We start from the raw sequence: 288,358 nt of genomic DNA, 5'->3' as shown, positions 1-288,358 counted from the left end.
CCAGTGTTCAAGGATGGACAGTTGGAATACGAAGTACAGCGTGTGCTGGATTCAAAATACCGAAGGGGACAGCTGTGGTACCTTATTTCTTGGAAGGGATATTCCGCGGAAGATGATTCATGAGAACCATGTACCAATGTCTATGCTCCCCAAGCGGTTTGGCTCTTCCATTTACACAAACCGGGCAAACCTGGTGCTAGAAGGTGCATGGGAGGAGGACATACTGTCAGGCACTGATCTGTGCGCCTGCCTCACGGGCCGTATATTCAGTGTCACCGGATACGGACTACAACTCCCAGAAGTCTTTCATGAAAGGAGTCGGGGTGTATTTGAGGCCGTTGATGCCGGCTAATGGCATGCGTAATCCTTTGACCTGATTCGGATCTGGATCAGTGCGGCGGCTGTTTCCTGTTTGGCCTGCTTGCTGAAGGATTTTTTACCTGAGAAGTCCTGTCAGTGAATGGGGATTCCGCCGCTCGGCGCATCACCATTATTCACAGACGGCGGTCTGTCGGCTCTCTTGAAGAGAATCATTCAGGATATCGAGAGAAATAATCTGTTGAAGCTGGCGGCGCACGCTGAGGGAGCGTGTTCTGCATTGCATAGTGAAGTGTGGACTTCGGAGCTGCAAAAAAGGATTCCTTCGGTGTCTTTGCTTCCTGCTGAGCTCGGGCTCAAGTTACAACAATTCCTGGAATCAAGTGGAGAATCCTGCCTTTCCGGGACATGCATGTATGAGGTACGATTTGGGAAGTACCAAGCAAAAGAAGTTATTTAGCCATAAGTATTAAGTCTGTCCATGTTAGAAATATTTAGTTCCTTTTCATTTGGATTATAGTTTGGTATTTGAGACTTTGCTACAGGAGTCAATTTCACGATCGGGGCTGAGGTGTTGCTATTCAAGCAAGCCTTAAGACTGAAGGAGTTATACTATCCTGAACTGGTATTTCTCCTTTTAAAAAACTAGTTATCATTGCTCCAGTACCACTACACAGTAGAAGAGGTATTCTACTTACTTCTTGTTTTCTTATGTTCTGTTGGATGGGAATGCACTATACCAGTGGTTCACAAACTTTTGACTCTTGAGGACCCCCACTGAATCACTACTGGAAGCCGGGGACCCCCAAGCAATTTGTACAATTTAATTTCTTTTTAAAACGCCTTTTGAAGCAGAGGCAATTTCAAGAAGGAGACAGCCTGAATTGGGTCTATTGGCATGGACATGTATGCATACAGAAGTGTATTTTTTAGTGGTACAAGTCTCCTACTCTCAGCCGTAGCAGCACCTCTACATTCTCATTCCAGAGCCTTGGAGTGGCGACCCTTCCTTACAGCAACAGGTTGAATGACTGTGAATTATTAGCATTTTTACCTATTCACAGTTTAATAAGGTCTAAAATATTATACAATTATGAAGCATTTTATAATAAAGACATGCCCCAAGGAGCAACGAATATTGTGAAAATTCTAACAAGATAGTGCACAAAGCGATGAGTCCAGTGTACAGAGCAAATTCAAGGTCTATATTAGGAGTTCATCATGGAAGTGCAAGAGATGGCAGGAAGGTATCTGCACAGGAGGCATATTGTTTCAGCGAGATCATGGAACACTGCTATGCCAATTGCCATAAACCCCTGTTAGACATAATCTTTAGTCACAGACAGCAGAACAACATTTTACCACCAAGGGGTGAGCAGTGCAGTTAAGGCATATTTCAGAGAGGCCTCGCGTGGCACCTGACATGACCCTCTCCTGTTAGGATGCCCACTGCCCTGTCCCTTGCCAACAACAAACTGCAAAGGCTACACAGAATAAGAGCTTATTATGTCTGAATATGAAAGCTTGACATCACACATAATTCACCCAAGGGCTTGTGGAAAGTGAAAAGTCATACAGCAGCACAAACATCCTCCTGCTGATCCTGGCTGCATCTATTTTTACCTGCCTACCAAGTAACGGTAACCTATACACATGCACCTTTCAACGCTTTATTGCTTTTGTTGTATTGCCTGTATTTTCATTGTTGTGTCTGAGACTGCTGTTGTCTGTCTTCCCCCGCTGGCTGTACGTGGTCCATGCCCCTTTTTCTTCCCTCTGTTCCCCTCGCTGTCTCCGTGCTCTCTTTGCCCGATCTTTCCTTCTGTACCCCTCGCTGCCCGTGTCTCTGCCTGGTTTTCCCTTCTGTTCCCCTCGCTGCCCCTGTGCCTCTCTGCCCAATCTGCCTTCTGTTCTTAGCTGCCCCAATATTTCTGTATTCTGTATTTTGCCTCTGAGCCACTCGTTTTTTGTGCCCGTCTGCACTCTGTGCCACTCGTTTCCCCCCCTTGCTTTTGTGCCCCTTTTGTCTTCTGTTGCACTCGTTTTTCCCTCGTTTTTTTGTGCCTTTCTGCCCTGTGTTCCACTCGTTTTTTGTGCCTTTCTGCCCTCTGTTCCACTCATTTTTCCCTCGTTTTTGTGCCTTTCTGCCCTCTGTTCCCCTCGTTTTTTGTGGCTTTCTGCCCTTTATGCCACTTGTTTTTTGTGCCTTTCTGCCCTCTGTTCCACTTGTTTTTCCCTAGTTTTTTGTGCCTTTCTGCCCTCTGTTCCACTCAATTTTTTACCTTTCTGCCCTCTGTGCCACTCGTTTTTCCCTCGTTTTTTGTGCCTTTCTGCCTTGTGTTCCACTTGTTTTTCCCTCTTTTTTGTGCCTTTCTGCCCTCTGTTCCACTCGTTTTTTGTGCCTTTCTGCACTCTGTTCCACTCGTTTTTCCCTCATTTTTTGTGCCCTTCTGCCCTCTGTTCCACTCGTTTTTTTGTGCCTTTCTGCTCTCTGTTCCACTCAGTTTTTGTGCCTTTCTGCCCTCTGATCCAATCGTTTTTCCCTCGTTTTTTGTGCCTTTCTGCCCCCTGTGCCACTCGTTTTTCCCTCGTTTTTTGTGCTCTTCTGCCCTCTGTTCCACTAGGTTTGTTGTGCCCTTCTGCCTTCTGTGGCACCTGTTTTTTCCTTCTTTTTGTGCCCTTTTTGCCTTCTGTTCCACTTGTTTCCCCAACCACTGGGCCCCTTGCGGCCCGCCCCCCTGACTGCCCATTCGCTGCCCCCGCCTCCTGATTGTATTGTTGTGGTCTCGCCGCCCACAACATTCACAGCTCTTGTATGCTGTGAGGACGCATGGGCATTTCATTTTTCACTGTGACGACAGGCACTCGATTCCTGCGGACCCCCTGGTAATGTCTCACGGAACCCTGGGGGTCCGCGGACCACAGTTTGGGAAACGCTGCACTATACGGTATGTATGATTACTGAGTGAATTGTTGCTGCCGGTGTGCTAGACAGAAACACATAATAATACCTATGTTTTATTGTTGTAGGTATGTTGATTTGTTACACGGTTAGAGCAGTATCTTTTGTGGCTTATAGAGAGGAACACTGCTTCTACTTGGCTTTGGTTATCAGGTACTTATCACATTAGTGAGACTTACTGAGAGTAGATAGTGTTGTTAACCCTGTAGTAATTTTGTGTTTCTGTCTGCAGGTATCTCCTCCCCGCTGTTCCTACCCTATTCCCATCCTTTGCTTGATCGCCTCTTTACTCTGTGATACTTGGTCAGAGTTTGGGAAGGTCAGGAGGTGGACCCCTTTGTGCATCGCCCGGATTCTGAGGAGTTCTTGGACGCGTTACAGACATTTCACATTTTAGTTTCACCCATTGCGGTAAAACACGGCTCAAATTCAACTTTGATGCGAAGGGTCATATATTATTCACAGTAGCAGTATTAGATATTATAAGGATCAAAAACGATTTTAATGCAATTTATTTGTAACAATTTTTTTTTCCATATTGTTAAATATCCCCTTTTTTTTAAATAATGATCACCAACCCTTTTGATGGTTCCACATATGAAAAGCAAGCCTCATTCCTTTCCAATCATCTTTAAATGCATTCATTTATAACCCTAAGCACAGAACTCTTACTTGAATAATGAAAAAGTCGGCGCCACTTTTTTAAAGGTCAGTTATTTTTTTAACATCAGAACCACGAATATGCTTATTAAAAGGGCAATAAAAAGAAAATCCCTTTTAATCTTTTCTCTGTTATCCAGAATAATGAAACTATCTTTCTAACTTTTAAAATCGGCAGTCTGTAATGCAGGCCTTTATACCGTGTTTGCACTAACCTAAAATCTAGTTGACTCAGCAGTTTCCTTGTGGCTTGGGACCAGAATAGCCATGTATTATTGACACAGCTGTGCTCTTCACCAGCAGGCATACATTTCCACGCCTTTCTCAGGAGAAAAATCCTTTTACTGTATTTGTAATGTCCTGAAAGAATTTAATCTCCGTTTGTTGTGTGAGACAGCTTCTTCTCAGTGAGACACCTTAAACACAGCTGTTTAAAAACTTTTTTTCTAGCGTTGAAATGTAAGCATGGTCACAGTCTATTTAAAAGTTAGGCATTGCGAGCCAATCAAAATCTATCGTTTTGTAATATGGTGTGTATGTCAGCAAAAACCAATTCACTCAGGTGATGTGAATGCCTTTTAATATCTAATACAATGTATCTAAGTAAAATGCTGTAACATTTTGTATCTTAGTCCTAGTTATTGCAAAGCACACAATTTCATTTGTTTCCCTTTCTATGAGGCCTATTTTATTCCTTTTGAATGTGAATTCTAATTTTATCTTTAGCATTGTGGCAATTTGCACACATGTATAGTTTCTTACTTTGTCAATTTAATGGTAGCGTGCAGCTATTTAGCATATGTTACATAATTCATTTCTGGATTTTTTTAGTTATTATGTAATTAGTTACATGACATTTTGCACAACAGAATGATGACAAAAAAAACACATTGAGCTCATTCAAGACATTTTTTGAAGGAGGTCATACACTCAGAACACACAATACAGCACACTTAAGGCTAGCCATTCTTACACAAAGAGCGCAATCGCTACTTACTCACACAAGTACCACCAATGTCAAACCACAAACCACATAGACATTCAAACACATAATTAACCCACAGATCAACACTTAGGACAAAACCAAGAGACAGCCCACAGACTGTACTCAAACTAAACCATTTGTAAATATTAATTGTAAGTCATATTTACAAGAAGAGCTTCTCAAAAGTAGTCCAAAAACAAAACTGCACCAAAACAGCCCAAAGAATGTTCCATGTTCAAGAAGCCAAAATACACCAGATTTGCCAGTTTTGGCTGACAGAACACTCAAAAGGCGCTCTGCGTATCACCACTTATGAATGTTAAAGTGCACAGATCAGGATCCTTTTTTATGTACATATTTAATTCCATGGGGTACTTAGTCACCAAGGAAGAAATACCTTTTTATACCTAAACCTATTTAGGTATCCCCTCTAGGGGAGCCGGCTGATTCTGTTCTAGTTCCATATTGGTACCTCCAAGAAAGCAACACATTCTACGAAGTGTGCTAAGAACAGGCATTCTAAGAATATTGTAGCATATACAATATTATACAGCAGTGGCACTTAACACAATATGTGCCGTTACAAATTATTCAAAAGTTAGAGAAAATCTACCGGAGGGGGGACTTCTAATAGGGGGGGATTTTAATGCCACTATGGATAAAAACCTAGACAGGTACCCAGTAAGGACGCAGATGCCCGGGGTTTCTCGCCTGCAGAGTTTCATAGAGGCACTTGGGCTCACTGGTATCTGGAGGCACCACCACCCCACGACACGACAATATACTTTTCACTCAGGCGCCCATAACAGCTTATCTAGAATAGATTACTTCCTGACCTCAGTGAACAGTCTTCAGACTGTTGACGAAATAATGATAAAGCCCAGATGTATTTCAGACCACTCGCCGATAATGTTAACCTTTTCATATCACCACAAGACCCGTAGGTGGGCCTATCCTATCTACCCGGGCTACTTGCAGGTCGCGAAAGTTCGGAAAGAGATCCTCAAAGCCACAAAACACTACTTTGTAGAAAATACTCCATCAGTTAGCTCTCCATCAGTTGTATGGGAGGCTTACAAGACCGTCATTAGGGGACCAGCTATAGTTTCTATTGTAGGGTACAAGCGAGAGAAGCAGAAAGAACTGCTAGACCTAGAGCTAGAATTGCATGCAGCTGAGGCACTACACTCTGCGGACCCCACGCCAGCATCATCTCATGCACTACACCTTAAACAACAACAGTACAGAGACCATTTGAGAGAAGAGACGAAATCGAAGCTCACAGCCACTAGACATAAAATATGCGATGTAGGGGACAAAGCTGGTAAGCTCCTGGCCTGGCTAGACAAGAGGGAATGGGGCACCAAGGGAATAGCACAGATACAGACGGAGGATGGGCAGATGACAACAGATCCACGGAAAGAGTACCTACATTGGCAGGACATTTTCAGAAAGCCTATACATCAGCATCCGTGATGACAGAGGAGGAAGCGATGGCCTCCATTAAAGACATAGTAATGCCCAAGCTTACCCCGGAGGCAGCCCTTGAGCTCGAGACAGATCTCAGAGTAGAGGAACCACAAACCGCGATCCGCTCACTGCAATCAGGCAAAGCAATGGGACCGAATGGGGTACTGATTGAATTATACAAGAAAACGGCGGGAATTACTAGCCCACATTTATTGCGAATGTACACCGACAGCCTGGAGAGAGGGGAGCTGCCACTGGACCAACGGTTAGCCACTATAGTGGCAATTCTTAAACCTGGGAAGCCTACGACTGACTGCACCTCTTACCGTCCAATCTCATGGAAGCCAAAATACTTGCAAAGGTGTTGGCGATTAGGCTGGCACCACACCTCACGCATTTAATCCATCCAGATCAGTCTGGTTTTATGCCGGGCAGAAACACTGCACTGAACCTCAGACGCCTACATGGGGTGATGGCTAGAATTTTATACCTGCAGGAACCAGCAGTTGTGATCTCCCTAGACGCAAGGATGGCGTTTGACATGGTTGAGGGGAATTTCCTATTCGCGGTCCTTCACCATCTCGGCTTTGGCCCCAAATTTTGTGCACGGGTTCGCCTTTTGTACACCAAACCTCTGGCATACGTTACGGCCAACGAACACATCTCTGACAATATCCCACTTGCTAGAGGGACGCGCCAGGGGTGCCCCCTGTCACCGATACTTTTTGCTTTGGCGTTAGAGCCCTTGGCGGCATTGATCAGAGGGGAGCCAATGATACGGGGCCTTTCGTGGACGGATGGGTGGGAGGACCGCACCTCCCTTTACGCCGACGATATATTAGTGTATTTGACTAACCCCAGACACTCCATACAGGTACTCCTTAGATCTATGAAAGCTTTGGAAAGCTATCCGGATACACTATTAACTGGTCCAAATCTGTTATGTACATACTACATGGCCCCCCCACCGCACCTCCCCGCTGGTTGTCCGCTCTTAATCTCACGTGACTCATTTAAATATTTGGGCATTCATGTCACGACTAGCCCTGATGAGCTTTTCTCCAAAAACTTCGCGCTCCCGTTGGAGCGTCTGAAGAGGGATGTGACACACTGGGAATCACTTCCATTGACACTGTTGGGGAAGGCGGTACTGTTCAAAATGATGGCGCTGCACAGATTCCTATATGCTCTTGAGAACACGCCACTTCCTGTACCTCTGAAATACTTTAGGCAAATTGCGGCAGAGGTATCCACGCTGCTATGGGGTAATAAACCCGCACGTAGAGCACAGGTGAAGCTGAACCAGGATTGGTACTACGGCGGGGTGGCGCTCCCTAACATCCAGTTGTATTATTGGGCTGCACATCTAAAAGTCATTAACCAGTGGATACATGCCTCCCAGGCTGACCCGGCGTACAGGGCAGACAGGTTTCAGCTGGGAACAGCAAATATACTATCAGCCCTCTATAATAAAGGTCAGTTCATAAAGCTAATAGGACCCACGAAGCACACAGTCACAAAATGGCACACAGCACAGACACGGCTGGGATGGAAGGGAGTCATTACCCGACTTACTCCGCTCTGGGATACTAAACGACTGGGACAACTTAGGAACAGCAAGGGCTTTGAACAATGGGACACCATAGGCATCTCCACAGTGGGCGACATGTGGGACAAAGGGACTGTGATCCCGTTTGAATAACTTCGGCGACAGTACGAGCTTGCACCGTCTGAAGCTTTCCGTTAGACACAGATAAGACATGCACTGTTTGCAGCTTTGCAGCAGGGCACGGAAGTGCCTGAGGCCTCCCCGCTGGAGGATAGACTGTTGACGGACTACATGCAAAAGCGAGCCACATCTTTCACTTATTGTAAACTAATCAATAATCTACCAGACCCTACAACCTCTCTAAGAGAAAAGTGGATGGGTGACGTAGGAGATCTAGATGAAACGGAGTGGCAGAAGGCATTGGCTTCACCCAAAGAGGTGGGTATACCCTCACGACTCAGACTAGTACAGCTCAAAATACTACACCGCACATATCACACTAGATGCACTTTGTACAAGATGGGCAAAGCACAGCATCCATACTGTCTTAGAGGGTGTGGGGAGGAACGGACCTTCTTCCACACAATGTGGCACTGCCCCAAGATAGCTGATTACTGGAAAAAGATACTGAGAACGGTGTCGCAGACGGAGGGGGTATCACTAGTTCCAGAACTGCGCAGGTGCCTGCTAAATATATGGGAACCCAATGAGTTTACGCGTCCGGCGCAAACATGGGCCACAATGGGGCTAATGATGGCTAAACGTAATATAGCGCAGAAATGGAGGGCGGCGGAGTTGCCGTCATTGGCGGCATGGTGTTCAGACATGGACTTGGCCATGGTGGCGGAAAGGACGGTATATATCAATCGAGGATGCCCCCAAAAATGGAGCAAGATGTGGGGGGTGATTGTGATGAAAACAGTTCAGAAGATGAGCAATAATATATGTATTAGGACAAATCTTAATGGAGTGCCTGATTGTGATCAGACAGATAGGTCAAGACATCAAACGTGATTTGCTACTGTGGTTATGTTTGCTAACTGTAATATGCAATTATGTACAACTTGACTATTCGGCCAAAGTTGTAATGAAAATAAAAAACAGATTTAAAAAAAAAAAAAGTTAGAGAAAAGTCTCCTCATTACTTGCCTATATAAATTGAAATTTACATATATTTCCAAATTCCAAAGTCTTTGGCCAAACATATCAAATGTCAACGACCTTACCAAGCACAAATCTCCAGCCTCTCACTGCCAAGTTCTGAGTGGCCTAATGGTCGCTTTAGTATACTCATGCCAAAGAGGTTCTCAGTCGGGAGTGGCTACCTCCTGGAGCACCAGATCAGGGAAGACCAGAAATATACTGGGCTGGAAAGACAAACAATCTCTATGTGTAGGGTACCTCCTCAAAAGATTCCAGTCCTGTCCTACTCAGTAGATTCCGGTCTCCTGCCAAGACCACTCCCTTGGATAGCCACTTCTCAGATAAGGTCCACATTGGGCGCCATTTGAAGAAATAAAAACCTTCTAAGTGGTTCACTGATACACCTGGTCTTTTAAACGAACAAAGAAGAAATTGGCAGAGAAGCTGTAATATAAAAACAATGCATTTATTAACCTCACATGAGGGAGACTGCGTCATACGGTACCCTCAGGCCACTGTAGGAGCCAGTCTAAGGAGTACCGAGAACAGGGGCCTTATAACTGCATAGGTTACATAGATAGCATAAAACCAAGTGGAGGTCCTGGCACATACAAGCATGTTTAGTGACTAATATGGGTATACAAAATTTGCTTGCTCAACAAAGTGGGAGGAGAAACATTTCTCCTTACATCAGCAAGAATAGCCTGGCAGTTCTATACTAGGACCAGGTGCATTCTACCAGCTAGGCCTTTCTGAGCATGTGCAAGGCTCTGGAAGAGGAAGAAAGCACATGCCGAGCACATGGCTAACTAAAATGGCTGCCAAGAACAAAATGGCTTTCAGCTCATGCTAACAGTGATACCTGCAATCTTTAACACCTGAGGCTTTAGATCAGGAGGCCACCCAACTTGCCTTTGGGGGCACTCTGGGTTCAAGAGAGGCAGGCAGACCGCCAAGAGAACAGCAGGCAGCAGATCAGCACAGCAAAGCTGGAGTCCAACAAAAGTGGCAGTCCTTCAGCAGCACAGTAGTCCTTCCTGACAGAGTATTCACAGGTCCAGAAGTGTACACAGTAGTGCCTTTGAAGTGTAGAAGCTTGTAGATGCAAGCCTTTGAAGTGCACAGAGGCCCTGCCTTCCCTGTCCTGGCTTCAGACTAACTACAGAGGCTATGCAGTCCTTTGTGTGGGGAACGGACACAGCCTATTCAGGTGTAAGTGGGAGGCTGGGGACAGCTTTTCCCTCCCATCCTGCCAGTGATGGCCCACTCAGTCACATCTAAACTCCCATTGTGTCAGGCTGCCTAGGGGAAATACACAAACCCCAACTGCCAATGACACCCAGTCATGTGACCAGAGACAGGCTGCAGGTGCCAAGTGGCGCCAAGAAAATGTCAGCTTTCTAAAAGGCAGAACTTTAATGTAAAACCCAACATTACTATACAGTAGGTTTTTTAATTTGCATTCCAGAGTCTCCAAACTATATCTTCCCATTTGGAAATTACACCAATGTAATAAGGTAATCCCAATGTTATCCTATGGGAGACATAGGCCTTGCAGTAGGGAAAAACGACTTTAAAACTTTTTCACTATCAGGACATGTAAAATTCAAAAGTATAAGTCCTGCTTTTTAAATGCATTGCACCATTCCCTCTGGACTGCTCGGGGCATACGCTAGGGGTGCTTATATGCATCAAATTGGAAGATTTGGTCATTGTTAGATCTGGGGGTCTCTAGTTGGCAATGGTTATCACCTTCGTCCAAATAGGGACCCTTACTTCTAAGTCAGGATAAGGGGATTACACTCCTTGATAACCCCTGCTCACCCCCTTGGTAGCTTGGCAGGAGCAGATAGGCTTATCCCAGAGGCACTGTGTTAAGCATTTGTGAATATACACAGTAATACAGTGATAACACTACAGATGGACACAACACAGGTTTTATAAAAATAAGTATTCTTTATATAGACTTAAACACAAGACCACAAACAACAAAAATCCACAATACAACACTTAAGGTTATTTAAAAAGATGATTAAAGTCTCTTAGATCAAGTTGCTGTTAAATGCGACAAAGTTCTCAACAAAGTACCTGGATGCGTAACGCAATATGAACAAAAGGTTTGCAAAAGGGGAGATGTGTCGGTTCCGTGACCCGGGGCAACGGTTGCGCCCTGCCTCAATGCTTGCGCAGAGTAGGGGACTCGTCGTGAGCCTTACCGGCGGAGGTGATGCGTAGATTCTTGGCTTGCGGACTCGTTGTGATGCGCAAGATGGCGCCTCAATGGGATGCGATGATCCAGTTGCGATGCGAGAATATGGCGCCCTTGATGCGGCGATGCGATGATGATGCGATGACGCCCTGGCAGCCTTGCGACGACTCTGTACTTTGGAGCTGCGACAGGCCCTGCGGCACGCTTCTCCGGTGATGCGATGGTGACTCTCACGATGGCGTCACGCTTCTCCAGTGATGCGACAGCAGACAGCTTCGATGAACACGCGCTTCCAGGGAGATGCGGCGAAGTCTCGCTTCTCCGGGGTTGCGATGATTTCAGCTGCGACGGCGACACGCTTCTTCTCGATGCGTCGCGCTTCCAGCTCCCAGCGGCACGCAACTGACTGGAGTCAGAATTCCCAGCAAGGAAATTCAGGAGGGAGCTGGAGGTGAAGTCTTTTGGCCATGAGACTTCAGCAGGAGGCAAGCACAGTTCAAGCCCTTGGAGAATATTCTGTAGATGAAAGTCCTTACAAAGTACCTTCTCCTTTCCCTTGGCAATGAAGCAACCACTGCAGGCCAACCCAGCAAACAGCACACTGGCAGAGGGGCAGTTCAAACTCCTGCAGCTTCCTTGGTTCTTCTCCTTGGCAGAAAGGTTTATGTTCCAGAAGTGATCTAAAGTCTGTGGGACTGGGTCCCAATATTTATGCCCCAAAATCCTTTGTTCTCTGAAGGCAGAGAGGCCTCTGCCTAGTTCAAACCAGTTCCTGAGCACTTTGTTGACATTACTCTTCTCTTCTTTCACAGTGCAGGGCAGAGACATCAGACGCCCCACAGGAGGTGGAGCCAGCACAGGGGAGGGAAGATCCAGCTCTGGAGCACTCTGTTGACAGGATTCCTCTCCTCCTTTCACTGTGCAGGGCAGAGCCATCAGACAAGCCACAGGGGGTGGAGCCAGCATTGTAGAGGGAAGGCCCAGCCCTATTCAGGTCCCAGGTGCACTCCCCCTTCCCATCTGGATGTAAATCTCTCTATTCACCACTGGGCTGTCCCAGACTGTCTCCTGGAATTTCCCTAGCCCTGTCACACACAAACCCAGACAAGGAATACACAAACCAACCGAGGCAGGTTCAAATGGTTAGGTAAGCAAATACCTACTTTCTAAAAAGTGGTATTTGCAAACACAGAATATTAAAATAAACTTTACTAAAATATGTATTTTATTATTCTGAGTTCAGGCATACTAAATTCGAATTTCTACCATGTTCCCTGAGTCAGTTAGGATTATAAGAATGTAATAATCTTCCCTGCCCAGTCTGGCCTCTGAGAACAGGTAGCCTTCAATAGTGAAAAACGAAAATGGCTGTAATTCACTATTAGAACATGCTACAGACATCAGAGCATGTCCTACCTTATACTTACAATGCACCCTGCCCTTGGGGCCTACCATAGGGGTGTCTAATATGAAGCAAAGGGAAGGTTTAGGGACTGGCAAGTGGGTGCACTTGGCCAAGTCGACATGGCAGTGCTAGACTGCACATGGGCCTTGCAATGGCAGGCCTGAGACATATTTTACAAGCTGCTTCTGTGGGTGGCACAACCAGTGCTGCAAGCCCACTAGCAGCATTTAATTTACAAGTCCTGGGCACACATGGTGCACTGTACTAGGGGATGACAGATAAATCAAATAACCTAATCATGGAATCCAATCAGTATATCAATTTAACATAGGGAGCACCTGCACTATGGCACTGATTAGCAGTGGCACAGTGCGCAAAGCATAAATCCAGCAAAAACATATCAAAACAGTGGAGGCAATCCGTCAAAAATGGAAGGGAGACTCACGCCAATGATGTCAGGTCTAACACGTGTCCCCTCCAGCTGAAATGTGGGGAGAACTAACCTTCACCTAGGGAGTTCTCTTCACTAAGGCGGAAAAATCTGGACAGACCATTAGCGTTGGCATGTTCTGTACCAGGGCGGTCGTCCACCGTAAAGTCCATACCCTGTAGGGAAATGGGCCACCTCAACAACTTTGGGTTCTCACCCCTCATCTGCATCAGCCATCTGAGGGGCCTGTGGTCGGTCTGAACCCGGAAGTGAGTCCCAAACAAGTATGGTCTCAACTTCTTCAGTGCCCAGACCACAGCAAATGCCTCAAGCTCAATTGCACTCCACCTCTGTTCCAGTGGAAGTAACCTCCTACTGATGAAGGCTACCTGGTTGGTCAAAGCCCTCTTCAGTAATCTGTAATAGAACAGCCCCCAAACCATGCTCTGAAGAGTCTGTCTGTACAATGAATTCTTTTGAGAAGTTGGGCGCCTGAAGCACGGGTGCTGTGCACATTGCAGTCTTCAGGGCATCAAAAGCCTTCTGACAGGTTTCTGTCCAGTTCACTTTCTTGGGCGGCTTCCTGGAAGTCAGCTCAGTCAAGGGTGCAACAATGTTGCCATACCCCTTGACAAACCTTCTGTAGTAACCCGTGAGTCCTAAAAAGACTCTCACCTGTGTCTGAGTCTTCGGGGGTTCACATGCCAGGATTGTTGGACTTGGCCCTTCTAGCAGGTTCACCCCCAAACTTTTTGCTTTGATATGTGACCTGGTGTTAGTTGTTTCTGGCTTCTGCGCACTTTCACTGTGTCCCAGTGTAAAGTGCGTGCGCTCCCTGAGTGCATGTTGTGAGATTGGCCTGCCCTCCCATAGGAATGTATGGGGAATGTATGTGTCCATGGTAGTTCCTGATGTGTGGGGAGTGCAGGCTCAAGTTTGAAACAAAGATGGGCGCGACTCTGCTGGCCTCTCCACCGGATCGCCCCTCCGCATCTTGGTATTTGTAGTGCGAGTAGCACAAAGAACTGAGAAAAAGTTCAAAGTATATCACCATGGTTGGTGCAAGTATGTTCTTGAAAATCCCATCATCTCTAGACCCGAGACATGGCCCGGGTTTCGGGATTTATATCCCTCATCAGTAAAGAAAGTTCAGGGGTGGTAGAGAAAGCCGCCGTAGAACCGTCAAGGGCTTCGTTGCCTGCTAGGCGCGCAGGTGCGTCTCCAAAAAGATCATCAGCTTTGGGGGCTCGCAGGAGCCCTTAAATCAGAAACAAAGATGGGCGCGACTCTGCTGGCCTCTCCACCGGATCGCCCCTCTGCATCTTGGTATTTGTAGTGCGAGTAGCACAAAGAACTGAGAAAAAGTTCCAAGTATATCACCATGGTTGGTGCAAGTATGTTCTTGAAAATTCCATCATCTCTAGACCCGAGACATAGCCCGGGTTTCGGGATTTATATCCCTCATCAGTAGAGAAAGTTCAGGGGTGGTAGAGAAAGCCGCCGTAGAACCGTCAAGGGCTTCGTTGCCTGCTAGGCGCGCAGGTGCGTCTCCAAAAAGCTTGTCAGCTTTGGGGGCTCGCAGGAGCCCTTAAATCAGAAACAAAGATGGGTGCGACTCTGCTGGCCTCTCCACTGGATCGCACCTCTGCATCTTGGTATTTGTGCGAGTAGCACAAAGAACTGAGAAAAAGTTCCAAGTATATCACCATGGTTGGTGCAAGTATGTTCTTGAAAATTCCAACATCTCTAGACCCGAGACATGGCCCGGGTTTCGGGATTTATATCCCTCATCAGTAGAGAAAGTTCAGGGGTGGTAGAGAAAGCCGCCGTAGAACCGTCAAGGGCTTTGTTGCCTGCTAGGCGCGCAGGTGCGTCTCCAAAAAGCTTGTCAGCTTTGGGGGCTCGCAGGAGCCCTTAAATCAGAAACAAAGATGGGTGCAACTCTGCTGGCCTCTCCACCGGATCGCCCCTCTGCATCTTGGTATTTGTGTGAGTAGCACAAAGAACTGAGAAAAAGTTCAAAGTATATCACCATGGTTGGTGCAAGTATGTTCTACCTGGATATGCGGCTGTGTTGGCTAAAGCGCCTTTCTCGAGGGATTCCCCGGTGTGGGGATCCCCCTTTTGTTGATTTTCGGCACGGGTGCCCACCCCGTTTATGTGACGTACTCTGTGGGTCGTTGGCAGGTGTCCACCCTCCATGGTGTGACTAGCGGGTGCCTACCCCGCCTTTCTGCAGCTTTTGCCCCCCTTGCATTAATAGCGGGTACCTACCCCGCTTTCTGTAGTCTTTAAAGAGGGAGCCTACCCCTCGAAATCACCGCCAGCGGCCCGGGAGCTTTGGGAAGGCCTCCCTCCGTTGCTGACGCCACGAGGCCGCCGCGCTGGGATTGGTCATAGCCGTGGGCGTTGCCTCGCAACGAAGAGGAAGTGGCTGGTGAAAGCAAGGACGTGAGCCTACCCCGCCTTGAAGGACGTCCCGGCACTGTAGAAGTGAAACCGGAAGCCAGAGCCGGCTCGAGCAGGGCTCCCCGGAGGAAAGGGAGAGCCCCGCGTGGCGCATGGAGACCGGTGCCAGAGTGAAGACCCAGGCGGGAGCCTACCCCGCGCTGGGCTGCACCGGAAGGAAGACCCGCCCCGGCATGCTGCCAGGGAAGCCACGGTGAGTAGTGCAGAGGAGGGGGGCATCTTGTCAGGAAGTTGGGAGTCCCCGTAGATGAAAGGGGAGCTCCCTGTGCCCAAGTGTGGTGCCTTGTGAGGCACCACGCCTGACTCCCCTGTTTCTAAATGGGCCCGCCGTTGTGGGCCGCTCCAACATGAGGGGCAACAGTTTATTTAGAGCCGGTGAGGCTCCACCAAAGGGAGCATTATTCTTCCCAGGCACATTGTTGTTTAGAGCCCGAGAGGCTCCCACATCCACATTGTTGGGGGCCATTTTAGAGGGTAGAGCGGCCCCAGTTGGCATCGGGCCGCTCCCCCAGTGTGGTGGCATTATTGCTGAAGAGCCCACGAAGCTCCTAAGGGCACTGTTGTTTCTCAGAGCCCCAGAAGGGAGCCAGGAGGCACGCTGGTGCCAGGCTCAGTTCCTACAGCTGCCCAGCACTTAGTGGGCAGCTGCTTCGTTTAGGCCCTTGCGAATCTTCTTTGGCTGCCTGCGCAGCAGCCCAGACATACTGGACATTGGGCCTGTGAGCCCCTGAGAGGCCAGGTTGGCCTGGGGTCAGTTCTGTGATATTTTGGCACAAATGTGATTACCTGCCCACTGTGATTTCTGCATAATATGCCTTTCTGCCTATACCTCTAAATGTGTGTTTATGCTTAAGAGGTTGTTTTTCCTAATATAGGTTCTGCTAGTGATTTCATGGTTCCCTGCGTGATATATGCCTAAGGTGTTTAGGATTGCGTAGGGTGTACTTACCTTTTGCCAGTGGTTACTGGTTGTGTGCTACCTTTGCTATTTGGTGCTACAATTATTCTATGTGCTAAGTGTTATTCCTACAAAGTGTTATTTCTACCAAGTTCTAGTTCTACCTTATTCCTGACAGTGATCCATGTGGCCCTGTCCCATGTATATAATCCCCTGTAAATTCTGCCCGTGCCTGTAGCACATTGTAAAGTGTGTGTTTATTATCTAATGTGTTTGGTATAAGACAAAGGCTATTTTTATATATAACCTTTTGTGGAGTTTCTTTTGTGGTGGGCCTTGGGTGTTGTTGCTGGGTGCGCGCGCAAACGCTTTACACCTTGCCTCCGAGATAAGCCTGACTGCTTGTGCCAAGCTACCAAAGAGGTGAGCAGGGGTTATATTTGGTGGGTGAGTTCCTTGCCCTGACTAGAGTCGACATTTCTCCTATTTTTTTGCTCTGGAATCTTATTAGAGATGCAAAGGGAAGCGTAGTGATATTTTTATCTCCCCTTCTTTGGCTTTTAAAGCCAAAAAAGCGGAGATAAAGCCCTTGTTAATATGCCCCTCTGTGCCTTGCGAGACTCTGTATAATGTGACCATGGCTGACAGAGTCGAAGGCTTTTGAGATATCTCTGAACACTACTGCTAATGAGTGACTGTTTTTTCGTGCCCCTTTAATGATATTTTGCAGGAGAGTCAGATTCTCGAGACAACCTTTCACCTTCATGAAGCCTTTTTGTCTCGTATTCAATTCAACAAAAAATGAGAGTCTTTTAGTTAGTATTTTTGTGAATAAATTCATGAATGTAGTACCAATGGTAATTGGACGCCAGTTACTGATTTATTTTTTTAAGTTCACTAATCAGTACATTCTTGGGTATCAAAATTGATCGGTTCTTTTTGATAGTTTCTGGTACTCTTCTCATCAACAACCAAGACGATAAAATTCTGGGCAGCAGTCTTGGTTGCCTGATGTGCACTTTATACAAGTCATTACGACCAATCTTATCAGTCCCCACTGCTTTCTTTAAATCGGAGTCCTCGCAGGCATGAGTTATTTGGAGCAGTGCTATTTCTTTACATAAATTTCTAATTTCGTAATCCTTTGGTATCCGATCAATCGGCATAAATTTAGGGTTTTTCTTGTTTTCTTTCTCAATTATGTTTTTGTAGTATTGAAAGATTTCATCAGCACTGATTTGGCAGGTGGCATCTTCTGCCCCCTCAGTGATAATCCTGGCAATTTTCTTTTTGCCTTTTTTAAACATTGCCTGGTATTCTTTATAGCTGCTCTTTGCTTTGGCATAATTTTTCTTGTGCGTCCGATTAAGCCTTCAATTTTTCTTGGTTTATTTTGTTATCTTGTTCCCTACTGAGGCATTCTGGTACTCATCTTGAGAAGAGTTCATAGGCTCATTATTGAGTTCACTTGCTGGTTCATTAGTTGGTACACTTGCTGGTGCAGGACTCATAGCAGTGGTGTTTTCTGAGATGTAAGTCACTACCTCATCCATCAGATCCATAGCAGCATCGTGTTGCTTTTCGTTTTGGGCGTACTTCTCGATTACTGTGATTCTATCTTCCAGCTCATCAAAGTTCTTGATTTTTTGCGCAAGTTTGCTATTGATAAAGTCTCTGCGCTTTTCTGTTGTTACTTACACTGTACCCTCTGGTTCATCGCAAGAGTCATTTTCAGAAGCATTTGATGCTTGCAGTACATCTTTTGCTGATTTTTTGCTTTTATCTCTTCTATCTCTTCTTTTTTCTGCAATTTGTTTACTGATTTTATTGTCAAAATGTGGAACCATCAACGCATTAATATTCCTCTTGTTTTCATATACTTTTTCCAATTCTGCTAGTAGCAGCATTTTTTCCTGTGACCATAATTTTGACGGTTTGCTGCTTGCTAGAGCTGCTAGTCAAGCCTCATTTTGCTCTCTTGGGTGCGCATGCCGAGCATATTGAGAAACACCATTCTTTGTTCCAATCTGAAGTCACAGAAGCTGCACAGGAATGGCAGCTCTCCTTTTTGAGGTCTTCCTTTACATTTGGCGTAATGGCATGCAATATTGTGCTATTCGGCTTCTTTGTCACATTTTGAGCAGTACGTTTTAAGATAGAAGCCTTTGTGCTTGTTGGAGACATGTTTTCTCAGTTCTTTAAAAGTTCCCAATATGTCTCCACACAAGTCACATTTATACTTTTCGTTTGGGGATTTCCAATAAGTGACTTTTTTTGTGTAGTCACTTTTCTTTGTTATTACATCTTTGCTGACCTCGTACACATCGGGAAGATTTTCAAAGTTTGTTGTACCAATGTTATTCTTGGCTGAGGAGGCCACAATCTCGATGGATTCGCTGAGGTCTACTGTTGTGTCTTCTTCTGCTACAGAGGGTGAACTGAGGCCTATATCGTGATCTGAATCGTTGCTTGTTGCATTGTTTGAAGTGGGTGCTGGTTTGTCAAATTCGATGAGGAGGTTAATGATTTCTGGGAAAGACAGCACCTCCTTACACCATCTTAACGGGGGTTTTATTCTCCAGGAACTACCCCATTTGGAATTGGGTTTGTTTACTTCGCCATTTCTCACTATCATGCTCGCTGCCATGATAGAACCTTGTTTGGTCTGTCTCTATAGACTTCTCTACGCAGATACTAGCACTACAGAGGCAGTTACCGGCAGGACCACTGGGAGGTAAAGGCCACTACAACCGAGAATAGGTTAAGAGAGTCATAGTTACTCCCACCATTTACCCGCGCTTCATTGAATTTCTTCACTTTGACATTCAGAGCACTGGGCAGAAATCACATCGCATCAGCACCCGCCTCGGGCCTAAGCGATGCTTTGCTGTAATTAAACAGTCATATTCCCCTGGTCCGCACCAGTTCTAAGTCAGCTGCTAGGCCAGGGGCGTAACACAGGCCCCTGCAGCCCCCGCGGTGCGGGGGGGCCCCGTCAGCATTGCACTTCTGCTGGGGAGCTCTAGATTAAGTCCAGAGGGGGCCCCTTCACGTACCCTGCAGGGGGGGCCCCCTCAAGGTTCGTTACGCCACTGTGCTAGGCGCCGGCTGAGGCAGAACGCCGGCTCCGCGCCCCCGGGGAGGGGGCACGGGGAGAGGCGACCACCGCAGCTGGGGCGATCCACTGGAAGGGCCCGGCTTGCGTCCAGAGTTGCCGCCGTCCCGGAAGGAGGCGCATCGTCCAGCCCCGGCGCGCGCCCAGCCCCGCTTCGCGCCCCAGCCCGACTGACCCAGCCCTTAGAGCCAATCCTTATCCCGAAGTTACGGATCTGGCTTGCGGACTTCCCTTACGTACATTGTTCCAACATGCCAGAGGCTGTTCACCTTGGAGACCTGCTGCGGATATGGGTACGGCCTGGCGCGAGATTTACACCATATCCCCCGGATTTTCAAGGACCAGCGAGAGCTCATCGGACGCCGCCGGAACCGCAACGCTTTTCAAGGCTCGGCCCCTTTCTCGGTGGGAACCCATTCCAGGGCGCCCTGCTCTTCAGAAAGAAAAAAGAACTCTCCCGGGGCTCCCGCCGGCTTCTCCGGGATCATTTGCGTTACCGCACTGGACGCCGCGAGGGCGCCCGTCTCCGCCACTCCGGGTTCGGGGATCTGAACCCGACTCCCTTTTGATCGGCCGAGGGCCACGGAGGCCATCACCCGTCCCTTCCGAACGGTGCTCGCCCATCTCTTAGGACCGACTGACCCATGTTCAACTGCTGTTCACATGGAACCCTTTTCCACTTCGGCCTACAAATTTCTCGTTTTAATATTTGCTACTACCACCAAGTTCTGCACCTGCGGCAGCTCCACCCGGGCCCTCGCCCCGGCTTCCATGCTCACCGCAGTGGCCCTCCTACTAGTCTTGGCTTAGCCGAGGCTCCAGCGCCATCCATTTTCAGGGCTAGTTGATTTAGCAGGTGATTTGTTACACACTCCTTAGCGGATTCTGACTTCCATGCCCACCTGCTGTCTATATTAACCAACACCTTTTCTGGGATCTGATGAGCATTGGAATCGGGCGCCTTAACCCGGCGTTTGGTTCATCCCGCAGCGCCAGTTCTGCTTACCAAAAGTGGCCCACTTGCATTCCATGCCCGGCTCCATGCCAGCGATCTGGGCTTCTTACCCATTTAAAGTTTGAGAAAAGGTTGAGGTTTTTTTTTTTTTTTTGTTTGTTTTTTTTAGGAGTAAGCATGGGGGCTTCAATAGCTCCGTCGATAGCCAACATCTATATGATCTTGTTTGAAAGCAAATTCATCTTCAATGAGGTAGCACCTTTCTTCGAGTCTGTTTCCCATTGGTACCGTTATATTGACGACATCTTTTTTATTTGGACCGATGGGAAACAGACCCTGAATGAATTCCTTTTGTGGCTAAACCTTACAGATGAAAACCTACGGTTTACGGCACACATCAATGAATCGAAAGTTGAGTTCCTAGACATAAATATTAAAAACAAAGAGGGTGCTCTTGAAGTGGACTTGTTCACTAAGCCTACCGCTCGAAACACCCTCTTGCACTTCAAGAGTTACCATCCACGATGCCAGAAGGACAGTATCCCCTTCTCTCAATTTTTGAGAGTAAGGCGGAACTGTACTAGTATAAAGGACTTCGACACTCAAGCTGAAATTATGAAACGAAAATTCATTGAGAGAGGATACCCACGTCGTTTAGTCAGAGGAGCATACAAGAGAGCGAGATTTTATGATCGTGACACTCTTTTGAACTCACAAAAACAGAAAGCAGATCCAAAATTAGTATGTATTACTAAACATTCAACTATGAATTCCACAGTTAGGCAGATAATAAATTCAAACTGGCATCTTTTAAATGTTATAGACAACCAGAACAAACTACAAAAGCCCATGTTTGCCCATAGGCGAAACAAAAACCTAAAAGATCACGTGGTCCATTCCCGGCATAAAGGTAATACTATTAGTACTCCCTTTATTAAAAAATCAATTGATGGAGTAAATGCCATCAAGGGCACTTCACGCTGTGGTTCCTGCCAATCTTGTGAAACCATCATAATAGGTGAAACAATGGATTTCAATAAGACAAAGATTCAAGCAAAAGAGTTTTGGACCTGCAATACAAAAAATTTTGTATATTTACTCATATGTCCGTGTAACCTTGGGTATGTGGGTGAGACGTCACGCATGATAAAGACTAGGCTAACCGAGCACAGGTCAGCTATTAAAACACAAAAGATCACAGCTCCGTTGGTAAACCATTTTATAGAATTCAAACACAAACCTGAAGAATTGAAATGGCGGATTTTAGAAAAAATCCATGTGCAGCAAAACCAAGGAGGAGATGATGTTCGTAGAAAAAGGGAAGTCTTTTGGATCTTCACCCTTGGGACTTTCGAGCACGGATTAAACCAAGACTTGCCGTGGGAAAACGCGATAATATGACACCACTGAACTCTTGGTCATATTATTGCGATGAACATATGCAATGGAAAATATACTTTTTCCACTCTGATAATGCCCCCTCCTTTTCCTATAAAATTTCATTATGATGTTGTTTAAATCTAAATCCTGAAATGCTGATCTAATATTTAGTCAGTACCTAGTCAGTACTTATTTAAAGAAAGTGTCTCTTTAATTAAGGGCAGAGCCTACAGAAGGGCGGAGCCTACTTAGGAAATAAATATTAGTGGTAAAAGGACTACAGGTAATCATCCTTTTCCACACGAACTACTACGAGGAAGGCAGAGACGCTTCGAACTCCGCGCATATTATTTCGGTAAGTTTTCGCTAAGCTCCGGGAACCCTCGCATTGTTATCATGTAATTCCGTATTTCCCAAACGGAATTCTTTTTAAGACTGCACCCGTTATACATCTATTGCTATTTTCACTGAGTGGGTTTGGCCTCCTCCTCCCTTTCTCTAAACAGCGGGTGTTTGTAACGTTCAACAGGCATCTATTACGAACTGCAGCCGCTTTTGAACTACAGCCACCTTTTGAAACGCAAGCGGAGCAAAGAGATACCACGGTTGCCGCCCCTTTTTCTTGCGTTTCCCTGAGCTCTTTAAGACAGGTAAACATTAGTAAAAAGATGGCATTTTAGACCTTTCATGTATTTTCTAGAGCAGCTTTTGACACAAAACTATATCTTATTTTACGAACTGCAGCCGCTTTCGAGATACAGACGCCTGTTGAAACACAAACGGAGAAAGATCATACCACGGTCTCCGCCCTTCCCGGTATTTCCCTGAACTTCTCACGAAAGGTAAACACTAGTAGAAAGGAGTTTCTTTTTAGACCTTTTTAATAATTCTTTGAGCAGCTAATGATACAAAACAATATTTCCTTCTAGCCAAACTAATAACCGGGTTTTTAATGAAAACAACGAGGAACGGTTTCCCTCGCTTTTAAATACGATGAAAAGTATTTGTAGGCAGTAGTAAGATGGAAGCAGTGATTATCGTTTAAACAGGTAAGAATATCACCTAATAAGAACGTCTTACTGAGACATGGAGAAAATTTGGGAACATTTAATAAACTGGTATAGGACTTTATACATCGTATTTTTCTTCTTAAACAGTTATCACATACCGTCTCCGGATATAAGAGGAGAGGTGCCTTACTCGCTTCATCTACCACGAACCTATTAGTTCATAACTTCTCCTTTTTTAGGTAAGGATATTTGGCAATTAAATGTAAATAAACCGATGTAGGCTCTTTTGAGTGTGTGAACTCATATAACATGTCGATCATTTATTGATCTTGCAGCTAACGCAATTTAAATTCTAAAAGGATCAGATTTTCTTTAACCGCACTGTTTATTTACCTTTGGTTTTTGAATTAGACATCATGCCAAAATACTCCAGCATACGCACAATAAATCTGTCTCCTTATTAATATTGACTTTTAGTCAAAATTCGCATTTTTCTTATTCGTTTGAGATAGGCTGTCTGCCTATATAAAATTACATACAGGTGAGATATAGGCAGGTGAGATATATGGGAAATAGCCTTTTGTAATAGTTTACTCTACTAATCCAGAACTATAGGTATGTTTTAGAGATACAGGATTCCTAAAATGTTACGCCATTTTCTGTCAAACGAATATTCTTGGGAATAATCCCGTTACTGATAATACTGTGATGTTTATGAAATATGTAAGTGTTTTCCAACTTTGTGTCCTTAAATCAATGTTGTACTACAATATAAGTCTGGCTATGTAAAGAAAAAAAGAGAGAAAAAGAAAAAAATTTCTTTAATCTGAATCATGTTCAATCTATGTAAATACTAGTAATAGCAATGCACTGTGATTTATATGTGATTTTGTTTTATCTTATTTTATTTAGAAAAAGTGGCTGAATACCGATCTGTCCTGATGAAGACAAATGACTTTGTCGAAACGCGTTGACATACAGCCTCATATTTTTTATAAAACTTGAGAAATTATTTTTAAGAAAAAGCCCCCACCCCTCATTTTATGTATATCGATATGTTTGTTCTATATCCATTAATGAAAAGTTCAATGAAGTAATGTTTACTCATATCATGTAACCATTTTTTATTGAATCATATGTATCCATACATCTTTTATAATTATATTAAAAATTAACCTTTTGATATCATTCCAGTCCATTGCTTTAATTTTATCAATTATATGTTTATGATTATGTGTTTTTTGTAATAGCCAGCTTTCTGTCTCAATTGTCTGCCTGGGTAGATACCTTTGCACAAAAAATGAGAATAGGTTGAGATCGTTTCGGCCCCAAGACCTCCAATCATTCGCTTTACCAGGGGGCTCTGAGCGCCAGCTATCCTAAGGGAAACTTCGGAGGGAACCAGCTACTAGATGGTTTGGTTAGTCTTTCCCCCCTATACCCAGGTCGGATGACCGATTTGCACGTCAGGACCGCTACGGACCTCCACCAGAGTTTCCTCTGGGTTTGCCCTGCCCAGGCATAGTTCGCAATCTTTGGGGTCCTATCACGCATGCTCATGCTCCACCTCCCGACGGAGCGCGTGAGAGGGGCCGGTGGTGCGCCCGCCGCTGGAAGCGCGGTGGGAACCCACCTCAGCCGGCGCGTGCCGGCCCTCACCTTCATTGCGCCGCAGGGTTTCGCTCGGCAGTCTGACTCGCGCACAAGTTAGACTCCTTGGTCCATGTTTCAGGACGGGTCGGGTGGGTAACCGACATCACCGCAGACCCCTGTTGCCCGGCGTGGTTCTCCCCGCCCGGCAGAGCGACGCGATCGGGCTGCCCCAAGGGGCAGCCGGGGACGGGTGCCCGGGGGGGGCGGAGGCAGTCGAATCTCCCTCAGCCCTGCGGACACAGCGAAGCTGCTGCCAGGGGGGCTGTAACACCCTCTGCCGGAGGGGAGGGCCACCTGCCACCCCGAAGCCTTCCCAGCCGACCCGGAGCCGGTCGCGGCACACCGCTGTGGAGGAAATGCGCCCTGTGGGGGCCGGGTAGGGCCTGGGCGCTGGTCCCGCGGAGGGGATCCGGAACTCCCGGGCCACCGACCTTCCCGCCGTGTTGAATCCTCCGGGTGGACTGCATGGACCCCACCCGTTTACCACTCGATGGTTTCACGCCTGCTTGAACTCTCTTTTCAACTTTCCCATATGGTACTTGTTGGCTATCTTTATCGCGCCCGTATTTAACCTTAGATGGAGTTTACCACCCTCTTGGGCTGCATTCCCAAGCAACCCGACTCCGGGAAGACCCGATCCCGGCGCGCCGAGGGCCGCTACCGGCCTAATACCGTCCGCGGGTTGAGCTTTGATCAGAAGGACTTGGGCCCCCTACACCGCCGGGGAGTCGGTCTTCTGTACGCCGCATTCCCCGCGCCCGCCGCTGGGTGGGGATTCAGCGCTGGGCTCTTCCCTCTTCAGTCACCGTTACTAGGGGAATCCTGGTTACTTTCTTTACCTCTGCTTAGTAATATGCTTAAATTCAGCAGGCCGCCACATCTGATCTGAGGTCATAGTCGGAAGAATGACACCGGAGCGTCAAAAGGGGTTGCTGCGGAAGGCCAGGCCTCCCTGCCTGAGCAGGGGGGGCCTGGCGTCCCAGCAGCGCGCGCCTTCTTTCCCCGGATCGGATCTGGAGGGGTTTCGCCCTCCCCGGGAAGCAAGTCACGGAGGCTGGCGCCCGAGGCATGTGCACACGGGCAGCCGGTGGTACACCACAGATAGCCACGCGTGGCACATAGCCAGGCGGGGCGAACTGATCCCCCGCCAAGAGTCACAGGCCCACCATTCAAGGCTTCCCCTCTGGGAGTCAGATTGCACAGTTGGGAGGAAAAAACATTGCCAGGCGCTCGGCCCGGGAGTCCCCCCACCCAGGGCATGGAAGGGGGCACCTGGTGAGCAGGCAGCCCCGCAGCCTCCGGTCCTTCCCGGGGTAACTAGGGGGGACCGCACGAGTTTTCAAACCCCTCGGCCCAGCCACACGGGACCGGGTCAAGCCGGTTACCTGGCATCGAGGGAGGGTGGCCCCACATGCACCTCAGCCGTCCGTCGCCGGGCGGCCCCGAGCCGGGCACCAAGCTGGCTTCTACAGCCCACCCTACCCCTGCCTGTGCAAGAGGCACCGGAAGAGAAGACCCAGGCAGCTCCTCATCCCGCACGCCTCCCACCGAGAGTCGCCAGGGTCCCCTCGCAGGCCCTCGCCCCCTTCTCTTTCAGGCTGCCCTGCCACACGAGAAGGGCCCTACCTCAGTCACCCAGATCTCGGTCAGACCGAGACATTGGGCGCAGGAGGGCCCAGTCAGCCAGTAGCAAGTCCCTCTAGGGAGGTGGTATCAGTCCACTGCCATTCGGTTTCCTCCCACCACAGGGGTGGTGCCGGGTGAGCTTGGGTTTCATCTCGGGAGGGCCTACCGCTGTGCCCATCCCAGAGAGTGACAGGAGATGGGGCCACTCCAATGGATCCTCGTTAACGGATTTAAAGTGTACTAATTCCAAATAAAGGGCCTTGAAAGTGTCCTGTATTGTTATTTTTCATCACTACCTCCCCAAGTCTGGAGTGGGTAATTTGCGCGCTTGCTGCCTTCCTTGGATGTGGTAGCCGTTTCTCAGGCTCCCTCTCCGGAATCAAACCCCGATTCCCCGTTACCCATGGTCACCATGGTAGGCACAGAAAGTACCATCGAAAGTTGATAGGGCAGACATCCAAATGTATTGTCGCCAATACATTGGGACGTGAGATCGGCCCGAGGTTATCTAGAGTCACCAAAGCGGCCCGGCGAGCCCAGATTGGTCTTGGTTTGATAAATGAACGCATCCCGGGAGGTCAGCACTCGTCGGCATGTATTAGCTCTAGAATTACCACAGTTATCCAAGTAACAGATGGAGCGATCAAAGGAACCATAACTGATTTAATGAGCCATTTGCAGTTTCACTGTACCGGCCGTGTGTACTTACACGTGCATGGCTTAATCTTTGAGACAAGCATATGCTACTGGCAGGATCAACCAGGTAGCCGCACCTGATGACGGGGTGGGAGCCGCGTGCCCATATCCCCGACCGGCAACCTTCGCGCACACCCTCCATCTCTCAGGAGCCTGCCAGGGGAAGGAGCCTACCCGCCTGGGCGGGAGGGCTCGCTGGAGGGGTGTGGAGGGGTGTGGAGCGGTGCTGTCGCATGGGCACCGGCAGGCCCAGCCGCCTCCCCGGGAGGTAGAGGCGGGCCGAGGCGCAGCCTGAGCGAGACGCAGGGGTGCCGGAGCCTGGCGGCGGTAGCACTCCTTGGAACGGACCGTTCCGAGCTGCTGTGGAAATGTGCCCGGCAGAGAGGGGTGACGGTGTGGTGTGCGGGGCCTACGGACCTGCTGGGCAGCAGCATCCAAGGGCCTGGCACCACCCGACCCCTCCTGCTCGGGTCGGATCACTGGGGGGCACGAGCTGCCGGGGCCACTCGGCCTTCGCTCTGATTGGTTTAAAAGGGCCAGGCGGCAGGCCCTCGAGTCAGACAGTCCATGCGGGATGGAAGCCTTTGCTTGAAATAACAGCCAGGCTGGCCAAGCAGTCCATCCCTAAATGGACCGAGAGTGCCTAATCGATCAGAGTACAGCCGGGGCATCCCCTGGCAGGCCGCCCTGTGCAGGGGGTATGCTGGCTTAGCATCTCTGACGTCCTGGTCCCGGGGAAAGCAGACTCGGAGAAAAAGGACCAAAAGGAAGAGGCCCAGAGGCAGGTGTGTACCCGGGCCCGTGGGGCCACGGCGGGATACCTCGGGTGCTGCCTTCCCCTGTCTCTGCATCGTCGGACCTCACGGAGGTCTGCCTGAGCAAACGCTGAGAAAAAAGGACCATCAGCAAGGGGCTGAGAGGCAGGAGCATACCCAGGCCCCCGGGGACTCAGGCAGGTGCTGCCTTCCCCCGTCTTGGCCTTGCCGGACCTCACGGAGGTCTGCATGAGGAAACTTGGAGAACAAGCATTTGCAATGCAATAGGTCTCGCATTAGGAAAGTTTGAGCTATTTGTATTGTAAATTACACATTTTGTATTTATGTTTTGTTTTTGAAAATAGCAAAATTAATTGCGGTCTCATTTACAATGCCAATAGTTATAACTTTCGCAAATGTGACACCTATAGCATTTGTAATGCAATATGTGTTGTATTTACGTGGCTTACATGTATTGATATTACAAATGACAATGGCTTTTAATTTTTTTTCCAATAATTAATACTTAAATAAAAGTTATTGTAATTCATATTGGCAATAGCTTAAAGTTTTGTAAATTACTTTTGTGAAGATTATGTTCAGTGTATTTAATTGTGACGAAAATCCAAGAACAAAAGTGAAATATTAACATCTTTTTGTTACATTTGTAATAAAGCTTGAAACATTGAGAAAACATATTTGAACCAGGTGTTGTTAAATGGTTGCACAGATTGATGCTGTGGTGGCACTGAGTGATGTTGTGATGGCGAACGAGTGATGCTGTAGCGTTCAGTGATGCTGTGGTAGCGCATAGTGATGTTGTGGTGCCCCTGAGTGATGCTGTGGTGGTGCGCAGTGATGCTGTATGCTATGCTATGTTTTGTTTTGCTATCCTATGTTTTGTTTGTTATGCTATGCTATGTTTTGCTATGCTATGCTTTGTATTGTTATGCTATGCTGTGTTTTGTTATGCTATGCTATCTTTTGTTATGCTATGCTATGGTTTGCTATCCCATGCTTTGAATTGTTATGCTATGCTATGCTGTGTTTTGTTATGCTATGCTATGTTTTGTTATGCTATGTTTTGCTATGCTATGCTTTGTTATGCTATGCTATGTTTTGTTATGCTATGCTATGTTTTGTTGTCTTTTTCTATGCTATGCTTTATTTTGCTATGCTATGTTTTGTTGTGTTTGGTATGCTATGTTTTGCTATGCTATTATATGTTTTGTTGTTTTTTGTTAAGCTATGCTATGTTTTGTTGTGTTTTGCTATGTTTTGTTATGCTATGTGTTGTTGTGTTTTGTTATGCTATGTTTTGTTATGTAATGCTATTTTTTGTTATGCTATGCTATGTTTTGTTTTGTTATCCTATGCCTTGGTTTGTTATGCTATGCTTAGTTTTGCTATCCTATGTTTTTTTTGTTATGCTATGCTATGTTTTGTTGTGTTTTACTGTGCTATGTTTTGTTATGCTTTGCTACGTTTTTTTTGTTATGCTATGCTATGTTTTTTTTGTTATGCTATGCTATGTTTTGTTGTGTTTTGTTATGTAATGCTATGTTTTGCTATGCTTTGCAATGCTATTTTTTGTTATGCTATGCTATGTTTTGTTTTGTTATCCTATGCCTTGGTTTGTTATGCTATGCTTAGTTTTGCTATCCTATGTTTTTTTTGTTATGCTATGCTATGTTTTGTTGTGTTTTACTGTGCTATGTTTTGTTATGCTTTGCTACGTTTTTTTTGTTATGCTATGCTATGTTTTTTTTGTTATGCTATGCTACATTTTGTTGTGTTTTGTTATGCTATGTTTTGCTGTTTTGTTATGCTATGTTTTGTTATGCTATGTTTTGTTCTGCTATGTTTTGTTGTGTTTTGTTATGCTATGCTATGCTTTGTTGTGTTTTGCTATGCTATGTTTTGCTTGTTATGCTGTTTTGTTTTGCTAGCCTATGCTTTCTTTTGTTATGCTATGCTATGTTTTGCTATCCTATGCTTTTCTTTTGTTATGCTATGCTATGCTGATTTGTGTTATGCTATGCTATGTTTTGTTATGCTATGCTCGTGAGGGGTTTGTGAGTGTGTGTGAGGGTGAGTGAGGGTGAGGGGGTGTGAGGGTGAGGGGGTGTAAGGGTGAGGGTGGGCGAGGGTGTGTGAGGGTGAGGGTGTGTGAGGGTGAGGGTGTGTGAGGGTGTGTGAGTGAGGGTGAGGGTGAGGGTGGGTGAGGGTGAGGGTGAGGGTGGGTGAGGGGGTGTGAGGGTGTGTGAGGATGAGGGGGTGAGGGAGTGTGTGGGTGTGTGAGGGGGAGAGGGTGAGGGTGTGTGAGAGTGAGGGGGTGAGGGGGTGTGAGGGTGAGTGAGGGTGCGGGGTGTGAGGGTGTGTGAGAGTGAGGGTGAGGGGGTGTGAGGGGGTGTGAGGGTGAGGATGAGGGGGTGTGAGGGTGAGTGAGAGTGAGGGGGTGTGATGGTGAGGAGGTGTGTGAGGGTGAGGGGGGTGAGGGGGGTGAGGGTGGGTGAGGGTGTGTGGGGGTGAGGGTGAGTGAGGGTGAGTGATGGTGAGAGGGTGTTGAGGGTGAGGGAGGTGAGGGTATGAGGATGAGGGTGTGAGGGTGAGTGAGGGTGAGGAGGTGTGTGAGGATGAGGGTGAGAGGGTGTGAGGGTGAGGGTGTGTGGGGGTGTAAGGGGGTGAGTGTGAGAGGGTGAGTGAGGGTGAGAGCGTTGTGAGGGTGAGGGGTTGAGGGTGTGAGGGTGAGGGTGAGTGAGGGTGGGTGACGGTGGGTGAGGGTGTGAGGGTGAGGGGGTGTGAGGGTGAGGGGGTGTAAGGGTGAGGGTGTGTGAGGGTGAGGGTGTGTGAGAGTGAGGGTGTGTGAGTGTGGGTGTGTGAGTGAGGGTGGGTGAAGGTGTGTGAGGGTGAGGGTGTGTAAGGGTGAGGGTGAGGGTGGGTGAGGGGGTGTGAGGGTGTGTGAGGGTGAGGGGTGTGAGGTGTGTGAGGAGGAGGGGGTAAGGGTGTGTGAGGAGGAGGGGGTGAGGGTGAGTGAGGGTGTGTGAGGGTGAGTGTGCGGGGTGTGAGGGTGAGTGAGGGTGAGGGGGTGTGAGGGGGTCTGAGGGGGTGTGAGGGTGAGGGGGTGTGAGGGTGAGGGGGTGTGAGGGTGAGGATGAGAGGGTGTGAGGGTGAGTGAGAGTGAGGGGGTGTGAGGGTGAGGAGATGTGTGAGGGTGAGGGGGGTGAGGGTGAGGGAGGGTGAGGGTGTGTGGGGGTGTGAGGGGGTGTGAGGGTGAGTGAGGGTGAGAGGGTGTTGAGGGTGAGGGGGGTGAGGGTATGAGGATGAGGGTGTGAGGGTGAGTGAGGGGGTGTGAGGGTGAGTGAGGGGGTGTGAGGGTGAGTGAGGGGGTGTGAGGGTGAGGAGGTGTGTGAGGATGAGGGTGAGAGGGTGTGAAGGTGAGAGGGTGTGAGGGTGAAGGGGTGTGAGGGTGAGGGTGTGTGGGGGTGTAAGGGGGTGAGAGGGTTGTGAGGGTGAGGGTGTGAGGGTGGGTGACGGTGGGTGAAGGTGTGAGGGGGTGTGAGGGTGAGGATGTGTGTGAGGGTGAGGGGGTGAGGGTGAGGGAGGGTGAGGGTGTGTGGGGTGTGAGGGGGTGTGAGGGTGAGTGAGGGTGAGAGGGTGTTGAGGGTGAGGGGGGTGAGGGTATGAGGATGAGGGTGTGAGGGTGAGTGAGGGGGTGTGAGGGTGAGTGAGGGGGTGTGAGGGTGAGTGAGGGTGAGTGAGGGGGTGTGAGGGTGAGGAGGTGTGTGAGGATGAGGGTGAGAGGGTGTGAGGGTGTGAGGGTGAAGGGGTGTGAGGGTGAGGGTGTGTGGGTGTGTAAGGGGGTGAGGGTGAGAGGGTTGTGAGGGTGAGGGTGTGAGGGTGAGTGAGGGTGGGTGACGGTGGGTGAAGGTGTGAGGGTGAGTGAGGGTGAGAGGGTGTGAGGGTGTGTGTGAGGGTGAGGGGGTGTGAGGGTGTGTGGGGGTGTGAGGGGGTGAGGGTGAGTGAGGGTGTGAGGGTGAGGGGGTGAGGGTGAGTGAGGGGGTGAGGGTGATTGAGGGTGAGTGAGAGGGTGGGAGGGTGAGTGAAGGGGTGGGAGGGTGAGTGATGGGGTGGGAGGGTGGGTGAGGGTGTGAGCGTGAGTGAGGGTGTGTGCAGGTGAGAGGTTGTGAGGGTGTGTGAGTGTGAGGAGGTGTGAGGGTGAGGGTCCGAAGTACATGGTGGCAGGGCAGACATCATAAGACAGAGAGTAGAGACTGCGTGGTGACTGCGTTGGCAAGATACTGATGTGTAGTGGTATTCTCCAGACATGGCTTTATTTTTCCAGCAGTCTTTCAATGGCCTGAATTCACCTTTGGGGTGATGCAGTCTCCCAACTAGAGACACCTGGTGATATTCTTCCTAAAATGTGTGATGGGTAAACTGGCTTGAAACTTAGCCCAAGGTCACACATGGTGTCAGCGTGAGCTACTCAGGTCATAAACTTCTACAGCCCCAGGCACTACCCCCTCTCAAGGTGACTACAGGAAAACAAACGAGAAAAAAATTAATTACTCATCTCGGCCACTACCAGCAGAACACACTGATATCTATGCCCAGCAATATGTGGAGAGAGGGTGTGGCGTAAGACCCTGAGCAGCTGACTTTGGAACTAGGGAACCCAGTTCGAGACTTGATGTCAGCCATCCCCATGCCTACAAAAACTAGCTCTATTGTATAACATTCTGCGTGAGAATAAATGTAATGGAAATGTTTTAACAAAACACCAAATGTACACGCCATGATGTATATTATGTTGTCAGTGAACCGTTCAAGGGTGTGCAATAAAGTCTGCTAAAGAAAAAAAGACGGACACCCAGGGAGAGACATGACTAAGAGAAGGGTGTGTTGTCTCCTGTGAGAGTAATGTCCCCAATAGGCACGCCTTCGATCAATTTTAATAAATGTTCACCAAATGTTTCTTGTGGGTTGTTTCATACAGTTGTATATTTATTTTATTTTCAGTTCCATACTATTACTTCCATAGTATGTAGCGCTTGCATCTTTATTTGAACATTTCTGCCCAATGCATTTCAGGCTTGCCCGTCATCAGGGGACTTAAATTCTGAAAGCATTAAAATGAAACATTTCAATCCATGTTACAGGATGAGCTATTGTGAGTATTATATTCTGTTTGATTACAAGTGTGAAAGTGATTTGGGAGGTGTGAAGAAAAAGCCTGGGTACCATGAAACATGCAGCAGTTGAGAAATAATAAACATGACCTCTAGTGGTGTTTTGCGTGTGACATGCCATTAAAAATCTGTGGTTGTTGTGTGCCGATTTTATATAGGTGAAGGAGCGCTGTAAAAAAAATGTAAAATCGTAATCATTCCTTTCTGTCTCACGAAAGTTTAAATAATGGTGCAACAGTAGGTGAAGGACACGCGGGGAAAAGCTCGGTTCATGCATTAAAACGTCAAATACGTTAAGCTAATGTATCCTAATGCAATGGGTCTAACCTTAATGGTTTACGTGGTGACTGCCGGTGGATGGGTCGTGTCACGGCAAAAAATGCGCGTGAACCTCTCTGTAATATGAAAAGAAAACCGGGTTGGGTGGCTAGTAAAAACATGGCGGTGATTAAGTATTCTACTAAAATGTACGGGATCGACTTACAGTTGAGAAGTTGAAAAAACGCCACTTCACGAGGTGTAGCCTGTAAAAGAACATGGAGTCATTCCTCGAGTTCAAATATATGCACAACAATGTCATTGATACGAATTACGAAGGGCTAAAATTTTAAACACTCGCCGAAGACTCGTAATGTGTTAGGCGATCCCGTCCGTGTTGGTTTGTATATTCGAATGCCTTGCCTGGCGGCGTTCTTGATAATATCGAGAGAGCCAGTCGAGTGATGATGGCCAGTGAAAGACTACCATAAGAGACTACAAGTACGAACAAGGAGCAGAATGTAATACATCCGGGTACCGGAGGCGGGGAGGCGGATGAAGCGTTTCCGGGTCAGCAGAGGCGGCTGCTACAAGCAAGGGGTGCGCTGGGGACGCGGCATCCGCTTCCACTCGGTTTCGGCGCATGGCTGTTGGGTGCAGTTTTAATTATGCAACAAAGGCCAGGCGATGCGGCGGAGATATGGGGAGTCACGACTAAAGAGCTAGGTGAGTGGGGAGTGGCTGCGTGCATGTGTGTGTGCGCGCGTGTGTGTGTATATATATATATATATGCAGTGTGTGTCTGTGTGTGCATGCGTGAGTGAGGCTGTGAATCTGAGTCATGGGATCTGCACAGCGCCGTGCGCGCCCTCGAGGACAAATCTGAGACAGCGAGGCGCGTGCACCAACGCTGTCTCAGATTCCCCCGAACATGCCGACAATAAGTCCTTCGCTACGCTCGACCTAAAAAGGACCATCGGCAGAGGGCTGAGAGGCAGGAGCGTACCCGGGCCCCCCAGTGGGTGGGCCCGGGTGCCGCTTCCCCCGTCTCAGCATCGCCGGACCTCACGGAGGTCTGACTGAGGAAAACACTCAGAGAAAAAGGACCATTGGGAAGGGGCTGAGAGGCAGGTGCGAAGTCGGGCCCCTGGGGGCCCCGGCATGCTGGCCCGGGTGCTGCCTTCCCCGTCTCAGCATCACCGGACCTCACAGAGGTCTGCCTGAGCAAACTCAGAGAAAAAGGTCTATTGGCAAGGGGCAGAGAGGCAGGAGCGTACCGGGCCCCTGGGGGCCCCAGCGGGAAGCCGTGTTCTGCCTTCCCCTGATTCAGAACCGTTGGACCTAACGGAGGTCTGACTGACCCTCTCCCTAGTAATCCGGAGGAAAATGACCCCCCTTTCTTGTAATCCGTGCCCACGAGGTGACAGAGGGGACCTAAGGCGCGAAAGTACCCGACCTCCTGGAGCCCTGGCTGGGATCAAGCAGGCAAATGGCACCTTATCGGGACTTCCAGGGAAATCCGGCTATCTGGCATTGGGTGCATTGGGTGCGACCAGATGGCCGAGGGGATTGGTGCGACCAGATGGCCGAGGGGATCGGTGCGACCAGATGGCAGAGGGGAAAGGTGCGACCAGATGGCCGAGCACGAAAGGGAAGCCATTTGGTCACTCTGTGCCCCAACGGAAGAGTGAGCGGGCGCCGGGGAATGGGGGACCGGAGGCCCAGGGCCTCAGCAATGGAGGCTGCGAGGGGGACCCAAATGGCCCTCCGACCTGGGGCCTGCAAACACCTTGACATGCAGGAGAGGCCTGCACGGGACCGACGGGCCCCCTGTCCTGGGCCCTTGGTGCAGCAGAAGGCCGGAGGATGGGGCCCAGGGCCGCAGCACCCGACCCGGGGTCCGGCGGGCCCCTGGACCCAGCTGCGGCTGTCAAGTCAGGAGGGGCAGGGGACGCCTCCCGGGACCCTCCGGACCCCGTCCCGGGCACCCTGCCATGCAGCAGGACCGAGGACAGAGCCCGGGGTGGGGAGGCCACCCTCCCCGAGGCCCTCAGGCCCAAAGGGACCCCATCCTGGGCCTTTGGCAGTGCTGCAGGCTGGGGGACAGGGCCCAGGGCCGGAGCACCAGACCCGGGGCCCGGTGGGGCCCCTGAACCTAGCCAGGGGCTCCCAGGCCCAGAGGCTCAGGGGAAGCCTCCCCGGGCCTGCCAAACACCATCAAGGGCACCCTGCCACACGGTAGTACCAAGGACGGAGCCCTGGGTAGGGAGGCCTCCCTCCCTGGGGCTCTCAGGGGCCACGGATGGAGCTCCTGAACCCAGCCAAGCAAAGGGAGGCTCCCCGGGCAAAACAGAACCCTGTTCTGGGCCTTTGGCAGTGCAGCAGGCTGGGGGACAGGGCCCAGGGCCGGAGCACCTGACCCTGGACCCGGCCGGGCCCCTGGACCCAGCCAGGTCTCCTAGGACCAGAGGCACAGGGGAAGCCTCCCTGGGCACACAGGACACCGTCCCGAGCACCCTGCCACATGGCAGGACCAAGGACGGAGCCTGGTGTGGGAAGGCTGCCTTTCCGGCGTCCCTGGACCCAGCCCATCCGGGGGAGGCTCCCCTGGCCCGCCGGACCCCATCCAGTGCAACCTTCCACGCAGCAGGACCAGAGACAGACCCAGGGGTGGGGAGGCATCCTGACCCGTCCAGCTGCCGGTTGAGGGCCGTTGGCCGAGAGGGGTCCCAGAGTACCTTGTCCCTAGTAATCCAGAGGAAGGCTACCCCTCTTTCTGGGAACCCACGCGCACCGAGTGGCGGAGGGGACACAGGGCACGGATGCGCCCGACCTCCTGGAGCCCTCACTGGGATCGGGGAGAGTAATGGCACCTCATCGAGACTTCCAGGGAAGTTCGGCCAACTGGTCACCTCATTGGAAAGCATTGGGTGCGACCAGATGGCCAAGGGGAGCGGTGCGACCAGATGGCCGGGACCAAAAGGACTCCCAGCTGCCCACCTTGAGCCTTCGTGGTAGGGCTCCCGCCTGCCCACGCAGGGCAGGACTCATGTTCTCGGGGACCCCGGCTGGGCCTCAGACATCGAGAGGACCACCGGAGTTCTCAGGCCCGGACGCCCAGGGGAGTACTGCCCGGGACTCATGGAGCCTGTCCTGGGCACATTGCCACGCCGTTGGCCTGAAGGAGTGAGCCCCGGACGCCCGGGGAAGGATTGCCTGAGACCCATGGAGCCCCTCCCGGGCACTTTGCCATGCCGTTGGCCTGGAGGAGGGAGCCCTGGACGCCCAGGGGAGGACTGCCCTGGACACATGGAGCCTGTCCCGGGCACTTTGCCACGCCGTTGGGCTGGGAGAGGGAGCCCCAGATGCCCGGGAACCATGGAGCCAGTTCTGGGCACATTGCCACACCGTTGGCCTAGAGGAGGGAACCCCGGACTCCCGAGGGAGGACTGGCCGGGACCCATGGAGCCTGTCCCGGGCACTTTGCCATGCCGTTGGCCTGGAGGAGGGAGCCCCAGATGCCCAGGGAAGGACTGCCCGGGACCCATAGAGCCCATCCCGGGCACTTTGCCATGCCGTTGGCCTGGAGGAGGGAGCCCCGGATGCCCGGAACCATGGAGCCCGTCCTGGGCACTTTGCCACGCCGTTGGCCTGGAAGAGGGAGCCCCGGACGCCCGGGAACCATGGAGCCCATTCTGAGCACATTGCCATGCCGTTGGCCTGGAGGAGGGAACCCCGGACACCCGATTGAGGACTGCTCTGGACCCATGGAGCCCGTCCCAGGCACTTTGCCATGCCGTTGGGCTGGAAGAGGGAGCCCCAGATGCTCGGGGGAGGACTGCCCGGGACCCATGGAGCCCATTCAGACACTTTGCCATGCCGTTGGCCTGGAGGAGGGAGCCCCAGGTGCCCGGAGAAGGACTGCCCGGGACCCATGGAGCCCGGGAACCATGGAGCCCATTCTGAGCACATTGCCATGCCGTTGGCCTGGAGGAGGGAACCCCGGACACCCGATTGAGGACTGCTCTGGACCCATGGAGCCCGCCCCAGGCACTTTGCCATGCCGTTGGGCTGGAAGAGGGAGCCCCAGATGCTCGGGGGAGGACTGCCCGGGACCCATGGAGCCCGTTCAGACACTTTGCCATGCCATTGGCCTGGAGGAGGGAGCCCCAGACGCCCGGTAACCATGGAGCACGTCCTGGGCACTTTGCAACGCCATAGGCCTGGAGGAGGGAGCCCCGGACGCCCGGGGGAGAACTGGCCGGGACCCATGGAGCCCACCCCGGGGACTTTTCCACGCCGTTGGCCTGGAGGAGGGAGCCCCGGATGCCCAGGGAAGGACTGCCCGGGACCCATAGAGCCCATCCCGGGCACTTTGCCATGCCGTTGGCCTGGAGGAGGGAGCCCCGGATGCCGGGAACCATGGAGCCCATTCTGAGCACATTGCCATGCCATTGGCCTGGAGGAGGGAGCCCCGGACGCCCGGGGGAGAACTGGCCGGGACCCATGGAGCCCATTCCGGGGACTTTTCCACGCAGTTGGCCTGGAGGAGGGAGCCCCGGATGCCCGGGGGAGGACTGCCCGGGAACCATGGAGCCTGTCCTGGGCACTTTGCCACGCCGTGGTCCGGAGCCCCCCGGATGGAGGAGAGGTGTTGTCCCAGCATAGCCCATCTGGTCACCATCAGAGAACCGCCAGCCCGGGAGGGGTGTCCCGGCATACCCTGCCCCTATTAGTCCGGAGAAAGGCTAACCCTCTATATGGGAATCCGCGCGCACCTAGTGACAGCGTGGACCCAGGGCGCAGAGGCGCCCGACCTCCTGGAGCCCTCGTTGGGATCGGGGAGACGAATGGCACCTCATCGTTACTTCCAGTGAAGCCCAGCCATCTGGTCGCCCCATAGGAAAGTATTGTGTGCAACCAGATGGCCGAGGGGGGAAGGTGCGACCAAATGGCCGGGACTAGAATAGCGCCCATCTGCCTGCCCCGAGCCTTCACGGGAGGGCTCCCGCCTGCCCTTGCAGGGCTCTGGGCTGCAGGGCTCCTGGGCTGCAGGGCTTTGGGGCTGCAGGGTTCTGGGGCTGCAGGGCTCCGATGCTACAGGGCTCTGGGGCTGCAGGGCTCTGGGGCTGCAGGGCTCTGGAGCTGCAGGGCTCTGGGGTCTGCAGGACTCTTGGGCTGCAGGGCTCTGGGGCTGCAGGGATCCAGGGCTGCAGGGCTCAGGGGGGCTATGAAACCCCACGCTGGGCCTCAGGCAAGGGGAGGACCACTGTAGCTCTCGGGTCCAGACCCCCGGGGGAGTACTACCCGGGACCGATGGAGCCTGTCCCACGTACTTTGCCAAGCTGTTGGCCTGGAGGAGGGAGCCCCAGACACCCGGGAAACATGGAGCCCATCCTGGGCACTTTGCCACGCCATTGGCCAGGAGGCAGAAGCCCCGGACACCCAGGGGGACCCAATGATCCCGTCCCAGGCACTTTGCCACGCAGTTGGCCTGGAGGAGGGAGCCACGGACACCCTGGGGTGGGCTGCCTGGGACCCATGGTGCCCATCCGAGGCACTTTGCTACGCCATTGGCCTGAAGGAGGGAGCACCGGACGCCCGGGGGAGGACTGCCCGGGACCCATGGAGCCTGTCCTGGGCACTTTGCCACGCCATGGTCCGGAGCCCCTCGGACGGAGGAGAGGTGTTGTCCCAGCATAGCCCATCTGGTCACCGGCAGAGAACCGCCAGCCCGGGAGGGGTGTCCGGCATACCTGGCCCCTAGTAATCCAGAAGAAGGCTACCCCTCTTTCTGGGAATCCACGCGCACCGAGTGACAGAGTGGACCCAGGGCACAGAGGCGCCCGACCTCCTGGAGCCCTCGCTGGGATCGGGGAGGCGAATGGCACCTAATCGGGACATCCAGTGAAGCCCAGCCATCTGGTCGCCCCATAGGAAAGTATTGTGTGCAACCAGATGGCTCCGGGCTGCAGGGCTCCTGGGCTGCAGGGCTCCGGGGCTACAGGGCTCACGACTGTAGAAATTTTTATTTATTTATTTTCTTTTTCTTTTTTTAATGTCCTCATTGCCCAGGTATTTAAGAGTTCAAACCTTGATCACTTCCCGGAGGCGCCTCTAGTGATCTTTTGGAAACCTGGAGTGGTACACTCTACACCTTGCCATCTGTACTCAACCATTAGTGCCTAGTCCACCCAATCTACCGTCGGCACCCGCCAGAGTATTTGCCAATGTGGTATAGAGGCTTAATCATTGGACTCAATTTATTAGTGCCTGTACCCATTTCATAGGGACGCCAGAATGCATTTTGCTTACATTTATGCGTTCTATCCAGCAAATGAGTGTATTTAATTGAAACCAGCCATTCTATTTTTCTAGGGGGGTTAGCCTTAACCCAATTTTTACAGATTTCCCTATGAGCAAGTAGTATTAAGTAGAAGATCAATTTGTTTGTTTTTAACAAAGAGACATAATTATTTGTGAGTCCAAAAAAGACCAGCAATTCGCTTACCTGGGGTGCTTCACCAAGTATAGAGAATATTGTGTTACTCACGTCTCGCCAGAAACCTTGGATCACCGGACAGAGCATAAACATGTGAATATAATCCCGTTTTTCCTTGTTGCATTATGGACATCTAGATGCTGTTCCGCTCCCCGGTTTAGATAATTTGTACGGAGTCTAATAGACCCTATGGAGACAAAAGAGGTGGTTCCGCCTTAAATTTGCAGGTCGAACTGTGGAGTATAGTATGTCACAAGATACTAGCCATGAATCTTGGATCTGCTCTCCTGGCAAGCACTTCTCCCACAGCTCCATCGGAAGGTTAAAATCTCCCTCCGCCAACTCCATTGGCAGCCAATAACCCTTTGCTACTTCTTTTTTGAAGGCTCCCCTGGGTACCAAACTTTCTTCCAGTTTGTTATATAGTCCTGCTCCCCGGCCGTCAGTGAGACTCCAGCTCAACATTTGCAGATACTTAAATTTTGAAAGTTGGCCATTAGACAGTGTTTGGCTTTCTTCCCAGGATATTAAGGAACCATTTGTTATCAATTGTCTCCACATAGTAATTTCTGCGTTCTTTAATGGACTCACCATGCAATCCTTTGCACATTCTGGGGATCCAAGAGAGTAAAAAATTGGCGCCATCCCACTGTAGTAAATCATTTTTAACTCTCTTCTAACTTTATGCCACGTTTCTGCTAAGCTCTGAAGGGTCTTTAAACAAATCTTTTTTTAAAGCGCAGGTCTCCATATTCAAGGATAAAGCCATATTCTCCTCCTTTTACATTTTTTTGCATTGCTGTATAGATCTTTCCTATTTCTGAATCATCTGGCCCCTTAAACAGCCTTTTCCCTCCTTTTAATAAAAAGACCCAGGCATAGTAGGATAAATCTGGCAACCTTAGGCCCCCCTTCTCATATTGTCGTCTCAGTTGTTTCCACGAAATACGCACCCCTTTCGAGGCCCAAATAAAGCTAGATATCTTGGATTGAGGTTTTTTTAACCACTCATCCTTAAAAGCCAGTGGAATATTCTGGAATAGGAAAGTAATTTTAGGGAGAATAGTCATTTTGATGATATTGACTCTCCCATAGATAGATAAAGGCAGGTGAGACCAACCCTATTTCCTTATTGATCTTTTGAAAATTAGATTCAGGGATTTGCTCTATTTTCTCAGTAATTTTAATGCCCAAGTACCGCATTTCCTTTTTAACACAGCTCTCTTGTGTGGTGCTATTCCAAGCCATTATAACCGTTTTCCCTTGGTTGATTTCATATCCTGAGATCTTTCCAAAACCTGCCGCCAACTCATAAACTTTTGGTAGCGCTAGACTAAGATTTAGAGTATATACCACCAGATCGTCCACATATAACCCCACTTTTTTTGCCAGCCCCTGGCCCGGAAAGGGAGTATCTCCTTATGTTTCCTGATTTTCTCTGCCAAGGGTTCGATATAAATATTAAAACGCAGTGGGGACAGCGGACACCTGAAGGGCCTTGTCCTTCTGAAGATGTTGAATTTTCCAGATAACCTCCGGTTAGTTAATGTTTTTGCCGTGGGGATTTTGTAAATCTTTTTTTATTGCCCTACAAAAGTTACCTTCTAAGTTTGATAATCTCAATACTTCATGTAAGTACGTCCAATTCACTCGGTCGAACGATTTAGTCGCCTCAACTGTAATAACCGCTAATGGCTCCATTTCCACAGTGGCTAAATCAATGGCGCCTATGAGGCTATAAGTTAAGTTCTTAATGCTCCTTCCAAGCACAAACCCTTTTTGATCTTCATGAAGGAGTGCTCCCACCACCCCATTCAACCTATCTGCTAATATCTTCGAATAGATCTTATAATCCGAGCTTAGCAGAGAAATAGGTCTGTATGAATCACAACAATCTGGTTTTGTATCGGGCGTAAGGATCAAAGTCACTATGACTTCTTTCCATGAAGGAGGGATCTCTTCTCCATTTTCAAAAATGGCAGTAAATAACTCCCTAAATGCTGGCATCAAATATTTACTTAATTTCTTAAAAACTTCTGTGGGCAGCCCATTTAATGACATTTTCTATTTCTTCCTCTGTTATTGTGTTATTGATGGCAACCTTTTCGGGTTCGGATACTTTATGGGGTAATTCTTGTACTAGCCAGGCTAGAACGCCCTTCCCTGTTGTACTCAGGTCTTCTTTGTATACTTCCTCATAATATTTTAACATCGTATCCTCTACATTAGCCCCTGCTATAATTGGGCATCCAGCATTTCCATAATGAAGTTCTTTTATATAGCTTCTGGCCTGATCACTTTTTATTTTCCAGGCAAGTAGCTTGCCACAACCTTCTCCATAGTTAAAATGGGCCAATTTCCTAGCTTGCCATCTTTTTTGCAGTCATCTTTCCACTACCGCCAACAGATCTGTTTTAAGAGTTTAAATCACTGAATGTCCCTCTTCATAATCTACTTCTTTACATTGTATTTTATGTTCCAAACTCTGAATTTTATTTTCTATGCTTAGAATTTCCGCCTTTCGCTGTTTGCTTTTATGTAGCTGAATTGATGTGATCCTACCCCTCAAAAAGGATTTATAGGTGTCCCAGACAATCCCTATCGAGGCACTGCCCAGATTATTGTGAAAGAATTCCTGGGATTCTAAGCCCAATTTATTTATCACCTCGTCATCGGACAGTATGGAACGATCCATGGTCCATCTCAGTTGTGCCGCTGCGATACACTGGCTAAAATCAATGTTATAGCAGAATGATCAAACAAGTATGCACCCACATGATTTAGATTATGAACCTCATCTTTTATATTTTGATCCACCAAAAACAAGTCTATTCTGGATTGATGCCCATATTTATTGTTGTTAAAAGTAAAACTCTTCAAAGATCCCTTCTTCTCACTCCAAATATCACACCATCCAAGAGTCTTTATTGTATTTTTTATCAATGTTTTCAATTTACTATGCATAATACTCCTGCTTTTGGTGGAACGGTCAAGGTTATCATCAAGAACCACATTAAATTCACCTGCCACTATGACAGAATCAGGGAAATCCAGCAGTTCAGCGAGCATGTTACTGAAGGGTGAAGGGTCATCAGTATTCGGTCCATAATAACCTACTACTGTATATAGTCGAACGGAATGTTTAACTTTTGCAATTACCCACCTTCCGGCCCTATCCACCCTGCTTTCAATTACCTCCAACTGAGAATCGTTTTTAATCAAGATTGCCACCCCCCTTATGGTGCGTTTCTGCTCTGTACATACAATCTTCTGTACCCATCTCCTACTCTTAAACAACACTCTCATCTCCTCACCCGTTAGATGTGTTTCTTGAACTAAGATAACCTAGGCTAAAGAGTCTTTTGAACATTGCAAAATCCTCTAACGCCTCGGACTTCCCCTTAATCCATTTACATTCCATGATAAAAACTCTATCAATGGTTTCTGCTTTGTTGTCATATCTATACTTTTTTTTGTTCTTATGGCTGTGCTTCTACCTAAGTTCTGATGTATAATGAGGACTTCATTTTTTTTGCTTTTTATCCCATGCTCCCGCACCCGTACACGAAAAAATACCCGTGATTACGGAGGACTCGCTAGTCTACTTATACCCATCATAGAAATAATGCTAAACCACTGAGGAACCTTTAACTCCGCATTAACAACACTGTGTACCTTGCAAATTAACAAAAAAAGTTACTTCAGTCATATTCCAGCTCCTGATATCGATCTCAAGAACTCTTCTGCCTCCTCAACCCTATGACAAGTCTGCATCTTGTTATTGAACATTACAGGTGGGCTAGCCGGAAATTTCAACTGAGCCGTGGCTCCCAGACTTTTAAAGGATTCAATCAAATTACCTAATTCCCATTGCTTGGTAGCCATTACTTGTGAAATATCTGACCTGATCTCAAAATTGATACCATCCACTATCAGAGATCTTTATTTTAAGGCCTTAAGAAGGATTTCTTCTTTGAAATTATAAGTGTGGAAATTTACCAATATCTTTCTCGGTTTGGCTTTATTAACCTTCCTTCTATATGGGTCTCTTTGGACCCTTTGTATATCCATACTTAGTTCTTCTTCTGTCCATTTAACCTGTAACCCTTCCTTGATCAGATGTATCACAAACTTTTTTATGTTCTCTCCTTCGGCTCCTTCTGGGACCTTAAGTAATCGAAGATTACATCTTCTTTGGTTGTTTTCCATTGATTCTATGTTGTCCTTCAGCTGTTGTTCATTAGTCCTGAGGTCACTAATCTCCTTAGTAATAACCGCTACCTGAGATGCCAGATCTTTCATTCCGATCTCCAATTGGGAGGTTCTTTCTGCCACATCATCTAGTTTTTTCCCTAGATTCTCACAGACAGACCGGATTTCTTTCAGATTTGATTCAGATGTCTCAAACCTATTTCTAACCTCGGCTGTCAATAGATATATCAACTCCGTAACTGATTGCTCCTGGGTTTGTGGTTGAGGCTGTGCTTATAGTAGGGGCTCACTTTTGACTTGGTTCCCACCAGTCGCACATAAATCTTCCCCCTCTTTAGTTGCTCCATTGGGAAGTTCACTTAACGTCTCAGAAGTCTCTTCCTGCAACTGAACTTGTGCAGGTTGAGCCTCCATTGTTCCAGAAATGTAATGCTGAGAATCAAAAAAGTCCGAGAGCCCTTCCAAAACCTGAAACTTATTACTACTAACAGCGTCTACCTCTCTATGCAAGCTAGTCTCAGGAGGGCTGATGGTGGGGTTCTTTAATAGGAGCGTTTTAGGAGCTACCTTGAAGAAGTTCTCAGAGAGGGAGTGATTTTAAGATTTAATACTTGAGCTTCTCAGTTCACCTTAGATTTCCTTTTTTTCTTCAGGGTTACCCACTCTCCAGTAACCGAGCCCCCCTGTTTTAATGGAAGAGAATGCTGTGTTCCACTATTTGAGTTTAGAGGGCCCCCCCTTCATACAGCTTTTACTTAGCCCGCTCTTCAGATGGTACCGATTTTGCTCTTTTTTTGTTCCGACTGCTCCTTCCACTTGTTCAGCTTGATGGAGGCCAAATATGCTTAGGCTCCCATCTACACTCCTTCCCTTATCAAAGATGCCCTTGGAACCCATTTGACATCAGTTATGGCCCCAGCTCCGACCCCTTCAACTCTTGTGACTATTTTGGCCAGTGCCTGCACACATTCACCCTGTGCCTTATTACTTTGCTCTTCACTGACCTGCTTCAAAGGGTCACCTTTTACCCTGGTATTCAATTTTGCATCTACCTTGCTCAGCCTCGGTTTGTAGATGCCTCTGTTTCCAGACTGCTGCATCAGCCCTTTTTGGCCCCTGCCGAGCTCCCGAGCTGCTCACGCCCAGCAGGGGTCCAGGATCGCGGGAACCTACCGCGTCTGAAGGATCCAGGGATTCAATCTCGTCCACCAGCACATCTGGTCCCTTGCTCTCCCACTCCCCGGCATCGCGCCGCACCTCACCACACCGCCTTCTCGACTCCACCTCAACCCAAAGCCGGAAACACGGGTAGGAGCAGCAGAGTGCCACCGGAAGGAAAAACAAGCTGACCGCACGAAGGCGGACACAAGCGCCGTGCTCCACTACGCAGCCCCTCGTATGGATCGCGAGACCAACCCGGTAAGAGGCTGCCTTGCTTCACGTTTTAAAAAGCTCTCACTCCCTACCTTCTCCGAAAACTTCTCAGTGGACAAGAAAACATCCGCTTTCAACGCTATGGGCTATTCTCTTCTAAGTCCGCATAATTTCCTCTCCCTATTCCGGAGCCTTCGCGACCGCGAACTAAGTGGCCGCCATGTTTCCCCAACTTTTCCTACTCTCCTGTAGAAATTTATTTTGATTTGGATCTGCAATAGATGTGCCAATAAAAGAAGCCCATCAAGAAGAAGAACATCGCTTATGGTTTACTGTTTGAACATTAATACTGCATTGAAAGAATGTTGATTGTGAATAACATTGTTTTTCCATTGTGTAAAGTAATTAAGTCTTTGAGGAATTGTCAATGCACACTCATGAATGAGTGTATCAGGTATTGCACATCCTGTCTAGAAAAAATTGCTCTAGTTTATACTTCTTTGTTGAATTGGTGGTAGGGTGGAACCATAGGTAGTGCACACCAAGTAAGAATATTTTTTGTACATTGGGTTTAGTTAGTGTAATAGTGTAATTTGAGTGCACGCAAGCTGTTATTTCTTTCCGACACTTTCTAAAAGTGGTATTTCTAAAAAATAGCAATATTAAATACAGCTTTACCAGTAGAGATGATTTATCACCATTCCAAAGATATGAAACGTGATATAGCTTCTCCTCTCTAATCAAGAATGATAGAGTAAAAGTGTATTAAGGAATTCCCCGTGTTAAACTATGAGAGGAGTAGGCCTCAAAGTAGTGAAAAACGAATGTAGGTGTTTTTCACTACGAGGACATGCAAAACTTAAAGGTACATGTCCTACCTTTTACTTGCATAGCACCATACCCAATGGGCTACCTAGGGCCCACATTAGGGGCAGGAATGGACTGGCAGTACTAGGCATCTGGCACTTCCCCTGGAGACTGGAATGGTGGGGGCGAGTTTTGCAGAGGTGCGGGGAGTTTTTTTTACTGGGGCCGGTTTTGCATTGGTGCTGCAAACTCGGGCCCCTTAACAAAAGCAGCAAGCAAGCGTTTCCAGCCTGCCAAGGCCAAGCAGTACTTCCCCAGGGGCTGGTCTGAGATAATTGCCAGGGCTGCTTTGTTTTTCTAGTCCTACACTGCTTAAGGGTGACTTATGTGTAAGAAAAGGGGAGTTTAAGGCTTGCCAAAGGGTTTTAAATGCCACGTCGAAGTGCCAGGAAAACTGCATGCACAGGATCTGCAGTGGCATGCCTGAAACACGTTTACAGGGCTACTGGTGTGGGTGGCACAATCAGTGCTGAAGGCTCACTAGTAACATTTAATTTACAGGACCTGAGTATATGGTATACCACCTTACAAGGACCTTACAAGTAAACTTGATATGCCAATTGTATATACACCAATGTTACCATATTTAGGGGAGAAGCACATGCACTTTAGCATGGGCCAGCAGTGGTAAAGTGCTCAGAGTCATAAGGCAATGAATCCTGCAAAAAGAGGAAGTAAACAGGCAAAACGTTTGGGAGAAGACCACCCTAAGGCTGACAGGTTTAACAGAAACTATATCATCAAGTATTCGGGTAACTTGCCCAGTCCCCATGGAGGAAATCACTTCGACGATTGAGAACCACAGTACTCATCTAGTAGTACTAGCTGGTATTTGGCAATTGGGAAATGGGCCAAATAAATCAACTGCTATTCGTTCCCAGAGAATCTGGACAGCAGATTAGGCATCATCAAGGGTTGCTGTTTCATTGTTGAAGACAGACATGTGCAGAGATGGCAGGTTTGTTGTTCTTTCTCAGCCATGGCATCACGTTCTGGAAACCACATCCTCTCTCCTAGTGCTTTCTTGGTGGCTAGGATTCCTCTTGACCCTTCTTAGAAAATTATCCTCTTTGCTGGCAGCAATTATCCGCAACAGTGCTGAGGGTGTGCCCGTTTCTAAAATGAAATGGAGGTATTCTTCAGCCAGTGATGACTTGGGCCTGGTCATGGGCAGCAGGTAGTGTGAGAAGTAGTCAGAAGGGTTTAGTTCTTTCCCTGGCTTGTGAATGATATCATAATCATACTCTTGCAAACGTACCCCATTGTTCAATTCTTTGAGGCATTTTTGCCTTTGGACTTCCAAAAATTGTTTATAGTGCTTGATGATCTGGGATTATAGTGAATTGTTTGGCATAGAGGAAGATGTGAAAGTGTTCACAAGCCCGGATGACCACCAGGCTCTGGCTCTACGTGCCATAATGTGGGACTGGCGACTGGGATGAGCGGGTTCGCCATGGTATTTAAGGACATGCCTCGACACCTCCTCCTCGCCAGCTGTGATGTCTTTTAAGGGGATTGGCAGGAACAACACGGACTCGCTGGTGAGGGGCAATCCCTCTATTTCCAATTGAGCTTCTCGCAGTCTCCTGGCAAGCATACCTTACTCAGTTCCCACATATGTCACTTCCCCCTTCTATTGCCTCTCCCAGCCCTCCTCCCCTCCCCTTGCCTTGGTCTAGTCGTGGTTTCTCCCCAGGTCCTGGCACCCACTTCCACAGAAAGCATCTTATTTCCATTGTACAGCCCTATGCTGTGGTGTTTTCACCCACATTTATCTGATGAATTAGAGAGCTATTGACAGAGCAGGCATGGATATCTCTATTTTCAGAATCCAAGGGGTTAGAAGGGCCTTGGCCCCAATTCCTATTCTATAGAAGCTAGACTGGAGGACCTAATTTGTAAGGCTGATTGGTTCCCAGATTCAATTTTCAAACGATTCTACTCTAGATCGTAGGTTATCCCATTTTCATTGTACTTGGTGAGCTGTGAACTTGCTTAGTGTGAGCCATTGATAATAACATAGAATTGGAAACGTTATATGAATCATTAACAAGAATTTTCAGTTTTACTAAGGACACAGAGGCAAGGATTATCCCATCCTTGTTATTTATCGTGTAAATGACAATATTGAAGATTAATTACGAATGTCTTAATTGTTACTGTCATGTAAATGCATTTTGCGCTGTCCCACCTGATGTTTTATGGATTGAAAGCTGTTTAGAATGGGATGAGAGCTTGTTCTTTTACGTGGTTACAGATCAGAAGCAAGAACAAACCCTTAGGAGATTTGGTACCACTTGATAATTCTATGTCAGGACGGAGGCTCCGATTATGCTTGTGTCAATTTCTTTACTGAAACACAGCAGCCAATAAAAACACAGTAAAGAAACAAAAAACTACATTACCCATAAACCCTGGGTAACCATAGAGTACATAAACAGTATATAAAGAGTCATAGAGGTCACCACTTCCTCTTTCTTTGCTGCTCCGCAGCCAGTTAAGTGCTTTTCCTTACTATTGCATTACTGTGCTTTCAATTTTGTTATACTTGAGCACGTTTGGTTATACTTGCTAGCGCTTTGTTTCTATCGATATATTTGCTGCGCTATTGTGGTATGCTCTTTGGAACACTCCGGTTCCTTTGCTCGCCCTGCTGCTTACCGGCGTTCTTTCGCCGCTTGGTTGTCGGGGGCGTGTGTTTCACCCCCCGTTGCAGGTTGCTATTTGCACCTGTGAAAGTCTTTAGTGGAGCGGGAGCGGGGCTGAGAGACGCGCATCCTGCTTGCGCGTCTCCCATTGTCGGCAGGCACGCTTCGCGCATGCGCAGTTTCACTGCTTGTTCTGCCTCGGCGGCCAGCGGTGGAACTGCGCATTAACCATTGTTTTGCCAGCTTCTGACAGGACTTTGCGAGTGCTCGAGCAGACTCCATGTGGAGATAAGTGATTTTGGCTGTCAGCCTTGCCCATTTGCCAGCCGATAGACCCCAGACGCCCTAGTTTATTTCAGGACTGGGGTTGTAATAATTTTGAATAAGGCTTCGCCTAGAGTGTTTTAGCAAGCCCTCCCTCCACACTTTACTCAATTTGACAGGTTTCTTCCTGCTACTTTTGGCTTGCTTTGGGGTATACACTCCCCCTGCATTGCCCTTTGGGCGTCAATATTTTTTCTCTCCTCTTTGGGCATATATTTCCTTTACAAAAAGGTCATAATGGGTGACTATTATGAGGACGAGGATGATTATTATTACGCTGAGGAAGAGCCGGCTGGCTCTGAGGGTGCTGAATATATGGACAAGGCCTTGTACCAAGCTATCGCCCCTCTGAAACGGCATTTATCAGAGTATGCTACTCATCAGGGCTGGCTACCTAAGTCGGGACGCTCAAAAAAGTTACCTAAGAATCCTCATATGGCGGATTTTGTTAAATTGGCCAAGAATCTCTCTTCTTCAAAAACTTCTAAAAAATCATCCTCTTATGTTAAGGCGCAACAGGTTTCTCCCATTCCAGATGATTCTTCCTCTACTGACACTTCTTCCGACGCAGCGGTTCCACCTCCTAAGAAGAAGGCTCGCAAAGAGCATTTTGTAGATGCTTCTTCCGCTCCCCAGGTGTTGACATTTGATCCAGATGACATTATCCACCCAAATTCTTCTGCCTGGCTTCCCTCTCCTGAAGTGGCGGACTATGTTCAATCACACATTCGTAGGCCTTTTGAAAAAGATGTTCGCGCACGCTTGCGCTCTGAGTGTCCCCGTCCAGATCTTGCTGATAAGTTGGCGGATACTCCAGAAGTTGACCCTACTATGGTCACCTACATGCGCAAGTATTCCAAGGATCTGAAAAAAGGTCTGGACAGATCATGGAGGTCCTGCCAGGACAAATTGTTGGATCTTTTGGGTCCCCTGACTAAGATTTTAGATTTGGCATATTGTGCAAAAAATTCCAACTCTATGATTGACCCTGAGAAATTAGTAGGATGGTCTCAGAGGGCCATCTGCATTCTAGGCAATGCGAATTGTGCCTTATCCTGCGAACGATTCAAAAGGGGGTGGTGATGGACAGAGTATCTGAATTAAGCAGAACACTCCTACCCAGTCAAAAGATCAGGGCTTGATCCATCACCGTTTTTAAGCTCACTGCACCATCCCAGTTCAGAACCTGGCTACATGCATATTAGTCTGACCCTGGCCCAGTGCATCATGGGAACAGGGCAGACCAAACTACCAAGCCAATTCTTTACTGGAAAGGAAACAAGCTTCCGGGGACCGGTTTCTGGCATTATAGCCATCTTCGGCCCGGCTTGCTTGAATCCTGATGGTGCAGTGAGCAAGGGACTCACATCTGAGCATACCCTTCCACACTTGTGGTGGCCAAAACGATTCAAAAGGGGGTGGTGATGGACAGAGTATCTGAATTAAGCAGAACACTCCTACCCAGTCAAAAGATCAGGGCTTGATCCATCACCGTTTTTAAGCTCACTGCACCATCCCAGTTCAGAACCTGGCTACATGCAAATTAGTCTGACCCTGGCCCAGTGCATCATGGGAACAGGGCAGACCAAACTACCAAGCCAATTCTTTACTGGAAAGGAAACAAGCTTCCGGGGACCGGTTTCTGGCATTACAGCCATCTTCGGCCCGGCTTGCTTGAATCCTGATGGTGCAGTGAGCAAGGGACTCACATCTGAGCATACCCTTCCACACTTGTGGTGGCCAAAACGATTCAAAAGGGGGTGGTGATGGACAGAGTATCTGAATTAAGCAGAACACTCCTACCCAGTCAAAAGATCAGGGCTTGATCCATCACCGTTTTTAAGCTCACTGCACCATCCCAGTTCAGAACCTGGCTACATGCAAATTAGTCTGACCCATGCCCAGTGCATCATGGGAACAGGGCAGACCAAACTACCAAGCCAATTCTTTACTGGAAAGGAAACAAGCTTCCGGGGACCGGTTTCTGGCATTACAGCCGTCTTCGGCCCGGCTTGCTTGAATCCTGATGGTGCAGTGAGCAAGGGACTCACATCTGAGCATACCCTTCCACACTTGTGGTGGCCAAAACGATTCAAAAGGGGGTGGTGATGGACAGAGTATCTGAATTAGGCAGAACACTCCTACCCAGTCAAACGATCAGGGCTTGATCCATCACCGTTTTTAAGCTCACTGCACCATCCCAGTTCAGAACCTGGCTACATGCAAATTAGTCTGAACCTGGCCCAGTGCATCATGGGAACAGGGCAGACCAAACTACCAAGCCAATTCTTTACTGGAAAGGAAACAAGCTTCCGGGGACCGGTTTCTGGCATTACAGCCGTCTTCGGCCCGGCTTGCTTGAATCCTGATGGTGCAGTGAGCAAGGGACTCACATCTGAGCATACCCTTCCACACTTGTGGTGGCCAAAACGATTCAAAAGGGGGTGGTGATGGACAGAGTATCTGAATTAAGCAGAACACTCCTACCCAGTCAAAAGATCAGGGCTTGATCCATCACCGTTTTTAAGCTCACTGCACCATCCCAGTTCAGAACCTGGCTACATGCAAATTAGTCTGACCCTGGCCCAGTGCATCATGGGAACAGGGCAGACCAAACTACCAAGCCAATTCTTTACTGGAAAGGAAACAAGCTTCCGGGGACCGGTTTCTGGCATTACAGCCGTCTTCGGCCCGGCTTGCTTGAATCCTGATGGTGCAGTGAGCAAGGGACTCACATCTGAGCATACCCTTCCACACTTGTGGTGGCCAAAACGATTCAAAAGGGGGTGGTGATGGACAGAGTATCTGAATTAAGCAGAACACTCCTACCCAGTCAAAAGATCAGGGCTTGATCCATCACCGTTTTTAAGCTCACTGCACCATCCCAGTTCAGAACCTGGCTACATGCAAATTAGTCTGACCCTGGCCCAGTGCATCATGGGAAAAGGGCAGACCAAACTACCAAGCCAATTCTTTACTGGAAAGGAAACAAGCTTCCGGGGACCGGTTTCCGGCATTACAGCCGTCTTCGGCCCGGCTTGCTTGAATCCTGATGGTGCAGTGAGCAAGGGACTCACATCTGAGCATACCCTTCCACACTTGTGGTGGCCAAAACGATTCAAAAGGGGGTGGTGATGGACAGAGTATCAGATACTCGGTCCATCACCACCCCCTTTTTGTAATTATCCTGCGAACGTCGCCGTTCCATTCTGATGAAGTTGGATCCTAAGTTGACGGATCTCGCCCCTTCCGAGTCAGGTTCAATGGCGCAAGGCTTTCTCTTTGGTCCCCCCTTTTTGAAAGAATTGACAAACTTTGTGGCAACGTTCAGTGGCCTCGACAAGGCGCAAGCCAATTTACATCGTGCCTTCCGTCCGGTTTTCGGACGGGCCGGACGAAGGGGACGTTCGTCCGGCCGGGGAGGTAACCAGCCTAATCAACGCGGCGGTCAGTCCCACAGAGGAAGCGGCCAAGACACCTATGGATCTGGCAAATTTCCAGCAAGGGCAGAGGCAACTTCAACAAAGGCGGCTATGGAGGAGCCCAAGGAGGACGTCAAGATTCCTCCAACTCAGGTGAGCTTGATTCTAGCTTCCGAGGTTGTTTTGGGGGGCAGACTAAAAAATTTTCTCCACAATTGGCGGCTAATCTCCAGCGATGCCTGGGTGTTGGAGACGGTGCAAGGTTTCAAACTAGAGTTTTACGAACGCCCTCTCCAACACCGCCTTCCTTTTCCCCTTGTTTTTTCCCAACTCGATCAGGACTTCATCTCCGAAGAAGTCGACTCTCTTCTGGCGAAAGGGGCCATCGTTCCATCTTCCTGTCATCCCGACGGCTTTGTCAGCAACATTTTTCTAGTAGAGAAAAAAGGAGATGGTTCACGTCTGGTCCTCAACCTCAAAGATTTCAATGGCGGCATTCTCTACCGTCATTTCAAGATGGAGGGAATACATCTGCTTCGAGATCTTCTTCAAGAAGGGGACTGGATGGTCCGTCTGGACCTGAAAGACGCCTATCTGTCTGTGCCGATCTATGTTCCTCATCGTCGCTTCCTTCAGTTTCAGTGGCTGGGCAAATGGTTCGAGTACACTGTCCTCCCTTTCGGTCTTTCTTCCGCTCCATGGTGCTTTACGAAGCTCATGCGCCCTGTGATGGAATCTTTGCGGGCCCGTGGAGTCCGTTTGATTGTCTATCTAGACGACATTCTTTTGATGGCTCACTGCCCTCTTCTTCTTCAACTTCATTTACGATGGTCCATAGATCTATTACAGTCTCTGGGTTTTCTTGTCAACCCTCTGAAGTCAGATTTTCAACCCTCGCAACAGATGGAATTTCTCGGGTTCCGCATCGATTCGGTGGCCTGCCAGCTCCTTCTTCCCGGCCCGAAGATCAGAGCAATCAAACGGGAATTGCGCTTGGTCTTGTCCAAGCAGGTGGTCTCTTTGCGATCAGTGGCTCGGATCGTGGGTCTGTTGTCCTCTTCCATCCAAGCCATTTTTCCGGGTCCCTTACATTATCGCGCTCTTCAGCGCCTCAAGATCAAACATCATCAGCGGGGCGTTCGCTACTCAGATCTTGTCTCTCTTTCGGAGGAGGCTCGCTTGGAAATGTTGTGGTGGCTGGACCACATGGAATCCTGGAACGGTCGTGCCCTATTCGGAAAGACTCCAGACATGGTTATAGGGTCAGATGCGAGTCTTTGGGGTTGGGGAGCCCGGTGCGGTTCTCTGACGACCGGGGGTCGTTGGTCCCAGGAGGAGTTATCCCTCCACATCAACCGTCTAGAGCTTCTTGTGGGCTCTTTCGCGATTCGTTGTCTCTCCCCTCAGGCGACAAACTGTTGCATCCTCCTCCGCATGGACAACATTTCAGCGGTGAGGTATGTCAACAAGCTCGGGGGCACGAAGTCCAAACTCCTGTCGGAAATTGCGAAGGACTTCTGGCATCTGCGCCTCCAGCGCCTGATCACGATTATTGCCGAATACCTTCCTGGTCGGGACAATCGTATTGCGGATTGGAACTCTCGCCATCTACGGGATTACAGCGACTGGCGTCTTCCCCCTCGGGTGTTTCGGTCATTGTCCCGGACTTGGGGACCATGCCACATGGATCTTTTTGCCTCTCGCCTGAACAGTCAACTTCCCCTGTTTTACAGCTGGCGTCCGGATCCGGAGGCTCTTGCCACGGATGCCTTTCTCCAGACTTTGCCGCCTCACCTGTGCTATGCATTTCCTCCCTTCATGATGATTCCCAGGGTTCTAGCCCGCACAAGGCGGTTTCTCTCGGAGATCATTCTCATCACTCCTCTTTGGAGGGCTCAGGCGTGGTTTCCAGTGCTTCTGGAGATGAGTTGCTCTCCGCCGCTCCTTCTCCCCAACAGGTGGAACCTGTTGCTGGACCCTCTTCTGGAGCCTCACCCCCTCATTCTTTCGGGTCATCTCCATCTTGTAGCGTGGCGAATTTCGGGGGACGCTGGCAAATCTCAGGCCTTTCTTCAGACGCTGCCCGATTTATCGGCGAAGCTTGGGCCCCCAATACCCACAAACGTTATGCGTCAGCTTGGAAATGGTGGTGTGATTGGTGTACTCAATGGTCAGTGGATCCCTCTTCTGCAGATGTCATGTTAGTTCTGAATTTTCTAGCTTCTCTTGCTTCTTCAGGCTTGGCTTACAGAACGATAAATAACTTCCGTTCTGCTATTTCTGCTGGTCATGTTCCTGTGGATAGTAAACCTATTGGGGAGCATCCTTTGGTATCCAAATTGCTCAGAGGCGTTCGGATGGTAAAACCTCCTTGCCCTAAGTATGTCGCCTTATGGGATGTCTCCGTGGTTTTACGTTTCTTGAGTTCCTGGCCAGCTAATTCCTTGCTTTCTCGTAAGCAACTATCAGCTAAGCTCACTATGTTGCTATGCCTGTTATCCTGCAAACGCGTGTCAGATGTTCGTGCTTTGGATCTTGCCGGACGCACTTTTTCTCCGGAAGGTGTTTCCTTTGCCATTTCTCGCCGTAGTAAATGTAACACGTCTTCTGTGTCTTATCCTTCATTTCCGCACAATCCGAAACTGTGTGTGGTTCAATGCATTAAGGATTACGAGGTGAGTACTGCACCTTTTCGACAGGATTTGCAGGGTCAACTGCTTATAGCTTTGCAAAAGCCTTTTAAGCCGGTCTCTCCCGCTACCCTGGCACGTTGGGTGCGCTGGCTCATGTTGGATGCGGGTATTGACGTCTCCGTCTTTGGTGCCCACTCTACTCGGGGAGCCATGGCTTCAAAGGTTTTTTCATTGGGGGTCGGCCTCCAGGATATCATGAAGGCCGCTGATTGGTCTTCGGAGTCTGTATTCAAAACGTTTTATTTCAAACCTATTGTTGATGTTGCTTCTGTTGTGGTGGATAAGCTTCAAACAAGCATAATCGGAGCCTCCGTCCTAACATAGAATTTAAAATTTGCTAACATTCGTGCCAAGAATTTTTAATTCTATTAACGACAGGAGGCGAGGATTATCCCACCCTTATTTACAATTTATATTGTATTTATTCTGCATTATTGCTGTATCATTATATTGCATTTCTCAGAATTTTTTCCCGCCCTGTTTTAAAATTTGTACATCTTCCTTTGGAATGGCCTTTACGGCTCTGTCTTTTCTTTCCTCCAGGCTCCGACCTTAAATGAGGTGTGTTGCGAGTTTCTTCTCTTCATTGGACTACTGTTGTTCCTGTGGCTATGGGAAGTTCCTTCGCACCTTCATCCAGATGATGACTTCTCCTTGGGACGTCCTTAATGGATTGCTGGACTTGTCGTTGTTATTCCTTTTGGGTTCTGGACAATGAAAGAGGAAGTGGTGACCTCTATGACTCTTTATATACTGTTTATGTACTCTATGGTTACCCAGGGTTTATGGGTAATGTAGTTTTTCGTTTCTTTACTGTGTTTTTATTGGCTGCTGTGTTTCAGTAAAGAAATTGAGACAAGCATAATCCTCGCCTCCTGTCCTTAATAGAATTGAAAATTCTTGGCACGAATGTTAGCAAATTTTAAATTATATTGCAGCAAGAGAGGTAGTCCCGCAAGAGATAGGGGTGTTTATTACATAGGCTACTGTTGTATAGGGACTCAAACTGTTTCCCCCCAAAAAAACATGGCTATTGTAGGTCTTTCAGTTTAACGTTTACTGTGTTGATAAAACGTTATATAGCTTTGTTGTAATAACGCAAGGAGAATGCATAAGCCTCGCTTCAATGTCTTTAATAGATCTGAAAATGTTTGCTCAAGATTGCTATAGAAGTTTCTATTCTAGCTCAACACAATTTCGTTCTGTGAAGTTTTTGCTTATGTGTAATAATGTAAAATTGTCAAAATAATAATGGGAAGTGTTGCACAACACAAAAGTAAAAAATTAAAATAAATGATCGCCGGTAAATGTCTGAGATTTTAATTAAAACGTTAACATTCCATGTAAATCTTTTAGGCTCTAATATGGCATCTGTAGTTTTTTTCACTTGAGCCTCTGAAGTCATGATCTGTACCGCTGAATTTATCAAATTAAATTGCTACCCTTTATGTCACCAGCTTTAGAAAGCGTTCATTTAACAACAGTGAGTATCAAGCAGAAATGTTCCATTATGTTAGCACTGTTACTAAATCGTTTCAGTAAAAACACACACCCAAGATGGCCGACAATTTAACCCCTCCAACGAGTACGTTAGCGTGTCTGTCCTTTTCTCTCTTCTGTAGGTGTGTCTGCAAGCATAGCCCGTACTTGCAAACTAAAAAGAGGTTACTAGAGGCTCATTCTGTAAAGTCCACAAGTGTTTAAAATGTGCAAATGATTGACGTCGAGAGATACCGTATGACTGAAACGCGATACCTTTGCTCAGAGTGCTCTCTGCCCTGCAGGGAGGAGTCATCTACTGACAGTTTTCCCTTGCATAATGTAGTTAGATCACTCGATCCTGCCCACGATTTAAATGTGCCAATGGTCTGATCGTGAGCCACTGCTGCAGTCTTTCATCTGCGAGGTGCAACAAAGTTTTTGGGGAGCCCCACTGACTGTTGAGGGTTGCAAGGGTCAGTCCAGCGGGGAGGGGGTCACCTGCCTCTTGTGGTCCAGTACTGAGCCCGCAGTAGTCGGTCGTTGCCATGGCCTGGTGGCAGGTAGAGAGGGGCTTCAAGAATGCGATCTCTAAAGACGTGAATCCGGATCTTGCCAAGGAGCGGGAAGCACCCCCTTTCTCCTTGGAGAGATTTACCAATATTCTGGACGGTGGAGCTGAGAACACCCGGTTGCGGAGGACAGTAGGTGAGTTCTGAACACCTGTCAGCTTTCACTCTCCAAGTCACGTTCATCTGGGAAAAGTGACACATTGCCAACCTTAAACAGTACAGAGTTTGGGGTTTAATGTATCTCGTTGTTCTTTGTAACAAATTAATATAAATACCAGGAAAAAGTTGAAGCAGCATAGACAACATTTTTTTATCTCACATTGACATATTTGGGAAGAAATGCTTTTCCTTCCAAAGAGTGACAGAACACAAATCATAAAATATACAAAATGTGGTCTAGCAAGGAGGGAGAATCCCTTTAAAGTGTGAGATGGCCTGGAATAATATAATGGAACCCACAACGTCTTATTCAGATGGCTGGAGGGGTTGATTGAAAGGTGTAAAATCGAATAAAACGTGTGAACAGGGGGTCAGCCACGTCGGCACTTACTTTGTATTGGTTTTAAATATCCATTCCACACGTGTTGTAGTAAAATGAACCAAACAAATTGCTTGCGGAGGCAGCCCAAGTTTTGAAGCCACAATTCCCGAAGCCTTTATTTATAAAACAGTACTGTAACCCCTTTACGTAACTTTTGCAAGTCCTAAACCCCTTTTGACTGTCTTTATTTTCAAATAACGCATGGACATGTTGATCATTTTCACGATTTTTTAAATCTCATTTTGTACTTTATATTGATATCATGCACAAAATCAGCATCTATAAGAATGTAAATTAATCAGAAAGAGTCAATAAAATTCCTGGGGACGTGTAAAACGGCAAAGATCAGGGTGGTAATAGATCGTTCCCTTGAATAGCACTTGAATCACTCAGTGGAGAGTGAGTGGATGATTATTATTATTATTAGCAACATTTATTAAGCGCATGGCTACCCGAAACTGGCTACCTAGCCCTAGCCATCCCTGCCGGAGACCATCAAACTTAAATAAACAAGTGAGTTTTCAGTTGCTTTCTAAAGCTAGACAGGTTGTCATCCAGTCTAAGACTGACAGGCAGAGAGTGCCACATTATAACAGAGAATGCACAAAGCTCATCTTTTCCGTTCAGCATTTACTCATGAAAACTCAATTCTTGGCCCAAGTCCAGGGCTTTAAGTAGGATTAAAAAACTAGGGGGGGCTCTCAAAGGGGCGTGACCAACGTAAATATGGGCGTGGTTTAAAAACACCAGCTAAAAATCTGTGCTTAGGTCACCAGGCGCTCTATAAATCGCTAAATAAATAAATAATAAATATGATACAAGTAACATCATACCTACAACAAGTTAGTACTATTGTCAATGGTTGTTAGATGCTCAAGATAAATAAGCAGCAAGATTGGCTTGTATAGAATATTGAAAAAGCTTCCACTGGTGCCACTAGGACAATGTTGCTGCTCCTGAGTTTCAAAAAGAGAAGGGAAATCTAGAGAGAAAATGTCTCTCTTTAAAGGATTTTTCTTCTCCTACAATGCTCCCCTGGCATGACGTCATGCCCTGACTTCTCCACTACTGAGAAGTGAGCAGTGTCAGTACGCGCACATGATGTGCTTGCTGTCACTGCAGTCCGGAAAAAAATGGACTGCCTTTGCCAGGGCACAAAACAGAGTCCGATAGAGACCCGTTTCGTGGCCTCCTTTAAAAAACTGCCGGTGCTCAGACCCGGTGAGACCCGGCCCACTTAAAACCCTGCCCAAGTCATCTCAGGTAATGCGGTGAGAATCTGGAACTCGCTTCCTCCTTTGCTCCGTGCCATCACCTCCATCCAGATCTTCAAAGCGGACCTCAAATCTCTTCTATTCCAAAGACACTTTCAGAACTAATTCCGTCCTTCTCAGACCCCGCCAGGAAGTTCTTTAGTCATTGTAAATTTGTCATATATATTTATATTTTAGTTTGTACATTCTGTGCTTGCTGTGTTTGATATTGTGTTCCTTTTGCCTGCGTTGTTTTGATTCAATGGCCTGCTATTTTTCGCCAGGAAGTTTAGTCATTGTAAATTTGTCACATATATTTATATTTTTGTTTGTACATTCTGTGCTTGCTGTGTTTGATATTGTGTTTCTTTTGCCTGTGTCGTTTTGATTCTATGGACTGCTATTTTTGTTTGTTCCATTTTTGTAACAGTTCTCTCATGTAACGTAACTGGTTCTCTTGTACAGTGCTCTGACACCTTCGGGTAAAGTCTGCGCTTTATAAAAATGCATTAAATAAATATGATGTGGATAAAGGAAAATTGTGTTTGGAGGAGTGTTACAAAGCCTATATGGAAACCCACCATTTCTAGCACTTCTGTTCGTGATTAATCGAGGCTTTGTTTCAAATTGAATCACATGTATCTCACATTGGAGATTCATGTGATATCTCACTAAGAAGGGACCTCATATAAGATCATACTCCATGAATTGATCGTTGAGTTTGTAAATCCTCTTTTTGAACTCAAGGTCCACTTTACAGGCTAAGCTAAGTAGTTTCAAATTACAACAGTATGTGAGTGTACACCACACAGGTTGTAATTTACGATTGTTCTTGTTAATATGGACCCTAGTGTATTGTTGATATTTCAGTTTGCACACTGACTTTTTCCGTTCCAGTTAATCTTCTAGGAGATCATTTAGCCCACGGCAAGCGGTCTGTGTAGGCTGCTTTGGAGTCATAGGCCCTGGAGCCACGTACCTTGTGGCAGATCACCCTCCAAATCAAAATTAAGCTTCTGCATTGTGGGAGTTGATCTCATTAAAGTGATGCCACCAACATGGGAAAAGCATGTTCTTCAGGAGTGTAATGCTAGGTGGTCAGTCACGTGAATGGCGTCCACTTGGCATAATATGTGATTCTCAGTAACAAACCTTGAAAGTGGAGTGCGGTTTTGGATAGTTTTTGAGAATTAAAAAGTCAATAGCAGTAAGACACAGGGTATTTTGCCCTAGTGCAAAGGTGTCATTGGTGAATGTCCCTTCCAGAGTTCACTAGAACTCACATAGTGGGCATTGGTGGGGAAAATCTATATCAAGAGGACTCTTTAAATATGATGGGTCTTCCAATCCAGCTTAGGCAGTGGCCTTGTGGCAGATGGACTGTCTTCAAGGGATGACTGCCGTCAGAGGTTCCCACATTGCAATCAGCAGTTCCCCCAGTTTTAAATGGGCTGGAGAACCACAGTTTTGGCACAGCTGGAACCCTTCTGATCTGAGGTATATCTCTTGCTCCCCAAATCCTAAATTGCCTACCTCTCAGTCAATACTATTTTACCCAGATGATGGGTTTGTTGCAATGCTTGACCTGTAAGTTAAAAACCTCTAAGTGAATCTATTGGCATAGAGTTTACACCTGAACAGCAGCAGAACATCAAAACAAGCTGGCAGATAGATCGTAAGATATTATTGGAAAGTATTGATCCCCAACAGCAGAGTCTTTCTACAGATTCAGCATTCATATCCACATTTGAGTCTTGGCATTGAACAAATTGATAAAAATGGTATTGCGATCTCAAAGAGTCTAATTCTGTTCTGCAGGTCAACACAGACCTACACGTATACCATAATGCTAATAAAGATATTCATAATAATTGGTAGTTGATAATTGGCTCTTTTTGCACTTGCCAAACTGAAGCAAGGTCCATGGCCATGTTTTCACCTGACTTATGTCGGGTGAAGTCAACCTCTTTAAGTTTGGCAGAGGTCAGGCATCACTGTGGCGCCTGGTGACTGGTCAGTCATAGGTTGTGTCCCACAGCTGTTGAGTAAGCGTGTCTAACATTTTAAAGGAGGCATCATAGAGACTTTAATTTAACAGGTATCGTCCTGTAACAAGGATCCAAATTCCCAGAAAAATATACAAAGCAAAAAAAAGCAATGCCTAAGCGTTTAGGTCTAAGCTATTTTTAGGTCAAATTTGTTTTGTGCAAAGAGTGGAGATTGGATGAAAGAAAGGCTTTGTATATTAAAATGCACATTGAAGGGGAGGGGCGAAGAACCTTCGCTTCTTAAAGCAACATAGACACAATAACTAAAAGTAGGGTTGTCACCCAGAGCAGTACTTGATGGGAGATGAACAGAGAAAAGTGAAAGATTAATTAAAACCATCTGAGTGGTGCAGGAGGCAGAGAAAAAAGCAACCGTTTTGACCCGTTAATAATGTTCTGCTATATTAGTCTATACATCTATGAACACCGAGTTAGGCTAGCACAAAAACTTCACCAGCTAAAGCTGCAGTGGGACAATGACTGTGGTCGTCTTAACGGAACAGTAAAGGAAGAATGCAGTATTAGTGTATACAGCTTGACCCGGTGTGATGCAGGACAAAGAGCGTTCAGCTGTCCAGTGAAATATCCCTATTGTCAAGTGCTATAGCATAGACGGAGAGCTACAATGACGGATATGGACATGAGGGCAACCTAAACACTTCCACCCAGAAACTTCAATCCATAGGTATCGGGCCATTTGTCACTTCGTGGTCTATACGCATCTTGGGTAATAACCAGAAGACCATCTTGATAGGAACTCTAGTGATCCACAGTGGGAGCCAACAGGCAGCAAAGGAGATGTTTGTGAAATGAAGTCAGCTGAGTTCGTACTGCTTTTAACACAGCACTTAATAATATTTGCATGGATAGTATTTACTGTAAGTAAAATAAACGTGCAAACTTGCATTTATGTTCGGACAGCTTGTACTTTAACATTTGAATACATAACAGGTGGCTCTAGTTATGGTGGGTGTACAGTTAATGCAGTGGTGGTGAAGGAAAGAGAGTAGAGAGGGGTAACTGACCATCTCAACTGCTACTCGAAGCAGGCTTGTCTTATCTTATCTTAGAAGCACTTGTAGAGCATGGCTGCACGTAGGCGTTGCAGCACTAAGTATGCATTTTTTTTTACATTTCAAAGTGTTTTATATATTTTTATGCAAAAACATTAGCATTTCTGTTACAAGGTTAGCCAATCGTAGTTTGTGCAACAGTGTCCTGAGGCACTTTGACACATTTACTTAGCTAACCCCACATGATGTAATTTACAGAAAACAAGAGAAAGGGTGACAGAAAAGGCAGGAAAGAAAGGGGTGAAAGAAGAACAAGGAGACAGGCTCTGAGAGTTATAAGTCCTTTGATCGCCTGTCAAAAATGACATACGACTAGCTTACTTGTGTAGAGATTGGGAAACATGTTGGTTCACCTACAGACTCGTGGGGGCATAATAGTTGCGCTCAGATATATTCACTTTTCCATACATAAGGGATCAGGTTATGTTTCGCTGGCATGTCTTGTTTTCATGGGGATAACACATTTTATTTGGTTATTCCAGTAAAGTTTGTGCCGTAGGCCTACAAGTACCAGAAAGAAAGTAGATATGGCAGGAATACCGACAATTTAAAATTCTGACAATACCTGCGAACATGCAGGGTACACAACGTAAACAACATGCAGATTGTTCCAGACTCAAGTAATCATACCAAGGATACGTTCATAGAATGACAGACTAGACATAATGTGGAATAAATAGGTCCAGAGAAGTGTACCTATATAGTGATTTCTGTTAGGGGTCCGTAGATGGTAAAGGGGGGAGCTCGATCCCACGATATGTTGCCCAGCGAGCCCAAATTTTACTAAGTATGCATTTAGCTGAGCAAGGCATTAGTGAAAGAAGCAGTCAAACAGCCATGTTTTCAGGAGTTTGCAAAAATGAAGTTCCAGGTTGATTGTCCGAAGGGAAGGGGGGGGAGTTCCATAACATGTGAGACCGTGTTTTACCATTACTTATTTTATTTTATGAGCAACACCTTTACAATCAAAGTAAAACAACACAATTAAAATAGGCTACTTTGTGCTTGGTCATGACTTGCAGAAATAAGCATTTGCAGTGCGATCAGTCTCGCCTTTGGGACCTTATAAGTATTTATCCATGCAGCACATTATTTTGGGAGCTGCAACAACCGGCTTAAATTAAGCACTCCAGTAAGTGATATGACTTCATTGTCCTATCTGTCTAGAGTGGCCTGTGACAAGCCATATACACCATCTGAGGCTTTAACTGCTCATCCTAATCGCCATAACTGAAAATCATAGCATTTCTTATGGCTGATCGCGAGAGTTTGGAGCTTGTCACTTCACGATTACCACTCGATGGACATAAATAAGTAATTAAAATAATTCTACGTGAAAATCTGTATTTAAGTATATTCACAAAATTCGAATCACTATAATGCAGTCCAAAATCATTTCGAATTGCTGTACTACTCTCTCGATCAATTTATGAAAATAAAAAAAAATAATTCCTCATCCCTTAGGCAACTATTAATTACTAGGTCTGATCGTTGCCACGTTTCTCAAAAATAGCACACTCTTGAAGATTTAGAAGGACTGCCAGCTATGTGTTCCTTGGATAGTACTTTTTTCCTACACTTGCTACTTCTTCAGAGTTATGAGTAGGGTAACCTACATAACAGTGCATTATGGGAGTTGTAGTCTTGTTACATTTTATTTGAGCTAATTGGACCTCAGCATCTGATAACAAAGGTAAGTAAAAGAAAAGACCAGGAATAGAAAAAGTGGTGGCCATTGGGTATATGGGGCCATTTGGTCCCACTAGTCATAAAGGAGCTGAATGTGCTCTGCGAGCCCTGTTTACTTCCAGTAGTTTCCACCACGTGCCCTGCCCTACACCCTTCAGTACCAACAACAACGCTACTGAGGGGCTAAGGCAGTGGTTGAAGTGGGGGGAAAAAGTAGGGGAACTGTGGGCAGAGAATCAGAGGGCAGGAATAACCTGTGGATTGAGTCAGTGGGCGGAGTCCGAGGTGTGGCAGAAAGAGCAAAATAGCCCAATTTTTAGTATTTGTTCCCCATTTCACTAACCGGTTACAGCTTATTACGTTATTTAATTTAACCAATAGATACACATGTTTATTTAAGGTTTAATATGAGTTATCGACAATAAAATACATTCACAAAGTGGGATACGTTTCCAATCACAGAATGTCCCAAATATCCTTAAAAGTGGAATCATAAGCCATTTGTCTCCCATCAATGGAGTTTCTGTCATCAGCACATCTCCTCCCTTTTACCAGAAGAGCAGTTCAAACATGAATGGCAAACTATCCTGGTTTGCAAATGTTTTTCACATAATTATGGCTCTGCGATATTTGCCACATAATACATCATCTGCTGCATAATCTGACTATTTTAACTAATACATTGTTTATAGCTCAAACGGATCAAATGTTACTGAAAAATGTGACTTGTGCTGCTGTGAAGTGAAGGGCCCATTGCCAAGGTTGACTGGTCACCTTTCTTACTGCTGCATTTATAAGTTCTACTGGTACTAATAAGGAAAAATATTTGCAGAGACTGTTGGCATGTGTAAAAATGTCAAAATAATAAATGATCAGACAGTTTACAGCACCAGTAATACCAGTGTAGGGTGTCAGAGTACTTTACATCACACATATTACACAGAGACAATCAATCATATGTGTGTAAATCACTGTATAGGAAATGTTACATAAGACGAAAGACTACAGGTGTAGGAGTCACATGACAACCATACTAGAAGGCAGCATAGTTTCATAGTTATTGGTCTGGAGAAACACAACCCTAGAATTTAAAACGTAATACCATAGTTGGGGGTTCTCTTTAATAATCAGAATTGATTTCTACCCAAATTAACCCTTTTTGCAACATTAGGATAATCAAAGACTGGGGAAAAAAACATAACACTCTAATTTATACCTTGCAGTTTGCATTAAGTTCTTACATGACAGTTAATAGTTCACTGTTCTATGTTAGGATTTTAACTTATTAACTGCCAGTAACAATAGAGTCTCTCTGACAAAAGCATTAACCCACTGACCTATTTACATTATATGCACTTTGTGATCTGCATGGTACATGTTCTTAGAAGCAGGCACATTAACCCTCTATTCTTCCTTTCCATGAGTCAAAACGTCTATTAGACAAAACACCATCTCTCTCTACTACGAACATTAATCACTGGAGTTATCTTGACATTTTTATTGTTGCCGAAAATTGTTGGAGGCAGCAAGTGCTTTTAAAACCATATTATATTTGCAAACACGATGCCCCCACCGCAAGTTAGCGCCAGCTGTGGTCCATGCAGGTAACAACGGTGGGGGGTATTTCGACAGATAATGCCGTGGGAAAACAAATTATTTATGTAATTTTCCCTCAGCATCGCCCCTTGAAATTCCCCTTACCCAGCCCCTCTGCCCACCGCTGTTACCTGCGCAGACCGCGGCTGGTCAGCGCCTGATGCGGTTGCACTGCCCTAGAGCCACCCTGCTCAAGGGTCCTGTGACCTCAGTGACAGAGTCACTGTCATTCAATGGTGTGCTGCTTCATAGGCCTGCCTGCAAGACTGTAGGTGAACTTCAGAAAGAATTGTGGCGGACAGGCCTTCAAGGTTAACCCACACTTGCAACTGCTAGGGTCCACCTGCTGGTGCTAAGCAACAGGGCCGTTAAGATCTTGCTGGGCCTTCTAAGGTCTAGCATGGGAATGTGCTCCCTCAGGGGGAGTGGTCTGGTGGACTGGTCATGAAGGCTGAACCTGGTTCCCCAGTTCCAAATTCAGCAGCTCTGAATAGTGCCACATCCTCTCCCCCACTGAACACCACACTGCCCCACTGAGAGAAACTTGCACTCACTGAACCTCTATAAACACCTGAATGTGACTCAATTCAAATTATGCACTAGACAAGAGCAATATTCTGCCTAAAAATTTTTTACAATATCCTACAAAAAGCAAACACTCTTAGGGAATGAAAGTGTAAGTAAGGCATGTGAAATGTAAGCAGGAACAACATGGTTTACCTTTTTCTTTTTACACTCATTATTCAGAAATTAGTGAGTACTTTTGCCTGAAAAGTTAAGGCCATGACTACAGGGTCCAGAAGGGACCCATTGTAATGCCCATTGCTTATATCCTTATAAAACATAAGCAGTATGGTTTAAAAAGACCACATCACTGAACACAGAGCCATGGTACACATTTTGTTTTCCAATTCACCCATCAAGCAGGTATTTCAGTACCTCCAGAAATAGTGCACTTTCCCACCCAGGCAAAGCAATGTTGTTCAAAGAGAGACGAGAAAACAAAAGTAGAGCTTCACTGGCAAACACTGTAAAGTGGTGCTAATGTTTTTAGGTGTGAATAAATCAATCTGGCCACCTTGCAACCACTGTGTCTTGCTTTAGTTAGTTATTTTTCATATTTTGAATGTTTTATTTCTCTCCAGCCAGAGGCTGCACCTAGAAATTGAAAAATGTCAGAAAAAGATGAAGTTTCAAACAAAAGTGTTTTTAGGTGGAGCCTAGCGCATGCGCTGCTTGACTTTATGTAAGGGCTTTCAGAAATCCCACCACACGCTCGAACATGCTTGTGCGTGTGTTTTTAGTTTTGCCCCAGGCTATTGGCCTTGCGTGCGTCTTTTTAACAAAGACAGCACGCAGTTGGCCAAAGGCTCGTTTTGTCCCACCCAGGTTCATGCCCAATACTTGCAGTTACATGCAGCAGCAGCATGTTTCCAATTATCATGCGCAGACGCGGGCACGGTAATTGGAACATATGCTGCTGCTCGAGATCGTGCGCGCACACCAGCAGCTCCCGCATCTTGTTGTCTCCGTGGACACCACGTTATACGCCGGGTCCGCTTCCACATTTCTGAAATCCACCAGGTCTCCGCAGAAACGGCCCTCGGAGCTGGCAGCCTGCCGAAAAGAAACTGATACCGCCACTTAAATAGCTTCCCAGTAAGTTGCACATCAACTTAAAAATACTCTGGGATCAACCATCGAAATGTTTTCGTTTTGGTTGCATGACTAACACAAACCATTTGTCCGAGTGAGCTGAAGCGGGCCTAATGATGCAGAGATCTAGCTTTAAAGCAAACGTCTGGATTCGTCCCCGGTTTCAAAACCGAGTGTTTGTAATGATGCCGTTTTACAGAATGAAAAAAACACAGGGCGCCAACTCCAAAGCCCTTTGTGGGCGGTTGTGTCTCCAGCCAGGGGATTGCAAATACCAAGTATTGTGCCAGGAAAAACACATGTCGTCACCAAAAGTGCAATCTGGTGGTCCCTGGCAGGCTGTGAACTGACCATGTCCTGTGCTGGCATCGGCGCACGCTGGCCTGGCTTCAGTTTACGCACATGCGCTTCTTCAGTGTGGCAAATGGCAGCACATTCAAAATGGCAGCTCCCAAGCACCATCTCACACCGCTTGGTAATTTCACTCTTTGTTTTACTGGTTAGTGCTAGAGAAGGATCCTCGGGTCCGGAGACTGATATCAGCATCTATGGTGTGACCACAGCCTCCTGATGCAGTGGTTTTATAAAACTCCTTGCTTCTCCTTTGGGTTGCTTCAGGGTGCTGTTTTTTAAGTAACAGGGTTCCCATGACAACAGGAAGCAATGGGACTTGGAGTCCATTCATTTTTATGTGACCCCCCCCCCATTTGTTCCTGGCCCCCATTCTCCTGCTGGATTAGTTAAAGACTGGTCTCGGAGGTCAGTATTCGACTCCTCCTAAACTGTAAAGTTCAATACCTTAGGTCCAGTGACGACCAGGGATCCACCGCTATGGATCCACTGACAAGCATCCACCGCTATGGATCCACTGGTGAGAATACATTACTCTGGTTCCACTAATGGGTTTGCTCTCGCCTCCACGCGGCTCTCACTTAAGTCCTGGAGCTCAAACGTGTTGCTGATTGAATGATGAACTTCATATGTTGCATCCTGCTTTGCTTTGGTTTTATTTAATGCTTTATTTACCCTGCCGTCAACAGAACAGTTATAAGGTTCCCAAAGGCGAGGCCTATTGGCTATGCCAATGCTTGTTCTTTTTTTAATCCATTTCACAGGGGAGCAAATAAATGAAAGGAGGAAAGAGAAGGTAATACTTGTTTCTTGAAGTCTCTGTTTTCACTAAATGAGGAGGAGTGAGACAGAAAGAGAGGGAAGAGGGGGAACAAAGAGAGGGTGGGGGCAGCTACCAGCGGCAGGAGAACTGGACACCGTCCTTGTCTTCTCTGGGCACGAAGGAAAAGACAGAGTCCTTTTCCTTCTCTGCCCGTTCCACCCGTCCCCAAAATCCAAGCCTTAACTATCGGCCTTGGTGATTAATGCCCTCCGGGAGGCATGTTGAAAATAAGAAAGTAGGGGAACGGACTCTATGAAATTTAAGAAGTAGGGGCACGCCGTGGCCTGCCGATCCCACCCACTTCGACCACTGTGCTAGGAAGGAGCTCAACCCTGAAATATCACCAGGCTTCAAATGCTGCACGATATCACATGAACTGTCTGTAGCAATTTGGTGCCTTGAAATATTCCTGTTTCCTGTGTTTCAAACAAGAACACAACATTTGAGGAACAAAACATGCAAACATGCCTAAATGCACTTGCAAGATAGCCGCCTGATCAGTGACCAGCTCTAACTTTGGAATTCCGATGATAAACGCTGAGTGCTACTCACCTCCAATTCCCGTCCACCTTTGCAGCTGACCCTATAGTGCCCTGGTGAGCCAGGCTCTCACAACAGCTGCGAGAAGCGCAGAGCAAGGTGCAATTGAAGCGGTGGGAGGAGCCAGACAGCGGCCCCTGACTTTTGTTTCAACATAGTGACGACATAAGCCTGAAGGGCATAGAGCAGCGGTGGAAGTGCATTACAAACCTGCATTGGCACACCAATAGGTCTCGGCTTTAAGACTTTGGCTCTTCTGTTGCCTTTTGTTCAAGCTGTACAGCATGAGCATTGTGGACTTTAGCAATGATTGGTAGCCAAGCTGTATGACAGCATGGCTGCTGTGCAGCAGCATTGCTAAAAATAATAATAAAAAAGTACTATGATGCATCCAGTGCTAATGTGCTTTAAAAAAAGTGCATTAGCCCTAACTGGGTCATAGTGCTTTTTTAAATGAGTTTTAGACACACTGCAAAGTATCTGCGCTTCTGTACAGCAGAGCTTTAAAACATTGCTAAAGCCTATAGTCCTCATACGCAAGACCAATTGGCTTTGCCAATGCTTGTTACATCACTGAGTCGCTGCACCTGTCTAGGTAATCGGCTGCAACGGATGGACGTGGAGACGAGCCCAAGAAAGATTGTGAGGGTAAGAGCAACAGAGAAAGAGAGTAAGAATGATAAAAAGAGAATATAGTGAAAGTATAGATAGAGAAATAGTTAGATAGATACAGACAGATGCATACACACCTTAGTTGGATAGGACCATGCAGTCATGTGCAGGCCATATCTAGAGGTGTATTTAGTGGTCGAATTTACACCATGTCCGCCCTGTTCCTTTCATCTGAAATGTAATAAAACATCAAAATCACCAGGATATCATAGCGCACACCATACACTTATCTAGGCACTTGCATTCCGTAATTTTAGCCACCATGTTCCATTGTACTCATGTTATGGACCTGCAAACATGAACTTGTGATTCTGGTATGTAAGTATGTTCCTTTGATAGGCAGGTGTTTGGACTGAGCTGCCACACACCATTACAAAGGACAGGGGTTGTTTCTTGGGCCTCGCTCTGGGTACTGTTTGTGAGTTTCTGGGAGGCAGAAGGTGAAGCAAGGGGTGGTGGAGCACTGAGAGATAATGAACTTTCCCAACATATGGCCCATGAAGAGCGCAAGGTCCTGGCCAGTGGAAGGTGCCTGTGTGGGCCACGTTACTGCAAAGAAGGTAAGTTCACACGCCGATCGAGGGACAGAGAATAAGTGCAGTTTGGCTTTGGGACCAGATGGCACCATGCCCGACTGTCTGACTGATAGCACCCCTGGCGTGGCATTCTGCCCCAGGAAATGGCAGCCTCGCCATGAAGGAGCAGCCAGGCTAGGGCACTTCCTCTGTATACACACAATAGTGCCTTTGCTACACAAAAGCAGCTTATGGCTACATTGAGATGTGCAACCCACGTCTGCTATTGACAGCATGAGCAGCAGAGAGACGACGATGGGGGGGGGGGGCAGGGTGGCCATCAACACGGCACAAATAAGTGGAGAGTGTCAAGGGAAGGAATCAACATGGCAAACAAAAAATAACGAAACTCAAGAGGGAGTGTTTAAGCGGGGAAGAATAAACAGTGATAGGTTAGGGGAAAAGGGGCGAAGAAGAACCAGGATGGAGGCGGATAAAAGAAAAAAAAGGTGTTATGGCTCGGGCAGCATTGAATGAGTCATAACGTTATTTTTCTTAAATAAATAATACCTGAATCGTGGCATTAGCAAAGAAGCAATATGGGCAAATAAAACAATTAAAATAAAAAAGCACATGAGTGAGGGTGTTGGTGGGGAAGAAGAAACGGACGAGTTGGGAAAATATCTAGGATGAGAAAAGGAAAACAAGCGCGGCCGCGAAAGTGAAAGCGACGCGCTGCGTTTAATTAGTAACATGAGCCGCGATGAGGGAGGAATGCAGCTGCCACCCTACGCGCGCTGCTTGCTCCCGAGACCCACAGGCCGTGAGAGTGAACCTTTAGAAAAGAGGTGGGACATGCACCCACGTTTGGCTGTTTGCGTGCTTTCATTATTGAAAGCCACACACAAAGGCCAATAGAATGTGTGGGAGTTGCCAGACCCACATGGAGAAGTTTTGGGGAAGTTTGGAGTGCTCACAAGAAGCCTCCCATAGAGCAGCGCATGCGCGCTGCGCTAGGCTCGACCTAAAAATATGGGTATAGTGATTGTTAAAGAATAGAGCAGAAAGGACGAAGGATAATCATGGAATAATCAACTGGAACAATCGCTTTGTTTTAGTAAAGATATCAACAAATCTAGTAAACACCACACGGATATAATTGCAACAGTCAGGGCTTTAAGTGGGATGAAAAAACTGGGGGGTCTCTCAAAGCGGCGTGGACGATATAATTAAGGACATGCCTTAAAACATTTATGCTAAAAATCTGTGCTTAGGTTAGTGTGCTGCCTTGACTGGTATTTTGCTGCTTCTGTCATTGCCTCCACATATATAATACAAGTAACATTACACCTACAAGCCAGGACTATTGGCTTTGTCAAAGGTTGTTAGTTGCATAAGATAAATATGCTACATGCATACATACAACTATGGCTTTGTTTTACTTGATATTGAAAATGCTTTAGCTATTGCGAGAGATTGTGGCGTAATGACTAGAGATGCCAATTTTGGAGATGAGGAAGCCGGTTCTAGTCTCGCGTCCACTCAACAGCATGTGTTTCTGGACAAATCTCTTAATCTCCCGTTCCTAGCAAAAATAAATTAATATGTCCTTGTTGGTGCTCATGTAAAGGCACTTCGAGTTTTGCAATATAGAATTGCAAAAAAATAAAGTTACATCAAAAGCAGTGAACTGCTGCAGAGTTAAGATTTTTTTTCATCCTGCGAGTGAGGGGAAAAATGGAGAACCTGATAGAGACCCGTCTCAGCACCTGCTTTTAAGAAGTGCTGGTGCTGAGCATCGACAGGACCCGGCCCACTTAAAGCTATGGCAACAGTGAAAAAAACAGTAGTGGCTTAGATAAGGAAGAGAAAAGTTTTCTGTGATGTTCTTGACAATTAAAAAGAGCCTGCCAGACATGAAATATTTTGAAAAACACATGATGGTGACGTGTATTATTTTGATCTGGGACGTGACGGATAACAGGAATGTGAAATAAAGCCACGCCCAACTAGTGACAGTGTGGGCTTGAAACTCACTGGGTTATCTTCACCCAACAATCCCATTGCAACTGATGGCAAATGGTCTAAAGTTAGGTCTCTTTATCTAGCCACTGAGCAAACCTGGGTAACTTTGAAATTCAAGATTCAAGATTCAAAGATAGCTTTATTCGGTATTTGTTAAAAGACCATAAAAGCACATAAAAAAAAACGAGTTTAAAAAACATTTCATCCACAAAATACAGAAGTACAAATTAATTCGTTGTTTTTCATTAAAAAGAGAACTTAATCATTTGTTAAAACACTAGAGGAGTCCAGGATAATTAATGTATGCTGTTAAGTGCCTTAATGTGCAATGCAATCATTATGCCATCGAAGATCTGCATCTTACTACATATTTCAGAAATTTAACAGCTGCGACCATAGTAAATTCGTCTTGTAGCATATACAGTCTGATCAAGGCTGCTTTGCATTGTCTCAAACCCCACATCTTTAAGAGGGGCAACAGATGCCTCTTTCTGCCCCAATCATAGTATTTACAGAAGAAGATGCAGTGGATATTTGACTTGAGTGGATGAATCATCACATGGACAATTAATTAGCGTGGCAGACCAGTCATTTGGGGCGGGGAAGGATATCCGCCTATAAAAACAGTCGGTCCTCATCCTTGTTAATAGCATTCTGGTGTAACTGGGAAGTGCCGGGGCCAGGTATGGATGTAAACCTGGGCCATGTAGAAGGCGGCGGTGAGAGATGATCGTAGACTTATTTCTGTCTAGATACCATCGCCTATCTTCTAGCAGCTCAAGGCAGATTTCCTTTAAAGCTTTTTTTGAAATTAATGCACAGGAGCTGGGAGTTACATAGAGTTCTGGATGGCCAATAGAATTCAGAAATTTTTTGACATAATGAAGCCAGGTAAACTTCCTAGCTGCTGATTGGTTCATACAGTCTTGAATCACATCCCTGCTAAAGGCTGTATCCTTGGAAGTCCATATCTTATGCCACAACATGATTGGTCTTATCTTGATTAAGTCTGTGATATGTACCCGGTCTAATTCCTTGTGGCATATAGTTGTAGAGATTGATCTTGGGACAGCTAACAAGTACCTGAAAAATGCGTTTTCCGCTAGTTGGATTTGTCTACAGTCGGCCGTCCCCCAAATGCCCGCCCCATAGGTCGCAGTAGAGACACATTTTGCAGCGTAAATCCTCAGCAGAGTGTCTACGGGTTTTCCGCCCAGTCTCTTGGCAAATTGTTTTACTGCGCCAATGGTACGGGAAAAAGCCAGATTGCGTGTAGTGATGGCTGTAGTCCAAGTTCCTCTATTGTTAAAAATAATACCTAAATAGGAAAAAGTTTTGGTCAAGCCTATCTTTGTCTGATTGACGAAAGTTTTGCAGTCTATTTTGGAATTGTTTTTTGACGTGCAGCACATGGTGAAGGTTTTTCCCACGTTTATCTTCAACCCTCTAGAGCCCATAAAAGTGGAAAAGCCAGTTAATGCCTTTTGAAGGCCCACCTGAGTTCTTGACATTATTACAGCATCGTCAGCGTAAAGTAGTATCGGTACCGCCGTACCATTAATTTTGGGGTAGTCCACTTCCAAATTGGTCAAAAAGTCTGCCACTTCGTTGATGTACAGATTAAAAAGGAAAGGTGCAAGGATACAGCCTTGTCGAACGCCCTTTTCGATTGGGAATTTCTTCGTGCGTTCTCCATTTTTACCGTAGCGGACCGTTGCCCCTGCACCTCTGTATAGTTCCTTTATAAAATTGAGAACAAATGGGTCTATCCCCATCTTAGTTAAGGTATTCCATAACACATTGTAGCTTAAGCAGTCGAAAGCCGAACTTAAGTCGACAAACGTCATGTATAGGTTCCCTTTTTTTGCCACCATGTATTGATGTAACGGGTTTTTAGGAACCCGGTGGTGCCAGGGGATAACACCCGAAGACCTCTGAGTTCTCCCTGTTCCGGACCACAGAAACACGGAGTCTTCTAGTTGAAGTCAGAGATCGAGTTTTATTGGCAGCTACCAAGTAACACGTGTCCTAGAAACACGACAACTCGGGTCGCGTATTCCCAGGAGACTGTTCGTTTTTACAGAACCAGCTTCCTCCTTATATACAGAAATAATAGCTGCAGGCAAGTATTCTTGAGTTTACGATATGGTTATACACATATTTCTACAATAATACAAAGAGCGAAGTCATGTAGGCCAACCCATATTTTAGACGTCCAGTTCGTGACGGATTACCCGGCCAGGCCCGGAACTCCCATCAGATATCGATGAAACCCCAATAAAGCAGGATACCTCCTAGTCATAAAACTGGCCATAAACGAGGTACGTGGACAGGTGTGTGTGTGTGTAGAAAACATGGTCTGTACGTAGTGAATGGTTTGTGGCATGTTATGCATTGATGCTATCTTATTTGGCCACTGGGCGAGGAGCTGCCCAAACAGGTTCGGCTGGAGGCAATGGAGTCAGTTGGGACAGGTCAGGGAGAAGTCAGGGAAGGTGGACGTGTCCTTTTAGATCAAGCTCGACCTTACTCAATTGGCTTATCATGAGGGCAAGACACAAGATGGATGTCGTTCACAAAATGGGGTCTAAGGGTCGGGACGGAAACTACGATTTAGGGGTGTTGGCATCCCTCAATCATGACGCAAATGTATAGGGATGATGTCCTAATCATTACTGGTCCGTCGACACCAAATTCGTCATGGTACGTTGATATTTTGTGGCACGGGTATTGCATCTCGATACCGGGATAACAGAGGGGTCCAGAATTTCAGAACCGCAGACCCTCCTTTTGCCCTCATATAAGGCAATAACTCATGTTAATCTGAGTCCAAATCTGTATAAATGAATTCGTGGAGATGCTGTTGTAGCATCATTCTGTTGCTCAGTTCGTTCCTTGACACAGGCTTCCTTAAACATGGAGTAGCACAGAGGCCACATAGTGCAGGAGCGCACTGTACACACAGGCAGAACATAAACAGAAGCGCTAAGATCATCCCAATGAAGATCAGTGTTTTCCATCCCCAGGCAGTGATCAGTTCCCAGAACCACCCTAGCAGAGACCAATCCCCTTTTTCTACGTGAAGGGAACCAGATATTTCGTGTAGCTTAGAGATGGCCTGGTACACTGTCGGTGCATTATCAGGGATGAAAATGCAGCAACTGGATTGGATCACTCTACATACACCACCACGGTCCGCAAGTATGATATCTAGGGCAACCCTGTTCTGAAGGGTCATAAGTCGATCCGACTGAAGCTCAGTTGTTAAGTTGCCAAGGGCTCCGGCCGTTTCAGTCACGGCGGATTCAACTATCCTCGATAACTGGCGAATGTTCCTGCTGTTCACCATAGGCCCCCAAAATGGGAGAAAACCCTTTGCGAAGTCTGCAAATTCCTGACCCGCAGTGTCGTCTTTACTCACGACACCCCTAGCTGTTCTTGTCCGATGGTAATCTGCCCTGGCCGTGTAGGTGGGTGGCAGCAGAAATGAGATAAAACACGTGCCCGAGAAGTCAGGGGGCAACCATGTATAGGCTTGGTCATGGCAGACGAAATAGGTGCCTTTAGCTGCCAAGAATAGAGGGGAAGTTCGGGAGGCAAATACATATGTTTCCGTGCATACGCTCTTTCCTAATTGTGCTTTACGATCCCTGCCGATACCTTGCAGACATAAGTGACCTCGGTGGGGCACTATCCAAACTGGGCGGGATTTCTTTGCTGTCTGGCCCTTACTCAAGGAAACCCCATACTTAGTTACGTTCCAACGACTGTATGGAGTGAGTTCATCTTTGGGAATCGCTTGATATGTGTCAATATCCCTACTCATATTTCTTATCCCTGCCACTAGTGCCTTGTTGCTGGAATCGCTCTCAGTGGAACGGGGCGGGTATGGTTCTAGGGCGAACAGGAACAAAGTCTGGAAAGCCCACAGAGAACCATAATAACTGAATGGCAGGATGAAGTATGGGATACCCTTATCAGTTGTGTGCGGCATGAGTCCGCATATCCAACAGTTCGAAGTGTTCATTATGGACTGGTGTTGGTGTAGGAGTTGGATGAATGAGTTATTTATAAATTCGAGTCTTCTGGCAGACTCGTGTTCAGGTAGAGGGTGAAAGGAGTGTGGAGAGATAGTAGGAGGAGGTGTTGGCTGAGTGTCATTTGCAAAGGTAACTTGAAATGTGAATAGAGTATAACCAATCAAAAACATCGTTATGCTGCACAACATTAAAATACATATTATCAGAAACCTTTTTCTAGCCAGTACTGTGCATAATTGTCTTTCAAAGTTCGTGAATCTGGTAGGTCTCTCTACCCATGGAAACTCCATCCTCTAGTTGCTGCCCGCGGTGGGAGATTGATTCTGCCAGGGAGTGCGCTCCGTTCAGTCCGGGGTAACTCCCTTGGACCAACCAGAACCGTTGACCTAAACGTCCCCAGCTGCACTCCCCAGACTTCAACCGCGACCCTAGCAGCAGAACCGGATGGCGGTTCGAAAATCAAAAATGAGCAAGTTCCCTGGGCGAGAGAGCTGAAAAATCAAAAATAGTTCTTGGGGGAAAAGGAAAATCGCATTAAGTTGCCTTTTTTATTAGTCTCTTTGTCTCGACCTTAGATTATATCGTTCTTTCCCAGGTACGGTGTGGTCTTCAAACAATGTCTCAGGTTCTGTAGTGTCCAACTGCATTGACGGTGGCACAAGTCCTTGTAAAATATAATCACTCTCCTTTTCGGTACCAGTTCCTTTCAAACGTGCATCGCTGAAAGGGATGAAGCGAGGTATGGACTCTGTCTCGGAGTCGGCAATTCCTTCCTTGACCCACCGGTCGTATGGAAGGGGCAGAGGGACCCGTTTACAATGGGTCCCGTGGATCCAGTTCTTCTTTCCTTCCACCCGAACGGCTGATCTCGTGGACAGGAGAACAAGGTATGGTCCGGTCCACCTGGGCTGTTCGTTGTTCGTGCGCTGAAAATTCCGCACCAGCACCCAGGTGCCTGGTTCGATGGAGTGACCTGGATCATCAGAGGCTGGCGGAGAGGAACTGTGAACCTGTTGGTGTAAAACACGCAATTTAGTTGTTAATTCGCACAAATAGTCAAGCAGTACGGGGTGCTCTATTTCGCTGAGTTTCTTTGGCCTTGGCACGCCCCAGACGTTGGCTGGGCGGCCAAACACTATTTCATGGGGGCTAAGTCCTAATCTGGAATGGACAGTCGTTCTGGTCGACAGGAGTGCTAGAGGCAGGGCGTCAGGCCATTTAAGGCCTGTACTGGCTTGGATCTTGGCTAGTTTGAGTTTTAACGTGCCATTGTAGCACTCCACTAATCCAGCTGATTGGGGGTGATTTGCAGCGTGGAATTTCTGGTGTATGCCAAGACACTCACGCACTCTCCTCATCACACGTTCCACGAATTCACTTCCATTATCACTCCAAACGATTCTAGGCATACCGAATCTAGGGAAGAACTCCTTGACAAGGGCTTTGGCAGTTGACAAGGCGGTGTTGTCCTTAAGGGGGTACGCTTCCACCCACCTGGAGAAAGCGCAAACAACAACGAGCACATATTTCAGATTGTTGCACCTCTCCATGTGGATGAAATCGAGCTGCAAAACCTCGAACGGATACGTTGGAGGCGCAAAATGACCAGCTGGAGTTGGGGTTCCCCTACCGGGATTGTGCTTTAAACATACCATACAGTTTCTGACCACATTCTCTGCACATTTTGGGATATTACTATTCTGCCATACTGGGGCCAATAGTTTACAGATTCCTTTCGTACTGATGTGCGCAATTCCATGGGCCATTGTTACCACTGCAAGTACATATGCGTTAGGTAATAGCCATCGCTGGTGTTCTGACAATTCGACCCAACAACCATTCGTATCTAATCTACCCTGGCTTTCTCTCCATTCATTCACCTCTTTCTCGGTGGCCTCGGCTTGGATAGTTTTCACGCTTTCGATGGTGTCCTCACACATCCCCACATCAGTAATCCATCTAGCGGGACCTACAACATACATCCGACTCATTGTGTTCCTTGCAGTCTCTTTCGCAACCTCGTCTGCAAATGCATTCCCACGGCCAACATCGTCTTGAATTTTTCTGTGTGCACTGCATTTTATAATTGCAACTTGTAGTGGCAAGGTCAGTGACTCGAGGAGCTCATTAACTAGCTGACCATGTTGTATTTTTGCACCATGCGACGTCAGGAACCCACGTTCACGCCATAATCTCCCAAAACTGTGAGCCACGCCAAAGGCGTATTGGCTGTCAGTGTAAACATTCACTCGCTTTCCTTTCGCCAACACACATGCTCTTGTAAGTGCGATAAGCTCTGCGGCTTGTGCGGAATTGTGGGAAATGCGCGCGGTCTCTATAATGGTGTGTAATGTCGTTACGGCATATGCTGCAGTCGTATCCCCATTTGGCAACTTGAAACATGAACCATCAACCCATAAAGTATCATTGCATTCAGGGAGGGGAGTGTCCTGTAAGTCTACTCTCCCTTTGGTCTCTTCTTCTGTCCTAAAGCAGCAGTCATGTTTTTCAACCTCGTCTGTCTCTGCCGGGATAGGTAGTAGCGTAGCGGGGTTGAGTGTATCACACCTCTTTATGTGAATGTGACTCGCTAATAGTGTTAGTTCGTAACTGGATAGCCGAGCGCTAGTAAGATGTTGTGTCTTCGTCCTGTTTAGCAAAATGTCTACTGCATGCGGGACCATAACGATCAGAGTATTATTCATGACTAACCCAGCGGACTGTCGAATGCAGACAGCCGCTGCGGCGGTGGCCCTCAGACAACTTGGTAGTGCCTTAGCCACAGGATCTAGAGTTGCCGAAAAATATGCACATGGGCGCTGTTTGTCCCCAAAGAAGTGTGTTAGGACTGATAATGCACAACCTCCCTTCTCGTGGACATATAATGTAAAAGGCTTACTGTAGTTGGGGTTTCCCAACACAGGAGCCGAACATAATGCATCACGCAACTTGTGGAAACTTGTTTGACAATCTTCAGACCAGGGCATAGGATTGGGTGTGTCTTTACAGAGTAGTGCCAGCAAGGGTTTAGCTAGTAGTGAGAAATTCGGTATCCATTGTCTACAGTATGATGTAATGCCCAAGAAGGCCCGAACCTCTCTCTGTGTCCTTGGGGCACTCAGTTCTGCAATTGCCTGTATTCTTTCTGGTGTCAGTCTCCTTCCCTCCTTCGATAAGATGTGACCTAGGTAGGTTACTTCTTGTCGACAAAATTGCAGTTTTGAAAGAGAGACTTTGTGCTTCATGTCACATAAGTGACGCAATAAGGACAATGTAGCTCGCTTGCAAATTTCTTCAGTGTCTGCAGCGATCAGCAGATCGTCGACATACTGAATCAGAGTCGACCCATTAGGTAGAATAATTGTGTCTAGCTGTGTTTTCAGGGCCTGACTGAATATTGATGGGCTTTCGCAGTAGCCTTGAGGAGCGCACTTGAAGCGGAAGCTTCGTCCTCCTAAATTGAAGCCGAAAATATCTCTACTCTCCTCAGCAATCGGGATGCTGAAGAAAGCGTTCTTCAGGTCAATCACCGAAAACCAAGTTGCTGAAGCTGGAACCATTGTCAACAAGGCAGTAATGTCGGGGACAACTGGAAACTGTGGAATAACCACCTTATTCACTTCTCTGAGGTCGATCATAAACCTGTACACAGGGGGCTGTGAAGGATCGGTACGCTTTAAAACGGGCAAAACTGGACTGTTACAAACGTTGCCTGTTGTTTCTTCGATGACATCTTTCTCGATCAGATCATAAACAATCGTCAACAACGCCTTTTCGCATTCGCTAGATATTTTATATTGGGGAGTACGTGGCAACCTAACGTTAGCTTTCAATGTTATGACATACGGTGCTATCTCTAAACGGCCTACATTATTGGAACCATTAGCCCAGAGTATATCCGGAAGAGATGACAATTCAGTTGGAATATTTTCCTTTGACAAATACATTGGAGAAATGACTTTCTTACCTAAGGTAAGTTGTACTCCCAAGGGAGAACAGTACAGAGTCGCATATAACCTCTTTAGCAAATCCAAACCTAACAAATTTTCACCGCAACCTGTTGTAAGAATGAGGGGTGCTTCTAATTCGCATGGGCCAACAGAAAGGGACATGGGACTAGAGATCGGGTTTCTAACAGGGGCGCCAGAGAAACCTACTGAAATGTTCATTTCGCCAGACAAACGTGCGCCAGGAAGTTTCGAGTGCATGATAGAACTTTTTGTAGCACCAGTATCCAGCAGAAATGGCTCTGACACTCCTGAGGTAATCACCTCGACATAAGGTCCATTCTGATCTACTGGAACTGAAACGACTCCCTCTCTTTGTCCATGGCTGTCCTAGCAATTATTTCCCTCATTCTCGTTTTCGGTGTAATAATCGTCAGCATAGTACTGATGTGACCTAGACGATGCATTATTCTGTTGGTCAAATCTGTTCATGGAATTCTGAGGCGGAAAAGAAGTTGTATTCTGGGGGAAATTTCCACGGCCCCTACCCCTAGGAGCATGTTGAACACCTCTACCCCTTATACCTGAAATACCGTTTAAACGTCGCGCAAGAGCCGGACAATTACCTTTAAAATGACCCTCTTCCTTGCAATATGCACATTGATTCGGGCCATACGGAAGACGCTGATGGGAAAACTCGTTTCCTTGCGCGTTTCTCGAATACTGCTGTGGTTGGTGATAATTAGGCTGACTAGCCGAACGAGGCGGATAGGCCTGCTGGAGAAGAATTTTAGTTTTTAAATCTTTCGTCTTTTTGTCTACCTTATCTAGCTCGTCTTTGCGCCTATTTTCATAGTACTGGGCTGTAGCTAAAATCTGTGCTGACGTAGAGACAGCCCAAGCACTCTCTGAATCTTTCAGTTTATTACACAGTTCAGGAAGCAGATTATGTACAAATTTGTCTACAAACAATCTTTGACCACCCTCGGTAGCCATATCCTGACCACTATGATCTGTGAAAATCTCCTCAAATCTCGTGAAAAAGTCAGACACATTCTCATCTTTCTTCTGCTTGCACGCAGACAGCTTGTCCCAATTTACGCGTAATTCAGGCATTAATGTTTTCATGTACGCGATAATCCTACCGGGAAGTTCGGCTATTAACGGCTCAGGTTTAGAACCACCTATTTGTCTAGCATCTATAGCGGTAATATTTGCCCATGAGTCACCTAGTTCTCGATCATGATCCGTATGACGAATTTTACTCCATAAAGGATGTGTAACAACATTCCCAAACAACATATCTACATCCGCTAAATTCATTATACATGAGCTGGCAGTCTGCGATAACTCCTTATAATACCCAGTCGGATTTTTACGGGGATCAGGTAATGTCTGCTTGAGTGCTAAAACTTCGGATCTTTTCCAGGGGACATGTACCCATACACGCTGGAAATGTGGCAGAATTGGTGGGTTGACATTCGCATCACCTTCCCTCCAAACCGGAGGAACCTCTCTCATAGGGTACTGTCTCGCTTTCTTTCTACCTGATACGTCGTCTTCGTACAATGATCTAGAGGCGTTTCCCTTACTCCGGTAAGAGAACAATAAATCTATCGCTTTCTCAACTTCGGCACCTATAATCATACCTTCATGGAACTTAAAACGCGTACGCCATAGTTCGTTCATTTTGCGTTTGGGATCATTTGTCTCCAAATCTTCACACAGATATACACACATCTCTTCGAATACGTATCTCTGAGTGGGTGCATCCCATTGACGGAAAACTTCCATAACAGACTGAACATCATATCTAACAGTGTCCGTAATCCATTGGCGTGCTAGCTCATTCAGCACTTCTCTTTCCTCGTAATCAGGCAGCTGACTACGTAACTGTCTACGTTCTGTTTTAGGGGTCGTTTTAGGCGGCCCAAAGAAAGGTGAAAGCAGACCAGTGACAGTACCTGCCACTCTCTGTCTAATAGAAGGAGAAGCTTGCGGAGGGGCAGATGCGTCAGAAAAAACAGGCTGATGTGAAGAAGAAATCGAGGCAATAGCAGAGGAAATTGAAGCAGTGGCAGACGTAGTATCATAGGGAACAGTTGGAGCGGTAGGCAAAGTAGTAGAAGTAGATGGAGTATGTAGCAGAGGCGGCGGCCCTTGAGAAGGCTGCGCCGGAGAAGTAGGAACCAGCTGAAGAGTAGCTGGCGTGTGTGCAAGAGCTGTGTTTCGTGCGCCGGGGCGCGGTATAATAAAATGCTTTGGGGGTGCGGTAGCGTCTAACGCATACGGCGGTGGTGAGTTTAATAAGTGGGACATCAATGGATCTTTCTCGGATCTTTCCTCTTGACCTTGTCCCTTATGAGGTAACATTGGGTAGCATTTATCTACTGCTAGTTTCTTGCTCCTAAGCATTTGTTCGTTTTCTTGCTCTTCCTCGTTATCCTTGTATGCAACGGCAGCTTGCACCATCGACATACCTCTTTTATTCCTTTTTGCTAATTTTATTTCTTTCTGTTTGGCTTCTTTGCGCCTTAAGCGAAAAGAGTCAAACATCGCCGGCCGGGCTTTTTTCTTGAACAATTTGACCTCGAGGTTATCTAAAATTTCTGAGTCAAAACTACCATATTGGGGCCATTTTAAAACACCATCCTTGCGGGTGTATTTTATCCACACTTCATTATATGTGATAGGACCTACGCCATGTTTTACGTATACCTCATATGTTGGAGTTCCAATCGGAGGAACTGGACAAGAATCCTCTAATCGGGAGTCCTTACTACAACCAAGACAAAACAAGTTTCCAAATCTGCTAAAACAAGGCATCTTTGCTCACTAGTCTAGCTTCAAACTTCAAAGGATTTATCGATTACGATATTTCTCGTGAATACGCGAGTCCTTCGGCTTTGGGGCTTGCAAGTACCAAATCAAAACGTATCTCAAGGATACCAAAAACTAAGGATCAAACTAAGGACTGGGAGACGCTCCACTTATACTTAACTGAAGTATTTGAAGATCGATGACGTCACTAGAAGACTCGTCTATCGTTTCGCTCTAACAAGGATCACTGGGTCCAAAACAGGGCGATAGTCAGGGCAGCAGTCCTTCGTAGCCGTCGGGACGCGGGGAACCTCGCAGCAAAGACCTTCGGAACCACGTCGACAAACAGGGGTCGCTGAAGTGGCTGGCCGTCCTCTGGAATTTTCACACGAAGCTCCTCACGAACATCTGGCTTGGACCATCGCCGCTTGATACCGCCCCGAGTTGGGCGCCAACTGAGGTAACGGGTTTTTAGGAACCCGGTGGTGCCAGGGGATAACACCCGAAGACCTCTGAGTTCTCCCTGTTCCGGACCACAGAAACACGGAGTCTTCTAGTTGAAGTCAGAGATCGAGTTTTATTGGCAGCTACCAAGTAACACGTGTCCTAGAAACACGACAACTCGGGTCGCGTATTCCCAGGAGACTGTTCGTTTTTACAGAACCAGCTTCCTCCTTATATACAGAAATAATAGCTGCAGGCAAGTATTCTTGAGTTTACGATATGGTTATACACATATTTCTACAATAATACAAAGAGCGAAGTCATGTAGGCCAACCCATATTTTAGACGTCCAGTTCGTGACGGATTACCCGGCCAGGCCCGGAACTCCCATCAGATATCGATGAAACCCCAATAAAGCAGGATACCTCCTAGTCATAAAACTGGCCATAAACGAGGTAAGTGGACAGGTGTGTGTGTGTAGAAAACATGGTCTGTACGTAGTGAATGGTTTGTGGCATGTTATGCATTGATGCTATCTTATTTGGCCACTGGGCAAGGAGCTGCCCAAACGGGTTCGGCTGGAGGCAATGGAGTCAGTTGGGACAGGTCAGGGAGAAGTCAGGGAAGGTGGACGTGTCCTTTTAGATCAAGCTCGACCTTACTCAATTGGCTTATCATGAGGGCAAGACACAAGATGGATGTCGTTCACAAAATGGGGTCTAAGGGTCGGGACGGAAACTACGATTTAGGGGTGTTGGCATCCCTCAATCATGACGCAAATGTATAGGGATGATGTCCTAATCATTACCGGTCCGTCGCCACCAAATTCGTCATGGTACGTTGATATTTTGTGGCACGGGTATTGCATCTCGATACCGGGATAACAAAGGGGTCCAGAATTTCAGAACCACAGTATTTACTAGTTATTAATGCCAAATTGAGTCCCTGCTCGACTGTACCCAGCCCGCACTTGAACCCATATTGGAACTTTGAAAGAACCCCTTCCGCTTTGGCCCAGGATTGTAATTTAGTAAGCAAAACTCTTCCTGCTACTTTCATCAAGGAGTCGAGTAGGGAGATTGGCCTATAGCATTTGGGATCCTGTCTATCTCCTTTTTTGAAAATGGGAATTACAATGGCTTCCTGCCATGTTACTGGAAAGCCCGTTTGACTATAGTAGTTTAGAACATTTGTAAGGAGCGGGGCCCATAAGTCCATATTTTCTTTAAATAAGTCAATGGGGATGCCATCTGGCCCTGGGGCTTTGGAATTTGCGCTCTCTCGAATAGCCTGCTCAACCTCTGGTGGAGAAAAGACTATATTCAACGGAAAAGTATCTATGGTATGAGACTCTTCAGACTGCGGGGCAGGGGCGATGGGTGATGATGTCGCAGGGTAGTTCGTCGAAATTAAAAATAGATGTTTTTTTAACCGATAGAAGCACATCATATCATGCGTTTGTAAAGCCTTTTAATTCTGATGAAGGTATATCGGTTTGTGTACTACCTTCGGGTTCCTAAAAATTATGCTCTTTGGACAGTTTTGTCACCGCCTTCACCCTCTGCTTCCTGCACCTGCCCCTCAGTCGCAACCAATATGTGAATGCTTTAAAGAAGTTAACCTTTGTGAAGAAAGGGATTCATATCCTCTGGGCAGTTCGTTTAGAGGGGTGGATAATTAGAATGGTTAAATCTGTGAATGTATAGAGGGGACACTGCAAGTGTGCACAAGCACTCCTTGACTTACAATTCTGATGGCAACCCGTCCATTCATTTTTATGTCGTGTGTTCATGAAGTTAGTGCGTACATGAAATATACAACATCCGAGATTACAAATTTGTGATCATGCATTTATTTGAGAAACTCTTGCTTTGTGCTGCTGAGCTCCATGAAACGTCACAAAAACACGTCGGAGGGCGATCTGGAAACCAGTTGGCGACTAACCAAGCCAGCAGATGGATTGACGCTTGTCGCTGAAGGCGGGGGCATGCCCAGGATGCTGGTCCCTCAAAAGAATGTATCATGAGGGATTTTGGTCCCTCCAAATGTACCAGAGGGATGGTATCCCCTCAGTAGTATGTACCACGCGCCTGCTTTATCTGTGGAGAGCCGTCTTAGCAGTTCTGAAGAAGACTCCATACATGTTTCTGAGGGTGCCCTCTACCGTGGCCATCTATGGTTTCACCTGTCAGGCTGGAGGGACATGTTCTTTGAGGGAGAGTTCAATGTGATTTTGCACTGGCAGTGAACTGAGGGGATTTAAATTAGGTTTATGTCAGTGAGCCACATGTTGCTTCTGTGGATGTTTGGAGTTATTGAGTAATAGGAGGAAATCTATGTTTATTGGGTTGATCTTTCAGTAGGTGCCTGACAATCAGTTGTTTAATAGTTTGAGGCAGATTCTGTAATGCTGAATTTCATATGCTGAGGAGTTGTTAAGATAGAGGTGGATGTCGTCAGCATGTTGATGGATCTTGAAATTGCTATCAGTGACTAGTGACACAAGTAGGTCCATGTAGAAGTTGATAATGGGCGAGAGCATAGTTCCTTGAGGTACTCCATGTAAGATGGATCGTAGCTATATGGCAGTTGGGGGTAGGGTAGGAGGTAAACCACTTCAAGGGTTTGACTCAGTGCAAGATGGTAGCACTTTTGTAGCCTGTGTAGAGGTTGAGGAGGATCAGGAGCCAGGGATGATTTTAATGTGTATTGTTGGTGAGAGGCTGTGATCAACTTCTTGAATTGTAGCTGCTTCCATGCTACATTGTGGTCTGAAGACGGATAGGTAGTCCTACAGGAAACTGTCCTTGTTGATTTGTTCCAGGTGTAGGGTAGAAATATCTTTTGTGATGATCATTCCTAAGAAATGTATTTGGGTAATATGGCAGAAGTAGACCAGATCCTCTGGGTCCAAAGTCAGCTTCTTTAGCAGTGGAAGTATATGTTCTGTCTTGAGAAAGGTTCTTCGCTTCCGGAGGCGTTGACAATGTTGACGATGGGAGTGAAGGCAAAATCATCAAAGAAATTGATGATGGAGGATGGCAGGATGTTTCTTTTATGTGAGGTAGTCTTCAGTGAGTTCAGGACGTTGGTGAGTGTTGTATAAAAGAAAAGTTTGAAGGTTGTCCACTTGGTGGTGGAGTGATGGGGACAGGAAGTAGATAGATTAGGGATTGTTTCTTGTATTGTTGATGAAAGATGTTGTTGGTGAAGGATCGATTGATAGCATTATACTTGTCAGCTGACTGAGGGAAAGGATGAACTGGGAGAGGACTGATACAATGTTTATCAGCTTTAAAGAGAGCATTACTTCTGCTAGTTAGTTCGTCGATTTTAAGTTTGTAGAAGGTGTCTTTAAATGAGCCGTTCCTGGCTCTGCATGCTGAGCTGAGTGCTATAAATTGGGTGGGAAACATCATGATGTAGTAGGACTTACTTCAGCAAGGTTTCCTTTACTTAATCGGGACCAAGGTTAACGCTTGATTTATGCGCCTATGTTCGTTTGTAATCTTTTTTGGTTCAAGTTTTTTTATGTTGTCATCACACAGGAAGCACGTATGCAGAGATTGGTTAGGTCACTTTGTAAGTAACTTCCCTTTTAGGGTGTTTCACGTTTGACTGCCAGTGCTTAATTTGTAAAAAAAATTGTGCCAGGGCTCTCATCAGCAGGACACTACAGTTTGCACCATCCGTTGCCCCTGCCAACACTGTCAATGATAGTGCCAACATAACAACTAACAATCAAACTCTTTCAAGTGTGACAATGAATCCTATTTCAGACACCCAAAGCTATATAAATTGCTCGGGTGGCAGGTATTACTCAGTTTATACGTACATTTTATTAATAATAAACTCTGGTGTTGGGCTAATCGCTAAATCCGGCTGACAACGCCACCATGTGGCAAACTGTCATTAACCCTGGTGCTGGCAATAAAGTGCCAGTGCCGAGCACCGGAAACCACCGGCTCAAATTATACACTGACTGCCACTGATACGAATCGTTCATATTTGGCTTCACATTTGATTGCTAATTATATGAATAATGTTGCATCAGAGGCAAACTTCAGAAATGGCTTCATCAACACCATTACACTAATCCCTTATATGCTTATATGCTCACTGCCGTGTCGGTGGGTCCATTAGGGCGCTGGGGCGTTGCCCCACAAGCCGCCAGTGCCCGCAAAGTAAACAAACAGTAATTAACTGACAATGCATGTCAGACAGTCAGCAGTGGCGGCTGGTGGCATTTGAAAGTGGTAAGGCATAAGATTTTAGTTGGAGTGTACCACGGCGAGCGAGTGTAGCGAGCGAGCCATAACAACCTAAGGAGGGTTCTCCCCTTGGGAAATTTCTGAAAAAAGAGTGGGCAAATGGTTCATTTCCAAGCAAATTTTGGAAAGCTAAGTTGTACTGTGCGCCCTTCCTGCCAGTATAAATATCTATGCATTCTGGGCAAACATTGAAGTGAGCACAAATCGAGTTCTCCTAATCGCATTTTTATTGTTAATTTACTGCTCTTTCGGGCCATTTTCACCACTCCCTCTTACATGACATTTTTTCAATTAAAATGTGCCTCAATCTGCTTTGTTCCACCAGTGGAGATTAATCTATTCATTTTCACATTTACTAATGCTGAGCTATCTCTCAGCCACTGCTGCCTTCGTCCTTCAGCCCCTGCTGCCTAAACTCACAACCACACTTTTGTCTTGATTAAACTGTGTTTTAGCCGAAAGAAATATAATTATGGCTGCAAATAAAATAATTATTAGCATTGAAGAATGATTTCCTTAATGAGATGGAGCGATTGCACGTCACGGAGTAAAGGAGGTCTCATTAGGCGCTGGTAATGAGGCCTGGGTGGATATTGGAGCTACAAAATCTATAAACTGCTGTGAAACCCATGTCTGGCCCAAAGTTGCTGCAGCAGGCTGCGCGAGCGCAGCGAGACAGGAACAATGCAACACAATCATCAAAACAGGATGATTTTACACATGAGCATTTTCCCACTGGAAATAAAGAAACGTCATATACACATTGCATCCATCCTGCACACATCGAAGCCACTGACTGTGAGGGCGCAATTTTATCACACATATGCATGCGATGAGAGACTTTTCTCTAACTCTAAAATCTTTACACAGAACATACAATGCTAAACAGCTCTGTAGTACAGAGTGTCCGTCTGTAATGCTATTGGTGCTCATATAAAGCGCTCTGATACCTTCGGATCTAGTTCCCGCTACATAAAACTCTAAACAAAAACTAAAATGTAGTCCGTTTTTTAATACTGCCTCCCACTTTCACTTCACATCATTCATCCCAAGCCCGGGGTACTGACTCTTCCATTCTGCCCTCTGTCCTGCCTTCTACGCAGTGGTCGAAGTGGGCGAGAACGGCAGGGCACGGCGTGCCCCTACTTCTTTAATTCTGTAGATTCCGTTCCCCTACTTTTTTATTATGAACATGCGTCCCTGGACGTCAGAAATATTCTGTTCGTGGACGGGCGGGGAGCAGAGAAGGAAAAGGTCTCTGTCTCTTACTTCCTACCCAGACAAGACAAGGAAGGTGTCCGCTTCTGCTCTGCCGCTGGCAGCTGCCCCCTCTTTCTTACTCCTATTCCCTCTCGTTCTGTCTCACTCCTTCTCACTTTTCCGAAAATCATGAATCAAGAAATGGTTCTCACCGTCTCTTCATGTCGTCCATTTGAACCCCTGTGAAAAGGATGCAAAAAAGAAAACCACTTTTGCTGGAAATGCCGTTTTGACATCTTTCTATTCCAAAGTGCAGCCTCGGAAATAAAATGTTCAAACTCTGAAAAATAAATAAATAAAGCAAGATGGAGTGTTCTTAAAGTGGCCAGATATTTTTTTTCAAACTCCAACACATTAGCGACACTTTACAGAGTTTGCCAGTAATGCGCTACTTTTGTTTTCTTGTCTTTCTTTGAACAGCATTGTTTTCCTCCAGTACCTCCTACCTGGAGGCAGGGCTGGCGCTAGGCTTGGGCAGTGTTGGCAGCTGCCCAGGGCCTGGCACTCTGCCTGCCAGGATGGGGCCCCCCACAATGGCAATTAACACCCAACTAGTCCTTGTGTATGTCTGCCGATCAGAGTGAAAGAAATGCTTCACAAACGGGCTCTTGGGAGGGGGCCCCCCCTCCTGGGGCCTCTAAGGGATTGTGTGGGAAGGCCTAGGGGAGGGTACACCTCTCAGGCAGCCAGTTCAGAGACTCGGCAGGGCGCCCATTGTCAGCACTTTAGCCCACACAGGTTTAACTCAGCCCCCAAGCAATTCTCACACCTTCAGTTCGAAATGGGCTGTACAAGAGTTGCTTGGGGTGGCTGAGAAGAAGAGCTGCAGCCCAAGTGGAGTCTGCACAAAGCAGCTTCCCTGAGATCAGAAGGTGTCACTTATGTAGATTTCAGGGGCCTCCCACATTCCCTTTTGCCCAGGGCCCTGAAAATCCTAGGACCGGCCCTGCCTGGAGGTACTGCAATACCTGGTTGATGGGTGGATTGGAAAACGAAATGTGTACGGCGGCTTTGTGTTCACAAATGTGGTCTTTTGAAACCATACTGCTTACGTTTTGTAAGCATATAAGCAGTGGACATTGAAATGGGTCCTCTTTGGGCCCTGTAGTTATATCCTTAATTTTTCAGGCAAAAATACTTGTTGATTTCTGAATAATGACTGTAAAAGCGTTAAGTTCACCATGTTCCTGCTTACATTTTACATGCTTTATTAAATCTTTCATTCCTTATGAGTGTTTGCTTTTTCCAGGATGTTGTTACCTTTTTTTTAGGCAGCATATTGCTCTTGCCTAGTGTGTAATTTGAATTGAGTCGCATCCAGTTATTTATAGCAGGTCAAATTGGATTGTAGCTGAAGGCAGTATGAGTTTCTCTCAGTGGGGCAGTATGGTGTTTAGTGAGGGAGCAGATGTAGCACTGGGGGCAGAGCTGCTAAACTTAGAACTGGTGAACCAGGTTCAGCCTTCATGAACAGTCCCCCAGACCACTCTCCTGAGGGAGCACATTCCCATGCCAGACCTTAGAAGGCACCAGAAAAGCCCTTGTGTGTTCGCAACAGCAGGTGGACCTTAGCAGTGGCAAGTGTGGGTTCACCTTGAAGGCTTGCCCACCACAATCCATACTGAAGTTCACCTCTAGTCTTGCGGGCAGGCCTACGAAGTAGCAGACCCTAGAGCAACAGTGACTCTGTCACTGAGGTCACAGGACCCCTGAGAAGAGCTGGCTCTAGGGCGGTGCGACTGGTGTGACCGCAACGGGCGCTGACTTTGAGTGGGGGCGTCGTATATTATGGTTTTAAAAGCACTTGCTGCCTCCTTCCTGGCCACCAGCTATTTTCGGCAATAATACAAATGTCATGATAACTCTGATGAATAAACTTCTTCCTAGAGCGAGATCAGAGATTTGCCTAGTGGAAGTTTTGACTCATGGACAGATAGCGCAGAGGGTTAATGTGCCTGCTGCAAAGAAAATGTATCAGGCCCATCACAAAGTGCACATATTGTAAATAGGTCAGTGAGTTACTGCTTTTGTCAGTGAGATCCTTTTGCTACTTGCAGTTTATAAGTTAAAATCCTTACAAAGAACAGTGAGCTATTAACTTTCATCCAAGAGCTGCATACAAACTGCAAGGTATAAACTAGAGCGTTACGGTTTTTTCCCTAAGCCTTTGATTATCCTAATGTTGCAAAAAGTGTTATTTTTTATACAAATCAACAATGATTTTTAAAGAGAACACCCAATCATGGTATTAAGTTTTAAATTCTGAGTTTGTGTTTCTCCAGGCCAATCACTATTAAACTATACTGTCTACTAGTATGGTTATCATGTGACTCCTACACCTTGTAGTCCTTTGTCTTATGTAACATTTCCTATACAATACATACAAAAAGGGGGTCTGAGGGAATATTAACGACCAAAAGTGCTACAGCCCTCTATCTTCACTCCTACCAACAACAAGGTAGCATTTGGTCACTATCTCCAAAGAGATTAAATTAAATAAATAAAGGTGTAAATGGGTTACCTACAAGATTCGTTCACTGGGCACTTTCAGACCACTGATAGTGTTCCCATCAGGCAACCGACCTGTACCGCCCTTCATCATTTGGGACAGACATCATAATGCACACTGGAAGTGGCCCAGTGTGCGATCACGCATAAGTGTGCTTTTATATCCAAACGATTAGCTTTGTCACTGAGTAGGTATCAGGGGTTGCTCACAAGCAGTGCAAAAAATATTAAATTAAACAAATTAATTAAATCTAAACGGTGATGGTGCCATTAAAATAGGGTAGAGGAAGGAAAATAGTTTAATAGGGACCTTCCTTTCCCAACATTAAAAACAGTGGAAAAAGGTAGCATTAACAAATAACTACCTTGACAGTTGTTGTGGTCGACATGTTTCTGCAGTGTTACCTTGGGCCCAGAGGTCACCTTCTGCTTCATCAGGACCTATTGATTCTACTGCTTGTAGTGAGAATAATATAAAAAGTGTAAACAATATCACCTTAAGCTCTCCTGGATTGTAGAATTCCCGGATTTCATATAGTAACACACACACCAATATGCAAAAAAATAAGAGCGAAAACACATTAAGCTATTTTGTCGCATTTTGCTCCAAAAATTCACAGCTTTACCTAGTAGCTGTGGCTCACATCCTTATAGTAATGTCAACAACCACATATCACATTCTCACATTCGCGAGTCATGCAAGAGCAGAATGACTTCTGGTCCAGTACACTCACCTATTATTTAAGAGAGTAGCGCCCCACCTCACCCGGCATCAGCGCAGGTTACAAGGAGCCCCGCTCTGTGGGAGATAATGCATGGATAAACAAACAAAGGCAGAAAGGTCAGAGGAAGCACCAAGACGCGAGGGCAACCGCTGTATAGTTGTCACTGGACTTTAACAGACACACTCGAGGAAAATCATCATCACAGTTAACAAAGCTCGAGATTGTGTTTTTTGAATGGTTGTACTCTAAAAGCACTGCGCAACATCTAGGGTCATCGTGCTCGATTAAGCAATTGTTTACAAGTACCTATACCGAGACAGGTTTTGCTTTGGCGTGAGCCGTCAGTTGGTTTGCTACAAGCGCGGCATCTAAGTAGAACCGCCATACTTCTAAATCAGTCACCACACACCCAGGTCACTTACCTGCCCGTCGGTACTCCAGACGTCCTTCTGGGCTGTCTGTGGGAGGTGCCGAACGGGCAGGAAGTGCCGATATTTACCAATGTTGTGTTTCCTGATTTCTCCGTGTGGCGCCCTGACGTCATCACGGTGCGCCTAATACTCATGGGGATTGTAGTTCGAAGGGATATAATTGGTTAAAAACCAGCGCATAGCGCGAATCGATCTCTTACAAACGAGGTTTTTTGTGCTATCCTCTCCGAATCTAAAAACAGAATCAATACTGTAGACACCACGTCCTACATTCGAAAGCTCCAAAAACAGACAATTGTACTGTAGCTTTGAAAGAACATGATTTGCGCATATCTTGTCTGATCAATACACTGTATCATTATATAAATGCTTGTCAACAAAACTCTACCGTGTGGGTAAATAGATCGTATCTTGATCTATATGTGTACATGCTTTAGATATAGTATAAGGATACATTCTTCATGATCGTGAGATCTATTTATCAAGACGGTCAGGACATAAGGACTCTTACAGACTTTATAGAGACATCCACGGAATGTCTTCATTCAGTCCCTCTTTATCCGTCCGAAGCTTATGTACCCATTTTTGTTCACGTCTGAACAGGAACATCTTGGTGTCAGTAATGTGTGTAGGTATCAAAGGTTGGTCTAACACTGTCCAGTGTAGATCATTCGGCGTGTGCTTAACTTGCAGGAAATGATTAGTGAGTCTCGTTGACTGTCTGGAACACCGGATGGAACTTTTGTGTTCGGTGATACGTGTCTTTACTTTACGAGTCGTCATGCCCACATACCTTTTCTGGCAAGGGCATGTGATCAGATAGATTAGATTAGAGCTATTACAGGTGGTGAATCTGCGTTGTTCCCATGGGCGGTCTGTACCAATGTCTATTGTCTGTGATCTGGTGGTGTTGGGACATACTGCGCAATTGCCACAGGGATGATGCCCGGTAGCTGCCGGCATGTCCCACAGGGTACCCAGTGCCCTTGGTAAATCATCTTTAGGCCGGGTATGCACAAGTTTGTCCTTTAGGCTTTGCCCCCTCTTGAACGCAAACAGAGGGATCTCGATGCCGTCTGTTCCCGTATTCAGAATACTCCAATGTTTTTTCACTATTCGTTGAATACTATTAGACTGGGTCGTAAAGGTACTCACAAATGTCATGCGATCTTGTTTAGATTTAGGTGGTGAGATATCTAGTAGCCCCTCACGGTTATTATTTGAGGCTCGTTTCTTAGATCTGCGAACTAGATGTCTAGGGTATTCTTTATGCAGAAGATCTTGTTCCAGACTTCCTGCATGGTGTTCAAAGCTATCTCTTGTGGAACAGTTCCTCTGAATCCGCAAAAATTGCCCGAAGGGCAGATTATCCCTCAAGGATTTTGGGTGACAACTGTTGTAATTCAATAGTGAGTTCCGTGCCAAAGGTTTGCGGTAGAGTTCGGACGCCAACCCTGTGGGTGTTGAGGTAATAAGTAGGTCCAGGAAGGGCAAGTGTGTCCTATTGTATTCTATGGTGAACTTTAGGAACTGGTTCCTGCCGTTCAACCATTCATGAAAAGCAGCAAGTTCTGCCTCGACGTAATTTGTCTGTGAAAGGGTTGGTCTCAGAGAAGATGTGATCTGATTCAAACCTGTGGACATATAGATTTGCTAGGGACGGGGCAAAAATACTGCCCATGCTGGTCCCGCTTACTTGCAAATAAAGTGAGTCCTCATATCGGAAAAAGTTTTCAGTCATTGCTAAGCTAGCCAATGACATTATCAATCTTACAGGTGTGATAGAATCTTACAGGTGTGATAGAATCTAGTTGTCTCTCTGTAAGAAGTGCTTCCACCACCTCTAAAGTTTCTAGCTGGGGAATCGAGGTGTAAAGACTCTCTACATCAAATGACACCAAGATGTCTGTGTTCTCATTGAAATCGATGTCAGGTAGGAGCCTCAGTACATCATTGGTGTCCTTGAGGTAAGTCGGCATTTCGCTCACCATTGGTTTCAGAAATACATCCACGAATGTTGATAATGGTTCTAATAACGAGCCGATCCCTGAGATAATAGGTCGGCCCGGGGGTGGTCGTTGTGGCTTGTGTATCTTGGGTAAATGGTAGAAATAGGGAACTCTGGGATTCTCAGTACATAGAAATTGTCCTTCTTTAGCTGTTATCCAGCCCTCACTTAGGGCTTCTTCCACAATATGCTTGATTTCTCTGGTCAGTCTCTCAGTGGGATCTATTGATAGTTTACGATATGCTCCGATGTTATTGAGTTGGCAAAGGCACTCTGTCTGATAGGCATCTGCATCCAGCAGCACAATCGCCCCGCCTTTGTCCGCCGGTTTAATAACCACGGACTGATTATTCGACAAGCTCGTAATAGCCTCTTGTTCCCTTCTCGAGAGATTGTGGAAAGGTCTATGCTCTTTTAGGAAGAGTTTTTTCAGGTCAGCATCCACCGCTTCCTCAAAGGTTAATACCTTTGCCGGGAGACCGATGGTTGTAGGGTTAAAAGTGGAGGGTCTATGAAGACCTGTGTTCACCACTCTCGTAATTGTCTCTCCGGGATTTTGTTGTTTTTGGGCGAAAAAGTAGTGTAACCTAATTTTTCTATAGAGTTTGCCCATTTCTATCTGGGTGACAAAGGGATCACTTTTGTTTGTAGAAACAAAGCCAAGGCCCTTGTTAAGTACCTCTTCTTCAACTGTAGTAAGTTGGTACGAACTAAGATTGATCACAGTGTTGGTCCTGTCGACGTCTCCACTTGGTCTTGGCCGATAACTTTCCCGCTCCTCAGACCCATTGTTTGGGGGGGTAAGTTCCAACGTACCTGGCCCTGTTGGGCTGTCCGTTGTCGGCCCCGTGTTCTCCGGCCAGACCCTAAAAAAGGCTGTTGATTATAGGTTTGGAAAGATTGGTTTGGATCGTAAAGTCCCATTGGGGGGTACTGGGGAAATGATGGAGGTCCCCAGGGGGACGGTTGCCACCATGGTGGGGGTCTGATAGGCGGCCCAAATTGTTGGCCATAGCCTCTCCAGTTCCTCCTGTTGTTCCCTCGCCCTCTACCTCTCGGTTGTCCTGAGGTGCCACCTTGGTTTGAAGTGTCCGAATCACTCGATCTATTGTCCGAACCCGAAGTGCCATAATTGGAGCCTCCTTTATGAGTGCTCTTATTGAGTACTGGTGGAGAGTAGTCGTCACTCGTGTATGGATAAATCCTGGTCATACTAAAATTGGCCAGATCTTTTTTAAACTTTTCTAATTTAGTAAACAGGATCGAGTCACGGAACTCTTTACTCGTCTTGTTGCCTTCCTCTTGTTTCTTTGAGAATGCCTTACTCGTTGATATAGTGGCCTTAATCTGGCCTTCTAAGGTTTGAATTTCCACGAGAATTTTATCCGCTGTTTTTTTCGCTGTTTTGATGATTAACACCAACCAGTCGCGGGTGCATCTCCACGCTATCAGATACCAATCTCTCAGGAAATCCTTATCATCCAGAAACAGTCGTGGTGCATTAGTCACTATAAGCCCTGTTGGGGCACAGTTCCCACGAAGATATTCTGCCATTATTGTCCCATGTACACATACTCTAGCCTGGTTCTTCTTTAATACGAGGACTTTTGTCCAACCTTCATCTGTATTAACTGATGTCGTAGGTAGGAGATCCACGATACTGGGATTCTCTAACAGAATACTCTGTATTTCTTCCTCATCAAATGCTAAACCAAAATTGGTAGCCATTATGCCAAAATTAGAAACTCCTTAAAGTGGTTCCCCGCCGCTACTATTATGCCTCAACTCAAACCTGTTCTGCCTGTGCTACTGCCATCCATGAAAACCCATGTACTAATGAGAAAAGAGAAGAAAAGGAAAAAAGGGTAAATACTAAAAGACCCGTAGCCTCACAGCTACTCTCATAACAATACATACAAAAAGGGGGTCTGAGGGAATATTAACGACCAAAAGTGCTACAGCCCTCTATCTTCACTCCTACCAACAACAAGGTAGCATTTGGTCACTATCTCCAAAGAGATTAAATTAAATAAATAAAGGTGTAAATGGGTTACCTACAAGATTCGTTCACTGGGCACTTTTAGACCACTGATAGTGTTCCCATCAGGCAACCGACCTGTACCGCCCTTCATCATTTGGGACAGACATCATAATGCACACTGGAAGTGGCCCAGTGTGCGATCACGCATAAGTGTGCTTTTATATCCAAACGATTAGCTTTGTCACTGAGTAGGTATCAGGGGTTGCTCACAAGCAGTGCAAAAAATATTAAATTAAACAAATTAATTAAATCTAAACGGTGATGGTGCCATTAAAATAGGGTAGAGGAAGGAAAATAGTTTAATAGGGACCTTCCTTTCCCAACATTAAAAACAGTGGAAAAAGGTAGCATTAACAAATAACTACCTTGACAGTTGTTGTGGTCGACATGTTTCTGCAGTGTTACCTTGGGCCCAGAGGTCACCTACTGCTTCATCAGGACCTATTGATTCTACTGCTTGTAGTGAGAATAATATAAAAAGTGTAAACAATATCACCTTAAGCTCTCCTGGATTGTAGAATTCCCGGATTTCATATAGTAACACACACACCAATATGCAAAAAAATAAGAGAGAAAACACATTAAGCTATTTTGTCGCATTTTGCTCCAAAAATTCACAGCTTTACCTAGTAGCTGTGGCTCACATCCTTATAGTAATGTCAACAACCACATATCACGTTCTCGCATTCGCGAGTCATGCAAGAGCAGAATGACTTCTGGTCCAGTACACTCACCTATTATTTAAGAGAGTAGCGCCCCACCTCACCCGGCATCAGCGCAGGTTACAAGGAGCCCCGCTCTGTGGGAGATAACGAATGGATAAACAAACAAAGGCAGAAAGGTCAGAGGAAGCACCAAGACGCGAGGGCAACCGCTGTATAGTTGTCACTGGGCTTTAACAGACACACTCGAGGAAAATCATCATCGCAGTTAACAAAGCTCGAGATTGTGTTTTTTGAATGGTTGTACTCTAAAAGCACTGCGCAACCTCTAGGGTCATCGCGCTCGATTAGGCAATTGTTTACAAGTACCTATACCGAGACAGGTTTTGCTTTGGCGTGAGCCGTCAGTTGGTTTGCTACAAGCGCGGCATCTAAGTAGAACCGCCATACTTCTAAATCAGTCACCACACACCCAGGTCACTTACCTGCCCGTCGGTACTCCAGACGTCCTTCTGGGCTGTCTGTGGGAGGTGCCGAACGGGCAGGAAGTGCCGATATTTACCAATGTTGTGTTTCCTGATTTCTCTGTGTGGCGCCCTGACGTCATCACGGTGCGCCTAATACTCATGGGGATTGTAGTTCGAAGGGATATAATTGGTTAAAAACCAGCGCATAGCGCGAATCGATCTCTTACAAACGAGGTTTTTTGTGCTATCCTCTCCGAATCTAAAAACAGAATCAATACTGTAGACACCACGTCCTACATTCGAAAGCTCCAAAAACAGACCATTGTACTGTAGCTTTGAAAGAACATGATTTCCTATACAGTCATTTACACACGTAAAATTGATTGTCTCTGTGTATATTGCTGACGACAGAAACTCCATGGCTCGGAAACAAATGGCTCGTGCTTCCGCTTTTAAGCATTTTTGGGACATTCTGTGATTAAAATAAATTCACAAAGTGGAATTTGTTTCTAATGTCAATAGCTCATATTAATCGTTAAATAATCATGTGTATCCATTGGTTGAATTACATAACATAATAAGCTGTAACTGGTCAGTGAAATGCCACACAAATACTAAAGATTGGGATGTTTTGCGCATCCTGGCCACACCTCTAACTCCGCCCACTGATCCAATGCTCAGGTTATTCCCGCCCTCTGATTCTCTGCCCACAGTTCCCCTACTTTTTTTTCCCCACTTCGACCACTGCTTCTTTGTTCCCGTACGTCCTTCTCCCATACCCCTGCCCTGCCTCTAACCAACCCAGAGCCCTGCTATATCGAACTGTTACAAATCGGTGCCTGCAGACGCATCCTTCAGAAAAAATTATAGTAGTGCCCTGCGGCAGTCCGGCTGCAAGCATTGGCACTATCTCATACCATAGCTAGGTATGCAGTCCACACACTGAATTACTTCGCACGGTACAGACCTTTATTATGCATGTTGCACTGCAGAAGCCCCTGTAACATCAAGCGCGCTGGGCGAAAGCACGTGGGCACTTCCTGCCCATTCGTACCAAGTTAGAAGTAAGGGGCTGGTAGGGAGAAAGAACGCAGAGAAGGTGAATGTGAAACAGAAATAAAATAAAGTACTAAAGGAAGAGAACAAAAAGATGTATAGAGAAGGTCTGGAATTGTGATTAAAAGCAGTGTGGGAGGCAAGCGCAGCAACAGCAAGTGCCCTTGGCTCGCCCATGCCTAGCGCTGGCCCTGAGCTCGAGTGACACCACAAGGAAACAATCTCGCTTGAGATTAATTTTCTGGCAATGCTACTAATGCAGACCATTTTAGCTCTCTACCACGTCCAAAAACAAACAGTGAGCTCCCGTTAGGTTCAGAATGCACATTTCAAAAGAGACACAGACTGCCTGACGCCGAAACGTGCAAACCTCTTTCCCTGAAGCAGTCCTCTTTACCAGCCCTTGTACTGTGTCAGCGGAAGCGATGCACTGCTGCTAGAACCCGCTCTGACCCCCTGAAACGTGCCCTCGGAACCACAGTATGCACCTTACCAAACAATAACAAGAGTATCCACGGGTCTAAAAAAACATTATCTGATCTCTCACAAAACATAAAACAACCCACTCGGAATATAGAAAGAAATCTTATATCTTCCTTGGATACCCATCAGTCACCAAATTTGATGATCTTTTTCTTCATATGGGTTTCCTTGTCCACATCACTCACAGCTTTAACAGGGCTGCAATCTTGTTATCAGCCCAAGATACAGCCGAGTATGTGATCTCTACTTAAAAGTAGGTTCTTACCAGATGGAACAGATGGTAATCAATGGGATTTTATAGTGCAGTGCTCAGGTGAACAAAATGAAAAGTATTAAAATTGATCTATGAGTAACCTAACTTTATTGATGTATCTCATAGTTCAAACTAAATGAAATGAAATGAAATGATTACGCACTTGTATAGTGCACGATCACCCGTAGGCATCTCGGCGCTTGTACGAATACCGCAGAGGAACCCTTCCTTGCCTTTCTCTGTGAGGAGCCCACTCCTGGGCACCCCCAAGATGAAGTCAGGCATCCTCAGCGTTGTTGGGGCCGTTGTAGAGATTAAGCAAGCTATTGCCCAGAGGTGCAGAGTGGGACTCATGATTAGAATAGGCACCGAAGCGAGAATTATCAGGTCCGAGGAAATAGAGCCCGAGACCCGCCGAGGCGGGAATTGAACCCTTGTCCCGGCCAGACTACTGCATCAGGGTCTGCCGCTCTACACTGTTACACTGTTGTGGCTCAATTGTTAGAGATAGTGTTAACAAATAACTATCTAAAATCTTAACATGGTCAACATGTTTCAGCACTAATGGTTAGCTAACTCTAACCGTGCTTTCATCAGGACCTACTACTGAAATGCTACTGCAATGAAAAAAAAATTGTGTGTACAAAAGACATACATATACAATATAATGGATCTAAATGATACCACCATAGTCACCGGATTCGCGGTGTGAAAAAAGTTCTTCCTCATACAACATCCTTTGACAGACGATGTCTTATTGTTGAAAGGAAGCTGCCTTACCTTACCTGGCAACGGCTCAGGATAAACAGGAGGCACCGCTCTGACCGTCGGTACCTCTTGACGGACAACCTTCTTGACGGCTCGGCAGGGAATGCTCAGACGTGAGTCCCTTGCTCACTTTGCCACTGGATTCAAGCAAGCTGGGCTGAAGACGGCTGTAATGCCAGAAACCGGTCCTCGGAAGCTTGTTTCCGGTCCAGGGAAGGCATGGCTTGGCAGTTCGGGCTGGACTGTTCCCATGAGGCACAGGGTCAGACTGATTTGCATATAGCCATGTCTGAACTGGGGTGGCAGAGTGGGTTAAAGAACGGTGATGGATCAAACCCAGATCTTTTGACTGGGTGTGAGTGTTTGATTGGTTCAGATGCTCCGTCCATCACCACCCCCTTTTGTACCGCTTTTGGCTGCCATAAGTATGTCAGTGTATGCTCAGACGTGAGTCCCTTGCTCACTTTGCCACTGGATTCAAGCAAGCCGGGCTGAAGACGGCTGTAATGCCAGAAACCGGTCCTCGGAAGCTTGTTTCCGGTCCAGGGAAGGCATGGCTTGGCAGTTCGGGCTGGACTGTTCCCATGAGGCACAGGGTCAGACTGATTTGCATATAGCCATGTCTGAACTGGGGTGGCAGAGTGGGCTAAAGAACGGTGATGGATCAAACCCAGATCTTTTGACTGGGTGTGAGTGTTTGATTGGTTCAGATGCTCCGTCCATCACCACCCCCTTTTGTACCGCTTTTGGCCACCATAAGTGTGGCAGGGTATGCTCAGACGTGAGTCCCTTGCTCACTTTGCCACTGGATTCAAGCAAGCCGGGCTGAAGACGGCTGTAATGCCAGAAACCGGTCCTCGAAGCTTGTTTCCGGTCCAGGGAAGGCATGGCTTGGCAGTTCGGGCTGGACTGTTCCCATGAGGCACAGGGTCAGACTGATTTGCATATAGCCATGTCTGAACTGGGGTGGCAGAGTGGGTTAAAGAACGGTGATGGATCAAACCCAGATCTTTTGACTGGGTGTGAGTGTTTGATTGGTTCAGATGCTCCGTCCATCACCACCCCCTTTTGTACCGCTTTTGGCCGCCATAAGTATGTCAGTGTATGCTCAGACGTGAGTCCCTTGCTCACTTTGCCACTGGATTCAAGCAAGCCGGGCTGAAGACGGCTGTAATGCCAGAAACCGGTCCTCGGAAGCTTGTTTCCGGTCCAGGGAAGGCATGGCTTGGCAGTTCGGGCTGGACTGTTCCCATGAGGCACAGGGTCAGACTGATTTGCATATATCCATGTCTGGACTGGGGTGGCAGAGTGGGCTAAAGAACGGTGATGGATCAAACCCAGATCTTTTAACCGGGTGTGAGTGTTTGATTGGTTCAGATGCTCCGTCCATCACCACCCCCTTTTGTACCGCTTTTGGCCACCATAAGTGTGGCAGGGTATGCTCAGACGTGAGTCCCTTGCTCACTTTGCCACTGGATTCAAGCAAGCCGGGCTGAAGACGGCTGTAATGCCAGAAACCGATCCTCGAAGCTTGTTTCCGGTCCAGGGAAGGCATGGCTTGGCAGTTCGGGCTGGACTGTTCCCATGAGGCACAGGGTCAGACTGATTTGCATATAGCCATATCTGAACTGGGGTGGCAGAGTGGGCTAAAGAACGGTGATGGATCAAACCCAGATCTTTTAACTGGGTGTGAGTGTTTGATTGGTTCAGATGCTCCGTCCATCACCACCCCCTTTTGTACCGCTTTTGGCCGCCATAAGTGTGGCAGGGTATGCTCAGACGTGAGTCCCTTGCTCACTTTGCCACTGGATTCAAGCAAGCCGGGCTGTAGACGGCTGTAATGCCAGAAACCGGTCCTCGGAAGCTTGTTTCCGGTCCAGGGAAGGCATGGCTTGGCAGTTCGGGCTGGACTGTTCCCATGAGGCACAGGGTCTGACTGTGAGATGGACAGAAGAAACACATTAGTCTTTGTGTGTTCTGGATGCCCCTGTATGAGTCCATAGAGCCTGTGCCTGCCGACTCCTTACACACACATGTGGCTTCTCAATCCAGTTATCTGCATACCCTAAACAGATGAGTAAAAGATTACAATTTTACACAGTCATAGAAGAGAAGCGACTTACCATACAGAAGCAAACAAAATGTGTAAAGAAAGAAAGAAAGAAAGTTGATATTAATAAAAATCAGTGGTGGCTGGTGACATTTGGAATTGGTGAGGCGTAAAATTTAGGAATACGTTTTAAGTAGCAAGCAACCACTACATTTTCGTTTTCTTTCGCCTTGTCATAATTTAAAAAACTGTGCACTCCCTTGATAGGGGGTGCCATCGCACCTATTGGCATAAAATCACAATTACAATTGAAATATGTGACCACTGTCCTGTGCGCTCTGCAGAGAGGCCAATGATTGGATGTCCATGTATTCTGAACACATTTTTGACCCACTGACAAACCCTGTGGGAAACTCTCAATGCCTTCAACCACTGCCCCAGAGCTCTCAATCGTGTAAACAAGTGGTGCCATTCAGTTCAAAGTATGCACTGTGCAAGCATAATGTGCTACATGAAAAAGTACAGAAACAAATTCCTGGAAGTAGGTTACATCATTTATATTATTCTGCATATTGAATTGGCACCCATGCAAAACTGATAGCCTACCCAATTGACAAAGTTATTTGGGGACTGCTGATGCCAAAGTCAAGCTGTGGTCCAAAGTCACCCTCAGAGGCTCATGAAGAAGATCGACATGGCCAAGTGAAGATGAATGCAAAATAATAAACTTGCCTGTCAGCCTATCACTCCAAAATCACGGTGCAAAATAATAAACTTGCCTGTCAGCCTATCACTCCAAAATCACGGTGCAAAATAATAAACTTGCCTGTCAGCCTATCACTCCAAAATCACACGGTGCAAAATAATAAACTTGCCTGTCAGCCTATCACTCCAAAATCACGGTGCAAAATAATAAATTTGCCTGTCCGCCTATCACTCCAAAATCACGGTGCAAAATAATAAATTTGCCTGTCCGCCTATCACTCCAAAATCACGGTGCAAAATAATAAATTTGCCGGTGCAGCACCTGTGACTAAGTATGTGGGCTCTCAGTCGCGGCTCTCAGGGGGCGGGGGGGGAGTGGGAGTGGGTTCGCGGGAGTGGGAGTGGGTTCGCGGGAGTGGGTTCGCGGGGGTGGGAGTGGGTCTCGCGCGGGGGGGGAGGGGGGTATTAAAATACATTTTTTAAATCCTACCTGAGGTCCTGAGCAGGTCCGCGCCGCCCGAGTCTGTTCCGTTGGTGCCTACAGCCCCTCTCAGCCAATTCTGGCGCTGCCAGCAGCGCCAGGATTGTCTCAGGGCACGGCTATTCTTCACCCGTAGAACGCCCAGAAGGGCTCCTAAAGGGCATGCGCAAACGGGTCAAAACACAAGTGTGCATGAGTGGGCACGGTGCGGAAATTCGCCCTCCGTCCCTACTCATGCGCACTTGTGTTGTGCTGCTGCCTGTTGCCCCCACTGTCTGACAATCATGTCAGTCAACATGACGCCAGACCGCCCACCCCCTGGGGTGGGCGGTCCAACGTCATGCTGACTGACATGATTGTCAGGTCTCCCTCGGGTCTTTGAACTTAAGTAAACTGAATCAGTTTACTTAAGTTCAAAGACGCCGAGGGGGCTGCAGGGCGGGGGGGGGCAAAAAATTATGCAATGTCCTGTCTTCGGTTTGCTTTTAATCACAATTCCAGACCTCTCTATACATCTTTTTGTTCTCTTCCTTTAGTACCTTATTTTACTTCTGTTTCACGTTCTCCTTCTCTGCGTCCTTTCTCCCAACCGGCCCCTCACTTCTAATTTGGTACGAGTAGGCATGAATGGGCAGGAAGTGCGCATGTGCTTTCGCCCAGCGCACTAGATGTTACAGAGACTTCTGTAGTGCAACATGCATAATAAAGGTCTGTACCATGCGAAGTAATCAGTGTGTGTGGACTGCATACGTAGCTATGGTATGAGATAGTGCCAATGCTTGCAGCCGGAGAGCCTCTAGGCGCTGCTATCATTTTTTTGAAAGGATGCATCTGCAGGCAGCGATTTGTAACAGTTCGATATAGCAGGGCTCTGGGCTGGTTAGAGGCAGGGCGGGGGTATGAGAGAAGGACGTACGGGGACGTAGAAGGTAGGACAGAGGAAAGAATGGAAAAGTCAGTACCCCGGGCTTGGGTTGAATGATGTGAAGTGAAAGTGGGAGGCAGTATTAAACAAGCATTTACAATGCAACGGTTTCGCCTTTGGAAAAGTTTGAGCTATTGGCATTGTAAATGACAAAATTTGTATTTATGTGTTGGTTTTGAAAACAGATAAATAAATGGCATTGTCATTTACATTGCCAATAGCTCTAAATTTTCCAAAGGTGAAACCGTTGCATTGTAAATGCTTGTTGTTGTATGCCGAAAATGGACTTTGATTTACTGCGCAATCATATGCTGTCCTTTGTATGTTTGGTTTTTCAAATGCCAATAAATTTGATTATAAAAAAATATATATTAATGGAGGTTGGTCAATTTGCGACAACCTAGGAATTGATATATGAAACTCTTGGAGTTTCATACATTGGATTACCTAATTGCCATTCTCAGAAAATAGTAATTAGGTCATCGTAATTTCCAATTTTGATACATGTGGCCTTATGCTCCTTGTAGGATAGGCTTTAACTGTGTCTGTAAAACGTTTTCCTGCTTTAATGTGTCAAAAAGCTATTATTGCCTCTATGTATCCAGATAGTCCCTGTTTTGTGACTGGGAAGCTTTTACATGATCTAGAGAAGGACAATAAGCTCGTATGATATTTTTAAGCGCTTAATTTTATCAATTCAGAACTTGAGGCATCTCCTGAGGTCTAGCAAATCTAGAGCTCTTTCTGCAGATGTGTTGGATTATGAAGAAATATCTTTAGGATTGCAGGCTAGTTGCAAATGAAATTCAGTTGGGATTTTAGGTATGAATTTGGGATTAGTTTTAGAACGACTGTCACTTTATAACCCCATATAATGAGGAGCGCTCACATTTTTTAGTGTTGTTGATTAAATCATTCCAATCACAACTGTATCTCTACCAGAGGATCTGTTACATCACAATCTTCTCAAAACTCGCACATTTGCTAGCATTTAGTAACTGTCATGTCTCTCGCACTTGTTAAGCCTTATTTTTCACACCACCTATGCGTGCAAGGTAGCAGTGCGGGGCAGCGACGTCACCAGATTTCCTCTTGTGTTATGGCAATGTATACATCTTGTGCTGCTGCTGAGGATTAATACTACTTGATCCTGTGGCAGACCTGGAAGTAAAATGTACTGCTCACACCAAACCGGTGAATTCTTGTCATGATTGACACCTTCAACCAATAGCAGATAACAATCTGGCATTTTTAACCCTATTCGTATAATGAAAACACAACAGGTCTGAAAATGCACAGCATGTTCGCAGCAAAAAGCCATGGTAAACTACACTTGAACGGAGCAACTTGGCACCAATAAGTTTATGCGATACCAAAGGGGAACCAATAAGTTTCTCTAATATTTGTATCAGCCTGGACCTAAAAATACAAGCTAGTACAAAAAACAGTTGGGAAATGGCTCAGCGAGCAGTGCAAGCGCCCAAAGCTTTTCTTACTTTCACCCCAGGGCTGCCTAGTCTTGAATCCACCTCATCTTTCTTCCACCACCCTACACGTCCGGTCTACCTCACACTTGCAGGTTCATATTCACCCCATCTTTCTCTCTTTTTCACAGTTTTCTTGCCTTTCTCTTCCTCTGAGATCAAGTCTGACGAGGATACACAAGTCATGGTCCGGAAAATGGAGGACCACCTGCAAGCACCATCACAAATTAAGCACCGAAGAGCAGCTGAGCAGACAAGCAGCACAGTGTCACAAGTAGCTTAATATTCCAGAATAGCAGGTTAGCGGTACAGCTCTCCAGCGCATGTGCGGATATGTGCTGTGCATGTTGTGTTCTCCACAGACGGAAGAAGGTATTTGTGTAATGGTGAGGTGATGTAAGTGAGCTCGTGCGTGGAGGCTCATACGGAGTAGAATGGATAAATGCCAACAACCCCGATTCAGGCGGGAGACTTCCGATGATTTATTTTGAGTCTCTTCCCTAAAATCTCCTCTTCGATATAAATCAGTGGAGGAATTCAATAGCCCTTAATTTTGTTTTTCGAACTCTCTCATCACATTCAAAATGTTGCCATGTTTCATATATGCTCAGGGCCACTGGAATTATGCGATTCTGCAGCCAAGTATTTGTTCGTATAATTAAGGATTTGCCACGTTTGCCACATAAGCCGTCATTTGTTGCTTAAGCAGCAGTTATAAAAATGCGTGTGTTGATAGAGCCTTTGCAAAGGTTCACTGGTTAACTTTCAGTTGCTTATTTATGCATTTGGTTGTTGAACTGGGGTGAAATATTTGCTCAGACAGTATTGCAGTGTACAAAAATAACGAAGAAATGCTATTAAAAAATGTGCCGCATTAGCTGCATGTTTGGCATTTTCTTTCCGCATAATTAGGTCAGAACAGCTGCGTAATTCTGTGCTGTCTTGCCTCATAATTCCAATGGCCCTATTTTACAAGACTATGGAATGGAAAGTTAGTTACGGTTAAGGGCAGATTGAACAATACAGAGGAGGAACACACTTTTATACAATAAACTTGTCAAGGAATTCAAGCTTGCTGACAGAATTGATCTTATCCAGAGTGCAACAGTGTTCCCCCGCCCCCTCAATTTTCATAAACTCTTGTAAGGTTCTACATTTAATTGGCAATGTGAAACTACAAGTCCCAGCATGCATAGTGCTGTGGGCTCAAAAACTTGGCCTGGCTGAAAGAAGCACTCATGACCTGGTGTCGCTTGACAGCTATGAGGCCTGCAGCCCGCCACACTTTGCCCATAAACAGGTTAACGCGTGCTTAAAAGGACAAGTCCCCGCTTTTATTCGTGAAACGCGGCCTACATGACAAGAATCACTGACTGTGGCCGCTCTGTGACGCAGCAGCGTAAACGGCTTTGATAAATCAATAAGCAATAAGTTACCCAGCAAAGCCTGGTGATGCGGGCCACCGGCCTAGACAACAGCCAGACTTAATGATGCTTGCTGCACAGAGAGCCCTCTTACGCGGAGAAAGATGGCATGCTTGCGGGCGCCCGCACACAGGAGGTAACATAGCAACGCCAGCCATGCCCACGCCGCACATAAATCAGCAGGGCTGCTCTTTAACGCGTCCCCCGAGCACAGGAGAAATGCGAAGCACCGAAGGCCGGCCAAGGACTGGAGGAAGCAGAACAAAGATGCGGCACCGGCGAAATCTGTTCCGAAATGCCAGCCCGAGGGAGGCGGATGGCGATTAATATTGCCCAGTCTGTTTGCAGAGTCAAAGGCCTCAAGTTGCACAAACGAGCGTGGCCCAAATCTAGTAGTTCGAAAAAATGAAAAAATACAAATGAAGGCCAAAGTCGGTGCCGGTCTGCCTCATTCAGGCTGGTCAGAAACTGGAAGGCTGCAAACTCTCTGAAGCGGTCACAGTTTTGTGATGTAGTTGCACTTATATACCCCTGACAAGGCAGCAGAATGTACAAGCGGGTGGGTACACGATACACTGCGGGCGAGTGCTCGGTTGATAAAATGTTGAACTGTGGTGTCGCAGCCCTTGATGCCCTGAAATGCAGGTTCCCTTCCAAACCCATACTTGAACATCCCTCAACCTATCACACTGTTCTCCCAAACCTGCCGGCATAGGGCACACACAAGGCAGCAACCAACACTCACTGACCTGCTGCCACCAGCACTGCCTGCACCCCTCTCTCTTACTGACAGCCTGGGATCAGACTAGAAAGGAACACAAAGGTAGCCAATCAGAGGCCGATCTTCACTAGGCAGCTGCTACCGATGACAACCAACAGAAAAGCGGCTCACGTTACGAAATGACAGGCAGACCTGTAGACACTGAAAGCGTCTCAGTATCTTCCGTGTTGAAAACGTGGTGGCCATCTTAGAGAGGGAAGTCTCATCATATTAAGCGTGGGGAGGCAAGAGAACATGCTGTTGAGCTACATTTACCTATGCATGATTTTTCAAGAAAGCTCGTGTTTCACATCGTACTCACTCCCGCCTGAAATTTTTGTTGACAAGCACCTCGAGGTGTTCCGTTGGTAGTAACATAAATGTCACTGTTCCATGCTTGCAAGATTGGTGCACCATGCTGAACTGATAATGCTCAATTTAAATGAAAAAATTTGGCATGAGAATACCAAAGGAGCAAATCCTACAAGATGTACTATGTGGGTCTTAAACCAAATATAATGTTCGAACCAGACGGTATGATCGGGGCGGTGGCGCATCCTTTCATGCGTGTTCCTCGCCATACATTCTGCTGTTATCATGCATTGAACGAGAGGCCGCAGAAACTCTGTACTGAGGCTCGGAGAAGTGAAAACAAGTCAGGTCCCGGCCGGCCAGCCAATCGCAGCGCGGCCCGGGAATGACGTCACGGGGTGTCCCGGGCCGGCAGCCAATCGCAGCGCGGCCCGGGACAAAGGGGCGGGGCTTAAAAAAAGCACCAGAAACGCCCCCGAATCGCGTTTTCAAGAGAAAGCGCGATTGACAGCCTCTGTCTCCCAATGGCTAGCCTCCATTTATGGAGCTAGCCAATGATAGACAGAGGCGGGTCATCACCCAACATAGAACTCAAGAGGTTTTGCTAGCGCATGCGTACTTCGTACGCATTGCTAGGCAAAACCTAAAAACCAACTATATTTTAGTTTTTGTTCTTTTTTGGAGTTTTATGGAGCTTGATCCGAAGGTATCAGAGCGCTTTACATGAGCACCAGTTGCGTTACAGATGGACACTGTACTACAGAGCTGTTCAGCATTGTATGTTCTGTGTAAAGATTGTAGAGTTAGAGATGAGTCTCTCATCGTATGCATATGTGTGATAAAATAGCACCCTCACAGTCAGTGGCTTTGATGTGCGCAGGATGGATGCAATGTGTATATGACGTTTCTTTATTTCCAGAGGGAAAACGCTCATGTGTAAAATCATCCTGTTTTGATGATGGTGTTGCATTGTCCCTGTCTCGCTGCAGCAACTTTGAGCCAGACATGGGTTTCCCAGCAGTTTATATATTTTGTAGCTCCAATATCCACCCAAGCCTCATTACCAGCGCCTAATGAGACCCCCTTTACTCCGTGAGTTGCAACCGCTCCATCTCATTAAGGAAATCGCTCTTCAATACCTAGGAACACGACCTTCTGGGCCGGAACCAGAGTGGATTTCGCCTCGTTGATAATGAAGCCCAAGCCCAAGCCTTGAAGGAGAGAGATCACGGATTGCAATTGACGCGATAAGGCCTGGGGGCACTGCGCCATGAGCAGGATATCGTCCAGGTACACTATCAAACGCATACCGGACGCCTGCAGGCGCTCGATCACCCGCCGAAGAACCTTGGTGAAGCACCAAGGCGCGGAGGAGAGACCAATGGGGATCGTGAGATTGGCGTCCTTGAGATGGAGACGCGCCATCCAGTCGTTGGGCCTGAGGAGATCGCGCAACAGATGGATCCCTTCCATCATGAAATGGCGGTACACGAGCCACCCATTGAACTCCCGGAAGTTTATGACCCTTCGCTTTGTCCCGTCCGAATTGTCCACCAAGAACAAATTGCTGAGAAAACCGCGGGGTGGGGAAAAGTCTTCATGATCGCCTCTTTGTCAAGCAACGAGAAAACCTCCTGGTCGACGATCGCCAGCGGTCGAAAAAAGGCTTGAGGACGCGGAGGGACCGGTTGGAAGGGATCTCCTTGGAACTCTATGTGAAACCCCAGGACGGTTTCCAACACCCAGGCGTCTCCTGTGACAGTAGTCCAGGCCAGGAAAAAACGTGCCAGACGGCCCCCCACTTTTAGAAGGGAGAACACTCACCCGAGGGATTGGATGCTCCATTGCCTCGGCCGCCTCTGCCTTTCCCTCGACGTCCTCTGGTCGGATAGAAGTTTCCGAACTTCGCTTGGTCTTTGTAATTGCCGTTATTAGAGCCTTGCCCTCTGCCCTGGTTTTAACGGCCGGACGAGCGGCCCCTGCCACGTCCAGCCCCTCGGAAAACCCGAGGACAAAAGACCTTCCGAATGGAGGACTGGGCCTTATCTAAGGAGGTGAATGTACTGACAAATCTCCCCAGCTCCTTAATAAACGGTACTCCAAAGAGACCGCCCTGAGCCACGGGCCCTGCCTCAGAGTTGGCCAAATCCCCGAGTTTGGGGTCCACCTTAATTAACAGGCTCCGACGCCGCTCCGTGGAGAGCGCGCAGTTGGCGTTTCCTAAGAAAACCACCACGCGCTGGGCTCAGGATGAGAGATTCTTGGGCAAAATCAGGGAGCCTGACTCCTTAGCCTCCTCCGCCATATCTAATATCTTGGTAATGGGGCCCAGGGCATCGAGGAGCTTGTCCTGACAAGCGCACCAGGATTTGTCGATACCTCGTTTGGGACCCTTAACAAACTTCTGGAGAAACTTCGCCATCCGGGAGTCAATCTCCGGAGTAGCCGCCACCTTCCCCGCCAGGGAAGGCCGGGGGCATTCCGCCCTGAGACAGCTTCTGGCTGTGGCCTCGAACGGCCGGTGGATTCTACTGGCGATGTACTGGGCCACCTTCTCTGAGGGGGCCCAGTCTGAGGAACTGGGGTGAAGGACGTTGTCAGGGTCAAGCATGTCCACGCACAGATTCTGAGCGTCGGGCACAGGATCCGGACGAGCCGGATGCCAGGGACGGGACGCGCCGGCCTCATCGTCCGCGTCACCATCAGCGTTCCCTGGAGGAGGGGATGACACAGGTTTGGGGTTGCTAGCGAGGAACGCCCACTTCAGGCGGTCAAACGCGTCCCCATCCACTCCAGAGTCCCTAGGGCGTTTAGCCGGGAGGGGTTGAGACTCAGCTGAGTTAGCGCCAGCGCCGGGCGAGGAAGCAGGGAGAGCCTGTGCCGCCTTGGCCAACTTCTCACAAGCCTGTTCAATTCTGCGAGACAGGCGGTCCTCTAAAGGTGCCAAGGCCTGCTCCACCGCCTTGTGGATAGACTCGTCCACGACGTCGTAAAAATCCTCATCCCATTGAAGGGCAGTGAGGGAGTCCTCCTCCCACTGATCCTCCTGGTAGGGCTCTTCATTGTACTCCGCCATACTACCAGATGCCAATCAATGCACAGGTAAGTGGGAACACACAAAGAGGGGTGACCTCACAATTCAAGGGGGCTGGGAGTCAGCCTAACTCAGGTGCGGGCAGTTCTTGCGATAAAAGCGGGTCAAAAACTTTGGGACAATCAGCCCTGGTGCAGTGGAAACAATGGGCAGCCTGCCGGTAAAAGTATTGTCCCAGTACAGACTCCCCCAAGGAGAGCGTGAAGTAGGCCTAGTTTTAATACGGACCCCCGAGGCTGGAAAAAACCCACTAAAGAACTCTGCCTAATGGCAGGGACAGACTCGTGTTGCAATGCGAGCGTTCGCGGGGGCGTGAATCCAATAAGATAACTGCCTCAAGGCAGGACAGACCGACTCGGGCGTAAGGCGGCAGGCAGGGCTCGGCTCGACTTCTCCGGCAGAGGAACGCGCGGAATGCGCAGAATGCAGAGAGAAGCACGCCGGGCAAGAGACGCATACACCTGCCCTCTGGTGGCGGAGGAACGCCACGAGCCGCACCACAGCAAGAGCCATTAGGGAGTGAGAGCGCTCCCACTGCTCCGCGCGGGAAACCGAGTAGCGGTTACCACGGCAAATTCAGACAGTCAGTCAGTCAGCCTAAAAAGGGAAGAATTTAGAAAGCAAGTCCCGAAGCGGTGCTACCTCACAGACCCGCTCTGCTGAAATTGACAGAGCGAAGGCAGCCCGACCACTATGCGAGCAAAGCGATATTAATAAACAAAGCAGAGCGCACCAAGACAGCGCTGCGGGCAGCCAAACAGTTTACACAGGCGAAAATAACATCAGAGCACAAAGGGCCAAACAAATTACACAGGCAACAAGCATTTGCAATGCAATAGGTCTCGCATTTGCGAAAGTTTGAGCTATTGGTATTGTAAATTACAATGCCTTTATTCACGATTTGTTTTTAAAAACAAATATGTAAAAGGCATTGTCATTTACAATGCCAGTAGCTTAATCTCTCGTAAATGTGAGACCTATTGCATTGCAAATGCTTGTTTTATTTACAGTTGCTTCCCATTCCTGAGTTTTGTTTTGGAGTGGCCACTTTTCTGAAACATGCACTACAGCACAGGCGTTCCTTATTGTTTTAATTGGCAGTATTTGATTTGCTAATCGGGACTGAATTATGCTCATCACCCGTGAAGGTTTGCATTTGTTTACTCCTGCACTTTATATTTATTGATGTGTTTATGCTGGTTATGCTAAATTGTTGGACATCGCAGATTTAGAATCTGATTCTTTGATTCACGGTCCTGACTCAATATGTTGCACTTTTTTTGGCTAGTTTTTAAGGTTCTAGTATTGAATTAACGACTACTTTTTATGAACTTATTTGCTGTATTTTAATTATGCATTTTATATTTCTATGTGATTTTGCTTTTATGTTTTTTATATGAACCGAAATAAAGCTGATGATGCCAGTGTCAATGCATTTTACAGCAGAGATGCAGGAAATTCTGTGTTGGAGATCTGGTCTGGTATATACAGTATTCCTCTCGCTGCATTTCTGGGGCTATAGAATCCACTTTACAACCAAATAAAAAGGAAGGGGTTTAAAAATGAAACAGAAAGGACAAATAATTATTTTCTTGGTGTTTCCGATGCTGTCTCGCTCTTAAACCAACACAACACCACCCCAGACATGCCCTGCTCAACTGTGCGTCGCAGAAAAACTATGTGGATGGTGACTTGCTGAGAGAGGACAAGGTCTTTGAGGGGGTGAACGACTCCATCATTTTTTCGAAAAATATTAAAGTCATAGCATCTTTATGATCAGCTACTTCCGGTCTAGTTTGTGATGCACTAATCGAAACCAGTCATGAATCTGGGTGTGCAAGAATCAAGAGTACCAGATTCACCATTAAATTATTTTCTCTTTTTGCTCCTGTCACCAAATTTGGGTCTCCTTTGTTGTTCCTACAGTCCACCGTGTAAAATGTGTTGTGCTAGCTTTTAGTGGGAAATGTGCGGGTTTACAAGCATCAATCAACCAACGTGCAAGGACCACTACGTTTGAATCCGTTACATCACATAAATGCAAGGCCGGCATGTTTATCTTCTCATTCTGTAACTTTGTGCACCAGACAGTTTGTAAAATGAACTCACAACTAGCCCAGTGCGCTTAGCTTTTAACTCTCTTTAATCAGCCCAACGCAATTGCTTTCTGACACTGCTGCAGAGCAAGTATTATACAAATCTGCTGTACACGCAAGTAAAATGATTTCTCGCATGCATTATAGAAGGAAAAGGATGAGAGCTTATTCTTCGTTTTTATTTCAATGCGTTTAGTACATGGTGGACACAGGTTGCATCGCTCTATATGCATCAGGTAGTGGCGCGCTTCTCAAGATGACGACACTCGTTTTGCATTAGAGAAAGGCCCTGTGTGTCACTCTGATAAAACGAGAAGGCATAAAAGTTGAACAAATGAGCACTCCTGGCATCCAGCCGGGTGGAGAGCTGTGTGCCAGCATTTCCAAAGGCTGCTAAATCGCCGGTTAACCTTGCATGCGAAGGGTAATGTTACGAGGCACAGTGCAGTGATCACTGCGTATCAGGAGCAGGGACCTGTGGGAGGTAACAAAAATGCCTGGTGGTTGGGGACGCAGGGTGGCAGACGGCTCCGGCCTGGTAGCCTTAAGTATGGTCCCGTCCAACCCAGCATCCTCGTGAATTTCCATGTAAGAAACGGGCCTGCTCTCACACCTCCGCCTCTGTAACTACTTTGAGTTCACTTTCCCACAATCAAAGCACCACGATCGCCCGCCTGTGAAGCCTGTACTGAAAGCTACCGAGGCAGACGGCAGTGGGCACTACCTCACTGAAGACATAAGGGCGGACCTTGCACTGGGCTCGCATCGCACCGCACCAGTAAATGTAATCGCCATATTGCAGCGACAGTCACTTTCCTGTTGAGGCACAGTTACCTTTACAGCACTCAATAAACGATAACACTTGAAACAAGATGTGCTTGTGACGAAAGCTGCCATGGGGCGGGACTTCCGTTTCCTGCTGGAAGCTTGCACCCACGGAGTGGCTGGCCAGGAGAGGAGCAGTGGTGACGCGGGGCTCCCATGCCCGAGGGAGAGCCCCGCGGTGGCGGCTGAAGTCCGGAGTTGCGCTGATGTGGTAAGTAGGGCTGGCGGCAGGGGAGGGGAGGGGTGTGTGCGTGTGTAGCTGTGCATGTGTATGTATATGTGTGACTGTGTGTCTGTTAGCTGTGTGTGTGTATGTATATGTGTGACTGTGTGTCTGTTAGCTGTGCGTGTGTATGTGTATGTGTGACTGTGTGTCTGTTAGCTGTGCGTGTGTATATGTAGGCGTGTGTGTGTGTGTGTGTGTGCGTGTGTGTGTGCCTGCCGGTGTGTGTGTGTTTGCGCACTGGGAATCTGAGGCAGGGGATGGGCACGGCGCCGGCCTGGACATGCGCGTCCACAGACACCAATCGGCGCGCGTGTCCGAACCCTGTCTCAGATTCCCAGGAGTCGGGCGACAATAGTTGTCGAGCTGGACAATGCTTCGCATTGTTCTCCAGCTCGACCTAAAAATAACATCAGAGCACAAAGACCTTCAAGCTTGAGGAGGAAAAAAACGAGAAAGAGGAGCATAATCCTCGACTCCGATCCTGCCATAGAATTGGAATGTATAATTATAATACATTTGTCGACGGAATGGAATGAATAATCATGAGAAATTAAAACTACTGATAACTCAAGCTTCAATTCATGAGTCTTTTTGACACACTACCCAAAAATCAATATTAATTAGAATGATTATTTTCAACTCCATGAACAGTGGTTTAATTTAAGCAAAAATCCAACTTGGGACAAACAGTGTTGCACCAAGGATATGCTGTGCCCTGCATGAGAAAGCACTACAATTTGTATTGATTTACACTCACGATTAGAAGGTGATATCCTTTCGCACACAACAATATTGACAAGTTGTGCATATACCATTTTGGTTTATAAAGGAGTGCATTGTCGTACCTTACTTTTGATAAATTGAGTGAGGTCATCGGGATCCTTGATCACCTCAATATATTTTTTCTCTTTTTTTGTGCAAATGGTGTGGTTTCTGTTGGAGTATATCATGGTGCTGAAGGCTGCAGTTTAAAGGATAGTGTCTTTGGGGATGCATTGCATGTGTTTTTTTATTGTAGTGTTGTAGATGTTTGGTGTTGACATCTGATTTGGTCTAGATGGTTTTCAATAGGTTAATGAGGTCAGGTCTTCTTAGAGGGCATGCATGGGAGAACCTTGACAGTGCAGAAAGTTAGATTTTATTTCTTTGGTTATCCTCTGTCTAGAGAGGTGGCGTGGAGGATGGAAAAAGGAATGGTTTAGTGATCCAACTAGTTCAGGAGTAGTGGGTTCATGCAGTGTATTGCTAGGGATCCTGGCAGAATGAAGTTGAAGATATGGCTGTTGGAGTGGGTGGAGTTGGAGACAAGCTGTTTGATCCCCAGGGCATTGAGGAGTGTGTAAGATTTCTTCATTACTTCGGTGCTTAAGTCACCTGGTCGGCTGAAGTCAGGTTGAAGGATGAGGTCACGAGCCCTAAGAATTCTTCATTGAGAATGTTTTCACTTTTTCTCCTGGGCATCTGTAGATTAGGTTGAAGGGGCTGTGTTGATTCCTGACAAGGTAAGTAGTAGGTGAGATTCTTGAAAGATCTTGGTGTTGGTTGAACATTGATGGTGGAGCACCAGGAAGACTTGTGGACGATGACTAGTCCATATGAAGCCTTTGGCTTTGCACTTTGCTTAGGAAGTCTGGACCGTACGATGCTCTTGATTGGCTGGGGTTAGGTCACAATCCATACACAAGGTTTCTGTGATGCTGTATGTGGCCCTGCTTCGGCGGTGCTGTGACCTGAGAGCAACAATTGTCCAAGATATGGAGGAGGAGCAAGCAACAGTAAAAAAACATTTTTTTTAGCTTTATTTTTCATTTTTAGTAAAAGGTACTTCACATACAGGGTGGTCCACAATTTCTTGACAAGCAAATCATTTCATCCATTTTTTCATGCAGAAGTACAGTGAGAAAAAACAGGAAGAATTAATTATACACCTAGTTTTGTAATTTGGTTCTGCAGCTGGCCGGCAGGGTTACCTCCCAAGTCCACTCGGCTGTGAATAATATTTCCCTGCACCAACTCAGTGAACTTGGGTAGCACACAGTGTTACGCGGATTGTGAGATAGTCACACACCATTTACCATAAATCACGCAGACGGCTGTAGGTGTGCGTACAATATGCTGTTGCAATGTATTTAGCTATTAATCCAAGCATTGCATGCGGTTGGGTGGTTGCTACCCCAGTGTATGGCAAACTCCCTCTTGGCAAGCAAAAGTGCAATAGCAATGAAGCGGTGCGAGAGTAACAGGGAAATCATGAACAAACCCCTGGAACGCTATTAACGGCGAGTGTAGCGTTCGTAATACGAAGCAGCTCCTCGAAAATGGTCTGCCGGTATTCAGCCACCTTCTCGCAGGTCCACGCCACATGGGCAAAGTCAGCTGATGGTAAGCGGCACTTGGGGCAGGAATGGGGGCGGTAGGGGTCCATCCTATGTATTTTAGTCAGTGTGGCGTATGCTCACCCTAGGACTTTTTGGCAATGATTAAGGGATATTAGTTGCATTTGCGTACAGCACTTCTGTCAGTGAAAGCAGGCATCCTAGATCTCATTCCCAGGCAGCACGGATCCAAGTGCCCCATGTAGGAAGCAAGTGCAGGCATGATTTGTAGAGTTTGGATATCAGGTGTTCCCCTTCTGTATCTTGGATAAGCATTGTCAGAGGTGGGAAGTCAAACGGCTCGAGTGGGGAGCTGGGAATCTGGGTTCTGAGAGCCCCTTGCTGCCGCTGCAGAACAAATTGGTACAGGATGGGAGCATCTTGAAATCGGGAGTCTTCTGTCCGCTAGAATACATGGCCATTTGGGAAGAGATCCCCGATGTTAGTCGGGGAGTACTGGGTTAGGGTGTGAAGGACAAGGGCCTCTTGTGTAATGGGCAGCCACAGGTTTGCGGCCAGGGGGAGGGCAGATGAATACATTAAGTGTCCTCCCAGCAACAGTAAAACTTGTAGTTGGCTGCTTGGCTTCTGTGAGCCTCACTTAATCAAGGGAGGATGCAGTGCTACCTGGTGATTCTTCTGTTGCTGGTGCTGTGACCTAGAAGCGATGATTGATGAATTTCTTCCTTCCAAGAAAAGTATGGGCCCTGCTTGTGCTTGTGAAAAGAGCTTAATTTAAGCTATTAACAAAGGTCGTTGAGTTGGTCAAAAACTGCAGACATTTATGTGTACCCTGTGGTAAGAGGCTGAAATCCCAATAAGAGAGATCAGAGGGTTGAGCTCATGTGACAGAGATCTGGTTGGTACCTGCATGTTACATATTTTAATACCTCTATAGCAGGCAAATAAACCTGCTTCTAAGATCTGTGTGTAATGGTCAAGGAGATATACCTTTGTATATAAGCTCATGATCAGAGATACAGAATCCAGATGGGCCATCTCATCCCTTCGTCCTCTCAAGGTTGAAAAAAATAGTAAATTTGCAGCAACTCTGCATGCCTGCAAAATACATGATGTATAATTTCTTATACAAAATACTCTTTCTTTAACTGTCTCAAATTGGAGGGTATATATTGGGAGATATTTAACCGGCTTCCCATACAGCACTCCTGTTTCTCTTTCAGCCTCAGACAGCAAATGCACCTGTCTTACAACAGTAATAATAGATCTAAAGAGAGGGATATTTGTCTTTTTTTTCTTCTTAACAGTGCTTTATATAGCTTGAACTTGACCCGACGGTATGGGGTATCAGAGCGCTTCACATGAGGTCACATTCATTTTTGTTAGCCTTAATAAGACAAAACCCATTTCGAGAATCTTAATGTTGTGACTGAGATTACTTTAAGTAGGCTGAAAACTCATTCTCAGGCACAACCGTGAAGATTCTGGATATTCATCCTGAAAATGTCAACTGGTACAGGAACAGCAAAAACATTCCTCACTATAATAATTTAATTCTTTTGAGAGGGGAACTGAACAAGTATATTTTCCCCCATGTTAAAGACTCTCAGCAGGCAGAGGATGTCAGATGCTAAGGGTCTGATGTAGAGCTTAGAGGACAGGTTACTCCTTCACAAACTTGATGGATATCCTGTCTGCCATATTACAAGTGCCATAGGATATAATGACCCTGTATTACGTCTGATGGGATAGCTGCTACGTTTCTGGATGAGCAATCCATCTGCCAGGCTCTAAATTAGGCCTGAAGATATCACCTGATTAGTGGTCGCTAGAGGAAAGGGTGGTCAAAAGGCAGGGGGTCCCAGGTCTTGTATGAGGGGGTGCTGGGGCTCTACGTTTGCTATGCCACTGACGGCATCCTCAGCACAGGTTCTATGTGCTAAATGGTCTTCTTCTGCAAGATAGAATTTACCAGCCTGACTTTAGTACAGAATGTGGCAATCATAACTCTGTCAAACAATGTTACTCCTGCTTATGAATTATAGACAGATAAATAAGACTTACAGTCACACCAGCATCTGGTGTACATAAAGCTGCATCTGTATCAAAGGGCGTGAAATCCCTCAACACAAACAGTGTTGCACATAATCACTCTTTCAGTCTTATGAAAACCTACTAAACAGCCTTCAAGTGAAACTTTCTGCTGTATTATGGACTTCATTTTGGCCAGTTGTTATTGTTGAACATTTAACATTTTTCCATGAACTTTATATTTTTTTACTTTTGCCCAGTACTAGATTATAAGGGGCCTGGCAAACTGTATGGATCAAGCACACCTAAAATAACCTAGACCGATTCCTGTTTTTTATTGTATTTATAGGTCACTTACAATTTCAGATCTATACTATTTCAATTTTTTTTTTTTATCAGTGCAATCCCAAACGTGAGTGCTATCTTTAAACTAAATTAGAACGTCGCCCCCTCCCCCCCCCCCCCGAGATTATTGCCCAGTGTGGGCATCTGTAAGATCAGTATAACATAAATGCACATTTCGCAGTTAAATCATTCTATTTTGAAGTAAACACCCTGTACAGATGTTTAGCTTGTGAGGTTTAGCTCCACCTTTAACAAGTGACCTATACATACAATGGAAAACAGAAATTGGTCAAGGTTATTTTAGGTATGTTTGATCCATACAGTTTGCCAGGCCCCTTAAAAATTGGGTGTTTGTCCCACACATCAAGTGAATATCTCAAAGCACCAGCGGTCAAACTGATTCCCATCTGCCTAAAGATGGTGCAAGCAAATCTTCCTTCCACTGTTAAGGGCCAGACAACAACAGATCACATGTAACCTCGAAGTCTAGGAGCCCTAGATTGAATCTTGGGGTTTTCCAAGCTGCTGTGAACTCCAAAGATGGAGTTAACATAAGCAAATGACTTGAAAATGTGTGTCATAAGAGAGACATCAAAGGGTTTATCTCTTACTCCTCCTATCTCACTCTTCTTTCTGCCTCTCTCGTCCTTTGACGCCTTTCTTACTCGCTCAACTCTCTCATCCGTTTGTCTTTCTCTTTCTTGCCTCTCTCAATTTCTGCCTTTCCCAAAACCTCCCTCCTTTTTTTCTCTAACCTCTCTCACCACTAATCTTCCTCCATCTGTAAAATCAGCAACCTGCAATATAGTGTGCCCTCTAGCACACTAAGCCTATTAGAGCCGGTCTTGTTACATATACTTAACCAAAGCAACAGGCTTCAGCTTTTTCCAGAATACATCAAGTGAGGGTGAGATCCTAATTATGAGAGGGTGGGGGTGAATCCGATATGCTTGTGTTGAGGAATCTGTCACCTCGGGTGAAGAAGTGGACGATGACCAGAACTTTTGGACTTTATTTTTGCTTCTTGGAGTGAGGTTTGGACTATAAGTTTGCAACCTAGAGCTAAAGTGTTAGAGTCCGAATGTTTAAGGCATTTCAAAGTAAGATGGGCTCCCTTAAAATGGATGCTGTCAACCTCTGTAAGCCAATGCAAGGCTCTCCATGTCCTGGGCATGTTTTATCTTTTGCTAAAGCCTATGACAGTTAGAACTACTGCATTTTGAGATTTTCGGAGTCAACCCAGTTGTGCTTGAGAGAAGCTGAATATAATACATTATAGAACTCTAGCGGTATTAAAGGAACCTCCTGCTGTACCTTGAGTCTTAAAGAACTGCACAGAGAAAATCAGATTCAGATTTTTTTAAGATGTCTCTAACTTCTGCTCTGATAAGCGGTTGAATCAGTATCCAAAGTAAAGTCAAGATTTCTTTTAACTTTTCCTGCTGGTTGAAGGGGAATATTAAAAGTTGCCAGAGAGGAGATCCCGGCCTGTGATGGTGAGCATCGTAGATGTCGAAATCTGGTTTGTAGCTTTACTTAGTAGCAGAGCCCCATCCATCATCAACCAAGTCCTGTTTACAACTGAATCCTACTCTGAAACCTCCAAACACGTTTCCCTTTCTTAAACAACTAGCAATAATGAAATGGTAGACAGTAATAAATGAAGAATATGAAATACGCACACAATGTACAATGGTAAAAAAAAAACTTTCACGTAGCAGTGTGTGTATATATATATAATATATACACATTATTCTTACCAACACATACCAACAAAAGTAAGGTTAGAAATATGGAAAGTAAACAAAACAAGGCACAGGAAAGTACTGGAAGCTAATTAAGTACTTAATCACTGACTTTTGCAGGTGTATATATCAACCTCTTGCAAGCCACTGTATTGTCAGAATTTGAATTCTCTGGTGTACTGTTTAAGTCCAGCATTTATTTTGATTGTACAACAACTTTCTCATGAAGGGAGCCTTGACAGAGGGAGAGGTTGACCAGTGTGGTCCAATAGGAAAGGGAATGGGTATAGAAGTCAATGGCAATGGCACTGGGCATGGGGTCCAGAGAGTGATTGGAGGGCTTTGTTTCGAGGATGCACTTGAGAAGGGCATCTTTAGATATGGGGTCAAAGTTCTGCCAAATGGCTGAGGATTTGCGCTCCTCTGGAGGGGTAGGATGAGCGACCTGATCCACAAGTGATTTCACTTTTTAATCGAAGAATATAGCGAAATCCGCTGCTTTCTTTGTAGAATCCTCCAACTTGGAGGTTGGGGGAGAGCAGTTGGGAATCTTGATGAGATCGAATAGTTTTTTGGGTCTATTTTTGGCAGAGTCAAGGAGGGTTTTGAAGTGCAACGCTTTCCCAAGGAAGATGTGCTTGTGGTACTTGGATCTTGCTGAACGAAGCATGGCCAAATTATCGGTGGAGGGCACTTGCCTCCATTGTTTCTCCAGGAATCTTAGCTGCTTCCTTTCTTCATAGAGGGATTTGTTGAACTAAGGTGCTGAGGGAGTGGGCCTTATCTTTTTGCTTTTGAGTGGAGCGATGTTATTGATTTCGGCAGCAATGACTGTGAGGCATTGGAGGTCTAGGAGGTCATCCTCCAAACCAGCTTTGCGGGCCCTCCACTGGCTTCCCATTGAGAGGAGAGTGGAGTTCCAGGCCCTCACCACTTGCCATCGCATTTTGAGCGGTAAAGCGCCTGCTCCGCTCAAGAGTCTGGTAACCCACTATGAGCCCACACGCAGTCTACGGTCCTCGCAGACTGGGCTGCTAAAGGTTCCCAGAGTATCGAAGGCGCATATGGGAGGCAGATCTTTTAGATACCTCGCTCCCAGGTGCTGGAATGCCCTTCCTTTGGAACTGCGACTAGAACGATCTGAAGTTCTGTTCAGGAAAAAACGTAAAACATACCTTTTCAGCAGGTAGCCTTCTGTGGGAGGGGGGGCAGCCATTTCACTTATCACAGCGCGGGGACACGCCAGTGGCGTAACCAGGCCCTTTACAAATGCCCAAATAAATAAATAAATAAAATTGGGAGGTGAGGTGAGTTCGTCAACATCTAGGTTCGGGTCTAGCCTTGGAAGTGATAACAAAGCTGATTCACAGAGGGGACCGACTTCAATATTTTTAGCATGTTGAGTGTGATAGGTGAAGAGATAACTTTTACGGTGGAGGTTTGTATTTGCACTTTCTTTTGTCTGCACAGAAATCTCATAACATTCTTCCGACATCGCCGTAGCCATCCCATAAAGCTACAAGATCACCCACATGGACCGCACCAACGGCGTTGGAGGAGGAATCTCCATCGTCCACAGGAACACCCTCAGAGTCTCAACCAACACCGACGACACCCTCCGCACTGCCGAACACCTGCACTTCCAGATCCACACTGACCCCAACACCGCATTCAGAGGAACCCTTGTCTACAGAACCCCTGGACCCCGACCACAGTTCAGCGACTCCATCGCCGACTTCATCAGCACACACGCCCTCGCCTCCACGGACTACATCCTCCTCGGGGACCTGAACTTGCACCTCAAAAACAACAACACCACCAACTCCACCACCCTGATCGACAACCTCGCCAACCTTGGACTCAGACAGCTTGTGACAACACCCACCCACGCCGCCGGCCACATGCTCGACCCCATCTTCACAGCAAGCCCCCACGTCACCTTCAACCACACCACCGAACCCCACTGGACCGACCACCACTGCATCCACTTCACCTTCAGGAAGCCCACCACGCACCACGCACCACCGCACCCAACAGATGCCTCAATGCTGCTGGAGCAAAGTCACCGAAGACCAACTAACCACCACCCTCGCCCAGAGCTCACCCGTCGACTCCACCGACCCGGACACCGCCACCCGCAGCCTCAGACAATGGATTGACAACTGCGCCAACACCCTTGCCTCGCTCAAGACACCCTCCAACAGCCACACCAGCAAGAAAGCCACCTGGTTCACCGAAGGCCTCCAAACGAACATGCCGAAAACTGGAGAAGAACTGGCTCCACAAACGAACACCGGACAGCTACGCCGCCCTCAAGAAAGCCACCTGCACACACCATCAACTCATCAGAGCCGCCAAAAGGACCTCATTCAAAGACCACCTAGATAACAACGCACACAACAGCAAAGAGCTCTTCAACATCGTCAAGGAACTCACCAACCCCAGCTCCAACACCAACGACATCACGCCTTCGCAAGACCTGTGCGACTCGCTGGCCACCTTCTTCCACAGCAAGATCGCAGACATCCACAACAGCTTCAACTCCACAACCACCCCGATAACCACCACCCCCACGACCACCACCTGCACCAACCGCCTGCTCTCCTGGACCAGCATCAACGACAAGGACACCAGCGAGATCATGAACACCATTCTTCTTCAACAAAGCCTGCACAGCCATCGCACCCCATCTCCTCCCTCAGCCCAACGCTGTTTAACATCTACATGGCACCCCTCGCCAACGTCCCCCGACAGCACAACCTCAACATCATCTCCTACGCCGACAACACCCAGCTGATCTTCTCATTCACCAAAGACCCTCACACCACCAAAACCAACCTCCATGAAGGAATGAAGGCCGTTGCCGAATGGATGAGAAACAGCCGACTGAAGCTGAACTCGGACAAGACGGAGGTCCTCATCCTCGGCTCCACCCCTTCAGCCTGGGACGACTCCTGGTGGCCGACAATACTCTGAACAGCCCCGACACCCACCGACCACGCACGCAACCTAGGGGTCATCCTCGACTCCACCCTCACCATGACCAAGCAGGTCAACGCCGTATTCTCATCTTGCTTCAACACCCTCCGAATGCTCCGCAGGAACTTCAAGTGGATCCCCACCGAAATTAAAAGAACAGTCACCCAGGCCCTCGTCACCAGCAGGCTGGACTACGGAGAGCCCTCTAATGCAGGAATGTCGGCCAAACTCCTAATACGACTACAACGCAACCAGAATGCCTCAGCACGACTGATCCTCGACATCCCCCGCCGCAGCCACATCACACCCCACCTTAAGGCTGGACTACGGCAAAGCCCTCTACGCAGGAATGTCGGTAAAACTCCTGATACGACTACAACGCAACCAGAATGCCTCAGCACGACTGATCCTCGACATCCCCCGCCGCAGCCACATCACACCCCCACCTGAGAGACCTGCACCTCCCCGTCAACAAAAGGATAACCTTCAAGCTTCTCATCCATGCACACAAAGCTCTCCACAACACCGGCCCAGCATACCTCAACAGACGACTCAGCCTCTCCGCCGGCCTCGCCCTCGCCACAGTCCCCCGTATCCGAAGAACAACCGCCGGTGGCAGATTCTTCTCCCACCTCGCTGCCAAGACCTGGAAAACCCTCCCCACCAACCTGCGGCAGACCCAAGACCTACTGGCCTTCAGAAGACTCCTCAAGACCTGGATCTTCGATCAGTAGCAGAACCCCCCCACACCCCCAGCCCCCCAGCGCCTTGAGACCCTCACGGGTAAGTAGCGCGCTTAACAAGTGTTTTGATTGATTGATTGATTGATTGATAACAGCTGCAATGGCACAATTAAAACAGACTAAAGGAATTAGCTATGATCAGTGTGTAGTAAGTCTCCTGGAAGGTATGAAAACAGAAATTAACTGTTAGAAGTAGCTCACAGCAAATTCGGGCAAGAATAGCACAGTCTAGTGCTAAAGCGAATGGCAGGGGAGATGTGCATAAAATGCATTCTCTCTAACTAGTAACAAGTACTAAATAGAAAAGCACAAAACATGTTGCAAACACTGAATGTTGGATCATCGCTAACCTGATTTTACGATAATCTGTTGCCTTCTCTCTCGATTCCCACAGAAAACACTCATGTTGTGAATGTTGCTAAAACGTATTACAAAAAGATACATCTAAAATATGAAAATTCATTGTGTGAGGAAGAAAGAAATATATTTAGCTGCAAACAGCACATTTCATGAAGACGTCAATTTCTGCAGTTCAGTTCTAACTTTAAATACGCATTTATCAAAGGGAATTTATTTTCATTAAAGGGAAAGAATAAAGGATAATGTTGAGGCCTAGCAGTGAAAGAACAACAGAAATGAGAGCTTTCTGCAGAAATAAGCAGCATTTTTCTCTACTCACGTTTAATAAAAGCACATTTTCTCTAACCTGTATATTTACACTCATTTTCTACGTTAATGTTAAGACACATTTCTACATTGTCATGAGGTTAATTTACGTCAAATAATTTCAACTTCCTCACTTTCACAGATGTTTCACGAAACAGCAGTCTACTACATAATTAAAAATATTTCTAGAGTGTCTCCATCCACCATCTCAGTGTCGTGGTTATTGTCAAGACATTCACCTTTTATTTGTCAAAATATTTAATTGCACTCCTTTAAATCATTAAAATATCTCCCACTGCAGTAATTAGCAAGGTGCTCTTTCTTTCCACGGATCCTACATACTTGTTCAACTGCAGGGCACTCTTTATGTGATACAATGTATTCCCTCATTCTACATCTCTCTCATACTCATGTTTTGGCTCCTTTTATTCTTGACAAGTTTTGTTGTACTTCACCTTTTGACATTCTTCAGGCTTTCTTTTACACATGTATATGACCAGAAAGGGTAGTGAGAAACTATGTAAGGTGCAACGCTCAGCCTACCATACTATTACAAGTAACTACACAAAGGAGGGTTATCCTATGTTATTGTGATCGCTTCGGACAAAGAGATCGGTTGTGGGATCCTAGTATATCTCAAGAAAGTGAAGGATCAGCAGCTAGGAAAATTAGTGCGATCCTGGCATCGCTTGGATATTTTTGTAGGATCCTCATCCACAGGTACCACCTGGGGCATGCTTCATCATCGGATCCTCACCCACTACAGCTGGTGTGAATGGGTGGGCTCAAAGCAGTTTGTAAGCAGAGCTCTTATGCTAAGAATGAGGGATTTTCAGTGAATTAAAATTGCCTTCTGGATCCTAGATCCTTTCAATATAAAAGTCCTTTGGTAGACATAAAAACAGTCGGATGTTTCGTGGGTATGATGACCCAAAACATCAATGATGTCGATCCGAAGAGATCACAATAACATAGGTTAACCCTCTTTTGTGTATTTTTCTTTACACACACCATAGTATATTCTACCCTCTCAAGAGGGAGTGTTGAATGCGTTGCCATCCCGGAGATAGCTCCATTCATCTTCACAGAGCTCAATGTTGTAAAGCCATGGTTGGGTTAAAGCAAACATAGATATCCTTCGTGGCCGGCACTGAATTACCCAATCAGTGTGCAGAAAGAGGTGAGGGGGCTAGGACAGGCCCCCATTGCATAATTAAAGCAAATCACTGGCGTGTCCTTGGCAACCTCATCTCTTCACGGCTCCAGGCTCTTCCTGGGCATATGGATCATTGTAGCATCAAATGATCGATTGTGCTGGTAGTAAACATCCAGCACCGCAGTGAGTGCCATGAGCAATGTGGAAGGCAAAGAGGAATTCTATTTTTGTGGCTTTTAAGTGCAATCTTGCAGGGACAAATACAGAAAAGCTTTAGTTTAACCATTGTTGCATGGAACTTGGAAGGTGAGTGAAACTCTGTCTTGACAGCATGACTTAATCACATTTTGTGGCCTAAGCTTGCAATGCCTTCCAGTTCCTCCAGCTGAAGTGCACTTTTCAAAGCACTGTTGGCCATGTAGAGGATAGGAGGAAGTAATCTTTCACTAGAGCACCACCTTTCTAGTCAAGCCTTGTCGCTCAGTACCACTCTGGGGGAGAGGCGCGTTGGAAAGTGGAGTGCCTGTCAACCACTGGGGAACCCTGTTTTTTAGGTCGAGCTGGCGTTGGAGCGCGAAGCGCTCCCGCCAGCGAGACTATAGTCACCTTCCTCCCTGTCAAGGGAGTAACAGCTGTGAACGAGCCCGATACAGACCTGGGCACGAGCCGACCCAGGTCTGTGAACGCGCTTCAAGGTTGAGCAGCTTGTGCACGTTCTCAGGCGCTGCAAGCCCGCCAGACCAATTATCCCAGCATGAAACTCTACTTCCTGAGGGCCACAAGACCAATTATCCCAGCAGGAGTCTCCACTTCCTCAGGCGCCGCAACAATTATCACAGCATGAGACCCACTTATCACAGCATGTCAACAGGCGCCCCAGGCTGCTGGAGCACTCAACTATAATTAATGTGCAGTTGAGTGCTCCAGCAGCGTGGGGCGGCTCTCTGCATGCTGTGATAATTATATCTTTGGGGCCTCATGCTGTGATAATTAGGGCGGCATGCTCTATTTGCAGCATTGAACATTTTCAAAGAAGGCCAAGCAGTGACATTCATTGGAGACACTCACCCTCACGCCCTCACCCCCTCACCCCTCACACACCTCCTCACCCTCACACACCTCCTCACCCTCACACCCTCACCTTCACACCCCCTCACACACACCCTCACATACCCTTACCAGCACAGCAAAACACAACACAACACAGCACAGCAAAACACAACACAGCACAGCAAAACACAACACAGCACAGAAAAACACAGCACAACACAGCACAGCACAGCAAAACACAGCACAGCACAGCACAGCACAGCAAAACATCACAGCACAACACAGCACAGCACAGCAAAACACAGCACAACACAGCACAGCACAGGACAGCACAGCAAAACACAGCAAAGCACAGCACAGCAAAACACAACACAGCACAACACAGCACAGCACAACACAGCACAGCACAGCAAAACACAGCACAGCAAAACACAGCACAGCAAAACACAGCACAGCAAAACACAACACAGCACAACACAACACAACACAGCACAGCAAAACACAGCACAGCACAGCACATCACAGGACAGTACAGCACAGGACATTACAGCACAGCAAAACACAGCAAAACACAACACAGCACAGCAAAACACAGCACAGCACAACACAGCACAGCACAGCAAAACACAGCACAACACAACACAGCACAACACAGCACAGCACAGCACAACACAGCACAGCACAGCAAAACACAGCACAACACAACACAGCACAACACAACACAGCACAGCACAGCACAGCACAGCACAACACAGCAAAACACAGCACAGCAAAGCACAGCACAGCAAAACACAGCACAGCACAGCAAAACACAGCACAGCAAAACACAGCACAACACAGCACAGCACAGCACAGCACAACACAGCAAAACACAGCACAACACAGCACAGCACAGCAAAACACAGCACAGCACAGCATAGCAAAACACAGCACAGCAAAACACAGCACAGCAAAACACAGCACAGCAAAACACAGCACAGCACAGCAAAACACAGCACAGCAAAACACAACACAACACAGCACAGCACAGCACAACACAGCACAGCAAAACACAGCAAAACACAGCACAGCAAAACACAGCACAGCAAAACACAGCACAGCAAAACACAGCACAGCAAAGCACAGCAAAGCACAGCACAGCAAAGCACAGCACAGCAAAACACAGCACAGCAAAACACAGCACAGCACAGCAAAACACAGCACAGCAAAACACAGCACAGCAAAACACAGCACATCAAAACACAGCACAGCACAGCAAAACAGCACAGCAAAACACAGCACAGCACAACACAGCACAGCACAGCAAAACACAGCACAGCAAAACACAGCACAGCAAAACACAGCACAGCAAAACACAGCACAGCAAAACACAGCACAGCACAACCAAGCACAGCACAACCAAGCACAGCACAGCCAAGCACAGCACAACCAAGCACAGCACAACCAAGCACAGCACAACCAAGCACAGCACAACCAAGCACAGCACAACCAAGCACAGCATAACCAAGCACAGCATAACCAAGCACAGCATAACCAAGCACAGCATAACCAAGCACAGCATAACCAAGCATAGCGTAATAAAGCACAACAAAACATAGCATAACAAAAAATAGCATAACAAAACACAACAAAACATAGCATAGCATAACAAAACATAGCATAGCATAACAAAACACAACATAGCATAGCATAACAAAACTCAACATAGCATAGCATAACAAAACACATCGCATAGCATAACAAAACACACCATAGCATAGCATAACAAAACACAACATAGCATAGCATAACAAAACACAACATAGCATAGGATAGCAAAACTAAACAGAGCATAGCATAACAAAACAAAGCATAGGATAGCAAAACAAAACATAGCAAAACAAAACATGGCATAACAAAACATGGCATAACAAAACATGGCATAACAAAACATGGCATAACAAAACATGGCATAACAAAACATGGCATAACAAAACATGGCATAACAAAACATGGCATAACAAAACGTGGCATAACAAAACATGGCATAACAAAACATAGCATAGCAAAACATATAATAGCATAGCAAAACATAGCATATCAAACACAACAAAACATAGCATAGTAAAACAAAGCATAGCATAGCAAAACATAGCATAGCATAACAAAGCATAACAAAGCATAGCATAGCATAACAAAACATAGTATAGCATAACAAAACATAGCATAACAAAACATAGCATAACAAAACATAGCATAGCATAGCATAACAAAACATAGCATAGCATAGCATAACAAAACACAACATAGCATAGGATAGCAAAACTAAACAGAGCATAGCATAACAAAACAAAGCATAGGATAGCAAAACAAAACATAGCCTAACAAAACATGGCATAACAAAACATGGCATAACAAAACATGGCATAACAAAACATGGCATAACAAAACATGGCATAACAAAACATGGCATAACAAAACATGGCATAACAAAACATGGCATAACAAAACATGGCATAACAAAACATAGCATAGCAAAACATATAATAGCATAGCAAAACATAGCATATCAAACACAACAAAACAGCATAGCAAAACAAAGCATAGCATAGCAAAACATAGCATAGCATAACAAAGCATAACAAAGCATAGCATAACAAAACATAGCATAACAAAACATAGCATAACAAAACATAGCATAACAAAACAAAGCATAGCATAGCAAAACACAACACAACACAACATAGCATAGCATAACAAAGCATAGCATAACAAACACAACAAAGCATTGCATAGCATAACAAAACTAAGCATAGGATAGCAAAAAAACATAGCATAGCATAACAAAACAAAGCATAGAATAGCAAAACAATACATTGCATAGCATAACAAAACATAGCATAACATAACAAAACAAAACATATCATAGCCTAGCAAAACATAACATACCAAACACAACAAAACATAGCATAACATAACATAGAAAAACAAAGCATAACACACACAACCACACACACACAACCACACACACACAACCACGCACACATAACCACAACCACAACCACACACACACAACCACGCACACATAACCACAACCACACACACAACCACACACACATAACCACAACCACACACACAACCACACACACAACTATCTATCTATCTATCGCCCTCACTCTGTCTATCTATCGCCCTCACTCTATCTATCGGCCTCAGTCTATCTATCTAATCGCCCTCACTCTATCTGTCTATCTATCGCCCTCACTCTATCTATCTATCGGCCTCACTCTATCTAATCGCCCTCACTCTATCTATCGCCTTCACTCTATCTTATCGCCCTCACTCTATCTATCGCCCTCACTCTATCTATCGCCCTCACTCTATCTATCGCCCTCACTCTATCTATCTATCGCCCTCACTCTATCTATCTTTCTATCGATCTATCGCCCTCATTCTATCTATTTATTTAGATACTGATCGCCATCACTCTATCTATCTGTCTAGCTATCTATCGCCCTCACTCCTATCTATCTATCTATCTATCTATCTCGCTCACTCAATCTCTCTATCGCCCTCTATCTATCGCCCTCCCTCTATCTATCTATCGCCCTCACTCTATCTATCTATCCCACTCACTCTATCTATCGCATCACCACAGCATCACTCAGCACCACCACAGCATTACTAAGGGGCACAACAACATCACTATGCGCTACCACAGGATCATTGAATGCCACAGCATCACTAGTCGCCACCACAACATCTCTCAGCCCCACCACAGCATCAATCTGTGCAACCATTTACCAACAACTGGGTCAAATATGATCTCTCAATGTTTCAAGCTTTATTACAAATGTCACAAAAAGAGGTTAGTATTTCACTTCTGTTCTTGGATTTTCGTCACAATAAAATACACTGAACATATTCTTCACAAAAGTTATTTACAAAAGTTTAAGCTATTGCCATTGTAAATTACAATAACTTTTATTTAAGTATTAATTATTAAAAAAATTCAAAGCCATTGTTATTTGTAATATCAATACATCTAAGTCACGTGAATACAACACATATTGCATTACAAATGCTATAGGTGTCACAAGTTATAACTATTGGCATTGTAAATGACAAAGCTATTATTTTTGCTATTTTGAAAACCAACACATATATAAGAAATGTGTCATTTACAATACCAATAGCTCAAACTTTCCTAATGCGAGACCTTATGCATTGCAAATGCTTGTTTAAAGTGTATCATAGGCCATAAAGATAGGGAGAACAATCAAATTAACATGCATTGACAAAAGTGAGTTACTTGCAAAATATTTAAATTCTGGTGATGGACTTTCTGTGGGGAGCACGTGACCAATCAGAGGAGAGGTGACAGTTTTTTTTTTATCTTGCAGCACCTCCTCCACCCTTGTGTCCTACTCCCTTAGCAAGCACGCCAGTAAGCAGCAGCGACAGGTGAAAACAGTGTGCTTAAAATGACTAGTGTACCATGTCTAAAAACACGCTTAAAAAAAAGGTAAAATTTGCCCAATGGAGTTTAGTGGGGATGTTTTCTATTCATTATGTGCTGACTAGAATCCTAAAATGGTTTCAAGTACTGCATTACACAAAATACAAACTTAACAAATCAAAAAACGGATTGTTTGGTCTTTTGCTATGCTGATGTTATTAGTGTCAATGTTTCAATAAGTTTTCAATCTTTTTTTTATACCCCTTTATATAATTATTTGTTCCTGATCTCACTGTTGGATGCTCTGTCAATAAGTACTGTTTGTCCTGATGATGGCCATGCAATTTTAGCCTGGCCGAAATACCGCTGACGCCCATCTGTGGCTTCTACTGAAGAGGAAGCATCTTTTGCTACTTTTGTTTCTGTGTTATGTTATAACAGTCTCTATGTATAAGGGTTCCTCAGCCACTGTTTTTGTTTACACCGTCATTCCCTTTTGTAATGTGGTTTGTGTGTAACTTTGTGAGCCCCACTGTTTTGTGACTATTTATTATTATCTTTGTATAGAATTTGTTATTGTGTAGTGGTATCGTTTTTCATGTGATGTAGTAATAATTTTTCCTGTTTGATTTTTTAAAGTTTGTATTTTGTGTAATGCAGTACTTGAACCATTGTTAGGATTCTAGTCTTTACTCTGGCCCAGGTTCAGGTAATAGGGCTGCCCCTGTTTGTCAAAATTACTATTCAATATGTGCCACACATGTTGTACTGTCAATATTTTCGAGCAACTTTAACCTCTTATGAGGGGAGGGAGAAGCCATAATCTCAGAGATTTGTCGCTCGGTTACTGTTCCTCCTGTACTGTCTGCACCATCCAACACTAAAGCAACTTTACAACATAAGCCATTTGCAGAGAAACATCAAGAAATCTGGAGTGCCCATCTGCAGAGCTGTACCACAGCACATAAGTAGGTAGGGTTAGATTTTGGGTTGATGGTTACTTGTAGGAGAAGCGGAGATGTTCATCCATTAGGAAAGTAGTAATGTTGATGCGAAGATAAAATACATTTTAACTATACAGTTGTACTAGACTAGTGTGACAATGTAAAGGGGCCTATGAAAGTCGTGGTGATGTAGTAGTCAAAGCAGATGTAAGGTTTTAGATTCATGTGGATTGATGGTACCGGTCCAGTATTAACCTGGAGCAACAAGTGTCTTCTGGTCCAAGAATTATCCAGCTTGCTAACAGCTGCTGTTCAGAGTAACTGCACTCTCATTTAACTCTTTTTTCTACTACTCACTGGGATTATCTGTGGGCTGGGAGATTCAGGAGAGTCAGAAGATGTACCGGGGCATTGTTATCCTTTAGTTTTAGAATCCATATAGGATTTCAAGATGTACTTAGAACAGTTTTAAATTTTATAATGCACTAATTCCTACGGTGTTTTTACATAGGCTCATCACTGCGTTATGCTAGTTGAAAGATTGAGGTTCAAAACTATCTGCTCAGTGATTTTGCCTAGGGTGCCAAGCTAAGACTTATGTAGGTTTATGACCCATGTTTGTGAGTTTTATCTCTCCTAGAAGCACACAACCTATTGTAATCACTAGATAGTCAAATTGAGCAATATACAAAGTATTAAACTTCCACCTAGCACACCCTTATGACTGTACATAGACTCTGTGTAATGAGCACAAGCCACAGATGGTAAGGAAAGTTCCCCTCCAGTGTTTGCACAAGGTCTATACAAACACTGGAGACGATTTCTGGTACTGAAGTGTGCAGACAAACTGATAATCAAGGGTTGATACTGCACCTTGCTCTCACAGCACTATACCTACCACTACCATCCCTCTGGGGCTTTGGACCATTTCTTAAAGATATTTCTGTGGCTGTGCGGGCCTTTCCAGCTGAACTGACTGGCCTGGGTAGTCATCTGGTGAGAGACGCATCTAACTTCCTGATCCTGTGAGTACTGTGAACACATCCTCACTAGCCCTTTGCGATAGCACCTTTTGTAAGTACTCCATCTAACATGAACACCAAGTACACCAACATGCTTTAACTGATCTAATCCTACAGTCCGTGAGGGTGGGATTTTGGGACTGTAAATAGTAACTAAACTTATTGGAGTCAGCTCTTTACTTGTTAACAAACAAGGCGAGTGTGCATATATGTATCGATTCTGTGTAGCGCAGCTCTTCCAGCTATTTGGTACGTTCTTATAGTGTTGTTTTTTCACATGAGTTGTCTTTAAAGCCTTACTCTGCAGTGGTATTTAGGGCTTCTTACGGCATCATGAGAAAGAATATGGTATTGTCTTTCCTTATGATTCCCATCACATGGGATCAGCCCAACTGCCTTTTTCCTTCTAATGCAGAGTCTGTACGTAGTCTTTAAGCAGGGCACATCCAGCCACTTCGAAATTCTATAGCATAGGGATCCTAGGTCCAAAGCTCCCCTGCAGGAATTGTCATTCTGCAAATGGGTTACTTTCATCAAACTCAGGTCAGTTAGCCCTCTCCGGTTCTTTCACTCTCAGAAAGCACAGAAGGCGCTGCCTCCTGTCCCTATTTAGGGAATAGTGCAGCCAACTACACGTATGTGTAATCAAGGGAAGAAAGGAAACTTCTGCCTAATTGACCTTTGCCCAGAAGAGGCCACAATTGGATCATAGCCTTTTGATTGCCTCCACGATATCTAAATCTTTGCATACAACAATTGAGTATCGACTCACCAGTATTGTCAGGGATGAAAATTAAACTAAAACGAGAGTTAGTCTGTATTGTTTTAATGTTTATCTTGGGCCTAGATGCAGGAATTTGGAATCTCATACCTTATCCACTTTGGGGCATTTCATTAGTTTAATCAAATCTAAAGGCATGATCCTTATTGGGGAAGACATGAACATGACTTACATAAACTTGACTTGGTCATGGAAGAAGAAGATGAGAGTTGGGGTATACCCTCCGTTATCTCTAGTTCATATGTCCAGTTAGAAACAGCAGCCTCGTAACTAGCCATTTTGCTATCTGAAATGGGCTCTGGGCATGCAATGGTAGATCCATATAGGACAAAAACAGTCTGCCAACGTCTAGATCTAAAATTGACTACATATTGATTTCTGTTTCTATGTGGGACAAACTGATAAACTTCACTCTTAACGACAAGAAGGATGGAGAGCACTATCCTCTACACTTAGCGCTTTCAGGGAAGCCAATCAATATATACTGCACCCCCACAAAATCTAGCCGAGGCGCCTAACCTGAGTAATAACCGTAGGTCTATTAAATGGCCATCTATCTTGGGGAATATTTAGATTTTAATAGATATCTATAAAGTATTAGGTGCAGTCCTATCTCCTCTTTGTCATCTTTCCCCCTCCGAGATTCCTATTGTTGATGTTCATACTAAACTGTCTGACTCACTAAAAATGGTCTTGTAAAAACCCATCTGGAGGAAGTCCCTTTTCAAATGAGAACCCTGGTTCCATCTCGAATGCCTGGCATACTAGGGACTGTAGCAAGGCTATGAACGCACTCAAAGCGAAAGCCCCTGCTGAGGTTCCAAAAGCTAGAGCCCATTACAAGAAAACACTAATGCAACGCAACTGGGACAACTCTGATTGGAGTGACCTTGTAGTGGCACTCAGGCTTGGTGACAATTGACTATTTTGGAAAATCATAGCCCACAGGAGTGCTCTCTCCGAACCTCATATCGACTGTTAACTAAACCAGGCAGTCTGGGAGGAACGCTTCACTAAATTTATGCAAGGATGCCTAGCGATCCGAATGATCCCTTGTTCCCCTACCACTCCCTGGAGATTTACAATTCACCCTTGTGGAGACCAAGTTCACTATAGTTGCGGTTGGGCCTTTAACTTGTAAAGTAAAACTTTTGAATTTTTTTGCCTTCAAAACTAATACCTACGTAACTAAACAGGCTGTTTACATTAACGAAAAATACACTCCCATGACTGAAAGGTTAAGACAAAAATAACCACATACCCACTTGATATACATTTTCACTGTGAAGGAGTTGAGATAGTAATGACTATCTACAGTTTTTCTAAAGCTTCATATATTGATAACGTCTTCCAAAAAATTTTTGTTGCAATATTAATATGTTAATTGATGAGAAGCAGCTACCCTCTAATCCCTACCTTTTAACAAATATTTGTTGGTACTTTGGTTTCCTTTTTTTTTTTTTTTACTATAAATGTAAAAAAACAATTCTTTAAAAACTGTACAATAATCCAAATGGCTGAATGTAAAATATAACCTCAAATCTGTACTAGCATTTACCCTGCTGGCACATTTGGAAATCTGCATATTTTTCTTTGATAGATGAAATTGTGCAAATTGTGTATTTATTTTTTGTTTTTTAGAAGCTACAGTTCACAGTGATCCTGTGTTCAGTCGACAGGACATCTACTTTCAGACCCTAAAGGAAAGATATGAAGGAACTATTAAGAGGACCATAAACTTCCGGAAGAAAATGGAGCAGATGGGTTGGCAAGAAAATGGACCCGAACAGAAATTTATATACAGGTGATTAATTTTACGATTTACGTTCAGAATAGTTGAAATTATACAGCACCTGAAATTGTCTTAAATTCTACTCAAGGTTGTGCAGCAATCTTGCACGTCTTCCTTGTAAGTGTAAGTGGTGTTAATGCAGGCTAAGCACAATGCACCATCGCCCTCAATGTTTTTTATAAAACATTTTTGACTATTTTACTATCTACTTTAATGTGTTGTCTTCTTCCGCCCTCAAACCATGCCCTTCGGCTAAATTCAACTCCTTTCAAAGGGTTGCAAATTGGTTTGTGAGTGTGTTCTTTTTTTATAAGTGTTTTTTTTTTGGCCCCAGTTCTTTCAAGACCTACCCAAATATACCTCCATTCTGTCCTTGCAATGTAGTGTCCTGCTAACCATTTTTATCTTACTTTTTGCTGCCTCCAGTGTATATTATCTTTTATTCGACAACCACATCTGCATGTACGTCTTCATACTCAAATTGTGCTTTGATACATTAACTCTGGGTGGGTAACTGATCAGTGGTTTACAGCCACAGTGACATTTACAAACCATTGATCTATCCGATTGCAACTCACAAATTGGAGGGAGACATCCCTTTTACACTGATCCTAACTGGGATTCAGAAAGTGCCGTAAAACCGTTTCGCAAGTCTGAATAACTCTTCTGGTTCGCAAAGTTGTTCTGTACATAGGGAAACATATTTTTGAAGACACAAAGCCTGTGTTTTTGCGACATGAAACTTTTGTGACAATGTATGTATTTTGTACATGAGGACCCAACGTCTGAATAAAGTGGGTGCTAGGACTAAGAGATGCATTGATAATTTTGTGACCCTACTATGAGAATGGATTTAAATTAAATGGAATGGACCAGTGACCTATTTCCATTTGATTTTATTATTAACATCAACTTGTTTTAATTGGACTGAAATTCAGTGTTTACTATTTTGATAGTGGTTGTTCATTGTGAGGCCTACATTAGGTCCTGGAGAGTAAGGGCTAGATGTAGGTAATTTTATTTTACCGATTTGAAAATACCGAATTTTACCGATTCGGTATTTTCGAATCTGTAAATACAATGTAGGTAATCAATCGGTAAAAAATACCGAATCGTTAAGATTCGGTATTTACCGAATCGGTAATTACCGATTCGGTATTTGCCATTCATTCCTATGGGCCTGGAGGCCGATTCGGTAAAATTGGGAAAAAGTCAAGGGTGGCAGGGTGTCACTTTGACACCCTGCTGTACCCCTGATTAGTGCTTGTGTGCACATGTGGCACACATATATGTCTGCCACATGGCACAGGTGTAAATGCACATATTTGCATTTACATAGGAATTCGTTATTTACCACCAACTAATAGTTGGTGGTAAATAACGAATCCTTTAAGCCTACATCTCATTTACCGATTCGGTAAATATCGAATCGGTAAATGATGATTCGGTAAATACCGAATCGGTAAATACCGATTCGTTATTTACCGAATCGGTAAAAAAGCCTCCTACATAGGAAAAGTCTATTACCGGTCAGTAACGGCCAAATTCGGCCGTTACCGACCGGTAATAGCCTACCTACGTCTGGCTCTTAGTTGTTATTGGCAGTATTTGTGGTAAATACGGTAGCTTACCACTATTGTCTTAGAGCCACAAAAGCTATGCCTCTATGTTCGAAAAAGAAATTACTTCCGTCACTAGATTTTCCAAGGGTAGCACATTGTAGCAAACAAATTGTATGTAAGTGATGGTAATAGGTTCAAAGCTCATAGCATGACCCTATAAATAAGAGACAATTATAATTCTGCCTATACAAGACAAGCATTAGGAATGCATTAGGGCTCGGGTTTGTTTTAAGTTAGAGATAATGGCATTGTAAATGGCAATGTGTTTTAGGCACTCTGCACTACCACTCTGCACTCTGCACTACCAATCTGCACTCTCAATCTGCACTCTGCACTACCAATCTGTACTCTGCACTACCAATCTGCACTACCACTCTGCACTCTGCACTACCACTCTACACTCTGCACTACCACTCTGCACTCTGCACTACCACTCTGCACTACCACTCTGCACTCTGCACTACCACTCTGCACTACCACTCTGCACTACCACTCTGCACTACCACTCTGCCCTACCACTCTGCACTACCACTCTGCACTACCACTCTGCACTACCACTCTGCACTACCACTCTGCACTCTGCACTACCAATCTGCACTCTGCACTACCAATCTGCACTCTGCACTACCACTCGCACTCTCAATCTGCACTCTGGCTCTGCACTACCACTCTGCGCTCTGCACTACCACTCTGCGCTCTGCACTACCACTCTGCGCTCTGCACTACCACTCTGCGCTCTGCACTACCACTCTGCGCTCTGCACTACCAATCTGCACTCTGCACTACCACTCTGCACTCTGCCCTACCACTCTGCACTCTGTACTACCACTCTGCACTACCACTCTGCACTTTGCACTACCACTCTGCACTACCACTCTGCACTACCACTCTGCACTTTGCACTACCACTCTGCACTACCAATCTGCACTCTGCACTACCAATCTGCACTCTGCACTACCAATCTGCACTCAGCACTACCACTCTCACTCTGCACTCTGCACTACCACTCTCACTCTGCACTCTGCACTACCACTCTGCACTCCGCACTACCACTCTGCACTACCACTCTGCACTACCACTCTGCACTACCACTCTGCACTACCACTCTGCACTCTGCACTACCACTCTGCACTCTGCACTACCACTCTGCACTCTGCACTACCACTCTGCACTACCACTCTGCACTACCACTCTGCACTCTGCACTACCACTCTGCACTCTGCACTACCACTCTGCACTACCACTCTGCACTACCACTCTGCACTACCACTCTGCACTCTGCACTGCCACTCTGCACTCTGCACTACCACTCTGCACTCTGCACTACCACTCTGCACTACCACTCTGCACTACCACTCTGCACTCTGCACTACCACTCTGCACTACCACTCTGCACTCTGCACTACCAATCTGCACTACCACTCTGCACTCTGCACTACCACTCTGCACTACCACTCTGCACTCTGCAATACCACTCTGCACTCTGCACTGCCAATCTGCACTCTGCACTACCAATCTGCACTCTGCACTACCAAACTGCACTCTGCACTACCACTCTGCACTACCACTCTGCACTACCACTCTGCACTACCACTCTGCACTACCACTCGCACTCTCACTCTGCACTACCACTCTGCACTACCACTCTGCACTCTGCACTACCACTCTGCACTACCACTCTGCACTCTGCACTACCACTCTGCACTCTGCACTCTGCACTCTGCACTACCACTCTGCACTACCACTCTGCACTACCAATCTGCACTCTGCACTCTCAATCTGCACTACCACTACCACTTGCACTCTCAAACTGCACTCTCACTCTGCACTACCACTCTGCACTACCACTCTGCACTCTGCACTACCACACTGCACTCTGCACTACCACTCTGCACTCTGCACTACCACTCTGCACTACCACTCTGCACTACCACTCTGCACTCTGCACTACCACTCTGCACTACCACTCTGCACTACCACTCTGCACTACCACGCTGCACTCTGCACTACCACTCTGCACTACCACTCTGCACTCTGCACTACCACTCTGCACTACCACTCTGCACTACCACTCTGCACTCTGCACTACCACTCTGCACTCTGCACTACCACTCTGCACTACCACTCTGCACTACCACTCTGCACTACCACTCTGCACTCTGCACTACCACTCTGCACTCTGCACTACCACTCTGCACTACCACTCTGCACTCTGCACTACCACTCTGCACTACCACTCTGCACTCTGCACTGCCACTCTGCACTCTGCACTACCACTCTGCACTACCACTCTGCACTACCACTCTGCACTCTGCACTACCACTCTGCACTACCACTCTGCACTACCAATCTGCACTACCACTCTGCACTCTGCACTACCACTCTGCACTACCACTCTGCACTCTGCAATACCACTCTGCACTCTGCACTGCCAATCTGCACTCTGCACTACCAATCTGCACTCTGCACTACCAAACTGCACTCTGCACTCTCACTCTGCACTCTGCACTACCACTCTGCACTACCACTCTGCACTACCACTCGCACTCTCACTCTGCACTACCACTCTGCACTACCACTCTGCACTCTGCACTACCACTCTGCACTACCACTCTGCACTCTGCACTACCACTCTGCACTCTGCACTACCACTCTGCACTACCACTCTGCACTACCAATCTGCACTCTGCACTCTCAATCTGCACTACCACTACCACTTGCACTCTCAAACTGCACTCTCACTCTGCACTACCACTCTGCACTACCACTCTGCACTCTGCACTACCACACTGCACTCTGCACTACCACTCTGCACTCTGCACTACCACTCTGCACTACCACTCTGCACTACCACTCTGCACTCTGCACTACCACTCTGCACTACCACTCTGCACTCTGCACTACCACTCTGCACTACCACGCTGCACTCTGCACTACCACTCTGCACTACCACTCTGCACTCTGCACTACCACTCTGCACTACCACTCTGCACTACCACTCTGCACTCTGCACTACCACTCTGCACTCTGCACTACCACTCTGCACTACCACTCTGCACTCTGCACTACCACTCTGCACTACCAATCTGCACTACCAATCTGCACTCTGCACTCTCAATCTGCACTACCACTACCACTCGCACTCTCAAACTGCACTCTCACTCTGCACTACCACTCTGCACTCTGCACTACCACTCTGCACTCTGCACTACCACTCTGCACTACCACTCTGCACTCTGCACTACCACTCTGCACTCTGCACTCTGCACTACCACTCGCACTCTGAATCTGCACTCTGCACTCTCGCTCTGCACTACCACTCTGCGCTCTGCACTACCACTCTGCGCTCTGCACTACCACTCTGCGCTCTGCACTACCAATCTGCACTCTGCACTACCACTCTGCACTACCACTCTGCACTACCACTCTGCACTCTGCACTACCACTCTGCACTACCATTCTGCACTTTGCACTACCACTCTGCACTACCACTCTACACTACCACTCTGCACTTTGCACTACCACTCTGCACTACCAATCTGCACTCTGCACTACCAATTTGCACTCAGCACTACCACTCTCACTCTGCACTCTGCACTACCACTCTGCACTACCACTCTGCACTACCACTCTCCACTCTGCACTACCACTCTCCACTCTGCACTACCACTCTGCACTCTGCACTACCACTCTGCACTCTGCACTACCACTCTGCACTACCACTCTGCACTCTGCACTACCACTCTGCACTCTGCACTCTGCACTACCACTCTGCACTCTGCACTACCACTCTGCACTCTGCACTACCACTCTGCACTCTGCACTACCACTCTGCACTCTGCACTACCACTCTGCACTCTGCACTACCACTCTGCACTACCACTCTGCACTACCACTCTGCACTACCACTCTGCACTACCACTCTGCACTACCACTCTGCACTACCACTCTGCCCTACCACTCTGCACTCTGCAATACCACTCTGCACTCTGCACTGCCAATCTGCACTCTGCACTACCAATCTGCACTCTGCACTACCAAACTGCACTCTGCACTCTCACTCTGCACTACCACTCTGCACTACCACTCTCACTCTGCACTACCACTCTGCACTACCACTCTGCACTCTGCACTACCACTCTGCACTACCAATCTGCACTACCAATCTGCACTCTGCACTCTCAATCTGCACTACCACTACCACTCGCACTCTCAAACTGCACTCTCACTCTGCACTACCACTCTGCACTACCACTCTGCACTCTGCACTACCACTCTGCACTCTCACTCTGCACTACCACTCTGCACTCTGCACTACCACCCTGCACTCTGCACTACCACTCGCACTCTCAATCTGCACTCTGCACTCTCGCTCTGCACTACCACTCTGCGCTCTGCACTACCACTCTGCGCTCTGCACTACCAATCTGCACTCTGCACTACCACTCTGCACTACCACTCTGCACTCTGCACTACCACTCTGCACTACCACTCTGCACTACCATTCTGCACTTTGCACTACCACTCTGCACTACCACTCTGCACTACCACTCTGCACTTTGCACTACCACTCTGCACTACCAATCTGCACTCTGCACTACCAATCTGCACTCAGCACTACCACTCTCACGCTGCACTCTGCACTACCACTCTGCACTACCACTCTACACTCTGCACTACCAGTCTGCACTACCACTCTGCACTACCACTATGCACTCTGCACTACCACTCTGCACTCTGCACTACCACTCTGCACTCTGCACTACCACTCTGCACTCTGCACTACCACTCTGCACTACCACTCTGCACTCTGCACTACCACTCTGCACTACCACTCTGCACTCTGCACTACCACTCTGCACTACCACTCTGCACTACCACTCTGCACTACCACTCTGCACTACCACTCTGCACTACCACTCTGCACTACCACTCTGCACTACCACTCTGCACTACCACTCTGCACTCTGCAATACCACTCTGCACTCTGCACTGCCAATCTGCACTCTGCACTACCAATCTGCACTCTGCACTACCAAACTGCACTCTCACTCTGCACTCTGCACTACCACTCTGCACTACCACTCGCACTCTCACTCTGCACTACCACTCTGCACTACCACTCTGCACTACCACTCTGCACTCTGCACTACCACTCTGCACTACCACTCTGCACTCTGCACTACCACTCTGCACTCTGCACTCTACACTACCACTCTGCACTCTGCACTACCACTCTGCACTACCACTCTGCACTACCAATCCGCACTACCAATCTGCACTCTGCACTCTCAATCTGCACTACCACTACCACTCTCAAACTGCACTCTCACTCTGCACTACCACTCTGCACTCTGCTCTACCACACTGCACTTAGCACTACCACTCTGCACTCTGCACTACCACTCTGCACTCTGCACTACCACTCTGCACTCTGCACTACCACTCTGCACTACCACTCTGCACTCTGCACTACCACTCTGCACTCTGCACTACCACTCTGCACTCTGCACTACCACTCTGCACTACCACTCTGCACTCTGCACTACCACTCTGCACTCTGCACTACCACTCTGCACTCTGCACTACCACTATGCACTACCACTCTGCACTCTGCACTACCACTCTGCACTACCACTCTGCACTACCACTCTGCACTACCAATCTGCACTACCAATCTGCACTCTGCACTCTCAATCTGCACTACCACTACCACTCGCACTCTCAAACTGCACTCTCACTCTGCACTACCACTCTGCACTCTGCACTACCACTCTGCACTCTGCACTACCACTCTGCACTCTGCACTACCACTCTGCACTACCACTCTGCACTACCACTCTGCACTCTGCACTACCACTCTGCACTACCACTCTGCACTCTGCACTACCACTCTGCACTCTGCACTACCACTCTGCACTCGGCACTACCACTCGGCACTACCACTCTGCACTACCACTCTGCACTCTGCACTACCACTCTGCACTACCACTGTGCACTCTGCACTCTGCACTACCAATCTGCACTACCACTCTGCACTCTGCACTACCACTCTGCACTACCGCTCTGCACTACCACTCTGCACTCTGCACTACCAAACTGCACTACCACTCTGCACTACCACTCTGCATTCTGCACTACCAATCTGCACTCGCCACCAGACACGGCAGACTTGTGGAAAATTAATGAAGTGACCTAGAGGGTGAGGATGGGATACTCCGCTACCATCGAGTTCGTAGAAGAACAAGATTACATACGAAAAACAAGCAGCACAGAAAGCATCACTTTCGCGATCGCAATTGTTTAAACAAGCAGCACAGAAAGCATCACTTTTGCGATCGCAATTGTTTAAACAAGCAGCACAGAAAGAGATCACTTTCGCGATCGCAATTGTTTAAAAAAACGAGATCTGATGCATGTGATTCTCTACATTGCTGGCCGGCTGTTCATGCGCGCACACAGAGCTGAAGGGAAAAAAACACAGCAGTGCACACGCTCCCAGCACCATCTGCCTTCAATTACCGGCACCTCGGACAGCTGGTAATTGAGGATTTATGTATTCTTCTGCGCGTGTCCGAACACTTTATGCAGGAAGTGGACATTGACAAATTCCTAAGTCCTATGGCGTGCTGCCTTACTTAAACACAGCCTTGCCTGGACCAATTACCATGCACATGGCAAAATACCACACGCAAAAAACACGCGCTTTCTGGAATGTGGCAGCCCGGACCCCTTTCAGAATTCTTTTTTTTTCTAATACATAAGAGCTTGGAAACTCCGCCCCCACTTCGTGGTGACGTAGGCCCGAGCCCTAAAAAAAGGAATCCATTCGCAGTGAAGGTAACACCCACATGCATCAAAGTCAATTGCATTCGCAATCGGTGCGAATCGCAATTTTCGGCCGTTTGCGAATGCAATTGACTAATTTTGAATGCATCATGCATTTCGCAATTTTAGGAATCATAACCATGTTGCGATTTCTAAAATTGCGATTGCTTCGTAAACCAGCCGTAATACATGCTCCGATAGGGAAATGGTATGTACTGTTCATCCCTTCACCCCGTGTGAGGCATCTCAAGGTGCCTGCCACGTGGCGCGAGCATCAAAAGGGGGGCCCCATAGATGCTACCTCAACTCCCAACAGGAGGCCGCACATACAAAGTGGCCCCTTGATTACGAGCTGGTTCCAACTGGCCCACGTGCTCTTTGAGCTGGAATGAACGGGCGGTTTCAATTTCAAGCAGCTGATACATGATCAGCCGGTCTGAATTGAAACCGATGATATCCATCGCAATCTGCCCCATAGTGTTTGGTCAGTAGAAAGAAATTATTCTTGCGAGGTGGTAGGGGAGGCACAAAGAGGTCATTAGGTAGCCATATGCACTTCACTTCACACCATCCATAATGTTGGACACAACTTCTGCAGTGGACTTGTTCCTGCCTGCCAATGACATGCGAGTACTTTTATTGTGGGAAAATGTAGAAAACGTGTCTATCTGCCACAGCAAGGCACAAGAAGGTAGCATTAAGCATCAGAAGTAGCCTTAATTTAGTTCTGAGATTGAAAAAAGCGTCTGATATGTTCGATTTAAAGTCATGGGAGAGAAGTAGCACTTAAAAAAATCCCCATACATATATGCATGCCCACTGTAGTTTTTCATCAATACCAGATTGATAAATATTATATATATTTTGTTCATAAATTGAGAGGAAACTACATGTGTTAATTTCACATGATGATTAAAGTGTGTTACTTTGGATTTGTAATAGTATCAGTTGTTTGCACCAACTTGATGAATATAATTTCTGGCGAGGTGTCATGATATTATTGGGGTATATAATATTTTAAGGGTTTGGTTGTATACTGAGAGCACATGTTTACATTAAGAGTGGCATTAATCAACTACCATTCATATTTTTTGCAGGATATTTGGAGGAGAAGTGGCGTTTAATGTTCATAATGTATTCATAAACAGCATCCTGGGTCTTGGTACTGATGAGCAGATTGCTAAATGGATTCCATTAGCTAAAAACTTACATATCATTGGAACCTATGCTCAGACCGAACTGGGGCATGGTAAGCAAACCCCGAACTCATTTTACTCTGTTTCCAAAAGATGCACATTTCCAAACTGTGTGAAGGACCAACCAGCAAGCATTGCAGTTAAATAAATAAATGAATGTTTAAGGGATAGTAACCTGCGAACTTGAACTTTGAAGCGTGTTCTAAGGCAAGGGGGCTGGAGCAAGTTTGGGAAAACATGGTTTCCCTAAAATTGCATATTTGTATAGCTGTGATACAAAATACTTCAAGGGTAACCCCATATCTGGAAAGTCTATTTCATCATCCTTTACTGTTTATTGCGGTAAAATACCCATAAAACACAAATCCTAATGAAACCTCGCATAGAACAATAAGAGCAAATATTACAAATTTACAAAAATTAAAATAAAAAATCCCCGAGTAATTGGACTAGTTTGAAATAAAGCTCTCTAGAAGCAAGATGCCAAAACTAAACTTCATAAATATCGCCTTACGGAGAAAGGACCGTAACGAGTCCAAGTAGATCTCAAAGTTTACCATATGCAGCGTCACACTTTAACTTAAGGTGCCACGTTTATACATTTGCAGCCTTCCCAGGTCCACATATTGCCTGTATATTATCTTCAATACTTTAAGGTTTGCAAGTTTAATCTGTTCTGGATCATACAGACTGTTAATGTTTTAAAGGGAACACCTACTGAGCCCATGCAATGAAACAAATCTCCTACTAAAACAAAACTATTAGCTTGTCTGGTTTGATTTGGAGAAGTAGAGGCAGCCTGTTCAATAATGTGGAATCCCATTCCATGCTTCTTTGTTTTGTATAGGGAGACAAATGCTCGCCGCTCCTATCATCTGCATATCTTCATCAAGGTGATTTCTAGCAGGATATCAACAGCAAATTGGAACCCCCAAAGGTTGCAGGTTTGGGGGAGGTGTGGAAGATGGGAAAGCACATGGTGCAAATAATAGGCAAATGTTTGCCCAACTGGGCCAAGTATGTTTCTGGGCCTCTGCATTGCGTGATGATGATGTACATCACTGAACAACACGGTACTTCCACATAGTCCACACATTCATATCTTTGTGGAGTATTGTTGGAAGGACAGATGTCAGGACTTGGGCAGGCGTGCTGCCTCTCTGGTTTAGAATTTCCTGGTGGATAATGTGTACTTCTGGTCTTGGTAATCCTTATCATGCCATAATCACTAGATCGGAAGACTTCGAACCTCATTTAGAGGGAGCCAAAGTCCTCTACTTTTTGGAGGAAACGAAATAGAGAGTTGAACCCAGCAACTGAATTTCTTTCTCTTTAGGGGTAATACTAGCAGCCCGCCCCAGCGTAGCCTGGGGCAGAAAGGGGATGGGGGCAGCATTTCCGGATTGCGGCAGCGTTGCCCGGGGCAGAAGGGGGCTGGGGGCAACATTTCAGGCTTGGGTGCACTCCCGCCCCGGCCCCCGCCCGCCCCGACATTGCCCAGACCGCCTCCCGACTCGCCTTTGCCTTTGCCTTACCTGAGCCGCCGCTCTTCCCCGCGCTCCAGACTTCACCGCCACTCTTCGCTTCTAGTCACTGCTTCTCCCCGCCTGTCGTCATCACGCACGTTGCGGAAATCGCTAGGTCGCGGCCAGCGCTACGTCGAGGCCGGCGCTACTTTTAGGGGACTACTTTGTTTTTAAAGTTACATTTTTTAATTTACGTTTTTTTTTATTTTATGCAGCCTATGTCCATCTACCCACCCTGAGGTTTACAACAATGTATTGGGTGTGTGGATTGGCGCTGTGGTTCCCAAGTTTACCTTGCCAAAAGGTTTCTGTTCTCTCTTTATAATAGTAGTATAGATTATTATGGTGAAAATTCAGCCGGTAGATTCAGCTTCATATTTCGTTTCCTCGTAAGTAGGGGGCTTTCAGTTTCCCAGAAGAGAGCTCCCTGGAGGTTCCAAACGCTCTGCTGAGACAGCTATGCTGAGTCAGCAGTCACCAAGGTGTTGGTGAGGTTGCTACCAGCATAGCAGGCTAATGGAAGTAAAAAGCAAGTCACACAAATTCATCTGGTGATCAGCAGTCATACAATGGTTCTTAAAACCTATACTTTCAAAGAGAGGGAGAGCTATACAAGATGCAACATGGTTCCATGGAAATGTGCCAAGCAATGACAAACTAACAACACTAAAATATGACTTTTGTATAAGATGTGGCAGTGTACACAACCCCGAAGTAGGATATTGGAGCTTGAGTCTATAGTATGCATCAATTGAAGACTACTGAAACATCCCCAGCTTCCAAGACCATGGATTGACATTTATAGTATGAAGGATGCTCGCGGCTGGATATGGAAGTGATACCCAAGCAAAGTGGGAGTTTGTGCCTGCTTTCTGTGCTCCTGGGGCACTTCCATAATAAAGAAGCGGCTACAGGGATCCATGCAACTGAAGCAACCCATTTGTCCTTATGCCACATTACAGATGTAGACATATGTAAAAAGAGTTAGTAAAGCGCCAAAAGGAGCCTCTTTGGAGGTGGCAAGGAAGGACCTAGGGAAACCCTAACAGATATAATGGGGGTTCTTCCGCTCTCTAAAGTCAGGTGTTATCTGCATGCAGCAAATGACTAGTCAGCAGTTTCACGGCTGCACTCTCCTGCACATCCCCTAAGTCCAGTGCTTTAAATGGAAAAAATAAGTGCAGCTACTCACCAAATTGAGATGTGTACTAGGGTGGCAGGGTTTGGGCCGGAGCTATGGGGGCAGGTCAATGGGATCCGGCCAGGGGCACACATTTAATGTGATTGAGATTTAATTGGTGTGCGGATGACTATACAAAAGCATTTCTGGTATATATTTGATTATTGCATTTCCCTTATACGTACAAAAGGGTACATTTATTTTTAAAGTGGGATTCTCACGGTGCACCACCTAGATCACATATGACTTGCACAAGATATTTTCCTTAACATTTTTTGGAAAGGTTTAACTTTGCTCAACCCTCTTATTTCTTTGCCACTTAGCAGACATCACCCAGGCCCTCCCAGGTGGCACAGCTTGGCCTCAAAGCTCCTTACCTGCTGTAAAGTCTGATTCCCTCTTCTGGATTCGGGCAAGCTGCTGAAAGCTCGAGCCAGGATGCCTGGCTCTGGCTCAGTTCCAGGTCCTCTTGCACCCTCAAGCCAAAAATGAACACAACTGTGATAGTGCATGTGCCTGCTAACCAAACTCTAATCTCATTTGCAAAGAATAAGACAAAATAGTAACCTTAATTGCAATACAGGAGAGAAAGAAAGATGAAGCCATCTAGAGCCTGAATTGCACAATGTGAAAGCAGAAATTGTGGGATCAATCTCAACTGCCCCACATGACCAAATTGTCTGATCGCAGACAAATATTTTATCTTGCCAACCTCCTTTTTCTTCATTAGCCCATATGATAGTATATTCAAATGCTCAAGTTCAAGCTGTGTGCAGTACAATCACATCTTGTACAGTATAATGTTGCTTCATTCATGAAAAGAAAATAGCCCATAAATGATGCACACCTGAAAAGTGACTTGTTTCCTAGATTACTAATGGCATTGTCTTCACGGTGGGAGCACAAACTCCTCTCAGTGCTGTGATATTAGCTTATGCACCAAGGTGAAATGCTTCCACATGAAAAAAATACACTTTTATTTCACTGGTAATGTTTTCAGGGCTCGACTTCTGTATGAGCTTTTAAGGCCAGGCCAGACTTCCAGGTTTGACGCTGATTGTGCTCTCCTTGTTAATTTGTTGTTTCACCCACCTCTACCCCTCCCAGAGCCCACTCCACTAACCCAGGAGAAAATGGCCTGTACAAAACAAAATACAATTATGTTGAAACACTGCGGAGAGAGCAGATCTGCACTGAAGAGAGAGTGACCTTGCACTTGCTACAAGTGCACCCTTTCACATTCGCTTCAAGTGCAAAGTGTGGTAATACAGGGCTTGTCGGGCTTGCAACTATACATCTGCTATGCTGGACACTGCAGACAACACTCACTCATGCAAGAACACGCACAGGGTCACAGAAGCATTCATGCACGCAGACAGGGCACTCAGTACATGCGTTTTAGAAATGCTTACATTTGCTGCTACCCACATTACTAAACCTTGACTCCCACTGGTTGTGCAGAGCATCACTATCACCACTTTCCTCCTCAGATTGGATCCAAACATTTGCTGCCCTATTCTGCTATGCAAAAAGAACTATTGATGGGCAGAATGCAGAACAATGTCATACATTCAACCCAGTACTGCTATGCCAGCAGGAAGTCTTCTCTTCGATTTCCCGCGAGTCACGAGATATGCCTGTTAGCCAGCCCTGCTCTCACATCTACAGTGCTATGGACTCCACAGCGCCTGAGTACACACTGCAGAAAGCTGTCAAGGTTTCAGATTGCTTATGTGTGACATTTTCATAATTTCAGTGTAATTATGAGTGACATTCAACGACTATGAGTGACACTTTCTCACAGGCAAAACCAAGCAGAGAAGACGAGGGAAACCTATAAATTTCAGAAATTACACCCATTTGAGCAACAAGAAACTCTAAGAAGATCTTAAAACTGCTTCAGAGCACCAGAAATAAAAGGGCACTTTGGCACCAGACTGTACCAAACGGGATGTTAGAGGACCTACCTACACGCATGATCTCAGCTGCCTACTAATACAGTTTCATCATTATTCACACTTGCTTTCAATCTGCCGCTGCCTGGTGTTCTGGAGGGCACCAGAATATTCTGCATATGGAAGCCTCTTGCACTAAACTCTCCAACAAAAGCTAAGGAGAGTCCTGATTAAATGCACCCCCCAGGAGCCCTGGTCAACGAAGTGACGGCAGAGTGAGGGCTCTTATTAAATGCAACCCAGCAGTGTCAACATCCAGTGCTGTCTACGTAGTGACGTCAGAGCAAGGGATTTGATTAAATGCACCCCAGCAGTGTCCTCATTCAGGGCTGTGCTTTCAACATAGGACGTCAGAGCGAAGGCTCTGATTAACTGCACTCCCTGGGAACTAGGACGAAGGGTGGCGTCTAATTTAAAAAGGCACATCTGTGTCCTCGAGCCACGAACAAAGCCTAATCCGAGGAAATGCCAAGAACATTTGTCTGACGCGAGCTGAACAAACAAAAAACAGCAGCTTCATGTGTAGTGAACAACCAATATATTGAATCACCCTGTTCTCTACTCAGTGCTCCTAGCCCGAGGCCCGCGGTACATCAAATATACCAGGGAAACCTTTTCTCCAAGAGGCCAAATGTGTCAATAATGAACTTCGAAAATAGCAAATAAAGTAAAGGAGTTCAAATTTCTTTGAAGCATCTGGACGACTCCACGTGGAACATACATGTGAATAAAATCAAAGGGACTAGAATAAAAGTCAGCACAGAAGGGGAGAACCGTGCCTTTATCTCAGGAGGCCAATGCTCTTAGTGGAAGAGATCTGCCTGGCTGGCGCAGGTTCCTCCAGCCCACCACCACTGCACCCCGTTATGAGGATCAGGTACACTGCATCCAGTTACAACAGGGAGTAGAAAGCTAAGCAGTGAGCACTGTAACATTCTCACAGTTACCACAATGATGAATGCACGTTCATTTTGGTGCCTTTGCCTAATTTCTGTCCCAGTCTGACTCCGGTCAGAGCAGACTGGGAGTCACAGGTTGTGTCAGTAATCACAGTGTGTGTCGGCCCCTCCCAAACTTCCTGCAAGCTCCCTGGCTCTGCATGAATGCCTACTGGTGGCTGCTAATTAGGACATTGTAAGGGGAGATTAGCACTCCATCAGAGTGCTTCACGAAAACGGACCCACATTGTCAGCTGTGTTGCGCTTCTTTTTGTAAATGCCTATTTCACGGAGCTTGGTTTATATTCCCAAGAGTATGGGTACTCTCTTTGGACAAAGAGAAGTTCCAGTACTCAAGCACCGATCATTTTGAAGTGCCGGTACTCCGTACTGGTGAGTACCGGCTCATTTAAAGCACTGCCTAAGTCTGAATTCGGGAGTTAGCACATGCTCTCAAAAGAGTTAGCACATGGGCAAGATAGATTTTTAGTAAACTAAGTGGCTGTGTAGACCAGATCCTCGTGCCTGATTTATGTTTGTGCCTCAGGTTTTACCAGCTAAGAGGTGGTTGGATTACTGAATGTAGCACGATTGGCAGTGAAACTGAAAATAAGAATGAATAAGAAAATACACTGATCCGTCATTCTGTCTGTATTCCTGATCCCTACAGAAGACCAAATGACCCAGCTTTAAAATGCTGAGACGACTTAGGTTTTCATAGAAAGAGAGATCTGCAGAGGCAGTATGATCATTCCCAGACTGAAAAATGGAGCAAAACGAGGGAAGAAATACAGGCAACATCGAAACACGTAGGCGATGACTTTTTGAGGGGCATCATTGAAGGTTTCGTGTGTCTTTTTTAGTCCTCCTCTTTTTGAGCGTCTTTATATCCGCATATAAGAATAGGAAAAGTGAGGTGAGATAGGAATGATATATTTCAGGCAATATAAAATACATATTTAAGACACTGGAGTTCCACACGTCTTGTAGGGTGCCTACCAGAAGTTAGAACAACTGAAAACACACCATTGCTTGTATAAAAATAATAATGCAAATTGAGAGGTTTTCTCCAAATTAACCACCTACGAAATCGACGGGGCCAGGGAAGGGTGTCAGGATGCACTGGATTACCAGGATAATCAATATAAAAGAAGTATTAAAAAAACACTAGGTCTGGCGTTGGCTGCTAAACCTTTGGGGTTGTCAAAGCTTGTTTTCTACTTTAATAAACTTTATGAAAATAATCAGAAAAAGTCTGCCATGCATGCCCATCCATGCATTTGCATGCACCCGCAAGAGCGCCCATCTTGAAATGTTTTTTATAATAATATTTTATTAAAAAAACTATAATAAATGGTCACATGTAGGTGCGCTGGTGTACCCATGGGCGGCAATCTTTAAAAAGTTTCTACTTAAAACAAAAAGTGACTTTGTATATGTGGACATGTGCAAGCTTTAGGCGGACACCTTTTCAATAGTTTTTACTACAGTAAAACACATATAAATATGGCCAACCTTGTGCACAAACAGGCTGACACCCTTCCTTGAATGAATTGTATTAAAGTAAAGTACATTAAAAGAGGTGTGTTTATGCATGCTGATATATGCATAAGCCGCCATTTTTGTAAAAAAAAAAATTATGAGCACAATCTGAGCATAAGATGAGACCTGTATTGAAGGATCTGCTGAGCACTTGCTGTAATGTCTTGCGAGTTATCAGTGACGGATCCATTTTTGCCACTGATGGACACCGTAGAGCTATGACGTAAGTTAGAGCGGAATGTAATAAAGGTAGATTTAGAATGTTGGGTTTGCAGTTACACGCACAAGATTAAAGATGTGTAATACTAAGCTTCATGTGTGGCGTAGGTATTGCAGGGTACTCAGGCTGGGGAAGTTCTAGACTCACGAAAGTAAACAAAAAATATGAAAAGCATTAGTTAAAATCCAAATATTATTTTTTCATTCACGGGTAGACATTGTCACAGTAGGTTTTGGCTAACACCGGACCTAATAAAAGAGGACATACCAGGAGGATGTGCACAATGCAACTGTCTAGGACAATAGCCAGGGATATATAGTTTTCAAATATATTTAATGTTGGTCGGATTCATGGGAAATGGACAGATGCTGCTCGTCTGCATGTTTTTTTGCCCCATGAGCTCTGCTTCTTTTCACATGATGAGTGTCGTTTTGATAGAGAGAGTTGTATAATTACATGATGGTATGAGATGTAGATGGTTTAGGTGCAGTACTGTTTGTGAATTTTACAAAAATTAAATGTTCCCAGAACAGCTACAAAGTGGCATTTGTGATAGGCAATGCCAGTACTTGGGAAGTGGGCGAGTGACTTTTCCTTAACACCAAAATCATGGCTAATTACAACAATGTAAGCTTACAAGTAAAACCAAATACCTTTATTTCCTCACTCCAAACGAAGGATACTTGACACGCACTGGTTAATTATTGAAAGCCCCGGGTATGTTTTATAGTATGGTTTATACTGTGACAGCCTATAGTTTTATCAGACAAAATATGCGACCGACCATCTGTGTATTACTGATTACATTCAAATAATTATAGGGAAGAATTTTGTCTGTCCATCACAAATTACCAATGCGGGACCAGGAATTGTGTGCATTTTTATTTTTGGAAATGTACAACTTTCTAAGTTCACCTGTCAATTTCATTGACATGGTGAAAACTGTAAAAGCTGAATAAATTTCAATCTGTTACAAATACTTAAAAAAAAAATTTAAACTGGGATCCGGTGCTCCGAGGTTTCAACTGGCCAAGATCACACCAGATTGTACAGCATTATATGCGGACGTTGTCCTATTTTTCATGACAGACCCATGGATATCAGGCCCACGTATTTTACAGATTCTTCGAGTCTTAGGCCAGACGACTGGCCTTCATACCAACCCTTCCAAATCAGTGCTGTTCCCAGTTTGCGGACAACAGGGTATAGGTATGTTTTACAATGAAGACAGTAATCCATTGTGCTTTGCATGCGTGGGTTCGAATCCGATCCTCGTCGCCAGTGTTACAATGAAAACAAGGCGTAGGTAGTATAAGAGATCTTTTTTTATTCATCTTCACACCAGCACAGGTTCCAGTCAGCTGGAGTCATCTATGGAATGTTGGCAACCAGAGACATGTGTGCTACCAACTGGGTCAAGGGAGAGGGGTGACGGAATGTACCAACTGGGTGGAGATTATTACAAGATACATGTGCATCTCAGCTCAAACACGTCACAGACGGTTTCCAATATTTGGGTGTATATATGTCTCTCTGCCCCACGACATCCTGGATACAAAATATTAACCCTCTCTTTGTCCAGCTCTGAGATGAGACTACCATATGGTCTTCCCTGCCTCTCTCGCTGTATGGGCGTTCAGCGATCTTTAAAATGGTTTCTCTCCCCAGAGTGCTGTATCAACTCCAACATTTCCCATATCATATACCGCAGTCATGGTTCGCACAAATAAATGCTAAACTTAATAAAGTTTTATGGGGCGGGGGAGCAGTTAGAGTAGCACTACAGACATGTGTATAATCTACATATTGCGGTGGTATTGCCGCTGCCAATGTATACTCATATTACGTGGCCTCTCACCTCATGGTCATTAATGATTGGTCGTATAACACACCTTCATACTCGGCGTTCGCCCTAGAACACGCAGCAATGGAAGGGATTCCTCTCCTGGGGCTGTTGTACAGCGCGCAGAAACTTAATTCTCTTCCCCATGCCAGTAGAATGACTATTCTGCTGTGGAGATATAAGGTCCAGCGTACGGGTTGGCAAGGGCGCTGACTCAGATGACGCCATTGTGGCAGGGTACCAGGTGACAACATTGAAAGGGTTCCGTCAGTGGGATCAGATCGGCATCTCCGCACTAAGGGATATCATGCGGGGTACCACATTAAAATCCTTCCAGCAAGTACAGGAAGAGTTTTATCTTCATAAAACCCAGTTTTATAAATATCTCCAACTAAGCCACGTTCTCACTCCGGTGCTCCAGCAATTAGATGACCTCTCTAAATTCCACCCGCTAGAAGGCCGCCTCCTTATGGGCGACTTAGGTGCACACAAAATTAGGCAGATTTAACAGTCTGTGTAAAGTTTAGTTTTTTAGGTTTGTTATATATACAAAATGTACCCAATGACTATTCCATTTTTGGTAATATGTCATCATCCTGTATGGAAATGGCCCATATCGGGTTATTGCCTGTGAGGTACTTTAAAAATCCAATAAAATCTGTTTAAAAAAAAAGAAAGAATTAAATGCGCTTTTTGCACAGTGGAAATTAACGATGCTACTGCCTCTTTACTATATAAAGACACTCCTTTTCCGAGACAATTTGATTAACTTTCATTTAAAAAAAGAAAAAGAGCATAAAAGTTAGTCATTTTTTGTCAAATTACAGAATACAGGCTAAAATTAATCTGCTGAACAAAAGTGGCAAAAACTTGTTCAATAAACCCTTCCCACGTTTTGACTGGTATATACTTCAGTTAAGGGATAAGTTGCACTCTCATCTCCATACCGAATGGCTCTCCAAACCTTGGAAAATTAGAACTACATTGATATAAGTAATAAGGTTTATAACCATTGACTCATTACACAACTCCCCTAAAAATGCATAGAGTGCATACAATACAAACAAGCATTTGCAATGCAATAGGTCTCGGATTTGTGAAAGTTAGAGCTTTTGGTGTTGAAAATGACAATGTTTTTAACTTTTGTCTTTTTATGTACGGTGTCACACGAGGTGCTTCTCGGTCGTCTGAGGGAGGTGGGACTGGGGGGTGTGGCCCTGTCCTGGATGGAGAGTTTTCTCTCAGGCCGCTCTCAAGAAGTCAGGTTGGGCTCCCACAAATCCATCTCCAGGGAGCTCACCAAGGGAGTGCCACAGGGCTCATGCCTAAGCCCCACATTATTTAATGTGTATGTGGCCCCCTTGGCTGACCTAGTAAGATCTTTTGAGTTCACCCCGGTATCGTATGCTGACGACACACAACTCCTGTTCCCTTTTAAGACCTTCACGCCTGCACTAAAAAAATCGTTTGCGGATGGAATGAGGGCAGTATCAGAATGGATGGCTAAGAACTGCCTACAATGTAATGTAGGAAAAACTGAAGTTATGTTGTTTGGGGAAGCAACGATATTGTGGTCCCCCGAGTGGTGGCCTTTGGAACTGGGACCTATCCCCAGCCCTAAACAGACCGTTAAAAACTTGGGGGTGCTACTAGATCAAGCACTAACACTTAAAGATCATGTGGACCAAGTGGCCGGCACCTGTTTTAGAGTCATTGGTCTGCTGAGAAGGGTCTTTCCATACTTACCTGACAGTCATAGGAAGACACTGGTCCAGGCGTTAGTCATCAGCAGATTGGACTATTGCAACTGTCTTCTCTTGTCAGCGAATGAAGAACATCTTAAATGATTGCAGATAGTCCAAAATACTGCGGCGAGGCTTGTCCTGAATGCTCCACCTAGGACTCCCTCCCGCCCTTTGCTGAGTAGACTTCACTGGCTTCCGGTGCGGCAACGCATTAAGTTTAAAATCCTATGTACAATTCACAGATGTCTGACAGGTACTGGCCCCAAGTACCTGACAAAAAAATTCTCACCATATGTCCCTGGACGTTCTTTACGTTCCAGCAATTTGCAGTTAATACAGGTACCCAGAATTAAAAGATCTAGACAGGGAGGCCGTGCCCTCGCCCACACGGGACCTGTCCTCTGGAACTCATTGCCTCATATGCTGAGACAAATCACCAACCATTTAACCTTCCGAAAATCTCTTAAAACTCATCTCTTCAAAAATATGTAACTAACTTAAATCAGAAGTCTAATAAATCCCTCAGACCATGGACCAGTATAAGTTATATTCTTCTAGAGGCATAAGCGCGGAGATACCCCTTCGGGAGTCAAGTCAGGCACTATATAAGAATATAAAATAAATAAATAAATAAAATATGTGGAGTGATTATTACTATATAACACTATTGCCATTTGTATCACTTTGGGGCGCTGGAGAACCTGGAAATAGGTTTGAAGGAGGGGAGACAAGAGTGATATGCTGCCTGATAAAATAGGTACAAAATCCTTGACAAAGCAAACACATAGCTATTGCAAGATTAAGTAAAGCATATGAAATGTAAGCAGATATAACACGTTTTTCATAAGGAACCAATTTACCTCCTTAGATAGTTTCATAGAAAATAAATCACGAGTCAAGCAATCAGACCACCTCGTGTTCACGCCTTTATAAACATACACATTATTGCTCTATATATAAAACCCATTGCAAAATACTGCTGTAAAAAACATAAAGCACAATCACTTTCGTGGCCTTAGAAGTGCAAAAAGTAAATGATCTAAATTTTAATAATGGAATAGATAAAAGCGGAGCTTTATAAATATACGCTTGTTTAAGGGCTGATACCTAATTTTGCAGTAAAACATAATCGTGTTTAGTCACTGCATTCCAAAAACAGGGACAGGTGCTCCATTTAGTAAAATCTGCCCGGACACATGATCAAAACTCGGGACTTACCGGAATGCCTGTTCCCACTAATCAGTGCCCACCCAGCCTCCCTGTGCACACGGCGAAGCCTTGTTTATTTGTGTTTGGGTGGGGAGGGGGAGGGGCAGGGGGCAGGAGGTGGAGTTAAGTCAGGCGAATGGAATATACAGCGACTACCTATTTGCACTCCAGGATCAAGATGCTCTCGAAGGTGTCTGAAAGGTGACATGTTGGCGCTGTTGTCTCATGGTACAAAGGACAAGACTTCTACGAATCTCCAAAGAATAAAAAATAAAATAATCTCTTTACCTTTAAAGGCTAGCACGAGCCCAGCTCTTTCTTCCTTCCACCAGTGGGTCGAAAAGCTCTAAAGTTTATAGATCCAACTTGTAGATGCGACACAAAATACCAATAAATAAACAAATACATGTATAAATGAAGAAATGTGTCGAGCTCACAAACAGTGCCGCGTGGCGTATCTAGCTTTTCTTCGATCGCTCCAACAGGCGAAGCCATCCCGAAAAAAAAAAACAAGCATACTACTGTGAGTTAGAGGCCATTGAAGACTGTGCTGCAGTGATGGCATGGACCAGCAGCACCCAGCAGCAGAAGGATGAGCGGCTGTAGATGGTGGCGCACCCGCTCACCACAGGTAACTGCAGCAGGGAAACTGCTGCTATACAGAGCTCCAACCCCCACCGAGCAGGGATTATAAAACTAAAAAGCACCCAGCCCCGGTGGACAGAGCCGCTTGCAGGGGAAGGGCAGCGCGGTCACAGCGCCAACAAGCACGTCCATGGCCTATGAGTTGGGAGACAACGGACATCGGGAGGGGGCGGGAACAAAAAGAACGTGGGAACAGGAAAGTAAACATAGCAGCGCTAGCGTGCTGCTTCCGGAGCAATCGAGGGTTGTTTTCCGGTGCAAGTCAAAATGACTGCGCACTATTTTAAATAAGCGTTACAATACTGTAGTTAGGCAGTGCTGTTTCCGGAATAGCCGGAAGTTACCTACTGGCTAAAGAGCCAATAATAAGGCTGCTAACAAATAAAAAGCCAAAGTTAAGTAATGGCAAGCAGCAAGAAATCACAAAGCAGAAGGCTGAGTTTCAGCACCCTTATAGATTACCAGATGTCTCAGAGAGACAGCGCATGTGCGCTGCCAAACTGAGACCTAAAAAAAAACGTAGCAAATTATTGTTCTGTAAAGAGAAACGTAGTACACATAGAGAAAAATGATACTGATTCATGTTGGAAATATTGTCTGTATAAAGCAATTAAAGAAAGCAGCATCATTTTCTAATTTCAGGGACTTTTGCCCGCCTGTCCACGGGGATGTAGTATTTTCTTAGACTCTACAGCTAGAACCTGGAGACCCTAAATATCAGGTGACCATTAGTCCAAGGGTTTAGGGGATTGTGAAAGAGCTATTTGTGTTTTTTAATTACACTTTATTTTCTTCACCTTTGAACGTTAATGATGCCCTGTGATTTCCAGACTGCTAAGTTCTGGAAAACCATATTATCAACTTTCGTACTGCTTGTTCTCTTTTTACATTGATTTGACAAGAGGCTTTTTTTTATTAAATGAACAGAAAGATTTATAAAATATTTATGTTTTTCTTTATTAAGGGACGTATCTTAGAGGATTAGAAACAACAGCAAATTTCAACATTGACAGCCAAGAATTTGTACTAAATACTCCAAAAATATCAGCGACAAAGTGGTGGCCTGGAGACTGTAAGTTTCATCATTGAAATGATTTCTTATTTTTTAAGTATTGTATTATTTTTTCACTAAACACCTATTTGTGGTTGGTCTGTAGTTTTCAAACGAGTCCTAATTGTTCCAGCCTCCCCCGCAAGTCACCTTTGCATGAAGCTTACGGTGCTCATGCGCACAGTTTCACGAATCGCTTGCTTTTCCAGGTTTGAAAGAACAAGCTACCTGTAGAATTATGCTGCTTTGATTTGTAAGTTATTGGAAGGCCAAACTGATGGCCAATATTCTCCTAGAGCTTTCTGGGTAGGATCATGACAGTCCATGCAGTTATGAATCAGCACCACCCAAGCCTCTAGTCTTCTGGGGAAATGCCAGAATTCACCAGAAGGTATGTCCAGGCTGTCCGTGGTGAAGGTCCTACCAGTGCTCAGCACCAGCAATAATTAAAAACATATATTAAATAGTTCTATACATGGCTCTATATTCAGGTCCTTAATTTTAATGGCAAAGTCAATGATTTCTTTCTAAAAAAAAATGTGTGCAAGCAACCCTTAAGATAATCCAAGCCAGTGATCCAGTTCCTATATCATTTCACAGGTTTTATTTCATGTTGAGTGGTATATGCTTGTATAAATGTCCTATGGGTTATTTTCCTTTCCCAAAGTTCAGTTTCTGTAGTATTGTGAGTCTGTATAGTTTTGTGCGTTGTATACTACAAACACGAGACTGAGTCGCCTCTAGGTGTTTGACTGTTTTGTGAGTCGTTGCGTCTATTATTCAGGGTGCATTACATCACTGCCACTAGATTGGGCATATAAATATACTGAAAAAAACAAAGGTTAAAGTAACGTTATTGTTTGTTTGTCTCCTGCATACACACACACACACAGATACAAATACACACACAAGTAAAAGAACATACACTGAGAGGCAGTGGCCAGGGCATTATATTCGACTTACGGGACTTGACAAGTAAGGTTCCCCCTGAGAAAGTGTCAAAGTAAAGGTAAATCTAACCAAAGCATCCTTTTACGAATCTATTTTAGGGAATGTGGTGGTTTTCTTATTGAATTGTTATTCCTAGTTTCGAAAGTCTTCGAACTGTCAGCAAACACATTGATTGCAGTTGCTACAGTGGTGAAAATAAATTTGGGGGCATCATGTGGAGAAAGCGTCCTTCACTTTCTCTATATGATGAGAATGACAAAAAAAGTCTGCAGGCATCAGCATATTACACTGTTCAATTTAGGCATTGTCTAGTCCTCAGAATTGCGCCCATGTTCCACCCAGGGACCCTATGTATCCATCTGACCAGACTCTGTGGCTGTGATTCCATACTCCCATATCCCACTGTACATGGTCTTCTGCCATGTTCAGCATGCATAAGATTTAGGCCCTGGTCTTTGGATGGGCCCTACGCTGTCAAGCGCCTACTCTCTGTAGCTCAAGGGCCATGGGAGCAGGCTCCAGACTCAGTTCCCTGGTCACAAGCTTCAGCTTTCCACAATGTGGTTTAATTACAGGGCCTGCTTGATCTTCAGCAGAATCTTGTGTTCATAATCCTTTCCCCAAAGAGCCCACTGAGCTATCCCTTCAATATGCTGAGCAGACTCTGAGTGTAGGACCTGGCAGTTGGGGAATGACATGGACCCTGCTCCTCTGTCCTCATAGCAGGCTAAGTGATAATATTAAAGTTGACAAAGTGATGTGGTAGCATCCATAATGAAATATGTAATAGCATCTGTGATTTTATGTTTGAGGTAATGAGCAGTGCTGATTGGAGAAGGGATTTGTGTGCAAAGCTGCCACATTGATGTACTAAAATCATTACTGACTTCTGAGGCAATGAATACCAATAGCCATTGCCCCTTGCCCCTTATAGCACCTTTGCCTGTGTCCCAGATACTTGTGTCTGGATGGTCAATACCTAAAGTTATTTCCTGGCTCGCTGATACGTAATGCTAAATTTGGATCTTCTAGTTGCTGAGGAACCTGAAGCGATTTGTGCTCGCTGTCCTTATTTTTCGACCTAATGTAGTAACTGTTCCACAGTCAAATGACATGATTATTGAAACTGCAGATGAGTCTAAAAGTTAGTTACTTCTCTAGCAATTGTTTATGAGACCTGTAGTTGAATTAATTTGGTGCTGCGGTGAGACCTCTGGATAACAATGGTCTTAGGCAGAGCGGATCCACGCTTGCACCTTGCTAAGACCTCAGGCTGTGTCACCATAATTACCTCCGCTTGGCCACATGAAGCGCCATCTACTGACAACATTTACTCCTGTCGTTTTTGAATCCTTATACTTTTCTCTCTTTTTCCCCTTAGTGGGCAGGTCGGCTTCCCATGCTGTTGTACTCGCTCAGCTGCATATTAAAGACAAGGCGTATGGCATGCATGCATTTATTGTCCCAATTCGAAGCCTGAAGGATCATTCTCCCTTACCGGGTAAGAATACATAGCTCTTGGCTGTGCTATATGTATCATGCTGTTGCCTGTGTTTTTGTGAAGTGCAATGATGCCTTGACACGAGCTCCACGTTAACGAAATACATAAATTAAATAAATTAATGAAGTCTGTTAAATAGAGGCTTTAAGAGGCTTCCTGGCCATAGATATTTGCTGCTTTGCCAGGATAGAGAAGTTTGGCACGTAGAAATGACACCTTCTAGTGAAAGTCATTACGATACTAAGAAGTGGTTCTCCACTGTGTGAGGGGAACCCTGGGAACCTGCGTCAATGATGCATACTACAGGGATTCACGACTGCTTAGAAAATTAAATAATAACAGAATAATAAAGTGTATATAAATAAAGTAGCAAAGTGTAAAATCGAAATTTTAGAACTTTCCATAAATGTGAAGGGATTTGAATCTTGAGGCTCAAAATTAAGTTGCTGTCCTCCGATTGATTTGTGGGAGTAGTGCAAATGCAGCAAACCTTAGATGAATTTAGAAAAGCCTCACCTTGCCCAACAAATTAATATTTCGATTTTTAAAAAATGTTTTTTAATTATAGTCAATATTTTAGCATTTGTGTATTTGTTTGATGAATGTTTGTTTCTGCATTTTTTTGTATTGTTTTGACATACAAATAATCGAAATTGCTCAAGCTGGGATCTCTGGCTTCCATAAATGATTTGTTAATGACTCAGTAGGGTCACCGGATTCCAATAATGGTACAGGGGGTCTTCCTGGATTCAGGTTTTGATTAAGTGAGGGGTCCACAGAAGTCAAAATGCTAAGGACCTCTATACTAGAGGATCATCAGAAATATTAATAGTAAATTCAAGTGGGAGAGAACCAGAACTTATACCATCCTCGCGAAACTAGATACAAAGTTAAGGCCACTCCCCACCTGAGTTCTGGACAAGTGAGCCCCTTTGTTGCCCTATTGTAATGTGCACAGACTGAAAGAAAATACAAAAGTTACCAAACAAATCTAGTTTACGTGTTGTGTACTGCAAATTAGTGTTTTGCCCAGCTATTGAAATTGTATTCCTATTAAGCAATTGAACTTACAATATGGTTGAATTTCTTTTTCAAAAGTTATAAAAGGACCTGGACATATAATAGTTGTATGATACTTACATTCAAAGTTTCTAGTTTATGCTCAAGTCTCCCCTGCTGCAACAACAACAAGGTTATGGAAGTAATGCTTAAATTATTCTCAGCCACTGACAATCACTCTCGGCCATATCCCAATCCATTGTTTTTTGCCCCCCACACCACCTCAGTTTGGACCCAGCTATGTAGAGATCAGCCTTGACCCTGCTGTTCATGGAAACAATCCATCACGAACTGACAAATCAGGTTCCTCCCTGCACCAGAATACAAGCAACCTAGGATTGGTTTCGCTCTGATAAGGGCTCATCAGCCAGGTAATGCCAAGCTATACCTGGTTGAAGGGCCATAATAAAGGCAACACTGAGGTGGCATTGTGGACAAAAAAAGATTGAGTGGGATGCGGTCCGATCGATTGATAGTGGCTGAGATTAATTGAAGCATTTGATTCATCACCTTGTTGTTTTTGCATTTGACGCTCTAAGTGTGCAAGGTATATCCAGACATGCACCCGGGCTCACTGTGCCACTGGAATCAAGCTATACCTAGCTGAAGAGCCCTAATAAGGATGAAACCGGTCCTGGGTTGCTGGTGTTCCAGTTCTGGGAGGACGCGGCGTGGAAGTTTTGGCTGCACTGTTCCCATGAGGAGCAGGGTAAAAACTGATTTGCATATAGCTGGGTCCAAAATGAGTTGCTTGGTGGACGAAAAACAATGGATTGTGTTGCGGTCCCAAGCTATTGCCTGTGGCTGAGATTAAGTCAAGCCTGCCATTCATCAACTAGTTGTTTTGCATAAGCCTTCTCTGCATCATTTCTTCTGCATTTGCAAAGCCAATAGGTCTGGTGTTGGCAGTCTGAAACTTGGGTTTGAAATTATATTTACAAATCATTTTTGTGGGGGAAGTTGCCAAGGCCTTGTTCATCTAAAAAAAAAAAACAATGGGCTAAAAGCTAAAGAAAATGCTTGTTTCAAGCAGACCAGTAGCAACTAGACCTAGAGTAGAACTTGCTGGTGGCCTGTACTGGAGTGAATCCTGGCCACAAAGTGCTGCCCCTGAAGTCCTGGAAGCCTTACAGACAGAGAGGAGCTGCGCCAGAAACTCTGAAAAATGATGACTAAAGACTGAGCCAGAAGGTAAAGGTAAAGACCTGATTAGTGTATAGGACCTGGCCCTCTATTGCGGTCGCCCTGAAATTGCGCCTAGCTCTCCGTCTATCGGGATCGTAGGCATCATTCGTGCTCAGCGCTTTTTGGTGCTGTTCTCACTTAAAAGCCCTAAAACTCATATTTCCAGTTCCCCTTTTTGGATTTTTGGCATTTTGTTGTCATTTTATTTATTAAATGTTACTATTTTCTATTTTGGTTTGGGATTTTTATTGGTTAGTCTTTTGACTTTATTAGTTATTTGGTACTGTATGAATAATTTACACTTTGCCCTAAGTTAAACCTGTCTGCTCAGTGCCATACCTGCCAGGGCTTTGAGCTCAGGTTAATTTAGTGACTTTGAAAGTTTACTCTAACAGAAGTGTTATTGTTCCTTGAGATGCACTGTCACCCACTTCAAATAAACTATTTTCTTACATGTGTATTGGTATTAATAAAGCATGGTGGACTTTCAACTTAGTTCGATGACCACAGGACAGAGATGTTTCTGGGTGTTTTGAAAAACACTTCTGAATCACTTCTTGCGACTACCACAATAGAAATCCAAACTGAAGAAAAAGAAATCTACATTAGTATGAATTGCCCACATTGACGTTTACTCTTATACACTGGCTCAAGTAAATAATCAACACATAATCAGAATGCTTTCTTATAAGCATAAAACCAGCCAAATGGGCAGAACAAATTTCAACTGCAGTGTTAAGTCACATTATTTTGTAATAATATATGGAATTCAATTTAGATCATCTGCCTATGCACATTTTATCCTTTCCATGAGAGTATTACATGTTTACCTTAAAACATGCAGGCTCTGGCATGTAAGCAAATGTATTGTGCAATGTCATGCAAGGGGAAAAATATAGCATTGACCCATAATCTACTAACCACCAGAACAAGCTTCACCAACTGCATAGCCATGGTAGCAAAGTGGATAAGTACCAACTGCTTGAAGCCCAGCTCTGACAAGACAGAAGTACTGGTCTTTGGATACAAGACCTTCCCATGGGATGCCACCTGGTGGCTGACAGAGCTAGGACCAACACCACGACCACACCAGAAATCCGCAGATCATCCTGGACGACAAGCTTGACATGACACAAAAGTCCTAGTAGTGAGCGCTGCCTGCTTCCATATCCTTCGTATGCTTCAAAAGATCCTCAAATGGCTACCACACCAGACGAACCTTCACAAAATCACTCATCATAAGTAGACTCAACTATGGCAACACACTTTATGCCGGAATCTCCAAGCAGCTCCTACACAGACTTCAGAACGCCACCGCAGGACTCCACCTCACATGTTGCACTCCCATTTCACCCCACCTCAGAAAACTCTATTGTCTCTCAGTTCACAAATCCACACATATAAGACTTCGCACAGCAGTGCACCAGCATATCTGAACAGCCGCATACACTTTCACAAGTCCACCAGGCACCTATATTCAACCTCATGTTCTAGACACCTGCAAAGCGCCTGGGTATTTTCACAAGGGATTAGTGTGCTGTACAAATGAACATAACCTTACCTAACATATTATTGTCCGTCTGCTGCTGCTGTCATCACCTCCTCTGGCACGTTAACAAGGCTTTCATGCGCAATGCACAACCTTTCACCATAGTGGAGCGGTGAGCATGACTTATCTAGCATTATATTTGTACTGGCAGCATTCCCTTCCAGTGGTATGCCTAGACAAACCTAGACGGATCCCACACCTTGCACTCTTTCTGCTGGTGCAGCCTCCCCCTCTTTTAATTAAATGCGGGCAGCGAGGGCTAACTGGAGCCTGCAGGACGCTCTGAGTGCTAAGGATTATATACCATATAAATTCTCCAGTATTAAGATTTTTGAGGCAATATTGGTTATTAACCACCATACATATTTGCAGATGCTGGTTGAATTTGTCACTTCTTTACAGTGCTGCTTGTTCTTGTTTCTCCTTCGTCTGGTAACTAGACTAGAGCCTGATCATGTGAAGTTCCGGAGACAGCTAAAAACGTGGCTTTTTTAGCCAGATGAGCTCCCCCTGCTCTTTGGGGTCGATGGACAGGTGGTTCTTTTGCCTGCTAGCGCTCTGAGACCTTCGGGTGATTTATGCTCTATACAAATGCAAAAAAATGGAATGGAAATGGTAACTAAAGTTCAATGTCTCTAAAGGTTTTGATCCTGAGAACTTTTGTGTTTAATTGAAAAAATGGTCAGTGGACTAAATTGTAAGATCCATCTAGGTCATTACTTAAATCTTGTCTTATCCTAGGGGGAGCAAGATTGCAGAGAGGCTTCTCATTTCTGGAATGCGCTGCTTCCATGTCATCTACTGCCTTTCATCATTATCCATCCTAGAGATTGAGCATATTAAGATGATGAGACAGGCCTCAAATCTGAAAAAAACGGATTAAATTTTGACATGGACCTAGTACTAAGACACTGTAGAGTTGTAGTTACTGTAGAGCAGTACTATCTGCAGCTGGAGAAAACTGCCGGCATACCTCTGTCACGCACTCAAAGCTTGTTGGTCATCGGGAGAGTGTTGCTGTTGTTTCTCAAGTTCTGTTAAACTTAAATTGATTGAAAGTTAGAAACAATGCTATCTTGGAAATGCACTGTATTCATTCTGTTATAGTGGTGCAATGAATGTAAATGCAAGAAGGGTCCAAAGCCTCAATTTTCAAAGAATACAGGAATATGCAATACCCTTACCTCAACAACATACTGGGGAAGAACAAGTTGTGTACTCTTCTGTGTGCAATGATAAAATAGGGATTATTTGCACGGCGTCCATCTGCATGTGGTAAAACAATACATGAGTAAAGTTTGCATGCCAGACACAATAGTCCAACTGCATAGAACCAATTGTCAAGCTTTGGGGTCACTCATCTCATAGGTCTTGGAAGGGTATAGTGAGCCCACAAAGGGAATCACTGCCTGCCTCACTACACAATACATTACCTCCTACAGGGACATCTGCCAAAGAAAGACCTTTCTAGGACCCAGCCCCCTTTCCACTTGGTCATAGTACACCAAGTCCCCTGGCTAATACTGTTATATCTTTACTCATAAAGAGACATTTCATAGTGATAGAGCTTTGTATGGCCTTATAGTTACTATTTCTGCTTATTGTACTACAATTGTCCCTAATGAAAATGTTGGATGAGCTAATCACTATTGTAACCTTGTCCAGTGTTTGTAACTTTGATCACATTTGTCTGTATGTTGGGGTGTCATTGATCAATACTATATTAGGGTGTTGAAAACAATAGAGGCCCATGGTGTGGTTACATGCGTTTTCCTATGTATACTTTTAAATGAGAAGAAATTAACTGGTTCCATATTTCCTTTTTTTTCAGGAATCGTGGTTGGTGACATTGGTCCTAAAATGTCATTTGAACACATTGACAATGGTTATCTCATTCTGCGAGATGTCCATGTTCCTAAAGAAAATATGCTAAGCAAATATTCTCAGGTAATTATTTTGTGCCATCTGCTATAAAGGACAGACTAACATGGTGCCCTCATAAAGTGGAAGATATAAACTGCCCAGGCAAACCTAAACTGTTATTTAGGGTTCAGAGATAACATTATTTTGCATTCCATGTAGAAATACCACAGTTTCAGCAGTGTTGTGCAAAAACCCCCAAAGATTAGTGTTAGCCAGCTCCACTGTTTTCTTTCCTACTGTGCTTGAGGTGAGAATGTAATCTCGATTCTTGTGAAAGAATCTTTAATGCAAAAGCAGAGGATGGCTGAAATTACACAGGGCTTGGTGAAATATGTGAATTTAGTTCCTTTACCTTGCAGATTACTTTATTTTCTTAAATATGATTTAGTAATTTAGTATAGTGATTCTCTTGCAGGAAACCATATTGCAGCAACTCACTGGATTTCCCTACTCAGTGGCACCATCAGAAGCATAGTGGTCCTAAGCAGTCAAAAGTAAGACTGTCCCTGACATGGAGTGAGAAAACTCACCGCATACCAGGGCCACTGATATCTTTTTTAATTGAAATAAACTCCCAGTTGGGGAGTTTGTTTAAGTAAAACAAAAATGAATGGTGTGCAGGCAAACAATGAGTGCTTCTCACTCTTTCATTGTGTATGTTCAACACATCCACTGCCCAAGCGGATACTAAAATACCATTGGTGCATATGCCCTTTACAAACCTCTCTCCAATCATCTTTCATTCACTTTGTCCTTCCTTGATTTACTGTAGTGACCAAGTTTGAACCTTGCCAAGTTCAGCAGTGGAAACACCCAGAACACTTAACCAGATTACTACTTTCACCTAAGTGACTCCTCAAGTTGTGTCCTCTCAGCCATTTTGTTTAATTTTGATAAATATTAATCCATGCATCATACAATAAATTAAGAACAGCCCTCCAGTGTTATAGTGTCCCACTCAGTTCTTTATCTGATAGAATTACTGCATAAACCTGTAACATTGTTAAGTGTTCTCCTCTATCGCTGCTTCTTACCAATATCTTTTTATGACAGCTAGCATCCCAGTTAATTTACCTTAAGGCCAATTAATGTCTATTTGCTTTGCAGAATCTTGCTTAATTGTTTTGTGTCGTTTGAACCCCCAAACTGCTTTTCATTACTTTATTCATCTATTGTATCGAATTCATTCGATGTATGCCCAGTTCCATCTCCTTAAAAATTAACCATTCATGTGAAACTGTTTTAAACTTAAATCTGGGTGAGAGTTAATCTCCAGTTCCATTCAGTTCTCTAGGTCATGGGATCTGTAGATGATGAAGGTAAGGTCCTCTTGGAAGCTAAGATAATGTGACTGAGAGACAGTGTTGTGTAGAAATGGTTTAGTTAGTCAGGCGCTATTCTGTAGATGTCCGATTCTACATGGATATTCCAGGTTTGGATTTTGATTGTCCGATATGATGTGTCCGATATGATGTGTATCTGTTAGACTAAATGTATGAAGGTGATGCATGCAAGATGTCTTACAGTAGGGTATAAGTTGAAGGGTTGGCGGCCTAGTTACTCATATGCAAACATGACGGATATCCTGTCCACCCTACTACAAGTAACATTATATCCAACAGCACTGGTAATTAGACGGACCAGATATGCTTCATGTCTGTGTCAAAGATGCAGCACCGAGATCTCTCCTGATAACAGGTGAGTAAATCGGAATTCGTAGTTCGGCTGATTTTAGAGGAATATTTTAAAACTCCAAAACTCCACACTTAGAAGAATTTCCAAGTGAAACTAGTCAATGTTAGCCTATGGAAGGACATTTAAGTTACTGGTAAGTACGGTTAGAATTACTTTTCAGGATCAGTACTGGGCTCAAAGATGCAGCACTGAGGTCTCTCCTGATAACAGGTGAGTAAATCGGAATTCGTAGTTCGGCTGATTTTACTTCGGTCCAGTATATATAGAGCCACTTTCTTACACCATCCCCTCCCTTCACCACTGTGCAAACACACGCTGTGGCGCGTTTTAAGTTGGGGAAATAATTCCCCTTCAATCCTGATAGTCCCTAGAGCCCAACTAGCCCACTTGGTACATCCAGTAAGCACCACAGAGCTGTGTAGCAGAGAGATGTAAATTGGGGAATTTTTTCCCCAACTTAAAACGCGCCACAGGGCGTGTTTGCACACATCACCTCAGAGCCCGACCCCTCCCTTCACCACTGTGTAAATGCGCCCTGTGGCCGTTCTAAGTTGAGAGATGAAGTCCCCTTCAATCCTAAGGATCTCTAGGATCAAACTAGCCCACTAGGTACCTCCAGTAAGCGCCACAGAGCTGCGTTGCATAGAGGTGTGAAAAGGGGCGTGGCGTCTGAACACATGTCTGCAACACAGCTCCCTGGCGCATACTGGAGATACCTGTTGGGCTATTAGGCCCTCAGGGACCCTCAGTATTGAAAGAGAATTAATTCCCCAACTTAAAACGCGCCACGGGGCACGTTTGCACAGTGGTGAAGGAAAGGGGCGTGGCCTCAGGCTACATGTCTGCAAACACGCCCTGTGGCACGTTTTAAGTTAGAGAATTAATCCCTCCTCAATCCTGTGGATCCCTGGGGGCCAACTAGGCCGCCAACTAGGGGCGTGTCCTCAGAACACCTCTCTGCAACGCAGCCCCCTGGTGCATCCTGGAGGTTCCTGGTGGGCTAGTTGGCTCCCTGGGACCCCCAGTATTCAAGGGGAATTCGTTCCCCCTCTGCAAACGCGCCAGGGGGGCGCATTTGCAGAGTGATGAAAGGAGGGGGCGTGGCCTCCCAAACGATGCCGTTTTTTTATTTTATTTTTTTAAGAAGGGGCTGTGTAGCCCACCTTCTTTTTCTATTTTTTTGGCCCTGGGGACCCATCCGCCAAGTCCTGCTCCCTAATTATTTATTTTTAATTTTAAAAAATGCAGAAGGGGTCCACGTGGCCCCCCTCCCGAGGCCTTAATCGCCCCGGGGACCCCATCCCCAGGGCCTTGGCCTTTCTATTTTATTTTTTGAAACTATTGGGGAGGGGGGCCTCGTGGCCTCCCCTCCCGGGCCACTTATGGCCCCGGGGACCCCATCCTCCGGGGCTGGCCTTTCTATTTTACTTTTTTTTTTTTTACTTTTGGGGAGGGGGCCGTGTTTCCCCCCTCCCGGGCCTCTCCGTTGGGGACCATGAGGGGGTCCCCAATCCCCCCACTGTCCCGCCGGCTCCCCGCCTCCTGCGGGAGCCGGCATTGCTTTTCCACATGTTGCCCCCCCAAAATTATACATGTTTTTGCCCCTGGGGGTGGTGGTCCGTGGGGCAGTGTGGGGGGGATTGGGCCCCTCCACACACTTATTTTATTAGCATGCCCCCGGGATTTGGCCCCCCCGGGGGCTAATTATCACCCAAGCGCGGGAGCCCACGCTTCGTTTTTTTTTTTTAATCGGCAAATCGGCATGATCTGCGCACCCTGCGCGGATTTTGCCGGTTCTACCAAGGCACAAGATAGCTGCCAACAGTTCCTGGTTTGGAGTGTTGACAGCCAATTAGCATACAGCTCGTGGTCGGCAGGGTGTGCGGATCCTGCGGGGCCATAGATATATATGTACTTTTAATTGTGATTTTCTCAGGAACTACTGAACAGATTTACACCATTTAAGCAAAAGGCACGAGTCTGTAGCTCCGTTCGGCAGTTCGGTCTGTAGCCGTGATGAACGGTTCCTATGGAAAATTGCATAGGGAAAACACGTTTTGGGATCCCCCTTTTTTCTCAGCCCCCGCTTGACGATTCACCATGAGATTTTCAGGATAGGAGCGGACCGGAGCTGGCCATTAGTTTTGAAAATTTCACGAAGATTCGGCAACCGGTGCCAAACTTATTCCAAATAGAATGCTGCGGATTTCCTATGGAAAATGTGTGAATGTGAATGTATGTATATATATATATATATATCTCAAGTATAAGCGTCTTCGTGTCATTGCATGCAAGCTCATGACTAAGAGGCGTGATGCCTCGAAACGCGTCGAGCCTAGAGATGAATGTGGACGGAAAGGTTACAGGCGGCAAAGAGGTAACAAATCCTGAATGTGGAGAACAGCGTTGAGTGCACTCTCGAGCGTGAGGGCTTTTGGATGGATACAAATCACGCGGCTGCCCGAGCCGCGGTTAACGAGATGAGCACCACTCCCGCAACATTCAGAGGTCTATGTAGGACAATGTTCCGATACCAAAGAGCGCTGTTCTGTGCACAATAGAGCCTGTCACTGGTGAAGTTCTTTCCTACTAAAGGTATTTTAATTTTAATTCAAGCTTCAATATCATGCAAAGACATGGAACCTACTATAGGAAATGCAAAAAACGTACTTGTGAGACTGTAACATCCAGCATGCCACGTATTCGCGGTGTGCCACGCCCACGGAGGGCGGTCCAACTTAGTAAATAAATAAGTGCAAACACAAGTATAAGCGTCTACGTGTCATTGCATGCAAGCTCATGACTAAGAGGCGTGATGCCTCGAAACGCGTCTAGCCTAGAGATAAATGTGGACGGAAAGGTTACAGGCGGCAAAGAGGTAACAAATCCTGAATGGGGAGAACAGCGTTGAGTGCACTCTCGAGCGTGAGGGCTTTTGGATGGAAATAATTCACGCGGCTGCCCGAGCCGCGGTTAACGAGATGAGCACCACTCCCGCAACATTTAGAGGTCTATGGAGGACAATGTTCCGATACCAAAGAGCGCTGTTCTGTGCACAATAGAGCCTGTCACTGGTGAAGTTCTTTCCTACTAAAGGTATTTTAATTTTAATTCAAGCTTCAATATCATGCAAAGACATGGAACCTACTATAGGAAATGCAAAAAACTTACTTGTGGGACTGTAACATCCAGCATGCCACGTGTTCGCGGTGTGCCACGCCCACGGAGGGCGGTCCAACTTAGTAAATAAATAAGTGCAAACACAAGTATAAGCGTCTTCGTGTCAAATGCATGCAAGCTCATGACTAAGAGGCGTGATGCCTCGAAACGCGTCGAGCCTAGAGAAAAATGTGGACGGAAAGGTTACAGGCGGCAAAGAGGTAACAAATCCTGAATGGGGAGAACAGCGTTGAGTGCACTCTCGAGCGTGAGGGCTTTTGGATGGAGATATATAGATATATATATATATGTGTTTGTGTGTAGGTATATACATATATATGTCTGTATGTATGTATGTGTGTATATATATATGCATGTAAGTGTGAATATGCATGTACGTGTGGATATATGTATGTCTGTGTATGTATATGTGTGTGTTTGTATGTATGTGTGTGTGTGTATATGTATGTGTGTGTATGTTTGTGTGTGTGTGTGTCTCCTTACGAAGAAAGATTCGCACTCACGGGTACTTTTTTAGATGTTATCTTATATTCCAACTTTTCCAAATTTGCACAACCAACGCGTTTCAGTGTCTACTGACACCTTGATCACGTATATGTGTGCATATATGTATATATATATGTGCATATATGTATATATATATGTGTGTATGTATCTGTGTGTATATATATATGTGTGAAAGTATGTATATATGTGTGTATATTCACTGAAAAAACCAAGGGTTACATGTCTGTTATAGTTAGGCTGGCATTTCACTCGTACAAAACCATAGAAATTCAGCAGTTCTAGTTAGCTGAGCCGACTATAACTTGCGCCCCCGCAGTGCACTGTTTATTAGATCACATATTACACCACTCATGACCGGGACATAGCAAGAGTCTTAGTAGGGGGGCCACGTGCTCCCCCTCTTTTTTCTAACAAATGCCCCCGGTATTTGGCCCACCTGGAGGCTCTTTTCAAAACAAGTGCGGGAGCTCATGCTTGTCGTGGATCTGCTCTGATTTTCAGTAATGTTTTCATTTTTGGAAAAAAGCTTTTTTGCCTTAGCCGCATGTCCACTTCCAGCAAGCGGGAGCTTTTTGACAGCTCCTGCAGAGTTATGTTTGCTCCCACTTGGTGGGCGCTGTCGGCTCCCACCAAGCAAAAGCAAACCGCTATGGCGGGCATCCCAGCACATAGCAGGAGCTGACCCTAGGGCCCGGCCACAAATCAAAGGGAGATTTTCCCCAGCACCTGAGCCAGAGCTAAGTAATTAGGGTATTCCTACCTGCCCCTTTTTCTTTTTTTTAAAAACGTTTTTCAGGGACTCAGCTAAAGCCTAGTCCCAAGATGGCTGCCAACACTTCCTGTGGTTGACGTGTTGTCAGCCAATCAGATCTATGCATTTGCGTCCCTAGATATAGAAATTTGGTTTTCTTTAAACATCTCAAAAGCTAATGAATGGATTTACACCTAATAACGAAAAAACACTCTTGCTAGACAAAGAGCTAGCTTTCTGCCAAATTTGATGTCATTCCATCCAGTCGTTCAGGCTACAGACATGTTCAGAATCCCTATGGGAATTAACATAGGAAAACACTTTTTTTTTTACTTCCCCTTTTTCTCAGCCCCCTCTTGACGTATCATGCCGAAACTTTCCATGCACATCTAGAAAAACCGGGGCACTTCTTTGGGAAAATTTGTGACGATTTGTCAAACGGTGCCAACGATATAGGCAAGTTAAAAAAATTACCTTTTGGTCTGGTTAGAATATGTTAAGGATACAAGCTCACTGTAATGATGTTGGTACTGGCCAAGAGGCAAGAATTTCTCCCTCCCCTCAAACATCCTCATTGCACAAGTTGACATGTTGCTCTGAGTAGTTTCTACCTGCGATATAAACACGGAATAATGATGCCAATGGTATATTAACAGAAACAAGTCTCCTGTGGAATACACAGATTAATATTTATTACCTTGCTTTCTGTATTTGGGAACCTCATTGTGTGCTGTGTCTGTTTACTTCTGAAAACCTTAATAAAAACAATTTCAACTTTTGTTTCTCTTGGTGCGATAACCTAACTGTAACAGATCTACCCACCATTTTGAGCTACACTGATCCTATTAGACTGTTGTTATTGGAGGAGGAGCAAGGCAGATTTACATACAGTTGCTTTCTCTCCAGACTGGCACTGGGAACAGAAAAATGAAATAGAGCCTAGAGCAATTACCGGAAGCTGAGGGTAATTCAAGCATTCCTCTAATCGCCTTTTTGTTTCTGCCATGTCTGTTAGGCAGCCACATGAAGGAGGTTCAGGGATGCAAGAGAAATGCACACCCAATCGCTTCTTTCTTGGTGAAGTGGCAGCTGCTGAGGGTGTGGGGCCTGGGCCTGAGGGTAGAGCCACACTCTGAGCAATGATGGAGAGAGAGAGGGATAATCAGGAGATAACACTTGGGGTTCTTGGTGAAAGATGATGCATCAGAAGATGCTGCTAAGTCAGTCCAGTCAAACTTGACCTTGCCAAAGTCTACTCACCAATAGCAGTCTTAGTCAGGATGGTCTTCCACTAGCTGTTTGTGGACTGAAAGCTCTTTCACTGAAAGAAGCTGTCACTCAGGGCTAGTCAGATGAAGTACATTTTGTGATGGGCACCACAGATAACAAACTGCCAAACATTCTCCAAAGCAAATCTCAATACACTGTAGTCTCAATGGCCTTTGACCAATTACAACTCCTCTAGAACTCCAAAATCAAAAACCTTTCCCATTCTCTGCAAGTGGGTGAGAGTACCTAAATTCCCAAGCTTTGGCCCTTCTCACAATGAAATGACAGCTGATGCCCATTAGTAGAGTAATAAGGAACACATGATGGATTCTCCAAATAAATTCTGGACAGGGGGTCAAGGTAGCTTCACAACAACAGCCAAACAATGGATTACCCTTCACTATAAGGACTCTTAAACCATTGTACCAATAAAACCCAATATTTCCATAAAGAAAAAAAGGTCTGAGAATTGCAAGTAACCAAAAGCTCATTAATCTGGTAATGATACAACAATCAGTCGCAGAGAGAGGCTAACCTTATTTCACTTTACAAATAAAATAAGCGTTTCTGACACAGTTAATGCTACCTCCAGTTAGACTGAAGGACATGAAGGATTGCAGAGTTCCGCATTTTTGACCAGGAAAGTCCCAAAATCTTCACATCAGATTGAAAATGTACTAAACCGCCTAACAGTCATTCAGAGCATGGACCTAAACAAAGATGACGTGAAACACCTGCTCTGGAACACTTCTATATGGGCCGGGAGACCCACCATCCCAGGTTTGTAAACATGTACGCCTTTCTATGTATTATATCTTTGATGTGGCAATGCCTCCACGCTGAATATTGGAGTGGCGCTTCCTGGAGTGTGTCCGGAATATTGTGTGGTATATATTCTTTTACAATAGTATCGAGGTCAAAATATAGAAGACAAAAACATTGACAGGTAAGTATATATAGGTAAGTATAGGTTTACTGTACTTCAACTGTGTGTGTATATATATATATATATATATATATATATATATATATATATATATATTAAGAATAGTAAATCTATACTTACCTATATGCACTTCCCTCCTCTATATTTTTGACTTTGATATTTAGGCTTCGATATTGTGATGAAATGATATTTACCACACAATATTCTAGACTACAATCATGCCTCGCTGTAGGTTATACTATCTTGCATGCTGGTTGCCAGGATAAATACAGTGGGGGATTACACTTAATTGACAAAACAATGTTCTTTATGGTCTCTGTCCTCCATGTGATATTGCTGAACTTCTTCTTGTCCAGACTAGTCTCTCCATCCCTTTCTCAATTGTTTTCTGTCTAGTTTTACACCCTCCCCAGATCCACCCATCCCACTCTACCCCCAAACCTGACCACTCTTCTTATTTCACACACATTTAACTTAAGTGTCCTGCTAAAAGCATCTCTAATTGACTTCAGTAGGGTATTTTAGAATTTAGGGAGACAATACCCGAGGCGGGAGTTCATCTGATCTTTTACAAAGCCTGCACCAATGAATTTATAGCCCGATGCATCACAAAGGTCATGTTCTTGAACATATATAGCCCAGGAGCGGTAATATCAAAGTCTTTGAAGTAACAGTTATGCACACGTTAGTTAATTTTTTAATTGTCTTTTCATGGATTGCTCCACCGAGTACTGATCTGTTGAGAGTAACAGCCAAATCTTCTGTGGCTAGGACATGGTGCAATCTAATGGAAGACAAATTCATATGTAGCCTTCCTTCCAGCAATAGTTTACTCCAATGATTCTGAAACCAGTACTTTCTGGATCTCTTCATCAGCGTACACTGGTGCCCAAAATGCTCTTTTGTTCTTTGCATTCTGGTTCTAAAAACGTGCACGTTTTTTGTCTCATCATACGCAATATAAACCGCAGGAGCAACCTGTAAACGCCAAGTGGAACCTTGGTAAATATCTGTTTCCAACAATGTCTATCAATTAGCTATGTACCTCTCGTTCCATCTCATTAGCACATGTTCCTCTATAGTTTTAAACATAAAATAGCAGCAGAATGGACCTTTACCATATGTAATAATAGTGATCAAATATCAATAACAATTTTATAAACAAACATATCGAAAGGATTAACAAAATGTTTATAAACAAATTCATTAAAAATACATACTAAAGAAATTATTACTGTCAAAACAAGTTTTCCTCAAAATAAATTGCAAGAATGAGAGAGACAAGAAAGGAAAATTAAAAACAAAATCAAATATTAAGATTTTGATAATGAAACTATATATGTGGAAAATTGAAATGAAAATAAAATATACACAAGTGGATAGAAAAGTGAAAGAATACAATGACATAATTCATGGAGGTTCAACACCTTCATCTTGAGAACAAATGGGGTGAGTACATAAAGACTTCTGTGTAAATGTTTACCAAAGAATATCCCTTTTATTGAGATCCTGGATTGAGAAAGCATGTGTTTGATCGATTTTAAGATTTATACAGGTACTATTCCACAAGGATAAATCCAATAGCATACAAAAGTCTTTCCAACATGTGGTGATAAAGCTAACAAAAAAAAGAAATAAAAAGATCCAATAATTTCTATTGATTAATATTGTTAGTATTGTGCAAAAGCAAACCCCAAGTAAATTGGAAACGTGAGAGGTAAATTCAACGTGAGCATTTAATTCATTTAATACTATATTCGGCTATGGAAACTAAAAGCTTTGTCACAAGAAAACACGTGGCATAAGTCTCCTTTTTTTTAATTACATGACCTACCTAAAAAATCAGCTGTGTCAGCAATCATATGCAATTTAACTGTTTTCAAAGTAATCAATTAGTAAATAAAAATGAGTGACTCTTGATGTTTTATAAGTTTTAGTCCACTTTGTATCCCACCAATCATTGGCCAGCATACAGATCTTTTGATCTCCCTTCAAAGGTTCATTTCCTGAGGGAATACACTGGTGGAGTTATTTATAAATCAAGGACGTTTTAGGAATACTAGCCACTCATTTTGCAAGTCTTTCCTGAGATTGAAGCAGTGTCCCTCTGGTATATTTAGTGAACAGAATGGAATTCTAAAAGTAACCACAACTGACATCTTAAATAAAACAAATAGAAAGAACAGCCTACACTTGATAGCACTTGTGAAATAATTATTTTGCTGCCTTAGCTTCAGCACAAATATTGCTTCTGGAGAACAGCAGGTCAGCTGGATACGATGACAGAGAAGAAAGTGTATCCACTATTCCATACTTCTGCATAACAACTGTTAGACTGGGGTACAATTTGAAGTCTTACAAAAATGATTGTGAAAATTGTAGCACATTTTCAAGACATATATTCACAGATAGTGACTGAAAAGATATTAAAAATACTCCAGCTCTTCCACAGGACTAAGTTATTTTTTAATTATTGTGTTGTATTGTTTGTATTTAGTTTTGTCATTTTTATTAAATCATTTACTATAATAGTTAATCAATGAGAGTTCTTGACTAATGCAAATATTGACTCTTTTTTCCAACATTGTAGGTTTTACCAGATGGCAGCTATATGAAGCTGGGGTCTGAAAAAATCAATTATTTCACGATGATTATTGTGCGCGTTGGCATGCTTACTAATGAAGTGACCCCTTCACTTGTCAAAGCGTGCATCATTGCCATTCGATATTCCATTGTCCGTCATCAGTCAGAGTTGAAGCCCGGGTAAGCAGCATGAAGGCATATAAGCAATTTAAAATAGTGAACAAAACTATGAGAAGGAGCCTATGTCCATCCTTCCTAACGCAACTCATACTGTTGGAAAAAGGATGTGGGATTTTGAGGTCAGGAAATTGAGAGAGGTTTGAATAGGGCTGACTTACCATCAGCAATGTCTTTCTATCTGGAGGTTCCATCTGGACCCCAATAAAGAGCAAGTTCTGAGTAAGAACGGGGTCAATATAGAAATACCCATTAGAGTTAAAGACGCGTTTCATGCAAAGTTAACACACTTGACATAAAACAGTTATTTCATATTAACCATAAGTGAAATCATGAAAAAATGGGATTGGCTGCCTTTTTCGTTAACGGTTTGATTCACTATATTGAAAATTATGTTTCCAAAAATTTTTCAATTTTTTTGTTTCTTGCACTTATATTACCACTTATATTGCCATATGATTTTCTTAAACAATTAGATTCTCTTATGTCACATTTTGAATGGAATTATAAAATGCCTTGGTGTCCCTTGCACTTTTTAAACTAAAATGTGTGAAAACTATAGAAATGGTTAAATACAAAGAGACACAGGTGCCGCTTCACAAAATAATTTGTATGGGAAGTAGTACTCCATGAATATTCTTTAATGTTCCCTTAAATGCCTTTGTGAAATGGCCACACAAGGTCTAACTCCCTTTTAGTGAAAGTGCAACGAGGGTGCAAACCCCTTCTGTTTGTACTAATTGCATATGAATATGGCCAGAATATACCCATTTTTGATGTTTTGGGACCTATTTACCAAAATATGTAATAGTACATAAAAAAGCACTTCATGAGTACTTTTTTACGTACTCTTACATTCCTTTGTGCCTCAACCCCACTGATTGTAATCCATGGAGGAAGACCAAGTTCAATGTGCTTGGCACATTTCTGAGGATACAGAGTAATATATCCTGCAAATGTAGAAATCCAAAATTTAATGGACATACTCTTTTTGGGATACTTCTGTACTAGTCTTTAATGATCACCACTATTCACCACGGAGATCAGCAGATATTATTTGTCCCATTTATGTTCCAGACAGGAACAAAAACCATTCAGGGAACTTCAACTGGAATTTAGGCTTACACGCTTGGCTTTCTTTTTCTACTGTGAAACATATTCGAGATTCTATCTTTAAGCACCAGTTTGCCCTTGATATAGAAGATGCTGTTCCTAGTCTTGATTGACTGTTTCCACTTTCTGGATAACCTAAGACATGTAATTTCTAACGGTCTTATTTTAAATACATACTCCTATAATTTTTCCAACATCACTATTATGGTTATGCTGGCTTCTATTAGTGCTCTGCCAAATTATGTTGATATAATCTATGGGATGGTGGCTGCTAATCACATTTTCATTACGATTTGCATCTGGCTCCCACCACTGAAATAACAGAGAAATATGGTGATGTGGGGCTGGGGGCTGTTTGGGATTTTTTAGGATTGTGATCTTCTGGCCTATAAATGGGCCCTATGCCAAGAGACCTGGCAATGGTGATTACAAGAAAGAGGTCCCTGCTGTGCTTCCCCACTTCACTTTCCTTTGGGGCAGGAGACTATAATGGGGTCGTTTTTTGCTATTAATTTTCTTGCACCACAACTGGTCGCTCGGGAAATGTATTGCTAAATCTTAGATTTGCATGTGTAACCTATTCCAACCCAGATTTAATTCTGCAGCAGGCTTTAAAAAGCCCAGGTTTCCAAATATTATTTTCAGGCAAATTTCTAGCCCAACCCTAGCTTTTTTTAGATTGATGCACATAGATCTTGTTAACCCAATTTAACAATACAGAACTGTAAGACTCTGTTTTGGTTATATTACCTCTGCTTTGATTTGTATTTGTACAAGTGGAATTGTTGGAGACCTAATTACTGTGCATGCTACAAACATAGTGAGGTGGACGACATGCATATGTAAGATAATTGCTCTGCATGCCTATATTCGAATTTATAAGACCAAGATGGCTATTTTGCCACACTGTCTATATATGTTCCATGAGCTTTTTGTTATTCACCTTAGACACATTTTTAACGAGTAGAATAGCTTGCTTTTTCCCCTGATTTGGGCGGGTAACAGACCACGGGTACATCTGGACACATTACATTTTCTCACAAAAAAGGAGTACTGTGACTTCCAGGCATAGTGCGATTATTTAGCTGCCCAGATGCAGTGCTTAGTTAACTGACACAGGAAACTCTTTAACCAAACACTGATCTCCGGATGTCATGGGGATGTGGAGTAATATTACCTAATCACGTCTCATAGATGGGTTTGTCTACTTAATCTGCACTTGAACATTCATATGTCCAAGATATAGGAATGGGCATGCTAGAGTTATGAGAACCACCCCATTTCAAACTGCTACACTCCTTGGGGGCTCCGGGGTAGACAAGCGGTAAAAAGAGGCTGAGAGGGTGGGTTAGATTGAAGGCGGCAGTTGTTGATGGGCAGTGTGTACAGTGGGGACATTTTTTGTCATTGACCAATGTAAAATGTGGAGCCTCTCCTGGTTAATTTCTATTCTGTGCATGGCCGGCCATCGTAGAATGAAGAGTGGTTTCCCAAGAAGGCCTCCTAAATCTGATTTGTGGACAGAATGAATTTAGCCGCAGGATGGTGAATGGTACATCGTTTCTGTGAAGAGAATGATAAATGGAACTTCTCCATATGCAGGTTCTGTGGGATGAGAAGTCCTAGGAGACACCTTTGATTTATAGACAGTGGGATAGAGTTTTCACCAACACTAGGGACTGCACAAGTGACAGTACATTCAAACTTTTGCAATGTAAATGTTACCATGGAGTTTATTTTACACCTGCAATTCTACATGACATATGACCGCATAGACCAGAAACATCCCCAGTTGTGACTATCCTCATGCAGACATCATGCACATAATTTGGTATCGCCCAGTGGCTGTTCTATTTTGGGTTACATTATTAGAAAGGATCCTTAAAATTGTGTGTGTGTGGGGGGGGGGTGATAACTTGCTCACACAGTCACCCTCATTGGGAGCTTCATCCCAAACCTAAATAGAAAAACATGAAGTGCAGATTTGTGGCATTATGAATACTTCTGGCTAAATGAAGCATTATGATATATTGGGTATTGTGAACTGGTAGTTTTCAGACTACGTTTTTCCACTACTGAAATTAATTGTATAATATTGATGCTGCTTTTGTGCCTACCAATAAAGATATTCAAATACCAGAAGTAAAATTGGATGGTAATGCTTCACCTTTGTCAAGCAGATTGTGTTCAATTTAAATGATCTTATTTCTTTCTGTTACTTTTGGTTGTTTCCGTATGACTAAAACTTAGATTGTTACTGTTCCTCCGCTGTTTTTCCACTAGGGGAACAAAATAATGTAATCTTGTAAAATGGAGACCATATATATATTGAGAATTGGCAGTCGGCTCTGATTTTCAGACTCTGGACTCCCTTTATTGCTTATATGGATGAACATAGTTAGAAGTTTGGTCAAGCAGCAGTGCGTTATGTATATTTTTCTCTTAATGTAGGTGTTTTATTTTCCTTCAGAGCCCCTGAAGCACAAATATTAGACTACCAGACTCAACAACAAAAAGTTCTCTCTCAGTTAGCAGTGGCATATGCTTCGCATTTTGTTTCTGAATACCTACAAAACGTTTACAGTGCAGTCTACGACGAGATCAAAATGGGCAAATTTGAGTCATTGCCTGAGGTAATTTCTTATGAATTCAAAATCCTTATAGATCTAACTTTCCCATTTTTGACAGTATTTCTTGTATTGCATGTCATCACTTACCCTTACCCCTGTGTCGTCTTAAATGTGTGATTTACTATGTAATTGTGGTGTTGTATGAGTTGCACTATCAAAGGGTCGGTAGCACTGCAGAGCGGTGAAAGTCGATGATATGCAGTTTCCTTACTATGCCTCAACATGATTAGTATCACACATTTCCCAAGATGTGTTATTAATCAATAATATACTCTTTATCCCTAGGATGGTGCTAGCAAAGCACTTTAACAAGAAATAAATCCTAATGTGGTAGTAGATTTCCTGCCACGCTTCAAAGTAACATTTTTGAAAAGAAAGAGGTTTCAACTTAATAAGTTATGTATTTGTTTCATGTATTATCCCAAAGCGATGCACAGAAATCTTTGTTTCATGTCAGTAAGTACACGTTTATTTAGTTTAAAAAATAATGATACATCCCGACACTACATGTTTCGAAGGGCATCCCCTCTTCCTTAGGGCTGCAATTAGCATGAGACAAAAGCATATATGTTACAAATATAATTAAATATAAAATTAAAAGCGTTCAACATCCTCTAATAAAATCACATATTTCAAATTACATCTTAAACAAGCATTTGCAATGCAATAGGTCTTGCATTATTAAAGTTTGAGCTATTGGCATTGCTAATAATAATGCAACACCAATAGCTCAAACATTTAGTAATGCGAGACGTATTGCATTGCATAAGCAGATATGTGTGGTGGCGGATGTGGTGGTGGTGATGGACGTGGTGGTGGTGGACGCGGTAGTGGTGGATGTGGTGGTGTTGGACATGGTGGTGGTGGACGTGGTGGTGGTGGTGGGCGCGGTGGTGGTTGGACGTGATGGACGTGATGGTGATGGTGGACGTGGTAGTGGTGGACGTGGTGGTGGTGATGGATGTGGTGGTGGTAATGGATGTGGTGGTGGTAATGGACGTGGTGGTGGTGATGGACGTGGTGGTGGTGATGGACGTGGTGGTGGACGTGGTGGAAGTGGTGATGGTGGACGTGGTGGACATGGTGGTGGACGTGGTGGTGGTGGACGTGGTGGTGGTGGACGTGGTGGTGGTGGACGTGGTGGTGGTGGACGTGGTGGTGGTGGTGGACATGGTGGTGGTGGAGGTGGGTGTGGTGGTGGATGTGGTGGTGGTGGACATGGTGGTGGACGTAGTGGTGGTGGGCGTAGTGGTGGTGGGCGTAGTGGTGGTGGGCGTAGTGGTGGTGGGCGTAGTGGTGGTGGATGTGGTGGTGGTGGACGTGGTGGTGCGGGTGGTGGACGTGGTGGTGCTGGTGGACGTGGTGGTGCTGGTGGACGTAGTGGTGCTGGTGGACGTGGTGGTGGACGTGGTGGTGGACGTGGTGGTGGTGGACGTGGTGGTGGTGGACGTGGTGGTGGTGGAGGTAGATGTGATGGTGGTGGACGTGGTAGTGTCCTAGTGGTGGACGTGGTGATGGTTGTGGTGGTGGACATGGTAGTGGCGGACGTGGTGGTGGTGGTGGACATGGTGGTAGTGGCCGTGGTGGACATGGTGGTTGTGGACATGGTGGTGGACATGGTGATGGTGGACGTAGTGGTGGTGGACGTGGTGGTGGGTGTGGTGGTGGTGGTGGACATGATGGTGGTGGACGTGGTGGTGGTGGACGTGGTGGTGCGGGTGGTGGACGTGGTGGTGCTGGTGGACGTGGTGGTGCTGGTGGACGTAGTGGTGCTGGTGGACGTAGTGGTGCTGGTGGACGTAGTGGTGCTGGTGGACTTGGTGGTGGTGGTGGATGTGGTGGTGGTGGATGTGGTGGTGGTGGATGTGGTGGTGGCAGTGGTGGACATGGTGGTGGTGGTGGACGTGGTGGTGGACGTAGTGATGGTGGATGTAGTGGAAGTGGTGGTGGTGGAAGTGGTAGTGGTGGACGTGGTGGTGGTGGACCCGGGTGGGTCTTACCTGCGCTGGTCGGCCGCCTCTTATGACATCACGGACGCCTCCTCCCCCTGAATAGGCACGCACCCCGCTCACCCTTTTAGAGCCGGCCGGTGTCCGCTGCGGAGAGAGGCGAGGAAGCGGCGCTGGAAGAGATAGGCGGGATCAGTGCGGGAACCTAGCAGCGAATCGTCACCTTTCTGAATGACGGTCCCCCTTGCTAATAAGAATGCTGGGTGCGCGCGCGAGTAACAACCAGCGTGGTAGGCTGTACCTTTACTTTCCAGGAAGAGCAGCGTGTGCCAGGTGATGCGGTGGAGTGACGGAGCCTGTAGCAGCAGACAGAGCCCGGTGAGTGGGGGGGAGGGGGTGTGTGCCCGTGTGTGTCTGTGTGTGCGCGCGTGTGTTTGTGTGTGTGTGCCTGTGTGTGTGTGTGTGCGCGCGCGTGTGTCTGTGTGTTGTGGACATGGTGGTGGATGTGGTGGACATGGTGATGGTGGACGTAGTGGTGGTGGACGTGGTGGTGGTGGACGCGGTAGTGGTGGATGTGGTGGTGTTGGACATGGTGGTGGTGGACGTGGTGGTGGGCGCGGTGGTGGTGGACGTGATGGACGTGATGGTGGTGGTGGACGTGGTAGTGGTGGACGTGGTGGTGGTGATGGATGTGGTGGTGGTAATGGACGTGGTGGTGGTGATGGACGTGGTGGTGGTGGACGTGGTGGTGGACATGGTGGTGGTGGACGTGGTGGAAGTGGTGGTGGTGGACGTGGTGGTGGTGGACGTGGTGGACATGGTGGTGGATGTGGTGGTGGTGGGCGTGAAGGTGGACGTGGTGGTGTGTGTGTTTATTTTATTTGTTGCTGAAAATTAAGACTAATGTAAGGCTGTTTATGATGATATTGGGCACTGAAGGTGGCATTACTTTCATTCTTGTTACTGTGCCAGCGAGGCGCCACTTACTTCAAAGTACACGCCGTAAATCTTGCAGATAGCAAGAGCCAGCTGGACAGAATTAATAACGAAACTGAAAGCTACAAAGCTAACGGCAACAGTTCACAGTCGGAGCGCGTGTTCAAGCGCGCGTCCTGATCCGATTCAGGCATGCTGTTCACAGTCGCAATGGAGCACGTGATCACGCGCGCAACCTGATCCGATTCCGGCATGCTGCGCGTGCCTATCTCCTGTCTCCTTGAAGCATAGCCGATGACTATAGGTCTCGCAGGCGAGACAGCGCTTCTCGCTGCATCGCCAGGTGCGAGACCTAAAAGGCTGCACAAGAAAAAACCCATAATATCTAGTATCATACCCTTCGTCTTTGCTACTAAGGAAAAAAAAAATTATTGACTGCAAGAAAAGAACAAAACAGAATAAGACACTAAGAATGAAAATACAAAATGTTAGAGAAAAAAATCAACTGACCCTAACATTTTAAATAAGGTACGAAATAAAATCTTTTCTTATGATAATCCGGATAAAAGAGAACAATGCATAACACTTAAGAATACCATCACAAATAACAACTCCCATAATGAATTAACCTAATTCCTCCTAGACTCCATATTCATCACCTTACACATAATGCATGCAATCAGGTCAACAGAAATAAATTGCGAACCGGTAAATTTATATGAGATTTTTTTAGACAATTTAATCTCTACTAATTCATAATTTCATATAAATCACAGTATAATTACAAAAGAGGGCTTAACATGCCCCTACATTCTAATAAACAAATCAATCTATTATTGACTTTCTCAGACCCCAACGCCTCAAAATACTATTTTCTGTAACCGTACGTTATAAAATATCTATAATCCTACCTTGTAGATTTTAAGTAGCAGTTGCCTACACTTTTCTTGTCCTGATGGACAAATACATAGTAAAAAACATTAATTCATTATGTTGCCCCATTCCGGGTATCTAAAAATAATTTCAATAGATATTCAGATATATATTCCTTCCTCTCAACATGTTCTTAAGAGTCTAACATCATATATCTCTTCAGTCTTACAAAGTATCAAGCAGTCTTCAGATTTCTTACAAAAAACAACAAACATTTAATGAAGATGGTGGAATCTAATTCTCATGTTTGACTCTTACTTGGAGCGGGCTTTTGGTCAACCGCTTGCTTATTTTTGGTTGGCTTTCTTGTCAGTCTTACATGCTTGTTTCTTATTCGTTGGCTTCCCTCCCTACTCTTGTGTTTGACCTTCCTCTGGAGCATAGCTTACCAACCATTTGAATGGATAACATCTGTCCTTCCCCAGCTTACATTTTGGAAACTAAATTTACTTTTGCTTTCAGCGCTCCCATGGAGTGCATGTGCTTTCTTGGTCTCTTCCCTGTTGCCTCTAGTCCAGCTGTGCTGTTTTAACAGTGCTTCTTAAGTAGTTTTCTTTTACTGATTGCTTCCTTGCACACCACTGTTTGCTTTCACAAGGGATTCCAATATTGCTTGATTGTCACTAATGCAGTCTAACTTTTCCACCTTTGTAATTTCAGCCCGCCTGTTGTTTGTTGCTTTTCCTTCCTGTGCAGAATGCTTCTACTGCAAGAGGCACAGTACATCCATTCACGCCTTATGTTTTGTCTCGGCCTCCCTCTTTTTAGGTGACCTTTTGTTTTACACAGCTTAGCTTGTCCTTTCATCGGCTCCATGATAAACTGGGATAAGCTGAGATTCCCAGGCGTTATATTTCTGTAGTGGCCCACTTCATGTGCGCAGTTCATTTCACTTCCTGGGGCCATATTATTGATGACAGCGCATTTGCCTGGATTGCGCTGGGCACACCTTTCAAAATAAGAATCCGCATTATGGTGTATGTGCTGCCTCAGGGCAACTGCGAATTCGCGCTGCCACCAGGGCAGCGCATTCATATGAAAAACACCTGCTTTAAAGCCACTTTGTGTTTACACAGTGCAGGCAACAACCCGTATGCACTTTTAAAGGGGATTAGAGATCCCCTTGCAGGCGGGTGCAGTCAGTGACTGCATGCGCCTGCAATGGGGTGTCTGGGGGGGTTTGTGGGACCCACCTTCCCCCACCAGAGGGCTGCAATCTAGGGGCACACTGACAGTGAACTTCCTAATTGCGTCTTTGCTTCTGCTCCGCATCTGGGTGATACCCCGAAACCAGTCCCAGGATGCTTGTTTCCAGTCCAGGAAAGACCTGGCCAGGCAGTTCAGGCTGAACTATTCCCATGGGAACAGGGTCAAGGCTGATTTGCAAATGGCTGGGTCTGAGCTGGAAAAGCATGGGAAGCAAAAAAACAATGGATTTAGGCCCAGACCTCTGGACAGGGATGAATGTTAGACATTGTGCAGCGTTCTGTCCATCAATTGTTCTTTGTGCATTTGTCATCCCAAGTGGGATGGGTATGCCCAGACGTGGGTCCCGTGCTCTCCAAGACACTGGAGTCAAGCTAGACTGGCTGATGATGTTTAATGCCGCGAAACCGCTCCCAGGAAGCTTGTTTCCAGTCCAGGGAGGCCCTGGCCTGGCCGTTTGGATGGGGAACAGGGTCAAAACTGATTTACATATGGCTGGGTCTGAACTGGAAAGGTATGGGAGCAAAAAAACCCCAATGGATTTAGGCCAAGATCTCTGTACTGGAGTGAAAGGTTGCAGCATACTGTCCATCAATTGTTCTTTTTGCACAGCTGTAATATGGCGTGGGTTCAGAGGCAAAGGGATTCCCTCATTTGTATGGGGCCACGCACCCATGCAAATGAGTGAACGACCTTTCGAGAAAGCCGGCACTGTCTGTGCGCCAGCTCTATCAGTATTACAGAAGGAGACACACACACGTCTGTGGCCCCTTCTGTAATCATAAAAAACAACAAATGTGGGGGAGGGTCTATAGGGGAGATATATTTAAAGACCTGGTAACATCCTATCCCCTAATCTAATTGACAACAAATACGCAAGGGATGCTAAAGGTCTAAATGTGGCTCAAAAAATTATTATTATCTGCTAGTTCAAAGTGTAATGCATGAAAAGTGACACAGAGAGTGGTATCTCGAAGAAGAAGGAAAATACCCATCAGCCCCCCCAATGGCGGAAACTCATCATCTGGGATTTGTTGTAAAACTGGTATCTACTAGGTTGCTCACTTTGAATGTCGTGAGAGATCCTAGTGTGTGATCCACCAGTGATGGAAGCCAAACAGTTGTGGTACAGGTGCTGAAATGGGAGAAAGTTGCAGTGCTCAAAAAGGTGCGTGAAACAAGAAAAAAGTGTGAAAATTAAAATTGCCTAGTGTGGTGCCAAGAAATGACTTTAATGAAGAGGCCACCACACTGGCAAGGTTAAAAGTAACAGAGTGTTGATAGTGCCAACAAATACTACTATCAAAAGATGGTCTGTAATACCAAAGTGCCCCGGGGTACGCAGAGCCCGTTGCATAGGGCCCTGGTGTCATTACTCTTTGAAGGTCTCTGTTTCTAGTGACTCATACATTATTTTATGAAAAAGCTGCCCCGCTCAATGCTCTTGAATAATGTCATGTTTTTGTAAATGTGTGCTTAAAAAGGCTACCATACCTTAATTTAATTATTCTTGGGGTAGCTCCAAAACATGACATATTGCAAGTGCCATGTTGGGTTTTCTGTTGCTGAAAAGCATTGTCAGAAATCTATGGCAAGTCAGACCTATTGGCTTCGCCAGTGTGTGTTCAAGCTATCTTGAAAACGACCCTCGCTTCACTCCCTGTGACAACTTCACTCTCCCCTTTCTACTATTTCTTTGCCAAAGATTTGGATTATTAAATGAAATTAAAGCGCCAGAGAAAAGTGTTTGTTCTAAAAGCACCTTTGCTGTGTTTGTGGCATTTGTGCGTTGCTATTCAGATTAATTTTATAAGGCCTTCGGAACCCGCCTGCCTTTACCTGTATTATCCCTCTCACAGCGTTTTCTCTTCTATTGCCCTGTATTCCATTGATGCCTCAGCACAGTTGAGATTATCTTTGGTTTAGCTTCTGAATCCCACTATTTAAATATTCCACACTGTGGAATAATATGGCTTTTGAAACAAAGGCATTTTGACTCCCCTACAGCACGCAGTCACCTTTAGTAGGAAAGTATGTGGATTGAGCAGTCACTGTACTGTGCACTCCCCGAGTCTGCACTGCATTTAGTTTCCACTTTCGTTGTCATTGTTCTTCAGCAGTGAATTCGAGGAGGCAGGGACATTTTTAAGATTTTGAGTGACCTGGTTGAAATGGATTTGTGAGGACCTGTTCGGAACAGCTCTGAACTTCCAATTTCAGCTCTTTCATGCCCTCTCATGCCCTCTTTGAAGGTGACTGCCAGTACACATGCACACTGGTCCGAATTGTAAATGTGTTTAAATCTACTATTTAGGGATAGTTTTTATTTAGCACAGTTACTTAAAACATTGCTACAGAGTATCTCATAGCGTTTCATTTATAAGTTACAATTTTTAAAATAGTGTAAAACAATATACTAAAAATCAGTAAAAATCAATGCAAGCCAATTGGTATTTGCAATCGATTAGTAAAATAAACATTTGTTTAGCAGCGTCTGACTTTTTTCCTTTTGCCTACAATGTTGTTCTATCTGAATTGGTGGCCGGAGGTCAGCATCTCGATTTTGTGGCATTCTCTTCTCTACTTCTCTCAGATATTTTACCAGGCGGCAGTTCAGCAGTGTGTCCTCCGGTGCAAAGCACGCCAGCACAGCCTGCCTCCGTGTGTATTTAGGGATAGTGATATGTGTTTTCAATTTTGTAATGCAGCAGCAGCTCACCCATATTATTGAGAATAATCTCTGTGACCCCCCTCCCTCCCATTTCTCACATTTGAGGTCCTGTTTTGATCTAGATAAACTTCTTTTTATGGATGTTGTATGGTGTTGAAAAATGGAAACACCATTCCTCTGCAAAATTTCTGTAATAAACTCACATACATCAGCCTTATTAACATTAAATTAAAGGATAACAATATTTAAAACAATCTGTTTAAGAATTATTGGAGGTCTTCAGATCAGGACTCTGCAGAACAAAGTTAGCTCTATCAGGCAGCCCCCTGAAAGGCTGACGCCATGTAGACCTTGAGCCAACCATGTTATCGGTACCACTTAGGGGGATGGGTTCCAATATGATTCATCGGCAAGGCAGGGATGCCTAGATATGAAAAATATGTGCCTTTTGTGTTACCACTCCCAAGATACCTTAATGTAAATGGAAATGTTTTCATAATTTGTATTATTGTGAATTTTATTATTAAAAATTACAATTACATGTAAATGTGATTATATATATATTAATACTAAGTATAATAGTAATTATGATTATATTAAGTACACCAAGTAAAAAGTATAAATGTTTTAGTTTATTTAGTTTTTTCAGAGCTGATTGTGCAGTATAATAAAGATGACTGAAACTAGCAAATTTTGTCCCTCTGATCCCCAGTGTATAATTCATTTATGGTCCAATGTCCAACATGGAGCTATGCTGATCAGCCCACAGGCCGTCTCATCATGGAAAACTTTGTTAGAGGCAGCTCAAGTAAGGGATCACATTTCACTGTTAGGCATTGCGAGAAATGTGGAAAGCAACACTGTTCCCTAAGTATTTTACCACAGGAAGTGAGGAGCCTGTTTACTATAAAGAGAGATTTACAGACTATTGTGCAAAAACCTCAAGCAAGTGTCAGTGATGATGCTGGAAGGGGTGAGCTCACAAGTAAATGCTTTAACTGAAGAACATCATTAAAATCAAGCGTGTATATTGAAGAATGTATATTTTATGGAAAAATGCTACAAGAAAACATCAACCTGTGCGAAAATAATCAAGTCCACGGAGCTTAGAGTTGGCAAAAGGCTTCGAGAGTGTGCAACCATTAATTTTGATTCAAAGATCTGAGCAGTTTGTAGTAGGGATATAGTGGATGCAAAAGTCCATTATCGTGCATCTTGGTATAGGAACTATACAAGGGTTAAAGCAAAGGAGAGAGATCATGCATCTAGCATTCAAACTGATGCGATGAAACCGATGAGAGATGAAACATTTGATGAAGTATTTCAATATATTAGAACTGTGATTATTTTTAACAAAGAGACCGGCTTGAAACCCTCATGACAGGCAGAGGAATACAGGGAATAAACATATCAACCAAAAAGCATATTAGAAGAAAATTGGACTCAGAGTTCGGTGACGGCCTCCACATATTTTCAGACAACCAAGGAAAATTATTGGCCCAACATGATAGTATCATGCTACAGGACTTAAGGCAAAACCAGAGTTTGAAAAGAGAATTGTCAGTTTTAAAGGTTAAGACAACAGACATGAAGAAGATCATTGATCAAACATCATCGCACATAAAGAACAATGCTTAAAACAACTTGTCATCAACACCACAGCCATATCGTCCATCAGACTTTGATAAAGATTAATTTACAGTGCCTGATTACCTAAAACGGTTCCTATTAGGACTTCTGACTGGAGATCCAGAAAACACAAAGACATCCTAAAGGGTCACCTTACTTATGCAATCAATCAGTCAGGACATTATATCCATAGTTGCAATTGGCAAAGCAATTGCTGCTCCCATACACCGTAAAAACGCTGACAGGCAATGTTGAAATCATTCGCACTCTAAACAGACTTGCACATGGGATTTCATACTCAAAACTGGAAGAAAATGATACTGCTCGTGTCTTCAGTAGCTTGCTCCTACCTTAAATGAGCAAATTGTTCTTCCAGCTAAAATTCAGCCTCATGTCTTTACCAACTTAACATGGGATAACATTGATAGGCTGGAAGAGACTCTTACTGGTATGGGGACAACTCATCGAGTCTACAGTATAGCTGTTCAGCCCAACTTGGGACCACAACCTTTTCATGCTCCTCTCCCAAGCATTGAGAAACAAAAGCAAAGAACATTGACAGAAACAAAAAGTCTTCCCTGAGCACACATTATAGTTTTCTTAGAATTCAATAAATATAGAGTCTTTATGTAATGTTCAAATGTCCTTATTCTTTATTCCAAATTGGTCTGGTAGTATATCCACAGCTTGATGAGGTAAATCCAATACGTGTTTCGTTGTGTGCTTTAACACACAATTGACTTCTTCAGGGCTGTGAACCCAAGTACTAGAAGGTTGTATCTACAATCCTGCAGTTCGAGTACACAAGTGAGTGAATGAGGCTATGTTGAGACTGGCTTGGTTGGAATTTATCGCCTGGGTGGAGAAGAATTACGAAGAGAAAATTCAGGTAGCCTACTCCTTCATTTAGGATGTTAATGAGTTTGCAAAAGACCTATGCCCACAGAGATTAGATGACCTCTTGCGGAATGCTACCCTTGCGAAAGTAAAACAGCTTTGGGATGTATTCCTGGAACATCTTCATCATGACAATGGAGATCTCTGCATTTTACATGTCATATGTGGATATTGTTGACAATGTCTTGCTGGTGCTGCTGTGTGCTGCTCGAGAAAGAAATTGGCATTTACATCTTACCGCCATCTGCTCTATAATCCCACTGTGTTTTGTGTATGGCAGGATAGACTACCCTAGTTATCTTCCTGTATACTATGCCGAAATGACATTACTTGCAGTGAAACATCAACGGAGACACCACAAATTCACCAACAGATGCTTTTAAGTTCAAGTGTCAGATGTTAATCCGTTTTGACGAATTCCGTTTAATCAAGTGATAGAGGTATCAGTTAACAAAGGCACACAGACTCAGGGTGGTACGACAAGGTTCAACCTTGAGGCGGGTACTGTGAAAAAATATTAGATGACGGCTGAACACAGAAGCGCCTTTTTGGGTCAGATAAGGGAAATGGTTTGTTACAACAGATCAGCACGTTTTCGTGCAGACCTAGATACGTCACAAATTGAAAAAGACGAAGATACCGTTACGAGAGCTGTTTTCCTGGCCCATTGCTGGATAAACACATTTGTTGGGCCACATGATCTCATTAGTCCCTTCACGTTAAAAAAGGCATCTCAAGACATAGTGTCCGACATGATGTAGGTGCATAAAATAGGTGAACAGTGCTATACAGACTTCATCTTCAGCGACTTGAGAATAATCCACCTATTAAAATGTTTCATGATCCAATAAAAAATTTGCAAACTAAAAACTTTCACTAACATGTCCAAGAAGAAGGCAATGAACAGCAATGACAGGACAATCATCGTGAAAGCAGATACAGTACTTTCTGGTTGAATGACTGTGACAGCACAGAATCGGAACCTTCAAACAGTGGATGTACTCTCTCATTCTGTAGGAGCTTTACCATGGGCTTTAGCAACTCCAGCAGTTCTGTTGCGAAAGACAAACAAAGCTGTTTTATCAATACACTTACAAAAAAACATTACCATTACTGAAGAAATTCCTGGAAACTCTTCCACTATAATTGATGGTATGGTTCTCGTTAAGAGAGTAAAAGGAGAGAAATCAAACTTTGGCACGGTGGCTATGTCTGTTTTGTCCATAGCTTTGCAGAAGGAAATAGGAGTCAAAGAATCGATGTTGTCCTTGATACGAACAATGAGACGTTAATTAAGAACAGCAAAAGGACAATCGGAGGGGAAGAACTGGGCACCAGTAACCGAGTATCTCACCTTCCCAGATTGTTAGACAGTGGAGTGTTAGAAACGGGATCTCTGGCTGGCCAAGGCTTGCGCCAACGTCAGTCAGAGACCACCACTTCCAAGTCAGGGCAAGGGAGTCACACACCAAGATAACCCCCGCTCACCCTCTAGGTAACGTGGCGCGAGCAGCAAGGCTAATCTCGGAGGCGATGTGTAAAGCGTTTGTGCGCGCACCCCAGCAGCAACACCCTAGGCCCACCACAAAGGAAACTCCACACAAGGTTATATCAAAAATAGCCTTTGTATTACAATAAAAACACATTAGATAAGACACACACTTTACAATGTGCCAACAGGCACGGGCAAGATTTACAAGGGATTATGTACAGGACAGGGCCACCTGGACCACTGTCAGGGGTATGCACTTTTAGAAATAATACTTGTAGGTATAACACTTTAGCACATCAACATATAGTGACTGTAACACAGAAAATAGTTACATGTAGCATACAACCAGTAACTACTGGTAAAGGGTAAATACCTCCTACGCCACCCTAAACACTGTAGGGAAATCACGCAGGGAACTAGGACCTTATCATCAGGACCTATGGAAGGAAAACCTATCACCTAAGCAAGTCACATTTAGCAAAGGGAAGGAAACCTAAAATAATCACCTAAGCAGGTCACATTTAGCAAAGGCAATAAACCATCAATATTCCTCTAAGCAGGTCACTTTTAGCGAAGGGGAATAAAAGCATAAAGAATTACCTAAGCAGGTCACTTTTAGCAAAGGTAATATCAAACAATCCTCTAAGCAGGTCACTTTTAGCAAAGGGGAATAAAAACATAAAATACCCAAGCAGGTCACTTTTAGAAAAGGTAATAACATAAACAATCCGCTAAGCAGGCCACTTTTAGCAAAGGGGATAAAACATAAAGAACATGGCACATGAGGTATTAAAACACATTCAGAGGTGCAGGTAGAACATTTGCGCAGAAATCAAATTAGCAGTAAATCATAAATTGCGCAGGGTGCACATGGCACAACACTAGAATTGTCCCCCAGGCCATCTGGCCTCGAAAGGACTGGAATGCCCTGAGTCTCAATGTTAGGGGAGGCTGCGCAGGCAGCCAGAACACAAAAGCCTAAACGTAGCAACTGTCCACTAAGTGCTGGACAGTTGTAAATAGCAGGTAGGCAAACGTTGGAGCCGCGTGGGCTCAAGAACACAGGTGGGGAGACACAGCGTGGGAGCCACGGGGCTACAACCAACGAACTGGGCCCCCCAAGAGCCTCTCTGGCTCGCAAAACAAATGTGGGCTCAAGAGCCTTTCTGGGGCTCATAAACAAATTGGGCACGCAGGAGCCTCTCTCAGGCCCGTGGAAAGGACTGTGGCTGGAGCCTCATGGGCTCAACGATCAACTGGGGCCCTGGAGCCTCTCAGGCTCGAAATCGGGAATGCCCTGAACCACTCGGGCTCGAGATGTATAAATTGCCCCCAGGAGCCTCGGGGCTCCCAATTACAAATTCGGCACGTCGGAGTCCCTCACGGGGGGACTCGGGATGCCTGTAGTGCCCCCTTGAAGCCCTCGTGGCTTCACAATGACAAGGAGCCTCAGCTCGCGGTATGGGGGGGCGGACACCGACAATGTGTCCCGGCGCCCCTCCCTTCTGCCTCACTCGGTGGAGCGGCCCGCTGTCAACCGGGGCCGCTCTGCTCTCAATTGGGAGGCCCCCAGCCCTCCTACACTCACCGGCTCTCCTGCGGGTTGCTCCGGTGAGGCGGGCGGGACTCCTCTCCCTCTCCATGGGCCTCGGGGACACGGCCGGCTGCTCTTCTCTTCACTGCTCGGCTCCGGGGGCGGGACTTCCGGTTCGCCTCTCCCGGGCCGCGCAGCGATTGGCTGACGGTCCTAGCACTTCCGGGTCATCGCGGGCAGCGCGGCGGCCCGTTTTAGACAGGCAGGCGGGCTCACAGTATCCGAGGAGTGGGCTCCCTCGTGATACTTACAATATCCAAAAACGGGGCAATGCCGGGTGGGCACCGGCCTTCAAAAATGGCAATAATCCGAGGTGGGCACTCGGTCGATCAAAAAACGGCAAATCCAAACAGGCAGATGCCGGGTGGGCACCGGCTGCCCAATATAAAGCGCTCGAAGCACAATGGGTAAAATAAAGCGCTCCACAGTGCTAGCAGGCAAGGAAAAGCACTCCCAAGCGCTTAGGGATCAAAGCAAAGCTCCAGCAAGGTCTGGAGGCAGGCAGAGGGGCAAGGCAGGGCCAGAGCCAGCACACTGGGTCTCCAGGCAGGGAGACAAGCCAAGTGGCGGTCCTCCTGGCCCCAGCAACAGCCCCCTCTGGCAAGGATCCAAAAGTAGAACAATTTCTGTGGGGACACAGCCCCATTTTTATACAGAGAAATCCTTTGTTAGGAGGTGCAGGGTGGGGGGAAAACCAGTTGCAGCTGGCTTGGGAGTACCCTTGATGGCCCAACCACCCCTTTCATTCACTGGAGAGGCTTGGGTCGTTAGACAAACCACAGGGGGGCGGAGCCAGCATTGTGTGGGGAAAACCCCAGCCCATCCAGGACACAGGTATACTCCTCCCACACATCACTCATGCTGATCTCACACTCACCACCGGGCAGACCCATCCAGACTTCCTGGAGCCTGGCATGCCAGCCAGCTCCAGCCAATCACGCTCCAGCACCCTTACTGCACACATACATCAATGTCCAGAAGTAGCACTTCCCTTCTAGACACATACAAGCCGCACATACCATTGCGCAGCATTCATTCTCACGAGTTCATAAATACCAAACTCGAGCCTGCACTCCCCACACATCAGGAACTAACATGGACACACACATTCTCCATGCATTCCTATGGGAGGGCAGGCCAGCCATACTACACGCACGCACTTTACTCTGGGGCACAGGGAAAAAGTGCGCCAAGACCCAAAAATCACTAACACTGGGTCACAAATAAAAGCAAAAAGATTAGGGGTGAACCTGCCCTAAGGCCCAAGTCCAACACGACCCCCTTCCAGCCAAAACGCAGGGCAGACCAATCACCACCGTGATGGGCTTCCCTGCTTGGGGCGATAAAACACGGACGCGGGCCCGCAACTGCAGGGACACCCTCCTGTTTTACGCCACGGTGAACCCCTGGGGTTCCTTCTAAAACTACTGTAGGGACTAACTGGGCTACCCCACTGGGACTCTCCAGCTGCCCTCGGCCAGGACCAGGCCCTAGGCCATCCAGGTACCACTGGACCCTGCCTACTCACAAAGTGGGGGGTAGTAACCCCTGGCACATAATAGCCATTTTCCACCCTTCCTGTCTGCAAGACAGGGCTAGACTGCCACTGGTTCTCCAGCCTAGGGTCTACAACCTCAGGCAGACCAGGAGTCTCAGGGAAGGCTCTCCTCCCCTTACCTCTTCTTCTAGGGTTTCTCCTCCTCCTGCGAGGGGTACCCTCTAAACAACATTCTCCCAACCTAGGGTTTAACCCCTTAGGTTGCACCGGAGTCAGAGGTGGGCTCTCCCACCCTCTGCACCCCCTTCCAGAGTCCTGCTCCCTCCCAACCGGGGCGGTACCTCTGGAAAAAGAACTGGTCAGGACACTGATTACAGTAGTCCCACCCTTCAGGTCAGGCGGATCCTGAACCTGGCCTTCCAACCTCTGGTCTAGAACCTTTGGTGGAACCAATGCCTGGCACTCCAGGACTTCTGGGGACCCACATACTATCCCCCAATCACTCTTTTCGCTGGACTCCTGTACCCTCCCCACTGGAGCGGTACTGCCAGACTCTAGAACCATGGAAGCTCCGCTTACAGATGCTCCAGGTCCTCTACACACTAGGAGATCTCCCTCAAGTGAACTAACAGGCAAGCTTAGGTTCCCATCCTGGTGTTCCCTAAAGAAACCATCCAGGCTCTGTGACAGGGCTTCGGGCATCTGGGGACTCTCGGTCACACACTCACTCCCGCTCCACTGAGACAGGCAGTCAGCCCCTACACCCTCCTCACTAACCTGGGACCTAGCTGGGCTACTCTCACCCTCCTCCACCACGCTGGTCTGGAGGACACCTGACCCACTATTGTTGGAATCACTCACTAGTGACTCGACAGAACCTCTCGCACTGTCCCAGCGCTCTGCTTCCTCTGCGAGGGTGTCTGGATCAGTCAACCCATATTCCAACAGGTGTTGGCGCAACCCTGGCAAACAACTATTGAGCACCTGCTCTCTTAGAACCAGATCAAATAGCTTGGTAAACTCAGTTCCCATGTGAACCTCTAGCCAATCAGACAGTGCATCTTGACATTCATCCACAAACTCTTCCCAAGACTGGTGAGACAGTTTCCTAAGGTTCCTGAACCTCAACCTATTCTCCTCTTCTGGGGAAACAGGCACCACACTCGGGAAACTGGGAGTGGGACTGTCTACACTAACACTTAAATAGCTGCCACCACTGGACTCAACCCTCCCTGGGGAATCCAGAAAATCAAAATTGCACTCAGGGGATAACCTACCCTCTAGGGTTACCTTCTCCCTGAACAAGGCCCTTTCAGCCTCTAGCTTGGCGTGCTCCAACCTGAGCTGTTCCATCGCTAGCTGATGCTCCCGCTCTTCCCTCCTATCCAACCACTCCTCTGGGGACAGGACAAGGGATGGGGCGCTGGTACTGACACTGGACCCAGCAAGGGACTCCCTATCTATGGGGTCCTCACTATCTGCTGATATCCATCCACTGTCATCATCATACAACTCACATTCTTCAGGGCTCTCCACAGACTCACCACTCTCATGGCGTGCGGCCCGGGCCCTATCTCTCTCACTGCGCTCAAGATCCCACTGACCCTTTTGCCATTGGATCAGGCTGTCCCTAAGCTGGGACTGAGTATCCGACTCACTCACCTCCATGCCTCCCTCTTCACAGAATCTGACCAGCTCTGACCTACTGTACCTAAAAAGACAACAGAGATCAAAAACAGGCTCCATTTTGGCGGACGTTCTCAAGAAGAGTTTGACACAGGGAACCTGGGGGTCTGAGCTCACACAGGAGTACACAATTACAAAATTCAGCAAGATTCCTATCTCAGAGAACTTGCACTCCACTGTCCAGTATAACACACCCTCATTCACACACACCCCCCCTGGTAAGGCAGTTTCTACCACCCCTGACTTCTCAACCTGACCATCAAGACACAGGTACCAATGTGGGAGTAGGGCGGGGAACAAGGTACTGGACACAAATCACAAAATGACACCTTTCAGGAGAAGCAATACTGAACTTCCCTAAAAAACAATAATCCCCAAAATGTGTTTATCTAAAATTGCAGAGTTTTGAAGTGTGGCCTGTCGCCACTGTGGTACAGCGCAAACGCAAGTCCAATCCGCACCGCTAGCCACCAATGTTAGAAACGGGACCTCTGGCTGGCCAAGGCTTGCGCCAAGGTCAGTCAGAGACCACCATTTCTAAGGTCAGGGCAAGGGAGTCACACACCAAGATAACCCCCGCTCACCCTCTAGGTAACGTGGCGCGAGCAGCAAGGCTAATCTCGGAGGCGATGTGTAAAGCGTTTGCGCGCGCACCCCAGCAGCAACACCCTAGGCCCACCACAAAGGAAACTCCACACAAGGTTATATCAAAAATAGCCTTTGTATTACAATAAAAACACATTAGATAAGACACACACTTTACAATGTGCCAACAGGCACGGGCAAGATTTACAAGGGATTATGTACAGGACAGGGCCACCTGGACCACTGTCAGGGGTATGCACTTTTAGAAATAATACTTGTAGGTATAACACTTTAGCACATCAACATATAATGACTGTAACACAGAAAATAGTTACATGTAGCATACAACCAGTAACTACTGGTAAAGGGTAAATACCTCCTACGCCACCCTAAACACTGTAGGGAAATCACGCAGGGAACTAGGACCTTATCATCAGGACCTATGGAAGGAAAACCTATCACCTAAGCAAGTCACATTTAGCAAAGGGAAGGAAACCTAAAATAATCACCTAAGCAGGTCACATTTAGCAAAGGCAATAAACCATCAATATTCCTCTAAGCAGGTCACTTTTAGCGAAGGGGAATAAAAGCATAAAGAATTACCTAAGCAGGTCACTTTTAGCAAAGGTAATATCAAACAATCCTCTAAGCAGGTCACTTTTAGCAAAGGGGAATAAAAACATAAAATACCCAAGCAGGTCACTTTTAGCAAAGGTAATAACATAAACAATCCGCTAAGCAGGTCACTTTTAGCAAAGGGGATAAAACATAAAGAACATGGCACATGAGGTATTAAAACACATTCAGAGGTGCAGGTAGAACATTTGCGCAGAAATCAAATTAGCAGTAAATCATAAATTGCGCAGGGTGCACATGGCACAACACTAGAATTGTCCCCCAGGCCATGTGGCCTCGAAAGGGCTGGAATGCCCTGAGTCTCAATGTCAGGGGAGGCTGCGCAGGCAGCCAGAACACAAAAGCCTAAACGTAGCAACTGTCCACTAAGTGCTGGACAGTTGTAAATAGCAGGTAGGCAAACGTTGGAGCCGCGTGGGCTCAAGAACACAGGTGGGGAGACACAGCGTGGGAGCCTCGGGGAACCAACGAACTGGGCCCCCCAAGAGCCTCTCTGGCTCGCAAAACAAATGTGGGCTCAAGAGCCTTTCTGGGGCTCATAAACAAATAGGGCACGCAGGAGCCTCTCTCAGGCCCGTGGAAAGGACTGTGGCTGGAGCCTCATGGGCTCAACGATCAACTGGGGCCCTGGAGCCTCTCAGGCTCGAAATCGGGAATGCCCTGAACCACTCGGGCTCGAGATTTATAAATTGCCCCCAGGAGCCTCGGGGCTCCCAATTACAAATTTGGCACGTCGGAGTCCCTCACGGGGGGACTCGGGATGCCTGTAGTGCCCCCTTGAAGCCCTCGTGGCTTCACAATGACAAGGAGCCTCAGCTCGCGGTACGGGGGGGGGGGCGGACACCGACAATGTGTCCCGGCGCCCCTCCCTTCTGCCTCACTCGGTGGAGCGGCCCGCTGTCAACCGGGGCCGCTCTGCTCTCAATTGGGAGACCCCCAGCCCTCCTACACTCACCGGCTCTCCTGCGGGTTGCTCCGGTGCGGCGGGCTGCTCTTCTCTTCGCTGCTCGGCTCCGGGGGCGGGACTTCCGGTTCGCCTCTCCCGGGCCGCGCAGCGATTGGCTGACGGTCCTAGCACTTCCGGGTCGTCGCTGGCAGCGCGGCGGCCCGTTTTAGACAGGCAGGCGGGCTCACAGTATCCGAGGAGTGGGCTCCCTCGTGATACTTACAATATCCAAAAACGGGGCAATGCCGGGTGGGCACCGGCCTTCAAAAATGGCAATAATCCGAGGTGGGCACTCGGTCGATCAAAAAACGGCAAATCCAAACGGGCAGATGCCGGGTGGGCACCGGCTGCCCAATATAAAGCGCTCGAAGCACAATGGGTAAAATAAAGCGCTCCACAGTGCTAGCAGGCAAGGAAAAGCACTCCCAAGCGCTTAGGGATCAAAGCAAAGCTCCAGCAAGGTCTGGAGGCAGGCAGAGGGGCAAGGCAGGGCCAGAGCCAGCACACTGGGTCTCCAGGCAGGGAGACAAGCCAAGTGGCGGTCCTCCTGGCCCCAGCAACAGCCCCCTCTGGCAAGGATCCAAAAGTAGAACAATTTCTGTGGGGACACAGCCCCATTTTTATACAGAGAAATCCTTTGTTAGGAGGTGCAGGGTGGGGGGAAAACCAGTTGCAGCTGGCTTGGGAGTACCCTTGATGGCCCAACCACCCCTTTCATTCACTGGGGAGGCTTGGGTTGTTAGACAAACCACAGGGGGGCGGAGCCAGCATTGTGTGGGGAAAACCCCAGCCCATCCAGGACACAGGTATACTCCTCCCTCACATCACTCATGCTGATCTCACACTCACCACCGGGCAGACCCATCCAGACTTCCTGGAGCCTGGCATTCCAGCCAGCTCCAGCCAATCACGCTCCAGCACCCTTACTGCACACATACATCAATGTCCAGAAGTAGCACTTCCCTTCTAGACACATACAAGCCGCACATACCATTGCGCAGCATTCATTCTTACGAGTTCATACATACCAAACTCGAGCCTGCACTCCCCACACATCAGGAACTAACATGGACACACACATTCTCCATGCATTCCTATGGGAGGGCAGGCCAGCCATACTACACGCACGCACTTTACTCTGGGGCACAGGGAAAAAGTGCGCCAAGACCCAAAAATCACTAACACTGGGTCACAAATAAAAGCAAAAAGATTAGGGGTGAACCTGCCCTAAGGCCCAAGTCCAACATGGAGGAAATTCCTAAGCCACGTATGAAATAAAACAACTCATCGCATTTCTTGTTAACAAATGGAGGAAACCAGAGTGTTTTGTGAAAATTGAAAATGACACAACATAAAGGTACGGTGACAAGTATCAAAGAATGATAAGCAGTGTAAATAGATACTCCGAGATTATTGGCTCTTACACGTAAATACAAAGCACAGAAATTAGGGGCTCATTATGATGGCGGTGGCGGTCCTTCCGGCATCATACAGAAAATTCCCACCGCCAAATTAGGATGGCGGTGGGAATCCCAATGGTACCGCAGCGAATGAAAGTCCATCAGCCATGGTTCCGCAAGGCGGTCCTTTTCTGCCCGCCTTGCGGAACCCGGAACCAGGGCAACATTCAGCGGTACCGTGCAGGTACCTGCGTGGGGATTACGGTATCCCTTTCCGCCTGTCTTTTTGAGGCGGATATCCCGCCGCAAAAAGAAAGGCAGAGACTGGTTTGGGGGCCCGTTGTGGGCCCCCTCTGTGTGGTACCCACTGCATTTCCTTGCACTGCTTGGCAGGCACTGGCACAGGCAGCCAGCAGCACCGTCCGGAATGTTAAAAGGCCAGGATGCGCCCGCGAGTATGGCGGGTGCATCCTAATTGCATTGGTGGGACAACCGCGCATCTGGCGGGGGTCCCTGCACCGCTGTGATGGCAGGCATAATGAGCCCCTTAGATTCCTATCTATAAGAAGTCCTCCTTAATGGAAGAGGAAACCTCACACACTAATAGTGTCATGCTTCACACCCAACCACTACTTGGCAGGTAGTGATTGGGTGCAAGTCATTATACTCCAGATACCCTCCCCAGATTTTTAACCATACCTAGTGTCCCATTAAATAAAGGCATTCCCCCGGGCGCACTAAGGTATTTTTAAGTATATATCTGGATTCCCATCCCTTTGGTGTTGTCCAGCAAGATTTATGCAAGAACTCCCTCCTATTTAGTCAGTCTTTGAGGAGATTGGGTCCGCCCTGGTGGCACTGTCCTATCAGGGTGGGGAGAGGATTCCTATGATGAACCATGACACTATTAGTGTGTGAGGTTTCTTCTTCTATTAAGGATGACTTCTTATAGACAGGAATCTAAGTTATGTACAGTGTATTTATGTGTAAGAGCCAATAATCTTGGAGTATCTATTTACACTGCTTATCATTCTTTGATACTTGTCACCGTACCTTTAAGTTGTGTTATTCTTTGTGAAGAGAAGTACGGTGTCATTCCCTTCTCTTCTCCCTTATCTGTGTTTTCGAAAATTGAGAATAAAACACTGTTTTTTAAATGTGAATATAAATGCTACAATATCACATCGGAAGGGAGCCACAAAGTGCCCAATCTCAACTGTACATGCAAAGAAACAGATGAAAATGTTTTGCTGCTTGCTGCACACGCTGCTAGTGAGGGTTATGAGGCAGTAATGAAAAGCTTAGATGACACCAAAGTGTTTATTTTGTTTGGGATTCCATGACAGAACCATGGCTAAATTGTTTCTGAAATTTGGTACTAAATTACGCACATGAGTCCTTGAAATTGGGAAAATAGCTTCAACTCTTGGTGAAAATGTTTGTCGAACTATGATAGGTCTCCATACGTTTACTGGATGTGACACAGTAAGCTCATTTGCGGAAAAAAGGATGTGCATTAAAAATCCTGTCTGCCAACAGGCATATGCAGAAAATATTTTCGCATCTCGGAGACGAATGGGATCTCTCTGAAGAACTAATTAACAAATTGGAGAAATTCTCCTGCTAGCTGTATGCACCAAAATCTTCGGTTGATCACTTGAATGACTTGAGATATCACCTATTCTGCACAAAGAAGGGTGAGATAGACAGTCATCAACTTCCACCTTGCAGGGACTGTCTGAAGATCATGCGAACGTGCAAATTATCAAGCCGCTATAAGCAAGAGATGTCAACTGAATGATCCACAGACACCTAAATCTAAAATCTAAATCTAGTATTTGTAAAGCGTGAACTACTCACCCTTACTGGTCTCAAGGCGCTGGGGGCCGTTGTGGAAATTAAGTGAGCTATTGCCCAGAGTCACATGGTGCTGAGCTGATCTGCCCCCGGAGCCGGGGATCGAACCGTGAGCCCTGCGCTCCGAAGGAAGCTGCCCTGGCTGCTTCACCACACCTCTCCACACCTAGTCCAATTGGGAGAGGGTGGAAGTTGGAAAAACACGAGGGAGCAGAGCAACTAGTAGTGGACTTGATGGATGGGCAGCCAGCACCTCAGGCTGTGTTATATCTACTAGTTTGCATCTGCATTAGGAACTGCAAACTGCCAACATGTGTCTACTGACTAAATTACCTGAAGTGCACTGCTGACATGTGCCGACTTCCAGCCTGTGAAAATTAAACAATTGCAGAGAATGATGGCACCTATTCAGAAGAAGATGATGACGACGAATGTGAATGATAAAATTGTGTTCATGTTTACTCGTGACATACATTGGCAATGTAAGATGTAATAAGTATTATTATCTGAAATTGTAAGTAAAAATTATGCATATAATCTATATTAATATATGAGGAATAGAATGAAGTTTTATTATTATTGTTTTAAGGACTATTGTTATTATTACAATTAAAAAATCATAATTATTTTTTAAATCTATTGGATGTAATCATTCTAGTGGAATTAGATTTATTTTTTCACATATTATGATGAATTTGTCTGGTATTTCTCAAAAATATGAAAAACATAATTTTGTTTCCATCTATGGTTGCTAATCCAATAATTTCAGACAAAAGGCAAAGAGTGATGACTTCCTACCTTATATTTTCCATCTCTGGGCATCCATACCTTGCAAAGAATTCATGTTTGAACCCATGCCCCTAGTGGTACTAATGCCCTAAATTTGGAGTCTTGGCTCATGGGCTAATGGGCCAGCGCCCACTTCACAAATGCCTTAAAATTTCTGAGGCAGGAGGCCCTCATTTTGAGTAACGCAGACAATCCTCAGCTGATGGTGGCATAATACAAATTGATGAGCACTCCATGCAGATGGTGGCGAGGAGCCTCTGATACTCCTGTGTGTTATAGACGTCTAGTGACTGAGGGGACCTGAATTGTGGCAGATCCTCTGTATTGCAGGGGGTGTATGCCCTGTGCTGTGCCCCTAGGAGTTGAGAACTGTTGGGCTATGTATATAAATTCACATTCCATGTTTGAAAAATTACAGCACACCCTGGGGGGTTTTCACCCAGATTATTAAAGTGCACCCGGAGTAATTTGCTTGGTTAAATCTGCATAAGAACAAGGGAAAATGTTCAGACCTTTGGTGCAAAAACACCAATTCAGACTCAGACTTGTGGTCAAATTAATCAAGGGAATAACCGGGAGGTGCAGGAACCGTTTTTTCCGGTTCTCATTTTACCACATGGTATTGCAAAGACCATCAAAATGAGGGCCAGAGTGTTTGGAAAATAGCAGTGTACTCTTAACGCTGGAAGCTGTTCCATTTCAACTTTTGTCTATCAGGAACTGGGCGATCCCCCTTCCTTGTGAAATGTTTGCAAAGCAAACAAAATATGTAGTCCTAAAGGCTGACAGCTTCTCTGACATTTCCACTCCTGGAAACTAAAGGACATAAAAAGAAGTAATTCAAACAGGAGAAAATCATTAGCAAGGGATCTAATATTGAGCTCGTATTCCAGTAATGAGTCATAGATTCCAGTAGATAGCTTGGAAATGTAATATACATGGTGCATAGATGTGTCTGTAACCTAAGGCTCTGAGGTGTCATCATACCTTTTGGAAAACAGATGTGACCTAGTGGCTAGCGTCACACTTTGAGATCTGGATTTGAATCCTGGCTTGCCTATTTGTCTAAATCTATCACTGAAATTGGTAGCAATTTAGTTATTAGTGTGTATGCAATATTAGTGAATTTATTCATTATACCACCCAAAAGCTGGGCCCCATGTGCTATGAGGAAGAAAATACCCCCACATGTGTATAAAAATTATATTACAAGTCATTGTGGAGTTTGCTAACCTTATATTGGCTGTCAGTCTTTATTTGATCACTGAAGTCCTCAGTGATTGCAGTTTCCTTTACATGTGCAGTTTGGGGTATTTTATCTAGTGTATGATTACTTTTGTACATTAGAAACTGCATAAAGTAGGTAACCACTTTATAAATAATATGTATCAAACTGATTCCAAATTAGCAAAGTTTAACTGTAACTCTGAAATACTTTATTGATACTTACTCCCCATAGCCATAAGCTGGACATGTGTTCATCCCTTTCGTATGTCCCACCCAAAGCCTGTTCTTTCAAATGTGCTCCTGCTGTTGCAAATTTGGGATGGAATTATAGCTTTTAGATTGGAAGGAGTACCCCTCACCCAGGAATTCAAGGCAGAAACACCGATCTGGGTTTAGTTAATTGAGCAATCTGGTGGACTGAAGGTCAAAACATACACCAGAAGCTGCCAAAGTCAACAGAAATATTCTGTGGTCCTTGGACTGTATTTTCACAGATTCACGTTTCTTCATTGGAGTAATCTCTTCTTATTCGGAGTCCATGAATGGTAGATAGATCTGGTGCTCTTGATACAAACTGTTTGTTTCCAAGTGAAGTTAACATTAATTGAATCTGTTCCCTCTGGTAAGAGACTGTCGTTCAGCTAACTATATAACACTGCATAACACCTCATAATTCAAAATGAATTGTTACTAGCAGACTAGCAGAGAACCAGGTTACCTAGCCGACCTGGTTCCTGTCTAACTGAGTTAGAAATTAGATGTTATGTTTTAAAAAAATATATATTTTAAGGTCTAAAGACAAAGAGAACTAGGGATTTATTCAAAGCTGTGCATAAATGTATTAATGTTTCTTTGTATTTATGTATTGTAAACAGAACTGCTGCACAGAGACTATAGCAGACAGTAAACCGTACTTGGTAATAGAAACAGTGGATATTGATGATATGTGGAGAACAGAAGAGGGGAAAACAGTACAGTCATATTTAGTGTCTAGTGCAAGGGACCCCAACATTTTCTGAAATAAAACCTACTTATTTTAAATTAAAATCCTCCTTAACTACTAATAATAATGTTGTAATAGTGAGCACATCAGACAAGATTACATCCGTGGCCACCCCATGCGAAGTTACCTGCACTGATCACCACAGCTCATGGGCGTAGTTGCCAGAAGTAATATAACAAAATGGCTTTATAACTTTGGAATGCCTCTACATGGCTACTACATTACAACTGCAGTGACCCTGCCACCAAGGAAATATTTGTAATAAGGCTCTCCAACGCTGCATGATTTATGACTCAAACGTCAGCTTTGAATATGTTTTGGAAGGACAACCATTTTTCTCCAACCATTAAATGATCAGTTATGGAAATACACATGTCAAATGCAGGCTTTTCAATTTTGGGATACATATATTAATTCAACAAAGCAAAACGGCACACTGGAGAGCTACTTAGAGGTAGCTGAAGTGCTACCATTAGCTCAGGAGCTACTCGTTGGAGAAGCCTGATTTAGAGGGTGTACGACTCCTCAGAATGTATCAGCGTGGTATGGTCAGTCTTGGGAGTGATTCCTGGGAAATCCAGGCTGCGTCATCATAGCAGTTCATCTTGGGTCTAGCTAAATTGACCCTTTTGAAAGCTTGGAGCAGAGTGGTTAGGTGACAGTTTCCAACTAGTAGAGTCTGCCCATTCGTGATGTTCCAAAGGTATGGTTTGAATGCTTTCATTTGTCTATTTCTTTTTATCCAGCTACATGCCATTGCTGCAGGTCTGAAGGCCCTTGTCACAGAGTACTGCACTGCGGGAATAGAAGTATGCCGGAAGGCATGTGGTGGTCACGGCTATTCGTTGCTTAGCGGGCTTCCATCATTATACACAAAATTGGCAGCATCTTGTACTTATGAAGGAGAAAATACGGTCCTATTCCTTCAAACTGCCAGGTATTTAAAATGGTTTATTTGTTTCAATCATTTATTGTCATGTGTTTTACTATTTATATTGCCTGTCCTGTTCCTTCAAACATGAGGTAATTCACAGAATCTATTTACATATTTTTTGCAATTTATATACCGCTTTAGTTAAACTAGTTTTCATTCTGTTTCAAAACTCTTACTATTTTATAGGTTGTTTTATAAAGAGGTTTTGTTCCGTTTCTAATTTGCTGCACTTTCATATTTTTCTCTATGCAGACTATGCTCTATGTTTCTAATATCTTACTACTTTATGTATTGTTTTACACAGAGGATTGATCCTGTGTTTAATATCTTACAATTTTATTTATGGCTTTATATAGATGTTTTGTTCTGATACTAGTATGTTACTATTTACATATTGCTTTATACAGTCTTTTCACTCACTTTCTCATATAGTAGCTGTATACAGTCTTTTCACTCACTTTCTCATGTAGTAGCTCTATATTTTACTTTATACTGAGGTTTCATTCTGTTTCTAATAGCTTACTATTTCACCTATCAATTTAGTCAGACGTTCCATAGTGCCTTTCTAATACCATACAATTGTATATATTTCTTTTTACAGAGGTTTCATTATCTTTGTATTGGGACTATAATAGCAGTCTATTTATCCACACTGAAGATTGTAAAGGAGCGAGCCCCTCAAAAAGGAGCACAGGAGAGCGTAGCACTCCTTATCTAAATGATTACTCACACTAGGGGGGTCATAAGCATGGCAGGCGGACTTTGTCTGCCCGCCACCCTATCGGGAAACGGGACCGCCCACCATAATGGCGGGGGTCCCGTGGGGTCAATTAGGATGCGCCCGCCACAGTGGCGGGCGCATCCTGCATTCCTGTCATTGTGGCGGGAGGTGCACTCAGCACCGCCCGCCACAATGCCAGGAAGGCATGTTGTGCACTTCCATGCACAACTTGGCAGGCACCGCGCGGTGCCTACCATGTTGTGCATGGAACTGCTGGGGGGTACCATAGGTACCCTCCATGTGCACCCCCCAGAGTCCCTGGGAGCCCTCAACAGGCCCCCAATGTCAGAAGAAGCGTGCCTTTCCGTGGCGGCGTTGCCGCCATGAAAAAGCATGTCCCCGCCTGCATAGTAATATGGATGGCGCTGTCTAACAGATACCGCCACCATATTAAACCCATTTCTGCCCGGTCAACGAGTTGACCGGGCGGAAAAACAGCGGACGGTCTTTCCGTCCGCCGCGAATTGGGTGGCGGGCGGGGTCAGATCACAGGCGGATCGCCACCGCCATGCGGGCGGTGGTGAACCGCCCATGATCCTAATGGGCCGCTAAGTACGGTCTCTTCTAAACTACAACAGATACAGTTGCATTAACTCATTTCAAGGGAAAGACCAAGGGTGTTGTGCAAAATAGGGGGGGGTCCTTTTTTAAGGACGAGAACCCTCACTCACCAGAAGGTGACATGCTTTATCATAGTGTTCCCTCCTCACACTAGGGCCACAAGCTACCCAGTGTGGACTTCAACTCTCCAAAAAGAATGGGAGAGGAGCTGAGGTGTTTTATTTGTTTGTTTTATAGAGGGGACCAAAAAACACAGTGAGTGAGGGGCAGAGTGCAAAAAAATAACTGTGAAAAATGTTTAAACTGTCTTCAGGAAACCAAATAACTTTATTGTGGGGTGTCCTAGGGCAGGAATAAAAACTCAGAGGACTTAAGGGTTAACAACAAATGTACCCCTATTATTCGGTCAACATGTTTCTACCCTCTATTCGACCCCAAAGAGGTTCAATGGGCATTCGTCAGGACCGGAAATATGATTAGTCACTCTGCATATAGAACATAAAGATAATTTTAATGTGCAAACAGGAAACCGATGTTTATACTAACCATCAAAGATTGGTATCCATATACACAGAATTTGTGGACTATGTCGTCTCAGCTGTAAAAAATTAAAAACAAAACATAACCAGAATTCTTCCGGCTGCATGTGCGCAAATAATCTCAGAACAACGAAGAGAATGAAAAGTGGAGAAAGATCCCCAACCAACAACAATCCCAGGTGTCTGAAAAAAATATTGTAGAGGTTACCTCGTCAAATGCATTTGTTTACCTCTTTTAAGCCAAAGGGTATCCGATCAATGCTCTGCTAAAGGAGAGAATCCAAAGAAACATGGCAGTGACAATAAAGTTTAAAAACAGTCAGTGTACCACAAATCAGGGTACCTCACCCTCATGTTGTTATCTCATTGACAGCAATCAGTGGAATAATTTGCATACCTTCATAACATTATATACCTCTGCCCTGAATATTACGCACTACACTGGATCACTTATGTGAATGTTCACCGTGCTCAGGGCTAAAACGTGAATATGGCTGTCTCAACTCGAGACGATCTAGCTATTCCCACGTGACAGTCAATTTAACCCAGCCATGGGTTGAAAAGAACAAAGTCCCCATGTAGCCGGAGTTTAATGGTCACAGTGGCCCTAAGGTGACTCGCTAAAAACGCTGAGAAAGCGTAGTACTCAAACAATCTTGCTGACTACATGACTCTCTAATCTATTCCAATATGCGCCGGACTAAATGGATACCCTTTGGAATTATCCCAGATAGTCTTCCAGGAATGGAAAAAAGAAGGCATGAATCAAATAGTACTGAGAAGCTCAGCCGAACAGTGGTCCGGGCTTCAATCTGACAGGGTCCCAGCGAGAGGCAGCTAAAGACAGGAAATCCAGGAAGCGACATTGTCACTATGCGTAACATGCGTGTAAGGAACATGGGATTGTAGTTTCCTCTGACACGCACATCCCCACCTACCGAGTCCCTTTCTCTCTGCTGTCATAAAGCGTTCAGCCGAACATAAAACAAACTCTTATGTGGGAATGAGGCAATCATCATAATGGAAAAGTGCAATAAGAGTTTTGGGGCAAAATCTGGCACCTCCACCACCACCTCTTCAGAGCATTTAATGGACCTAGTAAACTTAATTTGAAATGGCAGCTCTGCTGGAAGAAGGCACCTGACTCATGAGTCCTGCCATGGGAAGATGCATACAAGGACTCATAACTCCTGCTGGCACCCAAGGATTGGAACTACTCTCCAAGGTTCAAGTGGCTGACCTCATGTTTTCGTGTTTCAAGGACACAAGGACACAAAAAGCAAAAGGACTCCTGATCGTAGGAAGGCCCAGCTAACCACTCAGACCTGGACCTTGCAGAAGATCTAGCTGGAGGGAGACCTGGTGCCTAGAAGTCTGCCCTTAGGAGCTCAGAGCTGCAGGATTGACCACAATGACTTTCGTAGAACTTTAAAAAGTTATGAACTTGTTAATGTTTTTTCAAAAGGTACATTAAATGATGGCTCCTGATTAGACAATGGATCTGTGTTCTGAACATGTTCCTCTCTGGAGGATGTGAGTGAAAGGGAGTGTGAAGAGGAAAACATTGGGATGTAGGTATATAAGAATATGATTCACCTGTGTTCAGACTTTGTATCATTTCTGGGGAAAAATCCACTTGTCTTGTTTGTTGCCATGCAGTGAGGTGTGAAATTAGGACAGGATTTTAATTATATCACAGCATTGTTAGTAGCTTCTAGGATTATGCGGGGCTCATATTATTTTTACTTGGGTGTGTATTGTAGCAGGGCTCTGAATATGACAGCTTTCCGAATATGCCAGATTATATCACAGGCTCTGGCTTTGGGCAGGCATTGTTTATTAATGGGCTTTCATTATATCACTTTCTATTATCACAGCTCTTAATATGCATGTACTTTTAACAGTGCTGACGTTCTGTTTATATCATATAAACTGATAATAAAAATAAAATATAAAATAAATATCAGAGTTTAGGCTATATCATTGTTCTAATTGTACCATTGCTCCCTCTTGTTTTAGTTTCTGATGAAGCATCTTGTGTATTGCTCTGGCAAATTTACTTTTCGACATTTACTCCATTTCCATTTCATAAATAAACCCAGATTATTCTGAAAGTGTGTGCACACCTACAAGCATACATGTTTAAGGGTATTCACCAACTCCTATCCTACTCCTTGACACCCAAGAAATGGCAAGTTATTTACTCCAGACTAGAGCAGGAGCATGGGCGGTTCCTCAAAAGGAGCAGAGGACTGTACCCCACCCCTTTTTTGCCTCTATTATTTGTTTAATTAAATTAATGGCTTCTACCTACTGCAGGAACAACCGTCCAGCATACTTTCTGATCTTCGCTCTGCGCAAGGGTCAGGCAGTCGCAGCAGACAGGCACATGCACTTACTGCGCATGTGCTTTGTCGCAAGTTTTTCAGGGCTGGGGTGACTTCAGCCCTAGTTTGAATCGCCAGCCAGAATGTAGTGCCACTCCTCCCGAGTCAAGGATCCCACCCTCGCTGACTTACTGCATATTGGGAGCTTCAGGCTGCCGCCAGCAAATCCCGAGTGTTTGTCGATCAGCGAGGGTTCACCTCTCCCAGCTCGTCCCAGCCTCAGGTGGATCAGCAAGACTCACTGACCCCACCCTACTGTGACGAGTTGGGAACGGGAGGCAGTAGTGGATGCAGATGTTTGTGGCTGTGCTGGAAACAAGAGGGAGCACTTAGGATGGAGAGAAAACGAGGGACAGAGCCGAGTAAACCTACTGCACGTTCAGCTAAGGTCCGTATGGCGAGTTTGTCTCCATTCCCTGTGGCGGCTGGTGAATTTTGAAAGTGGTGTGGCTAAAAACAAGTCCCAAATTGGACTATGTGAGCTAGTGTGCATGCAAGTGCAACTGTCACCATGGGTCTCTATGCGTGGGTGACTCAAAGAATGTAGATTTAGAATTAAGGATAGTACATTTATACTTACCTATATATACTTACCTGAAGTTATTTAGGCAGGTAATAGCCTGGCTATGATAATTTCTGTAGCCCAATATTTTTGTGAATGGTAATTGGAAATAAAATCCATTCTTCTGTGCCCTGTATGCCCTGTTATGTCCTTTCTTCCCTTCATAATTCTTCCTCTCTCTATAACCCTCGAGACCCAGTTATCTAATTTTATTTCCTCGTCTTCCATATTCTTTGCCCTCTCTCCAGCCTTCACTTCACTTCCCTTATTTTATTTAGAGTGTCATAAAGCAGACCCACAGATATCAGAACACTGTATGAGGAAATAGCTTGACTTTGTTTTCTCAATCGGTATAATTTCCCATCCAGTCCCCATGTTTGTCATTTACATGTCCTCGCTCATCCCTCCCTTCATCTTTCCTAAAAGATTACACGTTAGCCCATGTCAGCTGTAACTCTTGTATTTTTCTGTACATTTCCTCTTATCCAGTCCCACTTTTTCTGTCTCCCTTCCCTCAATGTATTCGTTTCTCCTTCGTTTTCTACATCTCCCTTTATTCCTCCTTTGTTTTCCTTAACCTGCTTTTTCTACATCACTCTCCCTCTCTTCTTCTTGCTGCCTCTTCCTTCAAAGTAATTCCCTTTCTCTCTAACCTTTTCACTCTCCATCCCACTGTCTCTTGCTGAAGATTTTAAAATTGCTCAATGTCGGGAGTAAGTAGCTCATCCGGTCCTGTTTCCTTTGCACTCTAATATTCAATTTTGAAATGCAAAACACAAGTACCAAAATTCAAAGGAAAACTAAGAAATTACTTGAACCAGTGACTAGGTACAACTTCTCAGACGTGCTAAACTTCCTTAGTTATTTTTCTATCTCCACTCTCACCATAATGCAATTGGTGCTCAAGTAAAGCGCCCTCATACCTTCGAGACTAGTTTGAGCTATATAAAACAAGAAAAGTTACTGTGTTCAACTCCGTCGGTAGTCGAGCAAAGCACTCTTGGAGACATTAGGTTCTCTTATAGTTGTATTTGTACAGAAGTAGGCCATCACGAGCACTGTCATCCATAGTTCGATTAAAGCACTTATGCAATTTGTGTAATGATTCTGGTCACCAAAGAAACTAGGTTTAAAGCAAACACTATTTACCGCGAACTACTTTCTGCAGTAAAACAGAGAAATGTGGGAAACAATGTCTCTTAAATAAAATAATTAGGAGGGTAATGCCAACTTTTTGAAATAAACGTTTGTGAGGACAGAAAAAAATGTGGTATTTAACAGACTTTTATATTGCTAATCCAGGCCTAAAGATTTTCATCCAGGCAAGATGGCACATTTGATAGAACTAAAGCTCCTTTAGATCTTCCTCACATTTACAGCTTGCAAGCCAAAAACTCAAACAAAGAAAGTCAGTCAGTGTGTGTTGTATTGGAATGTGAATGGTTCGGAGCACACAGAAAAAATAGATTACCACTCCCAAGCTCTTTCTTGCTAATTCGTACCTGTGGGAAGCAAAGGTCACGTAGTCAAAAGCAATGCACTTTTCAAGAGGTACACGTGCATGCTAGGCTACAGTGCTGCACAAGAAACATTAGATAGTGATGCAGAAGCAATTCTGCATTCCACGTTGTGCTGCTGCTCTGCAAACATGAATAACTCGATGCATTTCAGATTAATTTACCCAATTTCAGCTCTGTTCTGTTCTCACCAAGAGTGGCCAAACAACAGGACACCTCTCCATCCTCCTACTCCCTCTAAACCCTCCAATCCCCCACCCGCCTTTTAGCTGCAGGCAAAATAAACACAATCGAGGTAGCGCTGGACCCAACCCGACACCCCGGATGACTAGAAATGGAAGAAACCTTTGGTTATGGAGAATGCTCACGTGGCTTAGAGTACTGGGGAGGAACATTCATGTCAACATACGTCGTTTATTTCATGTTAAGGACTGCCTGCAGGTTATATCGGGCTCACATGTATATTATGTATAACTAGATATCAAAAAGGCTTTAGATACCCTGACTTGTCTTTATCTTATTGAGGTAAGTGGCCTACTTCATTGGATTAGGCTGTTATATACAGAGCATCTGGCACTCTGTCGGACCTATAAAGTGTTTTCCACAAAGTGGCAGATATCAATGGACACCAAGAAGGATGACTTTTTTTTTTTGAGACCTTAAGTTGACCCTGTTAGAGCTAATTAGTACTCATCAAAGGCAGTTTATTTCTAGTGAAAAGGTGATACGCCCGACCCATGCAGCCGGGACGGGGTCCCTAATAATGGAGATCGATCATCCTAGCTGCACGAATGGTTGGGATGGTGAGTTGGTTGGCGGTTGCAACGGACCTCAAATGAATGGACCTCAGGCGTACGAAAGGCAGTAATAACTTACTGTGCGCGTTGTGTACTGGGGACGCGGAAATATCCGCTACTCACACTCCTTATATATGATCTGGTACTGTTGCCAGAAATGTAGACACCAGCTGAGTTTGCAACTCCCGTACTTCCCAGATCGTCCCTTATGGATAATCCATGACTTAGCGAAGGTAGCCTGACAACACTAGATACTAGACTGCACACATAATGATATTCATACTCTGGGGAAATATTAATGTAGATGGCACACTTTGACCATTTCAGACATTAGTAGACAATTGTGGCCTCAGTGTTGCTCAATTCTTTAAAAGTAATGCAGTGGTGGTGGCCATTCATGTGATACGGTAAGCTGGTACACATGTACCGCTGAATTCTGAAGATTCAGGTACATTACTTGCTCATAGGATACAGCAAAATGTGACCTCCATTGTTGGGGCTCTAGCCCACACTTTTTAGCCCAATTTAGCCACACCTAGAATGACATGGGAACAACAATTGGGGGTATAAATACAAGCTAATGAATGGGCACGTAACTTGGAGTGCACTAAAGCAGTCAATACAGCCTACGTTTTAAGTACACACAGCTGAATTACCTTCACTATACTTACTTTACACTAGCACACATTACCAAGATATACCCGGAGGTAGGTTCGAGGTGCCCCAGATGTCCCACTGTTTATGCAGATTGTATCCATATGGTATTGCATTGTGCACAAATATAGCCATTTTGGTCGCTGTTGCTTGATGCAATTCATGACTTTAAAGAGCGTATGTACATGGCAAAATGTCTTTTGGGACCTCTCACTAGACCTAAACAAACTAAGGCGGTACCCAGATTTGTTGATTTGGCTTTACTGACTGGCAAACACACTATTGCAATACAGCGAAAGGCTTTAACAGCCCCCACAACTCAAAAATGGCTGTGGGATCTACTTGAATGGATAGCTCCTGAAATCAGAGTATTGGCCCTCTTACGACAGCAAAGACAGGAAGGTTTCCAATGATAACGGAATGGAAGGCCATACTCCTGGCAATGTAGACTAAGTCGGATGAGATGCCCCCATGATACATGACGCTCCCCTTATACAATACCTGTTTCATTTGTATGACTGGATAAGGATGACTGCACAGTATGGGCGCCTTAATTATATGTTTAGTGTAGAGCTTTTGAGCGCTGGATACGACTACAGAGCTCAGTGCTGGTACGGATATCAATATGTTTGAAGAATCAATGATGCACAGATCTCTGTGGTGGCTGTTATTAACTGGAACGCTGTGATGTGGTCTAGTTTATTGGTTCATTTCTGTATTTCTTTCTATTAATGCTCAATATCTCCTTACTGAATATTGTGAGCATCAATGCTTCAGGTGTACTAGATATGTTAACATGTTGCGAATGATCTTGCATTGAACATGTAAATATCACCTTTAGGATTATGAAAATTCATTAAAGAGCTATTAAAAATATAATTAATTATGGGGGAAGCACAACTACATCACAGTAGGTTTTTTACTAGATACCATGTAGCTTCCCAGCAGGAATAGATAACCCACTTTTGCACTGTCGGTGTATTTTCTTCCAGCTACTTTTTTATGAATCACTCTGAAGTTGATGTATACTTCCAATTTCTGAAAACGAATCTTCCTAAGGATTGGTTTTACTTTCAAGCCACAATTCTCCATTGTTGCTGAAGTTTCCCTGAGACTGCAAGTCACCAACATAAACATGTTTGATCTTTTCCCAGGTTTTTGATAAAATGCTGCGCAGCGGCTCAGACTGGTCAGGCACTGCCTCAGTCTGTGATCTACTTCACTTCTCCGAGAGCCAAGAAATGCCGGGCCAAGAATAAACTGGATTTTCTAAATCCTGAAATTTACATTGAAGCTTATGAACACAAAGCGTATAGGTGAGTACTATATCCATTGATGTTAATAGTTCTTTTTCCGGGTTCCATATGAAGTTGAGGAGAATTATGAAATGTTCTGTCTTAGCATTCAACTACTTGGAACTGGTTTGTAGATTTGAAAATAGGCTGCAGTATCACAGTTGTCTTTTTTCCATTATTTTAAACATGTGCTTGACATACCTTGTATGGTGATGTGTATGTTGATATATACACAGTAGGCTTCATGGTGCCAATGATGCTCCATCTAAAATCACATCAAATGAGAAGTTGAGCAGGACCACAGCAGAGGCTGAAACTATGGGCCTGAAATAGAAGAAAGCCAGCAACAGAGTCTACCTAGAAAAATAGGAGACAATGAACACATTTCTGGACAGTGTTGGACGGAGGGTCGTTCACTTACTCCTATTAAGTACTATTACATTGTAATGGTAATTAACCTGGTCGAACTTACAAAACGTTATACTATGCAAGGTTAATTTGTATCCATGCATTCTAAAACACTTAAAGCCTGATGCTTTCAGCGTGTGGTGCTGCTATAGTTTTGTGGATATTCGTAGCCTTCAGGTGTCCCCTTGTCAAGTGTCAGACTTTCTCAGTCCTGATTTTTTACCCACATCACATTGTACTTGAAAAATTGCTGTTAACAATGTATATATGAGCTAAAAAAGCTCAACAGTAAAGGGGTATAGTACAAAAAGCAAGTATTGTTTAACCATGCCACACATTAAAATGGAGCACATTGCAGCTATAAATTGTTGTTGTTTTGCTGCTTTCGTATGTGAAAAGTCTTGTGCCATGTGTTAGACTTGGCCTTTTTCTGCAAGGTCATCCCCAGACATTTTGCCTCCACCGTTCCTGTATTCTGAACCAGTTTTTGTTGGCTTTTAGGACTCTGTGCACTTTCCCACTGCTAACCAGTTCTTAAGTGCTTGTGCTATCTCCTTAAAACTTGGTAGAAGTGGCTTACACCCAACCAAGGAAAATGACCAGGCCAGTGCTAGTCATGAAGTAAGCTCTCCTACTCTCATTGCATAGCCATGTTGCCTGTGGGGCACTCTAAATTAGTAAGGAGCAGTTTAGTGGGAGCGGCGGGGAGGAGGGGAATGCAGTTGAGGGGCACTTTAAATTTTATGAGTGCTTGCATGAGCAACAACACCTGAAGAGTTTCTGGACGTGAGAAGGAGGAGATGAGTCCCTACCGGGGGCAGCAGACGAGGCACTAGGCATGAGCAGAAATTAAATGCTCCGACTTTCAGAGAAGCAGAATGTTAATTTAGTTTTTAAAAAACTTTGTGTTTGCCAAAATAAAAGACATATAAACCTGGTCATTCATTACTGCTGCTAGTGTCTTATGGACTGGCAACAGCAAGAATCAAAGAAAAATAACAACTGTGCGCTAGCCACTAGTGCATCTGTGAAAAAGCTAAACACCTGTGAAATAACGTAGGATGGTCCCAATCTATAAAGAATAGCCCTGCAGTCCAATGACAGAAGGTTGGTCATCTAAACAAGGTAATGGCTGACTTAGGCTTCTGTCTGTATATTATGTTGAATGTGTGCCGGCATGAAATCTGTGAAACAGCTAATACAAAGTATGGCTAGACCTAAAAATGGTACATGAATGTATACAACAAAGTCCACTTTAGTTAAAAGGGAACATTGTTGTCTAAAACAAGAATCTTTATATGGTTTAATGAGGTTTATTCGGTGTATGCACACCTTTTATTTCACTGCAAGATACAGTGAACCAAAAAAAATTCCATTTCATTCTCATTCCTTCACTAGTAAAAGAGTTAGCATAATTGATGTTAAGTGACAACAGAGCCAAAGTTAAAAAGAAAGGCTCTGTTCCAGGCAAGTTCACCAAAAGTTATAGGTACTGGGATGCCAATGAGATCAATCATTGCAGTTGTGCATTCTCATTAAAACTGCAAGAGTTTTAAATCCTGTTTTGTTTTCTCTTCTAGACTCATACAAAATGCAGCAAGTCAGCTTCAGTCTTTAGTGAACTCTGGAGCTGAACAATATGATGCCTGGAACAGAACTTCGGTTCAACTTGTTCAGGCTTCCATGGTTAGTGCCCTCTTAGAATTTACTTTGTTGCATTTTGCTTTACTTACTTATCATGTTATCTGTTAGATTAGGTCACTCCTGCAGAGTGCTAGCGAGCTAATGTTTCTTCTTCAAGTTCATGGAGAGGATTTTTAGCAGGCGGTCATTGTTCACAGAGATAAGCAGCGGCATGTTAATTTGAGGTGTGTGGTATTGCGGACAATGCTTATTTTATTTTTGTGAAAATGTATTGTAAAATTCCAAATATATTGAAAAATGTGATTTTTTTATTGTGCCATGTTGCAAGAGAAAAGGTCTTCCTTACTACATTTGGATTTAAAGGCAAACACATTTTTGCTGAATTTATGTGCAAAATATTTTACTAGGGGGAAAAAGACCTTCATAAAGAACTACCATTTTGTGGGTTAAGCATCCCACAGATAGGACATTTTGGGCATATGATTAAAATAGCAATAACCAACTCAGATTTTTCAAGAACTTCAAACCATTCCAGAATTGGTCATCTCTGAGCTGAATCTGACAAAATATCAAAGACATCAAAAACTCACCTGGCAATTGTGGTGAAAAGAGTTAAAGGACCCATAACATGTCCATGTAGTGAAAGGTGCTCATCAGTAGTCAAACCTGGGCTTCAGGTCATCTGATGCAATCAGGGTTTTCAATTGGCTAGTTCTTTGGACTACAGCAATTACTGAGCTCAGGTCTTCAGCTTGTCATGGGGCTGGCTGAGCCAAACAGACGCTCACAGCAGCAGGGGGTGCTTGAAGGCACTCCTTGTAAAGAGTGTTTGCAGAATTTAATTTTCTCTGAGAAATGCAAAGGACCAGCAGTGGATATCAAAGTCTTATTATCTTTAGGGTCTGATCAGTTCTTTGGCACAGGTTCTGTTTAGATGAAATTTTGCACTTTAAGGTTTTGCATTGTTTGAGTCAAGTAAACTAGGTAAAAGTGTAGGGTGTTTGCCACACTAAGAAAGTTTTGATCATGAGCAGGGCCAACATTACACTAAGCTTGTGTGTCTTAATATTTCTTGCTCCTTTTACACCAGGATACACATTGGCTCTGATTTGATTTGGTTTATAATTTATAAAGCGCCTGAATTACCCCTCAAGGGGTCTCTCCGCGCTAAGGACCTGCTTTCGTCGACCAGGGAAAGGAACAGATTAAAACAATGCAGTCTTAAGAAGCCTATGGAACTGCAGGTGATTGGAAGAATGCTTTACCGCCCTGCTGGGATTTTTTGCAGCGTGGAACGACAAGAAGAGATTTGGTCCCAGATCGTAATACCCTAGGAGGATGGTATTTCGTAAATTTTTTTGCCAGATCTCTGAGCAGACAAGTTCTGAGTTTCAACGCTAAACCTCTGCTGTCCTTCTGACACTACGTTCACCTTGATCTCGCAGATACTCGTTGGTTATCATTGCTCAGTAAGTCAGTGCTGGCCAGTGGCCACTAACATCTGTCATCTGCAGGTCACAAGTCTGAACCCAACAAGGCTTACTGAGCCTTCTATCCTCCTCGGCTCTGTAAATTGAACACCATTAACCTGGGTATAACTTATTTATTTTTACTGTGGTTATGAACAATAAATGTGTAGGATGAATGGCAATATGAAAAAGCATTCACAAAGCCATTAGGAGGCCTACTGGCTTTGCCATTGATTTTTCCCTAGATGGCTGTCATGCTAGTGGACATGCACTTGAATGCCATCAATCTTCGATTGGTTGGAAAATCATTTAAAGATGAGCACCCGCTGCTAAATTAGTCGCAGGCTGTAAACAGAGTGAGATAGGACCGGGATGGACCTAATTTTTAAATAAAAAGTGCAAGGGGGGCAGAAGAAAGGGGAGTAAATAGAACAAGAGAGAAGTAGAGAATTAGTTCCTCATGACCTCTGCAGAGGAAGGATATAACCCATCCAATTACACCACAGTGAGAATGAAATACTCCTGTGGGAGAACAACACAAGAATAGGGAGGAAAGGCATTAAAGGGGGAGCAGGGAACTCCGATAGATAGGAATGCCATCCAGTCATGAGCAAGGGAGAGACCCATAGCCCACGTTTATATTGGATACTGTAGGTATTCTGCCATCAGACAGCGAGACCTAAAAATAAGTTATCATTTTTATTACTATCAACCTCCAGACACAAAGGGCTTCAACAGAAGGGTTGCAAAGTTTAATTTGCTGGTAGCCAGAGAACCCCACGGTGTCTGCACTTAAATTAGGAAGGTAACTTATCCTCATTTCGTCCGCAGGCTCAGTCCAGAGGAGACATTGTTACTATTTAGGACAGCTGTGCTACTTTCTGTGACAGTGAGAGTTAGATTCGTTTTCTCCTCCAGAACTACTGACTAGAAAGTATTGTGTCAAAAATTAGACACTCAGGAAAGCTCATAGAAGTAGAACACAGTTAACGCAAAATCGCAGGAAAGCACATTATAAACAGAGGTCTTTCCTGCCTTCTGGATCAGAAGTATAGGGGTATTGCATCTACTAACAATTGGCACCAAAAGACCTTGCTTGATCTGATCAGCGATGACTTGTACAATATCGGCTTTGGTTTCAGGCTTGAGAGGATTGTGTGGATTACGGTGTAATAGTTTCATCTGATTTATTTTTATTTACATAAGATCTAGAGAGAATGCACTCCATATCATTGGCCCCAGTGGACCATAAAGTGGAAAGCACCTGAACAAGCAATGCTGACAATTCCTTAGACATTTGTGGGATATGGGTAACAGGCTGAGAGTCTGTTTCAGACAACAGGAGAAGACCTTAACTTTCCTGCTATAATGGATGCAGAGGTAGACTCCATCAGCCCTACAGAAAACAGTATAGTTCATTTTTTCACAGAATATACCAACCCAATACATTGTCTGGTAAAGTAGGACTTGAAAAGAACACATAATGGGACCTATGATGATAGAAACAAGGTCAGAAATGCGGTGTAGAACATGCTGATTTGAAATACCAACTGTGTCTATGGACAAGCTCAAGAGAATAAGAATAAGGAAGGGAATTCAGACGTTTTCAGGGTAGAGCAGCTTACGCTGGTATCAATAAGGTAGTGGTTGGTTTATCATTTGTCATACAATCTACATTGGGACCTTTCTGATCTATGGGAATCATGTTATTCAGAGTACAATCAGCACCTCCTGGGCTGTCCTAGTATTCAGGAAAAGAGCAATGTGACACCTTGTTAAATTCAGACGACTGCTTTGTGTACTTTTTAACATAATACAAAAAGTACAAAACAATACATCCAAAGAAAGGCAAAGCAATGAATGATAAATATGGCCAGACCTGGCCTCAGGTTAGTTCAACATGGTAACACTAGCCAGCAAAATCAAGGACTGTCTCCCACCCTAGTCTCCTTGGAGAAACCCCTCCATTACCTCTGGCATCTGGAGTTGTCGTGTTGAGTACAGTCCAGAGTGACTTCTTCTGTGTTTGAATAAAGGCAATTACCAGCACATATTGCACCAGGTTTTGTGAAATAAATAAGACACTCAGGAAAGCTCAATGAAGGCTAACCCATGGTTACTAAAAAATAACAGATAAGTATAAAAAATATACTAAGCTCAATTTGCCATTTCAACAGACAGTTGCACCATCGTCTGATGAGTTGGAACATGTAATGCTAAATTCTATACAATTTTCCACTATTTTTGTACACTTTTTCACAATGGAAAGAGTGGCAAACTGGATACATGATGAATCAGAAACTCAAAATAGTAAGTTAAGAGGTACCGGCCTCTTCTCAAGGAAAGAATGCGAAAAGAACTTGAGAACAAGCTGACCTCACTAATTTTTCCATTCTCACATAGTTATGCCAGCTTCAGAACAAGCCTACACTTACTTGAGCAGTTAGACTAAATGTCCAATGTACAACATGGACTAAAAGATAAGAACGCAATTAAAATACATGTAAATGTGCAGTAATGCAAAGGCTTTAGTCTGCTTCAGCAGGTATAAAACCTTCCTCAATATGAAATCCTAGCTTAAAATTTGTCTCTAGCAATGGTCAAAGCCTTATTAAGGCCAAATAGGCTACACGCCTATCCTTTCTTTTGAATACCTACACCGCCTTCTTGAGTAGTAATGCATGTCCCAAATCCTGTGAGATTTTGGACTGCCTAGTTCACATATAACACTTCCCTACTCTCTACCCTGCCAAGATTGCTCAAGATTGATCAGTGGCTTGGTCTTCTGTCTCTCAGTGGTAAGATAAGGCATTACCCATTGGGCTAGTATACAGGCTCGGTACCTCTGAGAACTGCTATCACAACCCTTTAGTACTTTGATGAGTCTTCCTGGGTATCACACTATAGACGGGAGCTTTCCAATCAGTTAGTAAGAAATTAAATGGAGCTCTAGAGCCACCTCCTCTGTCAGGTTAATGTTTATTGGAGTGACAGAGCAATATGATTGAACATTTGCAACCTCTAATATAACCAGCATTAGGAACACAATCTCATCAATCTGATTTGTAAACAAATATATATATATATATATACCTTTCAATTTAGATGCACATAAACATCAACACAAAGGAGATTTTAAAATGAATGTTTAATCCAGCTCAGACATTAACAGTCAGCATCTGGATGTCTCCTTGTGGACACAACGCAGTACAATAGTAGGATGGGGCACTGGGTATAAGAAGCTTTTCACTCTGTCTGCTTTTAAAATCTGCACACTACCTACCAGGAACCTCTGCCAAATGCATCGGATAAATTAATTTTCGAACTGTATGTAATGTAATGTTACATAAAATAGTTTAATAGAGCGCTGTGCAGCCATAATGGCATCCTGGACCAAAAAAGATCAACTGGCAAGCATAAAAAAAGAATAAACAATAAAACACTTCTGCAGAAAAGGGCGGGGTTTCAAGGTGTTCCTAAAAACAGTAACTGATTACAGGTGCATAAGTGGAAAGGCAGGGAGTGGCAAGATCTAGTAGAAACAACAGAGAAGGCACACCTCTCTATTCTAGTGCAGCAGACCCAAGGCTCCATCAAAAAATGTGCATCAGAGGATCTCACCTGGCGAGAAGGATGGTATTGCAGAAATGAGTACTGGAGTCATGAAAAGCATAAAAGACTAAACAGAGTGCCCTAAAGGTGATCTTTTGAGAAACTCACAGCCAGTGCAAAGTATTCAAAAGTAAACATGCAGAGGAACAGCGAGGCCACTGCAGAATGTTGAATAGCTTGCAAACATTTCATGTTATGTTATTTGATATAGCACACGACTCATCCCTTTAGGGACATCTCTGCTGATAGTCAGCAGGTAGATGTAGCAGAGGCAGTATTAGAACAACCAGGTCTTGAGATATTAATTGAATTCAGCCAAACTTGGGCACATGCAAATGATCAGGGGAAGTTTGTTCCAGTGGAGCAGGCTTAGATGGGAAAAGGCACGGTCTCCATATTTAGCAGTGCGAATCCGTTGGAGGCACAGAAGAGCCAACTTGATACCATCCAGCTCTACATCTTTTAGGGCACTCATTCTGATCCGCTGGTCCCGACAAGCAGAGTTAAATCTGAGTATTTTGTACATGGATGCTAACGAATGCCTAGACTATGCTAACGAATGCCTAGACTTCCATTCTCTCAATTAGAAGAACATCTAAGAGCGGAAATTCCGAGTAGCTTCACACTGCATTAAAAAGACTCACTTAAACATGCAGTGTTGTCACTTAGGAAAGACCAGGTGGTTTAATATGATCCTCCAAAGCCAGGATTACTATTCCCAGGAATGTTCATTTTTTTTCTTTATAAAATAGTCCTGTTTGGTTGTGGTGATAATCAAATTGCACCAACAATTTTTTGACTGTCACCATCTTAATAGACTAGGAAATCATGACAAGTCAGACACTGGACTGAACTGAACTTAATAGGTTCGTAGCATCTAGATAAGAACTTTCCAATGTAGACCGAGGATGGCCATATCCTTACCACATTTTCAAGATAACTCTTGATTTTGTAGATTCATTGTATGTAAATTTATATTTTGTGGATATCCTTACAGTTTAGGATGAAAATGCCACTTTCTGGCCTTTGTTGGACCCCAATCGAGATGAACTTGCAGTTGAGAAAATGCTGAGTTCTCCTTCAAGAAAGCGTACTAAGTAAGCCAATTTTTGTGCGACTGTAACCCCTGAGACTTAAAGCTTATCAGACATTGGATTTAACTGGGAACATACAATGTTGGTTATTGCCATTAGAAGAGAGCTTTTTATAACATTATTGTCATTTTTCAGATGCCTCCTTCTAAGATCTAATGCATTTCCATGGGTTTACCTGAGGCTGCAAGATTGGTTTGACAGACCGCATTGCAACTTAGTTGGGGGTGATGTCCGCTTTGCCAGCATTAGGATTGCATCACCTCTGAGGTGAGGTAGAGAATATTTGAGAGACAAAGGTCATTAGGTCAAAGTAAGTTCAGAGTGAGGGCCATCAAGCTATTTGACATCACATATAGTGAAGGTTAATCAGTAACTCGACCCAGACGTGACCTGTAGGGAGGTGCTGTCTGACGTGAAAGTCCAATGGTCCAGCGCAAGCCCAACCAAGGCTGCCGAGCTGAAAGCGAAGTCCACTCATAAATCCAGTCGATCCTACCAGTGGCAAGCCAGCCTGATCAGAGGTCCTGTGTGGATGTAACCCTTTCCATCCCGGGAAGCTAAACAGGTCCAAGATTGGCAGACTTAGCAGCTGTAAACCAACAAGGGCACTATCTATCAAATGGCACAAGATCAGTGTGTGGGCTCCATATGGAGTGACCGAGAGCCAACTCCCACTGAGATGTGGTAACTGCTACGAGACTTTTACACATGCACAGCAACTAAAATCTACCCAACTGACCCACGAGGCTAAAAAGTGCAGTTACATAACCTGCAAGTCACAGGTTTTAATCACATTAAGGCTGACTCAGACCTTCTTTCTTCCATGTTTGATAAAATGAATACTAATAAATGGGAAATAGTAGCCTGGCCTTTACAGTGCCCCAAAGCAACAACGCTTATTTTGCAAGCACTATAAACCACTTTATTATTAGAATACTGACCTGCTTTGGTGGATAAGCAATTGATCCACATACAGATGAAACACTATTGTCTAGACAGTATCTGATTCATGTATTGCTCAGTATGGTGATGGATGACAACAAATATTGGCACAATTCATTAGGATGTCATAAGAGATAAGATTTGGACGTTCTTTTATTTTTTATTTGGCTATTTTGTGAAAATTATTATATATTTAGACTCAATATTATTGTTTTCCAGGCTCACTGCCACTACATCATTGTGAAAGTGTTTGTAGACACAATGAAGACACTTAGAAATGAGCCTTCAATACAGGAGGCAGTGAAAACCCTCTGTGACCTCTTTGCATTGAATGGCATCTTCACAAATTCTGGAGGCTTCCTGCATGATGGATATTTGTCTGGGCCACAGATGGACATGGCGACCGCAGCTTACTTGGACTCATTGGCTGCGGTGAGGTAGGTTGGAGAATTGTTTGAGCCACAGTTAGCCATCACACCCACAACTTACATGGACCTAGAAGTAGTGGTGATGTAGGCTTCTTCCCTCATGAGGTATAAACCAATATCTAAAAGGTCATGTATAATGTTCCTATAAGTCTCTTTTAAAGCAGTTGTTTTTAAGGTTGCATGCAATTCTGGATAAAGGTGAAATAAGAAAACCTTTTCTACACCAAGCTGTTTCTGCTTCATTTTATAAATGAATTGCATTTCAAGCAATTCACATCCATCCTGGGTAATGTTTATCTTGTCGAATAAATCCCTGTTGCATTTCTTTTGTCATGGATCACATATCTATTGTTCTGCTTTTAAAACCCTATGTATCCTTCTTTTGCTTCTTGTCTACTCTTTTTTTTCCTTTCTCTCTTCATTGCTCTTCCTACATCTTGGCCAGTACTTCCAACTTTTCCATCAATTATGTTTTCTTTTCCTCCATCCTGTACTCCTGTATGGCATTATATATCTGCCTCTATCTATAACGTTGTACATCTACTCCAACCTGCACTTCAGGTCCACACCCACTCCCTATCTTCTTGGACCTCTGCCCTTACCATACTACCTCCACTCCTACTTGTGCCCTTGCTCTGCTATCACTGCCTGCACTCTAAAATGCCTACCCTGCCTAAACGTTCATACCTATGGCGAGCACCTCTAAACCAGTCTAGTTCCTCACCCTCTGCCAACCCCTAGTACTTCTATACTTTCTCTGCCTATACTGTTTTACAGCTGTCTATACCCTAGCAATTCTACCCCTACCTACACCCTGGCACCATTACCTGCTGCTTATACCTTAGTACCCCTACCATCTCTATCCCTCCTTGTACCCTCTTACCACTACCCCCACCTATATCCTAGTCCCTGAAAGTAGATTTGGAGCAAGTTATGAACCTGTGGACACACATGGCGATACATGGATGGATTTAGTTGAGGGAATCTCAAAACAAATCAAGTTAGTAAAATGAAAGAGAGGGGTAGGGTTGCAGATTTGAAGGCAAAATAGAACAACATGGCAGTTGAAAAATACAGGGAGGAATAGCGGAGTTCAGGAAATACAAAGCGATAAAAAACTAAAGTGAGAAAGGCAATAGATATTGTACAAGCAAATGTGAACTGGGACTGAAAATTCAGTTATGGGTGATGAGGCATGAGGTGCTATTGGAGCAAGGAAAGTCTGAACTGGGGAGGGGATTAACTTGATGTGGACAACATTGGTTCTCAACAATGTGTATTGGAACAAGTCAAAATGCAGGGTATGTGCATCTCCCTGTAATGAGTTTTACAGTGACCAAGCAGGCTAACAAAGTTCAAAATCGGGCAAAAACTAAATTACATGATTATTACTAAGATCAGTTTGTGGGTGCTAACAAACCTGGCAATAGTGCACGTTAATGGTGAAAGCTAGATAAGCACTTTGTTCTACAACAAAATGGGAGGAGTGAAGAGTGCTTTTAGCTTTTATTGATTGAAGGGTGATGTGTAATACGCATGGAAGAGGCCACCATGCACCCTCTCAGCCAAGCATGAAAGTGACATAGTGACTCTGCCTTCACCTGGTTTCAGTCATACCTCACCGAAAGAACCTTCCAACTTCACTGCCCACCCTTCAAATCTTCTCCTCGCGATGTTAGCCACGGGGTTCCACAGGGCTCTAGTTTGAGCCCTACCTTATTTAACATCTACATGGAACCCCTGGCATACATCGCGGAGGAATTTGGGGTGGGCATTGTCAGCTATGCTGACGACACCCAGTTGGTGTTCAAAATAACGCCAGACAGTAGAGACTTAGCTTCCAACTTCTCTAACTGCATGTCAAAAATAGCGACATGGATGAACGCCAACTGCCTCCGTTTAAATGGAGATAAAACCGAGGTACTAATAGTTGGGAAGGATACCTCAGTCTGGTCGCAAGCATGGTGGCCTAGTGAGTTGGGAGAAGTACCCATGCCTGTAGAGAAAGTGAAGAATCTCGGAGTCATGCTTGACACCGATCTCTCAGGCAGAACTCAGGTAAACAAAGTAACAGGCAAATGCTACAGTACTTTAAAAGTACTGTGTAAAGTATTAGACCTTCTCCCAACCGAAGCAAGAAAGACCATAGTCCATGCCTTAATATCCCCTCATTTGGACTATGGCAATGCTCTCCTACTTGGTCTTAATCAAAAGAGCCTACACCAGCTTCAGTGCATTCAAAACTCTGCTGCACGACTGGTGCTTGGTCTCCCTAGGAGAGCATCCACTAAAAATGCACTCGCCAAGCTTCACTGTCTACCCATTAAAGAGAGGATTATATTCAAAACTCTCTGCTATGCACATCGCATTGCTCAAAATAAAGGTCCCAGTTATCTGAGAGGCCTTCTTACCATCCATAGGCCGGTTAGAAACCTCAGATCAGCAGGCATGATGCTATTTAAAATCCCTCGCATCACTAAAGCTAAAATGGGAGGAAAATCCTTCCGCTATTTAGCCACCAAGCTTTGGAATGCCCTACCGATACAGCTCCGGATGGAGCCATCGGAAACCAGGTTCAGAGCCAAACTCAAAACGCATCTATTTCCCATAGCTTAGCTCCTCTTCCTGTTCTCTGGCCTCTGGACGGGTTGAACTTGCAGTCAGCGCGGGGACACACAGTTCTGTGCAGCCAGGCGCTTAATAAATGATTATTATTATTATTATTATTATAGTGAGCTTCACCCTAGCTTGTAGGTGAGCATTAATAGGAAGCTACCATTTCCCCAAAAGGAAAACAATAATAGTAATCGCCCCTGGTTTCTGTTTTGGTAGTAGTTCTTTAATTTACTGTATGTTTGCTGCAAAGGAGCTGGGTCCTGAGCAGCCATGAATGTGAGCCTTGTAGACAATGCAGAACATTTAAAATTCCATCCAGTTGGCCTCAGAGACCCAGCAGAAATATCCTAGAGCTCGTAAGAGCAGGGCACCTGACTCCAGTGTTATCAAGCTGTGTGTTTCCACCTTTGAAGTTTATAAGTTGGCTATGGCTGTTTTTGCAAGACCAGAGTATACCACATATCGGTAATCTAGCAAGATGGGGTGAATACAATTAGGTTCCTCTTTTGACAAGGAAAAAGTATATGTTGATGGATTTGCATAAGAACACTAATTTCGAAAAACAGAAATAAATGACATGTTTGTCTGGGGAACCAAAGGGTTGTGCATCAAGAAGAACAGGTTTTTTTGAGAATGTTGTAGAAGGGCAATCAGTCCCAGATTTGGACAAGAAATTGAATTTGAGAGATCATTACCTTAGGCAAAGTTTATAATCTGTGTCTTGCATGGGCTGAATTTACGATATATACTCCAGTGTTAACTTGTTACACAAAGAGTGACCCTAAGTCATGTCCCAACCATTTCGTTAATACGGTGCAGGATCTGCGTTTCAGATTCATGCATATAGAGAGATTTAGTCAGGTACTTTGCCTTTCACTGGTGACTCAGCAGACTGCCAAAGTAAACTCTAATCTAGATTTCTCCAAAGCCCTGAACTATATTTACTAAATACATTACAGTGTGTGCTGTGCAAAATTTGAATAAAGCTACAATTGTTTATTTTTAATATTTGAAATGTATCTATTTCTTCCTATAGGAAAACAGCAATCTTATTAACAGATGCTTTTGATTACACCGATGAACAGTTAAACTCAGCTCTTGGAAGCTATGATGGACAGGTATACCAACGCCTATTTGAATGGGCTCAGAAAGCACCAGCAAACACTCAGGTAAGAGCAGTGGGGATGGATAGTGAGGTGTTTAGCTGTTTGTGTTTGTTTAGTTTTAAGTCCCCGTGGATGCCGAAAGGGGTTGTGAGTATTAGGGATTCCAGGAGCCTGTCAAGGGCCTTATAACATGATCTAATGGGTCTCACGGGGTGGAAGATGGCCACATTGTAGTCTTGGAATGACTGTGATTGTCAACACAGGCTTTTTTCATTGTCCTACCCTAAGTCCATATGACAGTCAGGCTCGTGGAATGGCCAGAAGCTATGTCCTGTGCCCAGCGCCCAGGCTTGGTCAGTGAACTCTGGTGGAAGGGGAGTTGAGGACAGGGTGTGGCCAAAAGGCGAGAAGTGGTACGCCAAAGACCAGGTAAAATCCTCAGAACCTACTGTGCATGACCAAGGGCTACGGTTTGAGGACTCTAGGGCAAGAAAATTGGGAGCTGGATATGCCCGGAGGATACAACTTTACCTCAGAGCCTCATGGCCACTTTTGAGGGCTGTACTGAGGTTGCTGTAGGGAGATGCATACTGTGGTAAAGGCACAGCTGAAAACATAGCATGCACCCCCAATGCATGGCCAAAGTCTTGCCAAGCAGACTCTGGAAACTGGGCACAGTGTTCTGTGAAGACTGACTTAAGGCAATTCCCTTATGGCTAGAAGTACATTGCACCTCACACTGATTGCCATGATTCCAAAGCCTGGGCATGGCTAAAGGCATGCTCTGCAGTCTCTAAGTGCAGGCAGACTGGGTGCAGTGTATGTTCTGTCTCAACTCTACACTCCCGCAGGTTGGTGGGGCCGGTCAAGGGTTGAGCCCTTTAAGCCTTGCCAGCCCTGGGTTACACAACAGTGTTTATGGACACACATTGGGCTCAGAGACTTCTGGGCAAGGCTGAAGGCACAGAGCATCCCCAATGGAAACTGAGGGCAGTACTGCAGAAAAATTCTAGCTACGTGTACAAGTACATCTTAACAAAACCTCAAAAATGTCACTAATGAAACATTTGATTACATCAGTGTCTCACAATTTGAAAACATTAAAATAATTATAATACTTTAGTTGAATTGATGGTATGATTACAATCCAGTCTTCACACCAAAGATGTTCATCAGTTATAGTGAACTATGGACATGATATCACAGATGGCACCACAAATCCCATAGATCTTGCAATTATGTTTGGATTTATTAGGAAAGTATTTTAGTATTATTTATAACTTTTTTTACACAAATCTTCTTAAGAAAATAAAGCATGTATGCAAGTATGATCTTCGGAAGTTTTTCTCTGAATGTGTGTGTGTGTGTGTGTGTCCCATAAAGTTTCATTTTAACATGGGAAACATTTAGTTGAGGCTTAAAAATAACACCCGATGGGTCAACATTAAACTTGGCATGTTCCGAGAACCCACTGCCATCTGTATCCTTTGTCTAATATGATGAAAAATCATCAAGTAGTTTATGAAACATACCCAAAGATAGCAAAGGTGAGCAATATATAGGGAGACGAAAATTGAACTTAAGATGGTCATTGTATTGGACTGTACAGCTTGTTCTGAAATATGTGCAAAAATGGGTTGCATGCAATGCTCTGTGCATAGGAGGCCCATAACATGGCCTATGCCCTTGCCCTATGTGTGTCCCTGAATGTTACTAGAGAGCAGTGAACAAACTGTGGTAGTCACAATCTGGTATGGGACACTGTCTATGAGGAATTGACTGCTTTTGACTTAATTGTAACTCAAATTTTTCGAGTTAATGCATGTGTCATAAAGTCAACAATGCCTTCTCCAGGCAGAAATGAAGAATAATTCTGAATTCTAAAAAAAAGTCACTTATCCTAAAGAAACAGAGTAAAATGCATATCCATAAAAAAAATAGTTTATGTGGTTATAATAGACCCAAACCACAAGAACCATGAACAATCTCCACGGTGGAGAACCAGAGATTTAGGAATTATATTACAACAAGTTATTATTTCATCATTACTAGTCTGTACCTGAACACACACAAAAGATTTGACGGGATGCCCTCACACACCTAGCAGGTGTCATTCTTCTTCAAAGAGTATGCCCGCACTCTCAAAATACTTTGGTTTGATGTAGAGCAGGTCTACATCCTGAGATTAGGAAGGCACCTATTCTGACCTAGGACCCTTGCAATAAGTTAAAAACCAATGTAGGAGCACCCGCCGTGACACTTTTTTGTTATAGCCAATGCTTTTCCTATGGAAACTAGGTCCTAACTGTAAGTACCTACTGGTGACCACCAGTAGGAGCTATATACATACACACATACATACATATAATACTCTTACCAGTAAAATGCCTACATTTTCGTTGTAAAGTCGTTTGTGGTAAAAAAATAAGTTGTTGTAAAGATGCATTAGTTGTTCAGGCGTCCTTGTAAAGGCATGTTATTGTAAGTGCTGTTTCCCTCACTGATGGTCAGAGCGCTGAATCCTAGCAGATATTTTCAATCTTTATCCGTGCAAGGTTGATAAAATGAGTATTCAAGTGAGAGTAAGAGGGCTTAGTATCAAGTGGAAACTCTCAATTGTGTTACTCATTCACAACAGAGTTTGGGTGGCAATAAATATCTCATTGGCCTTTCAAACTAAGAGTCACTACTCCAATGTACTTAGAAGGTAGTGATGCTGAGGTCTGGAGTGGCTTTGTGTTAGTCATGTTCATGCATAAACTGTTGGCTTTTGGTCTAGGGCTTATCAAACATTTATACTGAGGTCCCTGTACAACACGGATCTACTGAGCGATACGAATGTCATTATTACAAATTCCATTTATTATTTATTTTTCCCTCAGAGGAAAAAGGGACACATCTTTCAATCTAATTAATCAAGGCCATTTGCTGATCAAGGACAGAGATAGCCCTCCAGTATATCCAGTATTTTCTACAATGAGCGCAATCAGTGCCACACTTACAAAAATTACTGATACTCTGGAAGTTCAATTAGCTCTCATTAGTGAACAGGTTGCTTTACTAAAATCAATACATTCAGATTTAGGGCCATGCCAGCGCCACCCTGCCACACCACCAAAGCTGTACTGACAATGCCCGCCAGATTGGGAGTTTTCACCTGGTCTGGCGGGCAGTGCTTTGGCAGTTCCAGGTGGTGAGCCTTAGAAAGGCACCGCAATGGGAACGCCAAAGCAAGTTCTTGCATGGCGTGGTCTGTTAAGTTCATGCTGTGCAGTAACTGGGCATGCATGCAGACACCATGTGCCCCTCTGCATCCATCCCTATGGCCCTGAGGCACCAGGAGCCCCTTAAGCCCCCCCCCCTTCAGTTTCCTCACCGCCACAGAGTTTTCATGATTGCCTCACAGCCATGAATACGGTGGCGGTTTGGAAACTCATAATATTCTTGGCGGTGCTGCAGCGACACTGCCAGCATATTGCGAGACTCAGACAACTGCAAGACTGCCAGGGATCGCGGATCCCTGGAGGTAGCAGTGGTCCCATGGCAACGCGGTTCATCGGACCGTCATAGTCATAATCAGGCCCTAAGGCACATGGATCCTTCTCAACAATTCCCTGGTATGGATGGGAGTAAAAAAATCACACTAATGGAGAACACATCCAACCTAACACGACTGAATTACATAATCAACCTATCACAGCTCCTTCCAATGAAAATATGCACAAGCTGAAAATTAAATAGGATGGCATTTCATGCAGTAACACCCAGACGGGTGGCACAGACTACAATGCCTTTCCGCAAAACCTATCAATTTAGTCACATTGGTTTACATTCACTGTCCAGTAAGCATCGCCAAGAATCAAACGCACTGAACCAGGTGGAGGCTCCATGACCGACTGACTAATCTAACCCGGCCCAACTTAGAATGCCGTACAAAAGGGGGTGGTAATGGACGGAGCATCTGAACCAATCAAACACTCACACCCAGTCAAAAGATCTGGGTTTAATCCATCACCGTTCTTTAGCCCACTCTGCCACCCCAGTTCAGACATGGCTATATGCAAATCAGTCTGACCCTGTGCCTTATGGGAACAGTCCAGCCCAAACTGCCAAGCCATGCCTTCCCTGGACCGGAAACAAGCTTCCGAGGATTGGTTTCTGGCATTACAGCCGTCTTCAGCCCGGCTTGCTTGAATCCAGTGGCAAAGTGAGCAAGGGACTCACGTCTGAGCATACCCAGCCAACTTATGGCAGCCAAAAGCCAGATGCTCCGTCCATCACCACCCCCTTTTGTACCGCAGAAGCCTTTGATGTGGTGTGCGAGGCCAAGCGCTTGCTGGAGAGGCGTCACGCTTCAAGAGTTAACATGCAAAGTGCAAAATCCGCGGAGAAATCCGCTTGGTCAAGAGAGTTTGTTCCCCTGCTATAGGGTCGAGCTAATTAATCCCTGCGGGATTTAATAGCTCGACCTAAAAACGGTATTAAGAGTAATATCCTAATTAGTGGTATCTGAAAGGTACAGTTTTCTCAATCTTCATCTATTAAACAAATCAGTGCCGTAACAAAATTTGAGGGGGCCCCTGCAAAGAACATGGAGGGGCCCCCCACGCTCTGAACCCATTCAGGAGCTCTTGGGCCAGGGGCCAGCCACTTATGTATAGTGCTGGAGTGGGCTCTCCGGAACTTGGGCCCCCCTGCACCACTGGGTATGGGGGGCTATTGTTATGTCACTGGTGAGAGGATATGTGAATGAGTGGGTCTGGAAGCTCAGCGGACTAATGCGTCAACTGTAGAGGCTTATGTTTGACCTTCTGGGCAGAGATTCAAATCCCGGTAAGGCCACTCAGACTTTGATCCTTCTGGGGGTCGATAAAATGAATACCATTGAGTTGGGTAACCATAAACATCTGGTATTTAATGCCAAGATACCCTTCTGCATGAACGTGTGCTTTACAAATACATATGTTATGTGAGAGCATAAGTGAGAGGATAGATACATGGGTGAATGGAAGGATGAAAGAAAAAAGGGAAATGTTAGAGGATGGATGGATGGCAGAGTAAATGGAAATCTGAGGAGGGGGAAAAGATGGTAGAGTAAATGAAAATCTTAGAGGATGGATGGATGGATAAAATGGCCAATGTTGGTGAACGATTGAAAGTTGGATGAAATAATGAATGGATGACATAATGTAAAGGTGAAATGATTGATAGCAGAAGGTGGATGGGAGGGTGAAAGGATGAATGAATAGATGCTTGGATGGAAGAGACAGAGGAGCACTTCTAGGGTGTTTTGGACTCACTTGCTGCGCTTGCTTAGTGCCATCAGAGCTTTGGCTCGAAGTGGTATGGTATTCTAATTTTCTGGCTACTCTGTTACACAAAGGCATGTCTCTCACTCTGCATTCTCCCAGCCCTTCCTCTTCCCATGCATTCAGACAGATGTGCCTCTCACCCTGCATTCACACAGTCAAACACTCACCTTGAACTCACATGACTCACCCTCTACTTAACCGAGCACGCCTCCCACTTTGCACTCACTTGAGCACACCACTGAACCGGTACTCACAAAGGCACACCACTCACGCAGCACACACACACACTGACACCACTCACACACACTGACACCACTCACTCTCTGCTCACATAGGCACACCTCTCACCCTGCACTCACATGGGTAAACCACTACTCAATCACAGAGTCACACCCCTCGTTATGCACTCACATGAGAACATCCTCCTTGTGCACTCACCAATGTTTATCTCTCATCATGCATTTACAAGGGCTCACATATCCCCCTGCATTCTCATCAGCTCACGTCTCAACCGGCACACACAGAGGCACGCCCTGTATTCACAAGATCTGAAGTGCATTTCACAGAGGGCCCCCCTTTCACACTGCATTCCCACGACTCAGCCGTCACTCTGTACTCACATGGGCTCAAACTTCACTCGGCGCTCGGACAGGTACATCATTTAACCTCCACTCAGACGTGCTCACCTCTCACACTTGAGTCACAACTTCAGCTCTCACCGCACACTCACAGCGACACATATCTCAATCTGGACTCGCAGTCACACAGCTCACACTGCATTCAGTCACACCTCTCACACTGCATTCACACCCACATCACTCGCCTAGCACTCTCACCTGGCACTCGCAGTCACTCCTCTCACCCTGAAGTTAGTCACACCTCTCACCCTGCACTCGCAGTCACTCCTCTCACCCTGAAGTTAGTCACACCTCTCACCCTGCACTCACAGTCACTTCTCTCGGAGCGCTCACATGCGCACACATGCCTCCACAGATGTTCTTCTGCCAGTTGGAAGGGGTTTGGATCGTTGGCGGAGGTTTGACATTCTACGCAAAGCCGAGGCTCGGAGCAGCTGGGTTTGGTGGAAGGGAAGTATCCTCTAACAGGATTCATAGCCTGGGATTTCTTCAGACAGCGCCACCTTTGAGAAGGTTGCTGCCCCGACAACTGCTCAGATGAAATTATTCTTGGGACTGGCACTTTCTTTCTCTATCACTCTGCAAATTCGGCACATACGAAACAAAGGGCATGTCTGCAAAAAAGGTGAACCGTTTCCTTGGAGGGTGACATTACAATGTCTAAGAAACACTGGAGGAAATTGGTGCTTGTGTAGGGAAATTAGAAAACACCCAAGTGCTAGTCATGCAAACGAACCAAACTGACGCAGTTTAATTGGCCATAGCTTGGCTTGCATTTACATTACTCAGACATAACAAGGGAGTCTACCTTATTAGAGGCACCATGTTCTACCACAGAAAATGTATTTCTCATCTAAGTAACGAGGCGGGCGTGCAGAGGTAATGTTTAAACCAAGCCTTGTGAGGGCTGTCTAATCCCGCTTGTAGGATGACTTTAAAATACTCGGGTCCCAGCCGCTGCCAGAGGCCAAACAAAACATGAGGGTCCCCCTGCACAATGTGCTGCAGGGGCCCCTCACACTCACATCAGTAGGGGGTGAGGGGGGTGCCCTTCAATATGGGTAAGCCTGGGGGCCCCCCGCACCTTGGGGGCTGCGGGGGCCTTTGTTACGCCCCTGAAACAAATTCTTGTTTGTCGCAGACATAAATGTAATGTAAATGTAAATGTATGTGTCTTGTAAAGCGCACTGCTGCCCTGAGGCGTCGTGGCGCTGTAGACCGCTGGGAAACCCGTCCTGGCTATCCCTGTGAGATGGTCCCTACTGGGTATCTCCAAGGTGAAACAGGCATCCCCGGCGAATGTGGGGGGCCGTTGTAGAGATGAGGCAAGCTAATGCCCAGAGTGGCAGAGTGTGATCCCTGGTTAGAGTAGGCACCGAGGCGAGAATTATCGAGTCCGCTGACCCTGGTCCACGACCCTGCCGCGTCGGGAATCAGTTACACAAAATATCAGCTTATGTATCACACAAGAGTATCGAAATGTCAAATATTCTGTCACACAGAAATGTCGATGCAGCATTTTGGTGGTTTATAGTTGATTGACACCACCTTGTTCAGGAAAAAAACAATCACATTTTTGCTGAAAATTGTTGAATATAATGATCACTCTTGATGAAAGTCGATGTGGGTGGTCCCTTTTTATAGTCTGGCTGGCAAGTCATTCATTAATCTTGACTTCAAGCCAGTTATTTAAGGTTCTTTTAAGATTCTTTACTGTGGACCAATGTCAGTACGTATTTCCTCATCTTCTTGACAACAAGAGTTTCTTTAGTGATTTGTTTTATCAATTTTCTATTTCGCCTTCAGTTGGGCTTTATTTTAATCGAGCTTCGTTTTCTTACCACAGTCACAGCTTCGTGAAGGGGTCTTTTTACATCTACGTTAAGATACCCTAGCGCAGATCCACATTTTAGCTAACTTTTTGTCGACGTCTTTCTCGAGTCATTGACTCTTGGTGCGTCGGATGTCCCTGCGGTTCCTGCCACCAGATGATGTTTGTGACGGATCCGCGCCTCGTGTGTCTTTGGTGTCTGAAGTGCGACCACAACCTGAAATCGTGTTCAAAGTGACTTGCTGGGCTCTGCGTTGCTCTATTTCTTCCTGTTTAAGGGAAAGGTCTTGAATGGTCGCAGAGCCTACACTCCTCGCACTCTAAGTCGTCTGGGAAATTTTCAGGTAAGTCAGGGAAACACACGAAGCTGAAGAAGCACGGGCGTGCTTCAACTTCCCCCCCATTAGTCAGCCGATACGAAGCGGGATCCTGAGCATCATTGCTCAAAGGCTTTGTCTCTGGAACCTACTACTTAGACGGCTCTGAGCCTCCCTCACTTTCAGGGAGCCGTAGCGTCTCCTGACCAAATTCAGAAGTTCTATGAGGCCTTGTACCTCATATTTGGGCTGCCCGGCTCCGGGTCCCCGCGGAGTCGGTCAGGGGCCCAAGGACTTTGGCGCCAGTGGCTCCGGGTACGCCACCGGCGGGTCACCAACAATACAGGCCTGGCCGATCCAGTTGACAACGCTCCTGGCGTCAACCGTGCCCCTGGTCAGCTCCAACCCCATCCTCATCCCCAAAGTGGATTCGATCGACGTCTATTCCGACGCCAGAAGGGACTTTCATCCCGGTGTTCATTCCTGGCGTTCCTTTTGGGCCCAAAGGTGAGGAAGAGAACTGGGAGAGGCCACTGGACCCTTTAACTGACCAGCTTAAGGAATCGGACTGGAGAATGGACCTGAGTGATGCCGGTGGTCTAGACACTTCCCTTGACACTGGCCTGCTTTCTCCCCCTACAGTAGCCACGGAGGAGGGAGCTTCCTATTCTGTGGTGTTGAGGAGTATTACAAAATACAGGGATAATCCGAAATTATTTTTTAACCCATAGGACCGGAGTAGCACATGGTACATAAACAGTATGGTCCTACTGGTACGTAATTAACACAAGATGCAACCATTAATTTGCAATGATAGCGAGCGAAGAACGAGGACATAGAATTAATAAATCGCACTCAATGCTGAATACTACACTCAAAGTATATTATTTATATATAAAAGATTAATTTATAATCCATTTAGCAGACGAAAACATCAAATTCATTACACAACGGTTGCTCGACAGAGAGTGAGATGAAAAGTGTTCTTAGAAGTGCTCATGTGCGCAGTGATAAGAGAGAAAAGTAAAAAGGGGGAAGGTTTCTTTACTATTTAGTACACAAAATAATCATGGTTCAGTGGCTATGGCAATGAGGGAATCCAATTTAGCCAAAGCCAAGACGCCTGTTTGGTGGATGTTTACAGTCAGTAATTCTTCTTTAGTCAGAAGAGGGTGATATATGGATAGATCGACCACCCCCCACAGGGTATAAATATTCAATCCAGGCAATGTAGTTCTTGTCGACGTTTCAACCTGACTAGTGCAAGAGGTAAATTGGGTCCTAGCATGCGGGTCTTCATGATGACAGTATGCAACAATGTTAAAGGGCAACCTCACAGCGGTGCAGCTGTGTTGAGGGATGTGTGATGATACAGTGTGTGGTATGCGGCCGCTTGTCAAAAGGAAACTGATTCCTAATGCTGCTGTGTTTCGACGTTGTGGTGGCGGACCGGATACTTTTCTACGCTGGAGTAAGATCTCGGTACGATTCACTCGTCGAGACACAGCAGCATTAGGAATCAGTTTCCTTTTGACAAGCGGCTGCATACTACGCACTGTATCATCTCACTAAGTGGTCGCAACTTAATGGATGAAAGAGACTACGCCACATTCATTGGGGACTAAGAATGGATGATGTACATTGAATCAACACATCCCTCAACACTTGGTGCGGCTGTAGAGCTGTGAGGTTGCCCTTTAACATGGCTGGAACATCAGGACATGACTCTGGTGGTTCAACTAACTCAACTGTCGGTGCCTGCTGTTTACCTTCCTCTGTGCTCGGTCGATAGCCCTCGGTTTCGCGACCCTCCGCCAAATTCTTCTAAACATGAACTCTGTCAACACATTAGTAGTACTAGACCATGATGCTTTGATTTCCAACAAATCATGCTTAACATATTTTACCAGCACCAGTCCCTTCAACTGCACTAAATTATTTTCTCCTAGGTGCAAAAGCATGCCAAATAATTTAACTTTGTTCAATAACTCTTGTCATTGCATGCCCTCTTTTCCCAACCATTTTAGCTGCACCACCATATCCGGAAGTCCCAATTGTCATCCGCCTCTCCTTACAAATGAGTGCCCACATATCCAAACCTCAGCATGCCTTCTCCCTGGGCCCACAATGCAACCTAGGAGAAAAAAGATTGTATTAATGCTAATTGTGAAAAACCCAGCCAAATTGCAAATAGCACTGAAAATAGTCCGATCGCCAACACCCCACACGATGAATCTCTGCCACCGTCCAACCCCTGCCTTCTGCCTATATCCCCATCAAAATCCTGAGCTCCATACCTCAACATGCCCACCACCTTCCTCAAAACTCCCAAAGCTTGCAACGCCAAAAAATGTGTCGTCAGTATGCTGAAAGATCTCTCCAAATCCCCCTCTTGCCGATACAATACCACCCACCAATCGTGGGGGCAAACCCACATGTCCGGGTACACTCTCATCATCACACAACTGCCTCTGCCCGACTGATCCATTTTTTATTTTGGGAGTCACACTTGAACTGCCCCTGGAAGTGTCCGGACATCCTGGCAACGAATCCCCATCTGGACCTTGGAACTGACCACCTCCATGACCCGGAACGCGCCGAAGAACAGCCACACTATAATCACAGAAAATGGTGTCTACCAATCATCCCTGCAAATGCTTGGCAGCATGCAAATCGCCTGCTTCAATGTCTAGTGTGATGGGGAGCCACACTCTTGCAGCAGTGCCCTTGTCCCTTGACCAGCCTTCAAGAATCTGCTTCCACATTTCTCCTGCCGACGGCTCATACCGCCATAACATCTTCCCGTAGAACGCCATGCCTGCTAACATACCAGATATAGTGATGGCCGACAAACTTTTGCCAATCAGAGACATAATGAAATGTATCACATCATTCCGCCAAGCTTGGATTCCATCCATGCCGCTACATCGCACTGCCCCTGACTGCACAAACTCTTCCCACAAAATCCATTAGCCTTGCGGGTAGACTCCGACAACGAGCTGAGGATAAGCTGGATCAAGCGTTCTCGCCCACGGACCACAAATAAGCCAGCATCACAATATTTGTGTCGTCGGCTCTTGGTGCATACCCACGGAACCTCGTCCACTGGAAACAAGAAAGAGCATCAGCAATTTCATGGTTTACGCCCTCATTATGTTGTGCTTGTGTAAGTGACATTCACGCACAAATACTCTAACACAGTAAGCCATAACAATTACCAAACCTACGGGTCATGCGCTGACTGCTGATTGACAATGCTCACTGCCGACATATTGTCCACATTGCACATGACCGTTCTGTTAGCAAATTGCCATGCCCACAGACAGACTGCCACCACCAATATAAAGAACTTGAGGAAAGCAAAGATCCATCCCCCATGCTTCCACACCTCTGGCCACTCTTCTGCACACCACCGCCCTGCCAAAATATTCTGAAACCATGGCCGTCTGCTGAGCTGGAAAAAGCGATCGCCAGACCTCTCCACTTGCTCCCCTACACCTGCCATGGGAATCCAATTGCATTCGCTCAGTAAAACTCACCATAATCGCAAATCCTCTCTCCCCCTATCATTGAGGCACACCATGTGGTGTAGGAGTCACGTCCCCGCCAGAACTCAACCACCTACAGAACATCCTGCCTGTACACGAAATTCAGATGACCTAGTAGGATCAGCATGTCCTTTGCCTGCACCTTGGTCTTGTCCAACATTCTGTCCAGGTGCTCAAGACAACGCTGGTTCTCATCTTCTGGCAATCTAATCTCCATCCTGTGGGAATCCAACTCAATGCTCAAGAAAGTAAGCACCTGCCCCACTATCTTTCCTGGTCCCAAAAGGATGCCCCCTTCCTGCATGAACTCCTGGAAAAACAGCAAACCTTCCTGACATTCCCAGGACTGTGGGCAACCACCAAGAAAAAAATTGTCCAAGTAGTGCGTACCTACTACATGCAGGAACAGCTTCTACAAAAATGACCTGAACACCTCCAAAAATAAGCATGAAATTGAACACCCCATTGGCAATGCCTTATCCACAAAAAACTTTCCCCCACAATACATGCCTAACAACTCGTAATCCTCAGGGTGAACTGGCAACAACTGAAACACTGATTTCACATTTTACCATCAAAGCGCCCCAGCCAAATGAATTCACCAACTCTATAGCTATGTCTACGGATGAATAGCACACTCTGTTACATGCCTCAGCATTGAAATCGTTGACAGACAGGCAAATTCTCCAGAGGCCAGTCATTGAACAGCCTTTTCACCCTCCTTTCTCTGAGCTGCTTCAACAATTTGCCTCACACCAACTCCTCATGTTGTCATGTATTCCTATAGGTTCTGAATTGATCCCCCTATTCCTGACCCTATTCTGGGTAAACTAACTATCAAGTTAACTAACAGTCAGCCCATGAGGCAAGACAAGCCCCCATGATGCAGATACCGTTATCTGACGCAGTCACACTACGGCACAGGAACGTGTTATCTGATTAGGTCATAACGCTTGAGATCTAATTAGACAAGCGACATTCCTCCAGCCCCTGATAAGGCATACGACGTTCTCATAACAAATCAAACCTATGACAACCTGGAAAATCCGTGCGGCCATTGTTTTGATTTCACAGAGAACTTCAGTAAAAGAATGTGCTAACGAGCAAGTCGTATGACATCTTTATTGACGTATCTATGTCCATCCTTACGTCAATCTCGGCACCTTTAAGGTATAAATATTGCCGATCTTGCCCTATGCAAACACACGCGTGGTGACGAGACGGAGCAGCCACACTTGCCGAAGCCCAGAGCAGACCCCGCTGGCAGCAGCCCCGCCTTCCTGACGCGCTGAGAGACGCGCTGCTATCTCCTGCCGAGAGACCCAGCACCGGCGCTTTCGGGCAGCCCTCGCAGGCAGCCTGGAATATCGAGACCAGAGAAAGAGATACCATTCCTCATTTCATCCTAACTTCCAGGTACAGAACTGAATAACCCCTCACAGAGAATTCTTTAGTTATTCACTTGGCAAAAACAAACTTAACTTAAACTGTAACTTTCTATTCCCGCCCACGCATTAGACTTAGGTCAGGTACACGGGGTAGGCGTATTTAGAAACACCAGTTGAGTACGTTTAGTCAAATGTATATGTGTATGTAAATATATTTTAATCAGTTTAAACATCATATGGCTCAGAAACCATATCAATGTTTTTACAGTATTATTTTATACTATTGCTTTTAATGTATGCACTTTACTTAACTATAAGTATTGCAATAATATCGATCCATTTCTCTTGTACGAGAAAAGAGACTGATCAATAAATAACACCTTTTTATTGAACACGCCCGTCTCTTCCTTTTCTCTACATTCTGATGAGACTAAGAATGCACGTACTGACTGAGTAAAATAATTGCCTTGTGCTCACACGACTCTGGAGATACACTCTTGATTAGGGGAGAGCAAAGTTGTCATGTTCTATGGTTGTCAGAAACTAAATCCCTTCTTGTCTAATCAGGGGACTTAATTCTTTCCTGAACAATCGAGAAAGTTTCTAGCGAACTCTGAGCTACGCTGGCAAACCCAAAACTTAAGTCTAGTATCGACAGTAGTAGACCTAGTTAACGTCTGGCCTAGGCCTTTACTGCTGTAGGTATTATTCCAATGCGCAGAGCCTATTGGGAAGATAGGAACTACACTACATGGCGCCCAACGCGTTTGGAAAGGGCGATAAAACTAACGTAAGACATTTAGAGTAACTCAGTCGTGCTTTCTCACTCAGACCCCTTTTCCCACATACTCCAAAGACGTCTGGAGTGGGTGGAAGGTTATATCCTCCGAAACCTCGCAGGAGGGAACTCCTATGTATGGTTCTTGGTATAGTCAACGTTGAAGGATAAACAGTTCCAAAATATTGTGCATCTAATCTCTGTTTCCATAAGAAACCTGATCTGCAAACAAAAAAAAAAAAACCATTGTGACAGTAAAATGTCAGACAATGATGAAGAAAGAGAGTCAGTTAGATTAGCAGCTGAAATAGCAGCAGCTGATACTGCAGCACTAGATGCGGACGGGGATATAATACTCATCCCGGTCGCCAAAAGGAAATCTATAACCTTAAAACTTATAGAAAATGGACTGACACCTAGAGGTGGTACAGTCATATTCGTAATTGAGGCACACGAATATCGGCAGACAGAGGTATACTATACATGGATACATTTTCCAGCAGCAAATGCTGTAACAAAGTACTTCCACTATTACAAAATAGAGGTACCACCTGACATTTACACTCCTTTCGAGGAGGTGGAAGTACCACTCAAATTCCAAGAGCATTTGCTCTTATTTGATGGCGCCCTAATACATAACAATCACATTACAAGGCTCGGTCCTTTAGGTAGACCAGGAGCAACGTGGCCGGTCTTAGCCGGATACACACCACACCCAGACATCGAAGGAATGTCTACAGGAGAGCTGTTAATACAGCTAAAACAATTACTAAAAATTCATAGACAATTAGTACAGTATGTAATGCGGACTTCAACAATTCAGCCAGCGATTAAACTTCCACAGCTGACCCCTCACCAGGGGAACACAAATAAGATTACACCACAGAACATCCAGTCTTGCCTAGGTAAAGTACCGGCTAAACGGGAACAAATACCATTCTGGTTGGCACAGAAAATTACCCAAATAGAGGCGGTGTTTCCTGACACCACCCCGCTGGAAAAACACAGGATTCTGACTATCTGTCTTCCAATGGGAATCGCACCACACATTGAGGACTGTGACACTTGGGGTACAGTCTTTGCTTCCATCTACACAAAAACGCACGGTGTTCCATCCATTTCGGTGATACCAGATGTGCTAAAACAAATTCAAGACGAATACGGTCCAGAGCCTGCTTTAACTCTTGGTATGAAATTACTGAAAGACTTCAAGCAGGTCTCGGCTATATTATTAGCCAACATAAAAGGTGAAGCAGCAAACGTGGCGATCCGCCAGAGGTTAAAAGAGACAGATATAGCAGACCAACCAGCTGAAATTGCCAGAATCATAGAAAAATCCTATGAGGAACTAGGTAGAGATAGTTTAGGTGGAATACCAGTAAAACCGCAACTGACTGAAAGTCCAGAAAAAATATTTTTTAATAACAATTCACCGAAAAAGAACTGGGATGGAAACAAACAATCCAATCCTAAAGAAAAGAAATTCCAGTCCAGAGGAAGGTCTCCAAGGCGAAGAGAAAAATCTCCAAACCGAAGACAGAGGTCACCACAGAGTGACCCCTCTGGGAATAGATATAACCTTAGAAATAGGGATAATATTAAAAAACCTGATAGATATCAAGACATTGATACACGTCCCTCTCAATCTTTTCAGAATTCCTCGCAGAAATCGGAAAGAAGAGGACGATCAGAACAAAGAGAAGAGCACGCCAAGTCAAAAGACAAGGAACCTGCTCAGCTAAAAAAGAAATTACAATTTCCAAAAAAGAAGGTAGCCAGTATCAAGGTAGTTAACAATGCCGAGAATACTGAGGACACAACTGAAAAACGGAGAGTGGGCTCAGACAATGCTAGACAGTGCAGCAGAATTGAGCATAGCTCGCAAAGTCCTTATGAATCATCTGGAGACAGTGGACACGAATGAATATCTTCAAGTAGAAACTGCAGACACCAGAGTTAGCAAACCCCACAAGATATACGAGATAACATTACGTATAGAGGGAGATAAGACTAGGAAGATAAGGGGACTATTTTGGGATAATCTCTCCAAGGGCTACGATATCCTTCTAGCTGAAAAAGACTGGCCACCAGAGTTCGTCAGGGAGTGCCCTCATGGCGAAGAAGTAATTATGCCTGCCTTCTCGAATCAAATCCCGATTCATAAAAAATATACACTTGCCAGAAAGTGGGCAGTGGCTCTAGCACCTGCTTTATATAAAAATCATGTAGGATGGGATGAGGATTCTCCTCCTCACAAAATCCAGTTAAAATCACAACCAACTGCACAAAGGCAGTACCCAATTAAGCAAGAAGCTAAAAAACAGGTAAATGAAATACTAGATCAGCTAGAATACCAGGGGGTGATTGAAACTTGCACCTCACAAATGAACAATCCTTTGTTTCCGGTCTCCAAACAAGACAACTCATATCGTCTAGTTTTGGATTACCGACACCTTAACACATGTTGCAAAACCTTTGCAGTGCAAAACTCACACAGTGCTGCACTAATGAATAACATAGTGCGCAAAAAATACAAAACTACCTTGGACATCTCCAATGGATTCTTTTGTCAAAATATAGCACCAGAGAGCAGATATTTAACTGCATTCTCAGTAAATGGCACTCAAAAACAATTCTGTCGGTTAGCCCAGGGGTACAAGAACAGCCCGGGGGTATTCTCAGCGAGAGTAACAGAATTACTACAACTATATGATGATGAAGCATTATCTTATGTCGATGACATTTACTTAACAGATGATGACTTGGAGACTCACTTGAAAAGAGTGAACACCATAATACTTGGGTTCGCTGCAGAGGGTTACAAATTCAACTTTAAAAAGTCCAGAATTGCCCAACTGACGGTCCTATTCTTAGGATATGAGTTATCAAGTGAAGGCAAAAGCCTGGCTGACAATTTCCTAGAGAAATGTGCCGTACTCCAAGCACCTAGAACACTAAAAAACTTAGTCGATTCTAGGCTTCCTAAATTTCGGAAGAACATACATTGCAAATTACGCAGAAAGGGTCAAACCCCTTTATGATCTAATTAAACCAGACTTTAAAAGATCCAGTTGGACTCAAACACACACAGAAATTTTGAGATCCTTACAAACAGACATGCTAATTAAAACAAAATTAGAAACACGTGATAACACACGCAATCTTGTGATTCGAGTCATCCCAGGGAGATGCGGATTCACATACCTAACCTCTAATGAGGGAGAAAAGGTACCAATTGCATTCAAATCACACTTGTACACGGAAGCTGAACAGAAATTCAGCAACAAAGAACAATTTGTTCATGCAGTTCAAACCGCAATAGCTAGAGAAAAAGACACACAGTCAGAACAGCTGAATCAGCCTTTGAGGCATTAACAACACCGTGTAATTTACCAACAACAACATTGGATCCAGAATGGTTACAATGGGTAAATTCAATCACAACGGACAAAGTATACTACTTCTTTGATCCAGAACTAGAAGAAATGGAAAATCTAGAATATGAAAAAACATACCCTCTGCCAATCGACATTCTGCCTCTACGACATTACGCCTGTGTAATCTATACAGACGGACATGCTGAACCCTCCGTTTGGGGAGAACAAGCATACAACCCCACATGTGAGATTACAAAAGAAGTGTGGCGCGGAGGTAAACTAAGACCTCTATTAACAAAATCACACTCAGTAGAAACTAATTCAGAAAAACAAACTGAAATAATAGCATTGAAAATGGCGCTAGATAATGCGGATCGCGAATTCCCGACACTTATAGTGTCAGATTCATATTACTGCGTCAAATCATACAACAAGGATTTGCAGACATGGATTCAAAACGGTTACAAAGATAACACAGATGCACCAATAAAGCAGAAACTGCTCTGGGAACAAATAGCTCTTTTACAAAAAGAACTACCAAAGACTCACGTGACTCACTCACTGAGTCATCAGCGTGATGGCGTTCACGTTGTAGGGAATTCATTGGCTGAAACAGCCGCAGCGGCAGCCACTAAATTGGCTCCCGTAGTTCGAAAAAAGCGTACATTAAAATACATTGACGGTGAAACAGTGCTGGCGGTGAAAACGTCATCAAAAGGCGACTGCTCAGCGTTACCGATCAACTATCCACTCAATTATACATACATAATCGATGCAAACTCCGTCCCTTTTGCTCGAATCCCTGGAGTGGGGGATAGAGTGATTCCAAACATGGACAGGAGACACTTGTTAATCGCATACGCACATATGGGCGAGGGTCTCAGACACCTCAAACTAAAAGATTCTCTGGAAGAATTACAATCGCGGTACTGGTGGCCAGGCATGAGCCTGCGTCACACCATGTTTGTAAAACGCTGCCCAAACTGCAATAGAGATCGCAGTGGGGAGAGAAAGAGTTTGATACCTCGTCGTATTACGGCAGATAATATGACCAGTAAAAAGAATGGCTTGCGATTAACATATACAGGCTAGTTTCCACTTATAATGTAGATCCTCAGCACTCGGCTGACGTCCGGACTGTTATACAAAGATTTGCGAGTCTAAATGGCATATACGCTAAGAGCATGTTACGTTTGACCATTGTTTTCACTCAGGCCCACCAGCCTGGGGGGGAAACATGGCCAAATGAGCACAGCCCAGCGGGAATCTTCTCACTTCCTTCCTGAGGGTACGGGATGGTGTAAAGAAAAAACCAAGGCAGAAAGCAATCTATAATAGAAAGGATATTAGGTTCGGGAGCTGGGTGGGTCAAACATCTAATAAGTGTCCAACGTAGTCTAAATAACTTGCCAAGAAATTCTCTGAAGGGATTCAGTCCGTACGAATTATTATTTGGAACTAGAATGATTATCTCTGACCTCGACAGTCAGACTTCAGTGGTTAAAGAAAAAAGCTTTGATGTCAAAGACCGTTTGGCTATTTTGCAGGACTTAAACAAAACAAGAAAAGACCTGAGCAACATACAGTTGAAACAACAGCCAACAACCACTGAAGAATCACCACCTGTCCCAGCAAGACCTGTCTGGATTCCAAAAGTCGGGGATCTAGTCAGGGAGAAGATCGCGGTAAAGAAGGAATTTGGGCCTTCTTACAGAAAAGCAGTTCCTGTCTTGTCTGTCAATGGGACAAGATCAGTTGTACTACCGCCACTTGCTGGAAAAAAGGAGAACCGAGTTGTATCCATCGACCTGGTAAAACCACAACATGTGGCCGATAACAAACAGTAGGCCAAGTGGACTCCCCATAAGTAGCAGAACACCAAGGTTTGCTACCAATACAGAGGTCCTAACGAAGAGGCTCATCACATTCGAAACGCCTACAGAAGAACAACAAGGACTATGCAACAATGCAATAGAACTAAGACCTCTGAAAACCCAAATAAAAACATTTAGCAGAGACACACCAATCTACAATGAAGTACCAAGTGAAAATGCAAGAAACAAAAATCCTGAACCAATTGGAACAATTGACAGAACTGCATCCGGCTACTTCATAAACTTCGATGATTCCTCTGAAAGCCTCAGTGAATCAAAGACACAGCCATCATCAAAAACCTTTAAAGACAAAGCTAAAGAACTTTTGAACCAACTGAAAGAAACATATCTGATTTCTCCATGGATTGAATTTTGGGTGGGTTTTGGTGCATTTATCCTCATACTTTGGCTCATCATGGTATTAACTTTGGGACGCTTCATTGAGGGAAAATATGCTAAAATGGACACAGCAAGTCAGAAAATCAACTTGATCCTCAAACCACACACATCTTCACACGTCGAGAAAAGAGAACTTTCTTCAGCCAACTTCACAGCCAATCCGATACCGGGTGGGGTAGCCTGGGACAACACTGACTATGAAATTTATGGTCCGGTCGAGATCCTGAAATATCCACACCAAATTAAGATCTCCTTGAGTGACTTTGTGAAACCGAACTCATTTGCTGATGATTGGGACTTCGAAAGCATTAATAATATGATGTCTGACTTAGTAATGTCTGCTAAATTTACCAAACATGATTATTTGCAAGGTTCTACAAATTATGACAGTATGTATTGCTATAACCACTATGGTAATCACTTTTTACATAGATCTGCACAACCTATATATGTTTTAAATTATAATCAATGGGAACATTGTGCAACACCTCCAAAAGGGAGCTCCAGAATCGTTTACGACAAATATTCATATTTTTCAGGTTTTAACACAAGTAATGCTGAAACATTTTATTTTAAATTGTCAAACAAGACAGGGATGAAAACGATGATAACCAACACAAAATTGTTATATTCAGACTCATTTTTTGAAAAAATGAATACTTTTGGATTTGATTATTGGGACAAAAATGTTGATTTGAAAAGTGTTTGGGGTACAAAAGAATGGCAAGTGCAGGGTATAGAAGCTTTGTTTAGAGCCTGCATGATCCCAGAACAAATGATATTTTTAAATGACACTGTTCAACAAACCACCTGTCTTGGCTTAGCCAAAATCAAAGATTTAAATAAACCGTCTATTCCAAAGCCAACAATGTTTAGCAATAGCTCTGATACAGATGAAGAGATAGACGTAAACCATATATTAAACCAAAACAGAACACATCCTGATTGGAAACAGTGGTTGATCTGGCCCACAGATACAAATAACTGTCAAGACAGATTCCTGAATAAAACACAGGGGTTCAAAATGACCAGGCCAGACCCTAGATATCCCCAAAGACATCACCCAGGGATAATAACAACCTACAGTGTGGGGAAATTATGCCTTCAATGGCTACAAACTTCCACACTGCCTGAAATTAAGCAACACCTAACTTTACTTACTGATGGTGCTGACTTGCGTGATTTCACTTTGGGACCACGCAAACAGCGTCAAAAGCGTTTCATAGCAGCCTCTGTATATGCAGCATACAATGAGGCCTGGAAGGTTACTCAAATTGAAACAGCAGAGAGAATACGGGAAATTGACCGTATTAATTTGGAAAAATCACTTTCTGTAGTGGACAATGGGTTAATGACTCTGTCCTCCAGAATTTTTTCTTTGGACAGCATTGTGTCTTCAGCAATCGATATATTATCGCAAGACTTACTGTTATTACAACATGGTCAGTCACAATTGCGTTCTATTGTACAGCTTGGCTGGACGATACAAAATCTGCGTTCAGGCTATGTGCCTTGGCGTTTAATCAACACAACGTCACTATTCCAAATCTTTAACCTTACTGATAGACAAATCGGTATGGCACAAAAGGGTGCTGATTATACAATCTTGAGCATTGAAAAACTAGAAAGATTACCAATGACAATGTCAGAACGACCTGTCAGTGAATGGATAATACACGGAATCATAAATATTCCAATCTCAACCTTCAGGTTTCAATACTGCCAAAAATATATACAGGCTGGCATGTACGAGAAATTGGGAAAGGGGTACATTAAAACAACTTGGAACCTGCCCTATTCACATGCATGTGTCAGTAATAAAGGACAGAAAGTGTTTCTTAGTGGCAACAATTGTGCTATGTCACTAAGCGGCACGCTTCTGTGTAACGGAATTAGTTTGCATGGAGCCTGTGAAGGGAATTCATACAACCTTTCATGTCACCAGCAAGGCGCACCTGCAACTGAAATAGAACCATTCTTTCAAAGACTCTATAATGGGAGTTACATTCTTATTGTAGACCGCAGATGTTGTAGTCTTATGCCCGGGACTCCTTATCTAGTCACTACGACTGCGAAGGTCAAGTGCTGTGGACGTTCTTTGTTCCCCAGCTCCTTTCCAGACAGGGAGGCAAGGGCATGGCCCAATTTGAAAATTACTTCTATTCGAATAGATACTTTAAGCAGAATGAAAACAGTGCTTCTTCAGACGCCTACAAGGCTCACGTCATCAAACGAAACGTATGATCTACAAGTCGCAAGGACGACTGCAGAGATACATACATTATTATCAACTAATTCCCCCGTACATTTCGCGGAAATCCTGAGCGAAATCTTAAATATTTCTGATACCACTGGGGTCTCAAAGGTATTTAAGACAATATTTTCGATGGCATTAACACCATTCAAAGCCATACTGGGTATTTTTCCAGATTTCGTCCATTCGATTTTTGGCGGACTTCCCCTGATCCTGGGACTAATTGCAGGAATCCTATTCTTAGTCCTTATTTTTCGTTATGGCAACCCATGTCACAGATCAAACTCTCGCGACAATGGAAGATACAATCCTAGCCATTGGATACCGGGACCGGATATCAAAAATCCTGGGACTCTCCCGGCTTAGAGACCTGAACATGACTTGGTTTCTATCATTTCGACCAATGTGGCAAAGGTGTGTTTTACCTGTATTGAGGTGTCTGCTATGCGGAGAAGAATGCGTGTTAGACACCTGTCTGACGCTACAATCGGATGCGCCAGTGGATGCAGATACATTGTTGGTTCCTACCAAGGTTCACGCTTTGTGCTGCCCTCAAAGGCTGCCAATCCTGATGACGGCATTCGTGGAATCTTCACCACTACGATTGAAGAGTAGTGAAGTTCAAGATGAAAGCAGCATCGAACAGGTACGACCTTCTGTCAGCAATGCGAATCAGAATGTCAATGGAGACAATCATGCGCACGAATGCATGGTTACACCTATTTCCGACTTAGTGGAACTTTCCCATGAAGCTGTTGACAGTTTTTTCGAAAGCCTTAATGATATGATGTTCTCTCCAGAACAGAAATAGAGACTTTTGAGCAAGCTCGCACACGGCATTCCCTGAATTCGGCCTTCAACTTTAAAAATAAAGTCACATGAACAATTTTTCCCACCAGTTCACGGACAGCAATTTTTTAGCAGCCCCAAATTATTTTTTACAAAATTTTCGGGACACTTATCTTCTGCTTAAAGTAAGAAACTATTCCTAGAGAACTAAGATTTCTATTTTTAGATACTTTATAAACTTTAGTTGCCCGCTGGTATGTTCACAAACATTTTATTATGTGATGAAATGGTCTCGAACTTTCTTTCTGTATAGCCATATTAAGAGCCATTTCATGTGTATTTCTCATATACCAAATAAGCAATAATGTATACAAATGCGTGTTTACTTTAGCGTTTAATTCATAGCTTGAGTGCATACAATATATATGACTGCAATTTTTCAGTATATTTGAAAATTTCAAAATGCATTTATGTATTTTGGGGTGGTAAGGTATACACTATACTCTATAGTATGTTGTACTATGTTATACTATGCATAGATTAGTAAATATGACCATAGTTAGCGTGGAGTGGGTGTCATGTATTCCTATAGGTTCTGAATTGATCCCCCTATTCCTGACCCTATTCTGGTTAAACTAACTATCAAGTTAACTAACAGTCAGCCCATGAGGCAAGACAAGCCCCCATGATGCAGATACCGTTATCTGACGCAGTCACACTACGGCACAGGAACGTGTTATCTGATTAGGTCATAACGCTTGAGATCTAATTAGACAAGCGACATTCCTCCAGCCCCTGATAAGGCATACGACGTTCTCATAACAAATCAAACCTATGACAACCTGGAAAATCCGTGCGGCCATTGTTTTGATTTCACAGAGAACTTCAGTAAAAGAATGTGCTAACGAGCAAGTCGTATGACATCTTTATTGACGTATCTATGTCCATCCTTACGTCAATCTCGGCACCTTTAAGGTATAAATATTGCCGATCTTGCCCTATGCAAACACACGCGTGGCGACGAGACGGAGCAGCCACACTTGCCGAAGCCGAGAGCAGAGCAGACCCCGCTGGCAGCAGCCCCGCCTTCCTGACGCGCTGAGAGACGCGCTGCTATCTCCTGCCGAGAGACCCAGCACCGGCGCTTTCGGGCAGCCCTCGCAGGCAGCCTGGAATATCGAGACCAGAGAAAGAGATACCATTCCTCATTTCATCCTAACTCCCAGGTACAGAACTGAATAACCCCTCACAGAGAATTCTTTAGTTATTCACTTGGCAAAAACAAACTTAACTTAAACTGTAACTTTCTATTCCCGCCCACGCATTAGACTTAGGTCAGGTACACGGGGTAGGCGTATTTAGAAACACCAGTTGAGTACGTTTAGTCAAATGTATATGTGTATGTAAATATATTTTAATCATTTTAAACATCATATGGCTCAGAAACCATATCAATGTTTTTACAGTATTATTTTATACTATTGCTTTTAATGTATGCACTTTACTTAACTATAAGTATTGCAATAATATCGATCCATTTCTCTTGTACGAGAAAAGAGACTGATCAATAAATAACACCTTTTTATTGAACACGCCCGTCTCTTCCTTTTCTCTACATTCTGATGAGACTAAGAATGCACGTACTGACTGAGTAAAATAATTGCCTTGTGCTCACACGACTCTGGAGATACACTCTTGATTAGGGGAGAGCAAAGTTGTCATGTTCTATGGTTGTCAGAAACTAAATCCCTTCTTGTCTAATCAGGGAAGTTAATTCTTTCCTGAACATTCGAGAAAGTTTCTAGCGAACTCTGAGCTACGCTGGCAAACCCAAAACTTAAGTCTAGTATCGACAGTAGTAGACCTAGTTAACGTCTGGCCTAGGCCTTTACTCCTGTAGGTATTATTCCAATGCGCAGAGCCTATTGGGAAGATAGGAACTACACTACAATGTCCCTTCACTGACTGCAAATTATCCACCCATTGCTGCCCCCTGGGTCCTTCGTAGCACAAATGAAATGCAAACTGAAAACCTGGCAACAACTCCTTTTATGCCTAAGTCCCCAACAGCCAGACCCAATGCCGCTCCACCTTAACCGGCGTACGCATTCTTTCCCATAGGGTTCTGCCCCCCTCTGCCACTAACCCGCTCACTGGAACCTTTTTCACTAACCCCCACTGCCACCCGGCTGCCCAAACCCACCACCCTGAAGCCCACACTGTATGAGCATGTTCTCACCGCTGCATTTTGAGCATTCATGCTTATACTTATAGTACTCTCGCAAGCATTGACCCACGTGGTAGGACCAGCAAGCTCTTCGCCTATAAACTCCCTACCCAGTCCACCCCTGCCTGGGTAGGACGCCCTCGAAAGGGCTTGTAGAGAACTAGCCTCCCGCTTGCCATGTAAGGCGATGAGGCGGGCCGTTCTGGCGTCATCATTTGAAGGAACAGCTTGTTGTCCAGCTGCCCCTAAATACCATCCGCATCGTCAGCAAGACAAACAAAAAACTCGTCCTAGGGCACCCAAGCCCCCCCCCCCCCCCGAGAGTAGCTTGGACTTTCTGCACTACATCGAGATAATTAAACAATGCCCCGCAGCTCGCCAGATATTTCTCGCAGTACACGCTCTAATAAATAAGAATAGCTGCTGTCCAGTTCTCAATATTGACTGGCACCTAGAACCTGCGGGACAGCTCAAACTCTTCCTCCTTAGAGCCCTCTTTGGCCCTCGCCTCTCTATTTAAGAGCTTAAAAATCTCCGCGTACTCCACTTTCCAAATGCGCTCTTTAATAGCCAACATTAAGTGGACCCCCAATGGTTTAATTTCATTATAAAACGCTTCGCCTTTAATTAAATATTTTGAAAGCCTCTGCATCACACAGAGAAAGCATACATCATAATAATTATGGCATTATTTTATAGTAGGGCAAGCATGAACTTCGTAGTAGGTGAACGCATGCGACGAGCATGGTACCTTAATTAGAGTCTCTTTGGTGTTTTCCACTACACTTACTGGTTTGCTTTTTCTATTTTACCATTGAGTACTGTTGTGTTTATTATCAAATATTTTACCAGTTGTAATAGAATGGTAGTAATGTTATTCATATAATACAGTGAGCACAGACATATTCTGTTGGATGTCAGTTGCTCACTGGTTATCATGGAGGTTGGACGTGTTGGCCCTTCCTCTTTGGAAATACTTAAATAAAGAAATACTTACTTGCTAAAGTGCCTGGTCTGGATAACTAAACAATTTTGGCAACGAGTTATTGGAACCTGTTCCAATTCTGCAGCCAGTGTGGGGCTGCATTCCAATTGTGATCAAGAGCTGCAAGTGTGCCCAATGCGTGTGCCGGGTTTTTTGGGCACAGGAATGCAAGCAGAAAGGTATAAGCAAGCAGTTTGGGCATGTTGAAGTGCGCAGAGATTCAATTGCTGAGTGCGAGACTGAAGAGAGCACACTTATGACGTATCAGAGCGTATGGATCTAGTGCAAGTATTGCGTGGTCGTGCGTATCTCAGCATGCTGATTCCTACGTGTCGCCATCTTGCTGCTTTATTTCATTTAGTGCACCTGCTACTTTGCACATCATTGCCTGCACATCATCCTGTTTATGTGCCGCCATTTTGAAATAATCTAGCGCATCAGAATATCAGTACAGCAGAGGAATTAGAGTTCTCATGCATCGTTTGTGCTGCATATTTGTTCAAATTACTTTAGTCAGCTCTGTAGTTGTGTGATACGTTACTCTTCAAGCGCACATTGCTTGTGGAAACGAGGGGAAGTCATACAGGGCAAATTGACAAAGGCTGGCCGGATAAAAAAATCTCTAAAGTCCCCTAAGTTGCCAAGTGATCTAGACTTGGCGTATAAAACACTGCGTGACTGGATTCTTCAGGCACTTGACTCCCTCATCCCGGCCAAATGGTCGCAACTCTGGCCCCAACCCTGGAGCGGGTCTGGAGAAGGGACTACGATCAGGCGGCTAAGAGATGCTATCAGGCCGCCATTAGGAGTTACCATAGGGCCATACAATCTGAACGGGCTTACTTCTTCGCTAACTAAATTAAGGCAAGTAGTAATCCGGCCAAATGCATTTTAAAAATACTTAATGATCTTAAATCAAGGAAAACTCCCACTGCCTCCATGAATATGTCAGAGCAGCATTGTGAGGACCTTGCCACTTTCTTTGTTATGTGGAAACTATCTATCAGTCCTTTTCTCTGGCTCCTGCCTGCCTCAGTTCCTTACATAGATCCCCCCTCACTCAGAGTCTTGCGGCCTTTCCTGCCACCTCTCAGGACGAGTTTTGCCTGCTATCTGGCTCTCCTGCAGACCATCCCAAACCCGACCAGTTTATAGGCTTCCTGCCTGCGCTCTTTGCACCTCTGTGCCAGGTGATTAACACCTCCTTTTCCACAGCAGTTGTCCCTAGGTTGTGGAAGCAGGCTAAGGTGGTCCCCCTTCTTAAGAAACCTTCAATGGACCCGGCCAAATTGGAACATTTTCGTCCTATATCCCTTCTACCATGGGCAGCCAAGGTTGCCGAGGCACATATTACTACCATCGTAACAGCATTCCTGAACAACAATGGCATCTTGGATCTCTCGCAGAATGGTTTCCGCCCGGGTCACAGCACAGAGACAGCTCTCCTAGCTGTGACCGAACATCTGCTGACTGTTTTAGACGCGGGGCATACCACGGCACTGATACTGTTAGATCTCAGTGCTGCGTTTGATACGGTCTCCCACAAGATTCTTTTACATTGTCTGGAGGAGGCCAGCATCGTCGGCTCAGCTCTGGAATGGTTTTGATCTTTCCTCTCAGAAATAACATTCCAAGTGACAGCCCCTACTTTTCTCTCCCGTGTCCAGTCTATCGGACAAGGTGTGCCTCAGGGCTCTGCCTTTAGTCCTGAACTATTTAATCTGTACACACAACCACTGACCGTGGTGGCCAGGGACAGAAGTCTTAACATTGTCTCTTATGCTGACGATACGCAGTTGGTGGTGGTTCTCTCCGACGACTCCATGCTGGATGCTCCCAAGTTTAGGAGCGGCCTTGCGGCTGTCGCAGAGTGGGTGACCGCCAACTGTTTCCAGCTGAATGCCAATAAGTCAGAGGTGTTGCTGGTGGGGAGAGATACTGAGCTGTGGAGCGAACGTGGTGGCCCAACACCCTGGGGAGCGCACCCATCCCCAAGTTGGTGTTTAAAAATGTAGGGGTGCGGATGGATCCAACCCTCAGTTTTCACGACCATACAAAGAAAGTGGCAGGAACTTGTTTTGGCCGACTCTGGGGACTGCAACCCCTGCTGGGGTTCTTCGACCCGTCCACCCGACAAATCATTGTCCTAGCAGACATTTTGTCAAGGCTGGACTATGCCAGCAAGCTCTACCTGGGGGCGAACAAGGCAGAGGTTATGTGACTGCAGAGGGTCCAGAACGGGGCAGCCAGAGCATCGCGTGGGCACCCTAGAAGCTGCCCGACAGCTGGTGCCATTTGACGGCTACACTGGCTGCCCACGGCCAAGCGGATTGAATTTAAGGCCCTCTGTGTGGCCTTTAACATTTTGAAGCTCTCCTCTCCGGATATCCTGGCCAATCTGCTGGTGTCCTACGTACCTTCGCGCCAATTGTGCTCCATGGGGCAATGTCTGGTCACATTACACAGTTTTGCGGTGAAACTCTGGAACTCCCTACCCTTTCAGATTCGCAGTCTGGACAGCTACTTGGCATTTCGTAAGGCAATTAAAACATACCTCTTCCCTCTGGTGTAGGCTCTAGCTTCTATGTCACATTATTGTCAGCGCTAGGACGCCTCTTCGCTGAGGAAGCTGTGCGCTTTTTAAGTGAGGTTAACAATACATAACATAAGAGCTTTTGCGAAGTACGAAATGAGTTGACTGTTATGAACAAAAATGTTTTGAGAGGTGTAAGGATTGTTCTGCCCATAGATCTGAGGACTTCCATTGTCAAATACTGCCATGAAGGACACTTGGGTATAGTGAAGAGTGAGAAGAAGGATTAAAGGGAGTCATTGGTGAGCAGGGTTAGATGTAGAGGTGGAAAGAATTGTGTGATGGAGCAGACAAGTCTCAAGTGTTGATGAATTTGCAACTATTTCCAGTAACTTGTCCTGATATGGCATTGGAAACTGTCAAAGTTTACGTAATGGGCCCAGTGAGCGAGGAAGTAGGTGGAACGTGGTATGTGTTAGTAGCTGTGCACTACTTTTCTAAATAGCCGGAAGTCGAATTTGTAAATTGTGCAAGTGTCTGTCGTGACATTTTTTTATGACATTTTTCAGAGAGCGGGACTCCCTAAAAGAGTTGTAATGGATAATGTGGTATAGTTCAGGTGCGAGACTATGAAAACTTTTCTTTTGCATAATAGAATTGAACACAGATTTATCTCGATCATCCTAACAATAATGGAGAAGTCGAGAATTTGAATAGAGTGATAATGGGATCATTGCAAATTGGTTAGGAGCAAGAGTTGAGTTCGAAGGTGAGTCAATAGAACTTTGTGGATGTATCGCAAGATTCTGACATTTACTGGGTGTAGCCCATTTACTAATATGAGGGGTAGAGTTCCTTTCATGAAGGATAATCAAGGATGGTTAGGAATCCCAGGTTGTTGCATTGGTCTCCAGTTGAGGTAAAGCATAACATTTTGAAGGCCCAAGAAAATTACAAAGGTTAAAAGAAGCAAGTGTCAGATTAAGACTGGAGATATGGGGGCATATGTATCAAATACCGTTACTGCGATTCTGAAATACCGATTTTTAGAGAATCGGTATTTGACAATCGCAAAACGGGATGTAACAAAAAATTCGCAAATGTTTTGCCTTTCCTTAATTGCGATTAGCAATTTGGGAATCACAATTAAGGAATACCTTCCCATTCATTCCTATGGGCCTAGAGGCTAAGCATGAGCGTAAAATCCGTTACGCTCACGGATTTTGCGAATTTTCGGTAAATTTGCGATCAGCGAACTCCCGCGAATTTACCGCGAATTCGCAAATCCGCGAGCGGCGGATTCCGGGGGCAAAAGTTCAAGCCTTGCTGGCCTGTTGTAACTATTTTACGATGGCGCCGGCAAGCTGCCAGCGCCATCCTAAAATAGTTACTAAGTTAGCTTCAACAGGAAGCTCTAATAGATAAAATAAAGCAGGTGCTCGAGCACCTGCTTTATTTTATCTATTAGAGCTTCCTGTTGAAGCTAATTTAGTAACTATTTTGGGATGGCGCTGGCAGCTTGCCGGCGCCATCGTAAAATAGTTACAACAGGCCAGGCAGGTGTGCCTTCTTCCCAAATATACCATCGAAAATCAGCTGTGATGCTGGACAGAGGCCTTTGCATCCTTGACTTTCACGAGCGCAATCCTCGTGCTGTTCCTGTGGCCAGGAGCTTCTGTATCTTCATCTGCTGCTCTGATCGGTCTCTGACCTTTTATACACACAAGAGGCATGTGCACTCGCATGGAAGCCCCGTCCGTTTGGCCCCACCCACACACTTGCGGTGTGCACCGTCTTCCCGCCATTTACCCACTATGATAGCTCACTCAAGGGACCCCTGCGCCCTTCGGCGCGATTGCATAGTAACACACACCTGGTCGCTGTAGACAACTCTCGGGCACTTTAGGCAGCTGTAGTGTAGTAAAAGCACTATACATTTACCCAACGAGGTAGCACTTACTGATTATCCAGTATAAAGTACTCCAGTTGAGTAGTGGTATGGCACAAAACGGTGGCGTCTTCTTGAATAAATAGGAAGGGCAGGGTTCATTCTGGCACGATGGTCCTGGCACAAAAATTAAACCTCAACCGGAAGCACTTACAGATATCAATTAAGTATGTGCCTTAGTTGAAGCTTAAATTCAGTGACTCATTCATCGGCCCAAAAAACAATCGTGAGCATTGTCAAGGCTGGGCAGATGTGCCTTCTTCCCAAATATACCATCGAAAATCAGCTGTGATGCTGGACAGAGGCCTTTGCATCCTTGACTTTCACAAGCGCAATCCTCGTGCTGTTCCTGTGGCCAGGAGCTTCTGTATCTTCATCTGCTGCTCTGATCGGTCTCTGACCTTTTATACACACAAGAGGCATGTGCACTCGCATGGAAGCCCCGCCCCAAATCCGCGGATCCGCAAATCCGCAAAATCCGCGGATTTTGCGGATCCACGATCCGTGAATACGCAAATCCGCGAATCATGGATCCGCAAAATCCGCCCATGCTTACTAGAGGCCCATAGGAATGAATGGGAAGGCATTCGCAATTTGCCCATTAGGTACTCGCAAATTGCGATTGCAATTTCAAGGGTGCAAGGGTGTTATAAGGACACCCTGTTCCACCCCTGAAATGAGCGTGTGTGCACATGTGCTGCACATACATGCCCTAAGGGGCACTTTGAAAAATGCCAAAAAGAGCATTTTTCAAAGAAATCACAAATTACCTCCAACTTGAAGTTGGTGGTAATTTGCGATTTCTTAAGGAGAAATCGCATAACTTGGGTGCTTTCTAAATCCCAGTTAAGGAATCGTAATTTGCAATTCCTTAAAAGCATTTGCAAAATAGGGAATCGCAAATTTTGCGATTTCCTATTTTGCAAGGGACTTTTGGGATGATACATCCCGAAAGGCTTTTTCCTGTTCGCAAACGGTCCGATTCAGCCCGTTTGCGAACGGGAAATGGGCTTCATACGCCAATACATATGCCCCATGGTGAGAGTGCAGATACCATTTAGTGTCGGGAAAAGTGATAGCCGGTTACCAAGCCCATAAAGTTTAAGGAACTTTTTACTAATTCAGCGAGATTAAGTGACAATAGAGTTTGTGTAAGCAAGAAAGCCTAACTGGCTTGATGAGTTGTGGATGACTGATAGGGGAGTGTGGTGGTGGACAAACAAATGGTTACCATTGTGAGGATGTCAATTGGGATGTGAGATGAGAGAGTATGCACTTCACGATGAATAAATCCGTATTTTGTAAAGCGCGAGCTACTCACCCCTTACGGGTCTCAAGGCGCTGGGGGCCGTCGTGGAAATTAAGTGAGCTGTTGCCCAGAGTCACATGGCCCTGAGCTGTGCTGCCGCCGGAGCCAGGGATCGTACCGTGAACCCTGTGCTCTGAAGTCAGCTGCCCTGGCCGCTGCACCACACCTCTCCACCCCATGTTGGGGGTAGTGTTGCGGGAGGTGAAGCTCAGTTGAATAGCATGTCTGGAAGAGAAATTTGACGATCTGCATACTTACAAAATTATATCACTTGAATGTATTAGAAGCTTTATGTTTGCTTATTTTGCTATGTTTAATATTCTTGTTTACCACATATTTTAAATGGTATCATAGTTTTATTGTACTTTTATTTTTGTGTAAGAAGGAAGATGTGTTGTGTTTATTCTCAATACTTCAGCGGTTGTATGGAATGTCAATAGCACAGTGCAGAATGTTATTCACGTAATAAATACAGTGAGCACAGCCAAATTCTACTGGATGTCATTTGCTTGCTGGAAATCGTGGAGGTTGGACGTGTTGGCCCTTCCTTTTTGGAAATACTTGACTAAAGGAATACCTGTGGAAGTTCTAGGTCTGGATTACTCAAGTACGAAATGGACGGAAAAAGGGGCCCAAAAATCAAGCACCCTTTTCCTGAGATAAAGTTAACTGAATGCACAAAAGAAATATAATTTGTTGAGGTCCGAGTGCTCTGAAATAATTTTCCAGTTCGGTATGTCTGCTCATGCCTCCATTGCACTTTGTACGAAAACAGGCAGCAATAGTGGAAACTCCTATAGCTGTGTGAACCAGATGCACACTGGTACCAGTTAAGCACAATAAAAGGAACTTTTATAAAACATCACTAAGGAGAAGATGAAGAGTGCTTTTATTGCAACGTGTAGCACTGTGCCATTGGCTTAGCGGTTTTCATGGTGACTGCCCACACTTGTGGACTTCTTACGGTTTGTTTATTAGCATCTTGTGGTAATTTTTGGGTATTCTGGGTTTCTTGACATACTTTCCCTTTTTGTGCTCCTTGTGTTTTTTTTTTGTGTTTTTTAACCAGGCTTTCCGTTTTTTGCTGTGTTATGGTTTCAATTTACTTTTATCATTATTTATTGTTTGTGAACTTCACTGCTGTATTAAATCTGAAGTATGTGTGCCAGCTTTACATCCAGCCTCCCACGTCTGACTTGCCCTACTTTCATTTTACTTATTTCTCGATTAAACATTTATTGCACAGCTCATTGGCTGGAATGAGTGGATGTCTCATGGTAGCCTCATTATCTGGAAGAGCCCAAACTGACTTGTTGGCTTAATATGCCCATATTAAACTTTCTTGTATGTGTATTGCGCATGTCTTTATATTTAGGAGTGTTTTATATGTAAGAGATGGAGCGATATGGACATATGAATGCAGACTATTTTGTACTTTTTTAAAAAGTGTTTTGCATGTGTGCAATTGTGTATAATAAAAAGGCCCGACATGTTGACTTTGCCAATGTTTGTTGATAATTAAAGCAGTCTTCAGACCGTCTTAAACATGATGCCCTGTCAAGGGCTTTCGATTGAAATATGCCCTGTAAAAAATAGGCTGTTAAACGTTTCGATTGAAGTAGACATGCTACTCACATGACTCTAAAGGATTCTAGGCTGGAGAAGCATAATGTTTATTTAGGAAAAATGTAAACAAAATTGTTGACTGGCTTGTTCTGTGCAGGAACTGAATTCTTAGTGCAACGTTTAATCTGTGCATGCATTTGTTTTTGCAGGTGAACTCTGCCTATGAAAATTACCTTAAACCTCTCTTACAAAGTACTCTATCAAAGCTATGAAGTTCCGAGTTTTGATTTTGGAGAATCTGTACTTGGAGCGCAAAAATAGCACATTACACTATTGTGGAGATTGAAAATCTACACTTAAAACCAACAGTTTAATATATTAAAGAATTATATATATGATTACTGAATTAATGAAGTTACAAACTTAATCAAGTGTAAATGTTATTTTATCTTTTGTCCCTTTGTGTTAGTTTAGTAACAAGACTATGGTGGTGGCAGACTACGCAGATACATTTTTAAAATAAAAGAAAACCCCTATAATAGACATGGCTGGTGAGATAAAATCTGTACACTAAGCAATTTAGGTTTGGAAAATCTCAATAAATAGTCTGCTATGAAAATAAGTGGGGGCGGGGGGCCTGTCTGTCAATGGATAATAAAACTGCTTGATTAACTTGTTCCAAACCGTCCAGTACCATGGCATATACATATTTATGCTTTGAAAGGATTCTCATTGCTACTTCAATATTTCTATTTGTAGATAATAAAGATTAATTTTTTCACTAATGACTTATGGTGACTGATTGTGTTGGAGCGAGAGTATTAAACCTTGGATGCATACAATAATCAATGAAACATGTCTTCACTGTGTTTCTGCAATCTACATTTCAAAGTAAGTCCTTTAAAGAGGAGGTACAACAGATGGGTAATTACTGCATCTTTCAAGTGAAATTGCAAGAAACATTGTGGCACAGATAAACAAATGTTTAGCATCGGATTAGCGTTACTTTTGTAACGCTGACCCAAAGTTAAAACCTTTTTGGGGATTAACAAACCAACGCTAAATTGTATGAGCGTTGGATTTGCATAGAAAAGTAACACAAAGCAACGCAAAACACTACTTTGTGTCCATGGGCAGTTACATGGGCGTTCCCATGCAACCAACCAGGTTTTTGTATGCAAAACCTTACCTACTAACATTAGTAGATGGGGTATAGCCTCCAAAATCAACACCACTGTAAAGCAGGCGTTAAAAGGAGAAATGTTTTAGTTTCTCCTTTATTTTCCAACTTTGCACGTGTGCTGCACTGAGCAGAAAACATACAAAGTAGGAAAAGCTTTGAAGTATGTCTAGGCATAGTATTTTGTACCTGTACAAAACCTATGCTAGACTCAGGCATGCACAATAGCTCTATGGCGTGAAGGTTTGTGCCCGGCGCATGGCAGCTGACATCGGCGCTGGCGCTAGGGGGAGGGGAGGAGAGTGCCATATCTCTGTGAATATGGCGCTCGTCTGCTCTTTTCTTGTCACGCAGCTCAGCCTCTTTGGAGACTTCGCTGCGTTCTGTGAGTTTTCAAAATGTTGGCCTGTGTGTTACTAAATTCTCTACTTTGCAGAACAAATTTTATATGAATTGCATTTTTTTCTTTTTTTTAAATAAACATGTCAGGTTGCGAGGAGTAAATGGAACACTTTCTCTCGTTAAACTAAGCTCCAGAAAACCAATCACAGGATCAGCAGAGGACTGGCTGATGCATTTAATTTATGCCCATTGTAAAGTTGTCAATTAACACTAAAGCAAACGTTTTTATTGTGCCCTAACCCTCATAGTCCATGTGAATTTAAAGCAATTTTCTCACGGGGTCTTTTCGGATATTTAGATTGTACATTAATGATTGTCCAGTTAAGGCCAAAATTCATCTTATATTCTTCTCTTGGTAAAACATTCCACCAGATGTCTTAAATGGACCAGAGAGAGTACACACTTATCAATGGCTTTGAAAGGAATAATACTTCAATCCTTTAACACAACATGAACATCCAAAGAAGCACAATCCTTCACCTTCCAATATACATGCACCTCAGTCAATAGCATTTTTTCGTATGACCACCTTTCCACTGAAAACGTCATGCCTTTTTCTGAAGCTACCTCTCATTTTTCTTTTGAAATGTTAAAATCACACAACTCCACAGAATTATCAACAAAAGCTACCACGCACTCTTCTTTAAGGTTGGACTTTTGCTCTTGCCTAACTCCTAATGTAATCGAAACAAGCAATCTTGGAACCAAGTTGCAACAACCAGGAATATAATTAACATTGAAATGATACTCCTATATTTCAGTAGCTTTCTAATGAGACGTGTGAAAGTTTTCTGAGTCCCAAACTATTGAGCAGAAAATCAATGGTTTATGATCCGTCTTGAAAGTGAACATCTTAGCCCACTAGTAAGTCTTAAACCGCTCAAAGACCCACAAACAAGCAAACGCTTCTTGTTCAATGGTGGAATAAATACTTTCATAATCATTAAGTGGTGCAAAAACTGCAGGTTGTTTTTTGCAGTCACCTATACTGTGAAACAATACTGCTCCCTATCTTTCACCAATGGCATCAGCATATACCATGTTGTGACTCATTTGACTAAATGGTGATAAGGGAGAGTGACTGACTAGGGATTTATTTAATTCTTCAAATGTAATTTATTTATTTATACCATTTATAAAGCGCGCCGTTACCGGGCGGTGTCCTGGCGCTGAAACGATATGTTTTCTCCACTATAGAACAAGTTGTTTCTTACAGGTCAAAGAGCCATGTTTTGATGTTTTTCCTAAAACTCAACAGATTAGTACTTTGTTTCAGGGGCGAGGGCAGTTTGTTCCAAATAGTGGAGGCTCCGGTGATAAAGCTACGTCCTCCCCATCGAGCTTTCTTTATCCGATCAATCTTAATTAGCCCTTTGTTAGCTGATCTTAGCTGTCTGCCAGGCGTGTATCGTTGGAAATGTTGTTGAAGGAAGGATGGACCGAGTCCATTCATTGCCTTGAACACCATACATAGTGATTTGAACATAATACGTTTCCGTATTGGGAGCCAATGCAATTTCCTCAATTCCTGAGCAACCGGTACAAATTTGGGTAGGCCGGTGATCAGTCGAGCAGCAGCGTTTTGCAGCATCTGCAGTTTGTTAAGAGTCCCTTGCTGGGCTTGCAGAAAAAGGCTATTGCAGTAATCAAGGCGGGACAGCACAAGTGCTGTCACCACCGTTTTCCTGCTATTGATAGATAGAAAAGGGAGAATTTTCCTAATAGGTTTCATTATCCAGTGAATGGAGGATGTTAGGGCATTAACTTGTGGTTTAAAAGATAGTTGCTTATCAATGAGCACACCCAGGTTTTTTACTGTCGTGGCTGGAATGGGTGGTACTCCCATTTCTTGAGGCCACCAGTTGGGGGTCCAGAGATTAGCGTCATTGCCAAAAAGAAGAACCTCAGTTTTTGAGGAATTCAGTTTAAGGCAATTAGTAGCCATCCATGAACTCACTGCAATCATGCAGTCCTGAAACCTTGCCGCTGTTGATTCTTCTTGCCCTGGGAGCAGAGATACCACAATTTGTGTATCATCTGCGTAAGATGTCAGCTCAAAACCAAATGAACGAATCACCGGGGCGAGGGAGGAGACATAAATATTAAATAGTGTGGGACTCAGGGAAGAACCCTGAGGGACCCCTCCTGGGAGTTTGAATGGTCTACATTAAAAATCTCCCAGGGCCACCATCTGAATCTGTCAGTTAGGAAGGACTTCAGCATGCTCAGGGCTGTCCCTCGAATTCGGCAGACTTCTAGACGGTCCACCAAGATGTTATGATGGACCGTGTTGAAGGCCGCGGATAGGTCAAGGAGCACCAGGATTGCTCGTCCTCCTGCGTCCATCACCTTCCTAATCTCTTCCGTGGATTTAATAAGGGCAGTCTCGGTACTGTGGCCCTCCCTAAACCCGTGTTGAGCTACATCCAGGCATTGAGAGGACCTGAGAAAGTCACAAAGCTGAGCATTCATGACTTTCTCAATGAGTTTGGCCGGAAGTGGAAGCCTGGCTATGGGCCGATAGCTATTGGGATCAGAGATGTCAAGAGTTGGTTTTTTGAGCAAGGGAGCAATTGAAACTTGTTTACAGCATATTGGATACGCTCCACGTTCAAACATCGCATTGAATAGCTCAGTTAGCATGAATGATATGGGAGTAGCTGCGAGTTGTGCCACTGAGGCTGGGCAGGGATCATGAGGTGAGCCTGATTTTGTTCCTAGTAACAACTTTTCTATTTCTTCCGCTTTCACCGGATGAAAAACTAAGAGTTCCGCCTTTTGTGGGTTCATCAGTGTAGTCCTATGTGTTCCTTCAAGAAGAGACCCCCCCACTTGATGTTCTAAGGCTGAGAAAATCTGCTCCACTTTGTTTAAAAAGAACTTGGCGAGATTCTCGCAGAGTTCTAAACTTGGGGGAATACTGACTGATTTGGGAGTGATCAAACTGGTCACTGTCTCAAAGAGTTCTCTAGAGGAGTTTTTTGCTTTCTCAATTCTAGCAGAGAAATACGCGCTTTTCGCTTTCTTAATCAATTCTTTATATATCTTTTGGCAGGCTTTAAGTTTAGTTTTATCTGCCTGTAAATACTCTGTACGCCATATGCGCTCCAGTTTTTTACAGGTCCCCTTGTGATCTCTTAACTCTTGAGAGAACCAGGGAGCAGATGGTACTGTGCGCGTAGGGTGACAAAGTTTAGGCTGTGCTAGAAGAGTACATGCTTGATTTATTGTTCTCTCTCCCAAATACATTTTTCAAAATTTTCAAGAACAGCCGTGGTATTCTGTTCAGATTTATCAAGAAATCTGAACTAAAATGCACACAAACCTAGATAGGATCTTAGTAGATCTTTTTCTGTGGGAGATCTCTTAGACTCAATGGACTTGATGCAGTTTTTTTTAGGGTCAAATACCTTACTCAGTAATGGCATGTCCCAAGTACTCTACTTATTCTGTTTTGGATTGTCATAACTCTTTCTTTTAGAATTTTAATTACTTGAGTTAACTTAAATTGCATAGCACAACAGATTTTGCGAAAAGTAATGAGGTCATTTTGGAAGGCAACAACAACTTACAAACCTCCAAAAAGAGCATGCATTAGTTTCAGCAACACAGATGCCACTGGTGCTAATCCAAACAGCATGCAACTGTCACTGAGAGCACCATTCGATGTTATCAATGTTGTTACATGTCTGCAGCTCCATCTAACTGAATTTTGAGTTGGAGCTGAAAATTACAAATATTTGTTTGGTAAGCAATCTCAAACATGCTCACTATTTTAACAAGCCTGCTCTTTTGCAAACTAAAACTATAAGCAACACCACTGATGAATCTACTGGCTCATTAACACCCTCATCTTGTAATTCATTAAGTAATGCTGATAGTTCTTTGCCAGCACTTTGGGTTAAGTTCCTTAATTTATGTTTTGTTGGAGCTGCATTCCCATTCAGCGTTATATTATGTGATAATATTTTAACCTTGCCTAATCTTTTAGTGAAAACATTTTTAAACTGCATTATGATGGAGTCAATTCCTTTTTCAACTGTCTGTATTTACGGCTGCGTATTTACGGCTGCGACGCAATTGCAGTTGTTGTGTTTCTATCTAGGACCCTAATTCGATATTCCCGATTTATGCCCTTATATGGCTATAATAAATAACATCCTTATAGAGGCATAAGAATCATATCCATATTTAGTAATAGCCCATGCAGTCCAAATACGGCATGGCTACTCCCCTAGACTCCTAGAAAGTACAACGCGTTCTTTAAACAAACCAAGCCTCCAGCAGCCCGGGAAATCCCCCTGCTCTAGTTTTGATTTGCACAAGAACTCCTAGAGTCAGAAAGAACTGTTAGTTCTTGGTGACGTCTTATGTCCAAACCTTACGTCAAACCCGGCACCTTTCAGGTATAAATATACCAACAGTTGCCTTAAGCAAACACACGGTGGTTTGGAGCAGAGCGGCTATCTACTTGCCCGGAAGCCCAGCTGATGCGAGAGCCGAAGGAAGCCGCCCCTCCCTTTTGACGCACTGAGAAAGACGCTGTCTTTTCTCGCGCCGAGAAATCCAGCTCCGGTGTTTCCAGTCACCCTTGTGGGTTGCTGGGAGATCGAGTCCTGAGAGAGAGATACAAGCCCTCCTACATTCTATTACCAAGGTACGGAGCTGACTAAATCCTTAAAAGAATTCTTGATTCAGATTCCTTGGCAAAAACCAACGTAACTTAAAACTGCTACTTACTCCTTCCCACGTATTAGGCTTAGGTCAGGCACACCGGGGTAGGCGTAGATTAGAAGCACCAGTTGAGTACGTTAATGTTTTTATGTATGTATATATTTTATCTATTTTAAAGTATCATATGGCTAAGAAACCATATCAATGCTTTTACAGTATTATTTCATGATCCTCCTTTTACTGTACGCACTTTACTTCATGATAAGTATTGCAATTGTGGCAATTCATTTCTCTTGCATGAGAAAGAAGACTGCTCAATAAATAACACCTTTTATTGAAAACGCCCGTCTCTCTGTTTCTCTGCACTCTGGTGAAACTAAGTATGCACGATTGACTGAGTGAAATACCTGTCTATTGTTTTCACACGACTCTAGAGATACACTCTTTATTCTGAGGGAGCAAAGTTGTCATGTCATGAAACTAATCCCTTCTTGTCTAAATCAGGACAGTTAACTCTTTCCTGAACATTCGAGAAAGTTTCTAGTGACCTCTGAGCTAGCTGGCAAAATTAATTAAGTCTAATATAGTCAGTAGAGACCTAGTCGACCTCAGTCCTACGTCTACACTGCTGTTTATATTATTCCAATGCGCAGAGCCTATTGGGAATATAGGAACTACACTGCATGGCGCCCAACGTTTGGTAAGGCGATAATCTAACGCAAGACATTAGAGTAACTCAGTCGTGCTTTTTCACACAGACCCTTTTCCCGTAAAAACTCCAAAAGACGTCTGGAGTGGGTAAAAGGTTAAAATCCGCAGGAACTTAGTAGGAAGAGATTCCTATGTATAGTTTTTGGTTTAGTCAACGTTGAAGGATACAGTGTTCCAAAATATTGTGCACCTAATCTTTGTTTTCCTTGAAACTTGATCTGCAAAAAAACTTTCTGTCAGTAAAATGGTGGAAAGTGATGATGAAACAGATAGAGCTCGATTAGCAGCTCAACTCCTAGCGGATGACACAAATCTCCCAAGAAAATTACCCGAATGCTATTATCATTCCGGTTAATGTAAGAAGAACTATAACAAAAAAACTTATAGAAAATAGAGTATCATCACGAGGTGGTACAGTCATATTCGTGGTAGAGGCCCATGAATATCGGCAGACAGAGGTATTCTATTCATGGATACATTTTCCAGCAGCACACGCTGTGACACGAATTCCACTATTACAAAATAGAGGAACCTCCGGATGAATACACTCCTTTCGAGGACGTTGAAATCCCACTAACTTACCAAGAGCACCTGCTCTGATTTAATGGCACCCTAAAACATCAAAATCACATCAGCAGGCTCGGTCCACTAGGTAGACCAGGAGCCACATGGCCGGTTCTAGCCAGCTACACACCACATCCAGACATTGAAACACTGTCAGACGGGAACTTTTAGCTCAGCCAAAACAACTAATTAAAATACATAGACAATTAGTCCAATATGTAATGCGGACTTCAACAGTCCAACCAGCAATAAAAATTCCACAGACCACCCCTCACCAGGGGAACACAAATAAAATCACACCACAAAATATACAATCAGCCATTGGAACAAATTCCATTCTGGTTAGCACAAAAAATCACTCAGATAGAGGCAGTATTTCCAAATACTACGCCTACTGAGAAACACAGAATTCTGACTATCTGTCTTCCAATGGGATCGCACCACATGTGTAGGAGGACTGTGACACTTGGGGCACAGTCTTTGCTTCGATTTACACAAAAACACATGGTGTTCCGTCCATGGCGGTTATACCAGACGTACTAAGACAGATTCAAAATGAATACGGTCCAGAACCTGCTTTAACTCTGGGTATGAAATTACTGAAAGACTTCAAGCAGGTCTCGGCTATATTATTAGCCAACATTAAAGGAGAAGCAGCATCTGTGGCGATCCGCCAGAAATTGAAAGAAACAGATCTAGAAGAACAACCTTTTGAACTTGCCAGAATCATAGAAAAATCCTATGAAGAACTAGGAAGAGATAGTTTGGGTGGGAAACCACTAAAACCACAACGAATTGAAAGTCCTGAAAAAACTTGTATTAAAAATAATCTGAATACTCCAAAAAAGAGTTGGGATGGTAACAAACAATCCACTCCCAAAGACAAACGTTTCCAGTCCAGAGGAAGGTCTTCTCAATGGAGAGAAAGATCTCTGGACCGAGGACACAAATCTCCCCAGAGGGAGCCCTCTGAGAAAAGATACAACCTTAGAGATAGGGATAAATTGAGAAAACCTGATGGATAAAGATATTGATACACGTCCCTCTCGATCTTTTCAGACTTCCTCACAGAAATCGGAAAGAAGAGGACGGTCAGAACACAAAGAAGAGCACGTCAAGTCCAAAGACAAGGAACCTGCTCATCAAAGTAAAAAATTACAATTTCCAAGAAAGAAGGTAGCCAGTATTAAAATAATAAAACATGCCGAGGATACTGAGGACACAACTGAAAAACGTAGAGTGGGCCCAGACAATGCTAGACAGCGCAGCAGAAGTGACCATAGTTCGCAAGATACCGATGAATCTTCTGGAGACAGTGGACACGAATGAATACATTCAAGTGGAAACTGCAGACACCAGAGTTAGCAAAGCCCATAAATTATACGAAATAACATTGCTTATAGAGGGGGACAAGACTAGGAAAGTAAGGGGTCTCTTTTGGGATAACTTATCTAAAGGCTATGACGTCCTGTTAGCTGAGAAAGACTGGCCACCAGAGTTTGTCAGGGAGTGCCCTCATGGCGAAGAAATGATTATGCCTGCCTTCTCAAATCATATTCCAATTCATAAAAAATATACACTTGCAAGAAAATGGGCAGTGGCCCAAGCTCCTGCATTATACAAAAATCATGTAGGATGGGATGAGGACTCTCCTCCTCACAAAATCCAGTTAAAAAAATCAGCCCACTGCACAAAGGAAGTATCCTGTTAAACAAGAAGCTAAAAAACAAGTCAGGGACATCTGAGATCAACCTGAATACCAGGGGGTGATTGAAACATGCACCTCACAAATGAACAATCCTTTGTTTCCTGTCTCCAAGCCAGACGATTCATATCGTCTAGTTTTGGACTACAGACACCTCCCAATGTTTGGTAAGGCGATAATCTAACGCAAGACATTAGAGTAACTCAGTCATGCTTTTTCACACAGACCCTTTTCCGGTAAAAACTCCAATAGACGTCGAGTGGGTAAAAGGTTAAAATCCGCAGGAACTTAGTAGGAAGAGATTCCTATGTATAGTTTTTGGTTTAGTCAACGTTGAAGGATACAGTGTTCCAAAATATTGTGCACCTAATCTTTGTTTTCCTTGAAACTTGATCTGCAACAAAACTTTCTGTCAGTAAAATGGTGGAAAGTGATGATGAAACAGAGAGCTCGATTAGCAGCTCAACTCCTAGCGGATGACACAAGTCTCCAAGAAAATGACCCGAATGCTATTAACATTCCGGTTAATGTAAGAAGAACTGTAACTAAAAAACTTATAGAAAATAGAGTATCATCAAGAAGTGGTACAGTCATATTCGTGGTAGAGGCCCATGAATATCGGCAGACAGAGGTATTCTATTCATGGATACATTTTCCAGCAGCACACGCTGTGACACACGAATTCCACTATTACAAAATAGAGGAACCTCCAGATGAATACACTCCTTTCGAGGACGTTGAAATCCCACTAACTTACCAAGAGCACCTGCTCTGGTTTAATGGCGCCCTAAAACATCAAAATCACATCAGCAGGCTCGGTCCACTAGGTAGACCAGGAGCCACATGGCCGGTTCTAGCCGGCTACACACCACATCCAGACATTGAAACACTGTCAGACGGGAACTTTTAGCTCAGCCAAAACAACTAATTAAAATACATAGACAATTAGTCCAATATGTAATGCGGACTTCAACAGTCCAACCAGCAATAAAAATTCCACAGACCACCCCTCACCAGGGGAACACAAATAAAATCACACCACAAAATATACAATCAGCCATTGGAACAAATTCCATTCTGGTTAGCACAAAAAATCACTCAGATAGAGGCAGTATTTCCAAATACTACGCCTACTGAGAAACACAGAATTCTGACTATCTGTCTTCCAATGGGATCGCACCACATGTGTAGGAGGACTGTGACACTTGGGGCACAGTCTTTGCTTCGATTTACACAAAAACACATGGTGTTCCGTCCATGGCGGTTATACCAGACGTACTAAGACAGATTCAAAATGAATACGGTCCAGAACCTGCTTTAACTCTGGGTATGAAATTACTGAAAGACTTCAAGCAGGTCTCGGCTATATTATTAGCCAACATTAAAGGAGAAGCAGCATCTGTGGCGATCCGCCAGAAATTGAAAGAAACAGATCTAGAAGAACAACCTTTTGAACTTGCCAGAATCATAGAAAAATCCTATGAAGAACTAGGAAGAGATAGTTTGGGTGGGAAACCACTAAAACCACAACGAATTGAAAGTCCTGAAAAAACTTGTATTAAAAATAATCTGAATACTCCAAAAAAGAGTTGGGATGGTAACAAACAATCCACTCCCAAAGACAAACGTTTCCAGTCCAGAGGAAGGTCTTCTCAATGGAGAGAAAGATCTCTGGACCGAGGACACAAATCTCCCCAGAGGGAGCCCTCTGAGAAAAGATACAACCTTAGAGATAGGGATAAATTGAGAAAACCTGATGGATAAAGATATTGATACACGTCCCTCTCGATCTTTTCAGACTTCCTCACAGAAATCGGAAAGAAGAGGACGGTCAGAACACAAAGAAGAGCACGTCAAGTCCAAAGACAAGGAACCTGCTCATCAAAGTAAAAAATTACAATTTCCAAGAAAGAAGGTAGCCAGTATTAAAATAATAAAACATGCCGAGGATACTGAGGACACAACTGAAAAACGTAGAGTGGGCCCAGACAATGCTAGACAGCGCAGCAGAAGTGACCATAGTTCGCAAGATACCGATGAATCTTCTGGAGACAGTGGACACGAATGAATACATTCAAGTGGAAACTGCAGACACCAGAGTTAGCAAAGCCCATAAATTATACGAAATAACATTGCTTATAGAGGGGGACAAGACTAGGAAAGTAAGGGGTCTCTTTTGGGATAACTTATCTAAAGGCTATGACGTCCTGTTAGCTGAGAAAGACTGGCCACCAGAGTTTGTCAGGGAGTGCCCTCATGGCGAAGAAATGATTATGCCTGCCTTCTCAAATCATATTCCAATTCATAAAAAATATACACTTGCAAGAAAATGGGCAGTGGCCCAAGCTCCTGCATTATACAAAAATCATGTAGGATGGGATGAGGACTCTCCTCCTCACAAAATCCAGTTAAAAAATCAGCCCACTGCACAAAGGAAGTATCCTGTTAAACAAGAAGCTAAAAAACAAGTCAGGGACATCTGAGATCAACCTGAATACCAGGGGGTGATTGAAACATGCACCTCACAAATGAACAATCCTTTGTTTCCTGTCTCCAAGCCAGACGATTCATATCGTCTAGTTTTGGACTACAGACACCTCCCAATGTTTGGTAAGGCGATAATCTAACGCAAGACATTAGAGTAACTCAGTCATGCTTTTTCACACAGACCCTTTTCCGGTAAAAACTCCAATAGACGTCGAGTGGGTAAAAGGTTAAAATCCGCAGGAACTTAGTAGGAAGAGATTCCTATGTATAGTTTTTGGTTTAGTCAACGTTGAAGGATACAGTGTTCCAAAATATTGTGCACCTAATCTTTGTTTTCCTTGAAACTTGATCTGCAACAAAACTTTCTGTCAGTAAAATGGTGGAAAGTGATGATGAAACAGAGAGCTCGATTAGCAGCTCAACTCCTAGCGGATGACACAAGTCTCCAAGAAAATGACCCGAATGCTATTAACATTCCGGTTAATGTAAGAAGAACTGTAACTAAAAAACTTATAGAAAATAGAGTATCATCAAGAAGTGGTACAGTCATATTCGTGGTAGAGGCCCATGAATATCGGCAGACAGAGGTATTCTATTCATGGATACATTTTCCAGCAGCACACGCTGTGACACACGAATTCCACTATTACAAAATAGAGGAACCTCCAGATGAATACACTCCTTTCGAGGACGTTGAAATCCCACTAACTTACCAAGAGCACCTGCTCTGGATTAATGGCGCCCTAAAACATCAAAATCACATCAGCAGGCTCGGTCCACTAGGTAGACCAGGAGCCACATGGCCGGTTCTAGCCGGCTACACACCACATCCAGACATTGAAACAATGTCAGACCGGGAACTTTTAGCTCAGCTAAAACAACTAATTAAAATACATAAACAATTAGTCCAATATGTAATGCGGACTTCAACAGTCCAACCAGCAATAAAAATTCCACAGACCACCCCTCACCAGGGGAACACAAATAAAATCACACCACAAAATATACAATCAGCCATTGGCAAAATACCCGCAAAACGGGAACAAATTCCATTCTGGTTAGCACAAAAAATCACTCAGATAGAGGCAGTATTTCCAAATACTACGCCTACTGATAAAAACACAGAATTCTGACTATCTGTCTTCCAATGGGGATCGCACCACATGTGGAGGACTGTGACACTTGGGGCACAGTCTTTGCTTCGATTTACACAAAAACACATGGTGTTCTGTCCATGGCGGTTATACCAGACGTACTAAGACAGATTCAAAATGAATACGGTCCAGAACCTGCTTTAACTCTGGGTATGAAATTACTGAAAGACTTCAAGCAGGTCTCGGGTGTATTATTAGCCAACATAAAAGGAGAAGCAGCATCTGTGGCGATCCGCCAGAAATTGAAAGAAACAGATATAGCAGAACAACCTTTTGAACTTACCAGAATCATAGAAAAATCCTAGGAAGAGATAGTTTGGGTGGGAAACCACTAAAACCACAACTAATTGAAAGTCCTGAAAAAACTTTTAATAAAAATAATCTGAATACTCCAAAAAAGAGTTGGGATGGTAACAAACAATCCACTCTCAAAGAAAAACGTTTCCAGTCCAGAGGAAGGTCACCTCAACGGAGAGAAAGATCTCCGGACCGAGGACACAAATCTCCCCAGAGGGAGCCCTCTGAGAAAAGATACAACCTTAGAGATAGGGATAAATTGAGAAAACCTGATAGATATCAAGATATTGATACACGTCCCTCTCTATCTTTTCAGACTTCCTCACAGAAATCGGAAAGAAGAGGACGGTCAGAACACAAAGAAGAGCACGTCAAGTCCAAAGACAAGGAACCTGCTCATCAAAGTAAAAAATTACAATTTCCAAGAAAGAAGGTAGCCAGTATTAAAATAATAAAACATGCCGAGGATACTGAGGACACAACTGAAAAACGGAGAGTGGGCACAGACAATGCTAGACAGCGCAGCAGAAGTGACCATAGTTCGCAAGATCCTGATGAATCTTCTGGAGACAGTGGACACGAATGAATACATTCAAGTGGAAACTGCAGACACCAGAGTTAGCAAAGCCCATAAATTATACGAAATAACATTGCGTATAGAGGCGGACAAGACTAGGAAAGTAAGGGGTCTCTTTTGGGATAACGTATCTAAAGGCTAGGACATCCTGTTAGCTGAGAAAGACTGGCCACCAGAGTTTGTCAGGGAGTGCCCTCATGCCAAAGAAATGATTATGCATGCCTTCTCAAATCATATTCCAATTCATAAAAAATATACACTTGCAAGAAAATGGGCAGTGGCCCAAGCTCCTGCATTATACAAAAATCATGTAGGATGGGATGAGGACTCTCCTCCTCACAAATTCCAGTTAAAAAATCAGCCCACTGCACAAAGGCAGTATCCTGTTAAACAAGAAGCTAAAAAACAAGTCAGGGAGATCTGAGATCAACTTGAATACCAGGGGGTGATTGAAACATGCACCTCACAAATGAACAATCCTTTGTTTCCTGTCTCCAAGCCAGACGATTCATATCGTCTAGTTTTGGACTACAGACACCTAAACTCGTGTCGCAAAACATTTGCAGTACAAAACTCACACAGTGCAGCACTAATGAATAACATCGTGCGCAAAAAATATAAAACGACATTAGACATCTCTAATGGATTCTTTTGTCAAAACATTGCACCTGAAAGCAGGTATTTGACCGCTTTCTCAATAATGGGGTCACAACAACACTTCTGTCGACTCCCACAGGGATTCAAGAATAGCCCAGGATTATTCTCAGCAAGAGTAACAGAGTTACTACAAATATATAATGATGAGGCATTATCTTATGTCGAGGACATCTATCTAACAGATGATGACCTGGAGACACACTTGAAAAGAGTGAACACCATAATACTTGGGTTTGCAGCTGAGGGTTACAAATTCAACTTTAAAAAGTCATGAATTGCCCATCTAACTGTCCTATTTTTAGGATATGAATTATCAAGTGAAGGCAAAAGCCTAGCAGACAACTTCTTAGAGAAGTGTGCTGTACTCCAAGCACCTAAAACGCTGAAGAACTTACAATCAATACTAGGTTTCCTGAATTTCTGAAGAACATACATTCTAAATTATGCAGAGAGGGTTAAACCTCTCTATGAATTAATCAAAACCAGATTTCAAACCAATAAATTGGACTCAGAAACACACAGAAATTTTAAGATCATTGCAAACAGACATGTTAGCTAAAACAAAATTGCAAACACGCGAAAACGTACGCAACCTTGTAATCCGAGTCATCCCAGGAAGATGCGGATTCACGTACCTAACCTCTAATGAGGGAGAAACGGTACCAATAGCTTACAAATCTCACTTGTACACACAAGCTGAAATGAAATTCAGTTCAACTGAAAAAATCCTAATAGCGGTTCAAACTGCTGTAGCAAAAGAAAAGCCCAAGGCAGAAGGATATCTGTTTTAACAGCAGAATCAGCCTTTGAGGCATTAACAAGCCCACGCAATTTGACTGCTGTGGCATTAGATCCAAAATGGATACAATGGGAAAATTCTCTTGCTGCAGAAGACGTGAAATACTATTTTGACCCAAAAATGAAAAAACTAGAAGATCTAGAATATGAAGAAGAATATCCTCTGCCAATCGAAATTCTGCCTCTCGAACAGTACACATGTGTAATCTACATGGACAGATTTGCACAACACTACGATGTAGAGAAATATTCCTCCAACACAGCGTGCGCGATTGTTAAAGGTCGCTGGCGCTTTGGTAAATTCAGACCAATAATAACCAAAACTGAATCACTTAGAAACTGTTCAGCTCAGCGAGCTGAAATAAGATCTTTAAAGATGGCGCTTGAAAATGCCGATCGCGAATTCCCCACACTAATAGTGTGTGATTCGCATAACTGCGTCAAGTCTTACAATAATGACTTGCAGAATTGGGTTCAAAACGATTACAAAGGTGACACAGGTGCCACAATAAAGCATAAAAAACTTTGGGAACAAGTAGTTATTTTGCAGAAAGAACTACGAAAGACTCACGTGATACATACACTTAGTCATCAACGTGATGGCGTTCACGTTGCAGGGAATTCATTGGCTAACAGAGCCACAGCTGAAGCGGTTCAACCGGCTTCCGTAGCCACAAAAAAGCGTTCTAAAAAATACATAGACAGAGAAACCATGCTAGCGGTAAAAGCCTCGTTAAAAGGCGACTATGCAGCATTACCTCTCGGCTATCCACTCAATAATACATACATAATTGATGCAAACTCCGTTCTCTTTGCTCAAATCCCTGGAGTGGGGGATAGAGTAATTCCAAACACGAATCGGAGAATCTTCTTGATTGAAGACGCACACATGGGATTGGGTCTTAGACACTTAGAGATCAAGGAATCTCTAAAAGAATTACAATCAGAATACTGGTGGCCGGGGATGAGCTTGCAACATTACAAATTTGCAAAGGATTGTCCAAACTGCAACAGAGATCGCAGTCGTGAACCGGACCAGACTAGTGCCAGGACACCATTATTAGAAAGCATAAGACTATCTATACGCAAAAATCCAGCAGGAGAAATGCGATCCCATAAATATTAAGACTAGATTCACTTAAAATGCAGACACCAGCAATCGGCTGACGCCAGAACGGTTATACAAAGATTTGCGAGTCTTTATCGGCACATACGCAATTGGCATGCTACATTCTGACCAGGGTCCTGCGTTTAGCTCTAGGGCTTACAAGGAGGCCATGGCCAGCATGGGCATTGCATTGCGGTACTCTTCTGCATTCCATCCTGAGGGAAATGCGGTAGTGGAAAGAAAAAACCGTGACATAAAGCAATCTATAACGGCGAGGGTATTAGGTTCGGGTGATGGGTGGGTCAAACATTTAACAAGTGTCCAACGTAGTCTTAATAATCTGCCAAGAAATTCTCTAAAAGGTTTCACTCCATACGAACTATTGTTCGGTACTAGAATGCATATTCAGGATCTTGATTGTCACACTTCAGTGGTAGAAGAAAAAGCCTTTGATATCAAAGACCGTTTGGCTGTTTTATAGGACTTAAATGAAACAAGAAGATGTCTGAGTAATATAAAGTTAAAGCCAACAGCCACTGAAGAAAAACCACCTGTCCCAGCAAGACCTGTCTGGATTCCAAAGATTGGGGATCTAGTCAGAGAAAAGATTGCGGTGAAGAAGGAATTTGGGCCTTCTTACAGAAAAGCAGTACCTATCTTAGCTGTCAGCGGAACAAGATCAGTTGTACTACCGCCCCTTGCTGGTAAAAAGGAGAACCGAGTTGTATCCATCGACCTGGTAAAACCACAATCATGTGGCCAATAATAAGTAGTAGGCCCAGTGGACTCCCAAGAAATAGCAGAAGACCAAATCTTGCTACAATCCAAGAGGTTCAAACTGAGAGACTAATCACATTTGATAAACCTGCAGTGAATAAAAAAGGACTATGCAACAAAGCCATGTAACTTGTGCCTCTTGAAACCCAAATTGCAACAGTTTGTCAAGCAACACCTGTCTACAATGATGTAGCTTCAGACTATACTAATGTAACAAAGAAAGATGCAAAGACAAATGAAAATCCGGAAGCAATTCCAACAATTGACAGAACTGCATCTGGCTACTTCATCAATTTCGATGACTTTTCTGATGATCCAAGCGAGCATGAAGAAACGCCAGCAACAAAAATTTTCAAAGACAAAGTAATTGAACTTTTTCACCAACTAAAAGAAACATATCTGATTTCACCATGGATTAAATTTTGGATTGTGTTAGGTGTACTTTTCCTCCTACTTTGGCTCATCATGGTTCTATGTTTGGGAAAATTCATTGAAGGAAAATATAGTACAATGGACACAGCAAGTCAGAACATCAACTTGGTCCTAAAGCCTCACAAGTCATCTCACATCGAGAAAAGAGAACTGTCATCAGTGAACATCACAGCCAATCCAATACCCGGTGGGGTAGCATGGGACAAAACGGACTATGAAATTTATGGCCCGATTGAGCTCTTGAAATATCCACACCAGTTCAAGGTTTCATTAAGTGACTTTGTAAAACCAAGTACTTTCTCTGATGATTGGGCCTTTGAAAACATTAATAATATGATGTCAGATTTAGTAATGTCAGCTTAATTCACAGAACATGATTATTTGCAGGGTTCAGCAAAATATGAAGAAATGTACTGCTATAATCATTTTGGTCATCACTATTTGCATAAAACTGCACAACCTAGAAATGTTTTTAATTATAACCAATGGGAACATTGTGCAACACCGCCTAAAGGCAGCTCGAAAACATTTTATGAGAAATTCCCATACTTCTCAGGGTTTAACACAAGTCATGCAGAAACGTTTTATTTTAAAATGTTAAATAAGACAGGAATGAAAACAATGTTGACAAATACTAAATTTAATTTTTCTGAAACATTTTATGAAAAAATGACTACATTTGGTTTTGAATTCTGGAAAAACAACATTGAAACAAAAACCATCTGGGGTACAAAAGAATGGCAGGTCCAAGGTTTAGAAGCATTATTTAGAGCCTTCATGATCCCAGAACAATTAATACTCCTGAATGACACCATTCAGCAAACGACCTGTCTTGGTCTAGCAAAGATAAAAGACTTACATAAACCGTCTATTCCGAAGCCAATACCTGATAGTAATAGCACTACAGATGTTGAGATAGACGTATCCCATATTTTACACCAAAACAGAACAAATCCTGATTGGCAAAAATGGTTGATCTGGCCCACAGACACAAATAACTGTCAAGATAGATTCTTGAACAAAATACAGTGGTTAAAACTGAACAGGCCAAACCCAAGATACTCCCAGAGACAACATCCAGGGATAGTTACAACATACATTGTAGGGAAACTATGCCTTGAGTGGCAACAAAAATCCACACTGACTGAAATTAAGCAACACTTGACTTTACTTAAAGACGGTGCTGACTTGCGTGATTTCATACTGGGACCACGCAAACAGCATCAAAAACATTTCATATACGCCGGTATATACGCTGCTTACAACGAGGTTTGGAAAGTAACACAAATTGAAACAGCTGAAAAAATACGAGACATTGATTGTATTCATTTGGAAAAATAACTTTCTGTTGTGGACAATGGGTTAACGACTCTGTCCTCCGGAATATATTCACTGGACAGCATTGTATCATCTGCTATTGATATACTAGAGCAGGACTTACTAATGTTACAACATGGTCAGTCTCAATTGCGTTCTATTGTACAACTTGGCTGGACATTGCAAAATCTGCATTCAGGCTACGTGCCATGGCGTTTAATCAACATAACGTCATTATTCTCGATCTTTAACCTTACTGATAAACAAATCAGTTTGGCACAAAAAGGAGCAGATTATACGATTCTGAGCATTGAAAAACTTGAGAGATTACCATTGACAATGTCAGAAAGACCTGTCATTGAATGGATAATACATGGAACGATTACAATCCCAATAACAACTTTCCAGTTTAAGTATTGCCAAAAATATATACCAGCAGGCCTGTATGAAAGGTTGGGTAAAGGATACATCAAGTCAACATGGAAATTACCTTATACACACAAATGTTATAGTGAAGGGAAAAAGGAGGTATTTCTTAGTGGTAACAATTGTAAACAAGCATCTGCAATGCAATAGGTTTTGCATTTGGGCGCATAGAGCCGCACAGAGGATGCCCCGAGATGCCGGAGCTCACGTCAGCAGCGCCAAAGAGTCTCTCTTACCTGTTCGTCATCCCCGCTAGGGCAAGCATTGAAGAAGCCGCCGCCTGCGATGCGCTCGAGACGGGTGGGGGTTAAACGAGACCGCGAAACTTTGTTTCTCGCCCTCAGCTTCTTGCTTCCGAAAGGCAGCGCTGATCCCCGCCCCGGCCACGAAGTCAGCCCCGGCGCCTCGCAGTGCTGGGCGGGGGCGGAGGGTGGGACCAGAGAGGCCGAGAGCGCGCAGGCGCCATCTTGGACTGACAGCCTGGGATTTATGAATGAAAGTTAGTCACACTGAAGGCCAGCGTTGAATTGGCTTAAACAGCCACTTGCGTTAGACATATTTAATTGCAAATGGTCGCTGTGCATTTGAAACACTCTTCCCATAATTTAGGAGTAATAATTGTTTAACACAAGAAAAACGAGTCAGGTCCCGGGCCGTGCTGTGATTGGCTGACGTCACGGGTGTGTCCCGGGCCGGCAGCCAATCACAGCGCGGCCCGGGAATGACGTCACAGGGGTGTCCCGGGCCGGCAGCCAATCGCAGCGCGGCCCAGGACAAAGGGGCGGGGCTTAAAAAACACAGCGAAACGCCCCCGAATCGCGTTTAAGAGAAAGCGCGATTGACAGCCTCTGTCTCCCAATGGCTAGCCTCCATTTATGGAGCTAGCCAATGAGAGACAGAGGCGGGTCATCATCCGACATAGAACTCAAGAGGTTTTTTAGCGCATGCGCACTACGTGCGCACTTGCAGGCAAAACCTAAAAATCACTAAGCGGTACACTTTTGTGTCAAGGTATTAACTTGCATGGAGCCTGTGAAGGGTCTTCAAATAACCTTTCATGTCACCTTCCCGGCACTCCTGCAACACAGATAGAGCCATTCTTTAGACAGCTTTCCAACGGGAGCTACGTTCTAATAAGTGACCACAGCTGTTGTGGCATGGTGCCAGGAAAAGCCTATCTCGTGAGCCTTAGTTCCATGGTCACTTGCTGTATGCAAGTATTGTATCCAAACAGCAATCCAGACATGGAGGCGGCAATATGGCCTTCTTTGAATATCTCTTCTATACGAATTGATACTTTAAGCAGAATGAAGTCAGTTCTTTTACAGACAACTGTGCCTGTAACCTCGTCCAAAGAAACGTATGATCTGAAAGTTGCAAGGACAGCGGCAGAGATACATTCCCTATTATCAACAAATTGCCCCGTGCATTTCGTAGAAATGTTAGGTCAAATCTTAAACATGTCTGATACCAGTGGCATCGCACATGTATTTAAGACAATTTTTTCGGGACTGTTAGCACCCTTTGAAACAGTTCTGGGCATTTTCCCGAATTTTGTTCATTCATTTTTCGGCGGCCTGCCTCTTCTATTGGGACTCGTAGCAGGAATTTTATTTTTGATCCTTCTGCTCCGATATGGCAAACCAAGCAACAGACAAAGCTTCAGCTACGATGGAAGAAACGATCCTAGCAATACGCTACCGAGACCGAATCACTAAAGTCATCGGATTAGCACGGCTAAGAGACTTGAATACAACATGGTTTCTTTCATTCAGACCCATCTGGCAGAATTGCATCTTACCTGTGCTTCGATGTCTGCTATGCGGAGAAGAATGCGTGTTGGACGTCTGTCTTACACTAACATCAGCAGTACCAATGGATATCGATTCTTTGCTAGGTCCTGTAACGACTCATGCATTGTGTTGTCCCCAGCGGCTACCTATTCTGATGACGGCATTCGTTGAGACTTCACCACTACGAGTAGGTGGCGGCAAAGTACGAGAGGAAAGCAGCACCAAACAGGTACAACCTTCTGTGAGCATTGCTGACCCAGACATCGATGATAGCAATCATTCTCACATGTGCACAATTTCAACTTTTTCGAACTTGGTTGAACTTTCACCTGATGTTGTAGACCAATTTTTTGCAAGCTTGTCTGAAATGATGTTCTCTCCAGTCAACGAGAATAACTTTTAAAACAACGAGCACACAGCGTTCCCTGAACTCTGAATTCGGCCTTCAGTTTTTGATAAACAAAACTACTGAAAACATTTGGAACTAATTTTTTCCCCTGAAAGCGAAATTATTTTTTTTTCACTTCCAAAATATTTACCTTTTTCTGGCACATGGTAATCTGCTTAAAGTAGAACTATTCTTAGAGAACAGAGCTTCTAATTTAGGAAACTCTAGAGACAATATTTTACCTCCGCCTCTAGCACATGTACAGCATTTGTATAAATATGTGATGAAATGGTCTCGACCTTCTTTTCTGTATTTAGAGCCATTTCATGTGTAATTTTTGCAATTCATTCAGCTGATATATATATATATATATATATATATACACACACATTTAACTGAATGATACCACTGCTTGAAAAACGTACAGTACCAATACTAATTTTCGTGTATTTGCCATACACCATTTCAAATGCGAATTATGTATTTTGGGGTGGGTTGGAAAACACACATGCATCGTTATGTTTAATATTGCTTAGATTTTAGTAATGATGGACATTAATACGTGGAGTGGGTGTTGTGTTTCTATCTAGGACCCTAATTCGATATTCCTGATTTATGCCCTTATATGGCTATAATAAATAATATCCTTATAGAGGCATAAGAATCATATCCATATTTAGTAATAGCCCATGCAGTCCAAATACGGCAAGGCTACTCCCCTAGACTCCTAGAAAGTACAACGCGTTCTTTAAACAAACCAAGCCTCCAGCAGCCCGGGAAATCCGCCTGCTCTTGTTTTGATTTGCACAAGAACTCCTAGAGTCAGAAAGAACTGTTAGTTCTTGGTGACGTCTTATGTCCAAACCTTACGTCAAACCCGGCACCTTTCAGGTATAAATATACCAACAGTTGCCTTAAGCAAACACACGGTGGTTTGGAGCAGAGCGGCTATCTACTTGCCCGGAAGCCCAGCTGATGAGAGAGCCGAAGGAAGCCACCCCTCCCTTTTGACGCAGTGAGAAAGACGCTGTCTTTTCTCACTCCGAGAAATCCAGCTCTGGTGTTTCCAGTCACCCTTGCGGGTTGCTGGGAGATAGAGTCCTGAGAGAGAGATACAAGCCCTCCTACATTCTATTACCAAGGTACGGAGCCGACTAAATCCTTAAAAGAATTCTTGATTCAGATTCCTTGGCAAAAACCAACTTAACTTAAAACTGCTACTTACTTACTCCTTCCCACGTATTAGGCTTAGGTAAGGTACACCGGAGTAGGCGTAGATTAGAAGCACCAGTTGAGTACGTTAGGTAATGTTTTTATGTATGTATATATTTTATCTATTTTAAAGTATCATATGGCTAAGAAACCATATCAATGCTTTTACAGTATTATTTCACAATACTCATTTTACTGTACGCACTTTACTTCATGATAAGTATTGCAATTGTGGCAATTCATTTCTCTTGCATGAGAAAGAAGACTGCTCAATAAATAACACCTTTTATTGAAAACGCCCGTCTCTCTGTTTCTCTGCACTCTGGTGAAACTAAGTATGCACGATTGACTGAGTGAAATACCTGTCTATTGTTTTCACACGACTCTAGAGATACACTCTTTATTCTGAGGGAGCAAAGTTGTCATGTCATGAAACTAATCCCTTCTTGTCTAAATCAGGACAGTTAACTCTTTCCTGAACATTCGAGAAAGTTTCTAGTGACCTCTGAGCTAGCTGGCAAAATTAATTAAGTCTAATATAGTCAGTAGAGACCTAGTCGACCTCAGTCCTACGTCTACACTGCTGTTTATATTATTCCAATGCGCAGAGCCTATTGGGAATATAGGAACTACACTGCATGGCGCCCAACGTTTGGTAAGGCGATAATCTAACGCAAGACATTAGAGTAACTCAGTCGTGCTTTTTCACACAGACCCTTTTCCCGTAAAAACTCCAAAAGACGTCTGGAGTGGGTAAAAGGTTAAAATCCGCAGGAACTTAGTAGGAAGAGATTCCTATGTATAGTTTTTGGTTTAGTCAACGTTGAAGGATACAGTGTTCCAAAATATTGTGCACCTAATCTTTGTTTTCCTTGAAACTTGATCTGCAAAAAAACTTTCTGTCAGTAAAATGGTGGAAAGTGATGATGAAACAGATAGAGCTCGATTAGCAGCTCAACTCCTAGCGGATGACACAAATCTCCCAAGAAAATTACCCGAATGCTATTATCATTCCGGTTAATGTAAGAAGAACTATAACAAAAAAACTTATAGAAAATAGAGTATCATCACGAGGTGGTACAGTCATATTCGTGGTAGAGGCCCATGAATATCGGCAGACAGAGGTATTCTATTCATGGATACATTTTCCAGCAGCACACGCTGTGACACGAATTCCACTATTACAAAATAGAGGAACCTCCGGATGAATACACTCCTTT

The 288,358-nt window shown here is 44.8% G+C and overlaps 1 protein-coding gene and 1 pseudogene across 1 annotated transcript; one reads left to right on the top strand and one right to left on the bottom strand.

Annotated features, from left to right (window-relative positions):
- Positions 1-19,865: 19,865 nt before the first annotated feature.
- Positions 19,866-25,482, bottom strand: LOC144783697 (28S ribosomal RNA; annotated as a pseudogene).
- A 31,334-nt stretch (positions 25,483-56,816) lies between these two features.
- Positions 56,817-265,264, top strand: ACOX2 (acyl-CoA oxidase 2). The gene is made up of 14 exons (XM_078661505.1): positions 56,817-57,367; positions 136,457-136,619; positions 146,155-146,306; positions 160,021-160,128; positions 162,440-162,559; positions 168,184-168,299; positions 179,214-179,386; positions 182,967-183,129; positions 208,807-208,997; positions 217,947-218,108; positions 220,076-220,181; positions 227,476-227,693; positions 231,337-231,469; positions 264,689-265,264. Exons 1-14 carry the CDS (start codon positions 57,208-57,210, stop codon positions 264,749-264,751), a joined length of 2,028 nt encoding a protein of 675 aa, XP_078517631.1. The 5' UTR covers positions 56,817-57,207; the 3' UTR covers positions 264,752-265,264.
- The last annotated feature ends 23,094 nt before the right edge of the window (positions 265,265-288,358 follow it).

Source organism: Lissotriton helveticus, chromosome 9, assembly GCF_964261635.1.
Source record: "Lissotriton helveticus chromosome 9, aLisHel1.1, whole genome shotgun sequence".
Lineage (NCBI taxonomy): Eukaryota > Metazoa > Chordata > Amphibia > Caudata > Salamandridae > Lissotriton > Lissotriton helveticus.
The sequence above is the reverse complement of the archived record's forward strand: the minus strand, read 5'-3'. Positions and strand labels throughout refer to the sequence as shown.

What these genes read in the sequence shown, in the direction of transcription:
- ACOX2 (XM_078661505.1), top strand. Translation starts at nt 57,208, where the DNA reads ATGGCCTGGTGGCAGGTAGAGAGGGGCTTCAAGAATGCGATCTCTAAA. An exon ending in GACTCATTGGCTGCGGTGAG is followed by an intron (nt 227,694 to 231,336) that starts GTAGGTTGGAGA and finishes TTCTTCCTATAG; the next exon opens with GAAAACAGCAATCTTATTAA. An exon ending in AAGCACCAGCAAACACTCAG is followed by an intron (nt 231,470 to 264,688) that starts GTAAGAGCAGTG and finishes TTGTTTTTGCAG; the next exon opens with GTGAACTCTGCCTATGAAAA.